This window comes from Macaca fascicularis, chromosome 9 (genome assembly GCF_037993035.2).
Source record: "Macaca fascicularis isolate 582-1 chromosome 9, T2T-MFA8v1.1".
Lineage (NCBI taxonomy): Eukaryota > Metazoa > Chordata > Mammalia > Primates > Cercopithecidae > Macaca > Macaca fascicularis.
In genome coordinates, this window is record NC_088383.1 from 84,776,976 (window position 1) to 85,065,333 (window position 288,358).

General features: G+C 37.2%; 1 protein-coding gene and 1 long non-coding RNA gene across 5 annotated transcripts; one reads left to right on the forward strand and one right to left on the reverse strand.

Annotated features, from left to right (window-relative positions):
* Window positions 1-442: 442 nt before the first annotated feature.
* LOC102119175 (uncharacterized) lies at window positions 443-150,071 on the forward strand. Of its 2 annotated transcripts, XR_001493507.4 has the most exons (5): window positions 443-531; window positions 38,259-38,355; window positions 50,159-50,260; window positions 74,418-74,496; window positions 149,498-150,071. It is a non-coding gene; the product is annotated as an uncharacterized lncRNA (long non-coding RNA). The 2 variants fall into 2 exon arrangements; XR_012417901.1 differs by lacking the exons at window positions 74,418-74,496; window positions 149,498-150,071 and adding an exon at window positions 50,729-53,714.
* CABCOCO1 (ciliary associated calcium binding coiled-coil 1) lies at window positions 66,456-171,557 on the reverse strand. 3 transcript variants are annotated; one of them, XM_015456306.4, is made up of 8 exons: window positions 171,431-171,557; window positions 162,165-162,268; window positions 154,100-154,269; window positions 148,470-148,614; window positions 143,774-143,846; window positions 73,395-73,517; window positions 72,573-72,713; window positions 66,456-67,301 (listed from the first exon to the last, which is right to left on the reverse strand). In XM_015456306.4, the coding sequence occupies exons 1-8, from the start codon at window positions 171,503-171,505 to the stop codon at window positions 67,227-67,229; spliced, it is 906 nt and encodes a 301-aa protein (XP_015311792.1). In that variant the 5' UTR covers window positions 171,506-171,557; the 3' UTR covers window positions 66,456-67,226. The 3 variants fall into 3 exon arrangements, with proteins under 3 accessions (XP_015311792.1, XP_065377131.1, XP_045217076.1); XM_065521059.2 differs by lacking the exon at window positions 171,431-171,557 and adding an exon at window positions 170,900-171,414; XM_045361141.3 differs by lacking the exons at window positions 66,456-67,301; window positions 72,573-72,713; window positions 73,395-73,517 and adding an exon at window positions 109,914-115,512.
* Window positions 171,558-288,358: the final 116,801 nt, after the last annotated feature.

A 288,358-nucleotide genomic window follows, 5' to 3' on the forward strand; every position in this document is an offset into this window, starting at 1 on the left:
ACCCCTACCTAGAGATGGTTACAAAGTTTTCAGGATTCAGAGCAAAATGAAAATTCAAGACCCCTTGTTCAACAGTTCCTAAGAATTTCAGATGGCAGGAGCAGAGGATTAAACCAGGTGTTGGGCTCTGTGTTCAGGTCGCACGCCCCTGAAGCCAGCCCAGTTTTTCCCTCCACCTAATCAGTCGTGTCTTCACTTCAGCACTTGTGCCTCTTTTTTCCCTGGGATCAAGAAATATGATCATTGTTTACCTTGCCTCATTTGAGATAAGGAGTTTACCAAACCACTCATATCTCTGGGGAAAGGGGTAATGAGCTCACAGACGCACAGTCTGTGACCTGGTGGCGGAAGGGTTGGTTTGGCCTTTGGCCTCCTGGAATCCAGTGACTTGGAGGGGGTTCATTTTCTCACTGACAACCGGCCAGAGTCACATGGCTTGCATGTCAGAGCCAAACAGAGCTGCAGAGCTGTCCTCGGCCTCTCATGAGTCTCCTGGGCCACATTCTCTGAAAGATGTCTCCTGCTGATTTGGTAGGTCCCAACTGAGCCTCCTTGAAGTTCCTGGACAATGCACAGGTCTTGGCAGCCTCTTGCAGGCAGCCTTTGTTCAGGGACTGTGGACTCTCCAGCCGGAAGGCGAGACTTCCAGAACAGAAGCAGAGGGAGGGCATGACAACAGAGTCCTGAAGAGGATTCGCTTGGCTCATGCCATTTACAAAAGTTGGGGCTTAAGTTTTCAGCAAGAAAAGGACAGGAAGGGAAGAGTAGACATCCAAAAGCAGCTCACTGAAGACAGATCCTGGAGTCAATTTTCTTATCTCAGCTTCCCTCACTCCTGCTCTCCCTCTGACCAACTAGGAGTGGTATGAAGCGGGGAAACGCCTTGCAGACTTTCGAGGAAGCAGGCTTGGCTTCCTTTTGGACAGGAGGACGCAGGCCAGTTTGCTGGGCTTATTAATTGTTCCCTTGCTGTTTGCAGCTGTCCTCATCTCTTTCTCTGCACAGGCGCATCTCACACAGCCTTCAGAGCCACCTTTCCTCTAGAAAGCCGCCTGAGCCTTGGTCAGGTCGGGGGCTGCATTTGTTTCCCAGGGCTGCTGTCATGAAGCCCCGAATACTGGGTGCCCTACGCAACAGGCATTTACTGTCTCACGTTTCTGGAGGCCAGAAGTTTGAGATGAAGGTGTCAGTGGGGTTGATTCCTTTTGCAGGCTGTGAGGGAGGATCTGTTCCATGTCTCTGGTGATTTGCTGGCCATCTTTGGCCATCTTGAGTTTTCCTTGGATTGTAGATGTATCACTTAGACATTTGCTTTGAGAACCATGTGGTGTTCACCTTGTGTCTCTGGTTTCAACTTTCCCCTTTTTATGAGGATACTTGTAAGGCCCACCCTACTCCCAAATGACCTCATCTTAGCTTCACTAATAACATCTGCAATGATCCTATTTCCAAATAAGGTCATATTCCAAGGTATTGGGGGTTCAGACTTCAACATATGAATTTTGGGGAGGGGACACAGTTCAACCTGTAACAGAAGCCATGGTGGGAGTGAACAACACAGGTAAGATTTAGCAAGCTGGGTGCTAATGGAGATGGGCCAGACCAGAGTGCCCAGAGTAGATCTGGAAGGGGTGGGACCTGGAGTTTGACAGAAACTATGGAGACAGACTGTGATTACTTTTAAAGCCAAGCACAGCAAATTCAGACTTGGTGTGGAAGGCAAGTCAGAGCCACCGTAGGTTTTTGAATTGCATTGTAATACTGTAAAAATGGCATTTTGGAACAATGACACAGACAGTGTCATAGAGGATGGATTGAAAGAAGATGTCAGTAGAGTCAGGGAAAGTAATTGGAATCTGGGCTATAGTGAGAGGGGAATAGAAAGGCTGGGAGAGTTTCTAAAGGAAAAGAAGATGGTAGGATTTGATGACAAATGGATTCAGAAGATGACAGCATTAACAGCAGGGACCTTGATTGACTGTAAAGTTCAGAAGGGAAAGGTGGGGATTGAGGGGTCTGTGTGTGCATGTGCATGTACACACATGAGCAGATGGAAGTCTTAGTTTGGGAAGTACTGAGTTTGAAATGATGTATATGGCATCTCAGAGGACATGTGCTCTATGGTCAGCAAATTTTTTCTATAAAGGGCCAGCTGGTAAATATTTTAGGGTTTTCAGGCCATGTTAGCTCTGTTGTAACTATCCAACCTTGCTGTTAAATTAGGAACGCAGCCACAGACAACGTGTAAGTGAGTGAGCATGGTTGTACTCCAATAAAACTTTATTTACAAAAACAGGCAGCACTCTGGATTTGGCTCAAGGGCTGTAGTTTGCTGATTCCTACACTACATCATGGGAAATGTGATACAATCATAGGTTATAAGGAGAGAGAACATAAGTCCTTTAACGGCTGGTTTTGTGAGGGTTTTTTTTTTTTTTTTTTTTTTTTGAGACGGAGTCTCACTCTGTCGCCCAGGCTGCAGCGCAGTGGCACGATCCCCGCTCACTGCAGCCCCGCCTCCTGGGTTCAAGCGATTCTTCCGCTTCAGCCTCTTGAGTAGCTGGGACTATAGGCACACGCCACTACGCCCAGCTAATTTTTGTACTTTTAGTAGAGACGGGGTTTCTCCATATTGGCCAGGCTGGCATTGAACTCCTGACCTCGTGATCCGCCCGCCTTGGCCTTCCAAAGTGCTGGGATTACAGGCGTGAGCCACCGTGCCCAGTCTGTGAGGTTTTTAGAGTGATGAATATTCAACATTCAGTGGGAATCTATAATACCAATGGAAACTTATTCACTTACTAACACATGTAACAAACATGTTATTGAGAATGAACGAGGGGCCAAGTGTGCTCGCATGTTATCACAATCACTCTCCACTGACCACCTTGTGAGTGGGTAATTCTTATTCCCTTTTTGACAAATGAGATAATGGAGTAAACCCTCAGTAAGGTAACTTGAGGCTGTTAAACTTTGCTCCTGACTAGGAAGTTTAGCCAGTCTCTAAGTGGAGGCCTTCCACTCAGGCAGGAACGCTTTAATAGTTTGCATGAGGCAATGTCAAATTTAATATCTGCTTATATGTTGTCATAGTTTTAACTCTGCACTCAACAGTTTTCAGGATAACTGCCCTCTGTGTTCTTGCTACAGTAAGGTCTTGAAACTGTGTAATAGCTACAACCTGTCAAGTACCTGGAAGAGAGAAAAATTGAGAGAAGATAATTTAAGGCTCATGTAATCTCCTCATTTCTCTAGATTACCTATTTTTTAAAATTGATCAAGTTGATTGCTGGGTCTCCCACAGAATAATCTTCATGTAATTTAAGACAAAGCATTGATCTCTTTGTTATAATTGAAAATGCTTTCTAGATTTTGCTGTTTTAGCTGAGAATTATTATTGAAAATATTATTTATTACATCTCCCTATATATCGTTTCTTATGAGAAAATGATCTCAGAATTTGACATAAGAATAATTCTTTTTTCCTGAGAAGATATGATTCTGTTCTTCAGCTAGACAGAACTGTGCAACTAATTGTGTTTCCTTTTTTGATTGGATTTCCAGGAAGCTCAGAGCTAGCTTTAAGGTGCAAAGATAATAGCTATCGTCACTTACCATCAAAGTACTTTCTTATGTTTTCCAGGCTGCATCACCTTTTTAGTTCCAATTTTATTAATTTTTTTCTTTTCCTCCCATAATCTGCTTCAAATACTTCTTAGAGAGAGATGAGCATTTATTTATTTATTTATTTTCCTAAGATGGAGTCTCACTCTCGTAACCCAGGTTGGAGTGCAATGGCGCGATCTCAGCTCACTGCAACCTCCGCCTCCCGGGTTCAAGGGATCCTCCTGCCTCAGCCTCTTGAGTAGCTGGGATTACAGACACCCACCACCATGACTGGCTAATTTTTGTACTTTTCATAGTGACGGGGTTTCACCATGTTGGCCAGGCAGTTCTCAAACTCCTGACCTCAGATAATCCGCCCATCTTGGCCCCACAAAGCGCTGGGAGTACAGGCGTGAGCTATTGCGCCTGGCCAGAGATGAGTATTTTTAAAAATTAAATTTAATTGATTCAGAATCAAGATAGAGAGTCTTTCAGTCAATCAAGATTGTTACTTAAGTTTCCTTAGACTTGGAGAAAAATGTTGAAAACGAGTTTATGATTAAGAGCAGATATTTGCTTGGGTGACCCTTTGAGGACATTGACATTTGCTCAATAATGACAAATTATTTCATATTTGTTGAGGGATCTTCCTAAATGGACTACTATATACATTTGCCTTACTATTAGGCAAGCACTGAGGGGCTGAGGGCATCAAGCAAGCATAAGGTTTGGAGTTAGATGAGGACTTGTTTTGATTCTGCCACTAAGTACTCAGGTATAGGACACACAGCCTCCACTGGATAATTTTGAAAGTCCCTTCAAATGTAGCTTTCTATAGAAGTCTGTTGTCTACCTTCCTGCTGCTGTCTGCCAATCACTCCCTCGCATATTTCCTCAAGTAAGTCAGTCTTATTTTTCTAGGAAGACTCTAAGCATCAGGGGGCAGGAGCTATATGAATATGAATATAAGGCATATGAATTTATTTTTATATTCATTGAATCGTAATACCACCTTATTCCAAATAGATTCAAGGTGGCTTACAAAGATAAATGCAATAAAATAAGATAAAAATTTAAACTAAAGAAAAAGTGTTCATATGGAAGGAAAACAGATTAAGACTAGAGAGATGAGCAGGTAGGTAGGTAGTAGGCAGGCACCTGTAGAATAAACCAATCTCCATCTGTCTCCAGAGAGCACATTTGGTTTCTGCACAAACACAAATTGCCTTGGAAACTGAAGCAAAATGGAATGAGTGTGAAGAAATCTCTTTGTTTTAAGTTAAATTTAACCATCACATGATGGAAACATAGCGCGTCTTGATTGAGTGTTAAAAGTCAGGTGCCGAGTCATTGATCACTAAAGGTATTTACTGGATGTGGTAAATGGAAATTCCTTCAGACAAAAAGGGCACTGCAGAAGGTGGGGAGAGATTTGCTACAGTGGGACAATGGAGAAGAAAGACTTTGCTTTAGAAGGCAAGTGTTTCATGAGGAAAAAGTCTCGGTTCACTGATGTCTCCCTGTGGTTCCCAAAGTATGAGGGGCTGCTTTGGGAGCAAAGCAGATAGCAGCGAAAGTGCAAAACAAGGCAAAAGCAGGGTGGAGGAATTTAGCAAACAGCACTTCTTATGAAATTAGTGAGTAGTAAGGTAATATAGGGGGCTGTTCCTTTTTATGGGAAATATTCTCTGGTGAGCTCTTCAAATGAAATATTCTCAAATACTGTAATGCACTGATATGAAAGATTTATGTAGCAAGAGGCCTTAACCAATAGCAGAAGACATTTGAGGCTATGAAAGTTGGCAGTACTGTCATTAATACTTCATTCATTTAACAAATATTTATAGAGCCCTTACCATGTACTGGATACTGTGCCAATCACTTAGGGAATGAGGGCAAAGGAGCAAATAATGAGTAATACACCATATTTGTCTTACAGAAGCTCACATCCTAAGAGGGAGATGACATAAAATACATCCGATTAATTCATTAAAAGCACTTATTGAGCACCTTTGCTATACCAAAAGTAGTTCCAAGTGCTAGGTATGTAATGCGGAAGTAACATAAACAGCATCTGTTTTAAAGTATTATGTTAGAAATCAGCAGGGTTTTTTGTTTGTTTGTTTGTTTTCCTGCTCAACAGAGAATTAACATGAAGATTTTGACTGTGGAGAAATGCAGAGATTAAAGAGAATTTGAGAAACAGTGCAAATAGTATATAATAAAGCAATAGAAAGAGAAACAGGCCACCACTTACAGGTTCCCTTTCACTCCTGGGCAATTTTTTGGTAGACTTATTACTAATACATATTTATCTACATTTAAATAAATAGTAAGATTTTCTTGCTTCTGAAGATTGAGGTCATTGGTTACCTAAAATAATGCTCTTGTACCTTTTCTAGTGGCAGAGCCTGGAAAAATGATCTGAGTTCCAGAAGAGAATCCAGAGATAGCAGTTATATAGTAAATGTCACTAGACCCTGTGCCGCATGTCCTTGGCAGACATTACTAATAGATCACAGTACTTCTTCCTGCTACGCCTGGATGTAGCCTCAACATTCTCCCTATGAGAGAGTACCAGGTGGCCAGAACTTGTCTTGGCACGTAAGACAAAACCTCTCTGCCCTCCGAAGGCCCTTCACTCCTTTAAATACGTTCCAACTCTTTTTAATGTAAGAAACAACTGAATACTTTGGGTTTCTTTGGGGCTTCTTCCTTAACTCTGTTACATTCTTGTTTCAAAGTTTGGTTGATATTGCTGTCTGACAGTTGTTAAAAGGTGATGACAATATATTATTACTCAGAACTTTCATAGCTTTAGGAAATAATAATAATTTTTATTTTTTATAATATGCAACAATTTAAATAATTTTATGTAATTTTAACATTTATTATTGTCATAATCAATCCCTAGCACGAATTAAACATATATAACCTCCCATGCACTATAGTATGTGCTTTACCTGAATATTTTATTTAATCCTCACAGTAACCCTGTGAGGTAGGTGCTAGTAGTGTCTTCTGAAAAGAACTTGCCTGAGGTCCCACCAGTAGTAAGTAGTGGAACCTGAATTCCACTCCCCGCTATTTGATGTCAGAGCTGAAGCTTGTTCTTGCCTGCAGTCAGGACTGTGAGGTTCTCTCTCCTAGGAAGTACGGCTGTTCTTCTCCATGAAAAAAATGACCCTCTTCTTTATAAAATTGAAGGCATCATCTGAATTTTCAGGAGAAAGAACAGAACCAAGCATGCCCTTAAACTTATGTTCCATCTTCTTAAAGGGAAGCAGGTGAAGTGTCTGTCCTCAAGAGTTAGTGGCTAGTCCAGGACCGTCATTGCACACCCCTGTCCCCGTGGTCTCCACTGCCCATGGTCATGGCCGTTATGGGGAGGCAACAGCTGGCACAAAACAGCAGGTCTGGGGAAAGGGGAGTAAGTGGTTGGACTGCTAACATATTTTTTTCATCCAGGGCTGTTGATTTGAATTTCATTTTTTTTTCCTGTCCTGTACTCATTCTGGGATAAAATAGACAAGAAGTCAAGATAGGCATTAGAAAAGAGAAACAATAGACATGGACTCAAAGAATAATAATTCCCAGATAATCAAGGGTTGACCTTAAAGAGGAAACATCTTATTTTCTGAGCAAATATTCACAGAGTTAAGATGTGGATTGAATGAGATAGTGTAGGAAATTGCAAAAATAATACTATTTATTGAGCTCTTACCATATGCTGGGTACCTCTTAAAGTGCATTACATGGATTTTTAAGAAAATTGCATGACTAGGTATGGGAGATATTATTTTTCTCTTTTATAGTTGGGGAAACTGAGGATCAGAGAGTTTACAACACTTGCCTAAGGTGATACAGCTATAAAGGGTCCATCCAGGTCAAACCAGGGTTCCACTATAACTTAGACTCTTCATTTATCTGTTAAATTTGACCTATGTGAAAATGGTCTATAAACTATCAAGCATCAAAGAGTGAATTAATCATGCAGTTATTAAGTTTAAACTTCAGGGACCCTGGTTGGGCATGGTGACTCACGCCTGTAATCCCAGCACTTAGGGAGGCCAAGGTGGGTGGATCACCTGAGGTCAGGAGTTTGGGACCAGCCTGGCCAACATGGTAAAACCCTCTCTCTACTAAAAATACAAAAATTAGCCAGGCGTGGTGGCAGGCACCTGTAATCCCAGCTACTTGGGAGGCTGAGGCAGGAGAATTGCTTGAACCCAGGAGGTGGACATTGTGGTGAGCCGAGATTGCACCATTGCACTCCAGCCTAGGCAACAAGAGTGAAACCCTGTCTCAAAATAAATAAATAAATAAACAAACAAATAAATAAATAAATAAATAAAAAACCTTCAGGGATCCCTCACTTTCCAGGGCCTTTTCTAGGACCTCGGGAGGGGCCTCATTAATACTTATTTATAATTTTGCATTTTTTAACTTAAAGAGCCCCCAACCCCACCAATTATGTAAATTTTGGGCTCATCAAAACTTGCATCTGGCCCTGAAAATACCATATTATTCTAGACTAGATGGTCACATGGTCCTTCCATTCTTATCACCTACCACCCCACGGAGAATGTGGTATGAGTAGAGCCTTCTCTTTTCTTTAGTATTATTCATCATTCAAATTCCTGATATTTCCCTTCTCTGGAACCTCATTTTATTTAGACAGCAAGCTGTGTTGGGGACTAACAGCTTCTAGCCACTCAGCAGAAAAGTATTAATCTTTTCTCTGGCATCTCACATGTGACATCGCCAATGGTGTGTTTGCAACCCCTTGTGAGAATGTCCAATCTTCTAATTATAGTAAATGCAGTCAAGGAAAAAGGGCCTTGATTTTAAAAAAACAGCTGTGAATTCTGCATTTGCATGTCATGCTCTGAAGTAGTCTTTTTCTGAGTCATGGATTATAAATTATCAATTTAGATCAAGCCACAAAAAGTACTGTATTTTGTTAATTTGGGGCCTTTGGAAAGGGCAAAAAAATTCTAGTCAAATATCCTAAGAGATTCTGCACTCTTCAAAGTCAAACATCTTGGTGAGTCACTAATAGTTCTTGAGTGAATACACATTTAGGATGAGAATATATTTATGCTAAGTGAACTATGTTTCTAGAGCTGTGACAAGGTTGAATATGTGATTACTAGAAGATTCAATAAACCCTTGAAAATGTAGAATTAATGTAAAACTTGATTTGGAAACTAATTTGGACCATATGATTATTGGGACAAGACTTATTTTTTGTTTTGTATTAAAATAAACCCAGATATGTGTAAGGGAGTATTTGTTTAAGTAAAAGTAATGTCACTAATAATCCATGTGACTTTAGACTGCAATGATGATAATAATAATAATGATAAAAATTAGCCCTATTGATTGTTTACTAGGTCAGGTACTGTGCTAAGCACCTTGTATCCATTATCTCACTTATTCTTTACAAGTCTGTCATTGTCCCTGTTCTTCGGATGAGGACCCTGAGGTCAAAAAAAGTTGAGTGACTTGTCAAGGTAGTTTGGTACATCGTGGACCTGAAATTTGAGCAAAGTCTGTCTGATAGCAGAACACAAGCTCTTAACCACTCTGCAAGCTATTTTGCCTCTTTGGGGTTCAGCTTTCCTATCTGCAAAATGAAGGGCTTGGCCTTCCTGATCTCTGCCATTTCTTTCAGCTCTAAAGCTCTAGAGTGCTATGATTTCAAGTTACAATCCTCTGGCAGCAAAAGAGCTCTTGGTAGTTTACTAATATGTTTGTTTTTCTAATTGATCTCTACCAGCTCAGGGTAATTAAAACCCCACAGCTCTTATATTCCCCAAACAAACAGAAGCATGCATATTCACCACTCCTCACAGCAGTGCACATGGCATTGTTTACGCATGGCACCTAAGATAAAAACCAAATATATGGTGGAAAGTAGCAAGCTTTGTGAGAACAGAGGAGTAAGTGTGTGTACCTTCCAGTCTAAAGTTCTGTAAGTTTCTGTTTATTTACCAACAGTAGTAAGTGTTGACCTGATCCAAGGCTCTCATCAACAACCTCAGATGTTCTGTTGGTAAATCATACTTTACATTCATGGTAAATGTATGACAGAATGATGGGTTTAGAAATTTAGAATACCATTTAGCAGCCTGTGATCTAGGTAACCATTTATTATGGCCACAATAACAGAATTATCAATATGAGAAAAAACACTCAGCCTTTCTGGATTAAGATACTCTCATGGCTGATTCCTTTGTGCACAGCCTTAGTTACCATGGGGATCATGATGAAGAGTGTTCTAAGTTCTTGTCTTTGCTGCCTGGTGAGTGCGTCCTTTCCTTTGGGGTAAAGCTATATGCCTGAATGAAGACAGAAACAACAGGATTTCCTGCAAGGAATGTGGATGATGCATCACCCTTTGTAGCCAGAGCTCTTCAAGTGCAGTCTGTCAGGACAAGGAAGAGGATTCTTTGTTCATTTCATGAAGAGTTACTGATTACTTCCTTTCCTGGCTTTGTGTTAGGTGGCATTGTAAGCATTATCATGCAGTATTTGAGGCTGTGCCCTCAGGAGCTTATAGCAAGGGTGAGAAGATGTATGTAAAACTCTATCTGTAGGCTTACCACTGCACACACTTCTTTCTCTAACTTATCTTAACTTCATGATAAGGTGATATTGGAAATAGACCTTATGGGATAAGAATCTGTACATACAGAAATTGGGGTAAGGATGTAGAGGATGAAAAGGCAGGAGGAGAGGTTAGGTGAGGCAAGACAAGAAACAATCTGGGCCTAGGATAACACTGTCTGTATTTTTCCTTTGTAGCATCATTATAGTTGTCATTTTTTTTGTGTTATTTGTTTATTGACTGTCTCCTAGATTGGAAGGTAAGCCATTTGAGATCAAGGACTAGGGATGAGGTCTCTCCTATGCATTGATGTATGCCAAGTGCCTGTGACCACATATAGGTAGATAAAGGGGCTCAGAAAATACATATCTCGTAAAGGGAGGAAGGAAATTTTGGAAAGGGACTCGCCAATGGTGAAGACATAGCTAGAATCTCAAGATCAGAGGCATAATAGTAGTTTAATTGCCCGGAGAGTTAGACAAGTGTTTTTTTTTTTTTTCTTTTTTTTCTTTTTTTTTTTTTTTTTTAAGTCAGAGTCTTATAGTGGTCATAATCCTATCTAGGCAGATAGCAAGAATTTAAAAAAATAGAAGAGCAGGCATTAAGACTGAGCAACAGAGGAGAGAATGGGGGCAGTTTAATTTAGTTCAGCAAGCAGGTACCATCTATGAGCCAGGCATTATGAAGTGGCAAGGGTATGAGTGTGTACAAGAGAGGTCAAGATCAGCTTAAATAGAAGTTTGAAGGAGGGAAGATTGTATCTTTGGGATAAATAGTAGCTTCACAGAAGAGGCAGTGTTTCAAGGAAAATTTAAATAACCAGATTTTATAATTTTTCCAAGAATGCAATCCAAAGTCCAATCTTAGATTTTTCTAGAATGGGAGTGGAGAGGCCATTCTAATAAAAAATAGAGGTGGGAAGAGAAATAGCTCAAATGGAGCAAGATTATAGGTGAGCAAACTGACCTTCCTAATGGGTCTGTGAGTTGAATCCAGGTCTGTCTGACTCTAATCTGGCAAGAATGATTACAATAATAGTTAATCATTATTGAGCTACCTACTTTCTTATCTGCTTGGGAATCTCTTTTCTTCATGAATCAACTCAAGCATGACTACCCTGATACTTTCCCTGTAAACCTCTGCATGGGGTGCTTTGTATGTGCTCTAATTAGAGTATTTATCTCACCATATTGCAATTGTCTAAAAACACCCATTTGGAGCACACTGGATTGTGAACTTGATGACGAAATAGACTGAATATATCTACTGCCTTCTACAGATGAACTCCAGGTGGCTCTTCTTTTTGTAACCAACAATTGAATTCAAAATCTCAAGTGGGATCATCAGATGAACAGAATCTGGATTAAATGCTGTGCCCTAGCTGAAAGAGAGGCTGGAGAAATGAATTCCTGGTATCAGTTTTGTGACAAGGGACTAATAATGTGGGGACTCTCCTGTCATAGTTGTGGCTGTTCAGATGAGGTAAACATCCAAAAAGGAAATACAGAGAAGGCAGAGCTGTTAAATTATTTCCTGAAGCAGCTCTGAGTAAAAATTAGACACTGGTTTGAGTATGGATTACGGATAAAGGAAGAATGGGAGAAATGATAAAGGAATTAACATCCTTACAGTGACACAGGTGAGCCACACTCTGTGGAGGCAGCAGGTGGCAGAATTTACCATCTTGAGCTCAATATGGGCATCAGTGGTGGGACATAAGTGATCTTAGGGGTATATAAACATATTTAAAAATATTTTAATAGTTATTTTAATGTGTTACAGGAAAATAATTAGCACATCAAACCTGTGAGTTCACAGCTGTTATTGCTTAGGAGAAGGTTAAGTTTAAGTTCAGTTTAAAAAGTTATTCAATATTAAAATGATTAAATAAATAATACAGCAGGTGGCACTTAGCTATGGCATGATTTCTGAAGGTAGCATGGGAATGGCTGATGTTTGGGGAAGTTCATACATGGAGACAGGAGGCCAGAGCTTCACTCATCACCTACGTGTGTTTTATCTCACTGGGCCTCGTTTTTTGGGGGTAATCTATCTATCCATCTATCTATCCATCTATCTATCCATCTATCTATCTATCTATCTATCTATCTATCTATCTATCTATCTATCTATCTACCTTGTTTATTTATTTTTAATTCAGCTTTGAAGTTTAGGGGTATATGTACAGGTTTGTTATACAGGTAAACTCATGTCATAGGGCTTTGTTGTACAGATTATTTCATCTCCTGGGTATTAAGCCTAGTACCCATTCATTATTTTTCCTGATCCTCTCCCTCCTCCCACCCTTCACCCTCTGATAGGCCCCTGTGTGTATTGTTCCCCTCTGTGTCCACGTGTTCTCACCATTTAGCTCCCACTTATCAGTGAGAACAGGCGGTATTTGGTTTTTCAGTTCCTGCATTAGTTTACTAAAGATAATGGCCTCCAGCTCCATTTGTTTTCCTGCAAATGATGTGATCTTGTTCCTTTTTGTGGCTGCATAGTATTCCATGGTATAAATGTACCAGATTTCTTTATCCAGTCTACCACTGTTGGTCCTTTAGGTTGATTCCATGTCTTTGCTATTATGAGTAGTGCTGCAATGAACATATGCATGCATGTGGCTTTATGATAGAATGATTTATATTCCTTTGGGAATATACCCAGTAATGCAACTGCTGAGTGGAATGGTATTTCTGTGTTTAGGTCTTTGGAGAATTGCCATACTGTCTTTCACAGTGGTTGAACTAATTTATACTCCCACCAACAGTATACAATATACAAGTGTTCCTTTTTCTCTGCAACCTTGCCAGCATCTGCTATTTTTTGACTTTTTAGTAATGGCCACCCTGACTGGTGTGAGATGGTGTCTGATTGTGGTTTTGATTTGCATTTCTCTGATGATCAGTGATGTTGAGCTTTTTTTTCATATGATTGTTAGCCACATATATGTCTTCTTCTGAAAAGTGTCTACTCACATCCTTTGACTGGTTCTCAGTTTATACTTTATATTTTATCTAACTGGGTCTCAATTTTATACTTTATGTTTTATCTCACTGGGCCTCAATTTTATACTTTCAAGGGGGACAACACCATCTTGGCTTCCTGAAGTTAGGGTCAAGACTAGACTAGACTTGTAGTCTAGACTAGACTTAGAGTGTCCAAGTGATACTTACTTGGTTTGCCAAGACTGGTTGTGAATTCTTAGGAATTTGATCTATTCATTCTCATTATTCAGCCGAACCTGCAAAATGTCAACGCTCTGAGTTATCACTCTTTAAATGCGAGACTTCACCTGAGTGGCTTTTGGGGAAAGTGAGTCATCACGGGTGGGCAGGTTTCTCCATTTGATAAATGATTTAAGCTCAAGTTTTTATTTGCACTAGACATGGGTCCATTCCCTGGCTCAATGTGGCCTCTTACAGCTTTTCCATTCACACATCCTCCCACTTAGTTACTGGCTGCTGTCTTTCCCACTGTGAATGACTGAAAAGTATGCATTCTCTTCTCAGTGTCTAGCTCCTAGTCTGGTTCATTGTAGGTCCCTGGTGAACGTAAAAACAAAGCCCTTGAGAGTGGACGTTGTTCTACCATGTCAATTTAGCTCTCAGGAAATTGTATGGACTTTAAAAATGTCTCCCCCAAGAATCATTTGGTTACTTATTCCTTAGGAACCACTGTGGTTCAGCAAGACCTGGTGCTTCAGGAAGCAAGGTTAGAAAGAAAGGCGGCTGGGATGAGCAGCGTGGGATGGGTGCTGCGGTGCACGTTGTCTTTGTTAAGATGTTGGAGCAGTTTTGGCATGGGGAGAATCTGGCTGAAAATGAAGTCACAGCAATGAGGAAAACCTGGACTCACTGCTTTGAGCACTTGTGCAATGGTAGCCGGAGCTGTGTCTTACTGGGATTTGTATATAAGACAAACATGATCCTACATTCATAGTTACCTTGAATGTAGGATCTACTTAGAGATTATTCTTAAATATAGCTTAGATTGCATTGGCAGGGGGTTTTTGACTCTACTAGTTAAGCTAGGTCAGCCACTACACTAAATAAAATGGGGCTAAAGATTATACCTTCAGTCAGCAACCTCAAACATAAACCTTTCCATTCATGAATAAACCTAGGATGAACCATTTGATAAGTTACCTGCCTCATTTTATCTTCGAGTTAGTAATAGCAATGTTGATAGTATTACTGCTCACCAAATATTCAATTTTTCTTATGGCACCTTTTCTGCAGGACAGTTATATATTTCCACCTTGTTAAACTCACAAGCAGCGATATGATTTGCCTTAGTCAATGAAGAATGGGCCAAAGCAATGTATATCTCCCTGTGCTGAGAATTTTAGATGTTCTGTCTCATTTAATATGGTAGCAACCTTGTGAGATAGATACCTTTCTTTAATGTCTAGATGAGGATGCTGAAACTCAAAGAAGCTGAAAAGGTTTATGTAGTCACATCACCTGCACATGTGTTCAGGATTTGACCTGGCCCTTGCTCTTAACTGCTTCACTTTATTACATCCCTATCCCAACAACTTTTGTTAAGCTGTCATCTAACCCAAGTGCCAAAGATTCTGATTCTCAGATCCCTCAGGTACCAATCCCTGCAGGGAACAAACCTAGAAAAGTAAAGTGTAGTCTTTCATAATCTGGGGAACAAAAGAAGAAAATGTAGATAATCTATTGCTGACAACCTACTATTTATTTTATAAGAAAAGACTAGAGTCACATACACATAAAACAATGCCCTATACCTGTAAAAATAATCTAGTAATTTTATTACACTAGCTTGATAACATGTTGGAAATTATATAAAGAACACAAATTTATCACCAATAAAATGTCATTGTACAAACAAACTCGGGGGAATATAAATATATAGCATGTGTGTTTACACAATAGGTTTATATTATAAATGTATACAAAATTTGCTTTGGAATAATGGTCTGGATGATGCATATTTAAACCTCAATATATACCTGTCTTAAAGTTTAGTTTAAAATACTGTTGGTGCCAGTACGCACCATTCACACAGCAGGGTTCCCCAAACAATGACAACAAACTAAATTAATTATGATGTAACTAAACCACAGTAATGTGTAATTGAAAAACAAGGACAGCGGCAATTTAAAAACCACAACCAACGAACCCAAGATAACACTGATAATATACTGACAGCAAAGGATTCATCCCGTGACTTGGAAATTTCAGCTGTTTGTTTGTGAGCTTGTGTTGGAACTGGCAATGTTACCAAGCATTGTGTAGGAATCAGAATTGTTAGCAGAAGCAATGAATTTGTGTGCTCAATAAACTAGTAATGTGCTAACTTGAATTTATGAAGACTAAAATTTGGTGACCTAATTGCCCACTTGCTGCTAGTCCTCATGCCTATGAATTAAACCAGGATCAGTTTCCATTAGGTCAAATGGCAGCCAATCAACGGGTCTCGCTGGTCACAGTTTGATAATCATTCTTCTAGAAGTCAGCTTACCCAACTTTTCACACTTAGACCCTTATTTTGATAAATCTTCTGGCAAAATGCAAAAAGCTTCCCAACTGAGGCTCCAGGCATGGGGCATCCACTTCCCATACACTTTCAAAAAAGTCACTGGGGATCTATTGCTCACCTTGTAGAATGCATTTGGTTTGCCAGGTGCTTCAGGTCTGAGAGAGAAGTGTCTTGTGTTGAAAGCTTGCATGGTTTGCCGTGGTCCAGTGGTTACCATCATGTTTCCTAAAGCTGGGAGAATTCCAGTCCTATTGTTTCATGACCAACAGGACCATCCTATTGGTATTACCAGCTTCCTTCATAGATACAGTGCCAAGTATATAGTGTTTCAGGCCCTGGTGGAGAAGTTTTTTGGTTCCTGGCTGGGAGAGCCTGGCTAAAGGCCCTTAGGTGGCGTTTCCCCAGGGCTCCTGTCTGGACCACTATGCAGGTAATTTTACTAGCTTCCTCTTACTTCTCAGTCTTGCACCCCTACCTACTAATTGCCCTCAAGTAGAGGTGAAGGGTAATGAATGACTTAGAGACTCTTCCAATGAACATCACCTTTCTCAACTGAAGGCATTTTTTTAAGTTCAAGTTTGGTCACTCTCAACTTAAGGCATCCTGCTAGCACAATTTTCCTGTGTGTTTTCTCAGCATTTGTAACTTATGATACTCTGTGTTATGGGTTGAACTGTGTGCCTCAAAACAGACATGTTGAAGATCTAAGCTCCCAGCACCTCAGAATGTGACCTTATTTGGATATAGAGCCTTCACAGAGTTAACCAAGTTAAAATGAAGTTATTAGGGTGGGCCCTAACATGTCATGACTGCTGTCCTTATAGAAAGGAGAAATTTGGACACAGAGACAAACACGCATAGAGGGAAGACTGTGAAGACATGGGGAACATGGCATCCACAAGTCAAGGATGTCCGAGGCTACCAGAAGCTAAGAGGGAGGCCTGGAACAGATTCTCTCTTAAAATGGTCAGAAGGAATCAACCCTGTCAACATTTTCATTCCAGACTTTTAGCCTCCAGAACTCAAACAATACATTTCTGTTGTGTAAGCCACCCAGCTATGGCAGTGCCAGGAAACTAGCATACAATGTCACTTTGTTGGCAATATTAATCCATTAAAATTGAATCCAGTTTTTGCAGTGGCATGCATCTATAGTCCCAGCCACTTGGGAGGCTGAGGCAGGAGGTTCACTTGAGCTCAGGGGTTTGAGACCAGCCTGGAAAACATGATGAAAGCCTGTCTCTAAAAAAATATTTAATTCAGTATAACAAATGCCTGTAAACGAATTCAGACAGAGGTGGTAATAGTTGATAATGGTGTAATGTGCTCCTCCCTCCTCAAGCCCTCCATATCTCTTCCCCACTGAGACCCACACTTTCCTATCATCTTTCCACTGTCCCTCTTCTCAAGCAGGAGGAGGTTCTTGGTTTACTCTCTACCCAGTCTAGACTCCTTGGACCATCATTATCATCACTTTATTGCATTCCATCAACTAGTTCACCCTCTCTCTCTTCATTATGTTCCTCTGGAAGACCCCAACCTGGATTAAATTCCACTCTCTGCTTGTTCCTGTGCAGTTCAATGTGGCGGGAGAAAACACACAGGCTGAACATCACACCTTAATTAATAACCACTAGGGCTGCCAGAACTGCCTGGTCTAGTCTTTCCCTTCCTTTACTATGGACAATTTTACTTCCCTCTCCTCGAAATTCTAGTATCCCTTTCCCTCCTCTTCTGCTCTCCACTCTCAGCTAATGATTTTGCTTCCCGCTTCACACAGAAGTAATCAAAAGATGTCTACATGTTCCAGTTTCCACACCTACCTGAATCTGTGCTGTTGGGCTCACTGGACTCTTGTGACTATGACGGGCTTTCCACATGCCTGTCTAAGGCCAGCCCCTCCTACTGGCCACCAGACCTCAGCTCTTCTCCCTATTCAAGTTTTGGTTCTTGGGCTGTTTCCTTCTTTCTGGCATCATTAATCTCCCTGTTTATTTGTTTCCTAGATATTTCCCATTAGCATATGAACATGCTGTGATTTTTCACATCTCAAAGAAAAAGAACCTCTCCTGACACACACCTTTTCCAGCTGCCACTCTATTTCTCAGATCTTCTTACAAGAAAACAAGTTGAACAAATTGTCTTTATGTTTTTCTCCAATCTCCTTTCATTCTCTCTTGAAGTCACTTGAATCAGTCTTGTGCTCCCAACACTCCACTAAAACTGATACTGTGAAGGTCACACAAGGATCTCCAAACTGCTGAGTCCATTGGATTATTCTCAGTTCTCATCTCACTCGACTTATTAGAAGCACTTGACACAAATCATTCCTTCCTCATCATTGAAACATTTGTTTTTCCTTTGGTGCTAAGACTCTATACTTACCCATTTCCCTCCCATTTCAATAGCCACTCCACTTGCAACTCCTTTAATGGTTTCTCTTCATTTCCCAAACACCTAAATGTTACCATGTTCCAAGACTCAGTCCCTGGAATTCTTATCTTTTATATCTATTCCCACTTGGTAGGTGAGTGTGGCACCTTTCTCAGGGTTCAAAGTACCTACATGCTGATCATACCTGTATTTATCCTTCAGTTTTCATCTCTCCCTTGAATGCCAGATTGAGGTGCCCACTTGACCACTCCATTTAGATGGCGAATAGGGTCTTCAGTTTCACATAGCCAAAATGAAACTCCAGGTCTCCTGTGCCACCAGTAAATTTTTTCTTCCAGCAATGTCCTTTTTGTATTTTATATGCATTCTTTTAGAGACGGTATCTTGCTGTGTCACTCAGGCTGCGTGCAGTGGCTTGATTATAGCTCACTGCAACTTCAAACACCTGGGCTCAGTGATCTTCCCACCTTAGCCTCCTAAGTAGCTAGGACTACAGGCACATGCCACTATGCTTGGCTAATTTTTCTATGTTTTGCAGAGGCTGGATCTCTCTATGTTGCCCAGGCTGGTCTTGCACTCCTAGGCTCAATCAGTCTTCCCACCTCAGCCTCCCAAGGTGCTGGGATTAGAAGCGTGGGCTGCTGAATGCAGACAGCAATGTCCTTTTCACAGTACATGGGAACTTTCCCTTTCAATTGCTCAGACCTCAAACCTGACATTTACCTCTAACTCATATTTTTATGTTCAATTTCTGAGAAAGGAAAGATGTTGACTCATCCTTCAAAAGGAACACAAAACTCAGTGACTCTTTCCACCTTCACCACTCACTTTTTGGTCCAAGCCACCATCACCTCACACTTGTTTTTTGCAACAGCCTCCTAGTTGGTTTTCGTGCTTCTGCCCTTGACGCTCTATGGTTTCACCAAAGTAGCCCAAATGATAGACTGATTTTTAAAAATAACACTTTATTGGGTTATCATTAACCTACCATATAATTCACCATGTAAAATGTTCAATTCTCTCTCCCTTTTTTTTTTTTTTTGAGATGGAGTTTCACTCTTGGTGCCCAGGTTGGAATGCAATGGCGTGATCTTGGCTCACCACAACCTCTGCCTCCCAGGTTCAAGTGATTCTCCTACCTCAGCCTCCCAAGTAGCTGGGATTACAGGCGTACGCCACCACACCCACCTAATTGTGTATTTTTAGTAGAGATGGGGTTTCTCCATGTTGGTCAGACTAGTCTCAAACTACTGACCTCAGGTCATCTGCCAGCCTCAGCCTCCCAAAGTGCTAGGATTACAGGCGTGAGCCACCATGCCCGGCCCGATTTTTAATCTATTTACAGATTTGTGCAACTGTCACCACAATAAATTTTAGAGCATTTTCATCACTTCTAAAAAGAAACTCCATTACCATTTTCAGTTGTGTTTTATTTCTTCCTAACCTTCCCTGCCCCCTTAGTCCTAGGCAACTGCTAATCTACTTTCTGTTTCTATCAATGTGCTTATTTTGGACATTTTATATGAATGAAATCTTATAATATTTATCCCTTGTGAGGCCAGGCCTGGTGGCTCATGCCTGTAATCCAAGCACTTTGGGAGGCTGAGGCAGGCAGATCACTTGAGGTCAGGAGTTTGAGACCATCCTGGCCAACATAGTGAAAGCTCGTCTCTACCAAAAATATAAAAAATTAGCTGGGTGCGGTGGTGCGCACCTATAATCCCAGCTACTGGGGAGGCTGAGGCAGGAGAATCACTTGAACTTGGGAAGCAGAGTGAGCCAAGATTGCACCACTGCACTCTAACCTAAGCCACAAGAGCAAGACTCTGTCCCAAAAAAAAAAAAAAAAAATATATATATATATATATATATATATATATATATATCCCTTGTGACTGGCTTCTTTCACTTAGCATAATGTTTTCAAAGTTTATCCTTGTTCTAGCATGTATCACTATTTCCTTAAAGTGTCTAAAAATATTCTATAGTATAGATAGGTTACATTTTATTTATCCATTTATCAGCTGATGAACATTTGGGTTGTTTCCATGTATTGGGTGTTATGAATAATGCTGCTATGAACATTTGTGTACAAGTTTTTGCATGGGCATATGTTTTCATTTCTCTTGGGTATATACCTAGAAGTGAAATTGCTAAGTCATGTGGTAATAATTGTCTAACTTTTTGAGGAACTGTCTAACTTTTTGAGGAATTGTTTTCTAAAGTGACTGCATCATTTTACATTCTCACCAGCAATGCATGAGGGTTCAAATTTTTCCACATCCTTGCCGACACTTGCTATTATATGCCTGTTTTTGTTCTAACCATCCTAGTGGATGTGAAGTAATCTCTCATTGTGTGGGCTGATCCTTCAATATGTAAGTCAAATCCTGTCACCTGCGTCTTATGGGCCCTGGATGGTTCATAGCTCACAATGGTTTTTAAGGCCCTATATAATTGCTCCTCACACATCCTGATTCAACTTTCTCATCTCATTTCCTGCCACTTCCTCTTTGGCTTACTCTGCTGTTTGGACTTGAAGTCTTTGCAGTTACTGTTCCTTCAGCCTAGAACATGTTTACTCCATATGTCCACGTGGCCTGCTCTGTCACCTCCTCTGTGTCTGTGTTAAATTGTCATGTTGTCAGTGGGATTGTGATCACCCACTAACTCATAGCCCTTCCTAGCACATTCCCTGCTGGACTTTTCTCCATGGCTCTTGACCCCATCTGAGATGCAATAACAGATTTCACTTGCATGTTGTCAGGCTTTCCCCACAAAAGTTATATTCCATGATAAAAGGAATTGTGCCTTCTTTTTCTCTATGCCTGTTCCTTATGCTTATAACAGTGCCTAAAACGTACTAGGAGCTTGAATGATATGGAATGAGTAATCATCTAAAAGAATTCTATGCAACTTTTCTTTAAGCTGAAAGAATTAAGTTTGCTGTGGAGTTTTAGATACCACAGCCAGCAAATGAAAGTATTTTGGGCTGGAAAAATCTTTCAATAGATAGGTATCCTGAGCTACATTAATTTGGTAGCTTATAGCTCTTTCTGATGAGGTCTATATTGCATGGCCTTGACAAAAATTGATACTTAAAAAAAGAGGGTTTTTTTTTTCCCTCTAAATTCTCTTAGTTCTTTTAGGGTAAGGGAAAATAAGGTGGAATTGGAATGGCTGTTGGGTAGGGCATTAACATATTTGCCAGATATTTACTGTATTAGTCTGTTTTCATACTACTATAAAGAACTGCCAGAGTCTGGGTAATTTATAAAGGAAAGAGGTTTAATTGACTCACAGTTCAGCATGGCTGGGGAGACCTCAGGAAACTTACAATCGTGGCAGAAGGGGAAGGGGAAGCAAGGCACCTTCTTCACGAGGCAGCAGGAAGGAGAAGCACCAAGCGAAGGGGGAAGAGCCCCTTATCAAACTATCAGATCTCCTGAGATCACCATTATCACGAGAACAGCATGGGAGAACCTCCCCCATGATCCAGTCACCTCCACCTGGTTTCTTCCTTGACACATGGGGATTATGGGGGTTACAATTCAAGATGGGGACACAAAGCCTAACTATACCAGAGGAGAGGTAGCGTTAGAAATTTGGCTCCATTTGTCCCTTAGATACCACAAAAGATGGTGCCTCATAACTAGCTGGAATAACAAAAGATGATGGGCATGTGTGTATATGTGTAGGGGGGTGCCCATAAGGAAAGGGTTCTAATTTCTGCCATGTCACTAATTTTCTGTGTGACCCTGAGTAAGTAACTTAGCCTTCCTGAGCATAGTTTCCCTATTTGTAAAACAAGGAGGTTAGACTACATGATTTTTGAGCTCTCCCCTCCCCTGAAAGTTCATATCCTGTCATACTTTTTACCTAATGAGATGTTAACTCTGGCTTCATTTTAGGACTTAGGGTCCTGGGAACTGGCAGCTATCAGCAAATAGTCTCCAAATGAAATTTGAACACAGTGGAGCTTAATGTATTTTTGTATTTGGGCTTTGGGAGATCAAACTTTGAATTGGCAATATAGGGAACTCAGTTACTATTTTTGACAAGCGGTTGGACTTACTGAATGATGGCAGCATTACTAATGAATCAAGGAAAAAGGACTGAGTTAACATTTTCCAAATAGTTGAAGGGCCTTAAAAGGTTGACCCTAATGAGGACACTAGATTTTTTTTAGGAACCATAGCATTTGCCTTGCAAAGACCCTCATTATGCAGAATGAGCTACTTAAAGCCAGAGGAGAGAGGTGGTATGAGGGGAGGAGGGTTAGAAGGGGAAATAAAGCTTTGGGGATGATGGGAGCTAAACTGGTCTAAGCAAGAGGACTATTATTTTGCTCACGATAGATCAGTTAGATTCTTGTGTGTGTTTGTTGGTAGAGGAGGAAAGGGGCGCTCATGAAATTGTGAGGGTAGGAAGGTGGGGTTGGTGGGTCTTTGTGATGCTTGTGGAAATAAAAGATTTTCTTTCTGTACAGCAAATTTTCTATTAATGACACAGAAAAATCAGAGCTAATTTGCACTAATGTGATGACACATCCTAAGATCGGCTTTTTGGGTGATAGTCTGACCCTGTGTGATTGTTTGACATGCCCTAGGATTACCTCAATCTAGAGGTTCCCTAGTGGGTTGAGTTAGGGATGGATGGGGCTGGAACCTAAGCTATGGATGAACTCCCTGGCCATAGCCTACCAAAAGGCAGAGAGGATGAAGGGCATTGGAGAAAGTGGAAATATGGTCTAGAACTTACACCTCAGCTGCTGAGTGTCTCCATGGTCTTTCTGCTGACATGGGATCCTAGGGTGTGTATACACAAGAGTTGCTGGAGCTACCCTGGCTTGTGAGTCTTTGTGCATGGCTCTGCTCATTGTAACCTGTGGATGAGAGAAGGGAACTTTCATTCCAGATCATGGTGATCTGTGGGTTTCATGGTGTTGTCAACATGGATTAGTCAGTAGTGATTTCCTGGAGCACTTCGTTGAGAGGATTCTAAGTTTCATATCTAGGTTCAGCATAAAAGACTACCTTCATGCATTAGCAATGTCTGCCCTGAGTGAGAATGGTAAGAAGATGTGCTAGCCATGTATTTTCAATATCTGACCCAATCTTCGAGACAAATTGAGGTCAAAAGAGGGGAAGTGACCTATCTGAGGTTACACTGCTAGTTAGACAGCTGGGGAATAAACCCAGGTCTCCTTTCTCTGATGCCAAGGATTTTTCATTTTGCCATGCTGGGATCTACTTTCATAAAGTCTTCTGTTCCATAAGGATAGTCACAAAGTATGTAGGAAAACATAAAGCCAGGAATGACTGGGCATGTGATAACATATAAACAACCCACTTTGAGCCATATTGTGAACTCTGCTTTTGTTCTTGGTCCAACAGGGCCCAAAATAGCACATGTCTGCTTGCATTGTCTGTGAAAGCTGCAGTACTGTGGAAGCCACAGAAACACTGTTCTTTGAGCAATTAACCTTTTTAAAGGAAAGTTCATTATTTTATAGAGACACATGAAGTATTTACATTTCTTTCCAATATTTTACCCTCATAACTTATAATTTGGGGCCTTTGCCCTTTGGAATTCTTAGTATCTGCTTTTCTCTTAAAGGTGAAGTTGCTAACTTAGGCTTTGGAAGATTTTCATTTTATTACAAGCGTTTTTGTCTGATGGGCTCTTTAATGCTGGTTCCCTCTTCATGCCTCCAGCGGCTGGGAGTGGAAGCTGTTCTTCAGCAATTGCCTTGGTGGAAGGGAATTGCCTTGTTCATGGTGTGTCCTTTGTCTAGGGGCAGTCTTCATTTAGGAACTGTCTGCAAAGGGATTCAAAAGTGGCTCTGAAGAGCCATTCTGGCTCCAGTCCTCCCCATGGGGTCAGCTGAAGTTTCTGTTGCAAGCACATCAGTTAAACTTTTTCCTATGCTCAATCCTACTTAACCTTACCTTCTTACAGGCGTTGTTCCTGAGAGCACACACCAATAAACATTTTGTATGTATATCACCATCTCAGAGTCTATTTTATAGAATAGCTACCCAGGCTATTCTGGTTTCTGAAGGTGCTGAACCAAGGGACAGAATATAAAGTTGGATAATGGAGAATTTACCCAATATGAGAGCATGTTTCCCTGGACACTCAATTTTAACACATTGGCAAAGACCCCGGGAGACAGTGCTAGAATGGCTCTTGGAAACTCAGAGAATGCAATGACCCACACCAAATGAAGTAGAACTGGCAGAACTGCCCAGGTAGATGGTGAAGCCATAGGAAGGCTCAGAGAAGAAGCCCTGCTAGAATATTTATACAAGATAAGGCCAGAAAAATGATTAATTGACGATTTTCCATAGACGGGTCAGGAGAACATTCTTACCAAAGCAATAAGGAATGTGCTAGTGAAGTGAGCACTGATGTGGCCTTGGATACATAGACCAGTCATTGATCTGGTGAGTGCATTTATTTCATCTCCAATTGTATTAGTCAGGGTGCTCCAGAGAAACAGAACCAATGGAGCCAATGGTATCAGTCCCAGTCTGAGTCCACAGTCCTGGGCGCTAGGAGCACTGATGTCTGAGAGCAGGAGAAGATGGATGTCTCAGCTTAAGCAGAGAGAAAATTTGCTCTTCCTCTGCATTTTGTTCTGTCGAGGCCCTCAGTGTATTGGATGACGTCTACTCGAAGAAGGGGATCTTCTTTGCTCAGTCTGCCAATTCAAATACTAATCTCTCCCAGAAACACTCTCATAGACACACCCAGAAATAATATTTCACCATCTATCTGGGCATCTCTTAGCTCAGTCAAGTTGACACATAAAAATTAACCATCACAAATTCACCCTTTATCAACTTGGCACCCATATACATTGCCTTAAACAGTACTTCATCTCTCCACAGAGACAATAACGAGGTCATAATTCTGTTTAATGTGATAAAACTAACTCTGTGTACAACTGAAAACCTACTTATCCTTCCCCTAGAAGAGGAGGTAAAGTCCTTGAATAGTGTTTACTGTTCTACTGATATTCCATAACCTAAATACTGCGATGTAAAATTAACAATACTTATATACTGACAAAAAGTCAATATAACTTATGTTACATGGTAACATAATAAGAGGAAAGAAAGCAAGGATACTTGCTTAATATATGTATATATACACACAAATGTGTATGAATAAAAATAAATTCCTCATAATGAATAAAGAGGAAATCTTCATGACAATTACAGTCATTGCCTCTGTTACTGGTCCTGTATATGGTCATAACTGCTATTTCTAACTGCCTTCTTCTACCATCCATTCTTTATTCTCTTTGCCTTCAACAAGCATCTCTGCTGGTTGTGGTTCTTTACCTGGGATACTTAGGGAAGAGTTACACAAACTTTCATTCCTGAAGGGTCTGGACCATTAGTAGTCCTGCCTGGATTGGGTTGCTGTAGTTTTCCATTGACCTTAATGAATCACAGGACATGATAATACTAAGAGATGCCCTAAGGGAAATCCTGCATTTCAGACAAACTCTTCCTCAACTGCATTGTGGAATAATATCCCAATTTACCCTTTGTAATCAGGATCAATCATCCCTGCCAACAGTATAACTCCCTTATTTCCCTGTTGATTCAGAGGCACAGGGAACCCAAAGTGGCCAGGTGGCAATCTTAACTTCTAGTTTAATGGAATCATTATTGTGTCTCCTGGTAGAGGCATTCCTCTGACCTCTGGGCCAGTGAAGGTCAGCGACTAAGACCTCTGAACCGGCAGGGCATAAAGTTATGGGAATAGGAAGCAACAATTTTGTTAGTGGGTCCCTAGGGGTAGTGGTGAGTGGTGCCACCCCACCTTCATCATTTCATTCCTGGACCCATTAATCCTGGATATGGGAGACACAGAACCATATAATGTGCATTTATTCAGAGAATCTATCAAGCCAACTGCTTCTGGATGGTGGAGAACATGATAAAAGCAGTGAATTCCATGAGCATAGGGCCATTGCCCCACTCCTTTTGCAGTGAAGTTAGTTCCTTGATCAGAAGCAATGTTGTGTGGAATATCATGATGGCATATAAGGAATTCTGTAAGCCTATGGATAGTAGTTTTGGCAGAAGCATTGCATTCAGGGAAGGCAAATCCATATTCAAAGTAAATATCTATTCTTATAAGAACAAAACATTGCCCCCTTCGTAATGGAAGCAAGTCAGTGTAATCAACCTGCTACCATGTAGCTGGCTGATAACCCTGGGGAATGGTGCCATATCAGGGACTCGCTGTTGGTCTTTGCTGTTGGCAGATTAGGTACTCGGTGGTGGCCACAGGCAAGTTAGCTTTGCTGAGTGGAAGTTTCTGTTTCTGAGCCCAGGCATAAAGTGCATCTTTCCTACTGTGACCACCTTATTCATGAGCCTATTGGGTGATGATAAGAGATGCTGACTGGTATTTTATCCACTTTTGTTGAACATTAACATGGAACACAAATATCTTCACTTTTCTGATCATTCAGAGTCATTTATCCACGTACCCTTTCTCCATATTTCTTTGTCACCAATTTTGCAGTCATGTTTCTTCCAGTTCCCCGACCATCCAGCCAAAACACTGGCTACAGCCCATGGATTGGTGTAGAATCACGTCTTTGGCCATTTCTCCTTCTAAGCAAAGTGCACAACTGGATGCACTGCCTACAGTTCTCTCTACGGAGAGCATTTCCGTTCACCACTGTGTTCAGGTACGTTCCAGAGAGGGACTGCAGTGGTACAGTTGTATACTTTTGAATGGTGCCTGCATTTCATGCAGAACCATCTGTAAGTCTGGCTTGAGTCTTCTCTTTCTCTGTCAGCTGACTATAGAAATCTCCTCATGTGACCATCTCAGTGCAGGCTAAGAGACAGAAGGCAGTGTAGCTGTAGCAACAGTGGGGACCATGGGCATTTGGGCCACTTCTTCATGTAACTCATTTGTGTGTTCAGGCCTGCTGGGGCCCTGATCACATAAGTACCACTGCCGTTTGATGATGGAATGCTGCTGGGCACACTCATCTTTATGGCTAGGTGGATGTAGGTTTGATAATCTCCATCATAGCATTTTTTAATTCACCAGTCTGACTCCCACCAAAAAACTGATAGATTCTGGTAGTTGACAGTAGACCACTGTAGCTTCAGACAAGTAGTGATCCCAATTGTGGTTGCTATGCTCGATGTTGTATCTTTACTGGAGTAGGTTAACATAGTTTCAGATATGTAGACCAGTGTGTGACTATTGAGCTGATGAGCACATTTTTCCCATCTCTGTCATAAGAAAGATCAGAAGCATTCTCATTTATGTGGAATGGGCATTCTTTCCCCAGGGATTTGTTGTTTTTCCTTTTTATTGTCGTCATATAGTCTGAAGGGACCTAGATCATAGGGACATTGCACAGAGCATCACCCTGGTCCTTTACATTGATGACATCATATTCATTGGATCAGATAAGCAAGAGACAGCAATTAACTGGAGGTTTTGGTAAGATATATGTGCTCCAGAGGGTGGAAGTTAAACACTAGGAGTACATAGATGAAAGTTGGTGACACTGATGAAAGTTTTGGAGTTCATGTTGTCTAGGTTATGCTGAGACATCCCCTCCAAAGAAAAGGAACAATGGTTTAACCACTTCCCTCTACCACTAAGAAATAAGGACAGATTTTAGTTAGGCTTTTTTTTTTGGGGGGGAGCTCTGGGGCAGAATATTTCACCTTTGGCAATACTGCCTCAATCCATTTATATATGACATGAAATACTGCCAGTTCTGAGTAGCATCAAGACCAGGAAAGAACTCCATAGCAGATCCAGTCTGTAGTGTGACCAGCCCTGCCACTTGGACCATTAGACCTGGTAGGTCTTATGGTACTATAAGTCTGTATGGTGGAAAGGACTCTATGTGGAGTTTATGGCAAGCCCAACAGGAAGATGACAATGTAGACTTCTAGGATTCTAGGGTAAGGCCATACTATCTGCAGTAGAGAACTATATAGCTTTCAAAAATAGCTCTTGGCATGCTATTATTCCCTGGGTGGACAGGCTGTCTGACTTTGTACCATCAAACAGCTTTGTGGCCGGAGTTGCTTACTATGATCTAGATTATCTCAGATCTACTAAGAATGGCTAGTCCCCTCATGGTCACCACCACCATCATCATTATCATCATCACCTGGCATTGGCCATGAACAGGGCCAGAAGGCACAAGTAAGCTGCACAAGGGGTGTCCAGATCCTTATGCCATCCTCCACTTTGGCTCTAAGCCCTCTTTCTCAGTACACACTTATAGCCACATGAAGGGTTCCTTATAAACAGCTGACAGAGGAGGAAACTGTGGAGGAGAAAAGACTAGATTGGTTGGCTTAGTATGTGAGTGGAAGCCTAGAATGGGCTGCTGAGGCTCTACAGTCCTACCCTGTGAAAGGGAACAGTGAGGTGAGATCATCTCAATGGGCAGAGCTTCACGGGTTACACTTGCTCCTCTACTTTGTGTAAGAAAAGAAGTGGCCCAAGGTAAGAATACACGCAGACATGCGCTGGGCATGGTGGCTCATGCCTGTAATCCCAGCACTTTGGGAGGCTGAGGTGGGCAGATCACGAGGTCAGTAGGTCGAGACCATCCTGGCTAACACGGTGAAACCCCGTCTCTACTAAAAATACAAAAAAAAAAAAATTAGCCAAGCATGGTGGTGGGCACCTGTAGTCCCAGCTACTCAGGAGGCTGAGGCAGGGGAATGGCATGAACCCGGGAGTTGGAGCTTGCAGTGAGCCGAGATCGCGCCACTGCACTCCAGCCTGGGCCACAAAGCAAGACTCCGTCTCAAAAAAAAAAAAAAAAAAAAGAGAGAACACACACAGACACATTATCAGCAGGAGATGCTTGGATTGGTCAGACAGGGGCCTGGGAGCAGGAAGATTAGAGGCTGGAGGACAAGATCTAGGGAAGAGGTATGTCAGCGGACTTGTGGAAAGGGACAGTAAGTCTGAAGACCTTTGCATCACTTATTAACCCTCACCTGCGAGCATTCTCCCTAAAAATGGCACTAGCAACCAACCATCTTCTTATTGTGAAATCTTGGCCTTTGACCAGTAGGTTGGCTGGCTTATCATTCGATTTTCAGGTTATTTGCTATGACTCCAGAGAGAACTTTTTTGACCACCTTACTGCTTTCCCTCACTGCTCTATCATATCACCTTTATTTTTATTGTTCTTACATAAAATGATTTTGTTTGTAGTATGTTATCTGTGGCTTTGAATGGCCTCCAACCATGGAGAAGGGATATCTTTGTCCCATTTATCACTTTATCTCCTATGCTCAGAATGATTTCTAACCCAGAGTCTGCATTCATTATATATTTGTTGAATGAAGGCATAGAAACAAGCAAGGTTGGTAAAGTCATACAACTAATAAATGTTAGAAATGAGGTTTGAACCCAGGTTCAGAGTGCTAGCTTTGTGACTTTGGACAAGAGACTAAACATCTGTCTTTGTGCCTTAGTGTCTTCATTCCTGTATGCAGGAATGATAGTAGTATCTATCTCTAGGTTATTGTGAGGATTAAAGGAGTTAGTGTATAAAAGTATTTAGAATAGTGTCTGGCACATATTTGGCATGGGAGAAATGTTTGCTGTTATCAAGTAGTGGAAATGAGATTGAACTTGGCTCTGATTGGCTCGTCAGCTTTGGTAAACCCCGGAAGTGGCATTTTTGAGGGTACAGGGAACTTGTAGGAAAAGGAACAGTGACTGATAAAAGGAAAGGATAGGTTATCGTCAAGTTACCTTTCTAATCTCACCACTCCTGTATTGAGTATGTAATGTACACAAAGCAAAGTGTTGGGCACCATGGGGAACTCAAAGACAGCTACAATATGATCTCTGTCTTCAAGCAGGTCTTTCCCTAGGTCACAATTCCTTACAGCCACATCAGTGAATCTCAGGTCACCGGGGCAGTGCTGAGGCAGGAAGTGTCCTTCTCCAGGGCTGAGGATAAATAGCTATTGACACCTGCTGTCATCTCAACCGGTTTATATACTTTCCCAGTCCAGGTGTATGAGAACATCTGTAGAAAACCTGGGAAGCCTTCCTCTGACATTGACTCCAACTTCATTTTGACTCGTGTCACTGAATTTGTTCTCTAGTCCACCATAGGACTTGTCTGAGAAAGAAGTAAGGGTAGCCTTCCTGAGAACCTTAACCTGACCACTTTGGTCTTGACTTCTGGACTTCTGAGCACAAAGGATCTTGAGTACTGGTTTAGGAGGAATTGATGGGCCAGGACTGCTTGGGTTTATATCACTGGCTGATGGAAGCCTGTGGCCATGTTTTCACTCTCAACACTGAAAACTTTACCCAAGTTACTCTCCGGTGAATTGTATTTAACTTTGCCTAGTAGTTTGTGCCAGCATTGTTTACTGCATACTATAGTGAGTGCTGATCTTATATGTATTGCATGATTTAACTGTTAAGTTTTATCATTTGGGTTGAACTTCATGCATCAAGGTAAATAACAAGGTCCATTATGTCTTAATTTTGTAGATTCATTCATTGCTACAGGCACAGTGGATTCTGCATGTCTGACAGTGGGGGCTGATTTTTAACATAGGATGCCAGGAGAGTCCTTGCTTTGCTAATATTAGAAATAGGGTCTTTTCTAATGTGAATATGTGTGAAAAATTCTTATTCAGCAACTTATATTGCTCTTCTTTTTGCTGCTGGCAATGTATTGTTGGTGTCTCCTTTGCTCTTGGTCTCAGGAAAGGTTATATGTTGTTTTAATAGCATGTGTATATAATGCCCATTAGTACTAATGGGATATATTCTTTCATCAGGACATAATCGCCGACAGCATGCAAATCAGCACATTTGTTCTTCTTCAACGTTTGCTGAAGGCTCTGTTCTTGGGCAACATATGGTCTCCAGTCACCTCCTCACTTTGCTCTGAAAATTTTCCATTACACATCTTAATCACCAATTTTTCCCCTCTGTTTAAGAAATGAATTAAGGCAATACAAATTGGAATGATGACCACTTTTAGATTGAAAAGTACCTCTTCTTTTGGCTGCCAAAACCCAGTGTTACATTTTTATTTTTCATTTTTTTAAATTTATTTTTTACGTCACTAATTAGCTCCTCAAAATGATTTTTATGTCTGGCATGCATGGGGTGTGAACTATAAAACTTATAGTTTCTAAGCTTTTTTTTGCTGTGTTCTGTGGAAAAAATTTCCTTTATCAAGCAATTTCATAGGCACAGGGGATAGTTGTTTAAGATGCATCACGGACAGCATTTATTCAGGCAGTCAAAGTAATTTTAGAAAATGTGTGGGTTTGATAACAGCGAATCTGATGAATACCCAGAAAGAAGAAATTATTGAAAGAGCACCTACTATGTGTCAGACACTATATATCATTTAATTTTCTTAATGGAGAAGGCATCTAAAATAACTGACCCAGATTTATTCATTCATTTGGACATGACTCTTCTACACACACACACACACACACACACACACACACACACACACACACAATTACTGATTACTACTTTGTTCTAGGTGTTGTGCTAAGCACTGAAGATAGCATAATGAGCGTGATAGGCTTGGTTCCTGCTCTTATGGGGTTTGCAATTTAATTGTGAGGACAGATAAAATATAGCCAAACAAAGAAATAAATCAATAAAAAACAAATGGTAAACACTCCAAAAGGCTATAAATAGGATGTTGAAATAGAGGATAATTGGGGTTCACTTAGAAGGCTCTTCTTTGATCTTGAATGCCATACTGCAAGTAGGGACAAGAGGCTTGATCCAAATCCAAGTTCATCTGGCCCCAAAGCTGTTCTCTCTATTACACCTGCGCCTCCTGAGCAGCTCCCTTCTGAGTTTTGATGATCTCTATGATTGCTAAAAGTTCCTGAGTCCCTACTATGTCGCAGGCCTTATTTAATTTTGTGTGTTGCTTTAGCTACCTTATGAAGTGGGAATAATTTTTTTCCTTATTTTGCAGATGAGAAAACTGAGACTTAAGAAAAATCTGCAACTTGCTCAAAGTGACAGTGCCACTTTCTTGTCAGTTCCAATGCTCGTGTTCTTAATAGAGAGATTTTGCAGCCACTCTTTTTTCCCAGGCCCAAGGGTTTTTATTGCGCTCCTTGGGAACAGAGACTTAGGCAATGCAGACTGGCTTATGCGACGTTCTGTCTCTCTCTCTCTTGCTCTAAAGTAAAATAAAATAAAATAAAATAAAATAAAATAAAATAAAATAAAATAAAATAAACCACGCTCATCCCCCAGCCAAAAAAAAAAAGACACACAAGAAAACCCCCCAAAGCATTCATGCCTAGATGCTGAGAGTGAAGAATAAAATATATTTTGAATGGTGCTTTACTTCTTTAAAAGCATCATATATTTTTTAGATTAAAAAAGTGATATTTGCTTATTATAAGCAATTTGAAAAATAAGAAAGAATAGAAAAAATGTAAAGGCAAGAATAAAAATCACTTAAAGTTTTGCCACCTGGAAAGCGCAGTATTTTGGTTCTTTGAAGCAGTTTTTGAATGTGTAGTAGCAAAGATGACTGGCCCGTATACAGCACTTACTATTTGCCAGGTGTAATTCCGCACAGTGTACATATATTAACTCATATCCACGGTAGTCTTACATGGAGGGTATTATTATTATCCCAATTTAATTGATGAGAAACGTGAAGTAAAGAGTGATTAAAGTAACTTTCCCAAGACTACAGGGTCAACCTACTCAAACCATACAGCCTGGTTCTGGAGCCCATGCTTCTCTTCTCCTATCTCACTTTTCTCTGTAAAATGTATATTCACATTATCTATCTATCTATCTATCTATCTATCTATCTATCTATCTATCTTAAAAACCTGAAATCAAATTTTACTTACAATTTTATTATTTTTATTTTTATTTATATTTTTTTGAAACAAGGTCTTGCTCTGTCCCCCACGCTGGAGTGCAGTGGTGCGATCTCAGTTCACTGCAGTTTCAACCTCCCTGGGCTCAAGGGGTCCTCCCATCTCAGCCTCCTGAGTAGCTGGGATTACAGATGTGGGCCACACCCAGCTAATTTTTGTATTTTTTGTAGAGATGGGATTTCACAGTGAGGTCCAGGCTGGTCTCAAACTCCAGGGGCTGAAGTGGTCCTCCCTCCTCAGCCTCCCAAAGTGCTGGGATCACCAGCATGAGCCACTGTGCCTGGCCAGATTTTACATACAATTTTAGATTCTACTTTTTTTTTTTTTTAACATAACATTATTCAATGGGCATTCTTTCAATATCCTTAAATTTTCTTTAAAATATTTCTAATGACCATATAGGCATGTGTTATGTAGGAATCCCCACTGTTGCACAGTTAAGTTGTTTCTGATTTTTGTTATTACAAAAAATGATGTGGCCAGGCCAGGTGGCCCATGCCTGTAATTCCAGTGTTTGGGAGGCCAAGACGGAAGGATTGCTTGAGGCCAGGAGTTTGAGACCAACCTAGGCAACATAGCTAGACCCCATCTCTGAAAAAATGGAAAATTAGCTGGGTGTGGTGGTGCACTCCTGTAGTCCTAGCTACTTGGCAGGCTGAGGACCTGTCTTTTAAAAAAATTCAATGAATGTCTGTGTTTGTAAATCTTCGATCAGCTTTTTGATTATTTACTCAGGACAGACTCCTGGAAGAGGATGACTTGCTCAGAATTTTGGCATTTGTTCAAATCTTTGGTGGAGTGGAAAAAGGAAGAAAAAAGAGTTCAGAAGTGTGGCACAGATTTACATGACAGAGAAACTCAGGAGAGTTAGAGATCTGAGTGAGCAGAGGAAAACAAATCATGGAAGCCTTCTTTGAGGAGGTGGGACAGAGCATGAGCTGACCTTGGACAATGGGAGCCTGCTGGGGAAGGGCAATTCTCCGAGACTCTGGATGCCCTTTTTCTATAAGTCAGTTGACACAGGCACTGGGCTGGTAAGACAAGACTTCTTTGAGCAGAGTCTTAAAGGACAGAAAGGAATTTCCAAGACTGACAAGGATGTGAGGGGAAGAGGTAAGTGGGCCTGTTAGGTGGTGGGAACCATGTAGGCAGGCCCAGATGTAGAGATGGGAGAGAACCTGGAGGGCTTTGAGTTGAGGCAGGGAGAGTTTGAGAAATGCTTAGGAGAAGCAGGCAGGGGCTAGATGGAACCTCATAAGGTCCAGCACATCACGTTAAGGATGATGGATTTTTCAATGTAGGCAATGGAGAGCGCTGAAGACTTTGAGCTCACAGAGAGACATGATGACATTTGCATTTCTGATAGACCACTGTGGGGCCAGGGAGTAGACAAAGACAGAGGAAGACCCTTGTAGGAGGATGTTTTGGGAACCTGGAGGAGAACACTGCCAGACACAGGCCTGCTTCCAGTTGCTGTGCCCACAGCAGGGCCCGCAGCCATCTTCATCACTCCTCATGCCCTGAGGAGAATATTTATAAAATACTGACATGGAAATGAAAGAGCTGCAGAAACAAAGAGCACAAACACTTCTCTATTTTGTTGAGAGTTAACATCCATGAGGAATATGCGTGTATGTCAGAGCAGAAAATAATGAGGCAATATACTTCCTTAAACAGATTCAGTTCATCATCGCCGGGGCCTGTGCAGGGGAGGATGGTTGGGGGCACCTTCCATTGTCGGTGTGGCGGCTCCTTTCCGAGCAGACAGGTCACTCAGTGCTTTCTTTCAGGCAATTATTTTCGAGATGACTGGAGATTTCGATCAACCAATCAAGCTTTTATAGAAGCCACTTTCCTTGATTATGTTCCTGATCTTTAACTCAGGGAGAGATTTTCCTCAGTATGGCTTGACAGCCTCAAGTTTTCAATTAATTTCTCTCTCCTACATCTTGCTTTTGCTTTCAGTTGGGCAGCTGGAGTGTTCACAGGCTCACGTGAGTTCCTGACATGATGTGTGTGTGTATGTGTGTATGTGTGTGTGCACACAAGTGCATGTGCGTGCTTTGAAGGCATCAGAAATCTCCTTCTGGCCTTTCCTTGATGAGAAATGTCCTGTCAAAGAGCAGAGGGACTTGTGAGCAGGAAGCTGGATGAACAAGGGGAGTCGAGAAGAGGCACTGTGGATGTGGAGGATCCTGATGCCTAGGGTGGCTGCACTCAGGACCAGCCCAGAGATATGTAGAATTAGGCAGCACGGATCAGTGCTTTCAAACGCAGGAGCCATATCCCTGCTTCCAAATATACTGACAAATATTTTGAATCATAATGAATGCATATCTATTCTAGTGTGATTTATTCCACAGAAATGATTGCTTTTCTTTCAAAATAAAATTATTTGAATAACATATAAATGACTTAAAGGTATGTATAATTATACTTAAGGTATATATAATCTATAATAACTTGCATAATATTTAAATGACTTAAAGTTTTGGCAAATCCAAGTTAAGATGTTACGTGAAAGTTGGTGAAACTCTTGAAGGTGGCACATGTATTTCTTAAGATGAGGAGACCCTGGTGTTATGGAAAGAATTTTGGAGTCAGAGAGACATGGATAAAATCCAAGATCTGCCTGTTATGGGTGCCTGTGGGAAAATAACTTAATTGCTAGACCTCAGTTTGTTAGTCTGTAGAACGGGCATTTAAAACCCACCTTTCAGCATTGCTGTGCGGTCTGGAGATTCATTCATTTATTCATGCAACCTTGAGATATTAATTGTCTGCTATGTGCCATTCAGTGCTCTGGGCACAGGGAATAGAGCAGTGAATCAAAGTTCCTGTCCTCATGGAGCTCTCATTCTAATGGGGGAGATGGACAATAAATATATAGATAGCTATGTAAGAAACTACCAACTACTGTGAAAAATATATCAGAGTAAGGGAGACGTTATAGCAAAGCCTCTGAGACAGGAGTGTGGTAGAGATGTGTGAGGAAAAGCGAGGTGGTCACAGTGTGGTGAGAATGAACAGAGGGAAAGGGAGAAAGGGAGAAATGAGGTTAAACAGGTAGTCAGGTGCCAGGGCAGAGAGTGAGTGCCTGGTAAACTAAGGTAAACCTTGGGTTTTACTGTAACTGTTGATAGAAGATGATCAAAAGGTAGTATCTATTAAAAATTATATTCAATTAATATTAGAATAGTTTTATACCTTGTACCCAAGCTGTGCAGAGCACAACGTTAGGTTCCTAGGTTTTGGGTATACCAAGATAACCTGGACAGAGGAGCTCAAATTCTTGCTGGGGCAACAGTAGACTCTAATCAATTAGTATCTGACATTCGTTAAGTACTTGCTACATGCCAGGCCTAGTTCCAAGTGTTTTCCTTTAATGGAATAGCTTGTGTAGTCCTTATAAAACAAAAGTACAGTATATAGTCAGTTGTTATCCCCATTTTACAGTTGAGGAAACTGAGGCACAGAGAGACTTACCATTATATATACTGCCTCTCAACTTCCAGAGAAAGCACAGTGGCCTAAAGGTGCTTCCCTGAGGTTGGAAGTGCAGTAGGAGCACAAAACAAACATTACCCCAAAGAGGGATGCCATAGCCACGGGACTGCAGATGCTCTGGAGGGAAACCGCCCCTGCTAACTGTGACAAACATGTTGCCTCTCCTCTCTGTGCTTCAGTTTCCTCATCCATAAAATGGGATCAGCAGAGGGTATCCATTTTATAGGCTAGGCATGATGATGAAAAGAGACAGTGGACAGGAAATGCTTTTGCACAGAGCCTGCCACATGGCAAGTGTCATTCAAGTCTTAGCAAGAGATTAAGGAGCACTTTATGAACTGGCTCTCCTGGGCCTGGCCTTGAGGCATGAGGAAGACTTTAACAGAAAGCAAAGGTAGAGAAGTTAATTTCAAGTTGATGGGGAATATTTCTGGAAATTAATAGAGTGTTGAAAGTGCATGGTGTGGCTGGAGCGCCAGACTTGTGGTGGGTGAGGGTGTAGCAGATAATTCTATCAGCCTGTGACACTGAGGAGACCTGAACTGCCATCCGAAGAGCAGTGGAGTAGTCTGCGAGAGGGGCCGTAACAAGATACCACAGATTGGGTGCTTAAGCAATAGATATTTATTCTCACTGTTCTGGAGGATGGCAGTCCAAGACCAAGGTCTTAGCAGGGTTGGTTTTCTCTGAGGCCTCTCTCCTGGGCTTGCAAGTGGCCACCTTCTCACTGTGTCTTTCTGTGGTCATTCCCTGGGCCAGCATGTTTTCTGTGTCTTAATCTTTTCTCCATATGGAGACACTGGTCCTATTGGACTAGGGCCCATCTATATAACCTCATTTTACTTTGATTAGCTCTTTGAAGGCCTTATCTCCAAGTTCAGTCATATTTTGAGGTATTGGGGGCTAGAACTTCAGCATATGGATTTGGGGGGGCACATAATTCAGCCCACAAGAGACAATTCAACATGGTGGGGGTGGGGGCTGTGATGTGCCCTGTGCTGTCATAGGCATGTCCAGCAACAGCAGGAGGAGAAGAGAACACTTTCCCAGGTTGCAAATCCTCCAAGTCCGACTTGCACAGTGGAGAGAGGGTGGATAGGAAGGTGAGGGATGAGACATTTCAGGGGTGGAACCTACAGGGCTTGGATACTGATTTCTCTGACTCTTTGGAGCTATACAGAAATAAACACAAAAGCAAGAAAATCCAGATTTGCCTTACCCTGGCCTCTTTCTCTGTCCCCCAGGGATGCGTCTACTTATAGCTCCTTAGTTTTCCCATCTGTTAAGTGGGAAAAATACAACCAGGATCTCATGGCTCCCAATGGGATGTAGTCATATGTTACTGTAGCACTAAGACTTTGTGCAAATGCAGACTGATTTCGTTCTCCCTGCTAATAAACTGTCTTTCTACCAGAATACAGTACCAACAAACTTGCATTTTCTGGATATCAGAAAGCAATGGTTTGGGTTTGAGCTATTCACTCACTTATGATCTGAGCTTATTCTAAAAAAACTTTGCAGTTTAGTCTAATTGGGTAATTGGGATGTTTCCAGATGAAATTCAACTTGTAGTTTTAAAAAATGCTTTGAAGAACTGGTTGCCATGGCGCTTTTCTGCTGACAAGATCCTTCACTGGCTCCCACTAAGCAGCAATAATGGGCTTCTGTTTATTCTGTTTCAGGTTACCCCACCTGAACATCCTCCTGGGAGGAAGCAGGGCATGGATCCGAAGGAATTAGTGAAGTCCTTCCCTAGCCATCCTTGATGGCGGAGTCGGGGTGTGTCTCAGCAAAAAGGTTTGTCATTGCAGGGGCTGGAGGGCTTAGGCCTAGTAGCAGCCCAGCTGCAGTGCTGGGGCTTCCCAGACCACTTCACTCCTGGGCAGCTGGGAGTTGAGGAAGAAACCACTGTGCGTTTGTCACCGTATAAACCAGATGGCTGCTTCAGGATATGAACACTAATCCCCTCATATTTGTGGGCAAATGAGTGTCTGGCAGAGAGAATTGCCTTTATTTTAAGAAATAACATGGTCTTAAATATTAATATTCATGTTTTTATAGTATCACTGTTTTAAATTTGAGAAGATCTTTGTTCAAAGTCAATTTTTCAACCTATTGGACACCATTCTTACCCCTCATCCTTAGACTTTTTGTACCCGAGTGTTTATTGTTAGAATGTGAAACATCTGCCCCAGATGCAGTATTTTTGGCCTCATTAAGAGTTTTTCTAGTTCCTCTTCAGTTATGTCAATATTTACCTTGGACAATGCTTTGTATCCTTTTGTTTATAATTCCAGAATTCTCCAAGACAAACTGATTATTCATGACTCTCTGGCCTGGGTTACAATTTAAACATACCTTATGTTGATGTTTTAAGAGTATGAGTCCCCCAGACTATTTCTACTATTTCTCCTAGATTCATAATTCATAATCTTTCATTCCCACTTCATACCTTATATTTTTCCTCCTTCCAGGTATCTTCTAAACATATTCTTTTTTTGTGTGGATTATATTCTTAGAACATGAGATGCAAACTTTTTCCTCCTTTGCCTTTAAAATTCCATGATCCTGGCTGGATGTAGTGGCTCACACCTGTAATCCCAGCACTTTGGGAGGCCATGGCGGGTGGATCACCTGAGGTCAGGAGTTCAAGACCAGCCTGGCCAACATAATGGAACCCTGTCTTTACTAAAAATACAAAAAGTTAACTGGGCGTGGTGGCGGACACCTGTAATCCCAGCTACTTGGGAGGCTGAAGCAGGAAAGTCACTTGAACCCAGGGGGTGGAGGTTGCAGTGAGCTGAGATCACGCCATTGCACTCCAGCCTGGGCAGTAAGAGTGAAATTCCGTCTCAAAAAAAAAAAAAAAAAAAATCCCAGGATCCCTCTCTCCTGCCAAGGATGTTTTTATAACAGTGCATTGTACCCACATTCTTCGAACACTTCCATTGTTTTCCTAGAGAGCACACTCTTCCACACTGCCTGCTCCCTCTTACTAAATTTCTGATCACTGATACAAAAGACACATGACCCTTGTCTCCCCTGTCTGAAGACTATAGTTTAACCTCACACAATGAGTATAAGGAGGCCTTAGTGGGTAAATAGACATCAGAAAGCTCAAGCATGTTTTTCTCAAGTGATCCAATTATACAGAGTCAGTCATCTTTCCTTAATCACTCAGGATTTTATGAATCTACATAATAGTTTCAGTTCTCGACGTGTGCCTTGGAGTTGTAGATGACTTTAAATTTACTATTTTACCTATATTATTACATTTGATCCTTATAAAAACATTATGAGAGAGACCCAGAGGGTTCAAGTAACCTGTTTAAGATTACATTGTAAGTAGAATAAGAATAGTTTTTGCCCTTAAGAATGTTTATATTAATATACTATTTGAGTTTATACAAGTCTTTCTGTTCCTCTAAAATAGTACACTGTTTCTTGATTTGGGAGACATCGCTTGTGCTGTTTCCTTTGCTTGAACTACCTAACTTCTCTCTTTGATTAGATTAACTCTCACCCATTTTTCAAACCTCAACTTCAAGTTCATTTCCTCTAGAAGTATTCCCTGATCTCCTGAGACTGGGCTAGAATTTCTTTCTCTGTGTTCTATAACACCCTTAAAAATATGTAAATAAATTCATCCCATTGTCTGCCACCTAATGATAAATATTAGTTGTGATGTCATTCCCTATCCTATCTCTTATCATACTTTATATATCTTGCTTGCCATTGTATCCCCAGTTACTAGCTCTGGGGAGGTGCACAATATTTGTTGAGTGAATGAGCAATGCACAATGAGTCTTGTAATTGAGGTAGTCTTGGGTCCTTGAACTGAAGAGCAAATGCTGGAGAGGGCACTGAGATTGTCTAGAGAAGTTTAGGCATTTCCAAGTCTAATCCACAGACTACCATCTGAGTGTTGGTATCTAAAATGGTTATCTGTTGTTTGTCTGCCCAACACCCTTTTCCCTTATTTTGCCATCACTCTCTCAGTTTTCCTTTGGGGACTGTCCCCTCCCCCTCTTTTGATCAGTGTTGTTCAGGTGGGGATCCCAACACCTCTTGAACAGAAATAGGTCTAATGAGCATATTCCATCCCCTAGGTGCAGTGTAAAGCTTATGGATGGCATTCAACCCAAACTGGGTTGATGCACGTAACCCTTGGATTTATGCTGAAACTCTTAGAGCAGAGGGTCTGTTTTTTTTCTTTCTAAGATTGCAAGCAACAGAACAAGCCTGGAACTATAGGTTCTTTGGGAATTTCTGAAGACATCAGTGAATCCAACACAGAACATCCAGAGCCAGGAGATAGTGATAGAGTGAAGGCATAATGAAGACATCATTTGAGTACCTGGGGTTCAGTGGTACCTGAAGCAGGATAGAATTTCCAAGTTTATGAACTGATAGATTCCCTTTCTGTTTGCAACTAATTTGAGGTGCATTATTGTCAGTCACCGATAGCTGATAGTGTTCTGACCAGCTCAGTTGGAAACAAAATATCATGCTATTTTTATTACTGACATTAGTGCTTTTTGTCCCTTTGTGGATTTGCCTTATGCTTTCACTTTTTCATATATGTTTTGCATCCATGCAACTTGTCTTAAATAGTTAATCATGAACTAAGTAAGTGAGCATATTTTTGACTGACTTTTCCCAAGTCCAATGTCACGTGACAGGCTCATTGGATGTCCCCCAGTGCATATCTGAGCTGAGTACATGCTTGGGATTCTTTTTCTGCGAATGGTGATGACTTTACACAGATTCATCTTTCACCCTCTCACACTCTGCCTGTTGGACTCCCAGGGTAAACTGTGGGAGAGTGAATTCGCTGGGATCTGGGAGGGTGACCTGTGATCTCAGAGTGATGTAAGTAAACTCCTGAGCCTGTGGAGTCAGAGCCTCAGAGCTGAACCTAACTGAGTTTTGCATCCAGATCTGGGCAGACAAGGCCTTCAAACCCTCTTTGGAGAAACTTCATTCCCCCTTAGAGAGCTGAAGAATCACAAGGAATTGCAGGCTATTTGGTTTTCATGGTTGGTGGACACTGGTCTCTAAGTGCTATGGTGACTTCACGCATGGGCTTCTCTGTCCTATGAACTGAAGGACGGATGCATTCCTTTTTCCCAGAAGCCCTCTATGAAATGCCAATGAAGCTCCCTATGGTGCTTGTTTACCATAATCAATAGATGAATCAATTGCTCTCTATACCTGATTCAAGGAAGTAATTAAAGCAGGGAGGCAGGAGTATCATTAATAGAAATTCAGTCCTCGCTATTTGCCAAAATCTATTTCTGGAAACTGGATCATTGCCTTATGCTTTCACTGAATGTGTATAATGGATAATATATTCCCATTCAAACAGTGTTATATTTGGGAATTGTGTTCCCAAACAAGGCTACAGCTTTACATATCTCAGAGGTGACCTTTCATTGTCCTGAAATCCAAGATACAAACTGCAAAGTCTTAAGATAATGAGATTAGGATCTAATTACTATTAAATTGCAAAAATGTAAAATGACAAGTTTAAAATGGAATTGTATGTTCCATACCTGTTGTTTATATAAGGGCCTGTATTATCCATGAAGTATTCATATATCATTAAAAAATGTATTTGACTATCACAAAAAAATGTATTTGACTATCTCTACTATCTCAGAGAGTAGTGTTACACTCTCTGAATCTGGTAAAGACATGTAGGAGTAACATGCAAATCATCACATATATAATAGAGTAAAATTTCAATTAAAAAGGCATAAAATTATCCATGAGGTGAAACCCATTTTTGCCGTGAACCACATTTATTATTAAGAGGTAAAATCAGCTTCTCTTCTTCAGGAGGCAGAAGTAGGCAAAGTTTAGCACTCACTTCCATGTGGTATATTCAGCAAGGATATTTTGTACTTTCTTCTCATTGTAAACATTCTTTATTTGCTCTTTTCCTGTGATGTCCTAATAATAAGATTTGGCTTTAGGCACATGGGCAGGGTGAGGACCTAAAAATCCTGAGCGAAGGCATGGGCTCCAGCTCACCGTATCAGAGGGCTCTACCTAAAGGCCTGGGACACAAGCACAGCTGACAATGAGGTATTATTTGCCTTCTTTTTGTCAGGATTTCTTTTGCGTATGACTTCCCAAGAAATTTCCTAGGAACATAGGTCCCTGGGTCTTGAGGACACCATCATTTCCATTCCATCAGTACTTTATAGGATTCCTACTGGAACCAAAAAGAGAAAAAATGTTTTCTGCTTAGCCCCAGTTAACCTGAAAATTCAATTAAACAACATTCTCCAAACACTACAGTTCATTGATGATTAACTATGCACGTTCTTGGAAAGGCCAAACTGGATGAAACTGACATTTTGAGAACTATATTTTGCACTGGAATAGAAATTGAAATAGGAATATATTTTTCCTTGCTTGTTTTGATAGCATTTTACTGATAGGAAGTTTGGGGAAGCTTGAGGGGGCAAATATTGAGCTTTTGATTTATTATCAGTGAACATTTTCTCCAAGTTGTACCCCACTGCTTCATTGACAAGTGATGTTTCACAGAATTATCTTTTTGCTTTGGGATTTTATTGCTGCTTTCTCTCTTGCTTCCCTAGAAGATTGTTGGACATATAAGGGTTACAGCCACTGAGGTTAGTGTTGTCTTCTGCATTGGAGGAATTTTCTTGACTTTATCCCAGAATTAGTGAGTATAGCCAATGACTGTGCTGATAGATCCATTCTACTTGGTGACACACTCTTGCCAGAGCAACTGGCAGATGGTCCAGTGTGGAGGATTGCACTGGAATGGGGAAGATGCTGTTAGGAGAGTGGGTCCTATTTATTTAAAGTCATAATCCTCCATTTTTCTCCTGATATTGAGCATTCCTGCTTCATAACTTTGTTCCACCACTCTAATTAGGCAGGCAGCCTTCCTCTGCCATTTTATTTTATTTTATTTTATTTTTGAGACAGGGTCTTACTCTGTCATCCAGGCTGAAGTGCAGTGGTACAATCGGGCTCACTGCAGCCTCAACCTCCTGTGATGGAGTGTTCCTCCTGCCTCAGCCCCTCAAGAAGCAGGGACAATAGGCATGTGCCACCATGCCCAGCTAACTATTGTCTTTTTTGTAAAGATGAGGTTTTACTGTGTTGCCCAGGCTGGTCTTGAACTCCTGAGCTCAAGTGATTTGCCTGTCTCAGCCTCCCAGAGTGCTGGGATTACAGGTGCGAGCCATCACATCTGGCCCTCCTCTGCCATTTTATATTTCCACTTGGTTGTACTTCATTTTCAAATCCAACGTTTTTATTCCTGACACAGAAAACTTTGCCCAAACTACTCTTGGGTGAATGTCTGGGGACGTTATTCCGTAAGTCTACAGCTTGATTCAATCTCCTGCTGAAATTATAACCAGGAAACAGCAGAGTCAATGAAAGGAGACAAGAGGTGCTAACTGAGTGACAAAGGCAATCTCATTGCACTAGAGTTTTTCAGAACAATGATAGACTGGACACAGAGCACATGCCCTGTAAGATGTGTGTGGTGTTGTTTCGTCTTTGGATTGTATTACTGTGCCTTGAATGACATTAGCTCTTGTATATCTTACGTTTCTCTCAGAACATTATTCTCAGAACATGCTACCTTATGTTCCAGGCCCAGGGTGTAAGAAACCTATGAATAACACATTTGTGAGTGTCTAGAAATCCAGATATTGTTTTTTGTTTGTTTGTTTTAAAGTGTTCTTGATGGAAGGAAAAGGAAGCCTCCATTTGCTTCTAAGGAAAAAATAATTTCTTTCCCCCAATGTCCCTTGGATAGCTAATGGCTCTAGAGACAGGCATGGACATGTCTATGGATATAGTCGTACAAGCTCAGAATTTTACCCTTGATTTGTTGGGAATCTTTTCCTTAGAGTCCTTTCATGGATATTAATTATCAATTTTTATTTTTAAGCTGTGGATAGTTTACTCACCCTTGAGAGAAACTTTCTTATGTAAAAGTTGTTTTCCATGGTCCCAAGATGGAAAACAACAAGTTCTTTAATCAAAAGACTCTGAGATACTGGCGCCATCTTTGTCTCTGGTTCCCAAAGTATGTTCTTGGAATCCTGACACCATAAGGAAAGTGTGGGGCAGCAAGCCTTAAGGGAGACTGTTAAAGCAAGACCCAAATCTTCTGTGCATAGCCAATACGTACTTTTTCTCCACCATCTTCTTCCAAGTGGTTATCATTCCTCCTCCATGGAGATCCTGCTTTTCCTGCCCTTTCCAGCCTTTAGCTGATACAGGGAATATGGAAAACATAGAGTGTTCCTTTAGTACTTTATAAAATCAGATCTTCTCGGGAGGTCACACCAAGGGGAATGTTGCTAAAAACAATTGGCTCTTTGGCAATGCTAATCTGCATTTTCCTAAAACAAATACCCAAGAGGGAAAAAGTACGTGTATTAAGATGAAGATGGAGAATGAAGTTATTGATCTTCTTAAAGTTCATAATGTTGGAAGGGTCATGAGAGTAACACACTCTCAAACTGAGTAATAATCTACAAAGAGTTAAAACAAAAGTTCCTCCAGCCATAGCTGCACCCAGAGAAGTGGGACAGAAGTTCTGATTAAGAACTTTGATTTCCCACAGATTGTTTGAGTCTTACATGAAATTTGGAAAGTTTCCCTGACATCAAAGGCTGTTTCTTTTGGCTAATCTATTGAGTATGTTGTACCTGTCCTCCCATGAGCCCCCCACGACTGGGAACATATGTCAGATTCTTCTTGTGCCAGTAATTTAGAGGCTCATGATAATAAAACATCCTTTTTCTAAGTAAAAAAAGAGAGGTCCTGGGGAATTTTAATGCAGCAGAAAATAGCAATGATTTACTCCTCCCTGAAAAAAATATACCAAGTCTGATAGACCCATATCAGAATATTATCTGCATAATTTGAAAATAACACATTGAAGGAAATAGGCCCAATCTCAGTATCCTGTTCACATTTACATCTGGAACAGCTGCCAGGGCCTCTCAGAGTAGATTTTGTTCAGTTGTGCAGGGCCGATCTGAAACCCAGGCAGAAAATGAAAGTGAGCAAATTTACCTCTGGCATTCAAAGAAATGCTTTTGGTCAAAGTGAGTATTTCTGACCATGACTCATTTTCAAAAGAAGCATTGAATTCGCTTTGTCATCTTTGCCTGGATCGGGCTCAATCAGCCCTTTTATGATTTTTAAAATATCCTATATAGCTGGGATGGCATTTATTAGGCTTCAGCTATTCAATATTGCATTTCAATGTATAAAAGTCACTGTTCAATTGAATATTGAGTTTTCTAAGGAAGTAAACCTACAGAAAAGAAATTTGCAAGAATCTAAAATAAATGAGTTTGAGAAAGATCAAACTGCCCTATAGCTGTTTCAAAGATCAAAAGATCTCTCTTTTATAGAAATCAGGAGCAGTTTGAATAGCCTCTTTCCTCTATCGCAAAGCCCCATTTTTTCACTATCATTGATAGCTTGGGACTGCACCATAATGGTATGAAAGGCCTTGGGGAGGAGGGAAGACGATTTCATTCCCAAAAAGGACGCAGGACTTTTTCGTCTGAAATAGCTGGCTTTTAATTTAATTTGATCTGGAGTCCAGTAGAGTGAGCAAATGAAAACCTGTTCTCAGCTCCTTCAGGAGGAGCGGTGGCCTTGAGGGGCATGAGAGGGTCTCCTGATAATTGTTTTTAAAGGCTGCCATGTATCTTTGTTTCTGCCTCTAGGAGAGGCTGGATTATATGGTAGATCACTATCTTTGAGTTCATGTGTTGTGCGTAACCTTAGGAAGTTACTTAATCTTTGTAGATCTCAGCTGCTTCATGTGTAAAATGGGGATAATAATATGTACCTTATTCTTGAAGTAAGCTCCTTCCAATTCAGGGCCTTTGCTAGTGCTGTTCCTTCCACTGGGCTAATTCATGCTTGGCCCCAGAACCCAGCTGGAATAGCTTTCTTCTGGGAAGGCTTCCATGGACCCTCAGACCAAGTCATGCTAACTCCTCCTCCTCCTCCTCCATTAGACCTTGTGCTATGATTTTGCTTGTAGTACTTGCCTCAGTTATAATTGAAAACATTTTGTGTCAGTACTAATGTCATGTTTGGCTCCTTCTATAAGGGATTAGGAAACCTAACTTATTCATCTGTCTCATAAACTAGAACAAAAACAAAATATTTATTTAATGAATGAAATCAACAGAGACAAAGTCTACTAGCAAACGGTAGACGATTAAGAAATGGCAATTTCCCTTGTTCCCCTACACTGTGAGATCCTGGAAGCCAGGACAAGCCTCACCTCTTTACCAGAAGCCCCTACGATGGGGTCTTGACAAAGTAGCTGATTCAGGAACATCTGTGGATGTGCAGGTGGACATTGTCAATCATCTCTCTCTACCTATTTGCCTTCTTCCTCAGCCTGTTCTCTGTCTTCTGTCTAAAAGTGCACTATCAATTTTCAGAGAGATGCTAGAACCCTTGTTCATTTTCTTATATGCCAAGTTTTCTCTGTATAGTTTCATGAAAGCTCCGTAGATGAAGTTTGCAGTAAGAGGTAAGAAACTGGGTCGTGATCATGGTGTTTCTAGCCCCATTTAGAGGGTTAGGTGGAGAGGGTGAGTTGAAGTTGTCAGCCCAGGGAACTTTACACGTGAGGACAGCTTTTAAACATCACCGCCAACATTATCATCATCAGCAACAACTAATAACAGCTTCTTTAAATTTTAAAAAACCTTTGCCTTCTTGTCTAGGAAGAAAAAATCTCCATCAACATCATAGACCACTCATGGTTGTCTACCACTAAAATCTTTTGCTGTGATTAAGGCCATTATTCATAATAAGTTCCTATATTAGTTATTGACTATTGTGAATTAGTTTCTCAATCATTTCATCTGAGAAGATGAAGGGCCAAGTATTAAGTCACTTGGTTGCCTATGTGGGAAGGAAGCATTTCTGTCAGAATTTAGTTGTACGTAACATAATTCAGTGTAGTCATTTTTAGCAGAAATGAGTTTCATACAAGGAATAAGAGCTTACAAAGATCACTAGAAAGGCTGGAGTTCTTGAGGCAGAACTTCCAGGAATCACACCTCAGAACAACGCCTCAGGACTGGCCCATGGAGGCAGCTGCTGCCTCTGCCATGATCAAGTTGGTGAATAAGGAGGTCGCCTCTACAACTGCTGGCTCTGCACCTCACCACGTCTATCCAACCTGCACTTGCCTCTCAATAGCCACAGTGATAGGGTCTGGATCCTGGGGGCTCTGTTATAGTTCCCACATATCTCCACACTGTGCTGGTCAGCAGAAGTAGTGGGCTGCAGCCTCAGCCTTGATGTCTGCTTCTATCATCCAGCTCTCATGAAGGAGTCTGTTTGGCTCATGCTGGGTTTCACATGGAACCTAAGCAGCAGGGGACTCTGGGAAATGAGGTTCTTAGCTTTTCTGACTCTTGAGGGCCATACAGTAGCTATGAGGAGGGATCTTACAATGGACCAGAGTGAATCAGTCTGCAGATTCTATTGCAGGGGTTACATAGGCGGGGTGAGGCGGGACATGGGGGCCAGAGGAACATTTTTGAGAGAGACATAAATGGAGAGGGGGCTGAAAAGAATCTTGACTGGCCTCACAGCTTTGCCTAGAGCTGGTCCTGATTATTAAAATGAGGCATTTTGGGAATGCCACAACAGGGAGACATCATTGTTTTCCTTGGGTAAGTGGTTTTGAGGTCTGTATGTAAAGTTTGTTGAGTAAATAGGCTCCTTCTTCTATGCTCCTGACATTTATGGTGTTGTGTTTTAGTTTCCTTCTGAGCAGAGACGCAAAAGTGTTCCTATACCCCGTTCAGACACTTCTACTACTGGGTAATCTTTCTTCATGCTAGTGTCCATCTTTAAAAACATCCCCATGACATTGAGTGAAAAGAGAAGCTTTAGATGCTATCCAGGAATGTCCAGTACTTTTATCTACTGGGTAAATTGCTATTTCCCTGATGAAGAGACCCAAATGAGGGCTGGAAGTCAGTTATTTTGGATGGATCATGGGATCCCCTCTGGGTTTTGGAAGCAGGCACTATCCTGCCATCTTCTTTTTAACATTCCATCTAGCAAACACCTTAAGCTTTAATAAACATCTTCTTTAATAGTGTTGACTCCAAGCTAATAAGGCAACTAGCAAATCCAGTGAAGGTAAATTTCTCATTAACAATTTATTTAACTTTGTTGAAGAGAGCAATTCCAACTTCTGCTAATTGAGTTTGTAATAAAAACATGGATCCATTTTACTGCCACCCTCAGGACCTTAATCAAACTCCAGGAAAGGTAAAGTCACTCTCATTAGCAGACTAAGAGGCAAAATCCAGGATGGAATGGAAGGTACCAGAACACTGTTAAATTCCAGAAACTTCAACAGGATTATAAAGCAGAGGCACAGACTGGCATTTCACAGTGTTTTGAATTTCATTTGCCAGAGGAAGAGCCCTTTTGACATGAAGCTAAAGCTGTGTGTAAGACTTTGAAGATACTGGCTTTAGTATGTGGGTGATGTGTTCAGTTTCTCCCCCTTTATTTAAGATCTCTCTGTGGAATATGGAAAAGTGTGCTGGCTAGACCTGTAAGAGGACTTGCCCTTTTTTCAGTCAATCCAAAGCCTTTTTCTCTGGCTCCAGGAGGTGGCTGTAATTTAGGAGTTTTATAAGGAAGCACTGAGGAAGACCGCCTAAAGTGACGGCCCTGTGGGCAGAGGGACATGTGGCGTGTCTGTGATCAGCCAGCGATTGAATTTGAAGGGATTTAATAATTCTTCATGAAATTCTCTGCTTTTTCTTCAGACTTTCCTCTGGAAGCCTGATTAAATGCGTATTATTTCTTCTTAAGTGATTTTACAGGTCGTTTATTTTGGATTTATGAGCATCAACATGTTTTAAAAGGTATTAGCGAGCTGTACTGCTGGATACTTGTTCCGTAAATCAGTAACTCTACTCTCTATCAGCATCAGATAATAAGAAATCCTTCAAATTATTACTTTTTTTCTTCTTATATATTCATTCGGGCAACAAATATTTTAAAACACCTACTGGGTGCCAGACATTGTGCTAGGTTCTAGAAATACTCCAGTGAAAAGATAGACATGGCCTTTGCTCTCAGTACATTTTAAACAAAATGTTTAAGTTTGGTGTCTATATTATTGTGAAATTATGGGGAATGAATTTGAGTTAAAGTTCCATTCCCATTCAGCACTCTTCGTCTACTGAGTCAACATCTATATGGAGAGGCATGAGCAGAATATGGTTCCTCTATGTTTTTGACATATGCTGGTATGTGGCTCCGTTTAAGATATGAAGAAAAGATGAGTGGGGGGAAACTTCCCCTTCTCCCCTCATCACCTTCTCCCAAAGTACCTGTCCCATAGAATTTGAAATTGTTCAATTGGTCCAAGTTTTTGCCCCAAAAGAGAAAATGCCCCAAGTGCTGGCAGAAGTCCTGAAACAGCCTATTTTTGGGGGGAGACATCTCAGTTCCTACATCTGCATATACAACTTTCTCTTTGTCTGTGTCCCATTCACAGGGCTGAAGTACAAGGTGCTGGGACCAGTTGTCGGCAAAGGGAGTGTGATTCACTGAGTTAATTACATCAGGATGGAGAAGAGAAGCAAAAAGCCCAAGCCAGGTAACTGGAACTACCTATGAAACTGGAGGGGTGTGGTGAACAAAAGCAAAAGGATTAGTCATAAGGTCAGGAGCAAGGTGAGTCAAGGGAAGTGGTTCAGAAAGTAGACTGTGAGGAATGTCAGGAGGTGGGGAGTGGGGTGCCTGTGTTTTATCTCAAGCCCTGCTTCTCAGTGTAATGGGTAGGGAGGGGACTGTCAGCTGAACAGCTCTTATTAGGCCACATACATGGAGCCCACCAGAAGCGGTTGGCTGTGCAGCAGCTGGAAGTCTCCCCTAGGACAACTTGTTCACTTCACCCACAGCATTGGGAAACCTGGATGAAGAAGAAGGTGGGAGAAGACAAGGAGGCCACCATTTTCTCTGCAGGAAATAGTGGTTAACTCCAAGCAGAGGAGAATTCAGCAGTGTACATGAAGCTTGAGACTTTACAAAATACTTTCCCATCCTTTTCTTTTGTCCTTCTCAGTGACCCCAGGATGAAGAAAGGTAGCTAGATGGAGGATGGTTCTCCCCATTCCACAGATGATGAACTTGAAACCAGCAAGAGTGAGTGAGTTTAAGGTCATATAACTATGTAGGGTCAGGGCTCGAGTGTAAATCTCCTCATTCTAGCTGTAACTCTTTCCATTACAATTTGCTAGTATTCAAATGATATGTAAAAAATAAGCAAATAATGAAACACAGCATTTTGCAAGACATAAGGGTAAGATTGTAACCACATCTCTGTGATTCTCCTGGAGACTTTGGCATTTGCCCTTGGCTACCTCCTGTCTCACTCTTTTGGCCCTGATTGGGCACTGGTAAAAAGGTGTCTGTGAGTATCTACCACACCTGCCTCCCCCAATACACAGACTGGCATTCTTTCTATGGCCACAGTCCTAAGGGTAATTAAGATTGTGGAGTAACAGGAAATATTTTATTCAGTAAGATTATACTCATTTGCTTATTCAGTTGCTGAACTATCTTCCAGGAATACATCAGAAGGTTTTACCATTCTATTTGCCTGCCTTAGTTGGGAGATCTGAAGGAAATGAGTTTAATTCACCCTTCACATTTCTAATTAAAACTTTTTACATTTCAAGCTTTTTGACAGGAAAATAAAAAGAAAAATTGTGTGGAAGGCAGCTTCAAGAACACATAATCCATGTGTGATTGTTTGAGAGCAAGAAGGGTTAAAAAAGGCAACAACAAAAAACCTGCTCATTTTTGCTGCTTGCTTAAGAAAAAAACAACTCAAGCCATCTCCAAATGTAGTTTAATCCATTTTCAGACTCTATACATTATGCATCAAGATTTTGTACAAAAGGAATTTGAGAGGAGCGTTTGCATGAAACCACTTCAGTGGATTAAATTTGCAGTTCAGCACATTAGACTCAAAAAGTATACAAGACATTTTGAGAGTCCTGTCTCCTTCCTTTATATGCATAGTTCCTACTTCAGGTAAATAAGTTTTTAAGAATGAGTGGATTCCAGCAGCTGTCTTTAAGGAAAAAATTAAGAAAGGCTTTGGTCTATCTTCCACTTAGCTTCCCAATGACTGCAAATGTTTGAAGAACAGAAAGCCTAGTTGAGAAGGTGGATCTAAGCTGTTCTGTGGATCTCGAAATTCTTTTAGGCAAAGCCGCCCTATCCAAGGTGGAAAAGCTAATGTGAAAAGACATTCTCAATAGAAGGAGTTCACACAGCGACGTCATAACTGCAAACCCCACACACCTTCAGTTCAGAGTTGAGATGCCACTTGCGTAGACCACCTGGATGGGAAGCTCAGTCAGTCATCCAGATGTCTTCATCTAGTGGAGGCCAAATATCACTGAGACCACATCTGGATGTTTAGTGGGCCAATGACATTTTTATTTCCTGCTGTTTAAATAATGGATTTGGGGGATCTTGGGAACATAGTCTCTATTTCCTCTTACCCCAGAGTTGCTCTGCTGCAGGAGCACACTTTATGGCAATCGGGTCAAATCAGGAGCAGCCAGAGAGCCACCGGTTTCTGGGCTGTTAATGATGGGAGGTCCTAAACTGACAAGCGGAGTCTGACGTCTAAACGTCATGACTGTTATAAACCAGGAGGTGTCCAAACAGCCTATGGAGCACCTGAAAGTTTCTATAATAACTTGTATTTTTTTTTTTCAAGTGTTGAAAAGTTCCTAGCAGTGTGGCTGGTTGCCTGGGTTACAGTGTTGTGTTGACAGCTCTGGTCCTTTTCCTGGCAGCTGAGGATCTGCACAGTGACCAATGAGAGGGGAGCATTCTGCTCTGAACTTTCCATTAGGCTGATGATTCACTTTGAAATCCACACTTTATGAATGCTGTGAATTCAATGTAATGTAGCTGTTGAGGTGTCTACATTCGAATAGGATTCCATTAACTTTATGGTGTGATTAAGTGTCTGAATCATCAGGACTTGGGATTGAATTTATGTGCTTCTGAGAGCCCTTTTGTAGACTGGCAGTTTTGATGAGTGTAATTTGATGTGTGGGATTGGGAGAACAAACCTAGTTGATACCTAAAGAGATATCACCTCAAATATAACAAGGATCTGAGAAGCCAAATTTGAGCATTGAGGTGGGTGGTCACTCTCAGATGTGCATAGAGGAGCTACTCTTCAGCATGCATATTTTTTTCTTTAAAGAACTTGATTTTTGGTGTTAGGAGGGACTTAAAGGTCTGCCGTTATATTGGCTTTCAAATTTTAAAGTACTTAACTATTAATTAGGGTGCTTCTTAAAAAAATGCCAGTTTCCAGATCCTGCCTTCTGATTCTGAGGGGCTGGAATGGGATGTAGGAATGGAATTATAGACCTCCCTGGGAGGAATGCTGACTTAGTTGTTTTGCATTTGGAGGGGTGACAGGCCTCATCCATGGCCTTCCTCACAGCTAGTGGTAAGAGAGTCAAGCGCAGAACTGGATCTCTACATGTTTCCTCAAGGGTCGTTCATCATGTACTTAGTTCATGCTCATGCGAACTGACATTTATGACATGGAAATTATTGGTAGTATGAAAGTCACATGTGCCATATTAGAAAGGAAAAGAACATGGAGTGGCAGAGAGAGTGGCATGTTGCAGTTTAGCAAAAATCAGTTCTGAAATCTCATTTGAAAATTTAAAGTTCTCCCTAACACATAGGGGTTAAATGGGAGATGCACAATGCTTCACATATTTGAGTCAATTTTAGGCAGTTGCTAAGATAGCAGTGTACAAAATATTTTTACTTTTGCATTTCCCTTTATAGATTTCTTTGGACTTAAATACACTGAAATTTTAATTTAAATTCTCCATGTATTTAAATTCCAGAATTGATGAAATTAAACACTTTTTCATTGTTGCTAACAATTTGTATTTATTCTTTAATTCTTTGTGAATCATTTTTCAGATCCTTTGTGAACTTCTCTACTGAGTTGCTGGCTTTTTTTGGTATTGTTTTTAAAGAGCTGTTTTTTTTTTTAAAGTTATTAACTCCATATCTGTCATACAATTTCCTGAAAGTGTTTTTCTGTTTTTTGTTTATTTATGGTTAATTTTCTTTTATATGGGGCAGTTTAAACTTTTTCTACAGAAACATTAAACTCATTGCTTTTTTTTTGTTCTTTGTGATGATGTTTCATCAGTTTTATTTGTTAAAGCTCTCCCTATCACAAGATCAGGAAAATCATTACTTATACTTTCTTATAGCTATTTTGTAGTTCTAACATTTGGATTTGCTGCTTTCACTTGTTGGTATGCTTTGTAAAATGTAACATACAAAATATAAATATATAACATATAAACATTATTCCTCAAATAGTTGTCCTAGTATCATTTCCTGTATATTACTTTCTAATTGGTTTGTAAAATACATGGTAACTACCATTTATTATATACTTAGGTACAGTGCTAAATATATTTAATGATTATTCATTTTAATGCATATATATTTTATTTGGTTCTTACAACAACATTCTAGGAGTTATTTTTAATTCCCGTTTACAGATGAGCAAACAGAGGCTTAGATAGCTCAAGTTGCTTGTCTATTAAGAGGCAGAGCGGAGAGGCAACCTGAAGATAGAGTGACTCCAAAGTCCACAGACTCAGTCACCCAAATCAGTTTTACCACAAAACACATTCTTAGTATAGGTCATTTTAGGGTTTTGTATTCTGTTTCATTAACTAGGTTTCTATTTTTTTGCACTAATATCATACTTTTAAGTGTTTTAGCTTTATAATGGTTTTAAAACTGAAAGCTGTCACACTTTATTACTCTTCAGCTTTTCAAATATTGAACTCTCACTGGTTCAATATTCATGTTCACCTCAGACTAACATCAGCAAATACAAAAATGCTTCCTGAGATTTTCAGTGGAGTTACTTTTAAAACTTGACATCTTTCCTATATTTAAACTTTGCATCTAGCAAAATGTCCTTTAGAAGAGTTTTATAATTTTCTTCAAACAGGTCCTTTACATCTTACTGCCACTTTAAGTATTCTGTATGTTTGTCACTCTTGTAAGAGATTTTTTTCCATTATATTTTCTAACCATTGTTAATTTATAATCTATTTTTTTTTTTTTTTTTTTTTTTGAGATGGAGTCTCACTTTGTCACCCAGGCTGGAGTGCAGTGGCACGATCTCGGCTCACTGCAACCTCCACCCACTGGGATCAAGCAATTCTCCTGCCTCAGCCTCCTGGGTAGCTGGAATTACAGGTGTGCACACCATGCCCAGTTAATTTTTGTATTTTGGGTAGAGATGGGGTTTTGCCACGTTGGCCAGGCTGGTCGCGAACTCCTGACCTCAAGTGATCCTCCCATCTTGGCCTCCCAAAGTGTTGGGATTACAGGCGTGAGCCACCAACCGAGCCCGGCCAGATAATCTATGTTTTAATATTTATTTTCTCATTTGGCTTCTTACTGAAATTTTTAGAATGATTTTCTCATGGGTTTTCGTTGTAGATAGTCTTACAGTCTACAAACAATAATGATTTTGGTTTTGTGTTAATTATACTTTTAAGTCCTACACGCTGTCTTATGGCAGTGGTAGAAAAATCAAAATACTATTGGTGAAAACAGCCAACCAACCAGCGTATCAGTCTGCCTTCTGCACTTTCTTTCACAAGAGATTTACAAAGTACCTATCCTGCACCAGAAACCATGCTCGACCTTGGAGATAGAGCACCAAACGAGATAGAAACAGTTTCTGTCCTTCCAGAGCTACAGCCTAAGCTGGAGACAGACATTAAACATGGAATGATACAATTACTTCAAATCACAACCCTTATCTCATTCCTGATTTTAATGGGAATGCATCTGGTGTTTCAATTTTTAGTCAATTTGAGATATTCTTTAAGATGTGTTCTTCTAAGACTAGTTTTCTAGTTCTTTTTTTTTTTTTAAACTAAAGTCAGTATGTCTCTTGACTTTTAGGAAAAGATTTCTCAGTGTTGCCTCCTTTCACCTGTTTTCAACTTCATGCATTTTATAAACAATAAACCTGAAGCTTAGTTGGGGCGATGTGACAGGCCCACCATTATGAAATTGATTTCGACTGAATCCTTGCTGGAATCCATCTTTAGAATTTATCTCAGTACTGCAAAGGCAATGTGTCTATTTACCAGATGTCATGAGCCTGTCAATGTGTTTAACTTAGATTGGAAGCTTTTCCAGAACAAAACTGTTTCTGGGATGCTCTTTGGGCTTCCCTGGGTCAAAACAGTGCCTGCTGCATTCTAATGATTGTTACTTTTAATCTCCAAGCTTCCAGTGGATTGATCTGGAGGCTGGTAAATGACACTGAAGGCTGGGATGCAGCATACGCCTGTCAGAAGCAGTGGTTAATTTTTCTTATTCATAAAAAGTCAATATAGAATGCATGAAAAACACAAAAAGATTTTTAAAAAATCACCTGTAGTTTCACCACTAACAGATAACCCTCCAATTTGTTTGAATTCTTTTTCTTTGCCTATCAATGTTCCCCCACAAACACAAGTCATACTAAATGATAGATTTCACCCTTTTATCATTTGATAGTATATTATAAACAATTTCCCAAATCTGTAATTGTCTTATTATTTTGTTTGTTTTATTTCCTCCATTTAGTGCTGTGCAGTGCCCTGGTGATTCATCTGTCTATTCATTTTGAAATAGTTCTAACAAATAAAGAAGCCTATGAGGACACCTTGAATAAAGACACTTAACTAAATCTGAAATAGCCACACTTGGTTGAATGAGTGATGACCATGTCATCAAAATTTCAGCAGAAAGGAAATGGCAATAATAATTCAATATGAGGCCAGCACCCTAAGAACTGAATAGACTTGGTTTCAAAAATTTCTAGCTATTTTTCACAGACATGTTAGAATGCAGTAGGTTTTTCTATGACAATTATTTTTAAACCACACCCACACATAGAGATAATAATTAGCACCAGTAGCATAATCTTTGAAAAAGAAGAAAATTTCCATCTATTTGTTTATCTATCTACCTATCTATTATCTATATCTAAATTTGGAAATGAAGAATGAAGAGAATGTTAGGTCATTTCAAGATATGAAATATTATAAAGGGAAGATCACTTTGTGGAGTAGAAATGGCAATTACCTGCCCAATAGCTGTTCTTTTTTTTCTCTCTCTAACAGAATCCCAGTTTTGTTCAAGTATTGGCTGACTCTGTTTTTCAGGGCCATCCTCTAGTCCTGGTTAGCAAATGTTAACCCACCTAAATCTATCATGAGAATTCTACTTCGCTTATCAATATCTGGTTTAGGGTTCACCATGTGACACAATTCTGGCCAAAGGGACACAGAAAATTCTCTTGGCAGGCTTTGGGAAGTTTTTCTTGTTCTTAAGAAGAGATATAAAAGAAGAAAAAAGTTTCTTAAAAAGAATTTTTTTTTTGAGTATTTAGTCCTTTTGAGAGGATATTGCTGCCATTTTTGGACTATAAAGGAACAATACTGGGGACAAAAGCCAAGGTGCTGGTGAGGGCACCACAGATAGAGAAATGATCTGGGTCCTCCATGACGTCATGAAGGGTCTCTACATATTTTTTTTTGTTATTTTTTGAGTCATTTTAGGTTTAGAATTTTGCTTACTTGCAGCCAAGAATATGCCAGCTGATTCAGGTGGTACCCATCACAAGTGGACAACTACTAACTGAGCATGTTTGCAGGAGGGAAAAACAAAGTTCTGTTTCTCTTTCCAACTCTGTATATGATCTGACTGTGCCTTTTATTTTAACCTATGGAACTGTCTACTATCCAAGCCAGATTAATACTTCAGAAATACATACTAGTGTTGAGAACTGGATATAGTTAATATCCGTAGCAGTCAACACATCAATATTGGCTCTGCTGAGGGACTTAGCTGGGTTCTTGGAGTAGGTATTTAGTAAATAATTTTTAGTGAATTAAAGACTATATCAGCTGAAAAAATGACCTTGGCCTAAGGGAAAAATTACTAGCAAATTAATAATTTAGGGCCTTGTTTTTTACATTTCTTGTTGGAGAAATCCCAAGCCAATCATAGACATTTTAAAAATTACTAGCCTCACTTGAAGGAGAAAGTAGGTAAGGTGTGGACCCTGGTAGAAAATTCCTAAGTGTGCAATTCATCATACTTGTGAAGCTCAGTCAACTATTTCATAGAATGCCAGTTTAGGAGGGACTGTGGGCTTATATAAACTAAGAAGTAATTACCTTATATAATAAAACTATAAGCAGGTCCCTAGTTAATGAATTTGCTAGTTGTTTTTCCAGTTTATAGACATTGACCCATATGAGACATATTATGTATGCATAACATAGAAAGACATATCGATTGAGTTAATTAGAACAGGCTAAATTGTTGTAAAGAATAGACCCAAGAATGAAGTGGCTCTAAGATGTGGAAGTTTATATTTATTGCTTGTCAGACAGTCTGGATGTGTGCTTCAGGTTGGTGAGTTTCTCCTGTCATGTGTTTATTCAGGAACTGAGGCTGGTAAGTGCACTGTTACCTTCAAATTCTCATTGTCCTCACTGCTATGCAGCCAGCAGAAGATGAGAGAAGAGAACATGCAGGAGGTGTTGCCTGGTCTTGAGCAAAGCCCTTAACATAGCCAATTTCACTTCTGCCCACATTCCACTGGGTAGAACTTCATCACATGGCCATACCTAACTGCAAAGGGATCTGGGAAATGGAGTCCAGCCACATGGTTAGGGAGAAAGGGAAAATGGATTTTGGTGGGCAGATTCTGACACATATGTAGGGTAATAGAAAGAGCACTGGGCTGGAAAATATCCTAATTGGGGTGACCCCATCCTCCCAGGTCTCTTCTTCATTCTCCCTACTGCAGCTAGAGTAATCCTTGCATAGTGCAAAATGCCTGTCCTTCACCAACCACCTCCAAGTTCTGCTTAAAATCTTTTAGTAACTTCTGATTGTATTTAGGACAAAGACAAAACTCTTTACTCTGACTTACAAGGTTCTGCATTATCTAATCTCCACTTACCTATTCATCCTCAACTTTGAAAATGCTCTTACTTAGAGACTTCAGCCACACAGGCCTCCTTTCACACGCTCTGCCTTCCATATTTTATTTCCATAGGGATTTGCACTTGCTGTTCCCTTCGCTTAAAAACTTCCTCCTCTCCTTAATGAGTGCCCAATTCATCCTTGACATGTGCCTCTTCATTAGAACCTTCCTTGATTTAGTCAAATTTCTCTATGTGAGCTCTTGCTGCAGGGTATACCCTTTTTCTAGAATGCATTATAGTTTTTTTAAAACTAATTGTTTATGTGATTGATTAAAATCTACCTCTCTCAGTAGACTATAAACTCCATGAGGCAGTGGTTTTATCTGTATTGCTGATGTATGCTTAGCATAGCTTCTGACACACAGAAGACACCCAGTAAACATTTGTTGAATATAACCATGTTTGAATGAATGAATGATAATGTGGATGCTAATTTGGACTTTGCCATAAATTACTTGTGTTATTACAGCGTCTTTTCACTTTCCTGGCCCTCAGTTTCTTTATTGTGAAAGGGTTAAACTAGAAGATGTTTAGGACTTTTACCACCATGGTCCTACGGTAGTACTATTTTTAAATCGAATCTTGTTGGTCATGGATTTTGTTCGATCATTCAGTTATGCATACTAAGCAAATGGAACAATTCTGGCTCTGGCAAAATCAAGCGAGAACACTTTTTATTTGGAATTTTTGACTATTGCAAATTCAATGCAAACTTTAAATTTATCCTAATCCATAAAGTCCAATAACAACCCAAAAAGGGACTGGGTAGAGTTAATGAAAAATTATCATATCAATTTTTATACTAAAAAAGGAAAAAAAAAATCCATATTTTGTTGGTCATTGTAACAGTTTAACAACTCCCACGTGAGGTTGGAAGATGAGTACTATGTTACTTTTATTCTGGTTGAATTTGGGCCTTGGTTTTGTGAAAGCTATACATGTATTGACAATGCATTAATATAAAATGTCACTGGTATAAAAACAGGGCCTAGGGGCCGGGCCCAGTGGCTCACGCCTGTAATCCCAGCACTTTGGGAGGCTGAGGCAGGTGGATCACGAGGTCAGGAGATCGAGACCATCCTGGCTAACATGGTGAAATCCCGTCTCTACTAAAAACACAAAACATTAGCTGGACGTGGTGGCGGGCGCCTGTAGTCCCAGCTACTCTGGAGGCTGAGGCAGAAGAATGGCGTGAACCTGGGAGGTGGAGCTTGCAGTGAGCCGAGATCTCGCCGCTGCACTCCAGCCTGGGGGACAAAGCAAGACTCCATCTCAAAAGAAAAAAAGACAAACAACAACAACAACAACAACAACAACAAAAACAGGGGCTACTTTTTTCCTCTTTTTGATTTTGAGATGAATATTCAATGAAAATATTAATAACCAGGCCATTTTGATCTCTTTTTTTTTTGGTGCCAGGATGGCAGGTGATATGATTATTACCAGGCTTGATTTCAAGTAGCTGGATAGCATTTATTTGTTTATGTATTTACTGTGTTTTCCATGTTATATAAAACAAGGACTGCTCATTTAGAGAAATCTTAGCAGAATCTAAAGAAGCCTTACCTCATTGTGAGCTGCTTGAGAGACTGGGGCCATTCTATAAATGGTTGATTTCTCTCTCTGTCTCTCTCTCTCTCTTTTTGCTTTAGAGATGGGGTCTCACTCTGTCCCCCAGGCTGGAATGCAGTGGTGCAATCATAACTTACTGCAGCCTCGAATTCCTACGCTCAAATGATCCTCCTACTTCAGCCTCCCAAGTAGCTGGGACTATAGGCATGTGCCACCAGGCATGAATAATTTTTAAGTTTCTTTTGTAGAGATGAGGGTCTCTCTATGTTGCCTAGGCCGGTCTTGAATTCCTGGCCTAAAGCAGTTCTCCTGCCTTGGCCTCCTAAAGTGTTGGGATTACAGGCGTGAGCCACTGTACCCAGCCTGGTTGATCTCTCTATTTAAGATCAGCTGATAGAACACATTATAATGTTGTGTTATACAACGAGTTTGGTACTAAAAGAAATCTATGTTCTCTGCTTTTATAAAGTGTGCATATTTTTGGAAAAGTTTCAAATTCTACTATGGAACTAAGAAGGTATGAATAAGTCTAGAACGGTTGAAATTTACAATTACCTCTTTAAAATGGGATGTATTACTTTCTCTTTTTTCTGAGCATATTTTTTCTAATTTGCAAGATGACTATATTTGATTTTCCATGTGACATTTGCAAGGGGGTATCATTTTATCAATAGTGACATCTGACTGTGGGCATTTTTTCTTCTAATTAATTTTGTTTTGACTAAGATTCTTTTAAAAATTAATAGATTTTATTCTTTTAAAACAGTTTTAGATTTTTTAAGGATAGTTGTAGATTTGTAGAATAATTGAGCAGATAGTACAGAATTCCCCTATGCTGTCCCCACTCCAGCACTGCACAGTTTCCTCTTAGTATTATTATTAATCTTACGTTAGTATAGTACATTTGGTGCAGTCCATGAACTACTATTGACACATTTTTATTAATTGAGATTCATAGTTTATTCATATTTTTTAAGATTTCCTTTTTCTGTTCCAGAATCCCATCCAGAATACCTTATTACATTTTAGTTGTCATTCTCTTTAAGCTCCTCTTGGCTGTGACATTTTCTCACACTTTCCTTGTTTTGATGATTTTGGCAGTTTTGAGGAGTACTAATCAGGTATAGACTATTCCTTTTTTGGAATTTGCCTGATGTTTTCTTCATGATTAGACCGGGGTTTTAGGTTTTTGGCATGACGATCACAGAGATCTTCAACATTTTCACCTCATATCAAGGGTACATGAATTAACATGATTTATTGACTGTTGATGTTGACCTTGATAACCTGGCTGAAGCAGTGTTTGTCAGGTTTCTCAACTATAAAAGCATTATTTTTTCCATAGTATATTCTTTGGAAGTCACTATGTACAGCCCATACGTCAGTGGAGTTACACTCCTCCTCTTTTGGAGTGGAGTATCCACATAATTTATTTGGAATTCTGCAAAGAAGATTTGGACCAACATTATTTTAAGTAAGTGGGTTTATATGGGTTTGAGGATTATCCTTATAAACATTTTGTGATTATAATTCTGCATGTTATTTTGAAAAAATAATTCACTTGCGTGTCTTCTGTCTCTAGATTATAAACGTCATTAATTCCATGGACTCTCTCAAGTTAAGGACCTTAATTGTCTTCTTTCATTGTGGTACTTAGAAAGCCCAGAATAAATTACAAGCTAGATTAAAAGGAAGAAACAAACACCAAAATGACCATTGAAGACATTTTCAATGAACATTCTCTGAAGCTAAAAATTATATTAACATAAAACACTTTGGCAGCTCTGACAAATAAAATATGATAAACCAATCTTCTTCACTGAAGGTACTTCTGTGAAAAGGAAAGTCATCCTGAAAGCAAAAGGAATTTTTAGTATTCTCTCTTTGGTTTGAAATTATTTTGATCTGGATGGAATTATTTTGATCTGGATTCGTTTTTCTTTGGAAACTTAAATTAATAGGTATTTTGGCTGTCACGAGGGGGTCTTGACTTCTCTTATTTAACAAACGAATGTCCAGGAAACAAATGACTTTCATGTCCAGAAGAGGGACTTCTTCCAGAGGCTGAAATTTGAGATGTCAGAAGTATTTCTCTTCTACAATTGTTGGGAAAAGGAGCACATTTATTCTCTAGGGGAACTGAAACATAATGAAATGCAATCTAAGAACATGCAAACTTATTATCTACCAGGATGATTGAATGGTTCCAATCAAATGAAGGATAGAAATAGGGGCTTTATATTCAGATTTTGGAAAAATGACTCCACAGTTATATTTAGGCACAACAGTGCCTGCAAATACCTGAAATAGTGGCAGTCTGTGGCTTGTTTATAACATAATGAATATATTTGCTCTTTGAAACTTATCATGGGATCTATGCAAAAAGTTTTCCAAATTATTCCTGCAAATAGAAGAAACATACTTTATTGTGGATGACGAGAGAAAAGCTGCTCCTAAGTGATAGGTTGGTATTATTTTTAAACTGGCTCTTCAGAGGGCAACCTTTATGCCAAAGAGTGCTTAGAGTAGGTGGACTCTGTCACTTTAAAAAAGTCAAACATTTTCTTTATTTCTCCCTCTCTTAGAAACTGCTATGAAGTGTTGCTATGACATCATTAGCAGTAGGACTCTTTTTATAAGAATATTCCCTTTTCCAGGTCTCCATGGCTAGAAGTCTTGGTACCAGAGAGATGACCTTTTTAAAAACACAAATCTGATGTCACTTGCTACTTAAGGTTTGTCAACAATGAGTCATTGTTTTTACGTTAAAAATAAAAATCTGTGGCCAGGCACGGTGGCTCACGCCTGTAATTCCAGCACTTTGGGAGGCCAAGGTGGGCAGATCACAAGGTCAGGAGATCGAGATCATCTTGGCTAACATGGTGAAACCCTGTCTCTACTAAAAATACAAAAAAATTAGCCGGGTGTGGTGGCGGGCGCCTGTAGTCCCACCTACTCGGGAGGCTGGGGTGGGAGAATGGCGTGAACCCGGGAGCGGAGCTTGCAGTGAGCTAAGATCACGCCACAGAACTCCAGCTTGGGTGACAGAGCCAGACTCTGTCTCAAAATAAATAAATAAATAAGTAAAATATAATAAAAAGAAAAAATAAAAATAAAAATCTGTAATGTGCTCCACAACCCCACAACAGCGTTGGCTCTGGACAATTCTTCAGCTTCAGCTTGTGTCCCAGGGACTTGGCACATGCCTCGTTCTGTCAGAAACACATCTTCCTTCACCTTCTCTTCGGTTAAATTTTCTTGGGCCCAGCCCTGATGTTGATACCCATAGGAAGATTCTCTGACCTTTTAGATGCCACCAAGCTCCTTTGCCCTATATTCTCCTAACTCCCTGAGCTTGTCTTTATCACAGTTACTATTAACTGCCCCCACTAAGTTATTAGGGCAGATACCATGTCTATTTGGCTCACCACTAAATGCCCAGGCAAATAGAAGGTGCTCAACGAATACATCACAATGAATAGATGAATAGAAATGAGTTATATATTCTATCCTTGGATACATTTTTCAAAAACTTAATACACTCATTAGCATAAGCAAGTTTGTTCCCTTATTATAGTAATAAGGGAACAGCAACAAACTTGCTTATTCTAATAATACTATCATATAGTAAGGAAAAGGAAAGGTCAGCTTTCTCTTTATTTCATATCAACTACGAGATGGCTAGATGAAGATAAAGGTTAAGCACTTGGGTTTTGTGATCATACTGGCCCAAGTTCCAAACTTAACTCTACCACCTGCAGGCAGTATGATCATGGAGAGTTACCTAAACTTTCTCTGTATTCCAGTTTCGTCATCTGTAAAGTAGGTCAGACTCGGTTTGGAAGCCCCGTCCCACCAATCATTAAATGTGTAACTCTGTTTAGGTTAATAATCCCTCTAAGCTTCAGGCTCCATAACTATAAAATGAGGCTAACGATTAAAGACTAATAGTATCTATCTATCTATCTATCTATCTATCTATCTATCTATCTATCTATCTATCATCTCTCTCTCAGGGTTATTAGGAAGACTAAATGAATATAGTTTTCCTAATAACCATAATATATATATTATTATCACACATTATATATGTTAAATGAACATATATATATTTTCTTATAAATATATGAAAAGGTATTCAACCCATGTGGAGTAAAACAATAAAAGCAAATTAAAGCAATAGTGTGACATTATTTTCTATCAGAATATCAAAGACAAAAAATTGACTAATGTATGTTGTTGGTAAAATGTAGAGAAAGAGGTATTCTTTTTTTTTTTTTTTTTTTTGAGACGGAGTCTCGCTCTGTCGCCCAGGCTGGAGTGCAGTGGCCGGATCTCAGCTCACTGCAAGCTCCGCCTCCCGGGTTCACGCCATTCTCCTGCCTCAGCCTCCTGAGTAGCTGGGACTACAGGCGCCCGCCACCTCGCCCGGCTAGTTTTTTGTATTTTTTAGTAGAGACGGAGTTTCACTGGGTTAGCCAGGATGGTCTCGATCTCCTGACCTCATGATCCGCCCGTCTCGGCCTCCCAAAGTGCTGGGATTACAGGCTTGAGCCACCGCGCCCGGCCGAGAAAGAGGTATTCTTACACACTGTTGGTGGGCATACAAAATGGTGAAATATCTTTGACAATATCTAAGAATATTGGAATGCACATACAATTGGACCTAGGAATTCCATCTCTAGAGTTTTGTCCTACAGGTATAATCATATACATTCACAAAGATGTGTGCGCAAGGGTGTCCATGCAGCATGGCGATAACAAACTGCTGGAAACCAAAAAGTTCAGCAGGAGGACCCATCAAAAAATCATGAAATTGATAAAATGAAATACTACATGGTTGCTAAAATGTACTGATAGGAAATTCTCTCTCCGATATATTACTTGCTGAAAAGGAATGTAAAGAGCAATATTAAAAAAAGACCACTTATGCATGTATCCAATTGTTTGAATGGGCAAAAAATACTTTTGCAAGTTGTGGTTGCTCTTACTCCTATTATTATTATATCTTCAAGTTGGGTTGCCAGAGAGATCCCTGGGCTTCTCCACCATGGAAAATACAGGAGAGCAGAGTGGCAGGGTGGCTACCATGGGATGACTTCAACAGAGGGAGAGGACATGCTGCCCCACAGGTGCCAGTGGAGAGAAAGAGAAGGCTCGGAATTCTGGCAGACAGTCTAATCAAGCAACTGGGCAATGGGTATTAGGGATGGGCAGCGGCATATTGAGTCCTCATAACCACTTCAAAAAAAGTATTACTTCCAATTAACAGATGAGCAAATAGAAGTTGAGTAGCCTGTCCAAGGTCACACACTCACCAGTGTGAAGCCAGTATCACACTGTGGGAGTCTCAGTCTAGAGACCACAGCTTTAGGCATGCTTACATATATTGTCTCTATATGGTGTTTAGGGATCCTAGTGCTATTTTGGTTCAGTCTTAGAGTCCTGATACTTCTGACTGATATCCTTGCTCAGATAAGCACTCTTTATTGGAGATGCAGGTCTATTCTGTGCCAACGATTGCACGTGAAGCTGTTTTTGGTGATTTCTGGAAGCTCCTTTATTCCACATTTGCAGTCTCCCCAGTTTCAGTTTGTTCTGGAGAAAACACCGCCTGATGGAATCCAGACTTCATGAGCCCTCCTACTGATCTGCAGCCATCAACGTTTTCATTTAGGAAGGACAGCTCAGAGAAGAAACACATCTCCAGGCCTTTTAGTCTTGGAACTGCAGGAACAATAAACATTGTTTTACCTTAAAAGGTACTCTTACTTCGCTGATCAGTGTAGTTAGAAAATTACCAAATGCTGTCAGATCTGCCTGTGCCCCCAGTGAATATATTTTGGGCAGTTTCTTTGAACTGATGGAGAAAGTAGGGTTAAAGCTGATATTCAATCAAGTGTCACCCCGATCAAAGTACTGTATAACCTAGAAAATTTTTGAGGAAACTGCTCTCCATTCCAGCATACTCTGACGTATAAGAACTTTGGAAAAGAGTTTGGTAGTAATTAATTAATTTGTCCAACTGGGGACAATCAGCTGGCAAGTTGATATTTTTTCTTTTGAAATTATATTTTAATAAAGGTATTTAAAGACTTGAGATTTTAAAAAAATAATTCCACTGCAATATAATGGTTAATTTTGGGAACTCTATGAGTTTGATTTGTATTTAAGATTTTTACAATCTATATATAGGTTGGTCTTTAATAACCATTTATACATTGCTTCTTTTTATATAGGTCATGTATTCTCCTGGGAGAGTAACAAGATTAGAAATAACAAATACAGTACAGAATAAATTAAAGTGCTTCAAACTGCATTATATAATTTCAGAAAACTGGTTTCACACTGAAACGTTTAAATAAGAAAAACAAATGATTTCAGTAAAAAATAAAAAAACAAAAAACCCTCGTATATGCACTTGAATTACTATTGTTTAACAAATTTTATCCTCAGTAGTGTGGTACTGATATCTTTTCACAGTGTTCCAGTAATGTGGCAGTTCATTTGGGTCAAAATGGATAAAGTTATTATCATTTTTCTTTATTTCTGGTTATTTAAAAAGTTGGCTTCATTCTTCTTGAAGATGAATAGCATTTATTAGTCAAAACGTCAAAGGACTATCATAAAAGTAATTGTATTTTTATATATAATTCTCCAAACTCTTGTATACAAAATATTCTTATTACACTTGGTGCAATAAATTCAGAGGCTGTTATGGGATGGGAGATAGCAAAATTGGGACCAATACTTTCCTAATTACTTAGGAAAATAAAAACTGGGGCTTGGTTTTCCTTTCACAACTAAGTGACGGAGATACGACGCTCCAGAGAGTCTATTATTCTGACTGGTTTTGTTTGTTTCTGTGAAGTTTAGCATCACTCTCCTTGTACCGAGTCCTCAGGCCTTTTTCAATTTTTCTATTCGTGCGTTAAAGGCCTCTTCCTGTATTTGCAGTTTTTCGTTTATCTCGGTCTGTGAAGACAATCATAAAAAACGTGGTTATGATGGAGCTATCTTTTGCTGCACATTGTCTTTGTGGTTTTGACATACTATAGTGCCTAAAGACAGACATTATCCCTCACACACCTTCCTGTTTTGCAGACATAGCTGTGTTTCAGCCTGTAGTGATGTGATAACACTTTATCATATTTCTCTGCACATTTCCAATGTATAGCATGTCTGCTATGAACAGGAAGTGGTATTTGGATGGCCATTTTTCACATAGCCTTGTGTTGGAAGATAGGATAATTTATCTGTATTTTCAGACAGACTTTACCAATAAGCACCGAATCAGAATAACTGCTTTGGGCTCAGTTATTGCTGGGCTGTGGGTCCCTCCACCCATCTGCAATGGATGTCTGTGTCTTCTGTGTAATACATTCTAAATGAGATCCCAGGAAGCTTCTGTTGCGAAAAAACAACACAAATAATCTTACAATTAGAACAATTCCCATAATTAAGAGTATTCATCATACATTAGAACTCTTGGAACGATGCCACTTTGTGGTATAGTTTTGGTAAAAAAAAGTAAGCAATTACTCTCAGGTTTTGTGATTGCCGAGGTGGTGATAGCATTTTGCCTCTGGCAGTGATCTTCTGTGGACTCATATTGCTACCTGCACAATTCCATAAATACTTTCACATTATCTAAACATTAGTAGCCCTGGAAATGTCTTCCCTTTTTCACAAGGGATAATAAAATTAGGTACAGAAAAACCAGTGGTGGTTGACGTGGCGAAATTGGTGTTTTTGTTCTTGTTTAGGTGATTTAAAAAATGTCTACCACTGTATAAGGAGTAGCTTATACACATCTGTGTTAATAAACTCAAAAAGTTACATTTCTAATAGCTGTAACATTATTTGAGGGCTTCAGGGTAACTGTACTTTGCAAACCTTTTATTATTTTAATTTAAATAGAAGACATTTAAAAAAATCAAATACTGTTTTAAGCCCAGATATAATTTTTCATATTTATTTACAAGAGGGTAACTATAACAGATAGTTTTGAAATGTCCATGCTGCCTTATCTGATGAGATGTGATCTCATCTCACAGTAAGATATGATATTTCTGGAAAGATCATATATGTGCCAACAATTCTGGGTTCAGAATTCTCACAAGTATGAATCTTTTCTGATTCAAGCTTTAGTAAACCTTGGGATCAAGCTCTGGCCTCTGCTTTCTTATCTTTTCCTTTCTTGGTGGTTGGGTGGAGGAGGCAAGGAGGGATGGAACTGTCCTCCAGGTCACAGAGGAACTTTTTCTTTAGGGTGTACTGACTCTAAAGAAATCATCATCTACGCATGATTTTAGGTAGGGTCGAAAGGAGCACTGGTCTCGGACTGGGACGATCTAGGTACTAGTTCAGCTATGTCGCCTTAGGTAACTCACTTCACCACCTGGATTTTAGCTCTTACCTTAAAAATTAAGTAGGGGAGCCGGGCGCGGTGGCTCAAGCCTGTAATCCCAGCACTTTGGGAGGCTGAGACGGGCGGATCACAAGGTCAGGAGATCGAGACCATCCTGGCTAACACGGTGAAACCCCGTCTCTACTAAAAAAATACAAAAAGCTAGCCGGGCGAGGTGGCGGGCGCCTGTAGTCCCAGCTACTCGGGAGGCTGAGGCAGGAGAATGGCGTGAACCCGGGAGGCGGAGCTTGCAGTGAGCTGAGATCCGGCCACTGCACTCCAGCCTGGGTGACAGAGCGAGACTCCGTCTCAAAAAAAAAAAAAAAAATTAAGTAGGGGAATAGGATTATGTTAACATCACACTTTAGTTTTTGGATTCGTAATTCCAACTTCCAATTTTGTGATATACTTCACCAATGTTATCTTTCATTGTTATGATGTCATGAAATACTTAAAAATCTGTTACTCCTGCCTCATTAAAATAAATTTATGGCATACAACATATTGGACCACATAGGGATTAAAACGGTTTGAAATAATTTTACCACAATTTCAAGGGATTGGGAAGAATTTCTCCACTCAAACAATTGATTCTTCCCACTTTCAATTAATGTCCCTCTATGCCCACCAGTAATCTCATTTCTTTTCAGCTAAGGATTAATGTGCTTATCATCTACCAGTTTCTGTTTCACTACTGCATAGAGATTTTACATTCACTTGGAGGCCTTTCTGGTATTTTACTGAGACAGAAATTATCAAAACAAGTGTAGGCCTTGGGAAAAGGTTCCTGAAGGTGCACCTAAAAGAGTGGCATACTGACAAAGGTGAATAATGTTTCAGATCTCCAGACTTTAGTGCTTAGTACTTTAGTTCAGTCACAACCAGCGGAGTTTGGATCTAAAGGCTCTACTTCTAGTCAAGAACAGGCTGCCATTAGCCACTTTTCTTTATCATTCTTCAGAACCTTGCTGAACAGACAAACAATCCTGCAAATACTGTGGTTGGGTCTGGTTCTAGTTTTTTTTTTTTTTTTTAAAGGAAAAAAAAAATAGGTTCAGTAGTCTCTCATTGACCACTTCTTTGAGATGATCTCATGCTCAGCTTTTCTAACCTGGAAAATTCAAGTTGACCTAAAAACATCTAGCGTCCCAAGATGGCAAACTTCCCTCAAAGTTTTTACATTATTTTACTCTATTGCTTAGACAGGGCCAACAGCCAACATGTAATGTAAGAATTTAGTGTTAGCATTCATATTTCTCTGAAATGTAGTTCTTTAAATATATTTAAGTTTGCTCCATTGGGTATAATTTTTATTACACAACTCAGGGCCAAAATAATTTCATTTTGAATGTATCTTTAAAATTAAAATACCTAAACTATACAGGCTTAAAATGTTTGCTCTATTCAGTATAATTTTAATTAACATCTCAGGGCCAAGATAACTTCATTCTTAATAAATATCTAAAACCATAAAATGAGTCAATGGGAAAATAAGTGAATTAACATAAAAAACTTATGGATTCATACTACATTTTCAGAAATTTCTGTATTAGAGAAGGTCAAATATGCCTGAAACCACAAAGAAAAGGAGTTTTGAAAAAAACTGTACTTAAAACATGAATTATTTACTGCCAGTTTTTTTTTTTTTTTTTTTTTTTGCAAAAATTGTAATAACAGTATGACCTTTACACAAAGGAGGAGAAAAAAAACTGTGGGAAAATTTAAAACATCTCACAAGCAGTAATTCATTAAATGTTCCTACAGCAGGTCAATGTATTCAAATGGCATATATACACTGACCACTGACACATAGCTACCTTTGAAACGGGATATGGCAGTTCTTAGAGCAAGGAACACTGGAAGGCAGGTTTTAGAAGTGGAAAATAACCTATACATCTAAAATAGGAGGAGGAATTTAGGTAAGCAGAGAGTAATTACCCAACTTGGAATCTGACCAAGACGCAAGGGTAAACACGGAAAAAGTGCCACACCACGGGAGTATTAACATCCAAAGTAGTCTGGTTGTCATATTAGAAGTTATGTGGTTTTTGTGGATAGCACTGGAATTAGAACTAGAACCCAGGTCACAGCTCTCATTCAGGGTCTTTCATCAGTTGTCGACCCTGGGAACTCTGCACAAATAACTTAAGTCTTTCTGTGTCCCATTTTTCAATTTATCAGGGGAAGTGCCTGCCTCACTCACATGGAGTTTACTAGGATTACTGAGAAAAAATACATAAAGGGGTTTGCCATCTCGAGCCATTGTATAATTCCACATCATCATGCTATTTCATTGAAAAATTGGCAGTAATTTGGCCCAGGCTGATATCTACAAATCCACTTACTATGGAAATGATTGTGGCACCTAGCGGATCTGCATCCCTGTCCTCTGGTCCATGTCCTCTCCGTGCTTAATTACATTTAGGTGAGCAAGCTATTGAACCTCCAGGATGGCTTCAGGCCAATGGGAAGATAACATACAGACACACAGCTATCATACAGAGTAGTGGTATAAATGCTGTAGACTGTAATATTGAAAATAATTTCAATGAATAGTTAAAAACATACTGTTCACTGCATGGAAGACAGCTTTGGTAAAGACGTTTTCGATTTTTTGGGCCTGCAAACAATTCAGTTACTGTCTAGTAGTTCCTTGGCAATAATTTCAGAGCTGCAGGATTGCAAAGGAGCCCAGAGCCATGATTATACATAAACTATATTTAGATGAAATGTTATCAAATCTAAAAAGGAGATATGTTCTGAACTCAGCTTAATTCAACTGCACTCTGCCCTTCTACACAATAACCAGTTATTACATTCATGGGGTTGTTAACAATAAAGCTTTGTGTAAAACGTCTTCTTCCACTATTTCTGGTAAACACTAAACACCCCTTATTAAGCTGAGGACTTTGGCTGAGCCTGTTGGCACCAAATCATTAAATGTTCGTGTAAATAGTGCAATAACATTTGATGATTAAACAAGTAACAAGGTATGTTTATGCCAAGCTAATCTTGTGCTCTTTTTAAATTAGTTGTTAATACAGTGGGCTTTTAATATATGGTCTCATGTTCAGATGACAACTAAATCTTCTCCTGAGGTGCATTAATATTTTAAATATGCACTAGGTTGCCCTCCTGATTTATAGTCATTTCTAAAGAAATTGCAAGTGTACTCAGAATGTGCATTTTACTTATTTAATCATTTGGCCTGAAAAATTATGTGAATTCCTGTAAGTCTTTGAGTTGGGGTAGAAATGGCTGTTTGTTTTTTGAACAGAATGAGAAAGAACTAAGCATAAACCTAAGCCAGTTAATAAATCATTGGCAGCTGCTATTCATATGGCTGCTGCCATCACTATGTTCGTGTAGTTATTGGTGTAAACTGCTTAGCCATTAATGATAGGTGAAAAGGAACAAACTGTCTGAGAGGCAGTTCAAAGATCTGAAAGTCTTTAGAAATTTGGGGAGAACACTTAGCTAAGGATTAAGGTTTGATCTTCAGTGTTTACCATTTAGAAATGCACTCCAATTCCTTTTGCATGAGCAACATTTACGGTTTGACAAGATATAAAGCCTTTACCATGTTATTTTTTGGATTTTGTCGTTGATTTTGTTAACTGATAACATGCACCACACTAGATGCTGTTGGAAAATCTATTTTGTGATCTTACTGAATCTCTGATGACGCAACTGAGAATTACGTGAAGCTGTTAAATTGAACTTCATCATAAGCATCACTCGTGCTGGCCGTGTGGGAAGTGTTTATAGACATTAAAGTTAAGGTTGGCTAATTAACCAGTAATAAAGTAAGTGAGCATACTATCAATACTGAGTACCTGAATGCTGATTAAAATGTCATCTGTGACTTGATCCAGCACTGATTTTACATCTTCAATGGTGAACCCAACTAAAGGATCCATGTTTGAGGTGTCAGTTTCTGGCTGAGACTCCTCAGGACTTTGTTCTTGATCCAACCCCTAGAATATTGAAGGTAAACAACACTCAGGTGATTTCTAGAGCATTCGGTGATTTATATGGAATGTAAAACTTCTTGTTTTAAATTTATTTTATTTTACTTTAAGTTCCAGGATACAAGTGCAAAATGTGCAGGTTTGTTACATAAGTATACGAGTACCATGGTGGTTTGCTGCACCTGTCAACCTGTCATCTAGGTTTTAAGGCCCGCATGCATTAGCTATTTGTCCTGATGTTCTCCCTTCCCTTCCTTGTCCACCCTCCAACTGGCCCACATGTGCGTTGTTCCCCTCCCTGTGTCCATGTGTTCTCACTTGAACCTCAAATTTCTATTGGATACTTTTCTAGCAGAAACAATGTCAATCTGGAGGGAGATTTTGATTTGATGTTACTCTGCATTTATATTCCCATTCATAAGGATTATGACAGATCAAGTCATGGTATCAACGTGGTGCCTAGGGGAAAGTGAAGGTGGAGATTAGGAAGGGTGGGGTGCAAAGGATTAAAATTGCTGAACTACCATCAGCGGTCTCATCTTTGAATTGACACTTCGAGAAATATTTGTATTTGGTTGGGAAAAATCAGAGGCAAAGAAAGTGAAGAAAACCTTTAGTTCGTTTCCTCCCTCCCCAAGAGAATATAATGATGAGGTAGGGTGAATGAAAAGACAAAAAGAAACATACCTTCATTTCTGTATCCAATGTTGTGGGGGGCTCTATGAATGTTGAATAAATATCAGATGAGATTCCTTCTTCCAGAGGATTTGGGAAAGGGCTACATGCAGACTTGACAACCTCTATCACTTGCTGATGGGAAGAAAAAAGTTGAATTATGACACAGCCTTTGGTGAGCAACCACAGTTTCGGTCAGTTCCGTTACATATGTACCATAGTTCCAAGTCTGTTATCTTTCAAGTGCCACCTCCTTTGAATTTTTGATGCCATTGCCCTCTTGGTTCTCTAGTGCTTTTTGAGCTCCATTTCTCAAAATTAACACTTTGTTTGCCCACTGTCTCATTCCCTTTCTATACTCTGTGGTTTACGATTTCATGTAGTATCTCCTCGATCTTAACTGTTTTGTGCTTCAGTATCCCCTTTCTCCTGACTATAAGCCCTCTGTAGGTGGAGAACCAAGTTTTAGATGCTATGTGTATCTTCTCTAGTTCTGGCAGAGGATTAGGTGTTTAATACACTTAATGACATCCTGATGGGGACTGCTATGACTCGGCAGAATGTAGCTGCTGAAGTGGCCATCAAGAACTTGGTGATGAAGACGATAAGGGCTGCAAAGGTTAATATATGAAGCCAGTGGACCAGGGAGGAGATTTGCCAAACACACAGAGGGCAAGGCAAGACTTCACTATGAGCATTGAAGAATTCTTTAGCAGCAGCGTGCCGCTCAGAAGGAGGCTGATGGTTGGTTAACACTGGAAATGAAGGAAAAGGAGAGTCAAGGAAGCCAACTTTGGCAGTGCCCATCTCACTCTGTCTCAGGGGAGGGAAAGGGGAGATGAGGGTATTCATCACATTAAACATTTGATTCATTTAATTAGGTGTTGTTCTAATTCCATGTTTAATAAGCAATATTTTGGTTATAATTTGAATTCCCGTCCCAGTTGATCTGTAGAGACATGCCCAATTGAGGGTTCTCGTTTGCACGCCTACTACATGCCTCGTTGTAAATTGATAAATTGTTTTACTTTATAGGAGCCTGTTACTGTGGCCCAGAGATGAAGTCACCCACAGTATGCTGACAAAGTCAGGCCCCAAGATTAGAGCTTCAAATGTAAGTTTGAAGACAAAAATTTGAAAATGCATAAATTCGCCAAATAATTATCATCCTGTGAAGCCTGAAAAAGAAAAACCAATGAAATAATCATGAATTCATTTTTAATGTCTCCACGATATTTCAAATGAATTTGTATGTTACATGTCACCATATAAGTATTAATGTTTTTGATTTAGATAGGTTTTGGAATGTACTGGCAGCTAAGTTTTATTTTTGGTCTTACAAATGCTTATGTGTTTTGCATTGAATTAATATTATTAATTTTAACTTGATTTTATACAAAGTTGCTGCTTAGTGTAAATATATAGAAGCCCCAACGTGTCCTAACTTTATAGGCAAAAAGATTTGGAAACCAAGAGGTTAAATGATTGGCCTAAGGTCAAATAATTACTTCTTGACAGGGCTGGGAGTTAAACTCTGGTGTGCTGACTTCTTGTCCTTTGTGGTTTTCAGTAAACTGTAATACGTCATTAAGTTGCCATATTTGGAAATTACTGCTATTATCAAGCACTTAATTTTTATTCTGTTAGGTGACATCATTCCAGATTGTTTATCTTAAGTCAACTAAATGTTAATCAAAATAGAATATTTAGAAAACATATCAGAACGGTTCTTTTCTCTTATGCACTTCCACGAGCCATTGCATTTTTCGTAAATGGGGCATACAAGAATTTCATCTTCCCACAAAATGATTTGTACCTTTTTTCAGCACTCTTGTTTTTCATCCTTCCTTTACCTTCTATTGCTCTTTATCTTACCAAGCTAGGAAAAGGAGACAGCTAAACATATTTTAGTGGCCTCTGAAACATTATAGGTAAAATAAATAAGCTGCACATGGGAATCAGAGACAAGGGAAGATGATGAGGTATTTACTTAGTGGTATAGACTTTAATATACACTGAGGAACAGGAGTGGGGGTGGTGGGGATGAGTGAGATGGCAAAAAGAAGAGAGAAAGGAATTGAATGGAGTTTACTGAATTTACTGCAGGCACTGAGATAATCTGCAAGGTAAAAGTGTTGTTTTTAAGGCAGTAGAATTTTCTCTGGTCTACTGTCACCATATCTGTCTTGTTGCTGAGCTTGGCCATACACAGGCTAGGCCTTTCTGCTCACTTGACCTCACACCCTGTGGAAGTTCTCAATAGGTTGCCTCTCCGGCCTGGTAGTAGCAGATTCTACCATCGGCCCTTTTCTACTTGTACCCATTTCCCCATCAGATTATACACTTAAATGTAAGCAGGTATTTGTGTCCAATTCTCTCATTTCTTTCTCTCACATCCCTGTGCTCTGGATTTCTTTATAAGGCTCATCTGAATGACTCACCAACTACCCAGTTTCCTGGTCTTTGGCACCGTGTGTGTGTGTGTGTGTGTGTGTGTGTGTGTACTGGGCACACACTTGGAAACTTGGAACTTCCCAGCTTCCACATCATCATTTCTTTGGTGGAGTGAAACTCCCAAGAACCTGAAGTTCTGACTGAGAGTTGAGCTTTTCTTTGCCCTCATTTTTATGAGTGTAGCCCACATAACTATTAATTTGATTTAATTGGTGCACAGAAACTAGGGGGTGAGAATTTCTTCAGGGTGTTTTGCATACTATTAGTGAACCAAACCCTAGCTCTGTTTTTCTTTTTTATGAAGAATTACGCTTAGCTGTGTTAGTGAGATACTGCAAGGGAAAGAAATGTCCCAATTTCAGAAGAGGGTAAATATAAAGTCTTTTCATTAATAATAATAAAGTACATTGTCAAATATATGGTTTGAAATAAACATAATGCCCAGAAGCATCACAGTGATTTTTTTCACATTAAAAATGGTAGCCTTTTTAAAAAGCAAGTTTAAGGAAAATTAGAATCAATAATTGTGGTGAGAGCCCAGAGCCAGAAACTATGTTTAAATGAAACCGTCTGATGCAATAGTTTCTTTAAAAAATACAATTAGGCCTTTGTATTTTTTTTAACAAAACCTCATGTTTTACAACATCGCTGGTTCTGTAATAAAATCTATTTAAAAACAGAGAGACATGGTCAGCTTTATTAAGTTAGATTTTCTGAAAGAACGTTATAATTTCCTCAAGTCTATGAATAGTTGAAGCAAATTAAATAAAGCTAGTTTTATAACTATTTTTATACATTCCTGCAGAATTGTAATTGTCTCATTTTTTTCCCCTCAAAAGTCTAATATGTTACCTCTTAAATCTGGAAAAATAAAAACAGAAAAGGATCAAGAATGTTTATTAAAAAAACACTCCTATTTGGTACCCTGATTTAGCAACCTCCCTTTTTCTATATGAGAATAGCACTCATAATCTTCAGATCAGGAAACAAAGGGAAGGCCTTTAAGTGAGTTGCCTGAGGCCTAATGCTGAGATTAAAAATCAGGAGTTTCTGATTATACACATACATCCATTTGGCCAAATGATTGGTTTTGCTTGACTTTCAAATACCCCCTAAATATTACTTTGAATGTAAAGCAATAAATGTGTTTCTCTTGCCATTTTTGAATGCTTGAACACAAATGGATATAATAAAAACAATCACGTTGTTCCATGTGAATGCCATTTATATTTTTTCTGATAATGAGCAGACCATTTGAACTAAGGTGAGTACATTAAAAGCTCTAATAAAGAAGAGAATAGATTTCTAAACAGAATAATGGACTGTTAAGTGAACATACAATAAATAACATCTACAGATGTGGTTGCTAGAAAATTAGTTTTGCATAACTTGCCAATATACATTTCCCCCAGATGTTATCTGTTACATGAAAATTAAGTTAGTTATATTGTTCATCACGTGCACATTGCATTAGTGTTATTTAAGATGGTTTACATCTTTACCTGACTTGTGCTATGGTATTTAAAGTTGAATTGTGCTTTAAGTTGAATTGTGCTATAGTATTTGAAGAATATCAAGTAAATGGCTTTTTGGCATAATTTAATACTCGTAAGTATAAAATGTCATTGCCAAGCATTATGTATCTTAAAAAATCAAGGTTGTTATTTACAAGCCAAATAAAATCATAAGAAATCTTTTAAAAATTTGCATATTCAAGATGAAATGGACATCCGCCATGGGAATAAATACTAAGAATTTTGAACTCTCTTGGAACTAAGTACAGGGTCAGTTTGGATCTAAAAACATGCTTATAGAAATTAGACTCTGTTTCTAGATCTTACTGTGTCTGAGAAGTGGTATAAAGATTTTATCTGAAAATTTGATCACTTCATGCTTTCTTTTTTCTACTTTCCGTGTTAACATTATCAATAGTATGAGCTCTGATGTATTGTTTTACTTTAGTAATGCTTGTTTGGAGAAAGTATAGTGATTTGTGTGTAGTGGTTGTGCCACTGGAATCTATGACTAAGGGGGTAATTATTAAATTATTAAAATCTATTATTAAATTTTTAAGATATTAAATATGCAGTTAAGATTACATCTTTCCACTATTTTGAATAGCAGAAAGCAAGATAAATCTGCTCAAGCTTTTTTGAGACACAGGCACATAGACAAAATACTGGTTTGCTTTGTAAAGACATTTGTTTGGAATTGTCAGATGATGACTTCATATGTAAATCAGAACTTACTATAAAATGTCAAAGTTTCAAAAAGTAAACTTTACTGCAAACTTTCCTGACTATTAACTAAGGGAAAAAAAGCACAGAAATTCCTGTAATGTTTTAACGATTTCCCCCCCTTGAAGAAAGGCATTACTCATTTGCAAGTCTAATTAAGAAGTACTTGTGTGGTTCTGGAAATTTTTAACAAAAACTTGCAACCCATTGCCCACAATATATGGCACATAAAGCAACAACATATGAATGCCACCTGCAAAATGCAATAAACTCTAGTAATGTCATACTGAGGCCATAAATTTTAAATGAAAAGAGGAAATTCAAAAGCCAACATTATCAGAGAAACTAATTAATCCATTTTTAAAGTATTTTTCTTTTGTGATAGGGCCATTACAATCTTCTTAATATACTCTGTAAATGTAGAATATCAATTCTACTAACAAGAGTCCTCCTCCTCCTTTGCATTTTTGACTTGGAAATAAATTTGCAAATGCAGCACATTAATTTTCTTTCCTATGCTTAATATGCAGTATTTACATTTTGAAAAGGTTCAAAATGTTGCCAGGCTTCTGCAGAGTATGAATAGACATCTAATAGCAAGTTCTATTTTTATCCACAGCATACTGGTAGTTTGAACATTTATAACTTAATAGAGCTTTGAGACCATCAGATCCACACATGCTAATCACCTAAACAGTGAACGGTAACACAGTACAACAAGTTAGGACAGGAAATGAAGATTACCCATTCCAGCTGAAGCTGCAGGGAGAAATTTAAGTTGGCAGGCCACGGTAAACCAATTTGCAATCTGGCTAGGACACTCCAGTTAACACCTTGTGTCCATTTTTATTTATCTCTTGATTTGATCTTGTTTCGCTTGGGCTTCAAATAATAATTTTTAAAAAGTTAGATAATTAAAGTAAGTGATTCCAGAGTATTTTAGATATCTTTTGAATTTTTAAGTGTACTCCTGCTTAAGGCCAATATGACAATTTGGAAAGAAATCTGAGTATTCCTATTTTAATGACCTCAGACAATAAAATCCTCTTTCATGAATCAGAAAAGGAGCATCTTCTTGTAGTGTAAATGCAATTTAAAAGGAAAAGATGTTTTGATCTGGCCGTGGTGTAAACATTTCCTGAGGGATAGAGCAGTGCTTCAGATACCCAGATATTTTCTAAAGATGCAATAATCTGGAAGATAGATCACGGAATTATAGGCTTTAGACTTGGCTCTATTCCTAACTGTGGGATGCTGAGAACAACCCTAGGCCTCAGTTTATTTATCTGTAAAAGGAGGATAATGATAATTGCTACCTGGCTACTTCATCGAATTGTTTCAAGCACAAACTAGATAATGTGGATGAAAATACTGGGAGTTCTTCAAAGGGAAAGCATTATTAAACCTCAAGGTGTATTATTATTATTACTTATAATTACTGTTATTATTGAAAGGATCATCTTTCTAATGCCATCATTGAAAGACAGACTAGAGTAGCCATATTGAGGACGCTGGTCCATGCTATTTTTATATGTAATTGTTAACATTGCCCAAGCAGCCCAATTAACTGGGAAGAATTTGTTAACGAGGACATGCCATCACTGTGTTTCCATATAGTGACAGTCTTTAAAATATCAAACATATATTCAATACCATGTTATTTGAAGAGTTCCTTGGTCCCAAACAATTTCTCTTTTGAGGCCTAGATAGAATGACATAATGAGGTAGATATGTAGCATGATCAGGAGTAGGGCAAGACACCTATTTAGAAAAGGAGAGTGTTTACATCTAACTTTCCAATTAGAGAATCTGCCTCTCCCCTTCCCCCACCCAATTTATCACTCTCTTTATCTTTTGTTTTTCAGCTTCAAATATGGCCTGTGGTTGCCCTGATTGCATTCATTTTTAAAAGATTGCCTTTAACAAATTTTGTCAAAAGTAAAGAGTCAGGGCTTACAGGGCAAACTTTCAACACGTCTCTCTTGTGAAAATGAAATACTGGAGCTCAACGACTAAATTCAGCATTGTACTTTTGATTCTTAGATTGACCTTACCTTGCAACTTCCTCAGGGTGAGAGATGGAAAAGTATGGTGCCATTATAAATAGTTTAAAAAATCTAATGCTTTTCAAAATATTTTTTAGAAGCCACTCAGAGTATATTTGTTTAGCTTACTAGGGTATACTCTAAAAGGCATACCCTTGAACTCAGTATAAAATATTTCAAACAATTCTAAGCATGGATTTTTGTTTGGTTTCTTCTAGAGTATTCTATTTAAAATTGAGGTTTTTAATATTTTAAAATTTTATTTTATGGAGATTGCATTTTCATTACACATTATGATAGCTTACAAGAAGATGAAGCTATTTCAAGGCTCTCATATTATACTCTTTTTGAATAAGCACCTATAATTTGCAGAAATCATATGAGATAATAAATTATAATGGTTAGAACAGAAAGAAACTACAGTGGAAGAATGCTAGGTCCTTGGTTCGAGTCTTTCTTTTTTTCATGCACTTCCTGTTATGTTGACAGTTGAAACTACCTGAATAGGAGGAGGAGGCTGAAACTATTTGGATAAAGCTATCATGTAATTTACTTAACTTCAAAGCATACTGATTGAACTGCACTTCAGTCCCGAAGTCTGCAATTGAAAGGTGGGGGCGAAACTTCTTAAAACCATATTCAGTTAGAAATAAAAAGTTTTTGGTGCTAAATTAGAATGTTTGTAAAGTGCTATGAAATCTTCAGAGAAGTCAACCTAATATTATTATTTCTGACCTCTTAGAGCCAAGATGTCTATTTTAAGTAATCTGACATTAAAAATATGCTGACAAATATAGATTTAAAAACAACACAGGAAGTTGTAAATCAGTTGGTAACCCTTAGCATCAAGGAAATAAGAGACCATGAAAATGTAGTCATTTACTTTAGTCAACCTCAGCCTTAATTTTTAACTAAAGAAAATTTGCAGAAAGCATGATGTTTACGTTTAGATATTTTATTCATAGTTTGTGTGTTTCTTTTTTCTCCAGTAGGCTCATAAATTATTACCAGGAAACATGTTACAGTTCTCAATATTTCCCTCTCTGCTTAGCTCTCCCTAGCCCCTACCCTTTTTTTTTTTTTTCGTTTTTTTAAAAAAGTCTCATTTAGTGATTCTTTAACCGTATTAGGCACTTTTCTCTGGTCAGCAGGCAGGATTTTCTTGCTTGGGAGGAAACTACTGCCAATTAGTTGTATGTGCTTGGCATTCTAGAAACAGGACACTTTCAGTGAGCACCCAAGTCCTTCCTCCTAGGCAAGGCAGCTTTTTATTCCATACATGGCAAATGTCATTATTTCAGTGACCTAAAGAAGCATGTCTTCCCTTATAAAGAATGGATCTAGGTACTCTAAGTTTCTCTGGCTTTTCATGAAATCTGAAATCTCAGAAATTAACTACAAAACTGATTTTGTGGACAAAGGTGTACATAGCAATACATGTTCTCAAAAGAGACCTCTCACCTACAATCTGCGAATCACACTAGTTTAGTTAAAAATAAACAAACTGAAATAGCAGCAGCTCTGAAAAATCTAGGTGGTATCTTTATTCCAGATTTGAATGTTCTAAAAATGTGGATTTTTTTTTCCCCTTAAATGTGTAGTCAGAGTTCTGGATTGGCTCTGCTGCTCAGTCTGAGATGTGGTTTCTTTGTTTGTAAAATTAGGGAGTTGGACTAGGTCATCTCTAGTCCAGCTACAGATGTTACATCTTATGTTACTAAATTTCAAGTGGCTTTTTCTCTATTTAGACAAAACTCAAAGTTGCTTGCCTGTGTAGATCCCCAGATTCAGTATTTTTTCTGTCACGATGTAGAAGAATATTTGGATTACACATTTAGTGCTTACTGGAATCACTGACAGGCTGAAGCTTGTCCATTTATTTTTCCTTAATTACCTTCCCCAAACCCGCTCCTCCTCCAATTCCTTTATCTTTTGGTGGCATCACCAGCTTCTCAATTACTGGACTCAAAGCCTTGCAGCTGTCTTCAGCCCTCTCACTCGTCCCTAACATTAAGTCAGCCATAAAACTCATTGGGGGCACCTACTGATGCAGGTCCCACTTGCGCCCTTCTATTTTTTGAAGCCTTCAGCTCCATGTTCTTGCCTTCACAGATCTTGAGCTCCAGCTGTACTAGACTACTCACTCTTTTCCTGCTTGCCCAGTGCCTGCAGCAGAGTGGATGCTCCATAATTGTTATATGGGAAAAAAAAAAAAAAAAAAGAAAGAATAAGAAAAAAAAAAAAAGGCAAAGCAAAACAGAGCAAAGCAAAGCAAGGCGTGGAGGAAGCTGTGGTCTCAGCTGCGTCTTGCCTGTGCTGCTCCCTCTGCTGGGGGCGCTTTTCCCCCACATCCTGCCAGCCCATCTCATCCATCTGGACTTCTCACCCAGCTCAATCACCTCTGCAACGTTTCTCCTCATCACCCTTGTGCTCTCAGAGTTTCTTGCTTATTCCACTTCATAGTATTTGTCACATTGGCCTTGAGTGACAGCCAGGTAGAGTGATCTCTTGCCATTGTGTGGAAATAACTCAAGGACATGGGACACGTCATATTCAACTTAAGGACCCCTACCTAGCTCAGGTCTTTGTACACAGGGGGCAGTCATTGGATGTTGAGTATTTCATCAGAGTGTCCATTCATTTAAAAATCTTCGGGGCTGCCTAGTTTGTTAGACCAGCTACAGATCACTTTAAATATTTGTCTTGAAAAATGGTTAACACTTGGAGAAGCAAACCTAGTCATTGTATTGTTGCATCAGGTGCAACTGTCTGTATTTCGTATCAGTGGAGCCCTACAGTATTTGTTTGATTAGCAGAATTCTAAACAACCAAACAGATTCTCACTGATTTGACTTCATTGATAGTTCTTGTTATCATTTTTTTTTTGAAACAGAGTCTTGCTCTGTCACCCAGGCTGGAGTCCAGTGGCACGATTTCGGCTCACTGCAACCTCCACTTCCCAGGTTCAAGCAATTCTTCTCTTTCAGCCTCCCAAGTACCTGGGATTACAGGTGCCTGCCATCACACTAAGATAATTTTTGTATTTTTAGTAGAGACAGTGTTTCAACATGTTGGCCAGGCTGGTCTTGAACTCCTGACCTCAGGTGATCCACCTGCCTTGGCTTCCCAAAGTGCTGAGATTATAGGCATGAGCCACTGCGCCTGGCCTGATAGTTATTTTTAACTGACTTATAATTAAACCGTTTTATAGACACAGTGTAGTTTAAAATCATAAAGAGTTCTTCAGAGATAACACACCCCTCACTTAGCTCCTGATGAAAGTAACATCAGGAAGTGAATTTCTAGGAGGGCTGACAAGTTGCCTGACTCTAGGGGCCATGATTCACATCGCTTTCCATGAGCCTCCTCTGGTCCCCCACTTACAATACAATGTGAAAGGTACCCACTGGAGGTGTGCAATGGGGAGGCCCTAAGGGCAGTGCTGGCCACCATTCGGGAAAATAAAGTGTGATGATGAAAAAAAAAAAAAAAGCAGCTCTCATTTATTGAGAACTTACTCTGTGTCTGGCATTGGGCTGGTTAGAAAGCACGTTATAAATAGTATAAAAAGTCATACTGCATTTGGAGGAAAGGTTTTATTGACTTCATTTTTTTGATTAAGAGCCAAAAGCTCAAAGAAGTTAAATAACTCGGCCAATGCCCCACAACTAAAAAATGGAGAATTCTTTCAGAACTTGAACCCGGATCTATCTGACTCTGAAACCCATGCACCTAGCAGGAAGGGGAACCCCAGTAGTTCATTATGGATTCCAAAAAATGTTTATCTCTAGTTTATAAATGAGGAAATACAGGTTCAGAAAAGTAAAATGACATGTATATACTAGAGCTGTGAAAGCGAGCATTCTCTGGTAAATTCAGAAAGAGAATTTGTTCACTGGTTTTACATCGTGTTGGCACCAACTACAGTGCATTGTTCCAAAATAAGTCAGTGAAAGTCAGGAATGAGGGGTTGAATAGGTTTTAAAGATGGCAAGATATAAAAAGCATTGCATGTATAAAGAAAGCTGAGAACACACTTAATTCATTTGTGTAAACAGGAAAGCATAGGGACATCAGTTTGCTTTTGGCCACTAAAACTGCATGTTCCTGCTCAAATGGCAATTTGTCCTATTTGTTATAAGTGTAATTACTGTTTTTACTGGAATCACAGTTTTCTCTAGGAACAGGCATGCAGAAAAACAACCAATAACCTAGACAGTTAAAAAATACATAGAGAAATGAGGATGGTCATGTGACCCGAGCCCCTGTGATTATTCTTCCACTGTGCGCTGTAATGTGCTTTAAATCCATTTCCATATTTTTAATTAACACTTACTTCCAAAAAAACTTTCTGGAGGCCATTTAAATCACAAATGGGGAAAAAACAAATTTACTTTATCAGAAAATTGACTATAGACTATTTTGGTGGCTTTTATTATTTTTACATACGAATGATTAAAATTAAATATAGTCCAATTGTTCACGACAGAGGCAGTGAAATAATTTTCATGGCTGATATAATTTTAAAGTCAAACCTGGGTGAATAAGATATTAGTTCTGTTGTGGATGAGTCTCATTGTCCATCCCGCGGCTCTGATTCCTGATCAGACCCATCCATTTCATAAAAGGAATTATACAGCTGTACCAAGTAACTCTTCTAACAGAGACCCAGGGGTGCATTGGCGTTTTCTCAACAATTGTCCCACAGGGCCTAGAATGCTGCTTCGGCCCTATGGATTTTAGGCACCTATTTTCACGGTTTGAATAATTTATTTTCTTTGAGTGGGAAACAGAGAATGCCATCTTACGGCACAAATACTGTTTTAAAACTCGAACACCAAAAAAGCTGTATCATCTGCTAGGTCAGAACACTGCCATTGTCACCAGTCAAAGGCATAACTGCAGCTCTCTGAGGATTCATGTTCATTCACAGTTCTCCAGCAAGGGTCACAGTTTCCTTGCCTAGAAAATGGCCATAACGGTGGTTACCCACTGCGTGTTTTCTTCAGAGGACTAAATCAATATGTGAAAGGTACTCACACAGTGCCTGGCATGTAGAAAAAGCTTAAAAGCGTGAGGCTTTTTGTTTTTTAAATTTCCACGTCACATATTTATGTCTACAACAATGCTAAACAAAGCTCTCTGAGGGCAGGGACTTGGTCTGTTTTGTTCCTAACTTCACTGCCTGGCAGGTAGCTAAGAAATAGTGGGAAAATAAATAAATACTTACTGAAGAATTAAATGTAGGAAATAATTGTAATTTTATATGGTCAGTAAGTCACTATATATTGTGATTGTCCCCTTTATAGAGTCTCTTGATTAATAGTGCCAAATTTTAGGGTTTTGTTTTTCTCCTGTATCTCCCCCCACTTCACCTCCCCAATACAACCTATACATCAGGCTGCTCCTCAGCTGGGTGTCCAATCCTGCTCCTTGGCTTTTCCATATTCTTCCTATGTTAATGGTCTTCCAAAAAGTGTCCATGCTAGATGAAGTTGTGTAGAATGAACCGATTGTGGTGATAAGACCGGAATATTAGGATGGGTATAGCCTGTTATCTGATGAGAGAATTATTCCCGCCAAGAAAACCTTAGAAGGGTCCTTCTGGTTTTCACACTTGTATGAAGACAGCCTTGATATGAAGATTTGCTAATGAAGCCAATGAATCTGGCCCAGTATGTTAATTTACTTGATCCAGGGAACTTTCCAGTATTTATAAATTAACTCTGTACATTAGGCAACTAATATTTATATAAGAAAATCAGAAAACAGCACATTCTGCAACATAGCACTTCAACAGATTGAAGTATCAATTGACTCTAGCAAAGCTAACATGGTTTAAGTAATCAAAAACAAGCAAGGACAATGAGCTACTGTTGGGAAACTCTGCTAGAAATAAGAAACCAGGGCTAAAAACATTCAAATAATAAAGGAGCATTGCAAAACCAAGCCATAGCATTAATTGGCTTAATCTAATTATACAATCTACAATTAAGCCTTAACATATTTCAGATTGCTAGTATCATTGGAAACACCAACCCACTGATGATCGTCATTGCCCCAGGAAAAGATGAAGGTTGTACCTTTGAAAGATCTTGTGTTCAAGGTATGTTTTGAAGAACAGATAGACTATCAAAATGTTATGAAATGACACACTCTGTTTCTTTGGCTTCTGTTTGTGTTAGAAGCTTATTATTCTCATTCTACTCAACAATGCTGTGTAAATACTAAGAAGTGACTGGGAAAGCAATGTTACTACACGAATTCTTTACCTAAAAAATACCAGTTTCCTTGCAGTGTATTTTGTTATAATTAGTATATTTATCTACTTATTGGTAAATAATTTTATTTTGGTTTTAGACACAGAAATGCAGCATTATAACTAATTTATTCTTTTGTCAGATTGATTTTTCTATTGGTAGATCATAAGACATTTTATTATTTTTACAAGAATTTTTTTAAAGCGTTTACTGTTATATCTCTGAACTTCACCATCTCACTAGCATCTGTCAGATTTAATCACCTACAGAACTACCTTATAAAGATTACCTTATCAGAAAAAGTGTCATCTTGTGAGCTTAGGTGTGAGAATTGCAAAATAAAGCTGAGCTACACTAACAACTGCTGTGCTAATTTATTGTAAATTATGTTTTTTTTTTTTTTGCAGAGATAAGACATGAGAAGTGTTTCTATTTAAATTCATTTCCTATTATTTCAACATATACAAAACAGCTTTACAAAAAAGAGTGAGAACAAAGAATATTCCTTAAATAGGCTCTAGTGACAGTGAAATTTATTTTCTAAGCTATTAGTACTAGTCATGTCACACCATCCTAGGTGCAGAATCAGACAGAACCATTAAGACAAAACATGGATGGTTAGAACACGAGATGGAAATTACTGATTGTCATGTGAAGAGTGATGATTTATATGATATGAACTGGAAATAATTGTGTGGCAAGCTGATATACAGCAAAGCTTTAATTCACTGGGCTGACACTGTAAACTCATAATCCGCAGACCAAGCACCAGCCATGATAGATTACAGCGGTTCAGAATATATAAGCATGTCTTTTTCATGAACATTCTGGAAACCATAGTTCAGATGACCCCAGTAAAAACAACTGCAAGGTTTTTAACCAAGCTGGTTCCCTAAGAAATGTAAAAATCATAATGAGTCATTATATTATGAAAGTTCAGAACTAGGTGGTAGTGAAACACATGAAGTTATCACCTTTAAATCACCAAGGAGAGCATAAATTGTGTCCTATAAAGCACCATGATTTTCAGTGCATTTTAAACAAGATGAACCTCTTATATAAACATGATTTTATTATTATATTTATTGTGATTATTATTAAAACTAGAGTAAACTTTAGTGCATATAAAAGTGAAGGGCTAATGTTGCTGACCAGAGCCAGGAAGAGCATAGGCCTATATTTTGTAGACTTCTTTGTGTAACTCAGCCAATATATGTTGACCTATTCTGGTTTTTATGAGTACATGATAAACATGGGAATTTGTGTGATCCTAAAAAAATGCATTAGCAGATAGGGTTTGTGGTAAGAGGCCCTCAAATCCATCTTGGTTTTTAATTCAAATTAAGATTTGAACTGTAGTCTCAGAGAACCAGTTGTAGGTCAACCCAACTGTTCCATCCTCTCCTTTTTAAAGAACACTTGGGGTCTTTCAAAGAAAATGGAGTTGAAATACATTTGAGAAAAAAGTGAAAAGCCATCTTGCTGTGACCCTCTGCCAGTAAGCTTTATGCTACAGCACATCACACGTTTAAAAGAAGAGTCTTGTTTTTTGCGTAAGATTTAGATTTTGGTTCAATTCAATTGATCTGTGTGCGTTCCATGCGCAAAACATGTCATAGGCAGGATTTCTGCCTCAAAAGAGTTAAGGTCTGAAGGTCGAGAAAGAAGGCAGGGATACAAATGCCTGTACGATTCATTGTAACACTATTTAAAAATGGCTACAGTTGGGCCATAGGGGTAGAGGACTGTTGGGTGAGTCCTTGATTTTAGCTGACAGCAAAACAATGTACCTGCTAGGGATGGGCCAAAGAGAAGAGCAAGGACAGGGAGGGCATAGTGGAGTTTGTAGGTGGACCTTGTCAACTAGCTATGCCTCATAATAGTTACCCAAAGCCAGAGGAATAAGTGGCATTAAGTGACCTGGAATATAAAAACATGTCAAAATAAACTTGGCTCTGGAAGAATTTGAGTATAATTGTTAACTTCTGATAAATATTACTTTGATTATAAAGAAAAACAGAAGAAATACTGTTTTTGGTCAATGGTTATTTTTACTTAAAACGTTTATAGTTAGATGGATACAAATAGACCTCTGGTCATAGATTATGAAAAACACATTTGATAGTAGACATAAAAATCCTAATATTAATAACTACTGACATTTATGTAGTCCTTTCCTCCCAAAGCTCTTGACAAACATTACTGACTGTATACACAGAGGAATAGCACTGAAATGCTGCTACCCTTTCAAAAGACTAGACATTAATTCAAGGAAAAAGTAGCAAATGGAAATATAGGTCTGCAGAATATAGTGTGCATTTGGAAATGAACTCATACCATTTCAACTTGCTTGCAAAGTGTTTGCCATATTTTATTTTTATTTTATTGAATTGCTGGTGTTATTTAAGTTAATTCTCTTACTAAGACCTCTATGGTGTCATTTTTCTTAGGTAGGGCCTAAGCTGATTTATGTTACAGTAGGGCAGTAAGTACCAGGGCTGATGTTGTCTCCTTTCTGAGGACAATAGGTCTGACTCGCTAGCACCTCCTAGTGTGAGGAGGGCTGATATGCCAGCACAACATAGGAGTGCCATGTACTGAAGGACTAGTTTTATTTCATCACAAACTGAGATTGTACGTGGTTATCTGAGAAATACGAGAAATACCACCTGGCTCAAACAAGTTTAATCATATATTAGGCCAAATGAGTTGCTGCTGAGCTGCTTGATGACCTGATTAAAATGATGCTATGTTTGTTCATTTCCTTGAACAAAGTGTAAATTACATGGCAGTAATCATTTTTAAAAGCCAGGAAACACGAAATGTTTAATGTGCACGTTTAGAGCCCTCACTACAAAATACGAACAATTTTACTGCATTCTCAAAGTACGACTGAAATAATAGAAATATAAATTAAGGTTATTTACATTTCTTGTAATAATGTTATACTTTGGAAATTTCAATTCAATTCAGGGTTTATTTCAAATCACTTGTTTTAGATTTTAACATTCCTCCTGCCATCTTCTATAAATCCTGTATATCTTCAAAAGTTAAGTTAAGGTCTCAGCAATTATTTAAAGCTTTCATTTTTTTTTTTTCAGAAAACAAGGAACTTTATATTTTATACACTCTCATTTATATTATCATTTTCACCTTCACTGAACATGCACTCCAAGCCACGTACTGTACTAGGTCATGGGGATTCAGAGACAAACAACACATAGTCTCTGACTTTCAAGGAGGTCTCAGTCTATTGTGTGGGTGGTGGGGACGCTTGGTAGGAATAACATAATTTGCAGAATGAAACAATTATTAGAAGTATATGTAGAGTGTTCTAGAAATATAGAAGAAGGATAGCCAATTTATTTTTGGTGGGAGGGAAGAGAAGAATGGATTCAGAGAAAGCTTAAAAAGGGAGGTGGTGCTTGAGTTGAATCTCAAAGGAGAAATAGGAGTTAGCATGCAGATGGGGATGGATAGGGAGGGGAAATACCAGATAGACAGACAGAGGAAGTGGCATGTACAAATGAATAGATACATAAGGAGAGCATTCTAGAACAAAAGATATGTGTGACATTGGTGAAAAGCTAGGGTCAAACAGGCCTGGGTTCAGCCCCAGCTTTGGTATTTTGTAACTACAAGACCTCTGGGCAAATCATCTAATCTCCTACAAGCCTTGGGTTTTCCACCCGTTAAATGGGAGAAATGACCTGCTGATTTGGTAGAGCCAACTTTCTTAGAAACATATTTAAAAATGCAAAAATTAGAAAAATGGAAAGGAAAATTAAAGTGAAATTTAGTCGAGTGCTAATGCTTTAAATATTGAAATGTAAGTGTTTTAAATTTAAAATGTGATTTACAATCTTTCAGAGTAAGTCATGCCTAGAAGTAAGTATCTGTTTGTCTTTTGCTATGGCTACATTGAAAGATGGAGAAAAAAATAAAAAAGAAATCAAGGGATTTATTTTCCATATGTCCAAATAATATCCAGCTATTTAAAAAACAAGTTTAGCAAAAGTTAAGACAATGTATTTCCCTCATCATTTGTTGAGAGGAAGCCTGCTTGATTAATGTAATTAAAGGGTTGCTTGTAACTCAAGACTCAATTAAAAAAATAAATTTGGTCTTATTACTTTACTTCCAACTGGTGGTTTTCCTAGTGTGATTTTTGAGCTAAAATCTGCGGCTGCTTTGTTCATGACACATGAATTGTTTTAGCACATCCTTTCCCCTGCTGTGCATATGATTAAGAAAGCAGAGGTTAAATAGTGCAGTAAAGAATTGGGTAAATTCATTCTATTTTTGCTCATGGTGCCTTTTAGTCCCCTTCCTCCTTTTCTGGACTAGAAGAATACAGAAACCTATTATCTTCTCCTGAAATTATTTAAGATATGTTCTTATGCTGAAAAAAAAAATAACTTCTCTCTCAGCATTTTCTAGTACACTGATTTTGTGATGTCTGTGCTATAGATATTGTCTGTATTGGCAGGAAAACCAAATGCAAGTACATCCTACCATTTATTGAGTGCTAATGTATGCTGGGCACTGTAATAAGAATTTTGCACACATTGTTTTATTTTTACTTTGTGATAATCCTATAAGACAGGGATAATCATTCTCATTTTTAGACAAGGAACAAGAAGCTCTGAGAGGTGATGTTACTGTTCCAAGGTCCCACAATTAGCAGGTGACAGAACTAAGGTGCTAAGTCTGGTCTATCTCATTCCAAATCTGGGCTCTTATCCACTTGTCTTTTTTTTCTTTGTAGCTTGAGTTTGAGTCAAAGGATTTGAATCTAGTTCTGGTGGAGCATCTTGCATATAGTTGGTGCAACACATGTTAAATTCAACTGAATAGAAATCTTATGTCATGAGTGTCAAAAGCAGTCAGTTCTTGCCCTCTTTGAGTTTATAGTCTAATGTGGGTGGCACTATAAAGTACAATACATTAGGCAGCATGGAGAAAACATGACAAACTCAATGTCCAGGGCAAAGAAGCTGTTTTTCTTCCCTTAGCCCTGTCTCCTCCCCAGTCTTTCAGCTACTCAAACTAAATCCTGGAAGGTATTCTTAATTCCTCCCTTTCGCTCACTCTTTGCACCCAATTCTTTGACAAGTCCTGTCATATATGCTCTGAAATGAAACTGAAATAGACTTCTCTCTACCTTCCATGCCACCATTCTGTTCCATGTGACTCAGACCACAGCCATTACCTTCTACCTGGTCTCCCTGCTTCCCCACATTTGATAAGAAACATGTACAAACAGCAGCCAGAGAAGATTTTGTGAAGCCTGAAGCTAAATCAGGACACAAAATTAGGTACAGAAGTGAATCTATAGAATTCACAGAAGTGGGTATACAGAATAATAAAAGAACAACAAATTACTTTTATTAAAAAGCTAACAAATTCCAAAAATAGCACAAAATTAAAAATTAAATTTAACAATTAAGTGCTTAACCTATCTCAATAATACACTTTACCCTACTTTTTTGGGCTTCATATTCTAATCTGCCATTCAGGTACAACAATATTAGGATATTATTTTCCTTAAAAAAAATAGAAAAATTAGTCTTTCTTCTAGCTTGGCTAAAGGATATGTTTTTAAGTTATTAATAGTTTAGGAAAACTTCAGCCTCACAATTTATTTTTGGTAACATCCTGTAGATTTTAGCATTGATGTCCAATTTCAGAAAACATTTAGCAAGTTTTCTTCATACATTAACTACAAGATTTAAGCTTCTTTTCAGGTTATTTTATGCAGGAAACAATTTAAAATACTCTTTACTCCTTAAATAGGTGGCACTCATTAACCGAGTTGTGTTGTTGCCCTCCTTGTAAAGTCATATTGTACAATTTATGCTACCTTAATCAATACAAGGTTTTTTTTTGGTAAAAATGCAAGAAGCTTAAATCTATTTTTAATGTTGTCATATTATTCACTTCTATTAATTGCGTTAGCAATTAATAATAAGCAGTGTAGAAACTTATTCACTGCTTCCATTTAAAATGTATTTCTTCCTTTTATTGGATTTTTGAAATTTATTGTTATTTATCTTATTTTATTATTTTGTTTTTTTCTTTGAGATGGAGTCTCACTCTTGTCAACCAGGCTGGAGCGCAATGGTGCGATCTTGGCTCACTGCAACCTCTGCCTCCCGGGTTCAAGCAATTCTCCTGCCTCAGCCTCCTGAGTAGCTGGGATTACAGGTGCACACCACACCCATCTAATTTTTCTATTTTTAGTAGAGATGGGATTTCACCGTGTTGATCGGGCTGGTCTCGAACTCCTGACCTCAAATGATCCTCCCGCCTTGGCCTCCCAAATTGTTGGGATTACGGGCGTGAGTCACTGCGCCCAGCCCTCGTATTGGATTCCTACTTTAGTTATGACCTCAATTTTGGGGGGTTATGATTTACTTCTTGATGTTAAATTAATTTCTATTGATTTCATTGCTCATTTATATTGCTCTTGTTTCACATTCCGCTATATTTTAATTTTTTTCTCGGTTCTCAGTAAATAAGTCAATTTAAAGATGACAAAAGAAGGTACTCTGCATATAATTCCAAATCCGAAGTTGTAATTTCTCACTTGTTGAACTAAAACATTCCAAAAGTCTGCCCAAATTGCAGTTAAAATGGTATATTCAAAATTTACTGAATAAAATGTTTGCATTTCATTTGCACTTCGGTTTTTATTCCAAGTCTTCAAAAATATATTTTAGAGTTCTTAAAATGTCACTTAACTCATGGCAAGACTTGAATAGCTTTTTACACAGCTGATGTTTAGATGAATATCCCGTAGGCTTGCTGCTTGCTCCATACATTTCAAACCTGGTTTCCCCTCCATTACTCACACATGTCCAAAGCCTGGCCGCAAAGGACACACAGTCACACTGCAATATGGCAGAACCTGGCACCTTTCTATCATGATGTCACAGTTTATGGTATGAGAAGCTGTATCTACACAAAGATAGGTATAGATTATTACACAAGAGTTCCCTCTCCCAGTTGAGTCAATGACCTAATATACATATCCAGTCCTATCTGTTTGTTGGAAGTTTATATTTTGTCATTCTAATATTACATTAAACTTAATGTATTTAAAACTAAACTTGTATTCACATCTCTTACTATTATTATGAAAATTTGGCTTCAAATTATGTTAATGGCTGTGTTAATGGCACAATTTCTCTTTTAGATCCTGTTGTTCAAATGTGTGCAAATTTTGGTTTGTCTTAACTTCTCAGGTCTTTTATATCCAAGTGATTACCAACTTCTATGTTAAATTTCCTTTATAATTTTTTTTTTTTTTTTGAGATAGAGTCTCGCTCTGTCGCCCAGGCTGGAGTGCAGTGGTGTGATCTCTGCTCATTGCAACCTCCGCCTTCTGGGTTCAAGAGATTCTCCTGCCTCAGCCTCCCGAGTAGCTGGCACTACAGGCGCGTGCCACCATGCCTGGCTAATTTTTTGTAGTTTTAGTAGAGACGGGGTTTCACTGTGTTAGCTAGGATGGTCTCGATCTCTTGACTTCGTGCCTCAGCCTCCCAAAGTGCTGGGATTACAGGCCTGAGTCACTGCACCCAGCCAATATATTTTACATAAGTCCATTCCTTTCCATTACCATTGCTATATGCTAGCATTAAAAAAAATAACTTAGCAATTTCCTAATTTTCTAATTAATCTCTCTGTCCCTAATCACTTTTCATTTCAAACTGTTGTAATAACATTGCCAAGTTACTTTGCTCAAAATACTGCTGTTATACCAGTCTCATGCTTAAAACTTGCAATCTAAATTGCTGTTTATAACATTTACATGAGAACTTTTACCAAAGATATAATTTTAAAAATGAACTCAAATTTCTGAAGAATTAAAGCTACTTTCATATCTAGTAAATATTTTTAATTTGGATGAATTTGGTGGAAAGCCAGTCTAAATTTGAGAGCAGTCTGAATTATAGAATATTTCTAAATAAAACTTCACTTTCAAGTGGTAGCAATTCTCAACCTCTCAAGCAAGATTCCTAGAGAATTTATCCCTCATGCCCAAGGCATCAACTTTTGTAATGAGTTAATTTCTCTCCTATGCATCTAGAATCTTACTAGCTATGCAACCATCCTTGAGAAAATTCAGAAAATAGTCATTTAATTGTTTTCCGTAGAATATAGTTCTGTTGCAGATCCCTATTAAAAAAGACTGGTATAGTAACTGACAGAGCTAATGAAAGGTTACAAGTTGAGATTCTGGATATACCTTAATGACTTAAGAAAGAAAAAAAAAAACCTCACTTATAATTAGCAATGTCCATTTGCATATAAACAACAAATGCTGCCAAATTCAAACTGCTCTGCTTAAGAGAGCAAGAGCTGGTTTATAAACAGCCTCCATGTAATATTCTCTAAATTATGAGTGTCTTTGTTCTTTTATAGACCAAAATTTACTATTAGTGCAGGCCAAGTTGATGTATTTGAAATTCAAAGTTATCTGTGTTTGATTTAATATAGTTTTTACTGTGCATAATTTGCAAGAAGGTTCAAGCCACTACAACATTTATTGTATAATTGTTAAGACATAATGTAGACTACAATAATATTTAGTTACAATTATAAGAAAAATTTTTTTTTGAGAAGACAAAATATGTTATAATAGAGGTGATTCTGGACTTATCATTAGGATGTTTTGAATTTAACTATTTAAAAATGAAAGGTGGCTAATTTTTGTTTACTAGCAATATAATATTTGTTTACTAGCAAAAATATATTTGTTTACCAGCAATATAAAGTAGTGATATTGGTATATTTAGATGGTATTATATTTAGCTGTTAAAGTGACAGAAAATCCAAAATTCCAGCAGCTTTGACATGATAGTATTTTATCTTGCCTTCACATAAAAATCCAGAAGTAGGCAGTACCAACCTGTATGGTGGCTCTGCTTTTCACAAAATCTTTTGGGATCTAGGCTCCTGCTACCTTTCTGCTCCTGTAACTGGCCTCCATTTCTGTCTCTTTGGGGGAGTGGATGGTAGATGAATGTATGCTGGCAAATTATACACAGTTGCAGCAAAATTTAATTTGCTGGTTTTCAGCCATTGGTTGTGCGTTAGAATCTCCACAGAGCGTTTAAAAACTAGAGATGCCAAGCCCTATCCCAGACCGATTGAATTAGAATGGTGGTGGGGGAGGTGTTGTAGTTTTTTTTAAAAAATATTTTATTTATTGTTTTTTGTATACTCTTTAATTGATAAGCAAAGATATTTGCTTGTTTTTCCCAGATATCATTTAAAAAAATTTTTGTTTTAGGTTTGGGGGTACATGTGGAAGTTTCTTACATATATAAACATATAACACAGGGGTTTGTTGTACATATTATTATATCACCCATGTATTTAACTCAGTACCCAATAGTTATCTTTTCTGTTCCTCTCCCTCCTCCCACCATCCCCCTTCAAGTAGACCCCAGTGTCTGTTGTTTCCTTCTTTGTGTTCATAAATTCTTATCATTTAGTTCTCACTTATAAAGAGAACATGTAGTATTTGGTTTTCTGTTCCTGTGTTAGTTTGCTAAAGATGATAGCCTTCAGCTCCGACCATGTTCCTGCAAAAGGCATGATCTTGTTCTTTTTTATGGCTGCATAATATTCCATGGTGTATATGTACCACATTTCCTTTATCCAGTCTGTCACTGATGAGCATTTAGATTGATTCCATGTCTTTGCTATTGTGAATAGTGCTGCAACGAAAATTCGCGTGAATGTGTCTTTATGGTAGAATGCTTTATATTCCTCTGGGTATATACCCAGTAATGGGATTGCTGGGTCAAATGGTTACCAGTTCTGCTTTTAGCTTTTTGAGAAATCACCACACTGCTTTCCACAATGATTGAACTAATTTACACTCCCACCAACAGTGTAGAGGGGTTCCCTTTTCTCTGCAACCTCACCAGCATCTGTTATTTTTTGACTTTTTAATAATAACCATTCTGACTGGTGTGAGATGCTATCTCATTGTGGTTTTGATTTCCATTTCTCTAATAATCAGTGATATTGGGCTTTTCTTCATATGCTTGTTGGTCGCATGTATGTCTTCTTTGGAGCAATCAGGCAAGAGAAAGAAATTAAGGGCATCCAAATAGGAAGAGAGGAAGCCAAACTATTTCTGTTTGCATATGACATGATTCTTCCCTATCTGTAAAACCCCATAGTCTTGGTGCAAAAGCTCCTTCAGCTGATAATCAACTTCAGCAAAGTTGCAGGATACAAAATCAGTGTACAAAAATCACTAGTATTCCTACACATCAGCAACAACCAAACTGAGAGCCAAATCAGAAAGGTAATCCCATTCACAACAACCACAAAAACACAATAAAATACCTAGGTAAACAGCTAATGAGGGAGGTGAAAGATCTCGACAATGAGAATTACAAAACACTGCTCAAAGAAATCAGAGAACACACAAATAAGTGGAAAAACATCCCATGCTCATGGATAAGAAGAATCAACATCATTAAAATGGCTATAGTGCCCCAAGTAATGTACATATTTAATGCTATTCTTATCAAACTACCAATGACATTCTTCACAGAACTAGAAAAAATTATTTTGAAATTTATATGGACCCATGAAAGAGCCTACATAGCCAAAGCAAGCCTAAGCAGAAAGAACAAATCTAGAGGAATCACATTACCCAACTTGAAACTATACCACATAGCTACAGCAACCAAAACAGCATGGCATTGATATAAAAACAGGCACGTAAACCAATGGAACAGAATAGAGAGCCCAGAAATAAGGCTGCACATCTATGACCATCCGATCTTTGATGAAGCTGACAAAAACAAGCAATGGGGAAAAAGATTCCCTGTTAAATAAATGGTGCTGGGATAACTGGCTAGCTGCATGTGGAAGATTGAAGCTGGAACCCTTTCTTACACTATATATAAAAATCAACTCAAGATGGATTAAAGACATAAATGTAAAACCCAAAACTATAAGAACCCTGGAAGACAACCTAGGCAATACCATCCTGGATCTAGGAATGAGCAAAGATTTCATGACAAAGACACCAAAAACAATCTCAACAAAAGCAAAAATTGACAAATGGGATCTAATTAAACTTGAGAGCTTCTGCAAGCAAAAGAAACTATCAGAGTAAACATACAATCTACAGAATGTGAGAACATATTTGCAAACTATACATCTGACAAATGTCTAATATTCAGCATCTATAAGGAACTTAAACAAATTTACAAGAGAAAAATAAATAACCCCATTAAAAAGTGGGCAAAGGACATGAACAGATACTTCGCAAAAGAAGGCATACTTTTGGCCAACAAGCATGTGATAAAAAGCTCAGTATCACTGATAATTAGACAAACATAGTTTGTTTTTAAAGCACTGCAAGTGATTCAGCTACATGGTCAGGGTTCTGAGCCACATTACTTCAGAACTGCTATGGGAAGGAATTATAGGAAAGACTGAGTGAGAATTGTGAGCACCTCTTCAAACCTCTCTTTCTTCCCCTCACTTATCAGACTTGGTTACATATTCTTCTCTTCTCCAACTCTCATCAAGCCTTTGGAGCAATTTTTGCCATGGCTCATGTGACAGAAGAAATAGAGAGGGAAATGAAATTTAGGATTAAAACAAAAACATTCCTGAAATAAACTTAGGTGATAGATAAAAGCTAACATTCACATCTGTAAGGTGAACTCCTTGAAAGCAAGGCCCTCATCTTTTTCAACAAGACCTCCATTGGACAGCAGAAGCTCCAGAGAGGTTGGCAGGGGAATAAGCTATATTGGTACTAGACTGTAGCCCTCTGTCTAACTTTGGTTGCTCCAGGGTGGGAAACTAGGACTAAAGATGTAAGGGTTCCAGCTACCTCATCTTAGATGATTTCACCTCAATGACTTTATCTGATTTTATTGATAGAAAACTGCTCTCAGATCTGCATAGAGCCTACAAAGAGAGCAAACCAAGTTCTCGATGTTACTAAATTAGATTTCTGGAGAGGATGTGTTCTGAGCCCCACACATTCCCTTTTGACTATGAGCCCTGTGATGCTTACTTACTTTATAAATGGCTTTTGGGGGTTCATCCTGGATCATTTTGAGGGATATTTTCTAGCTGACTCCCAATTTTATTCTCTTGACTTGAAACTATTCTAAAGAGGTGTCTTAGATATCACCTTCACTCATTAATGGAACTTTATGTATTCCAGGCCTTGGAAAAATCTCATTCTTCTAAATTCTCTTTTGAACACAGAACAATGAGAATGCGCAGTACTAAGCATATTTTATTTAAAATTTTAAGGTTACTTTCAGGTTAGGTTGAGTTTCTCAGTTATGTTTCTTATCTAATCTGGTCCCACAAATTAAGCCATTTTTACTAAAGGAAATGAACACCATCTTCCACCCTGTTCTGCATTTTCTCATCCTATTTCTGTTCTTGTTTTAAGATTTTATCCGACACTTCTAGTTTGGATGAGCTTACTTACAATCTCTTTGATCATGGCCATTCCTACAGAAAGCACTCCACTTACTTCTTTAGTTATGAACATTGCCAGTTAGTTAATGGTCTGTAATTACAGACATTTAAACTTTGAAAACCAATGTTTTCTCCTTCCCATTTTCAGGAGACAGATTTAAAAAGATTTATGTGAAGAGACAAAAATCCATTGTATTTCTTGTTGACATAAAATGCTGCATATAACTTTCTGGTTTTTCTCTTAAGTCTTCTTAGTTTCTTTTTTCCCCCTTCCTACTTCTTGAATAAAGTCTTAATTAGGTTCTGTGATTCTTAACACCTGTTTAATATCCCATTGAAGAGTGAAGGTGGGCTTCAGGTTTTCAGTAGTTAACAGGCATCCCTGGCAGTCACAAATTAGAAAAGCTTGGGTGCTGGAGCACTGGGCTGGGGAGGAAAAGAGGAAATGCAAAAGGAAATACCTAATCCATTGACCTGAGAATTTTGTATACATTGAAACTTAATTATAAAGGTATACAAAGGATAAATGTGTAAAGAGGTCTCAGGGCATATATGAGTGTGCACGTGCCACATACGATAAAATTCACATTTTCATATCCTTGAAATTAAGGGTAAAAGGAGGTTTAGGGCAGAGAGAAAAAACAAATGAACCAAATTATTTTGAAATAAATAACTAATAAGTAGCATTAATTTATCTTCAGAGAAAACATTAACTCTTTAACTGGGGGTGGGGAGTAAGCGGGGGGAAGTATCACAGTTTGAAAAAGAAACACTGTTTGCACATTTTTTGATGAATGTAAATGAGTGTATAGTCTAAACTTTTGTTGCTATTTTTTGTTTTGTGATTCTACAATATTATAATCTTTATGCTTTTAACAAGAAAACTCTTTGTATTACATAAACCTATAAATATCTTAAAAATCCACTAAAATAAAATAAGAAATGTAGATAAAATGCCGACAAGTCTCAATTTGTATTTTGAACTGCAAATCTTCTGCACTGTGAATGTTTCTTGTATTTTAAAAGGAATTTAAAGTCTAGTTGCAAATGAAAAAAAATGACCAAACTATATTGAACTTTGGCAATTCTGAATGTGATGACTCGGTCACTTGGTTTGAAAATCATTCTCATGGGCACAAAAATGAAGTTTTAACCAAACCTCCACAGGAGGGCACTATAGTGTGACTCTGGTGTAAGTTGCAGCCACAGCAATTCATTCTGTCCTTCTCCAGCTCTTGGTTAAAAACCTTAAACAGTGAGTCCTTCTCTTGGATTAGAAAAGTCTAGATTTCAAAACTCAAGCTAGGTAGATTTCATATATGGTAAATATTTTTTCTTTGCTAAAACATGGCTATAGGTAATTTAATCTTTCTTTTGAGGCATATATTCAACATAAAATCTTATCTCAAAATACAGCAAAAAATGGCAGGATGCATGCTCTGAGTGAAATAAACTGTAAGTAGGTTAAAATTATATAATGCTTTGAAATAACAGAAATAGTTTAGAACATTTGGTTAAGCAGTCAAAACCAAAAGACATTACAACAGATAAGTGCATTTATTACTCATAAATGATAGTATGTATAAAAAGCACATATAAATGGTATTACTTAAACATGGTATATATTACTTGCAATGGTGTGTCTAGCTAATTAGATGGTAGACAGTTACATAAATCTTAGTAAATGTAGAAACAGAATCAAAACATAAATACCAAAGCATTTCCAAACTGGTTCGCCTGATCCCAATAAAAGCTCTAAAAACATTCATTGTAATGATAAAGATGGAGATTAAGGCCATAAAGATGGCCAAGATTAAGATTTAATAAGTGTTTCTCATCCTAACTTTCAGTTTCACTAGTTTATTTTCAAGTTGTTCTTCAGGAGATAACATATTTTGGTATTTTACTAAAGTTTTTAAAATCAATATAAAAGTAATTGTAATCTTGGCAATTGCCATCTGTCTTTATGAGACTTGCCTTATTATTTTGAGGACTAACAGAGCCTTGCAAATCCAAGAAAGCTGTATCGAATAGACAGTTTCATTAAATTTGAAAAGTCGCAGGAGCAGTAGTTATAGATACAGATTATATGGTTCTAATAACTGTTTACATAGCAAATCTATTTCCAGTAAGGAAACTTTTCATTTTTCAGTTTTGCCAAAAGGATTTAGGTAAATCCAAGACCGGTACAAAGTTAAAGTGGGCTATATCAGCAGGGCTTAACTTTTGGGTGGTAGTTGTTGTCTTTACAGTCAACTATTGATAGATTTAATGTTCTGGGAATTTACAATTGAAACAAAGTAATGTAACCACAGTACACATCTGACAGCTTTCTGAACCTGCATTCTAGATTAGACATTGATGGCATCATGTTTTCCTAGAAATGAAAAGTACTTGCTTAAAGCAAAGGAGTCTCTAAATTTTTGATGGTTCACACCTGGATTGAATAATTAAATTTGTTAGTAATTAAAACGCTAGTTCATCACTCCCCTGGGGAATCCAGGCAGACTGTATTAATTTAAATATCTTTTCTTTCAGCTCATACAGATCTTTATGCCAATAAAGGATTCAAAAAGTAGATTTAAAGAAAGACTTGGGTAATCTGCTTTCACATAATAAGATTACTTTTAAATATTGTTATAAAAAACTGGCAACTTTTATACCGTCAGACAAACAACAGAACCATATACAATCAAAATTTTCTTTTGCTTTAAAATCTGGAATCTAGTTAATCAGAACATTTTAATTATGAGATTCTTCATTGTTTAGAAATTTTAGAACAGGTAAATTGTAATCAAATGACTTGATATTAATCACTCAATAATGCAACTTCTGGCATCTATATTAAGGGTGAAGCAATTTCTACTGGATTTTATATGATTTTGAGGTACTAAAAGATCTCCCTTTAAAAAAGAAACTTTCCCCTCCCACCCTCCCTCCCTCCCTCCCTCCCTCCCTCCCTCCCTTCCTTCCTTCCTTCCTTCCTTCCTTCCTTCCTTCCTTCCTTCCTTCCTTCCTTCCTTCCTTCCTTCCTTCCTTCTTTCCTTCTTTCCTCCCTCCCTTCCTCCCTCCCTCCCCTCCATTTTTAATGTTTTTCCAGTCAGAAAACTGTGCCAATAGATTTTTCATAAAATATCATATGTCAAAAGCAAATTTTGGTTAAGCAAAATGCTCCATACTAATCAAAATTTTGCTGCAAAATTCTGTTTAATTTCCAAGTTTGACTCCTTGAAAGTATTTTGAGGGGCAACTGTTGTATTTCTCTTAAAACAAAAAAAAAAAATGAGAAAGTGAAATATGAGATTTGGTAAATACTAAAAACCTCTACAATGCAAGGGCGATAAGAGGAAGATCCTGGGTTTTATGTGGGTTTCATCTTCAGGTGAAGGACTGAAAGAACCATGCCTCCTTGGGGAGGATTATGTAATAAAACCCAGCGAAAACAAGAGCCAGAATGTGTGGAAGCAGCTTCTCCTGATAGCTCAGATGAACATTCCTAGAATTCCCACGACCTCGGAAATTCTGTTTGTTTAATTTGTTTTGGAAATAACGTCACATTTACATATAGTTAGAGAAATAATACATAGTGCTCCCATATAACTACTGGAAATAAATTGCAGACTAATGCAGCATCCCTTGTCATACTTCAATGTGCATTTCTTAAGTACAATGACACTTTCCTACATAACCAGAAAACAGCTATTAAAATTAACTTAGATCTAACATTGCCATATGATCTCTCTACTGCAATAACATTTACCAGTTATCCCAATAATATTATTTATAAGTCCAATATCCAATTTAGGAGCATGTGTTGTATTTAAATATTCCTTTAGTCTCTTTCAATTTACAAGAGTTCTCAGTGTTTCCTTATTTTTCTTGACCTTGACATTTTTAAAGACCCTACAACAGTTACTTTTTAGGATCTTCCTCTTTGGGTTTGTCTGATGTTTCTTCATGATTTATGCATTTTTGACAGGAATATCACAGAATTCATGTTGTTTATCTCGATGCGGTATATGAGGAGGAAACTGATAATTTGCACTATTACTTACATTATGAATGTTTATTACTTAGATAAAATGGTATCTACCAAGTTTCTCAACTGTGAAATTAATTATTCAGTACATTATATTTATTACTTAAACAATTAATAATAATTTTATGGGAAAATACATTGGCACTCTTTAAATATTTGATTCCTTACCAAACTTACACCTACCAAGTTTAGCACTCTTTGATCATTCATTCCTAAATCGATTAGTGGGATGGTTACTAAATGACAATATTGTAACTGTATTGTTTCTTTTGGATTTATTAGTTGTCATTCTACTGATGCATCTTCCTTCCTCTTCATATATCTTTTTTTTTCATTCACCTATTTATAACTGTAGTGCTTCATGGATATGTATTTTACTCAAATAGTTACAATTTGTTCCTATCATAATTTACTTGGATGTTCACATTGGCTAGTAGGAGACCCTTCAAGCTGGATCCTGTGTCTTTTGGGCAAGATCCCATCATTCTTCTTCACTTTTTGTCATGATAACATATTCCAGCCCCATCTAATTTTTTCCTTTCCCAAACACAAAGTCAGACATTTCTTAAGAAGCCATAGTTTCTTTCATTGGACAACGGTATTTAGAAACCAAGAGCTGGGTGCTAAGAGTGCTCATTGTTTTGTTTTGGATGGCGTATTTTACTTTTAGTGGTGAGAATGCAACGTGAGATCTATCCCTTTAACAAATTTTTAAGTCTACAATACATCATTATTGACTGTAGGCACAATGTTGTGCAGGAGATCTCTAGAGCTTATTCATTTTACTTGACTGAAACCTTATGTCCATTAATCAGTAACTCCCCATTTTCCTCTCCCTGCTGGCCTCTATTTTAGATAACTGATATAAACGAAATCATACAGAATTTGCCCTTCTGGAACTGGCTTATTTCACTTAGCACTATGTCCTCAAGGTTTATCCATGCTGTCCATATTGCAGAAGTGTCTTCTTTTTAAAGGCTGAATAATGTTCCATTGTATGTATACACCACATTTTAAAATCCATTATCTGTTGATGGGCATTTAGGGTTTTCCACATCTTCACTACTGTGAATAGTACTGTGGTGAACATAGGAGTGCTAACATCTCTTTGGGATCTTGATTTAAATTCTTTTTGATAAATACTAAGAAGTGTGATTGCTGGATCATATATGGCAGTTATATTTTTAATTTTTGAGGAACCTCCATACGGTTTTCCATAGTGGCTAGAAATTTTGCATTCCCACCAAAAGTGTACAAGTGTACCAATTTCTCCACATCTTCACCTTGTCTTTTGTTTGTTTTTGATAATAGCCATCCTGACGAGTGTGTGGTTTTAATTCGCATTTCCCTGATGACTGGTGACATCGAGCATTTTTTTCCCATATACCTGTTGGCTATTTGTCTGTCTTCCTTGGAGAAATGTCTTAAACTGGATTTACGATTCAATGAAAGCACAACAACAGCTACTAGAAAATGAAATAGTACATCGTATATAATCATAGATAATAGTAATCAGAATCTCAAAGTAAATCATAATCCTTAAGTTTGCTAAGTTTGCTCATTGCTAATGAGGTATCATTGATCCAGCCCTCTTAGAAGACAAAATTAGAAAAAATATTATATTATGTCTTATTATACCTATCTGTCTATTTGTCTTAAAACCCTTAGTTCACACTGATACGTCCAACACCACATGGTTTATTCTAGTCTTCCCCCTTACCACAGATATAACTCCCTTCTACAGTCACAAAGCTCATTGTTTTTGATATATTTACTTATTTGCCCAGTTCCCCCCATACGTAACCACATTTCAAAGCCGTGCTATGACAATCTTGACTGTAGACATGCGCTGCCATTACCCTCTCTCCAGTATCCTGGCCATGACTTCAAGAAGGAGAATGGAAATGGGATGAAGAAAGGAGGAAGAAGGAAAGGCTTAGAAAACTTGCCTCTGGCTATAGCAGTCTCCTATACTACTGCCGGTTGTGTTGACTCAAAGGTGGCCTGTGGATGGATAAGCTCCATCTAGCTAGCCTCCTTCTGGTTGTGCTGGCAGAAGCTTAGCTTGGTCAAAATTTCTGAAAATTCAAATTCTGAAGTAATCTTTTGGGATCTATTTAATATTAATTGAAACACTCAAATTGCGTATGTATGTGTATTTTTAAAACTTGTAATTCCTTGTACTCTCAAGGATTCAATACATTTTTCACCTTTAAGGAAGTTATAAATGTGAAGAGATAATACAAATTATTATATCTTTGTAATTGACAAGAAGAATTCTATTGAATTCACTTATGAGGATTGATATGTTTTTGCCCAGAGATCTACAGGGGCTGGGTGATATTTGGTGCTGCTTTGCAAAGACTGACAGGCCAATTGTAATGCTGGCAGGTCTGTCTCCACAATTCCATATTTCAGGAAAGGTATTTTGTTACCGAATATCACAGAACTGACATGTCAAGTGTTAAAGGCCTTGTACATAAACGTAGGTAAGAACTAACTTTGTATATTTAAGGGAAAAACAAACAAAAAAGTAGAAAAACCAACAATACACAAGAAGACTTACAGATCTAGAAGAAGCTAAAGAAATCAGAAAGAAAGATAAAAAAATCAGAAAAATATAATACCCATATCTTTATATGTTTTCAAACGCATGTTGAAACAAAGGTTCAAAAATGGGTTTAGTCCTTTGAAATTACAGTCTAAAAATACTGATGTGTGTAACCCACAGGTTTTAAGGATCTAGAAATAAAATTTAAAACCAATTCTGTAACAGATGCTAATGTAAATGATGCTTACAGGCATTGATAAAACACTTTGCCTTCCTTCTACTAACATATTCCATAATTATACTGTGACTTAAATAGTTTATATATAGAGGGACGAATGTGGAACAGGAGAAAAGTATTCATACATTAGCATTCAGAGTAAGTAATTCAAACATCTAATTGTTCCAGCTCAAGGAATATTTAAAAATATTATCAGTTAGGTGTTCAAAATTATTTTGGTCTATTTTGTATTGAGTCATGCTGACAATTTGCAAAATTATAAAATGTTCCCAATCAACATAAATACATGCTACAGAAAATACAGAAAAGGAATAGAATGACAATTATCAGGAAAATATTTCTGCTTTTCTTTTATCCTAGAAACATGCAAAAATCTTTCTTTTTCCTTAACCAAGCTTCTGCTATTTGAAGACAGTTATGGATGAAAACAGACATTTCTAGTTTTTTCTCCTTTTACAGGAGAGAAATTCTGTGTATAAGGGGTTTGATTATACATTCTTTGAACTCTAGAGCTCTTTCAGATGCATTTTAATTAACTTGAAACAATTTAAATCTTTCTTCAATATTCTGAGAATATCAGTGAAAATCTTATTAATGTAAAACTATTCTTGAGATTTATGAAATGAACAATTTATACATCTTTCTCTTTGTAACTAGATAAATTTGAAATTCTTAGATAATTGAAAATTCCAGTTTTATTAGTGTAGGTATAGAGATTATGATGGATTTTTTTGGTTGTAGAGTATAATTGGTTCAATTCAATAAGCATTTACTGAGTACTTCCCTATGTTAAGATCTATGGGAGTCTAAAAAATAAGAAATAATCCTACCTTCAAGAAGTTTATAATCTAATAGAAGGTGATAGCTCTAAGATCACATTTTATCTCTTATTATTATAATTTTGTGTGTGTATGTGTGGCAGGGTCTTACTGTGTCGCCCAGACTGGAGTGCAATGGCACAATCTCGGCTCACTGCAACGTAGGCCTCTCAGGCTCAAGCAATTCTTGTGCCTCAGCCTCCATAGTAGCTGGGATTACAGGTGTGCACCACCACACTTGGTACCTTTGTTTTTTTTTTTTTTTTTTTTTTTTTTTTGTAGGGACGGGGTTTTGCCATGTTGGCCAGGCTGGTCTCCAACGCCTGACCTCAGGTGATCCATCTGCCCCCAGCCTCCCAAAGTGCTGGGATTACAGGAGTGAGCCACTGCACCTGGCCTTATTATTATAATTTGTACAAGTGCCATAAATGAAGGCTGTAGGAGTAAAAAGGAGGTCATCCAGTTCTGGGCCATCATATATGATTCCATGAATAATAATATTTTCTAACTATTATGAATGCACAAAGTAACCCCTCTTACAACATTTTCCCCACCAGATAAAGGGGCTTTATTGCTTTTTATTCATAAAAATAAACAGAATCATTGTAAAAGAGTTCAAGCAATACAAATAGTAAAAATATTTTTAGAAAACAAAATCACTCCAAATCCCATTGTAAATAATTAAACATTTTCCCAGATATTTTGCACTGTAATCAAGTAAAAATATAGCCCACATGTTTTATATTGTGACACTTAATATTATATATGTACTTATTTTAATAAATAAGATACCATGATACAGGTATTTTGTAATTTTGTTGTCAATCGCCTGTGGAAATGCACAAGCTCATAATTTTTAATCGGTATGTAGCCTTATGTTGGATGTATGTACAAATGTGTGCTTAATCAATTTCTTATTGAGGAACGCTATTTTCCAAATTTTCATGATTGTCATAAATAACACTAGAACAGAAGTCTTCATGGACATATTGTTACACATATTGAATTATCTTCTTGGAACAAAGCTTTGAAATTAAAATTGCTGTGTCAAGGGGTATGCCTTCCTAAAATTTTGATAGATTTTTAAAAATTGCACTGTAGTGGAGTCCCAATTTAAGATTCCACAAACAGTATGAGAGTTTCTCTCACACAGGGATAACATACAAAGTTGCCAATCTGATATAGAAGGGATAGTGTCCTACTATCTTGTTTGTATCCCTTTTACTATTAGCAAGCCTGAATATGTTTTTCATATATTAGGGGACATTTTCTTCTTTTAGGAAATACCTGTTCATGTTGTTTGTTTTGCTGTTGTGGTGTTTTCCTTTCTCTTATTGATATATAAGATGCTGATGATATTAACCCTTTAACATGTGTTACAAATAGTATTTCTTTTTTAAAAAAGTTCAAACTTGTTTTTGGTGCCTGATTCAATTAAAAATATAATTTTGATATTTTACAATTATCCATCGTTTCCTTTGTGGCTTATGAGACATTTTCAAAGGACTTCCCATCCAAAACTATAAACAAATTATGAATGTTCACTTATATAAAATCTACTTCTGGTATCTAATTTTTAGATATGGGAGTGTTTTCCCGTTTTCCATATTTCAATCATTAATTTCAATGCCATGTTTATCAGATATTAAGATAAAGAAAAGGCTCACAGCTATTTCTAAACTCTTTATTGTGCTACAGTGATCTGTTGGTCTTTTCCATATCCTGTATAATTGTATATGGTATAGTCAGCTTTTCTTTATTACATCATATGTTTATTTCTCCAGATGAAAGAATAATTTTGCAATATTCTCTATTCTCAGTCTACATATCCTGAATGGGTATACTCCAGTCAAAAATTTTGTTAGAAAAAAAAAAAATTTTGTTAGAGTTTTGATTGGCATCGCATTGGATTTAAACATTAAGAAAGGGCTTGAATTTGTATAATATTGAGTATTTCTATCGATGAAGAACGTATGCTTCTTCTGTTAAGGTCTTCCTTTAGTTTTTTCAGGAAAGTTTATAGTTTGATCATTTGGGTCATTCTTTTGGGATTTTCATAGCTATCTAAAACTTTTCTTACTTTTGTGAATGGACTTTTTACTCTGCTATATTTTCTAATTATATTGCTTAAACATAAAAATGCTACTGACTTTTGTGTTTTGGTTTTTAAAGCCAGCATACTGAATGCTACTTTTTTTTTTTCCTCAGAATTTTCAATTGATTCTCTGGGCTTTTTCAGATAAATAGTTATACAGTTTAAAGGTCATCACAATTTTACCTTCTTTCCAGTAGTAATACTTTTTTTGCCATGATCAGTTGTGTTCCCTCCAGCCTCAATTTATATGTTGAAACCTTAACCTCCAATGTTACTGCATTTAGCATAAGGAAGTAATCAAGGTTAAATGAGGTCCTAAGGGTGGGGTCCTGATCTGACAGAGTTAGTGTCCTTATTAAAAGAGACACTGGAGAGCTGGCTCTTCCTCTTTGCCCTGAGAGGACACAGTGAGAAGGTGGCCATCTGCAAACCAAAAAGAGACCCCTCACCAAAAGCTAAGCATGATGGCCCCTGGTCTTGGGCTTCCAGACTCCAGAACTGTGAGAAAACAAATTTCTATTGTTTCCATCACCTAGCCTGTGGTGCTTGGCTACGGCAATCTGAGCACATGAATACCCTGCCTATTTCCATCTCTTATTACATTGACTAGTAAAAGCCAGTCATGTAAATGTTAAATAATGTAGGACCTTGTCTTAGCATCATTTTTAATGGGATTGCTTCTAGTATTTCATATTTTCACTTTTGATTTGGGGACTGTATACTATAAAAATATTAAATATCCTTATATTCGTATTTTAGTAAAAGCCCCTATCAGTAATGTGTGAGAATATTAAATTGTATCAAGTGTTTTTTAGTGTTTATCAAGAAGATATCAAAATTATAAAGTTTTTTCTTCTTGTCCACCAAGTGGTGACTTATGTCAAGGAGCCATCCTTGCCGTCCTGCAATAACTCCACTTGATCATGATGTGTTATTCTTTTAAAGTGTTGCCGAATTCTACTTGCCAACATTTTAATTAGGTCATTTGTACCAATATTCAGAAGTGAATTGTTTGTAATTTGCCCTTTTAGAGTACTTTTGACAGGATTTGAATCATTATTTTTCATTTATAAAAAATGTGAGCAGGTTTTCTACTTTCTCTAGCCTTGTTAAATACGTGTCAATTATCAATTATTTGAAGGTTTAAAAATTCCCCTTTGAAGACTTCTTTGTTTTCAGTTTTTCTCCCATAGGTATTGGTTGATGAAGGCTTTCAATACAATCTAGTGTCTATTTTGATAATTTTTACTTCTCTTTCAACCACATTTCTTTGTGGTGATCTATGGCCATTGCTGCTTTCTAATTTATGTATTTTTTGTATTGGTGTTTATCCTTTAATTTTCTTTTTAAAATTTAAACTAGCTAGTATTTTACCTAGTTTTTTTTTTTTAGAAGAAGCAATTCTTGAATTTATGAGTTCTACCACTTTTCTTTAAAAAGTTCATTTATTTCCGCTTTGATCATTAATGACTTTCTTCTGATTTCATTGCTGTTAATGTTTTTTTAATAAACTCTTGAGTAAATGCTTTATTAATTTTTGTACTGTTTCACACTAAAACAATTTTAGGGGCCTGAGTACAGCTCTGGTTATGTGTCATAGGTTTGGCAATTAATTTGTAGATTGTTATTTTTCTAGCAATTTTCATTTAGATTTCCTTTTTGGCTAAGAGTTGTTCCAGTAAATTTAAAAATTTGCAACAGCTGTTGTATTGTTTCTTTATACATTTGTTTTGCATTCCTAACATTAAAGCATCATTGTCAGACAGTTCATTATCTACTATTTCTAATATAGGAATTTATTGAGGTTTATTTTGTGGACAAAATATTACATTTAAAAATTTGTGATGGCTGCTTAAAATAATGTTTTCTCCAAAGGTAAAAAGAGGAAATATACATATGGTTTGTGTGTATGTATGTGTCACATGTTAATGCCCACCAGAGACCATTCACCACAGAAGAACTAAACAAACAAGTATACAAAGTGACTCATCCAATTGACAACAAATATCTTTGGCCATCAGCCTTTTTCAGGGCTGTCATGATGGGCACATGGCTGAGCATTTTGACCCTCTGTGGAAGATTTTTATAGATAATTCTTAGGTCAGAGCTCCCCAGTGGACTGGCTAAGGTTTTCTAGTTCATTGTCTGCATAATTACACGTTCAACATCTTTCTCTGTCCGATCCTGCTTCTTCCCCCTTCTCTTCACAGGTGTTGATTCCTAATAAAGATTTTGCACGCAAAATCTGTCGCAGCACTGGATAATGGGAAACCTGGCTTGTGACACTGAATTCTATGGAGTGCATCACTCGTCAGTCTTCTGCTTCCAGCTGGATTTGGTGAAAGGGAGCCACAAGCAGCAAGTAAAATGGTGGGAGGAAAGAGAAGTCAGGGTATTGTTGCCCCACATCCGACTGCTTCATCATGGCTGTGGCCTATGCTGTACTCTGTGACTTCAGTTCCTCTTTTGTGGCTCCTCTTCCACGATTCCATCCCTTATTAGACTCTATTATGCATTGCCCTTCCCTTTCCTCTTCAGGCTGAGGAAAGGTTAGATTTGCTGCTACAAAATTACTCCCAAATATCAATGACTTACAACTATTGTTTGTGGTACATATCCATCACAGGTTGGTTGTGGTGCTTCTTCCTGATGTCTAGCTAGGGATTCACGTGATGGAGAAGCACAAACAAGCTTCAGAAGCTTCTTCCCATCTGTTTCATGACATTTCAGCTCACATTTTATTCAGGTAAATAGGCAAATCTAACTTTAAGTGGGGCAGGGAAGTATAAGCCTTCCCCAGAAAAAGCAGAGGTGGGGCCGGGCGTGGTGGCTCACGCCGGCAATCCCAGCACTTTGGGAGGCAGAGGCGGGCGGATCATGAGGTCAGGAGATCGAGACCATCCTGGCTAACATGGTGAAACCCCACCTCTACTAAAAATACAAAAAATTAGCCGGGTGTGGTGGCGGGCACCTGTAGTCCCAGCTACTCAGGAGGCTGAGACACCATTGCACTCCAGCCTGGGTGACAGAGCGAGACTCCGTCTCAAAAAAAAAAAAAAAAAAAAAAAAAAAAAAAAAAGGCAGAGGTGGGTGACCAGCAATACAATCTAACAGAAATATTATGCTTTCCTACTACTGCTTGTACATGGGTGCCTACCAGCCCATGGAGGTTCACTACTATATAAAGAGACCGTTCTTTAAGTCTTTTTGAAGATGCTGTTTCATGCCCAGAATCCTGGTAGATACGTGGTATTCTCTGAAGGTTTTGTCCTCATTACCACCTCCCCCCCGACCATATGATGTAGTGTTTCTTTCAAGAATTAGAAACATTATACTGTTTTACACTAATTAGTTGTTTGGCCTTAATTTTATGTTCAACCGAATTTAATAATCACCTGCCATTTCTCATCCTGTGACTTTCCCATTCCTGTCGTTTTTATTTGGATTAATCTGTATATTGGCTAGATTGTGACAAGTAGATATTTTTAGAAATGCTAGCTGGATATGTGGGAGATATACTTCCTCGGACTTTGTAAATTTGAGATCATTTCCTATCATCTGGACATTTAAATGCCAATTTGACTAAGTTTGTAATTCGAATCTCTTTTCTTTGAAAATCCTGTTGATATTGTTCCACAGTTTTTTTTGCATGTAAAGCTGCTAACATGAATTTGTAAGTCAGTGTTTTTTTATTTTTATTTTTTATTTTTTACCTCTTCCTTTGTTGGTGACGCATTTTTATTGCTTGCATGCTTAAAAAAATCACTGAGGTTCAATTGTAAGACGACATCTCAGAGTGTGTCATTTATCTTTTTCTTTTAGAACAGTGGCTCCTTTTGTTCTTCAGATCCTGTGTGTTTCTTCTTTGCCGAAATGTTATTTCAATGATGTCTTTGAATGATTTCTTATTCCATTCGTTCTACTGTTTCCTTCAGAGACAGCAGTCCGATGCATGTTGAATGGCTCTCTGGCAATCCTTGTTTCTATGTCTATTCCCTCACAGTTTTTGTGTGATTTTCTTTGCTTTCTTCTTTGTCTATTTTTTCTTTTGAGATGGAGTCTCACTCTGTCGCCCAGGCTGGAGGGCAGCGGTGCGATCTCGGCTCATTGAAACCTCTGACTCCTCGGTTCAAGTGATTCTCCTGCTTCAATCTCCAGAGTAGCTGGGATTACAGGCACCCGCCACTACACCCAGCTAATTTTTTGTGTTTTTAGTAGAGACAGGGTTTTACCATGTTGGCCAGGCTGGTCTCGAACTCCTGACCTCAGGTGATCCACCCGCCTTGGCCTCCCAAAGTGGTGGGTTTACAGGCATGAGCCACTGCGCCTGGCCCGATGACACCACTCTTAATTAAAAGAACAGGTCAAACATAACAAGATGCTGTTTTGAAAAGTCATTTCTCATCTTGCTCATCAGCAGTGCAAGTGTAGACCCTATGCTGAGTATTTTCTGTGTTTTTCAAAGCTAAGCAAAAAAATGTGTGTGTGTGGAGGGTGTGGGGGTATCTAGATTTTTTTTAAATCATGTGTAACCTGTAACTATATTGTGTTCATAAACTGGAGAGGTTAAGTTAAACTAGCATATCAGTGTCTACTCTCAATATTGTCTAACTAATATTTACCTAATAATTGCTCTTTGGAGTTTATAAAGTAGGCCTAGCCTTTCTTAGTTTAAGTTGGAAATCAAACAAAGCAGTTTTGTAACCATGCCCTTATGTCATTACCTTTCCAAGAAGTCCATTATAACTTTCATAATTTGTTTTTCTAAGACTCAAGAAAGCAATAATCAAACTAAATGTTTGTTTTCAGATACAGGAAGCAGGGCCTTATTAATACCTTCCTGAAACTCTGAGGCATTCAGAAGCAAATGATATATTGGAATTATTTTATTCCATTAGTAAATGTACCCAAAAAGTGATTTATGCAGCCTAATGACTTTCTGTAAAATTAACAAAGTGTTTTCAAAGCATGTTTATAAAATAAAAAGTAATTGATGAAAGCTTTTCATTTGACAATTTTACTGGATTTTTTATTATGAATTGGAAATCAATTTCTAAGCACCTAGAAGATATAGGTATTGGGTAGAAATGAACACCTTCTTGTGAGAAATATGTCCCCTCAGTTTAATCATACTTATTTATATAATAGAGTGATAAGCTGTTAGATATGGTAAAATAATAGATACATTAATACCTTTCATTAGATAAACTTAAGGCGACTTTTCATAATGAATTGGTAAATATTTTATTTTAAACTTAATTGCTTGAACTTTTTCCAGTGAACTGTCTACTTTGTAGACAAGGACAAAGACCAAAATGACAACTTGATTGGTTGGCTTGGCCCCTTGCAGTCCTAATCTGCCTCCTAACCCCTACTTAGGAAATTAAAACACAAACACACATGCATATAAACACACCCAAATTCTGACCTTTGCTGTATGTTTAAAGAATAATATCTTTATGGAAAATTATGCATATGCAAAATTATTCATACCTTTTTAAAACAAACTGTGGTTGCTTTTTACAAACAATTCATAACTATTTTAATTTACACTTAGTTGATTGAGCATTTTCCAGTGAATTGACTACTTTTTGGACTGAAACAAACAGCTTGATTGGTTGTCATGACACCATAGCCCTAATCTGCCTCCTGACCCTGACTTTGGAAATTAAAACACCTACACACATCATAATGTTCATGGACACGAATACACACCCAAACTCTGACCTTTGCTTCGTGTCAAAAATAATAATCTCTTTATGGAAAATCATACTGATTTTATGGAAAACAAGTAGGAAGATTTCATTCCAACTACGCTTTGGGAGGAACTTTCCTATGTTAAAACTCAGTAAAGGTCCCGTTAGTACATTAAATACTCTCACAGTCAGGGATGAAAATGGCCTCAGGTTGTTTTTACTGTACTCAGCCTGAACCACACTGATCAGCATCCATTCAGAGCTTGTCATAATCTACCTTACCCATTAGATTCTATTTTCCAATAATCTTAAATACATAACCCTGCTCAAGATGAGTCATCTCTTCCCTGCTATTGGGTTAAAACATTACAATCATTCTTGCCTCTATGCCCTTGCTTGTGCAGTTACTAATTTTCACCTTCTCAAATCTGGAATATTCTTTGCTAACCTTTCTAAATTCTGCCCTTCTCTGAAAGCCCACCTCAATTCCCAATGCTTCCAACAAAAATTTATTTTGCTGTTATATTCCAAAGTGATTCCTCCCTTTCCTGACCTCTATCTTGTTTTTTAAACTAAAGCTTTCCTGTTAATTTCCTAAATATTTAATTCTATCTTTTCAAATAGATTGCATAATTCTCTGATGTCGGGTACCATATTATACTCCTTTTCCATTTTTCCACCATTATAAAGCATAGTACTGAACAGGCAATACCTTTTGGTTGTTAAATAAAAGTATCAGAAATTTTTTTAATTTTGTCTCATTGTAGTTGTGGATCTCCAGGTACAGCACCAGTTTTAAAAACTAAGTCATTATTAGGCTTTTCTTTTCCTGGCAGTTAAAGATGTTAACATTATATTAAAAGTGAAGGTAATTTGAAGACCTCAAAGTTCCAATCGCCAGAAAATTGATGTATTTATTTTCAAAAATAAGAATTCATAAAATAGTACTCCATTAAATATGGAAAGAATAGATTAAGTCATAGGAAAAGTGCCCTTTATTCCAAAGTTCTTTCCTGTGTGTGTTCTTAGAAGCCAGCTTCCCTCACCATGTAGCCAACTTATGTCAGAATTTCAGATGTTTTGGAGCTCTTCAGGTCTATAGGATATTTTTTTTCTGCATCTTTTGTTTCCTTTGTTTTGCATTCCTTGGTAATTTTTTCCTTTTCTTCGAAACTTTGCAGGATGTTAGGAGGATGAAGTCTTTAGAAACGTGCCTGACACATAGTTAAGAATTCAGTAAGTGTTCGCCGTTACACTATTTTCTTTTTCTTTTATTCTCCCCAACGTAAGTCAGGTAAAATACACACAACTATTATTCAGCTTCACTTTACCTATCTGTATTTAAAAATATATGATTAGTATACAGAAGAAAGTTACAAGCCAAACAATCTCAGACATACCTAGTATTGACCTATTAGAAAGTTTGGATTTTATTACAATCTTCACTTATTAAATGTTTATCAAGCATCTCATATTTGCAAAGCAGTTTGAGAGAGGTATTATTCAGAAATGAACCTTGACAATTTGCTACAATATGAGTTTCTTATTTCAGTAACTAGAAATAAATGTTATTTAAAATGTAGAGGAGATAAGACTCATATAAATAATTCAAGATTGGAAGTTAAAAGTGCCCCAAGAAAGGTAGAGATAAAAATGAGAGTTCACAGGGGAAAATGGAAGAGCTATTTTCAGTTTAGGGGTTAATAATTCATACGAGAGAGGATTTGAAATGAACTTTGGTGATAGAGCTGGTTTTGGACAAGCATAAATTTGAGAGAGGTGGGAAGATGTGATGAATTGTGGGTGCCTGCTAATTCCCTGTCACTCCCCCCATTGAAAGGTGGGGTTTATTTCTGCTCCCCTTGCGCCCTAGCTGACTCTGTGACTGCTTCAACCAAAGCAACAAGACTGAAGGGACACTGTGCCAGTTCTGGGCCTGACTTCCAAGAGGACTGGCAGCTTCTGCTTCCTCCCTGTTGCAACTTTCACTTTTAGGATATACTAAAATGTAATTTGTGTATTCATAAGGAAGATATGTCAGTAATTTTCCTTTCTTACAATGAATGTCCTTGTCATGTTATGGCATTATAGGAAATATAGAAAAAAATATTAAATATTAAAAATTTATAGGAAAACTTCATATAATTTTATATCATCTTAAATATGAAGCAACTTAGACTGGGAAGTTTGCTTGTGGAAAATGTTTTTAAATATTATAATTTAATTCCATTTATTTTAATTCCACAAAGATACTCCTCAAGAAGAGCAACCCCAAGAAACCAAGGTAGAAAACACTCTTTAGGATATTATCTAGGAGAACTTCCCTAAACTAGCAAGGGAGGCCAACATTCAAATTCAGGAAACACAGAGAACAGCACAAAGATATTCCTCAAGAAGAGCAACCCCAAGACACATAATTGTGAGATTTGCCAAGGTTGAAATGAAGGAAAAATGTTAAGGGCAGCCAGAGAGAAAGGTCGAGTTACCCACAAAGGGAAGTCCGTCAGACTAACAGCGGATCTCTTGGCAGAAACCCTACAAGCCAGAAGAGGGTGGGGGCCAATATTCAATATTCTTAAAGAAAAAAATTTTCAACTCAGAATTTCATATCCAGCCAAGCTAAGTTTCATAAGTGAAGGAGAAATAAAATCCTTTACAGACAAGCAAATGCTAAGAGATTTTGTCACCACCAGGCCTGCCTTACAAGAGCTCCTGAAGGAAGCACTAAACATGGAAAGAAACAACCAGTACCAGCCACTGCAAACACATGCCAAATTGTAAAGACCATCAATGCTATGAAGACACTGCATCAATTAATGGGCAAAATAACCAGCTAACATCACAATGACAGGATCAAATTCACACATAACAATATTAACCTTAAATGTAAATGGGCTAAATGCCCCAATTAAAAGACCCAGACTGGCAAATTGGATAAAGAGTCAAAACCCATCAGTGTGCTGTATTCAGGAGACCCATCTCACGTGCAAAGATGCATATAGGCTAAAAGTAAAGGGATGGAGGAAGATCTACCAAGCAAATGGGAAGAAAAAAAAAAAAAAAAAGCAGGGTTGCAAGCCTAATCTCTGATAAAACAGATTGTAAACCAACAAAGATTAAAAGAGACAAAGAAGACCATTACATAATGGTAAAGGGATCAATTCAACAAGAAGAGCTAACTATCCTAAATATATATGCACCCAATACAGGAGCACCCAGATTCATAAAGCAAGTCCTTAGAGACCTACAAAGAGACACAGACTCCCACACAATAATAATGGGAGACTTTAACACCCCATTGTCAACATTAGACAAATCAATGAGACAGAAGGTTAACAAGGATATCCAGGACTTGAACTCAGCTCTGCACCAAGCAGACCTAATAGATATCTACAGAACTCTCCACCCCAAATCAACAGAGTATACATTCTTCTCAGCACCACATCACATTTATTCTAAAATTGACCACATAATTGGAAGTAAAGCATTCCTCAGCAAATGTAAAAGAACAGAAATCACAACAAACTGTCTCTCAGACCACAGTGCAATCAAATTAGAACTTAGGATTAAGAAACTCATTCAAAAGTGCACAACTACATGGAAACTGAACCACCCGCTCCTGAATGACTACTGGGTAAGTAACAAAATGAAGGCAGAAATAAAGATGTTCTTTGAAACCAATGAGAACAAAGACACAATGTACTAGAATCTCTAGGACACATTTAAAGCAGTGTGTAGAGGGAAATTTATAGCACTAAATGCCCATAAAAGAAAGCAGGAAAGATCTAAAATCAATACCCTAACATCACAATGAAAAGAACTAGAGAAGCAAGGACAAACAAATTCAAAATCTAGCAGAAGGCAAGAAATAACTAAGATCAGAGCAGAACTGAAAGAGATAGAGACACACACACAAAAAAAACCCTTCAAAAAAATCAATGAATCCAGGAGCTGTTTTATGAAAAGATCAACAAAATTGATAGACCCCTCACAAGACTAATAAAGAAGAAAAGAGAGAAGAATCAAATAGGCGCAATAAAAAATGATAATGGGGATATCACCACCAATCCTACAGAAATACAAACTACCATCAGAGAATACTATAAACACCTCTATGCAAATAAACTAGAAAAGCTACAAGAAATGGATAAATTCCTGGACACATACAGCCTCCCAAGACTAAACCAGGAAGAAGTTGAATCCCTGAATAGACCAATAGCAGGCTCTGAAATTGAGGTAATAATTAATAGCCTACCAACCAAAAAAAGTCCAGGACAAGACAGATTCACAGCCAAATTCTACCAGAGGTACAAAGAGGAGCTAGTACTATTCCTCCTGAAACTATTCCAATCAATAGAAAAGGAGGGAGTCCTCCCTAATTCATTTTATGAGGCCAGCAACATCCTAATACCAAAGCCTGGCAGAGACACAACCAAAAGAGAGAATTTTAGACCAATATCCCTGATGAACATTGATGCAAAAATCCTCAATAAAATACTGGCAAACCAAATCCAGCAGCACATCAAACAGCTTATCCACCATGATCAGGTTGGCTTCATCCCTGGGATGCAAGGCTGGTTCAGCATACACAAATCAATAAACATAATCCATCACATAAACAGAACCAATGACAAAAACCACATGATTATCTCAATAGATGCAGAAAAGGCATTCAACAAAATTCAACAGCCCTTCATGCTAAAAACTCTCAATAAACTAGGTATTGATGGAATGTATCTCAAAATAATAAGAGCTATTTATGACAAACCCACAGCCAATATCATACTGAATGGGCAAAACTGGAAGCATTCCCTTGGAAAACCAGCACAAGACAAGGATGCCCTCTCTCACCACTCTTATTCAACGTAGTGTTGGAAGTTCTGGCCAGGGCTATCAGGCAGGAGAAAGAAATAAAGGGTATTCAATTAGGAAAAGAGGAAGTCAAATTGTCCCCATTTGCAGATGACATGATTGTATATTTAGAAAACCCTATCATCTCAGCCCAAAATCTACCTAAGCTGATAAGCAACTTCAGCAAAGTCTCAGGATACAAAATCAATGTGCAAAAATCAATGACAAGCATTCTTGTGGACGAATAACAGACAAACAGAGAGCCAAATAATGAGTGAACTCCCATTCACAATTGCTACAAAGAGAATAAAATACCTAGAAATCCAACTTACAAGGGATGTGAGGGACCTCTTCCAGGAGAGCGACTAAACACTGCTTGACAAAATAAAAGAGAACACAAACAAATGGAAGAACATTCCATGCTCATGGATAGGAAGAATCAATATCGTGAAAATGGCCATACTGCCCAAGGCAATTTATAGATTCAATGCCATCCCCATCAAGCTACCAATTACTTTCTCCACAGAATTGGAAAAAACTACTTTAAAGTTCATATGGAACCAAAGAAGAGTCCGCATTGCCAAGGCAATCCTAAGCAAAAAGAATAAAGCTGGAGACATTATGCTACCTGACTTCAAACTATACTACAAGGCTACAGTAACCAAAAGAGCATGGTCCTGGTACCAAAACAGATATATAGACCAATGGAACAGAACAGAGGCCTCAGAAATAACACCACACATCTACAACAATCTGATCTTTGACAAACCTGACAAAAGCAAGAAATGGGGAAAGGATTCCCTATTTAATAAATGGTGCTGGGAAAACTGGCTAGCCATATGTAGAAAGCTGAAACTAAATCCCTTCCTTACACCTTATACAAAAATTAATTCAAGATGGATTAAAGACTTAAATGTTAGATATAAAACCATAAAAATCCTAGAAAAAAACCTAGACAATACCATTCAGGACATAGGAATGGGCAAGGACTTCATGACTAAAACACCAAAAGCAATGGCAACAAAAGCCAAAATAGTCAAATGGGATCTAATTAAACTAAAGTGCTTCTGCAAGGCAAACGAAACTACCATCAGAGTGAACAGGCAACCTACAGAATGGGAGAAAATTTTTGCAATCTACCCATCTCACAAAGGGCTAATATCCAGAATCTGCAAAGAACTCAAACAAATTTACAAGAAAAAAAACAAACAACCCCATCAAAAAGTGGGTGAAGGACATGAACAGACACTTCTCAAAAGAAGATAGTTATGCAGCAAAGAAACATATGAAAAGAAGCTCATCATCACTGGTCACTAGAGAAATGCAAATCAAAACCACAATGAGATACCATCTCATGGCAGTTAGAATGGAGATCATTAAAAAGTCAGGAAACAACAGATGCTGGAGAGGGTGTGGAGAAATAGGAATGCTTTTACACTGTTGGTGGGAGTGTAAATTAGTTCAACCATTGTGGAAGACAGTGTGGTGATCCCTCAAGGATCTAGAACCAGAAGTACCATTTGACCCAGCAATCCCATTACTGGGTATATAACCAAAGGATTGTAAATCATGCTACTGTAAAGACACACACACGCGTATGTTTATTGCAGCACTATTCACAATAGCAAAGACTTGGAACCAACCCAAATGTCCATCAATGATAGACTGAATTAAGAAAATGTGGCATATATAAACCATGGAATACTATGCAGCCATAAAAATGATGAGTTCATGTCCTTTGCAGGGACAAGGATGAAGCTGGAAACCATCATTCTCAGCAAACTGTCACAAGGGCAGAAAACCAAACACTGCATGTTCTCACTTATAGGTGGGAACTGAACAATGAAACCACTTGGATACAGTGCAGGGAACATCACACACCTAGACCTGTCAGGGCATAGGGGGCTGGGAGAGAGATAGCATTAGGAGAAACACCTAATGTAAATGATGAGTTGATGGGTGCAGCAAACCAACATGGCATGTGTCTATCTATGTATCAAACCTGTACGTTGTGCACATGTACCCTAGAACTTAACGTATAATAAAAAATTAAAAAATAAAAAGGTAGTATTTTTAGATATTATAATTTAATTCCATTTATTTGATAGAGAAGTTTTCAAATTTTATCATTTTTATGTAGTATGAAAATTTAGACACAATGTTATTCATATTATCTTATCTTTATTTTATGTGATCTTTAGAGACGCCTCAATTTATTACTGACATTGTATTTTCATCTTTCTTTTTTTATTCTTAAAGTCTTACTAGAGGATTATTAATTTCATTAGCCTTTCTAAAGAATCACCTCATAGCTTTATTTTCCTCATTGTATATACTTTCTTTTTCTTTAATTTCTGCTCTTTTTATTTACTTTCTTATCCTTTCTTTCAGCTCAATTTGAGAATATTGAGTTTTATTTCTCTAACTCTCTCTGACTAAGGAGTCTTGAATCTTCTGCCAGTATCCACAAGACAGAGACAGGCTAACCTGTAAAATAGGTAAAATCTGACTCTTCACAGTTTTTGACAATAATAATACCTTCTTATTCTTTTTATATTTGTAGAAATTTTAATAATGTCACCACTCTCAATCCTGATTTTGGTAATTTTGTCTTCTCTCTCTTTTCCTGCTTGGTCTTGATATTTATTAATTTAGTTGATTTTAAAATAAAAAGCTCTATTTTTATTTTGTTTTTTATTTTTTTTCTGTTATTTGTTACTTCTTTTCTTCAGCTTAATTTGTGTTTAAACCTCTCTTCTTTGTTAGCTTCTTAAGGTGCAAGTTGAAGTTAAAGATTTAAGACTGTTTAGTGCTATAAATTTCCCTCAAAATGCTGTTTTAGCTTTGATATTTTGTGTTTTCATTTTCAACCCATTCAAAATGCTTTTTAAATTCCTTTTTTATTTCTTCTTTTATCCATGGGTTATGGAGAACTGTGTATTTAGTCTGTACATATTTGGGATTTTCTGTTACTGACTTCTGAAACTCAATTTTGATCAGAAAGCATACTTTGTACGATTTGAATCTTTTGAAATTAATTTAGACTTGTTTTATAGTCTAGAATATGAACTAACTTGTAAATATTTTTTGTGCACTTAAAATGAATGTGTTTTCTGTTGTTTTCCTTATATAAATGTCAATAATGTCAAATTATTTGATAGTCTTGTTCAAGTTGTCTATATTTTTACTAACTTTGTCTTTATTAATCGTTAAAAGAGGGTGTTGACATTTACCATTATAAGAGTAAATGTGTCTATTTTCCTTGCAGGTCTATTGACTTTTGCTTCATATATTTTCAATCTCTGTTAAGTATATAAACATTTACGATTGTTATGTCCTCTTGATGATTTGATGCCTTTTTCATTAGGAAGTGACCTTCTTTCTCACTGGTCATATTCTTTGCTTTGACATCTATTGAGTCTGATACTTATGAAACCACTCCTGCTTTTTATGATTGCTGTTAACATGGTATACATATTTTCCATAATTTCCTCACTTGTAAACTGTTTATGTCCTTATTCTTGTAGGGATTATATAGTGGGTCATATAGTTGGCAATCTGATCATCTTTGCTTTTTTCTTTTCACAAGGGGTGTTATGTTTAATGTGATAATTTATATGGTTAGGCATACATTTCTTTTTAGTGTGATAACTGATTTAGTTCGGTTTAAATCTACCATCTTCACTATTTGTTTCTATTTGTCCCATAACTCCTTTGTTCTCTTTTTTTGCCTTCTTTTGCATTGAGTATTTTTGTGTTTCATTTTATCCCTTCTGCTTGCTTTTTAGCTATAAGTTTTTGTTTGTTTTTGGTGATTGTTTTGGGGTTTATAGTATACATTTGGGTCAATTTCCCACCATGGCTTAAGAATCAGCAAATGCCTGGAGTGAAAAGCTATCACAGAGTACCAGGTTCACTTCTGTGTACCCCCTCTTCTTCCTGTAATCTTGTCCTCTTGATCCTGGCCACCTTGACATGCTTATATTCAGAGTTTTGTTTTCTAGTCTTAGAAAACTGTCAAAAGTTCTATTGGCTTCTCTGCTTCTTAAGGACTGTCCTCTGCTTGCTTCTCAACTTCTTGTCTTGTACTTCCTAAAACTCAACAAATTCCCCTAGAGGAAGAGCAACACAAATATTGGGTTCACTTCAAAAATCTTCACTTCTCTCTAGGATTGTGGCCTCTTAAATCCTGACTACCTTGGAAAATCTCCAATGCCTTCAAACTTACTTTTAAAAAAGTATCCACTTTTTTATGTGTTCTTGATTAGAGCATAATTTCTTGCAAGGTAGTCCATCAGAGCTGAAACCAGGTGGACCAGCATCATTAGTTTTTGGATGAAGCATTTTTCATATTTGAAAGATAAAATTATTTGTAAATTTTATGCTTTATTGTTAATATATTTCCACTATTTTAAAAAGTGGAATATTTTGTGTTTACAGTATATTCGGAGAATATAAATAGCATCACAACTACTTTAGAATTCAAACTGTGTTCAATGAAAGTTAGGGTTTCTCCAGTTAACTCTAAGGGCTCCCTAAAGAAGCTATTACAATGATGTCTCTGTCATTATCTCTATATTTATGTCTCTCCACACACACACACACACACACACACACACACACACACACACACACACACCATTAATTCAGCATGTCAAGTCTCCAGTCACAAAACTGTATGTGGAAATGAGAATTTGTGACACAGAATAAAAAGTTTCCATCAGTGATATACACACAACAAACTCACTGGAAAAATCATTTAAAATAATTGTAATCAGTAATCAGGCAAATTTCTTCTTATTTTTGGCAAATAAAAGCATTATGTTTGTAAATCATTCTGTCTACATTTTGAGGTAACAAACATTTAAATTTACAAATTATGTAAAGTGTTTATTTTTATGAAGTCACTCATGCTTTAATTCAAGTTTTTCCCCCTCTTAATTCATTTTATAGTTTTGGAATGGCAAGTAAAGCTAATGTTACCACAAGCATTTCCATTAATCTGAAAAATGTGTTTTTTGAAAAGCTGCTCAGCACAAAAAAGGCTATAAATAAAGCTTCTTTTGCTAAATAAGTTTAAATTAGTTACATTTCAAATAGTGATAGAGTGCTGGAACCCTATGAAAAATGAGAGAAATGAGAGGAAACAGCATTAAGTTGTTGTCTACATATATACATTTTTTTTTTTAAGGGGAAAAGTAAGTCAGGCCAATAGTGATTTAAATGATGTTAAAAAAATTTTCCACTTTTTTGCCTTTTAGTTTTAGTGATTTAGTGGTTATTGGCATTTCTTTTAGTATGAAAAATGAATTTGTTTAGAGGCACTGATTTTGTGAATTTGTGTGAAGGGACTAGGCACTTACTGTGAAATTTTAACTGAGTTTTTATGGTTGTGGCATAAAGCTAATAAAACAATCCAAACATGGTAGCCATAATTTAATGAAAGGTGACTCTCTTAAACTGACTTAGTTCCAAATGTCTGGCCTTATTTTAATTTAATGGCTCTGTTTCTAAGCAATAATCTAATTTTAAGCTTTTTGTTTATTCCAAGCAAAGTCAAACAATATGTACATTTGTTAGGAATAATCTTTGGGTGACACTTGAGTTGATATATCCCATTAAAAAGGATTTGGGGAGACTCTTTTGAGGAACCTGTCCAAACTGTTTCTTCTTATGGTTTGTAGAAATAAAAGGGATAAAATCAACTACATGTCTCTTACTCAAAATTAACCGTTGAATGTTAAATATTTTCCACATCTATTCATTTTGGATTTATTGAAATAACTTTCAGAAGTAGGACTTCTTCCAAATTCTTAGAGCATTTTAACCATAAAAGGCATAAAAATATTTTGCAATCCCATGGGCAGTAATCTGATATTTGGGAGTTTTTTTTTTTTTTAAGAAATGTACAGTGTATAAACTTTCCAAATTAGAAGTTTATGCGTGGTCCATAATGGACAACATTTATTTCAGTGTCTGTAATGTGTTGAGTCCTTGAAATACAAATTGGACAAAAGAAAGGAAAATAAAATGTATGGAGTACTCCCTATTTTGTAGGTATTTAGACTGTTATCTAATTTATTTCACAGCATTGCTACGAGGGTAATAGGTTGCTATGGTCTGAATGTTACCATCTCCCCAACATTGATATGTTGAAACTTAGTCCCCAATATACGGTGTTAAGAGGGGTGGCCTTTGGGAAGCAATTAGGTCACAATGCCTCCACCCTCATAAAGTATTAATGCCTTTATGAAAGAGGCCAAAAGCAGAGAGCAAGTCTTCTCTAGACACTAGAAATCTGCTGGTGCCTTATCTTGGATTTACCAGTCTCTAGAACTGTAAGAAATCAATTCTTGTTGCTTATGAGCCATCCAGTTTACATTTTTGTTATAGCAGCACCAATGGACAAGGGAGAGATGTCATCTCAATTTTAATGAGGAGAAACCTACTGCAAACCTGCAGTTAAATAAATTGTCCCTGACTATAAAGGCAACAAATGAAGAGGTGAAATGTAAACACCAATAGAGGGAAGGAAAGAAAGGTACACCTTAAAGTAACCACTTGCATTGCATCCTCACAATAACACATTCATGAATTCATTCAGTCACCCTCACTAGTTAGGATCTGGTATGCTTCTGTGAAATAAGCAGTTGTGGAGCCTGACCTCAAGGCTCCAGTATAGGATGTAGTAATAGATTGTAAATGCCAATGAGAGAGGAATGCCCAAGGCAAACTTACTTTGCCCTGTCTTGTTTATCCCCACAACAATGGGAGACGGATATTAGTTCCCTTATTTTGTAGATGAAGAATCGAGCTTCATAGAGATTAAGAAAATAGTTAATGGTAATCCAAGTACTTGCGGGGGGATGCTTACCTTTCAACTAAGCTCATGTATCAGCTTCTGTTTTTACCTTGTGCAAAACTTGAAATAACTCTCCACACTTTTTTGTGTCAATTATACAGAGTACATTCATGCAAGCATTAGTGAGCAGTGTATATTTTCAGGAGATTTCTTTTAAAAAAGTTCCATTACTACACGTTTTTCTCACTAATACTGAAGATTCATTTAGTGATTAAAAACCTATAAGCTTGTCATTAGAATGGTGTGTGTGGACTGTTCACTTTAGCAAGCTCTTCATCCCAAACATAGTTCAAAGCATCTCACGCCTCTGATTAGAAGTCAGCCTACTGAGAATAGCCACTACTGGGGTGGTCAGTGATGATGGAAAGCTCCCCAACAAGGGATTCCCGAATGCCTGGATAAGAGGAGTGCATCCTCTGGACATTCACAGGGATGATAAGTAGAAAATGGCTAAATGGATAGTACATTATTTCATCTCCCTGCACTATCAAAATCCTTTCTTTTCTTTGCATCCTGCCAGGGAAGTTCTGCCACCACAACCTAATTGACTGTATGGCAAGCCTAGCAGCCTAGCAGACTCTTAATGTCACTCCTGGGTGCTGGAACCACATTCTCAAGTAACAAATCCTGAGTGCACCCACATCAACACATTCGCCTGCTCAACTTGCTATTTGATTATCTTCTGTTGGATATCCTTAGAGTCAATGCTCAGTCATGTTCCTCAGTGTTGCATCCCAATTTCTCCCTACACCTACTCTTGCCCAGTAAGCTTTCGGGACACCACACACATATGTGAACAACCCAATTCAGAATCTCATTTGAGGATCAGTTTCCTGAGGCCATTCCTGGTATCAATTACTATAGAGTTAGAGTTCTAAGAGAAAATAGTGCACTGAAAATGGATCATTGAGGAGGGTTTAATAAAAGGACTTTATACAAAGGTGCAGGCTGGTTTGAGGGAAAGTAACGGGGATGGCACAGCACCCTACCTCTGTTATCCCTCGGGTGATTGGGAAAGAGGAAGGAACAGTTTCCAGAACGCAGGGAGAAGAGCTGCATAGACAGGACAGAAACTATAACCTGTGAAGGATGCACCCAACATGTAGTGATTCAATGCGGAGGGAGCTGGGAATGAAACCACCTCAGCCTTGCGCTTGCTCCCACCCAGGCACCCTGCTGGCACAGGTAGAAGCCCAGGAAGCAAAGGAGCCTCTGGATGGTTTCCATAACATTAGCATTCTGAGGCACGTGGTAGGGTAGAAAAAGGGGTCTGGAGAGGCAAATACAAGATGTCCAAGCAGTAGGCCAAATATTTAACATAGGACTGTTTATGTTATTTAAAATGCATTTGGGAAGCAGCTATGTTCAATTATAATTGTTTTTCCCTAGATAACTAATTATGTTGAATAGGTGACTGCATTCATTTTGTGAAAGCGGAACAATTAAATATTCAGAATTCAGCCAAAGAGTTTATCTTAAGGAACATTTCAAGTTTTGAAAAATTTACATTTATATCAGTTATGCTCATTTGCATTTAATGATCATATTATTTCAAAAACATTCATTATTTAACAAAGAATAATGAACTGCGTTCCCTTCTCTTTTCTCAATTTTGGCTGTAATTTAATACACGGTACAGTGTTGGTTTTCATAAACTGCACATAAACTGAAACATATATATTTGGTTAGCAGTATTTATTATATAAAAAGAGCATCATGGGGTTCTTGGGTAGAAAGTATAAAGAAATGGAGAGGGTTGTAAAAGAATAATTGAAAATAACTTCATTACACGATTATTTATATCATCCTTTATTCTTTTAGAGTGCATGTTTGGAAGGCAGTAATTTAAACTAAGTTCTATTTTGTTTGGGTTTTAACTGTTGAAACTTCTGTAGGTAATTGATATCACATGCTGCTTAACTGAAAAATGATCTAAACAGTCTTTTTCATTCAAGGTTGTCTTTGATACTTTTAAGGATTAACTCAAAGTCTTTGCAGAGGAAGCTTGGGACAGCAGTTAGGCTTGTGGAGATTAGTCATAGATTTCATGTTTTTAAAATATGGTTGAAGAGGTGTTCACCCTCTATGGTTGTTGTGAAGATTATGTGTGTGTGATATTTAAAGTGCTTAGTGCCTAGAATACAGTAAATGCTCAACTAACTCCACTTCCCTTTGCCCTACACATTTTCCTGGTTAACAGGTTATGCCCAGACCTCTTCACAAAGATAATAAACTCAGAGGAGCCTTCCTTGATCCACTGATTATAAGAAGCCCTCTAATATATCTCTTTAGAGTAACCTCTATTTTTCCTTTACAGTACTTGGTTTGTGATTATATGCCTGTGGGTTTACTAAATTAATGTCTGTTTCTCTTGCTAGGCTCTTAGCATTTTGAAACTGTGTTTGTTTTTCTAGCCAGTGTCACACGATAGCAGTAAAAGTAATATTTGTACAGGAACTTACTGACTGACAGAAAGTCTCCAGAGTACTTAGAATGCTGGTCGGCATACTGCATTTGTTCGATAAATACCTTGATAATCAGGTGGCCACAGACACTGACCTGTAAAATGCATTTAGAAGAAAATGATCTTGAACCCAGAATTGTTCCTGAGAGGAAAGTACTTGCTGGGCTTTAACTGTACAGCAGCTTTGATCATGTGAAATTAAAATGTATGCTTCTTCCTGTTCCAGAAGCTGAAGAAGCCAAAGAGTACATAGAGTCCAATGTCTGTCTGGCTCAGGTACTAGATAAGGTTTTAGAGTTATCAGTATTGAGTCTTGCTCACAAAAGGCTTAGCTTCAAACACTGAAGCACCTCTCTCCATAACTTCAGTCTCAATTGTTAAGAAAATATTTTTCAAATGAATAAATTTTGTTTGCGCAAGTCAAAAGAATTTGAAGTTTCCTTATACTATGAACAGATATTTATTAAGCACCTATTATGTACAATGGTTTGGGAGACAAGCCATTCATGGAGGAGAACTGTTTTTTTTTTTAAACCAGAAATCCAAGGGGACTTTTCTGAAATTGAAGAGCAATAACAGGAGGCTAGAGTGGGTTGTGCAAGGAGCAGCCAGACACAGGGGAGGAGAAAACGAAAAAAAAAAAAGAGAAAAGTAAGCCTTTTGGGGATGATTGAAATATGGGGCAAAAGAGAGAGATTTCAGCTGCTGTTATGAATGGGAAATGTATTGTTACCTATTGCTATGTAACAAATTACCCCAAGCCTGGGCGCTTAAAACAGCAAATATTTAGAAATACACAATTCTGTGGGTCAGGGATCTGAGCGCAGTCTAGCTATGTGGTACTTTCTCAGGGTCTTTCATGATGTTTCAGTCAAGCTGTCAATCAGGCCTGCATTCATCTTAGGGATCAACTAGAGGAGGATCTACTTCCAAGCTCATTCAGGCATCTGTAGGTGGGCCTCAGGCTCTCGCCTTGTGGGCCTCTCCAGATGCTGCCGAGTGTCCTTGTAGTGTAGCAACAGGCATCACCAGTGCAAGAGAGGGATCAAGAGAGGAACCAAGATGGAAGCCACAGGTTTTTTATAGCCTCATCTTAGAAGTGGTATTCTGCCATTTCTGCCATATTCTATTCACTAGAAGAAAGGCACTAAGCCCAGCCTACTTTCAAGGGGAAAGTTGTAGAACATTTGGAAGAATTTGGGCATATATTTATATATGTGTGTGTGTGTGTGTGTGTGTGTGTATATATGTTTTTTTTTTTTTTTTTTTTAGACAGGGTTTCACCCTGTCACGCAGGCTAGAATGCAGTGGCACGATCTCGGCTCACTGCAACCTCCACCTCCTAGGTTCAAGCGATTCTCCTGACTCAGCCTCCTGAGTAGCTGGAATTACAGGTGCCTGCCACCATGCCCAGCTAATTTTTTTTGTATTTTTAGTAGAGATGGGGGGGGGGGTTCACCACGTTGGCCAGGCTGGTCTCGAACTACTGGCCTCAAGTGTTCCATCTGCCCACCTCGGCCTCCCAAAGTGTTGGGATTACAGGCGTAAGCCACTGCGTCTGGCCTTTGCACATATTTTTAAAACTAACAGAAAACTTAGGAGAGTATCCAGGTCTCTGTGTGATGCCCTATGTATCATCTTTGGGCTGAGCTTTTAAAGAAAGCTAAAGATATATAGTAAGGAGTCACCATTTCCCTCAAGCTCCTAGGAATCAGTTGTGTGTAGGGGGCAGCAAGAGGATTTTATGTGAGTGCATATGTGAGAGAGAGAGAGAGAGAGAGTGTGTGTGTGAGTGAGAGAGAGAGCGAGAGACAGCGCGAGAGAGAGCAGAGGCAGGCTTGAAGGCCGCCTGGCTAAAGTCAGATTACATATAAATTGATACCAAAAAGCACAGTGCCTTAGTTCAAATCAATGGTGGTCTACAGGAGGGAGGATTCAGCATGGTCTACAGAAGTCAGAAAAGTCTTCATAGAAGAAACATGAGTTGCTCCAGGTCATGAATATTAGTATGTTGTATTTATTTAATGTATTTTGCTTATTACTGAGGAAAATATCATTCAAGTCAGATTTCCACTCTTTAAATGAAGCAAAATAACTGGGTTCATTTGTGAGCTTATATTATGTCTTTTTTTCCAATCTAAAATGCTTCATCTTTTTTACATGAAAGTCCCTTATTCTTTAAGTTACTGTGTATTGAATAGGAGCAGAAAAAAATTCCTAGAATAATGGATGATCTATCTCTTTGGTGCTCCCGCTGTTTAGAGTATGACATGTGTACGTGTGTGTGTGTGTGTGCGCGCGCGCCTCCTCACAAGCTTTGGTACATTTATATGATACTGTATGGACCAGGCATGCAAATCTTGAAATAAGGGAAAGTAGGTTGCATCTCTCATCTAAATTCTTCTTAGTCCAAAATCAGTGCTCTGGGAGCTATGACACTCCATATTCATCAGTCAAACTTGCCACTTGTGCTGTGGTCATTAGTGGTTCAGGCAAACAGAAGAAAAAGCAACTTCCCTCTACCACATCTCCCCTTATATTATTTCCTTGATCGAGCACAGAGCTATTTTGCCACAGAGAACTTTGTTGTTTTTTTTTCCCTCTTCACTCCTATAATGTCAATGGTGCCGATGCAGCTGCATAATTTGCATAGAAAGTTTCTCAATTCTGCCATCAGAATACCAATCAGGTGGCCTCTTTCTAAGCATGTTTATTCTTTCTTAATTGACTCTTCACTTGCATGCTTTCCTGCACAATGCATATCTGCTTGTATATTCTCAGCCATCTGTCAAACACTCACCAAGCCTAAAGAGTGGCCTCATAAGCCAACATGAACACTATGAAAACATTAGTATGTGGCCCAATATTATAGAACTGTGATCAAAATCTTCTTTTTTTAAAAAAAAATCAATAAAAATATATCACCCTAGAGTCTTGGTTGACTTACATTGACATGTAAGTCTGCATTCACCAAGATAGAGCCAGCTACATATTTATGGTAAGTGACCTTTTAGTTATAAACAACTGCATTTATCCACTCCAACTGTAAGCAATCCTACATGATTTCCAACCCATAGAGAGGAATTCACTTTGTCATTCTATTAGTAATTGCTACCCAGAGTAAGACTGGCTGATCATCAATTTTGTACTTTACTAATGAGAATAACATTTGGAAGTATACTCGTGGGAAGAATAGGACAAAATAGTTTAAATTGAAAGTCCTAAAAAATCCTAGAAAAATCTGGGTGTGATGGTCACATACTCATAGATCATCTAGTTCAATTTTCCTTCTAGTGCTTTAAACAACTTCAGAAAATATCATTCAACAAAAGCCATATTGCTAAACTTGAAATATATTCAATGAAGATGTAACCTATTACCTCTCAATTCATTCCAACAAACTTAAAGTGCCATCTGTCTGCCAGGACCTGTGCTGAGAATTGGTAGTATAAAACTGAGGAAGGCCTAAGCCTCTGCCCTCCCACATTTCATCCCTTCCATTTCTAGATACTTCTATATTTAGAAAGGGATTGCATTTATTTAGTAAAAATCCTCCCTAGAAGATCCAGCGATCTTTGGTTTGCCATCTGGGAGTTATGCAGACAAGACAAATCTCTTCTTTATCTTGCTAGTCCTTTAGATTTGAAGACAGTTATTATATCCACTCTGAATCTTTTCTTTTTCAGAGGCCTCTGGTCCTGGAAAATCCAGGTTATTTTCCTTTGAAAACATTTTGATTTGAAAATGTTCACTTCAAAATGTGGGTTGCTGAACCTGATACAGTTTACTTTAGGCATGCACGTCTGGGCATCCTAAAAAAGACTGAAAAGAACACTTTAAGCCAGAAGTATGGATTATTAATGGATTCTGTGGGTTTGTAATCACAGAATGGAAACACAATTTTTCTTCGACTGCATTCATCCCCCCAAGTCCTGCCATCTATTGGCCAGATAGTATCATAAATAGCAGAGTAAATCCCCTTAGCTAAAGCCCTTGTTTTCTAGGTCGTATTGTTATCACCCTGGACACTTTTTATGACTTATATAACTCATGAATAATAACATACTCATCCTCGAGTAATAATTAAATCTTCATTTGCAATAGAACCTTTTGCTTTAGGGAAAAAGAGCACTGCCTAATCACATAAACATGAAATGCATCTGTTCAAAATAAAACAGACATTTTTATAATGTTATGCATTTTTTAAAAGTTAAATAAGCAAGAAAAAAAGAAATAATGCTAAGTAAGGAAAATAAAAGGGAATGGAGTAAAACTTTGGTAGTTTAAGCTGTTACTTTTTAAAAACGAGAACATGTATATATGCTATAATACATGCTGATTGCAAAAAATAATTTCAGAAAAATAATTTCATAAAGACAAGTACAAAGGAAAGAGAAAGCGAAGATTATCTGGTATACCATCGACATTAAATGCTCTTCATCATTTTCTTGACAACCCAGGACTACTGCTAACAATTTGATGTATGTCCTTCGGGACTTGTTCTCTCTCTGTGTATATATATGTATACATACACAGACACAGATGTGGATGTAAAACTATAAATGTATACATATACATATGTATATGTTCTCTCTCTCTGTGTATGTGTACATATACATACACAGATGTGGCTGTAAAACTATAAACTGCAGTCACAATGGACACAATTTAGTAGCTTGTTATCAAATAATTAACACAGCGTGAATAACTTTCCATTGTAAGTACAACACTATATGAATACTCTTAATGATGACAGAATTATATAGAGGCACCATAAGAATTTTAAACTTCCTTCTAATAACAGACATTTGGCTACTCCACAGTTTTTTTTCCATTATAATCAAATATATGCACCCATATTTCTGCCCATTGTCTGATTATCTACTTGGGATAAACCCAGTGAAGGACAATCCTTGTCTCAAAAGGTAAATACAAATAAAAAATTTGATATATCTTGCCAAACCACTCTCTGAAAAGTTTACCAATTTACATTCTTCCCAGTGGGGTATGAGAATGCCATTCATCACATTCTCACAAGCCAATGGTTTCATTTTAATTTTCGAGAATTTGATTTTTGTTGAATCTACGTTTCTTTGGGTACTATAAAGGGTGAAAATCTTTGCATAAGTTTATTGGCTATTTATATATTTTCTCTTGTAAATATGCTTTGTTAATTTTCCCATTAGTGTGGTAACCTTTTTCTTATTGATTATATAGAATATTAAGACTATGATGTCTTTTTTGTCATTTATACTGGAAATGTTATTTTTAGAGTTTGATTTTTAAATTCGTTTATGATGTTTCCTTTCCTTCCCCTAGAATAGAAATTTTAAATTTTGATATAGTCAATAATATTGGTGGCCTCTAGTATCTTACAGTCTTGACTTACAGTGGGCTATAGTTAGCCATTTCCCAAGGTGGTCCATATAAGGCAGTTTATAATAAAAAACATGACTAATATAAACATGTGTTATTCTATTACCAGCTTTTAATTTCCTGGTCATGGACTTAATGATTAATAATTTAAGAGATTGATCTAACTTTTTCAGTCTACACACCAAAATAATATTTTCCAAATATAACTTTGTGTAATTAATCAATAAAATAAAACGTTCCTCCTTTACATTAATTGATTTAGTAAACAGTTAGTGAACACTAGGTGAATGTATGTAATTCCTACACGCAGAAAAACAGGAGAAACAATAATGTCAGTTACCCGGATTTCATGGAATTGTAGATAGTAATTGGTTGCTTGAGATATCACTTTATAATTAGAAGTCAATTTCTAGGAGAGTGTATGATGACAGTATTTTTGAACAAGACATTTAATGTTGGGGAAATAACAAGTAAAAGGTAATGTAAGAGAAAGTACTTTTTATTCCTTCCTTCTTTGTTCACTTTTTTTTTTTTCTGTAAGAAAAGTGTCTCTCAGACGAAGCTATGAGGGGATAGTAGGCATGGGTTGGTAGAAAAATGTTGGAGAACTTTTCAGGCAGCAGTAAGAACAGCCTCATACTGCAAGGCAGAGGGAAATGAGAAAGCTGTAATTACGAAAAGGCCAACCTAGCTCAATCAGAGAACTGGTCACAGAGGAGCTAAGATTGATGCTCCTGGGGCAACAGATGGGAAGACTTGGGTGACAGACTCAAGAGTTGAGATGCCATGTGATCTGTGATGGAAATCATCTTTAAATTATGCTCCTGCCATTTATCAATTATTTTGCTGGAGACAGATTCCTTGAATTTCTCTTAAAAGATTTATATTTAGAGAGGGATGATTATTTTTCTGTGCTTTGGAGAAAAAGGACTGGAGTGAAGTTTGATAAATTGTATATCCAAGAATCAACCATTTTCTTTAAATGATAGATTCTAAAGTCAGTTAGTCACACATGCCAGGTAGAGCAGGTAGAGTTATTTTAACACAACAATTTCTGATTGATTTTCTTTAGCAACACCCAATGTGAGTAGGTCAAACTACAAATTATGCCCTGTATGATTTTCCCTTCCAGTAGTTTGCTAATAGGATCATCCAACAAGAAAAAAGCCTTTTTCAAGATTAAAAACATCATCTGGATAAGTTTAGATTATTTTGATAGGTACATCTCAAGGGTAAACTGAAGAGAAAAAAGGTATCTTTATGGCTATGCTTCAGTTGCCTTCCTCCTTTCCAAAATATGATCTAATGTGCAATGCTGTTTTGGTCCTTTTTTTTCTTAAAAGGGTGAATGTTTACATAAGTCTCATAGTTTGTTTATTCAGGACACTATAACCTTATAGTTTAAAGAAAGAAAATAAAATTTATGTTTTTATATGGTTATTTTCTGCCACAAAGCTAACGATGTTTAAGCATAGTGTCATTAACACCCACAATCTGTGTGGGTTTTGAAATAAGGAAGGGAAAAGTGTTTTATTTTGTTTTTGCTATAGGAATAAGTGCTCAGAACATGAAATTATATACAGTTGACATTCACTGACTTTAGAGAGGTACATTTATTGACCTTAAGTGGTATTATTTCGGGTTATGAAAGGCTGCCAAAATGTGACTCTAGTCAAGGTAACCACTTAGGCATGTTTATGATTTTCTTTAAATATCCTTCTAAATATATCATATTTATTATAGTCAGATTCTGCTACAGAACCGCTTTAGAAAACAGGGCCTCCACCAATGACTGCATGGTCTGTACAATGCACAACTCCATTAAACACATGGACTGCAATGTGAATGGTGCCCCTGGAGCTGTGCAATGGGGCTTACGTGAAAAATGTCCATGCTGCAAAATAAAATCTTGAAACTGAGTGAGTGAGTTGGCTTAAATGGTTACAAATAAAGCTATACCTATCTATCACATTTTGTAAGTTAAAGAAATTATTAAAGCAGATTTATTCTTATGTTTTTATATCCAAACACAAATGCGTATATATGTGTGTGTGTGTTGAAATGCATACATAGGATATAACCTTTGAAAATAAAAATGATCTAAGATTTGATGTGTTGCCACTTTGGTGAAATTAAGCTGAATAAATATTTTTACAATATGATAAATATGCATAATTCATGATATAAATTTTATTTTCTTGGGGAAAATTTGGGATGTTATAGCACAACACCAGATTTTTACTCTATAAATGACTTTTTAGCTAAACCTAGTTTATATTGAAAATTTTAATATGGTAGCAACACACTTGTAAAGCACTTAATTTTATGGATTGAGAGTTCACGTATTTTTTCCCATGCAGCCTTTCATCTTGTAAAAACCCAGATGAAGTCACTCTATCAATATGTTAGTATATAAGCTTGTTTATATGCTGCACTTAATTCACAAAATGTGCCTTAGTACTATACTTCTCGGGAATGAACTAGGGAACAATTTTATTATTGTACAAAAATATGTGAAGACATTCACATTGTAAAAGCCTAACATTAAATCTGAAATATACAGAATAAAATGTCCCTTTTCACATCCTATTCCATTCCTATTTCCACCCAACTACCCAAAGGTAAGCCATATTAATTGTTAATATAAATTCTTTTGGTTTTTATACAATCACTTACATGCATATACACGTCTATATATTTTCATTTTTATTTGCTTTTAAAAATAAATGGGAACACTATTCATATTGTTCTACTTCTACACTTTTTAAATTAAGAATATATTGTAGAGATATTAACATAACCATACATAGGAATCTACTATATTCATTCTAAAGACTTGATAGTTTTTTATAGTGTGACTGTACTTCATTTTATTTAAATGAATGTACACATGAAGTATTTATTGAGTACTTCATTTAAATAAAGTATTTCCCTTCTGATTTACCTTCTGCAATTTTTAGCTGTAATAAACCATGCTTTGATGAATATTCAGGTATGAATAGCTTTATATAATATGAATACATATGTCTATAGAGAAGATACTTTGAATTTAGGGAAGAAAGATATTCACATTCACAAAAACTTTATAGATTTTGCCAATCTTCTCTCTAGAGTGGCTTTACAAATTTAACATTGCACCAACTAAATATGGCTATGTTTTCTTGCAGCCTCATTTACAAGATATTAATCCATCTTTTTACTATTAGCCAATCTTATATTTAAGAAATGCATATTTTTTGCAGGTCCTTGATAACTATTAAGGTTGGATATCTTTGTATCTGTTTATTGGTAAAGTATGTTATCTGTTCATATTCTTTGCCCATGTTTCTGTTGCCTTGTTTGCCTTTTTCTTATTTTATCAAAGAAACTATTTGTGTATAAAATATTTTTGGGCTGGAATTGGTGGCTCACACCTGTAATCCTAGCACTTTAGGAGGCTGAAGCTGAAGGATCTCTTGAGACCAGGAATTCAAGATCAGCCTGGGCAGCAAAGTGAGACCTCCATCTCAACCAAAAAAAAAAAAAAAAAAAAAAAAAAAAAAAAAAAAAAAAAATTAGCTGGGTATGAAGGTGTGTGTCTGCAGTCCCAGCTACATGGGAGGCTGAGGTGGAAGGATCACTTGAGCCCAGGAGTTCAAAGCTGCAGTGAGCTATAATCATACCACTGCATTCCAGCCTGAGGAAAAGAATGAGACCCCATCTCTAAAACGATAAAAAAAATTTTTTTTTTGACCTTCGTATGTTAATTTGCAAATGTTTTCTCCCAGTGACTTAACAAAATTTTATTCACAGTATTTTTCATCACATGTTAAAAAAATTTATATAGCCAGTTCCACAATTAAACTATTTTCCTTAATATTTTTCTTATATTTATTACTATAGTTTTGCATTTTAAATTTAGTACTTCAACTGATTTTGTTGTTACATCTTCCTCCTCTCTTAGCTTAGCATTATCATTTATTCAATGCTTACCCCAAGGATATAATATGCATCCTCAACTTATTAAATATTTATAAATAAGTACTTTTACTTTCCTCAAACAACAGGAGGGGCTTAGAAAACTGACTCACTTACCTTGCTCTCAACTTATATGCTATTGTCATTGTGTATTTTAAACCTCACAAAACATTTTGTGTAACACGTTTGATATTAATTTAGATCTATCTATCTATCTATCTATCTATCTATCTATCTATCTATCTATCCATCCATCCATCCATCCTAATCTGTCCTGTTTTACTTGCTCTTCATTCCTTTCTATTTCTCTCACTTGCTGTTTGGAATCATTTTCTTTATGCCCAGAGAGCACCCGTTAGTACTTCCTTTAGTGTGTTTCTGTTTATAATAAATTTTCTTATTTTTTTAATCTAAAAATCCCTTTATTAAAATCCTCATATTGTCTGTTCATATTCTTTGCCCATGTTTGCGCTGCCTTGTTTGCCTTTTTCTTATTTTATCACAGAAAGTGTTTTTTCTTGGAATGAAGTTCTAGATTGACAGTTATTTTCTTAAGACGATTTGGAATTACTTTGTGGTCCTCTGGCTCTCATTGTTGCTGTTGAGAAGTTGGCTGTCAGTCTTATTGTTGCTCCTCTGAAGGACATATGTCTTTTGTTTTCTATGGCCGGTTTTAAGATTGTCTTCATCTTTCGTTTTTAGAAATTTTACTATAATATGCTTAGGTGGGGATTGACATGTATTTGAAGTTCAAGTAAATCCTAAATCTGTGTCCTAATGGTGTTGACTAGTTCTGGAAAATTAACTCTTCACATATGACTTCTATATTCTCATTCTAGAATTGACTTTTGTTCTCTCGTTATGCCTTTTACTATATCCATACTCTCTCATCCATTTTCTGTGTTTACCGTGCTTTTGCATCCCCATGCTTTATTTTAGATTTTTTCTTTCGATTTATCTTCCAGTTTACCAATTTTTCTCTTCAGCTATGGACTAAATTGTTAAACACATCCACTTGGTTTTGAATTTTTATTGTATTTTTCTATTTCAGAACTTCCATTTAATATTGTAATCATTTTTATCTGCTAAAATTTATATATTTTATTTTCAAGAATATTTTTTAGAATATTTCTTAAGGATAATTATTTTCAAGTACATGACCAATTACTCCATCATCTGGAACACTTGTGGTCTATTTTTGTTTTCTGTGTGATTTTTATTATGTAACAGACATTGGTTATGAAAAACTGTTGATACAATCTGGAGTGTAGCATGATTTTATTTTACAGAGGAAGTTAACAACACTATACACAGCTAACCTGAATCCACCAGAAATGGAGAAAATTTGGAATTGAAGTTCAGTCCATGGTAGTTAGGGCTGATGTCCTAAAATGTGATCTTGTGCAGACCCAACATGCTACTTGTAAAATTTGCTATATTCTCTTCCCCCTCCAATTTTTGTTCTCCTAGCTCCATGTGTCTACCAAAGCTTCACTTCTCAGCTTTTAAGTTTCTTAGCCACCTTTTCCAAACTTGTAGATGCCTATAAGTAGAAAGCATTTGTGACTGTCAGGCTCATAATCTTTTTTGAGCTTGCTAGCTGAGCTTTCAAATATTTAAGTCTTAAAACAATCTTGTCCAGTTTTTCCAGTTGTTCTCAGTGGAAGTGTTGACCAAATTATAGTTTGCCATTAAGGAATATGTCTTCCATTATGGGAAATGAACCTCTTAATAAATTGGATTTAGTTTTAAGTTTGGTATAAGGTAAAAATCTAATTTGTTTTTAACAAACACATAGCCAATTATCCCAAGTAACTTTACATGCCAATTTACTAAATATTTGTATATGCCACATACTAAAAATCCACATATGCACAGGTTTATTTCTAAATTTCATATTTAAGAAAAATGAACAATAATAATTAAGGATTAAAAAGAACTATGAGAAGGAGGTGACAAGACAGTTGATAAAGTTGTGGCCTCTTCCTCCAACTTCCAGGCCAACAGTGTGACATCTTCAAATCTCCCTTTTTCTGACTCTGACCCTCCTTTCTTTCTCTTTCTCTTACATGGAGATTACATTGATCCCACTTCAGTAATCTAGAATAATCGCTCCATCTCAAATTCATAAACTTAATCAAATCTGCAAAGTCCCTTTTACCATGTAAAGGAATACACTAACAAGTTCCAGGAATTAGTAACAGTCATCATCAACTATGTGGCCAATATTCAAATGCTTCAATGGTCTCATAACTGTTTTGTGTTTGTGGTTTGGCTTGTCTATCTGTCTGTTTGAAGTAGGATCCAAATAAGATACCTACATTGAATTTGATTCAGTCATTTTTTAATCCACAGGTTCACCTTTTATGTTTTTGTTATTTCTTTGAATATTTATTTGTTGAATATTCCATGTCTTCTGTCCTATAGAATCTCCTATACCCTGGTTTGCTAATTGCCTTTTTGTGATATCCTTAACATATTCCTTTATCTTCCATATTTCCAGTAAATGGGAAGTTAGTGTTAGAAGACCGACTAAAAGACTATCCAGTTCAAACTGCAAGAGCAATTTATATGGGGTTTTGTATAATTTTATTAACAAGCAAGTGATGTCTGGTTTTCTTTCTTTTTGTGATGTCAGGAGCTACTCATCATCATTGCCTAGATCTATTATTTTATTAAAGGTTGACAAATGGTGATATTCTATTTCATCATTCTGTTCTCACTTATGAAATGGACACTTCTATGATTAGAGGGGATTTATGTTTTTTTCTCATCTATCCATGATTAAAGAAACTAAATTTCATCAGTGTTATCTAACTTGAATGCTTGCCTAAGAGTTAAATTTCAAACATTCGTGTGTTTGTCTTGTGGCCATTATTTGGTCCCAGAGCCCTGATATCAGCATGAATAATCATATTACTGGGGCAGGCCCCTACCTCCTCCATGAAAGGTTGTTAATTAAAAAACAGATATTTGTACCAAAGGTTAGCAAACACTTCTAAAATGTCATAAAATACTTTCACTAATCCTTTAAAATGCCATGAGGGGCCTAATTCTTAAAGACCCAACATCATTCTCTTAAAGATTTTTTTTTTATTGCCCTGGTCAGCCTGGGGAAAATACAAATGACAATGGAAAATAAAGCAGCCAATCCCTGTCTACTTTCTCCATTTTATCTTTCCATAGTGTAAATGTCACCTAAATATATCCTTACAATATAGAAGAAAGGCATGATTGTGTAATTAACAAAGGAAAAGGGAGTTCTTTCTGAAATTTTTTCTTGATCACTCTAAATGTCTACTTATGCTGTTATTGAAGCCACTATCATTTCCCCAAAGTTTTGCTTGAATAGATGAGATAGGATTATATTCCAAACTGATAATTATTGCAAGGGCTGTCACACGATATGATGTAATTCTGAAATGGAAACGTTTTTCAGTGAAACTTTGTCAAGTGACACCTAATTTAAGCTACAGTATGAGGAGACTGCAAAGAAGTAATTTTTAGGAAAGTCAGAAGCAAAAAGGGTTCCTTGTTTTCTGGCAGTTCACCTTTTAAAAGGCTGGCATTAGAACAAGTACCCAAATGAAGAGTGAGGGATGGTGACTGAGGTGTTTATGAAGCAAGTAATTTATAAATTCCAGAATAACAATACCCAGGAAGTCAGAATAGCTGGCATGTTCCATGTGTTTCTTAATATCAGGAAAATTACAAAGGTAATGTGAATATCCCCTTACTCACTGTTTATTTCTGATTATTGCCACTCCTGTCCCTGGTACTTCTAGGAGGCAGGAAAGCCCCCTAAAGTAATTGAGGACCTACAGAAGCACTATTTTTTAATGGCATCTTTAGTCTCCTTAAAATGATTTCCTGGAATCTACAAGGAACTTAAACAAATTTACAAGAAAAAAACAAACAACCCCGTCAAAAAGTAGGTGAAGGACATGAACAGACACTTCTCAAAAGAAGACATTTATGTAGCCAAGAAACATATGAAAAGAAGCTCATCATTACTGATCATTAGAGAAATGCAAATCAAAACCACAATGAGATACCATCTCTTGGCAGTTAGAAAGGCGATCATTAAAAAGTCAGGAAACGCCGGGCGCGGTGGCTCAAGCCTGTAATCCCAGCACTTTGGGAGGCCGAGACGGGCGGATCACGAGGTCAGGAGATCGAGACCATCCTGGCTAACACGTTGAAACCCCGTCTCTACTAAAAAAAAATACAAAAAACTAGCCAGGCGACGTGGCGGGCGCCTGTAGTCCCAGCTACTCGGGAGGCTGAGACAGGAGAATGGCGTAAGCCCGGGAGGCGGAGCTAGCAGTGAGCTGAGATCCGGCCACTGCACTCCAGCCTGGGCCACAGAGCCAGACACTGTCTCAAAAAAAAAAAAAAAGAAAAAAAAAAAAAAAAAAAAAAGTCAGGAAACAACAGATGCTGGAGAGGATATGGAGAAACAGGAATGCTTTTACACTGTTGGTGGGAGTGTAAATTAGTTCAACCATTGTGGAAGACAGTGTAGCAATTCCTCAAGGATCTAGAACCAGAAATACTATTTGACCCAGCAATCCCATTACTGGGTATATACCCAAAGGATTATAAATCATGCTACTATAAAGACACACGCACACACATGTTTATTGCAGGAGTATTCACAGTAGTAAATATTTGAAACCAACCGAAATGCCCATCAATGACAGATTGGATAAAGAAAATGTGGCACATATACACCATAGAATACTATATAGCCATAAAAAAGGATGAGTTCCCGTCCTTTGCAGGGACAAGGATGAAGCTGGAAACCATCATTCTCAGCAAACTAACACAGAAACAGAAAACCAAACACTGCATGTTCTCACTCATAAGTGGGAGTTGAACAATGAGAACACATGGACACAGGGAGGGGAACATACCAGGGCCTGTCGGGGAGTGGGGAATAAAGGGAGGGATAGTATCAGGAGAAATACCTAATGTAGATGACGGGTTGACGGGTGCAGCAAACCACCTGGCACGTGTATAGCTATTTAACAAACCTGCACGTTCTGCCCATATATCCCAGAACTTAAAGTATAATAAAAAATAAAATAAAACAAAATAAAGTAAAAAAAATGTTTTCCTACTCAGGATTCATTTCTAGGAATTACAAATATATGACTATAAGAAAGCCTGTTTGAAAGTGTCTCCAGATAGACCTTTCATTGTAGAACTGCTGTCCTAGGCACTGAATTGTTTATGTAGTATTAATTGAGGGGTTACTGTATCCAACATTGTACTATATGCTGTAGCAGAAAAGCAGCAGATATCCTTGTCTTCAGGAAAATTACTGTTGAGTTGTACTGACTATATCAACCCACAGGAAACAATTAGGAAACCATATAACACGGTGAATATTGATATGCTTATTGGTGCGACAGTAGCCCAAACTCAGCAATAAGAGATCAGTTGGCACACAATAATAGGATTGATTACAGAGTTTGTCTAAACCTTTTGTTTGGGATTATGATACAATTAAGGTAAGTTTGATTCATTGAGGAAGTGGGATTTAAATTAGGTCTTAAACAATGAGTAGAATGAAAAAGAAAGAGAAATTAGAAGGGATTTCACTGAGTTATCATTACATTTACTTTGTATAATTATTCTTTTTGCAAATTACTAGTTTATCAGTTTTTCTGATTTTATTTTTATGAAGACATATGTACCTTATCCAATAGAACTTTGTCAAATAATCCATAAATACACAAAGTATAAATGATTAACAATGCTTTTAATGCCAAAAGACAGCTTATTTTCCTAATCCAAAGATCGCTTTATACAATTATTCTTTTTGCAAACTACGAGTTGGTTATATTAACACTTGAATAATCTTGACAAGAAGTTGCTTTAAGCAGTTAAAGATCCAGATGCTGATCAGCATGCATTAAGTGATTCTGCTTAATTGGTTCCATCTAGATAAATTACTTACCTCAGTTCCTATCACAATTTCTTCCCTGGCAGAGAAGAACATAAACTCGTATAGCTTGTAGTGTTGAAATAAGCTGAAATATAAAATAAATGTGCACTCTGATACGTTGATTTCAGGAAAAAAAACCCCCACAATATGTAAAGACATTTATTAAAGGAAACTTCATATTGACTAAGCTAATGCTATCAAACACCAAAATAGAGTTAGTACCCTCCTTTATTCCAAAAGAAATTGTCTGGAAATGCTAAGAAATTAAGAGTTTTAGTTTTTAAGGAGATGACAGTATAACACAATACCTAGAATAATATCAGTAAATCCATCTGTAATGAGTGGGTAAGTTAGAAATAAGGGAGAAATTGGATGGCATCTTGACTTTTCCTAGCTTAAAAGCAAATAATGCACCATTCCTAAATAACATGAAACTTCACATTATTTGCTATGTTTTGCTGCAAACAGGAGTCATTTTCCTCTGGAAAAATGGCACTGAATTATATAATCTACCTCTATATCAATTACTTCTCACATTCTCAAACTGTTTCAATGTTAAATTAATCTCTGATAATACCTGAAAAATGAGGGCGCATGAATTAAAATCCATTTAGAAAATGTCTGAGTTTTCTGCAGAATATTCGGTCACACATGAAAGGGAAACATTAATTTAAGAAAGATAATTCCTTCATGCTTGTAATCCCAGCCCTTTGGGAGGCCAAGGTGGGCAGATCACAAGGTTAGGAGATTGAGACCATCCTGGCTAACACGGTGAAAACCCACCTCTACTAAAAATAAAAAAAATTAGCCGGGCGTGGTGGCAGGCGCCTGTAGTCCCAGCTACTTGGGAGGCTGAGGTGGGAGAGTGGCCTGAACCCAGGAGGCAGAGCTTGCAGTGAGCCAAGATCGTGCCACTACACTCCAGCCTGGGCAACAGAAAAAAAAAAGATCATTTCTTCAGTTCTTACCCTAAAGACCAGGTGGTCAGCATACAAAACCCTATAAAGAACCAAAGGATAGGAGGTCCTTAAAATAAGTATTCTAGTAAGTTTAAGGAGCAATGCATTATTAAGAGTTAAAAATTTACTGAAGGGCTGACTTCTAATATCCTGTTTGTGATAATATTTGAATTTTTCTAGTTCTCTTCCTGCTGGTTGAGAAAATTAATAGACTCATAATACAGCAAAATGCCCAAGAACAAAAAATTGTCTTAGTGGTTTCTCTCTCACTCTGGTGCCTTTTGCTATTTAAGGAAATTGATTTTAATATAACTGAGAAATTAACATTTGCAAAATGTAGCTACAGAGCATGTATAATAATGGCTTCTCCTGGATGTTGTAATGGATCAAAGTTTCAATTCATTTGAAATCAATGAAGAAATCCTCAGGCAGCTGAGTCTCTCTGAGTTATATTAGCAGTTGATCTCACTAGTAACACAATCCATTAAAAAGTGATGGGTGTGCAGACTCTGTCATGGTATTTTTTGGGGAAAAAAACCTCTTGTACATTCAAATTACTCATCAATATTCAGAAAAGTAACTTAGCTTTTGACATTACTTTGATTTGTTGGCTAGAAAAATACATCAAGATTAGTGAAGTCTGATAATTCAATGACACAAAATAAATTCAAACTCTCCCTAACTTACACTGGTTATCTAGAGAAAGCCTTAAGGTCAAAAATATTACACTGGCAACAACCGATTTTAAGTAGAAAAATTAAAGACTATAGAGTATTTTGGAAACAGCTTGGCTTCCTCTCAGTGAACCAGCATAAAATTTCCCTTTCTCTATCTTGTGTCACACAAAGAATTTAGTTCATAGATCTTCCTTCCTGAAATTTCATAATCTTTCAGGCTTATTCTTTTCACTGCATATAGGAATTAGGTTGTCCCATGCCAAGAGGGAAATTCACTTCTTAACACTGAAAATAAAATGCGTGATTTGGATGTGGTGGTCAAAGGTGCAGACTTGGGGGCAAGTCCAGGACTTGTCCAGATTTACCAGGAGCGATTAGGTAGTGCTGTATGGGAACAAAGTGACACTTCAACTGCGGTAATGCATTTTCTTCCTCTTCTGACTGACTCAACCTCCTAGATTATTTTGTCAAACATTTAGTCTTAGTTCTAAATTGAAGAGAGATGAAGTGAAAATAATTCAAGATGTCTGGCTCGATGCCTGGAAGTGCAATACCCTGTGGTTTACAGAGCAGCAGGGTTGATTTTCTTATTTTGGGTACCTGCCTCTTATATTGAGTGTACACCTGAGATTACTATCGCCTAATTCCCATAAATAGGTAGAATCCACAATGACAGACGTGTACTTGGGCCATATATATGTAAATGATGTTTTATACTAAAAAGCTGCAGAAGTATTTATATTTGTATACATTATACAATACATTGTACAAATGTAAAACTAGATTTGTACAGCTAGATTTGCCAGTACTTACAGTCATGTAGGGGAGGAAATTTGGTATTAGTTTTTTTCAAATCACAGACACATGGCAGAGTGTGTTAAGGGCATCAGATGAAATTTCAATTTTATTGTCAGTTAAGTTTCATGTGCTATAGGTCATGTTCTAAAAACTGCTCTACCTCAATTGACTAGGGCTTTTAGTGGTTGGGTAAACTTAGTATCGGGTTAAATTCAAACACTTATACTTTTGATAACTGGGTTGCCTTCATATTTATAACATTGCTTTGTAGTAATCAAAATGAAAAATATTATATGATTTCGTTGTTATTAAACTGTTTTTTTCCTTCAACTTTTCACTTTGAGGGTACATTTGCAGGATGTGTAGGTTTAAATGGGTGCCATGGTGGTTTGCTGCAGAGATCAACCTATCACTTAGGTATTAAGCCCAGCATCTATTAGTTATTCTTCTTGATGCTGCCCCTCCTCCCAGTCCCCCCTAAACTCTCATTTGTGGACTTTTGAGGGATTCTCAACAGGTGTTGTAGAAAAGCATATTTTCTTTTACACAACTTCAGAATCAATTCCAGACATCCTACTAACTGATATTTTGTAGTTCTGTAATAGGGATATTTAAATTGCATAACTTCTTTGAAATAACAATATGAAGACTTAACAGCATCAACAATTGTTGTGATTTACTTTGACTAATTTCTTAAATACTACTTTTCGTTTTATTTTTAGTGAAGTAATAATATTAGGGATTTATAATATGCGAAATTACCCTGGTTAGGATCTAAAGGTGACATCCTCTCTTAACTTAATTGTTTTCTGAAGGACAATGTCAAGAAATATGTCAATGAACATTTGCCCAGAGAGACAAGATGAAGGGGAAAAGAGCTGCCATCCTTTACCTTCTAGAAGGGGTCATTATGGCATGGGTTTTGTGGCCCTGGTTAACTATCAGTCCCTGTGCCCATTAGAAACTTCCTGGGCTAGCTCAGTTTTAAAAATGTGTTCTGCAAGAGAAACTGGGATTGTTCAAATAGAGAAGGAAAAGAAGGATGCTAACACAATGTGCAAAGTAGAATTCCTCTTGCCCAGTGATTCCCAAACCCTGACGGGTAGAAAGACCTTCAGGAATAGGCTCTCCTCCAATTCTGGATTGCCATCATCTCCCCCAACACAAGGACCTTGCCTTACTTTAATTGATATGAAAACTACTTCGGCTTTTACTGAGAGATACCCCTTAGGAGCTATGTTTTAATATTAAGAAACCACATTATATCAAATGCTATTACGTAAAAACCGTATTATATCATATGACATTATTAATTCATGCCAGAAACCAATATATAAACTTTATCATATTAAACACGCTAGTATTTAAAAAGCTTTCTCGATTTCAGCTAGAATCCTTGCCAAGCAAATCATGAGCATGTCTAGGATATCAGTCAGCACTCTTATTTTAGAATTTTAAATTTTAAAGTTGAAAAACACTGGAGTATATAGTATAAGAGAAACAAAAATATTATGCAGAAGCTTTCAGCTTGACAAAAGATTTTAACCTACTCTTGTTGGAATATTTGCAAACTCTAAAAATGTCCCTTTAGAGAGATGCATGACTCTACTGGAGACCTTGTGACAGATTATATAAAAAGACAAATTTCTTAGTTCACCAATGAAGAATCACTGTAATAAAAATACTTTTCCTTCCATCATTTTCTAAGCAGTAAGAAAGACTTAATGAGTTTAATTGGTCAATATTACAAGATATTTCAGGGGATGTAATAAATTTGAGGAAGTATATTCATAAATCTCTTCAATTTCTAATACAAAGCATTCAAAATAAATATTTAAATAGCAATGAATGTTGCTCTTCAAAATGTAGAATCAGGTAGTTGGAAAGATCAACTACCTAAAATATAGAGTCTATTGTAATTGCATCTGATTAATCTGAATCATCCTATTAATAAATATTAATTAGAGATGCAAAGAAAACGGAAATCTTAATTTATTTTAATTCTAGATGAAATTATATTTATCAAACGCAAACCTTTTTTTCTGGGAATGCAAAGTTAGCCAAACTATTCACTGTTCTGACTTTTAGTTTATAGATGAAAGATTTGAACATCTAATTTAAAGAAGATTTAATTACCTAATTATTGGTTGGGCTAATTACAGCATAAATTCTGTAAATATCTGAATTTGCCAAAAACTGAATTACTTTTTACTTAACAGACATTTTCCAGAAGATTTGAAATGAAAAATAAATGTTACTGAAAATAATCCATACCTGATTTTTAAGTAATCAATGATAGCATTGGCTTGTTTTACATCAAAGATATTCCAGTCCTCACTTTTTTGTGAATGTGTTGGTCCTATTTCAGCCATAACTTCTCCAAGCCATTTTATGCTGTCCTCTAAGGACATATGTAGTGCTGAAATAAAATCCAGAGAGATCTTAAGTATTATTTTGATGGATGTTTTCAGAATAAGATAATCTAAGATGTTTTTAATGTGCCAAAATTTACTTTGTTAAGTATTTGTGAGGATAAATGGTAAAACTCTTGTTTCTTCTTAATACATTAATACATTTTATGCAGAAGAATAGCAGCTGGCTGGACACGGTGGCTCAAGTCTGTAATCCCAGCACTTTGGGAGGCCAGGGTAGGTGGATCACTTGAGCCCATGAGTTACAGTCCAGCCGGGGCAACATGGCGAAATCCTGTCTCTTCAAAAATTCCAAAAATTAGCCAGGCACGGTGGCACATGCCTGTGGTCCCAGCTACTTGGGGGGCTGAGGTGGAAGGATGGCTTGAGCCTGGGCGGCAGAGGTTGCAGTGAACTGGGATGGTGCCACAGCACTCCAGCATGGGTGACAGAGTGAGACTCTGTCTCAGGAATAGCAACTGACCCCGCCCCAACATTTGTGAATTACTATAATGCTACACAATTGTCTGTAGAATTTATGATTCTATTTTAGGATAAAAAAAAAGAAAAAAGTTCAAATTGTACTTTAAAATCTTTAAAATGAAAAGGGTTTGTTTTTTCTTTTTTCTACAATCTTAGAATAAAAGCATGAAAACTACAAAAAAAGATGTTTGACAGCTGGTGAGGAATGGAAGACTTAGATGGGAGGTTCAGTTACTAGACAGCAGAACTGAACTTAGAGCTGAAAATGTAAATGAATGGAGTCAATCAACACCGGGCTTTAGCCAATTGTTTCCATGTGTAAATCTGGGTCTGAAGATTTTCAATGGAAGTCAGAAATATGGATTTTTATGTAAAACATCAAGTTTTTTTTTTTTTTCTTTTCCACAGCCACAGACTTATAACTCATGTAAGCTGTTTCTCAAATGTCTGCCCTGTGGTGCTGGTGAGAGCCGGATGAAAATGCACAGAGTGACACAACCTGGCCACCACCACCAGAAGTAAACAGCTCAGTGATTCTCGTCTATTCTCTCACAGCTACACACCAGCGCAAACACACACCCGAAACTGTCTTGTGTGGCATTTGTCCAGTTGAAAAAGAACACCTTAGACTTAACTTTTAAAGTGTCTGTAATAAAAACATAAACTTCCATTTTCTTTTCTCATTTGGTTCCGTTATGCTCAGTGTTACTTGTGACAGATAAAATATTATTTACAACCCACACACACACTATCCACCCTTCCCCGGGAAGATGGAGTCAGGTAAGTGGACTGGCCAGATTGTCCTATGTTTGCGGAAAAGCGATGGGTATGTGGACATAAAACCGAGGATGCTGGAGGTGGAGAGTAGAAAGACACTAAAGCCAGGCTGGACTGGCCGCCTGGGGGAGGTGAATGTCAGCGGGGAGCCTGAATGTGGGATCTGCGGGAATTGTGCTGCTCAGTGTGGACCCCACCAACCAAATCCCTGTCTCTCTCTCTGAAGTCATCAGTCAACATTACACTTGTTGTAATGGAGTTGATTTGGAAGGGAGGGGGTGGAGATTAAAAGAAGTTACGAGAACATAGGCTGATTGCTGGACCAGGTATTTCTGGATTAAACAGCTGCTCTTTCCCACTGGGGTGTAAGTGCTCTACCCTAAATACCAAAATTACTAAGAAGGTGAAAGGAAAGTAATTTAAAATATTAGGAAGACACTATAAACACAAACTTGTAATTTGTTTAGTATAGCTTCTTTTCTACTTACAGGAATTAGAAAGAAGCATAAAAACTATATACAACAATTAAAATCTGGTTTAATGAATTACAATTGGTTCATTTCCCATTGCCTCCCTCCAGATCATCTTTTATGTATGTCAGATACAGTGAATTATTTCTGGATAACTAGGTTTTCCTATATCATTCTAAGTGGAATTCAATTATTATTGTACATTTCTCTCTCCATGATAAACTTCTTTTGATAATAGTGGAAGTAGCTTCAGAAATGAAAAATCTGTTGGATAAAAGCAATTCATAAATAAATGGAAAATCTGAATCATTTTATTAATAAAATGATATTAATTAGAGATGCAGAAAAAGAGAAATTCTTAGATAATTGATTATAATTCTAGATGAAATTATACTTATCAAACAAAAATACATTTATATGACTATTTCCTTCTGAAAATAGTTGAATCTTTAAAACTGTTTTTCTATGTCTAATGTCTTTCTGTAGATAATTGCTTTAAAAATTAGGGAAGTTATAATTTCATTTATCGAACTGAAATATTTGCTCTTTTAAAAATCACATTTAGTGATGTGATTAAAATATAAAAGATTAAACCACTCAAATAGCAAAAGCTTCTAGAAACAAAATGTATTCTTGAAAATTTAGAGTAATGAAAGAACATACCAGACTTAAAATTAATTGGAAAATGTAGGATGATACCTCATAACTGACCTTTACTGTTAGTAGTTAGGTGACCTGAGTCTCTTTTTATTTATTTATTTATTTTGGGAGACAGGGTCTTGCTGTGTTGCCCAGACTGGAATGCAATGATGCAATCATGGGTCACTGCAGCCTCAGCCTCCTGAGCTCAAGCGATTCTCCCACTTCAGCATCCCAAGTAGCTGAGACCACAGATGTGGGTCACCATACCCGGTTAATTTTTCAGTCTTTTTTTAGATATGGGGTTTCTCCATGTTGCTCAGGCTGGTCTTGGACTCCTGGCCTCAAATGCTTCTCTTGCCTTGGCCTCCTAAAGTGCTGGGATTACAGGCATGAGCCACTACATCTGGCCTCATTTCCTTTCTATGTAAAATGAGAATACTGCAATACCTGTTTTCAAAAGTATAGTGCCGTTGTGGGGATTAAATAAGAAATTCATGGCCGGGCACAGTGGCTAACGCCTGTAATCCTAGCACTTTGGGAGGCCAAAGTGGGCAGATCACCTGAGCTCAGTTCGAGACCAGCCAGGCCAACATGGTGAAACCCCGTCTCTACTAAAAATACAAAAATTAGCTGGGCGTGGTAGCGGGTGCCTGTAATCCCAGCTACTTGGGAGGCTGAGGCAGGAGAATTGCTTGAACCCAGGAGGCAGAGGTTGCAGCGAGCAAAGATCATGCCACTGCACTCCAGCCCGGCCAGGCGACAGAGCTAGATTCTGTCTCAACAAAAAAAAGTTCATATGGAACTCCTGGTACTATTACATGTGTATAGTGCTTTCTAGATTTAGCCCGAAGCCAGCACATTTGATGTAGTATTTAAGAGGATGGGCCCTCACTTGCTAGTGTAGACCCTGTGTGACCTTAAGGAGTCACTGAACCCCTCTGACTCTTACCAATTTCTCTCATAAGGTGGCATGTGAATTAAATAAGACAATATTTTTAAAGCAATCCACACTGTGACTGGCACAAGTTAATCTACATAAATGTTACCTGAATTTGCCGTTCCTATTGAGGGGAAAACCAATTTAGCATCATAAGAACTAAAAAATATTCTACAGTTACTTGCAAACATTCACATCATACAGAGGGGAGTCCATCTAGGCCTATGGACCTGGCTGGAGGCCCAATATCCAGTCTATCCAATACTTTACAGTGGGAACGTCGAATCTTTTAGGTTCCCTGGGCCACACTGGAAGAAGAAGAATCGCCCTGGGCCACACATAAAATGCATTAGCACTAACAATAGCTGATGAGCATAAAAAAAATCACAAGGGAAATCCCGTAATAAAGTTTTAAGACACTTTACGAACGTGTGTTGGGCCGCACTCAAAGCCGTCCTGGGCCACATGCAGCTTGCGCGCCGTGGGTTGGATAAACTTGCTCTACAGCTTATGTTCAGTCAGGTCCTAGAAAAACCAGACCTCACAATATATACTGTTAAGACGAGTCTCCAAATTCGGTGTCCCATATTTTTTAGCTTCATCTAATTTGATTCCAGATGGGTTGACTGTAGAATGCCTGGTAGATATGCAGCCAAGTTTGAGGCAAGGATCGATCAGAGACTGAGCTAGCATGAAATGGAATTCCCACACTGGACAGAGTACACCCCTGCCAGAGGCCCAGAGTGTGCGCTTTTGGGCTTTTTCTATTATGACGTTGCTGAATGGGAGTGGTGGCTATGTGCTCAGGACTCTACTGCTACCTAGTTGAAGTGTAAACATACTTTACCTTTTTCCTTGGCACATTTGGCTAAAATTACATTCTTTCCTAATGATGACTATAACTTTGTTCAGTTTAAAAGTGTGGAGGTTTTTTTTTTTTTTTTTTTTTTTTTTTTTTTTTTTTTCCTGCCAGAAGGTAAAACTAGATTCCTTGCTTTTTTTCTGGTTAGGTTCTACATATGTACTTTCTTTCTCATGGTTTATGAGGAGCTGGAGGGATCCTGCTCAGGTTTTAGAAATTCATTTTTGCAGTAATATCAACAATATAAAGTTTCATCTAGAAAAAAATGTTATTGAGTCAGTTATAAGTTACGGGAAAAGGTTAAAAAAGAAATATGTTCTCGGGGGGAGGGGGGAGGGATTGCATTGGGAGTTATACCTGATGTAAATGACGAGTTGATGGGTGCAGCACACCAACATGGCACAAGTATACATATGTAACAAATCTGCACGTTATGCACATGTACCCTACAACTTAAAGTATAATAATAATAAATAAATTAAAAAAAAAAAATATGTTCTCAAATTTGGGATGTGAGGTCCATGAAAATTTTTACTTTCCTTTATTCTATTTCTGGTGTATGAATACTCAGCTCAGAAGTTGCCAAAACTTAGGACTGTCCATGTTACATATTCTCTTTTAAAATTTAATTTTTGCATAAGTGATGTATTCATATTTCAAAAATACAAACGAAGAAATCTTATGAAAAGACTTCCTCCAATATCTGTTGCCCACATGCCCGGTTCTTACTACCATTCACCCCAGGGAATATCTATTATTAGTTTTTTTCTGTATCTTCCAGCATTTCTTTGTGTACACACAAATAAAAATATGGATAGATTCTTGTTTTTGCCTCTTTTATAAATGAAAGCATGTAGTTCTGCACCTTGCTTTACTTAATAACTATATATTGCTTCCCATATAGTACACAGAAAGCTTCTTCATTTTTTCCTTTCTATAGCTTCCTAGTATTCTATTCTAGAGATGGCTAATCATTACTGATAAACTTTTAATTTCAGTGTAGTTTTAAATTTACGGAAAGGTTACAAGAATATCACAGAGTCCTCAGATATTTAGAGGGTGAATGACACTGATACAACTTTAAAATGAAATTAACATATCTTTGGCAAATTGACTATTAAGAAAACTGTAACCTTTGTTAAGTATTACTTGAAGTTTTATAACTCAATGGAGATATGAACTATATATTTGCTATACTCAGGAAAAACCCTTATTTTTCATTAAAGAAATTACAATAAAATCTGTAACTTTTGCTTAAGAACCTCAATTTAGATGGTAAACTGAATTTGTTTTACTTAAAAAAAGAAAAATAATGTACTTACTTTTAAGATTTTGAAGTAACATAGCTAGTAAAGTCATAAATTTTGAATACTGAATAATAGAAAAATCCATTCCTCTAGCCCACAAAAATCCAGATACATAATAATCTAGTAGAATAGCATCCTTTAAACAAGTTTCAAGGTTTTTGAAATTCAAAAATGTTCCCAGTTTTCTGTAAAAGAAAAGAAAAATCCACACATTAAGTCAGATTAGATATAGAACCATTTCTTTTCCTAAGTTTTGAAAACAGGTCTTTTTCTTTAATGAAAATTCTATAATGCCCATAATCTGAAAATATTCAGTTACATCAAACTTCATAAAACCAAAATGACATTCAAAAAAGAAATAGAGAGAGACAGAACGAGGAGGGGGGAGCAAACTCTATTTTTGGTCTCCTGCCTCCTCTTCCTCTTTATTTTCTGGTTCTCCTCAGTCTTCCCCCTTCCCTTTCTTTCTTCCTTGTGTATGTATAGCAATTTTACTAGTATTTTTTTCTCTGAAATTCAATGTCTTTTTGCATTTATAAAATTAAGTTTCTTTTATTTCTGAAAATGTTCTGGAACTAAATTGTTAAATATTATGATATATATACATATATATATACACACACACATATATATATATATACACACTTTTTTTTTTTTTTTTTTTTTTTTTTTTTTTTTTTAAGGCAGGGCCTTGCTCCATCGGCCAGGCTGAGTGCAGTTGTGTGATCTTGGCTCACTGCAACTGCTGCCTCTCCAGTCCAAGCGATTCTCCTGCCTCCGCCTCCAGAGTAACTGGAATTACAGGTGCCCACCACTGCGCCCGACTAATTTTTTTGTATTTTTAGTAGAGAGGGGGTTTCACCATGTTGGCAAGGCTGGTCTCGAACTCATGATCTCAAGTGATCTGCCCACCTTAGCCTTTCAAAGTGCTGGGATTACAGGCGTAAACCACTGCACCCAGTTCATTCTGCTATATTTTAAAAAAATTCCAATTATGTATATTTTAGTCATTTTTTTCTAGAGTTATAATTTTCTCCTCAACCTTAAAAATTTTTCAAGTCTATTTTGTTTTCATTTTGGATACTTTTCTCATTACCGTCTTCTATGTGTCTTAGTGTGTTTTCAGCAGTGTTACTTCTTCTGTGGGTGGCTCTAAATTTCCCCCAAATTCTGCAAGATCTTTCCTTTTCTACTCTTTCTTAAAAACAAGTTTTATAATCTTTTATTTCTTTATCTCTTCCTTGAGCTTTTATATCTCTGTTGTATGCTTTTTGTAATTGCTTCATATGTTTTAAAATTCATGATAAAATAGTTGATTATCTTTTTTGTCTGCTCATGGTTGTATCTTTCTGGTGTGTTTGATTTGCTATTTCTCTTTCCTGTTCCTCTTCTATTTTTTCTTGCAGTGTCCTGGAATGCATATTCTTTGTTTACACCTTATCTTTGGATGAAGTGAGTTTTTGTCCTTGAATACCTACTTTTGGGAAGTACACTGGAGGTGGAGACCTGGCCAAGTTACAAACTAGTAGGCATTTTCTGTATGAAGTAACTTTGTGTCAATTATTCTAGCACTTGTTTTTTTTTTTTTAATTGGTAAGGAAAAAGAAAGAAAAGAACAGATAGGCTCTCTTGATTATCATATAAACAGTCAATTTCCTGTGCTACAGAAAGAATCTGCTCCAAGCCTGCACACCCTGGTCCTGCTATTGCAGATAAGCATTCCTGGAATGGTACTTTAGGGTTTCTCCTCCTGGGAGATTAGCAGATAGATAGGTAGATAGATATAGATATAGATATAGATATAGATATAGATATAGATAGATATAGATATAGATATATAGATGTTAGCTCATTCTAAGCTCTGTGACTATGAGCATCCTTCCTTATATTTTCTCCTGCACTTCTGGTTGATCTATAATGACAGTAGCCATCATCTTTATATTTTGTGGTTTGGACCATTAGCATTCTCTTGATTTTGACAAAGATGAAGGTGGTATTTCCTTGTTGTTTTTATGTGATTTTGAGAGGGGTAATACGTGTGTGACAACTTTTTACTGCCGTTTTCAAAAATGGAAGTCCTTATTATTCTTAACATCAAAATAAATGATATAATCAGATTAATAAATACAGCAAGATTAAACAAGTTTGGGAACAAATAAAGCTGATGTTGATATGGGTCTATTTCTTCAACATCCATTTCATCTACAGTGGTATCAGGGTAGACCTCAAACCCAAAAGCGAGTTCTGATTATTCTAAGCTAATCACGGTAATTTCACCCCTTGCCTTAATGCCATTTGGTATATGGCATATCTCAATAATAATTATTGTTCTATGATGGGCACGCTCCTAAATTATTCTAAATAATTCATAACAGAGGATGAAGTTTCTTTTTTTCCTGTTGAATAAAAATAAAAAAGAGCAAATAAGTGGCTTTAGTTGCTACTGCCAGTTATCTTGTAACCCTAAGAAAAATGGGTTCTAAGATTAAGCCTCATTTCTCGATGATACTATTTAGACCTTGACTCAATTAACTTTGAAGTTAATCTATCTCTGAATTTCCTGTTATGTCATACATATGTACATATATGTATATATGTGAACATTGTATATTTTTAATTTTTAGGTCAATAAGTTCAGTTTTTTATATTGCATGTCACTATGCACTTTGATACATTTTTTCAGGCATTTGATTCAAATGGCAGATACAGACATCCTGATGATGGTGGTGGCAGGGTTTTAGTCTATTAGCCAGGGAACTTTAATTTGCACTGGACATTACTTGGCAAGGTTTATTTCTCAATGTTTAATGTACAGTATCATTTACTCTTAAGTGAAAGTCAGTATGAAAACTTCCACAATAGTGAAAACTTGTGGTATTGTTATGAGATAAGTAAGTAGGCCAGTGGAATATGTAGAAAGTCCAGAAACAGACTCAATACATGTGGGAGCCTGGTATATGGCAGAGGTATTATTTCAAATCAGTAGAGGAAGTATAAATTCTTCAAAAATGGTGCTGAGAGAATTGGTTATCCAAATGGAAAATAAAATAAAATACCATCCCATACAATACATTAAAATAAAATCCAGGTGGGTTAAAGATTTAAATGGCAATAGCAAAAATTACAAACTTTTAATAAAAAAATATATTACTGACATTTGGATAGGCCAAAATTTCTTAAAAGTGACACCACAAAATACAAACCGTAAAGAAAAAGACTAATAAGTTGGTCCTTGTTAAACAAATGAAACACTTCTGGAGAACCAGAGACAATCTAACTACATTGAAAAGACAAGCTGCAGACGGGGAAAAAAATTGTAATGAACATAAAAGGATTAGTATTCAGTAAGGAAGGAGAAGTAGGAAGCCTTCATGCATTCTTAAGTCTTATCAGTAGGAGAGAGGTCTAAATACAGTTAATAATAGATCAGAGGTATGTATTCCCAAATTGGCTTTGATGTCCTCCATTGGTTAAGAATCCAAAGTAAAGAGAAATGATCAATTAAGATCTTTCCAAAACTCCAATTATCTTTTGCAATAAACTCCTAAAATTGGGACTGCTGGATTATATTGGCCATGGTGAGATATGCTGCTAACCCTCCCTCCAGAAAGGCAGTGCCAAATAGGTCTTTCATCAAGACCACACAGAAAAAGTCCACTTCTCTATACTCCAATCTAGTTTGGATTTTGTCCATAATTTACTAATCTAATCTAATAGAAAAGATTACTTTTTTCTTTTTTTTGGAGACAGAATCTCACTCTGTCACCCAGGCCAGAGTGCAGTGGCGCGATCTCGGCTCACTGCAAGCTCTGCCTCCCGGGTTCACGCCATTCTTTAGCTTCAGCCTCCTGAGTAGCTGGGACTACAGGCACCTGCCACCATGCCCAGCTAATTTTTTTTGTATCTTTAGTAGAGACGGGGTTTCACCATGTTAGCCAGGATGGTCTTGATCTCCTGACCTTGTGATCTGCCTGCCTAGGCCTCCCAAAGTGCTGGGATTACAGGCGTAAGCCACCACGCCTGGCCAAAGATTACAATCTTATGTATTTCTTTGCTTATTTACTAGATTGGATTTCTTTTTAATGTCCTCTATTGGTTACTTTTTCTTATAAGTTTATAAAAGTTTTTTGCATACTTAGGGATATTAACCCTTTAGATTTATGATACAAGTTTTTAAAAGCATTTTATTATGAGCCATTTCTTAAAGCAATTTTCTTGTGATTTTATGATTTTTGTAACACTAATCCTGAAGTATTTGCAATCACTCACTTTCAATTTAAAATAGCATTACTGTAAATAGGGGTCATCTGCTTCAATTCGGTTTTATTTTGGTGAGAAAAGGAAATTCAATTACTTTTTTTCTCATGTGCTTGACTATTTTTGTTGACAAGTTCTAGAATAACTATTTCAGTCTATTATTATCATATTGGATTTTATTTTAATTTTAAATGACCCGTACTTACTACCAGGCTTCTTATATCACAATTTCTCATTGGCAGTTTTGTTGTTTAAAATTCACAATTTATCTTTCAGCTGGGTTATGAAGTAAATTTTTTAATAAGACCACAGGAATACTGTATTTTCTGAGTTGTTCTAAATATTGCAATGTCTTGTTGCCCCTATAACTAAACATCAGACAAAATTAGTATTTTATTTTGCAATCATACTCTTTTGACTTCCTAAATTTTGGTTACTTGTTGCACCACTGTTTTTTGCAGACTAACCTTGCTAGGGAAAAGTCTGAGGCCTGTTATTTTCCTCTTTAGGTGACTTGCTTTAAATTTATCCCACAAAAAGGCAATACATGAAGTTTTATTCTACTAAAATATTAAAATCAAAGCTTTTATGAAGTGTAGATTTTTTTTTCTGATTGACTATATTGAATGTATATTCTAACTTCTTCAAATAATTGCTTTAATCTACACTTTATGTAAGTTTTCTTAAATTTGTCTTTCATGTTACTGACTTGATTTTCAGCAAGGTAAGTTCTACATTGGTTTTACTCTTAGCCTTAGTTTCTTGCCTTAGTTCTAAAAGCTACTTCTCTATATATTTTACCATGTTTTTTAGTTTTTGGTCTCTTGTTTTGTGAAACTGATGCCCTTTTTAATTATTAGCTTCAACCTAACATTTTCTTCTGTTTCTAGCAGTTAGTTTTCCTTCTAAGTGTACTCATCATCTGCCATCTGCACACTATGTATTTTTAATTAAGTATTTGCTCTGAATATTTGCATATGTTCTTTGCTTTTCATTTTTACTTTTCAATGTTTAGCAGTGTTTGAATGACAGTAACTACTTGCCAAAGAATATTTTGGTGAAATCTCTTTGACCTTCTTCACTTTTGCTGTCCCCGACACTCTCTCCACCACTTTCCCTAATACCATTTGTCTCTTCCCTTTTAACTTGAACCACAGGGCTAAGGATTTATCATTTCCATTCTTTGCTCAGTCATTTCACTCCAAAGATTATGTAGGGAGACATTTGGAGCAAGATACTGCTACGGTTTGAATGCACAGTTTCCAGTATTTTACTGGCAAATACGTAAACTTTTTCTCTGGGAATAAGGGGAGCTGGAACAGGGGAGAGGGGAGAGATGGCTACAGCTGTAACATGAGAGAATGTAGGGAAAGAGAAAGATGATTCACTGTGTTTTAGGAAGTTTGGTATAGTGATGATGGGTGATATACCTATCTATTTTGTCTCACCGAGAATTTGGGTAAAAATATTACATTATTCTTGCATGTTCTGGACAATGGGGTGCATTTTAATTCTTAAATATGACATGCAGGAATAAGCCTCAAGGCAAGAGCTAAATAGCTCATGGAGGCCCAGTTACCGAAAGGTTATTAAAGATGTCTCAGTGTTATTCTTGTGTTTATATAGTTACTTTCATTTTAGTCCTTATTCTTTTTTAAAAAGATTGAGATGGATCTATAAATAAAGTCAAGGTTACATTAAAATATTTATGATGGATAGCAGCTAAGGGATCATGAGAGATGTACCCAGACATTTAACTGTTTACAGTGGATTTCAGAAATATGTTTTAATGATACTTTAATGTTTCATTTGGTTGGCTGCTTTCATGGAGAGCAATTTTTAATTTTAAGAGGTAGGGAAATGTGCTGATTTCTTCTAACTTATTTAAATAGGCTTATAACTTTGTAGACTCTATGATTTTCACATACTTCTGTCACTTGGTGATAGGATATTTTAACTATATTTCTGTCATTTTGTAAAGCATATAACCCCCATTTATAATAATGCTATTTTAAATTGAAAGTGAGTGACAGATTGCAAATATTTCAGGATTACTATTATAAAAATCATGTAAAAAATCTCAAGAAAATTGTTTTACAAAGAAATGGCTCCTAACATAATACTGATGTTATTTATCCAAAGATGATGTCTTAAAATTTGAGGTCACTTCAGGTGATTTCTACATTAATGAGACAGTCTAAAAAGGTCAACCTGCTATTGAACCTGGCTGTTGTTATACCGCTAACTTCTGCAACACCTTCTGTATCATTTACTGTATCCTAGGCCTTACCCCCTAAAGATTAAAAATATGTTCAGAATTTAGATTTTCAACAACAAAGAGAGCCTATAATTTAAAAAAAATCATCACACAAAGTATGATACATAGCAAAATTTACAAGGTGGGAAGAAATAATTCTAAAAAGCACTTATTTGCAATATCTTTTATTTACTATTAATTGTATTTAATATAATATCTTTTACTTGACATTTAATATAAATACATTACGAACTGTATAAAATGTGTGCTATTTGCATTGTGCTATTTTGCCTAGTATCAAATACCTATTGTTTTGCATTGCAATGATCAATAACATTTGGGGTTACCTGGAAAAGTAATACAACATTTTACGTAAAGACATGATCAGTGGTATCATGGATCAATTCTTACATTAAGAATCAGAATTCCTAACAAATCTTAATTTCTATAAAAATGGTAAAAATCATCAGAAGATACTTGCTTAAAAATCTGTGAAATTTTAAATTCACTCATGCTTGTAGAGATGCAGATAGTAAGCGGTATGGCTGATCACAGATCATCAATTTCCAGCAGAGGTTGCCAGCGCTGGAGCTGAGAGTTCGGGAAAAGCCCTGTCAGTATTATTCACCCGTTCTTGATAAACCTTCCCTTCTCGGATTTTTCTTCCAGCCAGGACATTTGTCATATTCCCTTCTCAGTAGCAAGTCATCTTTATGCTATAACATTTGTAAGATTTGTCAGTGATAACCACTGACAGAGCCATTTTCTATTTGTCCGTTATAGTCCACGACACCCTGCTTGTGTCCCAAGGACTGGCCTGCAGAGACTTGATACCAGGATGCTAGTGCATGACATCATCCCCACTCTCCACACATGATGGCCAATTAGGCTTCCATTCTAAATTAGGATCATTTTTTAAATGGGTGATTACTAAAAATACCTTTTAGGATATTATGTTGTTGGATAGATCTGACAAAAGTTCTAAATAGATGATCTACTATAGAAATAAATGGCCTAAAGAGTGAGATGTACATATATTGGAATTAATGACTATAAATTCCATCGTATTCACATTTTTAAGTAACATGTACTCAATCAGAGTACTTAGTATAGCATTACTTCTGATGAAAATCACAGGTGGATGGCAAATACTCAAGATTTCCAAAAAATAAAGTGTATTGGCCATTATCATTACAGAAAACACAACTTACTTTTCTTACAACGAGGGAGAACATCCTTTAAGTTAATGTGCATACTGACAGTTTTATGAATGAAAGAGAAAACAAGATGGCATATGCTAGAGCTTGCTTTTATCAACAAACCTCTGCTCTTGGTATTAGTAAGTATTAGTAAGCTGGTTTGCAATACATTTTCTTTATAAAGGAGACTGTTGAGTAGTGCAAAAAGTCAGTTATTTGAGAATTTTTGTGTTTCAGAGTCCAGATATATTTCAGCGCATAATATCATAACAAATATTTTGAAGAAATCTTAAATACGTAATCACAATGGTTTACAGATGCAAAACTCGAACTGTTCTACATATGATTGTAATAGTGAAGTGCTTACTCTTGAACTCCATCGATGTCCTCCGTTAACAAATCAGTGATTTGTTCAGCTGAAAGAAAATCTGGAGATAGAATCTTTTCATGCTCCTGGAATTCAGTGTCTCTCTACCAAAACACAATGCAGAGTGAGTTATTGCAATCGTACATTCATATATTAAACCGAATAATATCAAAATTGGTTCTTCTTATGGTCTAGTTGCTGTCAGGACAAACATTTAAAAACAACAACCTTCGAGATGACATTTTTTCTTTTCCATATTATGCAATGGTACCTTTTACCTGAAAAGTCAAATGGCTAACAGTCAATCTGTCTTTGGGGCATATGTACAACTGGGCGATGGTTTCCAATTCAACAAATATTTATTATCTGCACATTCTTCATTGAATCTAGGGCTTATGAGGAGGCAAATATAAACAAGAAAGATGTGCTAACCTCAAGAAGCTTAACATCTAGTGAGAGAAACAAGCCTAGGTTGATGTTAAAAGAAGAAAAGAACACAAGTAAGCCATAATAAATGCAGCATTCAGTCTAAAAGAAAGGACAAGTATAGGCAAAAGACAAGCAAACTCCACAGAGAGGAGTTCCAGGAATAGGCTTTGGAGGGTTGGGTGTGGCCAGCTAATGCCCCATGTGAATGAACCAGCAACACCGAGGTTATGAAGATAGGATAGTTAGGAATGAGTTCTGTAAATATCAGCAACTCACAATATTACCTAGGTTACATGAGGAGGACTAGTTGGACTTAGGTGGAAGTGGGCATTGGAAAGGTATGGTGGGCGATCTTAAATTTAATGATTCAACGAGTGCTCACAAAGTACAGGACATTGTGAAGGCATCATAGATATTTTAGACCCTGGCTGGTTGAACAATGGTAGTCTGAGAAGTTTGTTTCTGGTAACACAGCTAGTAGCGCTCAGAACCATGAAGGTTCTGAGCAGGTAAATGACAAGACAAAACTGTGCTTTAAGGAAGGGTAATCTACTGGAGGGTGAAGGAAAGACAGGAGCAGAGGAAGAGTTAAACAAAGAGGTCATTTAAACAGTGCAGGGATGAAGCATTGCACTGCTCTGATCTCCTTGGCAGTGTGGATGAAAAAGAAAGTGGTGAATGTAGTCATATTATGGGGGCCTAAAAGAGGGGAGAAAGAATGGAGATTCTGAGTTTCTGAAATAGGTGAGTTGGAGAAAATGGTGGTGATACTAATAATACATACGCCACCTTTATGTGCCTTAGACAAAGGTATCCTCTTTGGGTGGAGGAAGTGCTAAAAAGATTTCCCTAAGGCTGACACAGCCCTGTGTCCAAGTGTATTGCCTGTGAATAGAGTGTAGTTTTAGACCCCATTCACCCCTCAGCCAAGTGCTTTTGTTCAGAGCACAACCTGCATAACTGTACATGTCAACTTTTTTTTTTTTTTTTTGAGACCGAGTCTCGCTCTGTCGCCCAGGCTGGAGTGCAGTGGCCGGATCTCAGCTCACTGCAAGCTCCACCTCCCGGGTTCACACCATTCTCCTGTCTCAGCCTCCCGAGTAGCTGGGACTACAGGCGCCCGCCACCACGTGTGCCTAATTTTTTTGTATTTTTAGTAGAGACGGGGTTTCACCGCGTTAGCCAGGATGGTCTCGATCTCCTGAACTCGTGATCCGCCCGCCTCAGCCTCCCAAAGCGTTGGGATTATAGGTGTGAGCCACCGCGCTCAGCCAATCCTTTTTATATGCTAGAAATAGAGTGTTGGAAGATGATGCTAATTTTTAAATAGCAAGATGGTGAGTTGATTTCAGTGGCTGAGTTTAAGGTGGAATACCAATAGCGAGAAAGAAATGTTTAGAGTTTAGTTAGAAAGGCTGGAGTCATAAAGGTCAAGTTTACAGACGTTGGTTTAGGAGTCAACTGCAACGGTGACAATGGATGAGACTGCTCAAAGCCAGGGCATGTAGAGAAGAGCTGTGAAGGGGAGATGGAAGAAGAGATTGGGAAATAGAGGCAAGACAGCAGCAGCTACACAAAAATAAAAAATTATGAGACTTTGTGGGGAAAGAGGGCAAATGTTTCTCAGTTCAACAAATAGTTATTGAGTGTTCCATGCGACTGAATTCTGATAGATAAGGGCAGCAAAAAAAACACAAAAAAACAAAAAAACTGCCTTGCTGTAGTTTACCAGATAACATACCAAATTCTTTTTCTTTTTCAAGAGTGGAAAAATATCAAACCTACCACTTATTGATAATGGTAATTGGCTTAATATTTGTAATTTAATGTTAGGTTATTGTGCTATGTTTTTATCTTTGAAAATCTAATTTAGAAATAAAATATGCTACATTATTAGCCACTTTTTTTGTAAGCTAGGGTGGGTCAATTAATCTAAACTAGGTCATATAATTAGATTATAAACTCATTAAGGAAAAAGTATTTTAGTATGCTGCATCTAGTAGGTACTCAGATACTTACACATTGAATTAAATGCACCCAGTTTTTGTTGAGGATACTGTTTTGATCTATAATATATGGCTATATATTTGTTTAAATGATTTTGGTTATACACATTTTTATTAGTGGTAAAGTATAATTATTCCCATGGTGTCAATCCCATTAGATTGTAAATTCCTCAGGGACAGTCATTCAATCTTTCATTTCTTTTTAGAATTCCACAGTTCTTGATATGTCAACATAGGTTGCTAACTGACTGTCTAAATTCATCTTCATCATCTGATGACATTGTTAGATAGTGGAGCATGATGAAAAGCAGGACTTAGAGGAACTCCAGATCTCATGATAGTTTGACTACTGATTAATTTTATGACTCAAGGCAAGTCATTTGAACCTAAATTTGAATTCATATTAAATATAATTTTTATGTGTTTTAATACACACAAGATTACTGTCATATTAATAATGAATAAAGATATACATGAAAAGTGAATTATACAGACATTCAGATCAATTTATCTGATTTGAAAAATCTCTGGATAGGAGAAAAGTAGGTCACACAAGAACTATATGAAAGAGAATCCAATAATCTTAACCTTTTGGACAGTACTAATTCTAGCTAAGGTGCCTAATATTAGAGCCTCATTCCTTTACTAAAATTTGCAGGCTTCATATAATCATCTTTTAGGGGAGTTTGCCTCTGGGTTTTTTCTTTTGTTTTAAATTATATTCCTGGACCTATTTTAAACCAGACTGCTTTCTTGTTTGTTTATACAGTGCCTTGCATGAGAAAGATATCAGATGGCTAAAAATGTTTAATCTTTCAACACATACATTCTGCTTTGTAAAAATTAAAGATATAATAGAAAATTCATAAATAAGCTAAAATATGTGCTATGTAATTGTGGCTTTCTCTGTAAAATTACATCTCCAACTAGGAAAATATGTAAGTTAAATGGCACTGTTAATTCATTTTACTCCACCACCTGGTGGATTTTAGGAGTTATTCCAAGAGCAATAAAACTATAAGCCTGATACTATCTGCCAGATAATGTTTTTCTCTAATTTTTGCCCCTCTCTAATGTCAACTAAACTTTTCACATTTGTATATATTTTTTCTTTCTAGAATGTAAACTTTTAGGGACATCTTTGTATCCATCACTGGTGGTGCTTTATATCAAAAAGATTCTTAATAAGTATTCATCAAAAGAAAGATAACAGATTTCACCAAGGATTACTAAGGAGAAGTTTCCTAGTCACAGAGGACATAGACTGGTCTGCAAATTCTAGACTTGGAAGGTGTTTTTGTTGTTGTTGTTGTTGTTGTTGTTTTCAAGCCTGAAAGTAAATGAACCAAGGAGCAGGAGCAGTGCTGTGCTAAGCCATACTGGAGCTGAAGTGAAAGGAAAAGTCAGTAATACAGATCTGATCTTTATTGAAAAATTTAATCCACCAGGGATTTTTCTGGGGCATTAGGTTTGATGTTTTAAAGTATTGCATTAAAATACAACTTATCTTGATTACTGAGTATTTTGGTACTTCCTTCAATTCCGTGCTCAAGGAGAGTGCCTCATTCACCTTACCATAGTCCTGCTATGAAGCTAAAAAGCTAGTATTTTAAAAAACAATTAAAAAAAAGTAAAAGAAGAATAAGTAAAAGCAAGAGCTGATTCCTTAGAATAGTTAATAAAATGGGCAAATTTTTGACAAATGTGACTAAAACATAATATAAATTTTGTCACATTCAGGGGCAATATATTAGAAAATTTTAAGAAAGTGGGTGGTTTCCTGGGAAAATGTAAGTACTCAAAATTGATCAGGGGTAGATGACAAAATTGATCTGATCAAAGATGAACTAAACTGGAAGTCTGCTTTCTAAAAAGTCACCATGCCCAGATGGTTTTACACTTGTGGTTTTACACTTGTAGTTTTACTTATTAATCAAAGAACACATAAATTCTATGTTAGCCTAATATTTACAGACTGTAGAGAGTTCATTTTTAAGAGGCCAGCATAGTCTACACACAAAACCCTGAACTAACAAAAAAGGAAATTATAAACCAAAATCACATATCAATGCAGATGCAAAAATTATAATTAAAATACATCTTAGAAAATCAAATCTTAAAATGTACTAAAACAATTACAAGATATACCTATGACCAAATAAGATTAATTTTAGAGATCCAAGGATGGATCATCATTAACAGGTCTAATATAATTTTTATGTCAAATTAAGTAGTGCAAATTTTATGATTATTTAAATATATAATAAACTTGCACTTACTAAGACTCAGCAGCAAAACTCCCAGTAAAATATGAAAAGAAAAAAATGCTAAACATGAAAAAGACTATTTGGCAAAATCATATTGCAAGCATCATATTGAATAGTGAAATCCTAAGTCCTTCTTACGAAAACAAGGAACTAAAAAAAGGTTATGGATGCTAACATTATTGTAATTCAATACACTATAGATGTTCTAGCTAATACAATAAGAAAACTAAATATGTAACTTAAATAGCAGAAATGAGGAAATTTAAAAATCCTTATTTGAAGATTACAAGGTTGCATACCTAAGAAAGCTGATGTTGTACTAACAAAAAAGTTATTGCTAATAAAAAATTTGGCAAGATGGTTCTATATAACATAAATATATAAAAGTCAGTTTTCTCCTATATAAGAGGCTAATTAGAAACAGAAATGGTAAAATCTTGATTGAATTATACTTGGTTATAAATATAATGAGAAAGGTAGAGTATCTATATAAATTATAAAACTATCAAAAGTTCAAGAACAAGACTTGATAAAAGAGATTTATTAAAAACTTTCAAATTCAAAGAACTAAGTCCTTCCTACATTATAAATGTAATGTAATGACAATCTCAAGCCCCAATGAGATTATTCTGGAACTTTACAAAATAACTTTTTAGTTCCTATGGAAGAAGACATACTTGTCAAAAAAAATAGAGTGAACTTTCCAAAATAGATTTTAAAGATGAATATAAAACGACATGATATTGACATATTAATGGACAAACATGTGAGTGGAAAAGCATAGAGGATCCAAAAATTTATTTTATATAGATAACCATGTGTATATGTATGCATATATAAATTTTTTTAAAATAAAAATGTATATAATAAAATATATAATTTATAATTATACTTATATATGTAAAATGTATATGTAATATATAATTATGTTATATATAGTATATAAAATTTATATATAATGTAATTATATTTATATATAATATATAAAATTATATATATAATATACACCCATATTTTGGGATTTGCTATTCTCTTCTGCTGCCTATTTTGTCCATTCATATATATGTATAATGTGATAGCAACAGTCAGTCTATTCTCAATAGGAAGAGACAGAATAATTTAGTAAATGAAGCTGACATAATCGGTAATTCAATTCTAGAAGGAAATAAAATTAGATCCTCATTTCAAATATAAAAATATTCTAGACTTGCTAAAGACCAAATTCATAGTAAAATACAACTTTAAATATTAGAAAAATTTTGAAGATGATTTGTGCCATCTAGGGAGGAAGACAAAAGGAAGAGGAGGAGCCGGACTTCTTAAATAAGACAGTAAACCCAAAGATCGACAGTTAGAATGACAAGCCTAAGTGTTCGTCAATATCTCCATGCTGCAGCCAGAATTTGCTACAGGTTCTAAGTGTCTGATAAATACAACTACCATGTACTCACATTTTGAGTTCCATTAGTACTGTTTTCTCAACAATATTTTAAGTGACGTTTTTGGCATTTTCCCCATAGCCTGCATAGGTTGATCTGTACGATGTGATCACAATGTGTTCACTTACATTGAATTATTCATAATTTCAATAAGTACTTCTTGAATGACACACTGATGTTGCAGGAAACTGATACTTTTGCTGCTCAATTGAGCCCTGAGTTTTCTCTGTAATGATGGAGTGGGGTCTGTTTTCTAAAGTCTTTAGGGAGCACCCAGTGTAGACAGAGTTGTCTATGGCCTGCTCCAGGACATGTTGATGATCTCCTAGACAGGTTACATCATCTTTCCCCTCAAAATTATGTAAGTGTCCTATCCTGATAAAGCCGTGAATGCATTAATTGTCACCTATTGGGTGATGTGGTCATACTTCAAGAGACACTATTCAGAAGAAGCAATTGGGAAATAATCATTTGTGTTTTCTTTTAGGTCTCTGATGTAAGTTGAAGTATATTCCTTGTAAGTATACTACTTATGAGTCTATTCCCTAGATATTTTTGAAGATATTAAGAAAGTCAGTATATGAACAATTTATTAATACAAGATTGATCACTGAATTCCAAGTGCACATTTATAAACTCCTTTCACTTACAGGTCTATTCGTAACAAACATTTATTTTCAGATTTTTGTCATTTTTTTCTGTTATGCACTCATACAGATATCTGCCAAAAGTTTAGTTTTACCATGTAAAGGGAGGCATTTCCTCCAGTATTACTAAAGAACTCGGGATGTTGAATTCAGAAGGCTGGCAAGCAGGACTTATTCAATGCCACAGAAAAAATTAGTTCTCTGGATCTGCACCTCATATCTGCTTGTTCACAGTAACTCATAGAGTAGATTTTAATCTATGATAACCACCTTTCCTAGCATGCCTCAGACCATCCATGATTTTAATTAGTCATAATTTACTGAGCGCCTACTATGTGATTGCGATAATTACTTCTATTCTAGATATTGGCCACAAACAACAAATGGGAAACATGGGACTACTGAAAGCTTATGCTTTCTTTCTGATGCACTTGGCAAGAAAGGAACTAATTCAGTACTGTTTGGCTCAGTCGACTACATGGGCTATTGGCTAAGTCATTTTGGATACAGAATTTATTAGAAATGACACCATAAGTGATTAGCTGTTGGGGGATCAACACTGTAAATAATCTGATCTGAGAAGAACCTTTCAGTATTTAACTAAAAAGTGGTGGCCTTGGGAACAGACCACAAGAGAGAATCTTGCCATCTTTTCTAGCTAACATACGACACCCCCAACCAGCACAAATGGGTGGCAGGCAGGACTTGTTTTAACGAATGACACAGCTCTGTGGATCAACTATATTCCCCATGAACTACAGGAACTCTGCTTTCATTAAAATGGAAAATGGAGTTTCCACCAAGCAGCGAATTAGTGTGTTATCTTAGTAAATGAGCACTGCTAATTGAGTCTCTGTTTCAACTTGATTTCTTCTGTTTGTTACTAAGTGATTGAGCACATCCTGAATTGCATGTCATGAGAATACCTGCCCCTCCAAGAAGTTGACAAATGTGCGAGCTGACAATCCTAAGACGGTAGATAATCATGTAAGGCCTGTAACTAGCTCATTCATCTGACTCAACCATTATCAAATGATGTCTTTTCTCCCGAAGCATAGCACTTCTTTACATCTTTTAAAAAATTATGTACTTTTTAAAGTCCAGATTCATTAAGACCCCAAATGATCAGTCTTTTTGGAAAGGACATGATCTACATGGGTGAGCATGTGTATGTGTACACTGACAATTGCGCATTGTCTTAAGCTTGGTATATATTTAAATAACACAATTTAATTGGAAAATTTCCTGTGCTACTTTTGAAACTGTATTACTTACATTAGCGATCACAAGGGAGTAATAGGCTTAGTAACCAGTTTATCACATTAAAATGTACTTTAATGTCTGCTAATTTCAAAAGGCTCATATGAGAGTCCACATGCCTTAGCGGTCTGCATTTGATTTTGGTAGGAATCTCGGCTGGGAACAGCTTACATATCTCTGAGCAAGGCATGGAATTATTGGCTCTCTGTGTTTCCTCATTATAAAATTGTAGCTAACACTTATCTTCTGCACAAAGAATGTTGTTTAGAACAACGAATAATGAAGACAAGCAATGTTAATTAAGACATGATTATTCACCTTTAGAGCCTTGATGGAAGAAAAACAACTTCCCAGGAACAATAATAATAGACTCTGTGTGCAAAGATTTAAACATGTTTTGTTTGTAATATCTGGCACGGCAGACGTGTTCTTAAAATCTCAGGATATTAAGTTTATGAGTAAAGTTACTTAAAACCCATTTATTATGGAGAGTTGGTGACGGGAGGGGCCTAAAGATCAACCTTTTGTCACACAGGAGGCCACTGGTGTCCAAGGAGATTAAGTAACATTCCTTAAAGTCAAGTTGATGAGCAACTAAAGCCATAACGAGAGAAGATTTTCCAGCCAGTGTCCTTTGACCTCTATTTATTTGTTTAGAAAAAATGGCAAAATAATGGAAACACCAACCTTCTAATATTAATCAGTCCATCACCAGTAAACAGCTATTATTTCATGACATCTTTTGAGCAATCGCAACTGTAATCATTACAGAATTAGTAGCAATTTCAAAAAGAGACTGGCCCATTTAAAAATCTGAGATCACTTATTTTACTTAGAATTAAAACAAAAAACAAAAAACAAAACAAAACAAAACAAAACCCCCCAAAACAAAAAACAAAACCTGCGGTAGAAGCGCGTGGTTATGAGAGCGTTTGGGCAAGAGACGTCCAATGGAAGAATTCATACATTTAGACCCGCTGGCACCGTGCACGGCGGGCCGGGGACGGCTGGGGGGCGCCGGGCAGCAGAGGGTGTCCGGGACCCCAGCGCAGCTCCCAGCCCCGCCGCCCTCCCGGGCCGCTCACCAGCCGGGGCCGGACGTGCGGCGCCTTTTCAGAGACCGGATTTGGCTCGGCCGCTGACTCCGCGGACGGGGAATGAGAGCTCGGAGGTCTCTGGTAGCGGCACTGGGACCGGGAAGGGAAAGGGGCGGCGTACCTCCGATTCGGGCGTTGTTCCCGCCGGGGTCGGCCCTGCTGGGGTCGGCCCCCAGGGAGTCGTCCCCTGCGACATCGCCGCGATCTCGGCCGGCCGAGAGAAGCGGCCCCTCGTCACCTAGGCAACTGGGGTGGGGCCGGCGTCCCTGGGCCTGGGAACAGATCCCAGCGGAAGGCGGCGCCGGGCCTGAGCCTCCTCCCGCCGAGTACAGGGCTGGGGACCGCGCTGAGGAGCAGGAGGCCGGGAGGGAGGCCGACAGCAGCCCGCTGCGGAGGCTCTGAATCCTCTTGAAGAGACAGAGTCGTTCCAGTTAGTAGGAATGAACGTGGGGAAAAGGCAATTCAAGTAGCAGTAATTTAAATGAAATGATATATGTCAAAGTACCTAATGCTAGCACATTGCAAGTTTCAACAAGTATTAAAGTAAGATATATTATTAGAACTTCAACCACTGAGTGATGTTTGATACTAAGCAATCATTGTAAATTCTAAAGTATCATGCTGGAATTGTGGTCATGTTTAGAAGGAAAAATATGTCTTTATCTTTTAGAGATACATGCCTAACAATTTAGTGATGATGAAATGATGTAAAATATGTGATTTATTCCAAAATAATGAGGGAGGGGCACAGGAAGTGAGTGAAGGTATAGTAGATGAATCTAGATTAGGTATGTGAATGGAAGGGGTTCCATCAGTGTACTATTCTTTCTACTTTTGTATATGTTTGAAGTGTTCCACAACAAAAACATTTAAAAACAATAAGAAATATCACATAGCAGCATGAGTATTCTTGACTTCTTTGGATGATCAACTCCTGCTTTGAAAATGAAATGTACTTGGCTTATATTTACCTGCATGGAGGTTACTATGCAGGACACTTCCTGTAAAAATCAGACATTATTTAAGTGATTCAGTTTCCTCATCTGTTGAATGAAATAACAGTGTTGGCCTTCAAACATGACTATGAGGATTTAACAGGTTATATATATATATGTAAATGCTTATATCAGCCTTGACACCTAGTAGTAGTGGTCTGTGTTTGATATTATTAGTGTTAGTATTAATATTGTGCTTCTCCTGACGTTAGTCCATCTTGTACACAGATGCTAGGATAATATTTCATCATGAACCTCTCCTTTATGTTAGCCCATTGTCTTTAGAACCAAATTTAACACATTAGCTTTATATAACCTCATAACTGTGCCTTGCCTTCAAATTGTCTCATAGTTCAAATTATACAATTTGTACTGTCAACCTGTGTTTTTGAGTCGTCTCTAGTCTTGTATGGCCCATCTTTTCAAGTGGGTTTTACTGTTCTCCTTGATATTTTCACTTCTGAAGGGGCTAGTTTAGTTCTCAGTACAAAGAATGCATGCAACAATACGTTTATGACTTGCAACCCCATTATATAGGACCCCATTATATAGGACATTAATAGGACCATATTAAAACTTCTTCAATTTGTGAAAATATAGTCACTTTTTAGTGATTGCTAGAGTTAATGCAAAAGTCACCACCTTAGAAAGTCATTACAGTGCTTAATTTTTTTCATTACTTCCTTCTGATCGCTGCTTCAAAGAAATTGAAGATAGCTGGTCACCTTCTTCAAGGTAAGGACCCTACCATATTCCTTGAATTTAGTGTCTGGTGACATGATAAAGCATTTATTTCTCTAACGTGGAGTTCCAGTGATCTCAAAGATTTGGCTTACTTTTCAGGCCTTTAATTTTGCTGCCATTTATTTGACAGTTTTTAGTTTTTCTTCTCCTGTTTTTGGTTTTGCACCCCAGAACCAGATGCAAAACTCCATTAAAGATGGAATCAATTCTAACAGTAATAGGAAGGTTACGTCAGGGAGTGGGGAATTATTTTGTAGGAATTACAATTTTACTTTAAAAAATTCAATGTTGTAATTTGTTAGAGAAGTCAGTTTTGAGGAGGTAATTTAATTTTATGGGACACAAATGTTTTGCTCAGTAAGAAGTGGTGTTGAAAACCCATTAGCCTGAAGGTTACTTTTAATTTGCACAAGTTGAAGCTGATTTTAGCCTCCCATTTCTTTTGTAGATAGGTGCCAACAAGAAAGACAAATCTCAGTAGGTGATATGCTTTCTTACGTGGGAAGTCATTTAAGTCTTCCTTCCTAGGTCTCTTTTGAAGATACAGGCCTCTAACCAAAGCCTGCAAAATTCCGTTTGTTATCTTAGTCTATTGTTTTAGGACTGGAAGAGAAAAGGAAGCATATGGGTCTAGTTCACAGTTATTTTTTTAAAAGACCACTGACTTTTACCCCATCACATTGAAATGTGGGGTAGCTTGATATTACTTGATCAATTGAATTCAGGTTCCTGTTCTAAAGAAAGTTTTCCAATCGATGTGTCCATAAACCTGTGAGTAGTACAACACTTTATAAATAAAATCAGATTCTCTTGAAGAGGGGCATTTTCATAATTCTACTGGTTTAACCAAGTATTGGATGTTTAAAATAAAGCATACTTTTAAGTATCAGGAAAACGCTTAAGAAAGGGCTAGATAATTTTATAATGGATATTGACAGTCCAGTGTGGCAATATTTGGCAATGAATACTGACAGATTTTAACTGTATTCTTAGAGTGGGTAAACATTTCTACTCCATTCTTTGTGGTTCCTGTGTCTCTGGCTCATTTTAAATATGGTGAGGCTCTTCAACAATAAACAAAATAATGCCATTAATGAGATTAATGACATGTTAGTAGTTCAAACACTGTGATTCCTGAGGTCTTCAATCTATTAAGTGATAGATAATGATAATCTTAAGAAGATCAGGCAGGAAACAATTCAGTATGCCCCTAAATGGTAATGAGAGATCTCATCATTCTAGTGATAGAATTTAGACAGCGCATTGTTTCTTGTCTTGAGATCCCTGAAACTTGATAGATGCAGAATGAAAAAAGACTGAAAGCAATTTAATTTGTAATTGCCTTCACTCTGGTTACATATTTTATTTTTAGCAAAGAAAGTATTCCAATAGTTAATTTTGAAATGTATTTAAAGTTTTCTTAACCTTTACCTGATACTTAAATCTGGTCTTCTCATTTCAACCAAGTACTATAGTCTGTTCAGGTCATATGTGAGAACATTGTGAAGTCTTACCTTAATAAAACACACTTAGAATATGATACAGTAAACATACTATAGTATACATTCTAAGAGTGAGTGATTATTGTAGGGTGGGATAATGATTTCCAGAAAACAGTTGGTATAATACTATTTTGAGAATATTTATGTAACACTAATATTTGTCTTCAAAACTCTGTCCTTTCCCATTTTGGGTCCATATGTTTGTCCCTCTTTCTCTAGTCACTCCCTTTACAATGGATCCTTCTGCTGTTCAGATGAAACTTAAGTCCTTTTTCCAAACCAGACAATACTATCTTTTCCTACTACAGAGATCTCTTTAAGATAGTTTTGTGCCATTTTGCTTTCCTTCCTGATCAAAATATTGAAAAAGTAGTCCCTCTCTTATCATCTCTCCTTACCCACTCCAGCTCTGTAATCAGTCTCTCATCTCCTTAGCTCTCCTAAGCCGACCTCCCCAAAACTGCCACTGGTTCCTGTCTTTCTGAGTATGTGGACACTTTTCGCTCGCCCCTCATATCCACTCTCTCCCCATCTCTGCTTGGTCTCGTGCCAACCTTTATGGGCCTCATCAGCTGATTTTGCCACATTCCTTGCCCTCTGACTTGTGGTTGGGTTTTGCCAATGGGAGCATCACCAGGGGTTTGGAAGGTGGAAGAGTGAGATCAGGGTATTTATTCTCCCAGTCCCCTCTCTGCAGAATTACAGATTAGAAGTAGCTAGATTCCTACACCAAAAGCCCTGAAGGCCACCTTCTGTCCTTTGGCCCCCTCCACAGCTAGAGCCGTCTTGGGGTTCGGGTAACCATTCCTCCCCTCGCCCCTCCAGCCCTAGAGGTGGTAATGGCTTCCTCCTGCTGCTGTTGATTTTACTTATGGCTGCTCACCTGTTTGTGAACGGTTCCTTTAATAAGCTCTCCTCAGTTACCACATTTGTTCTGCTTCCTGATGGGACTTTGACTGATTTTAGCAAAAACTAACTCCACAACATTTAATAAGGAAGATGTCTGGCTTGTTCAACACCGTTGTTATTGCCCACTGCTTAGTAGCTGTGCAGCGAGCAGTATTGTCTGTAAGTGATCCTGGCTACTTCTTGTGGATTTCTTGCACAATTATCTAGGTAGGGCTGCACCCCAGCCCACCCCTTTCTCCAGCTGGAGAGGCTGTACCCAATTACCCTCAGGACTGATGGCAGACAGTGGAGACTGTAACTACCCATGGGACCTGTGTTATCCCTGTCTTGGACAGCTGGCTGTCTCAGACAACTTGTGTAGATTGCTGGTTCCTCAAATCTTAACTTTCCAATGTCAAGCAGACTGTGTAGTATAGTCCCCCTGTTGACAAGACTCATTTAAAATTTGTGCCATAAAAAGTAAAAAGAACAGGTCCTGGGCCCTGGCAAGCTTTTCCATAGATGCTGGGGTGTGTTTGAGAAACAACAGTGGCTTCCTTTTTTGTTCTTGCCGATCCTGGCCTTGAAGCTTTGACCTTTCCCAATAAAACCTATCCCATGTCACAGGAGGTTGTGAATTTGGAAGCCAGGAGGATCATACCTGGCAGGGGCTGCTGCTTGTGAGAATGCATGTCATTCACACATTCACTTGTCCCAGCACATTTAGATTCATAATCTGTATTTGCACGCGAGTCTTGTTAATTATTTCCATTTACAGATTGTTCTTTATGGCAGTATTTACGTTAGTATTTTCATCACTCCTTTTATGCTTCAGTGAACCACTTTTAGGTCACTGATCCATGTTTGTGAACTGGTAGTTTAATGCAAAAAACAAGTTAACCGTCCTAAGCAGGGACATACGTATTATGTGAAAATACTTCAGCTGAGGAAACACTGCACCCGATTTCCAGAATGTTAGCCAAGGTAGACTTACCCAAATTCCTAAAGCAAAGGCAGGATTTTTAAACAGATGATTTGAGCTAGCTATAAAGAATTTTTGTAAAAATCAAAATTCATCCTGCACTTGAAATTTGCAAAATATGTATGATCAAACGGTTTCACAGACTTTTTCTTTTTTCCTTCTGAAACTGCCTAAAAGTCACTGGGTGCCACTTAATTAATGGCAGGGGACTCCATTGCTCTTTGAAGACATTTTTGAGGAAACCTCTTCTAGGAGATTCTAGGAAGTGCCTCCACTGAACAACTATTGCCCCCTTCTCTGTACTACTTCTCGCCCCCCTAACTTTGAAAAATAGCAATTCTAGTTTTACCTGTTTTACATAACACCTTCTTATAAATTTTGTTAGAAGGAAGCATTTTGAGCTTTAAGAAGTTTAAAAGCCACTAGATAATCTCTAAGGAAGCTTCATCTCTGAAAATTCTATTGTGATGTAATTTCCCAAAGAATTCATTGCCTGAGACATTCACCTTGGCAAATACAAAGCATTACTGTTATTAAACATTTCTGGTGTATTTGCACATTTATAATTCCAGGGAAATGAAATAACATGCATTATTTCATCTCATCACCAGACTTGCACTAAGAGGCATATGGTATTATTTTTGTTTTGCAGACAAGGACACTGAGGTTCAGAGGGCCAAGGTAACTGACCTAATGTCTCATGGCTAAGTATGTGGCAGGCAGGCACAGGTATTAACTAGTTTCTATGATTCTGCAGCCTGCCCACTCTGCTCGCTATGCCGCACTACCTCAGCTGTGTGCCGTGCTCAAGACCCTGGCCGGGTCGATGAAATTTATCTCTGGAGCCGTTCCATTTCTCCTTCAGTGCCTCTCCTCTCACCACGTACTTCCCACTTCCCCAAGGTCTTCACAATAATTGCTAATCCATTTAGTGTGTTACTCTTGTAGGTTATCAAGCCAGGTGTATAGTCATAACTAAAGTATGAGATGATATGGCTTAGCTCTTACCAGGAGGCATTTGTTTTGTTTTGTACTAGGAGACACTTGAAGATGGAAAATTCTTTCGCAGCTCAAATGAACGAGGTTTTAATAGAGGATTGCCAACTCGTGGGGCTTATATTTTCAAAACAGAAGGTCTTTTCTGGTGCCTTCAAAGGCTTCACCTGAGGCACAGCTTTATTCCACTTACTAGTGTCAGAAGCTGTTATGATGATTTCTTCTACCCTCCACAGAATCTGTTACAGTGCTTTGATAAACATCCAGTAAATGGTAGAGCATGATGATGAAAAAAAGCAAATTAATCAGTAGAAAATATCCTTGTAGCTATGGTTAATCCTGATTCGAGTGCACTACATGGAATTTTTGTTTTTGTTTTTGTTTTGAGACAGGGTCTCACTCTGTTGCCCAAGCTGGAGTACAGTGGTTCAGTCTTGGCTCACTGTAGCCTCCGTCTCCTAGGTTCAAGTGATTCTCTCACCTCAGCCTCCTGAATAGCGAGGACTACAGGCGCATGCCACCTGTTAGCTTGGCTAACTTTTGTCGTTTTTAATAGAGAAGGGGTTTCACCATGTTGGTCAGGCTAGTCTCAAACTCCTGACCTCAAATAATCTGCCCGCTTCAGCCTCCCAAAGTGCTGGAATTATTGGCGTGAGCCACTGAGACCAGCAGGAAAAATTTAAATATTATTTTTCTACATTGCTAAAAGGCCCATGTGCCTTCTTTTTGAGTGAAATGCATTTCATATGCCTCAAAGCTAGGTTAAGCATCTACATGAGAGAAATTCAGGGTGTCATTGTGCAGCTTTCAGAAGATTATAACAAATGATCACAGGATTTACTAGCCATTTTCTATTTTATTTTATAATAATAGAAGTCATTGATTTGGGGAGGAAATAGGCTGTTTGCCTATGTGTGCTGGAAATCTAGGTCTGTAAAGAGCATGAGAAGATTATATATGATATTTCTGAAGCTAGAAATCATAGCCTCTTGATGGTTAATGGGTGGTCTCCAGCCTGTTATTTTGATGATAGTCTCATCGTGCCCCTTATGGTGCCACCTCATGGTCACTGGTACACAGATAGGCGTAGCTTTGGTGCAAGTTAGAATAGTGAATTCGGTTGAGGGATATTTTTGACCAGCTAAGAAACCTTAGGAAAAATTACTCTATCTCCGTGCAACATTGATGATTCTTCTCAGAAAATTTTTAAGCAGTTCCTTATGCTAAGGAATGCAAACTCAGAATGTTTGCACAGAAAAACAAAAGTAGACAATTGGAAAAGAGAAAAGAAGGGAAGGTGGATGGCAGAACAGAAGTGATGTTCAGACTTTGGAGAGAGAAAATGGAGTCAAACAGAACATCTAAGTCAAAACCACCACGACATGAGATCACACAGCTGTCATCAGGAGTCATATGAGATTAGGCCACAGTATTCCAGTAGATTTTGCTTTGCTCAGGAATTAGCCTAGTAATTACTAGGAAGGTCACTAGGACAATGCCCTTTTAGGGACCTGCATCCTCTAGACAAATGACACTCTGAAATGAGTCTTTTTTTCCCTTTTGATCGTTAGACTTAAATTGATGCCATGGCCATAGATGCAAGTTGCATGACTGATGCAACTTGATTACAATTCAGCAGATGAATTAGGTAGTGGAGATTTGTTTAAACTTAGATTCTTAAAGACTTGGTGGGTTACTCTTGCCTGGGCAGTCTTCTCATGAATGTCTGGCTATTCTTGATGTGGCAGCCTTCCCATCAAATCTTGAGCCACACTCAAGAAGAGTCAGACTACTCGATGGACTCTATAAGTGGGAGAGTCCGGTGGTCACAGGTCCAGGGTCCAAGGACAGCTTAAGATAGTAGAGCAGAGTATGCTTCCGATTTCATGTTGCTGTTGCATCCTCTAAAAACCGTTGGCAAAATTGCTGTTCCTTCCTTGACTGGACAAAGAAGGGCCCATTTTTCTTGTGGACACACAATGTTGGAATAATTTTTCTCTGGCAGCAGCATATGCTAGATGAAACATTGTAGACTTTAGCTTCTGTCTTTGCCCAGATAGCTGTCCCTTTCTTCCTTATGCAAAGCCTAAATCCTGGGGGATACCAATGAAGCTGGCTTGGGTTGTATCCATATATGGAGAGTCAAACTCCTTATTAAGGCCTGGTTTCTAACTCCACCTTTAGTGATTAGTGATTAATTATACTATTACACTGAGAATCAGGAACAACAAAATGGAGTAAGGAATTTTTTTCCACAATTTAAGACCAGGTAAAATTGTTGAAAATGCATACTGAGACATTTTCCTATTGTCATGAGTTCATCCAACGAATACTTATGGACTATTGTATAAGTATCCAGTACTATTCTAAGCATTTGGTCAATAAAAGAGGCAAAAACTCTGTCCTCTCAGAAATTCTATTCTGATGAGTTGAAAAAAATCTACATTCTATCTGAAGATTCACGAACTTGCTAATTATTATTTTGGAAGGCATCCTGTTTTTGTGACTCTGAGAAGTTAAGATGTACAAAGAGCCTAATTACATGTGATTTTTTAAAAAACTGGAAATCCTATGGGCTGATGGTTAATAGTTTGTTTAGAAAGTGGGAAAAATGGGGCAGACTGAGGAGATCAGAAGTGTGGGGTTAAGAAAATCAAGGTGTGTTGCAGTCTTGAATAGGATAGTCAGGATAGGCCTTAGACAAAAGATGAGAATTGAGCAAAGTGTATCATCGCTATTGTCGTAACTAGCATTCTGGCTAAGTGCCTTTTGTGTGTTTCTTCCTTAAACCTTGCAACAGATGTGGTCACCGAGGCTTAAAAAAGTTAATTATCTACCCAGTATTACACAGCTATTTCATAGAGACAATAGAATTTTAACTCAGGACTATCTGATTAAGAACCCAAGTTACATACACTGTACTATGTCTCAAAGCAGTAGCTTACAAACTGTATTCGTATTTATAAATACAGATCACCAGGATATTATTAGCTTTTAAAGCATCTATTATTAACCATATTTTCATGCTATACTTAAAAGCACATACTTAAATATATTATAGTCCACATATTACCATATTGGAGGGACCCAACTTACTAAACTGTGTTAGGTAGGTACTTTTTGCAGATGTGCAAATGTTTTCTCATCTCTATGCATTTGAACAGTATGTAAATGTTTCCTTGGCTAGGAGTGTTTTGATTTTTCATGATGTAAAAAAAAATCAGGCCTTAGCATGCCTGTTTACATAAAATTGCTTAACAGCTCAAATATAGCATGGAGTAGAATCAAGTATGTCTGGTGGTTAGATGTTCACATCGTAGTGGAATCATTGATAGCTCATTAATAAGGGAACCTATAACATATTTATGTAGTGTGATATTAAAGGTATTTCTAGTGTTATTAGGTTTAGGTGCTTTTTGCCTGCCTTATTTTGAGAAAAGCTGGGATACAATTAGTGATTAAACCTTGATTTTATTTTAAGCTCTGAATTACCTAATTGAAGCATATCTTGAGACAACTAGGGAAGGTTTTTGTTTCTTTTTCCAAACCATCATTTGTAATTACTTATGTAGTTCAAAAATTTATTTTAATACTATGAAACCAAGTCAGAATATTGAAATAAATTTGATGTTGAGACTGATGTGACTGGAAGAGTCTCATTACACTAGCTTTTACAATGACAAACAAATGTATGTTATAATAAGTAAATATATGTTTATAGTTATGATAAGTACATTAAAATATACTGTGGACAGTAATTGATATAAATAATACAACACATTCATTTATTTACCTTTGAAGTTTAATTTTTTAAAAATTAGCAAGGGAGATGAATGGGGTAAAATCCAGTGATGTAAACATGGACATGGATTTCTAAAATGGCAACTGCAGTAATCCCCCCTTTTCCATGGTTTTGCTTTTCATACACGTGGTGCAGTGCAATAAAATATTTGGTGTGGGGGGGGGGAAGAGAGAGACCACTTTTATGTAACTTTTATTACGGTATATTGTCACAGTTGTTCTATTTTTTAGTCATTGTTACTTTCTTATTGTGATTAATTTTTAAATTAATCTTCATCATAGGTATGTATATGTAGGAAAAAAACACAGTATTTATAGAGTTCAACACTACTTGCAATTTCAGGCATCCACTGGGAGTCTTGGAATGTATCCCTGAAAATGAGGAGTGTCTGCTGTTCAAAAGGAAATAGAAAACATAGACTGTGCACACATTTGCTTTAACCGAAGCTAAGAAATATTGCACATTTTGTGAATATAAATAGTCTAATGACCAAAATAATCTGTTTTCTCGGCCGGGCACAGTGGCTCACACCTGTAATCCCAGCACTTTGAGAGGCTGAGGTGGCCAGATCACCTGAGGTTGGGAGTTTGAGACGAGCCTGACCAACATGGAGAAACCCCGGCTCTACTAAAAATACAAAATTAGCCGGGCATGGTGGTGCATGCCTGCAATCCCAGCTACTCGGGAGGCTGAGGCAGGAGAATCACTTGAACCTGGGAGTTGGAGGTCGTGGTGAGCCAAGATTGCATCATTGGACTCCAGCCTGGGCAACAAGAGTGAAACTCTGTCTCCAAAAATAATAATAATAATAATAATAATAATAATAATAATAATTGTTTTCTCTCACCTATTTTAATCTATATAATTGTACCATTAAAGGAAGTAAAATAATATGAAAACCTTCACAATTTCATTTCTCAGTCATTGACTTTAGATGAGTAAACTTGGGGAAGGGTAATTGCTGGAGTGGTGGGGGTAAAGGAAAATTCACTTGAGTTTAAGATTGCCACTGCTATGTACGCAGAACCTGTCCCTTCCATTCACTTGCAGACCTACAACTAAAGGTCTTTCTGTAGAGTTTTTATTAGTTTTCTTCGCTTGCTTGTTAGTTTTTCTTTTTTCTTTCTTTCTTTCTTTCTTTCTTTCTTTCTTTCTTTCTTTCTTTCTTTTTTTCTTTCTTTTTTTCTTTCTTTTTTTTTTTTTTGCAATCAGTGTTAAGTTGTCATAAGTTTAAAATAATAGGTTATAAGATGTTATTTGCAAGCCTCATGGTAACCTCAAATCAAAAAACCTAGAACAGATACACAAAAAATAAAAAGCAAGAAATTAAAACATACAACCCAAGAATATCACCTTCACAGAAAGGAAGACAAGAAAGAAAGAATGAAGGAAGAGAAGACCACGGAACAACCAGAAAACAAATAAAATGGCAGGAATAAGTCCTTATTTATCAATAACAACATTGAATGTAAATTGACTAAATTCTCCAATAAAAAATGTAGAGTTGCTGAATGGGTTAAAAAAAAAAAAAGACCCAATGATCTGTTCTTGCAAAACCATACTTCATCTATAAAGATACAAATATACTGAAAATAAAGGGATGAAAAAAGATGTTCCATGCAAATGGAAACCAAAAAAGAGCAGGAATTGCTATCCTTATGTCAGACAAAATGGATTTCAAGACAAAAAGTATAACAAGAGACAAATAAGGTCATTATATAGTGATTTAAGGGATCAATTCATCAAAAGAGTATAACAATTGTGAGTATATATGCACCGAACACTGGAGCACCCAGAGTATAAAGCAAATATTAGAACTAAAGGACAGATGATTGTATAGACCCCAATACAGTAATAGCTGGAGACCTCGACACCCACTTTCAGCATTTAACAGATCATCCAGACACAAAATCAACAAAGAAGCATTGGACTTAATCTGCACGATAGACCAAGTGGACCTAATACATGTTGACAGGACATTTCATTTGATGGCTACAGACTACATATTATTATTCTCCTCAGCACACGAGTCATTCTCAAGGTTAGCCCGTATGTTAGACCACAAAACAAGTCTTAAAAAATTCAGAAACATTGAAATTATATTAAGGATCTTTTCTGACTACAGTGGAGAGAAATCCATAAAACTGGAAATCAATTACAAGAGGAATTTTGGAAACTACACAAACACATGTAAATTAAACAATATGCTTCCTAATGACTAGTGGGCCAATGAAGAAATTAAGAAGAAAATGTAATCATTTCTTGAAACAAATGAAAATGAAAACACAACATACCAAAACTTATGCAATATAGGAAAAGCAGTACTAAAAGGAAAGTTATAGCAGTAAGCACCTACATCAAAAAAGTAGAAGAACTTCAAATAAGCAATCCGTGATGCATCTTAAAGAACTAGAAAAGCAAGAGCAAACCACACTAAAATTACCAGAAGAAAAGAAATGGCAAATATTAGAGCAGAAATAAATGAAATTGAAACAAAGAAAGCAATAAAAATAATGAACAAACAAAAGTTGTTTTCTGAATAGATAAAAAAATGGACAAATCTTTAGCCAGACTGAGAAAAAATAGGGAAGACCCACATAAATAAAACCAGAGATGACAAAGGAGACATTACAATTGATACCACAGAAATTCAAGGATCTTTAGAGGCTACTATGAGCCAGTATATGCCAATAAGTTGGAAAACCTAGAAGAAATGAATAAATTCCTAGACACATGCAATCTATCAAGATTAAACCATGAAGAAACTCAAAACCTGAAGACGAATAACAAGTAATTAGATTGAAACTGTAATAAAAAGTCTACCCGCAAAAAAGGCATGAGACCCGATGACTTAACTGCTGAATATGACCAAACATTCAAAGAACTAATACAGATCCTAAGGAAACTACTCCAAAAACCAGAGGAGGAGGGAACACTTCCAGACTCATTCTATGAGGCCAGTATTACCCTGATACCAAAGCCAGACAATGACATATCAAAAAAGAAAACTACAGGCCAACGTCTCTGATGAACATTGAAACAAAAATCCTCAACGAAATACTAGCAAACCAAATTCAACAACATATTAAAAAGATAATTAATTATGACCAAGTTGGGTTTATCTCAGGGATGCAAAGATGGTTCAACATATACAAATCAATAAGATACATCATATCAAAAGAATGAAGGACAGAAACCACATGGTCATTTCAATTGATCATATGAAAAAGGATGGGATAAAATTCAACATCCCTTCATGATAAAAACCCTAAAAAAAACCTGTGTATAAAAGAAACATACCACCAGACAATGAAAGCCATATATGACAGACCCACAGCTAGCATTATACTGAAAACTGAGGAAAACTGAGAGCATTTTCTCTAAGATCTGGAACGAGAAAAAGATGCCCATTTTCACTACTGTTATTCAACATAGAATGCGAATCCTAACTACAGCAACAAGAGAAAGAAATACAAGGCATACAAGTTGGAAAGGAAGAAGTCAAATTATCCTTGTTTGCACGATACAATCTTATATTTGGAAAGACAAAGTTTCCACCAAAAGAGTATTAGAGCTGATAAAAAAAATCCAGTAAAGTTGCAGGATACAAAATCAACATAGAAAAATCAGTGGCATTTCTATATGCCAACAGGGAAGAATCTGAAAAAGAAATCAAGAAAGTTATCCCATTTGCGATATGTACAAATAAAACAAGATGCCTAGGCATAAACTTAACCAAAGAAATGAAAGTTTTCTATAATGAAAGCTATAAAACATTGATGCAAGAAATTGAAAAGGACACAAAGGAAAAGATATTCCATGTTCATAGATTCAAGGAATCAATATTGTTAGAATGTCTATACTACCCAAAGCAATCTACAGATTCAATGTAATCCGTGTCAAAACACAAATCACATTCTTCACAGAAATAGAAATAATAATTCTAAAATGTATATGAAATCGCAAAAGACCCAGAATAGCCACAACCATCCTGAACAAAAGGAACAAAACTGAAGGAATCACATTACCTGACTTCAAATACAGAGGTATAGTAACCAAAACAGCATGCTACCGACATAAAAATAGACACATAGACAAATGGAACAGAATAGAGTACCCAGAAATAAATCCATACATCTACAGTGAACTCATTTCAACAAAGGTGCCAAGAACACACGGGGAAAGGATAGTCTCTTCAAGAAATGGTGCTGGAGAAAACTGAGTATCCATTTGCAGAAGACTGAAACTAGACCTCTATCTCTCACCATATACAAAAATCAAATCAAAATGGATTAAATACTTAAGTCTAAGACCTCAAACTATGAAACTACTAAAAGAAAACATTAGGGAAACTGCAGGACATTGGTCTGGGCAAAGATTTCTTGAGTAATACCCTACAAGCATAGACATCCAAAATAGACAAATGGGATCACGTCAAGTTAAAAAGCTTCTGCAAGCAAAGGAAACAATCAACAAAGTGAAGACTCAACCCACAGAATGGGAAAACTATTTGCAAATTGTCCATCTGACAAGGGTTTAATAACCAGGATATATAAGGTGCTCAAACAACTTAAGAGGAAAAAAAAATGTAATAATCCAATTTAAAAATGAACAAAAGTTCAGCCTGGCGTGGTGGCTCACGCCTGTAATCCCAGCACTTTGGGAGGCCAAGATGGGCAGATCACAAGGTCAGGAGATCGAGATCATCCTGCCTAACATGGTGAAACATGTCTCTACTAAAAATACAAAAAAAAAAAAAAAAATTAGCCAGGTGTGGTGGCAAGTGCCTGTAGTCCCAGCTACTCGGGAGGCTCAGGCAGGAGAATGGTGTGAACCCCGGAGGTGGAGCTTCCAGTGAGCCGAGATCATGCCACTGCACTCCAGCCTGGGCAACAGAGCGAGACTCTGTCTCGGAAAAAAAAAAAAAAGACAAAAGTTCTGAGTAGACATTTCTCAAAAGAAGACAAACAAATGGCAAAAAGGTATATAAAAAATGCTCAACATCACTGATTGTCAGAGAAATGCAAATCAAAACTAAAATGAGATCATCATATTCTAGTTAGAAAGGCTTTTATCCAAAAGACAGACAATAACAAATGCTAGTAAGAATGTCAAGAAAAAGAACCCTTTACACTGTTGGTAGGAATGTAAATTAGTATAACCACTATGGAGAACAGTACATAAGCTCCTCAAAAAACTAAAAATAGAACTACCAGATGATCCAGCAATCCCATTGTTAGGTATATACCTAAAAAGAAAGGAAATTAATATATCAAAGAGATATCTGCATGCCCATGTTTATTGCAGCATTGTTCACAAGAATCAAGATTGGAAGTAACCTAAGTGTCTATTAACAGATGAATGGATAAAGAAGGTATGGTATATACACGTAATGGAACATTGTTGTGCCATAAAAAGAATGGAATTCTGTCATTTGTAACAACATGGATGGAACTGGAGGTTATTATGTTAAATGAAATAAGCCAGGCACAGAAAGACAGACTTCGCATGTTCTCACTCATCTGTGGGAGTTTAAAAATTAAAACAATTGAACTCATGGAGATAGAGAGTGGAATGATAATTACCAGAGGCTGGAAAGGGTGGGGAACAGGGGGGAGGGGGAAAGTGAGGATTGTAATTGGGTGCAAAAATATAGTTAAATAGATTAAATAAGATACAGTATTTAATAGCACAATAAGGTGATTACAGTCAACAATAACTTACAGTACATTTTAGAATAAAGGAATGCAATTGGAATGTTTTTCACACAAAGAAATCATAAATGCTTGAGGTTATGGATAGTCCATTTACCTAGATGTGATTATTACACATTGTATGCCTGTATCAAGATATCTCATGTAACCCATAGATACATACACCTGCCATGTACCCATACAAATTAAAAATTGTAAAAAGTCCACTTACTTGCATGGGTGGCATGTGGTTGTTTTTTGTCAGTGATACAAGGGGTGAGCATTCATAATATTATTTCCATAATTATTACTTTGGCCACTAGACAGAATTGTCTTCAGTGGCCAATTAATATATTGAGGATGGTTTCACTTGTATGGAAATCATGTCTTTTTATTTTTTTAATTGAGACAGGGTCTTTCTGTGTTGCTCAGGCTGAAGGACAGTGGCATGATCATGACTCACTGAAGCCTTGAACGCCCGGGCTCAAGTGATCCTCCTGCCTCAGCATCCCAAGTAGCAGAGACTACAGGCACATGCCTCCACACCTGGCTAATTTTTAAGTATTTTGTGGAAACAGGGTCTTGTTATGTTGACCATGCTGGTCTTGAACTTCTGGCCTCAAGTGATCCTCCTTCTTTGGCTTCCCAAAGTGCTGGGATTATAGGCATAAGCCACTGAACCATTCTGGAAATCATGTCTTGTTATGGGGCAATTAAGGCATAAAAATTTAACCAATTTTTGTATTACATTAGTGGAATTATTGAAATAAGTATGAGGTAATAAGAAAAAGACAAATCTCCTACCCCTATAGAAAAATAAGAATGTAAGTGAGTGTATCTCAAAAGAAAAGATAATGAAAAGAAAGACATGAAAAGTGTTCAGCTTCACGAATGTTGAAAGAAATGCAAGCTAAAACAATCATAGATCCTCTTGTCCGTCAACATTAGCAAACATGGGGGCAGGACAGTCTCATGCACTTTTCGTGGGCATGTGCATTAGCAGTATTTCTGGATGTTCGTATGACAATATGCATAAAAATTTTTCCATACTCCTTGACTTGGAAATTATATTTCTAGAAATGTGTCTTAAGGACATAATCATAAATGTCTGCAAATACACCTATAATTTTTAGTCTAACATTGTTTATAATTGTAGGGGAAAAGGGAGAAATAAGGTAATGTCCAGTAATGGGTTAATGATAAAGTAAATCAAGTCAGACTCATAAAATGAAATTTTAGATGGTTACAAAGTATCATATTTGAGAAGATGTTAATGATAAATTAAGTGAATACATTGCCAAGTAAGATATATACAACATGATGCTCATTTGTGTATCTATCTGTATAATTATTATAATATATGTTTATTTAATGGAAGAACTAGAGGAATGTTGTCTAAAATATTAAATGTCTTTTGGTGATTTTTTTCTTGTTTATTTGTACTTTGCAAGTTTTCTGCAATATATATGCAACATTATTTTTACTTCTTAATAGAAATTTACAAACTTAAGAATAGAGAACAGTATAATGAACTTCTGTGTAGCTATTCCTCCCATTTCAACAATTATCTACTACACTTCTTTAAAAAGAAAAATGAAAATATTTTTTAAAAGTACAGTTACTCAGAAACCATTGTGCTCAAACCTCCTGGAGCAACTTATTAATTGTAATTCTTTATAAAGAATTTGTTATATTTTCCCTTGAAAAACGTCGTGTTTCCACTGCCAAAGTCCTGGTTTTCAAAGCTTCGGCCTACTCACCAACAATGTTTATATGAGAAAGCTAAAAGCATTTCAGTGTTGTTAATGAAAAAAGTAAATCAATAATGTGATTTCTTATTTTTTTATTCCAGTAAAAAACACATAGGTTTTCTGGCAGTTGATTACTATTTCTTTGAACACATAAACAAGAAACGTAAGAACAGTAAGATCTAAAAGGTGATGTAGCCAGCCGTGTGTGTGTGTGTGTGTCATCTCTTTTCATCTAGTTTAGGGATCAGGGCAGAACTTGGTAAAACACATTTCAGTAACAGGGCTGTCTGTCTGCTCTGCAATCAGTTTTGGGGGCACTTTCATTCTTGAGTTCAGAATTTGAAATGTAGTCTGTGCTGTGCAAGCAGATGTTTATAAGGAGCTTCTAGAAGAAGGTAAGAATCAAGGGTGCTCCAAAGGATTAGGTGCCTACATGCCAAAAAAAAAAAAAGACTCCTGTGAGTTTAAGTATTTTCCCCATTGAAGCATAAAAGACACAAAGAAGTGCAACAACCACCATTTAGTGTATTTCCAACTAAAAACCTCACCTGTAGATTCCTGTGTTTCTACCGAGCTTTAAAGGCACATTTTTCACACTGTGTGTTAGTGGGAGTGTGTGCATTTTGATGGACTAACCCCTCTGGTGAACTTCAATGTGTGCTATTTTAAAAAATCCTGGATAACTTACTTTTGGAAAGTGGATATTGTTTATTTCTTTAATTTCCACAAGGCCCGATGCTGTGGTTCCAATACACTGGGTATAACTGGACCATAAAAATAATAAATGCATGACAATATGAGTATAAACATAATACATGTCCTGCATTCACATGGCAAATTGTCAATATCCATTGACATTTGTTCTTATGGCATCTATTAAGGCCACACCATATTTATTAACTTTGGTTTGATTACACTGCTCCATTAACTTGGTAATTTCATTACAGTTTAAGAGGGATTTTAGCTGCCGGATTTAGTTTAAATGTTATGCAAAAGTCCAGAAGTCCTTGGGCAGTGAACACATTTTATATAAATCAAATAAATAATGAATGAATGAGAGCTATTTCAGAGAAGCAGAAAACAACAGAATCAGGATCAGATAACTTTTTAATAACACATACTGAGAAACTATTCATAGAGATTAGAATCCTAAAGCTGTGTCAGGTATATTCATATACTTGTTAGTCAAATATTGTCATGTAGAATTATCCATGTCAGAGGGAAACATCGCTTCAGTCACAAAATTGGTCTTCAGCTCACATAGACTGTGAACAACAAAGAGAGATGCTTACATGGGGCAATAGGATGAGTAAATTTGCTTGTTTCTGAACTCATTTTAAACACGATATGGCAGATATTTGATGAGTAAAATGCTTCCCTGATTAAAAAAAAAATCCTATAAAAGTTGCCAAAAGAACTGGTTAGGAGTGAATATATTGGGTAAGGGCCTCTTTAGCATGTAGTCAGTCTCATCTGTAAAATATAAAGATGTCATTCTGTGTTATTTTAGTTACTATCTATTGACAAATCATAGATTACACCTAGGTTTGACCTTTCTGTTCTCAGCCCACTTATTTGTTTAATTTATTGTTCTCTTTGAAAGCCCTTAGAACAAAAAAGAAAAAAAATGTTTTCAAAGCCTTGAAAACAAATGAGTAAACACATGTTCTACTTATCATTTGTCAGACTGAACAAAGCTCTTTGGATGTGCTCAACAGCTTTTGGAGGAAGACAAACACTATCAGTGAAATAAATGAACAATTTCATTGGGATCAGAAAGTTTCAACAGAAGCTATTAATTTTTATGAGCATTAACTCTGACAAAAATCTATGTGTCTGTAGGCTCCCCCACCATATTAACATCAAGAATAAAGAATCAGGCAATTCAGATGAAAATTGTAGCATATGGTAGGGTCTTTAAAATGGTGGGAAGATAGGCCAAAAATTATGTTTGTAAATTTCTGAAATGATTTCCAGAAACGCATTACAGGCTAAGTGCTTTATACAGTATGTATCGTTAGCAGGTGTTGTGAGCACTTTATTTCTTACAATGCTGACATTTTACTCCTTTATACTCTTTAAGGGAACAAGCAGCATAATTGGAATTCCTTTGAGAATGATTTGTTAGTTATTTTGGACCTTTACAGGGAGTAAATGGTAAATAAGAGCTGAGTTTTTGGACATTAGTATCTATTGGTTGAGCAGATTATACTGTAAATTTTAAAAAGGAAGGGCAATTTAGGCAATGATACTAACAGCTGCACGGTTATTGTGTAATAGTGGCCCACCTGGGCTGAATTGTGAATTGCAAAACAAAGCTGAATGCTTTCAATTCCATGATGTATTATACTACAAGGGAAGCTCTCAGCTAAGCAGAATGTAGAGCTACTGTCAGACCATTCCTCTGCCAAATTACTACTGCACTGAAAAATGACTACAGTGATATCACTTGGTGAGATCATCACAGTCTACTTCTCTTAATGTTTCCATCATTTCCGATCCCAATTTTACATCTCAGTAATTTATTTTCAGTAATGAAGTGTTTTCTCCTCCTTCACTTTGGGAGAGCATATACTACATTTAAAAAAAACTTATTCAGCTATTTGAGAATGAAAATACATGCAGTTTCCTCCCTCCATCATGAGCAATGTAATAAGTGAACAATGTCTAGCTAATGAGTTACTTGTTATGATTTATACTGGTAATGTGCAATTATTTTAAACATAGAGGAATGTTCTTATAAGTGGATTAAACACAGCGAACATAAGCCTTCTTGTACTTAAGTATTTACTACCAAATGATGTGACTGATTAGCTTTGTTCAAGTTTACTCACAAAGAAAAATAAAAAAAGATTCCTACATCTCCATCAAGATCCTGACTTTTCATTTCTCTAATTTTCCTCCATACTCTATAGTGTTGAAGAGAATAATGGAGGCTTCTCGAAACATGAATTCTTAGAAAAGGAAGGAGTTGAGACATAGGGAAACCATGTGGTCTTGCTGTGAATCATTACAGATATGAGCCAAAGAAAAGTTGGGCATGATATCAAGCATTGTTTTCTTTCCAGGTTTTTCTAAATCTGGCCGAGTTTTACAAACACTTCAGGGGAAGTTCAGAGTTCTGCATTTTATTCCTAGATCTTTCATATGACCCTGAGAAGTCACTTAAACTTACAGATGTGGGGGAGATGGATTTTAAGCCACCTTTCAAAATCGATCTGTAATAAAAGATATTCATTTGGATGCTTTCTCTTCGTGCACACTCAGACGAATGCATGGAAACAGTGATATTGTATTTTGATGCAAAGAATAACTCAATTTTTAATAAAGTGAATGGCTGCCTGCATACATTTGTTAATCAGTTTTCTCTTTACTTGTTTTCTTCCAGTAATGTGGTTTCCATTATACATTTCAATTCTGCTTCATTGCTGGTAAGCATCTGTTTTAAAATACAGTTAAAAATTGGTACTCTTGGTCCAATTCCAAGGGGCAAAATCAGCAGGAATAAGTAATCCCACAGCCTTAAGAAGAACCTTCTTAACCATAGAAAGAAAAGCAATAAGTACTAAACTTTGAATAAAAGAGCCATAAATGAGTCTGGAAGCCTCATTTACATTGTAATGTGCATACCAGCATGATGTCATTATCAATTAGTGTGAGTATTTTCTAACAGCCATCTATTCGGAGTATGTAGTCATTTAGTTTATGGTTATGATTGTAGTGTGTGTGTGTTGGTATCAGAGAGAGAACACTAAAGCAGCAATGTCCATGGCAAGTAGTAATACTGAAAAAATTTATGCCAGTCATGAATCAGTCCTCCTTCATTTAATATTATTTATTGATAGGAGGTAGGTAGAGTACCTCAATAATCCATGTGTGTTGAATAGAATAATAAAAATCCAGATGTAATTTAATCTTTCTACTGTATGAGTTAAAGCAATAAATAAATATATGTATATTCTTTTTTTGTCAGTCCTATCACAGTGTAATTTTTTTTCTTTGGGATTTTGGAAAGCTATCATTATTGTTGAAACTAATATTTCATTCTCTGTGTTTTGTCTTGCTCGATCAATTTCATTATGTTTCAAGACTACTGGTGCATGGATTAGTGTAGTCTGAGGTGTGAGGTGAGACTGTTCTCTTGAGTTTTGGGTTTATTCTTTATAACTCTGTGAGAATAAAGGGCATTTGCATGGACATTCATGTAGAGGTGTGCAGCGATTTTGATGGAGCAACTATGCATCCTAGGCCTGGTTTCTTGCTTTTAGACTGTCTTTTAAAATTAAATTTCCTTTATTTCTACTTCTTTCTGTACATATGCTCTGAAATATTCCATAGATTTTTAAAAAAATCCTGTTCTTTGTTGCATTTCCACATATAAATTCATCCCAATGATTATTAAATATTTTCTGATTTGTGAATTCAGAATACAACTATGATAGCTGAGACTCACGAATGAAAGGTATCCAGGTTGTTCATATATTGGTGGAGAGTATTTCTCAGTGATATTATTGAAAAATATAATGGGTTATCTGAGAAATGTGCATGTTGCTTAAGAAAAAGAAAATGCTGGAAAATGGTGCTTGGTTTACCTGTACAGTAAAGTACAAAATAGTAAACAAAACAAAGCAAAACAAAAAAGCAACAACACCTTGTTTCTGGACTCTGCTGTAAGCAGGCTGTTTTTTTACCTGAAAGGCTGTGTGTGTGTGTGTGTGTGTGTGTGTGTGTGTGTGTGTGTGTGTTCGGGACAGCGGTATCTATCGGTCTCCGGGCTGTCAGGCTGGGGCTGTGGTGCTTTGCTGTGAGCACGCTGCAGTTTGGTGACCTGTGTAATGTTCTGTGTCTTTGTTAATCATACAATGGAAGGACTGAATTTACTGAATCATGTGCTTTATTATAACTTCAGAAGTGCACCATAACCGCCTGGTGGGAACTTTCTTGGAGGGAGTTATTCTGGTTGCAGTCACTATGTAAATACATCTCTTCAATTCCTGTAAAATGGCACCAAGACATTCTGCTACAACTGAGTTAAAAAGCAAAATAACCCTTTTGATAAGCTTTCCTAGTGGAGGTTTTTTATGCTGCATTTAATACTTCATGGTGTTAGCATGCTAAATTGCCAGGGTGGTAATTGAATGAGATAATGTATGTAAGATCGCACCGGTACAGTGCCTGGGAGATGGTGAGCGCTCAACACATGCTAAATATCCCACAATGATGCTGGCGATCCACTGTGTTCACAGTGCGTATTAGGTTTCAAGTGGGCATCCACCTAACTGCTTTGTTCGAAAATTTGGATGTGCTCCATTTTTTCCCAGCACACGAATGTGTATTTTTTAAAAAGCTTATACGTTTTCCACCTGATTCCATTCTCTCTTTTTCCTACACTTTATCCATCAGAATCCTAACTCGTGTCCTATCCATCTCTCTTGCTCCATCGTCCTCTTTCCTGCATCTTATTATAAACACTCTCACATTTCCCTCTAAGCCCTGCTCATAAAATCTTTCTTGATCCAGCCTTCTCTTTAAGCAATTAACTTAGGTTTATTCATTCCTTCCTAGCCAAACTTCTCAAAAGAGCTGACTACTTGATGTCACCTCCCAACTCCCATATAATTCGAAAATAACCAGTGATATGGCAGAGTGAATATAAAGATACAAAGCGGTCTGTGCAGCATTTAGTGATCAATTGCAAATTGAGTGTGAATGAGGAAAAAGAAGATGCTTCCTCTCCAAGTCATCCTCCCAGTATTTACATTGGGAGCCTGGATGGTTAGTCATTGCCTTACATACTGTGGGGCATGCCAAGAGAGGCAAGGCATGGTGTCTATCTCCAAGCTGCCTATGAACTGCTTGCAGAGAGGACCCCATACATAGCAAGAAAATTGAGAATGAAAAGGAGTATCAGGTGGGCGGTCCAGGCAATGTAAGTCATGGAGTCAAGTGAAACAGGCTCCTTAGTGCATACGGAGGCACATTTGAAACTGAGGTCAGCGAGGATCATGAAGACAATGACTCCCGAGGTTAAAAGGCAAACAGACACCCCTTGTTTGGGAGGGGAATAGTGGCAATATTGGAGCTAGGTTTAAAGGTTGGGTCCTTTAAATGTGACAAGGTTGAGGATACAGTTCCGGGCGAGGGAATAGTATGTAAATATGGTAAATGATTTAATATGGTAAAATGTTTTCAGTAGTCAGAGAGGAACAATCTGGTTAAGAAAGAAAATTCTTATGGGCGGGTAATGCAAGTCAGCACAAAAGTAGCACCTAATGCTCACGTATTCAATAAATACGTTTCCTGGAAAGTGAAATAAATAAGGATTAATGTATTTTGTTCTTTAGAAATCATGACACCTGGCTCTCTTGCCAGTGAGTGAATGCTCAGTCACTAGGCTGTCATTGTGGCCAGTCTTACCTTTATATAAATTAAGCAATTGCATTAACTCTTTCAGGTTTTGTGGGACTCTATCATTTGCTATGTGAATAATTAACAAATGCCAGTTAATACACTTGATGTATTAATAATGGATGCTACCTACAATAGAGAGTGTTACTGACTTCCTGGATGTAATTTTGATAAATATTTGAATGTGATTAATGTCAGTGCATTTTTTACTATAAGTATCTCAAGAAATTATTGAGTTATATGGTACTCTGTGGGACAAATTTAGGAAGAAATTATATTATGCTTATTAATTACCAGATACTTCACAGGTCTTAAGTCATTTTTAAATTCCACTAAGTTCATTATGCTCATAAGAATAGGGCTAAAAGGGCTCAATTAGCCCCACCTTTCCCAGAATGTAACTTACTCCTCAAAGCCACTCATCAGATTTTACATGGCCAGAGGTTCAATTAATAAAAAACTTTTTCTGTTAATTAGAAATGACTCAAGATACCTGACATTGTTCTTGTGGCTTCCAGTCACCCACAGACTTAATGTGCTTATTTATTGCTTAATGGCAATATTTTATTGGTATCTATATATCAGTTTGTCAGATTTGGTTATTCTGTGTAATGTTGCAAAATATTCCTTATTTTCTTTTCCTTCTGAAAGTTTGTGTTCCTCTAAAGAGGTTCTGTGGAATAACATTCCGTTAGTAATTTTGAGGGGTGCTGCCAGTGGGGTCTAGAGCTATGGGAAGTAGAAGGTGTAAACAGAATGCATTTGCTTGTTTATATACAACCTGGTGGATGTCTAAAGAAAATTGAGTATTATTATGATTGAAAACATTAAATCATGTCATCAAAAGAATTAAATCAGGTCATAAAAGGAATATCTACTTAATTATACAGTAGATGATTTTAGTCTCCTATTCAAAGACTACACCTGTAACCTCACATAGTGTTGCTGTGAAATCTTCCTCCGACAAGGCTCACTAGACACTAAGAGCTGAAAGGGAAGTTAAGTATTGTTCAGTTCAAATGCTCAACATGACTAATCATCAGGGTTTTAGTCTAATTAAAACCACAGTGAGATATCAACTCATACCTGTTAGAATGGCTTTTATCAGCATGACGAAAGGTAACCAGTGTTGGTGAGGATGTGGAGAAAAGACGCCCCTTGCACACTGTTGGGGGGAATGTAGTACAGACATTATGGAAAACACCATGAAGGTTGCTCAAAAAATTAAAGATAGGACTATCATATGATCCAGCAGTCCCTCTACTGGATGCATATACAAAGAAAATGAAATCAGTATCTCAAAAAGATACCTGCACGCCTGTGTTCATTGCAGCAGCATTCACAATAGTCAAGATATGGAATCAACCTCAGTGTCCACCAATGAATGAATGAATAAAGAAAATGTGGTATATATACATAGTGGAATACTATTTGTCCTTTCAAACACTGAAATTCAGTCATTTGTGAAACATGGATAAACCTGGAGGACATTATATTAACTGAAATAAGCCAGGCATGGAAAGATAAATATCACATGATCTCACTTATATGTAAAATCTAAAAAATTAAACTCATAGAAACAATGAATAGAATGGTGGTGGGTGGGGGGGAATTGGGGAGACATTGGTCAAAGGATACCAACTTTCAGTTAGAAGAAAAATAACTTCAAGAGCTCTATTGTACAACATGCTAACTGTAGTCAATAACAATGTATTGCATGCTTGAAAATAGCTAAGAGAGTAGATTTTAAATGTTCTTACCACAAAACAATTTTTTGGTAAGAAAGTGTGGTATGTGAAGTGAGGCATATGTCAATTAGTTTTATTTAGCCATTCTACAATGAATATATATTTTGAAACATCATATTATACAACATAAATATATACAACTTCTATTTATCAATTGAAAGATAAATTAGTAAAACAAACAAAAAAGAATTATTTAGTTTGCCAGGCTATTTGCCAAATGAGGAGCCTGAGGCCCAGAAGGTAGCTGAATAACCCAACTTCTTGCATCTAGACCACATCTCTTCCTTGTACCACTCTGCCACTTACATGAGGGCCCTGGGTTCTGAAAGTTCTCTGAGATTCTATGGTTCATTATTTTGTTGTGCTTTGGAGTCATGTGGTTTTTTATTTTTCTTGTGAGTGCAGGATATATTTCGCTAGTAATACAAACTACTTTTTGTAGTTTAGTAAATGAAAAATATTTACATAGCTGGGCGCAGTGGCTAACGCCTGTAATCCTAACACTTTCGGAGGCCAAGGTGGGTGGATCACCTGAGGTCAGGAGTTCGAGACCAGCCTGGCCAACATGGCGAAACCCCATCTCTGCTAAAAATACAAAAATTAGCCAGGCGTAGTGGCACACGCTTTTAATCCCAGCTACTTGGGAGGCTGAGGAAGGAGAATCGCTTGAACCCAGGAGATGGAGGTTGCAGTGAGCCAAGATTGTGCCACTGCAATCCAGCCTAAGTGATGGGAGCTAGACTCAATCTCAAAAAAAAAAAAGAAAGAAAGAAAAGTATTTACATACATGGAGGATGTAGTAAAATTACTTTTCATTTACTAACGTTTGGATACATGGTGGGTTCAGAGGCTGAGCTTTGCTGTCTGACCGGCATGGATCCAAGTACTGACCGTGCCACTTCTTCAGTGACATTTGATAAGTTACTTAACCGAAACCTCAGTTTCTTCATGAGCAAAATAGCATTTGTTTAGTTATATGAGCATAGTGAATAGTCAATAAATATTGCCCTCATTATCATTCAATCAATACTTATTGATCAGTTGAATCCGGAAACAAAATTCAAGGGCTTCATTATTACCTTTAAAAATGTTGCTCATTCCATATTTTTAAAAAAGTGATAGTGATAGTATTTAGAGACAAAATTTGTGAATTTGTTCAAGTATGTTCCTTATTGGTGATATTTCTAGATTTATGAACTTCATGACCTATGGGTGCTGAACTTGTCTGAATGACACAGAACAAAAACAACCCAAAAGGTAATTTATTGACTTACTGGTGAGTCAGAGGTAGGTCAGATTTCAGTCCAGGTTTGATCCAGAAATTGAAACCATGTTACCAAAGATCCCATTTACTTTCTGACTATCCTCTTTGCCTGCCAAAGTGTCTACTTCATCCAAGAAAGGCTCAGTTTCTGGGAACTGAATGCTTCCTAATTCAGATTAAGCAGTGAAAAAGAGAAAATCTCTTTTGGTAGCTCTCAAAGAAGAGTATAGAAATTTATTTGTTAAAGAAACTCTCAGCAAAGATCTTCTTGTGTTTCATTGACCCCCACTAGGCTCTGGTTGTTATGTCAGAGATTGAATGTGTTAATTGGTTTGCCAGAATCCATTTCTGGTGTGGAGAATGGAGTCAGCTTTTCCTGCACTAAATACTGTGTTGGAGAAGCAAGGACACTCAAAAGAAAATTAGAGAAGGCTTACTAAGAGAGGACAATGGATAAGGGTAGGCCAAAATATGCACTACATATTCCCAAAGCTACTGGTGTGTCCCAAATTTGAGGTCTAGTGTTAGCTGTGACCACAGCTCTCTATTTTATATAACATCGAATTCTTTGCCCGTACACTGATTAAAATAGGCATTATGAACATAGCATATTAGCATGGACATATTTAAAGAATTACATCTATTTGTACTCAAACTTTCTCAATCTCTTCTCAAAGCAGTGACCCACAGAAGAGTTTGCTATTCTTAGACAGGAGGTCTAGATTAATTATAATAAATATAGCACATTCTGAGCAATTCTGAATCTGGAGTGTGGTATTTGAAGCTTTGAAACCAAAGACAAATTACTGGCATTATTTTGTATTATCATGTAACTGAATTTTCATCTTCAGAAAAACGTCTTATTAAGCAAGATAGAAATGAGGTTGGAATGGATTCATTGGAATCATTTTGGCCAAAAACATATTTTCTACTTTTAGCAAATTACAGCATTATCAACATGTAATCCTTCTTATTTTCCCACATGTTATTTAACAAAATATTAGTCAAGTTGGAAATTATTTTTTTGTTGCTATCAAGGAAATGTATGCTCTCAGTTCTGGCATCCTTCAAGCATTTACAGATGATGCTTCACAAATGTCTGAGGATACAGTGTTTATCCAAGCTGCAGTAGACTAAAAATAATCATGGCTCCAAAGTGGTTTGCATCCCCATGGAGAATATATACCTCACTGACAGGAAAATTATCACAGAACCAAACGATACTAAGCACAACAAAGTGATGCAACCATAAACTCTCAGAGAATTTTCAGAATACAGAATTATTTTGGATTTTGTGGCTTTTGAGTGCACCAATGAGCCTCATAATAGAGGCTGAGCTCCCCGGAAGAATGGCAGTATTGTGGACAGTCTGTTAGTACTTGGAGCCATGGATTTTTTTGAGTCAGATGAAAGACACAAATGCTCATACCAGAAAACGTCTTTTCCACCCCAAATTTCATATAGAATTTTGGGGGGTTCATGTACTCCCCAAAGCTAATTTTTAGACCTAAGTAAATATAAACCATTTTTTATCAGAATGCAAAATGAAGCCTGACTTCCTTGAATTTTAAAATTTAATATCTGGCTTCTTACTGGCAAAGATGTAGTGATTTGAAAGACCTGAGTTCAGTGTTCCCCAAAATATATTTCTAGTAGTTTGATCTAACAGGAATAAGAACCTATGAAGGAGTAAGAAAAATGTAGCGTCAATGGATTCTTCTAATGCCTTACACTTAGTAGGTACAATGAATCTTATATAAATTAATGAAAAGTCAGTCTTAAAATTATGCAGAGCTAGCAGCTCAATTCCAATGCTATAAAAGTAATAATGGGCAAGTATTATTAAATGATTCCCAGTTATTTTGGTCGTACACGAACTACTTCATTATTGTACAATTTTTAGGCTTCTAAATAAGATTTTCTTAATATGTGAATTCATTAGAATATGCAAAGTAGTTGAAGTGCCTGGCTAGTTTCCTTCAATTTTTTGCTTTTATAACTTCAGCGAAATTTTTTTAATGAATAGTATATTATGTTTATGCTGGTATACAAACAATTCCATGAAGATATTTCTTACATTCTAGATTTTAGAGTCGATTTTACTTCTGTCTTTTGATTTTTATAATTGCTAATAAACTGAGTGTTTTCTAAAATCAGTCTTCTCACCGGAGAGATCCGAAACATCGACTCAAATGACTGAAAAAACACGACTGGTCCTAACACTGAGCAAAACTATGTGGAAAATTTGTAATGATTTGTAAACATTTCACACTTATTATGATTCAGATATGGACTGTGGCCCAGAAAAGATTTGGATTTATTTTGATTGTCCCTGTAATTAGCTCAGCAATGTTTTTCTAAGTTATGATTTCATGCTGACTATTAGAAGTTGCACATTGTTGAGATGCCACATGTAAAGAAGGTATGGGATTATATGGCAATAATTAAACACACTATAAGGTACATTGAACAGGACTGCAAACCAAGAAAACATGAAGTAAATGTAACATAGATAGACTTAAGAAGGCAAACTGATATCTTGTTCTATGTTTTAGATAAAATTCTAAGCACATAGCCCAATTCAATTTTGCACAAGCAGAGGAAAAACTACAGTGCTCATGAGAAATATGGGCTTTACTACTATATTGTTACCCTCAGTGTGGAGATCAAGGCACCACGTGTTGGCCCACATGCTATACCACTGATATCTTTTCTCCTGGGATGAATGACAGCAGGACTGGCTACTAGTTTGTGGGGCCCAGTGAAAAAGGGAAATGCAGGACCCCTTGATCACCATTCATTAAGGATTTCAAGATGGCGACCAAAAGTTTTAGACACAGCATGGAGCCCCACCTGAGGACCTGTCTTGGTAAAAATAGAAGAAGGGAGTTATAGAGGTGCTTCTGAATTCTATCTGTCCGTCTCTCCCACTCCTCCTGGGCTCGGCGGAGATGTTCAGAACAGGACGAAGGAAAGAGCCAGCTGTCTGTTTGGTACAAGTTTTGAAGGCAAGTAAGATGACAAGGGCTGCTCCTTTCTAAAATCTATCCTCAAGATAGGTTGTGAGGATTAATGAGTTAATATCAGAAATTGCTACAGGGTAAATCTTCACTTGCCTAAAAGAGCATAAAATTTTTATTTTGTCTTTTATGCTTTCTGACAATCCCTTCAGTCTGCCACTAGGCTTTTAGTGGAGCGTGTGGAGAATTTAGGACACGATGATGAATCTTACTCAAGGGCATCTTGATAGCTTTGCAAACTTAATGCAATAATGTAGGTGTTGGGCCCTGTGTCATGAAGTAAACAAAGACAGCTGAAATTTCAGATAAAAGAGGCTGTAGCTCATCTATTGTCATTATTTAGGAGACAAATTACGGCAATGAGTATTTTTTTCCCTTAAAATCCCTTTTATTATTGCATGTCTAGTTAATTTTATTTTGAACAACTAGAAAGCTACAAAGATACTCTGTTGAATGTTTAAAGCTGTAATTTATTTTAAACAGTGCATACAAAATATATTTTGGCCTTGAAAAGTTAAAAAAAAAAAAAAGGTAGGTTGTACAACTTGGAAGCTGGGTAAAGCCCCAAATGAAGGCTGTTGGAAGAACTAGGACAGAAGGAAAGTGGCAGTCTTCTTGGGTTTTGCACAAATGTGAGAGTCCAGAGTCCAGAGTCCACATGGGTTCCTGCTCTATTGCCACAACCTGAGCTGTGCCTTTGGTCTTAGGAGCCACTTGAGGGCATCTACTCTTCTGAGTCGCTAAAAAAAAGTGCTAATGAAGCATTTAACACTTGTACTGGGTTGAGCTACGAAAGAGGCTGCCTATAAGCAGGGAAAATAGCCAGAGGCAGTCAAAGATAAGAAGGGAAGGGCAGGGATGCCAGCATACATGTAACAGTTTAGGACAGTAACTGGTTCAACTTTATTTATTTATTTATTTATTTATTTATTTATTTATTTATTTCTGAGATGGACTCTCTTTCTGTTGCCCAGGCTGGACTGCAGTGGCTCGATCCTCCTGGGTTCAAGCGATTCTCTTGCCTCAGCCTCCCTAGTAGCTGGGACTATAGGCACACGCCACCACACCCCGCTAATTTTTGTATTTATTTTTATTTTTATTATTATTATTTTTTAGTAGAGACAGAGTTTCATCATGTTGGCCAGGCTGGTCTCAAACTCCTGACCTCAAGTGATCTGCCTGCCTTGGCCTTCCAAAGTGCTGGGATTACAGGAGTGAGCCACTGTGCCTGGCCTGGTTCAACATTTAGACTTGGAGGCTTCTTTTTCTTTTGTCCAGTGCCTGCAAACCAGTTCCTGCCTTCAAGGAGCTTTCAGACTTGCAGTGGAGATCAGGATATCAGTAAGTGTGGAAAATACTGATAACCTTGTGAAGGATTTGAAGAGGATAAGAGAAAGAGAGAGAAAAGGAAAACTTTACTAAAGATGGTGCTTTCAGGAGTCAAACCTTGAGGGCTATTGATGGGGAAAATGGGCGGAAATGGGAAGGCAAGAGGGACTGTACTAGGAAGAGAACATTATGGAATACCGACTGTACCTGGATGGAGCAGAACACTTTTCATGTATCTGTCTCCTGCAGTCTTCACAATAGCGCCGTGAGACCAACTGCTAATTAGCTTGTTTTTGAGACAAAAAAGGCCTTTATTTCATTAGAGACCCACCCCTGCCTCCCAAAATGGAACATGATTAAGATCCTTAGAATAGCTAAACAACAGAAAGATTATGGTAACCCCCCTATATAATTCAAAATAAAAATAAATCATAATACAATACATTCAAGTGTATGCTAGAATTAAAACATTAGCTTATGTTCTGAGTTTTTCTCAGGTCTATGTCCCGGGTAAGTTAATTGAGTATGGGCTTGCATCAGGTTTGAGTAGCTCTTCAGCTGTGGCACCCTGGTGAGGTGCTCCTAGCTAGCTTACTGTCTGAAACAATACTGCACCCAAGGGTGACAGAGCCAGTAAGTGGCAGAGGAAGGATTCAAACTTAGGTCTATCTGACCTTTGATAATATGGCTTTTAAGAACGTGGCTTTCCCAGTGAGCCATGCCTGGGATAAGTCTAACTCCTGTGTGTCTGCTCACCTCAGGGGAACCTGCTCATCACTTAGGCGCAGACAAAGAGGTCTTAACAGAACATCTGTGAAGAGGTAAAAGGCTTCCTGGGACTCTCTGTAAAACTTTGTCAAAGGGTTTTTCAGTGACATAAACTTCCTCTTATCTATGTTGTATTGTTACGTGAGAAAAGCACGCTACAGAGAAATATATATATAGCAGGACCCCGTTTTCTCCTAACAAAATGCTCCTATATTTACATTTGTAGATGCTGTCATATGTTTGTGGGGTTACCTTAGGTACTTGGGGGAGAAAAGGATAAAAAAGCTGGGGAAAAATGATAGGTTCCTAGTGTGATGTGAATGAAACATATGCACTGTATCGCAGTCAGGCCTCCAGCATTGCCGCAAATAGGTCATCTTTGACTGTTCCTATGAACATGGTTTCAAGGTAACGTGGTTAAAAGAGAGCACTGGGCTGGGTGCGGTAGCTCACACCTATAATCCCAGCACTTTGGGAGGCCGAGGTGGGCAGATCACCTGGGGTCAGGGGTTCGAGACCAGCCTGACCAACGTAGTGAAACCCCCATCTCTACTAGAAATACAAAAATTAACCGGGCGTGGTGGGGGCACACTTGTAATCCCAGCTACTCAGGAGGCTGAGGCAGGAGAATTGCTTGAATCCAGGAGGTGAAGGATGCAATTGTGCCATTGCACTCCAGCCTGGGTGACAAAAGTGAAACTCCTTCTCAAAAAAAAAAAAAAAAAAAAAAAAAGCACTGATTTGTTTAGATGCTGGGGCTAAGGTCAGTTTTGGTCTTGGATTTCTTTTGTTATTTGAGTTTGGCTTTTTCTCTAAGATAAAATAATAAAACAAAGAATTCCCCCAATCTGTGGACATTTGTGCTTCTAGGTGTACAGCCAGCAATGACACACCTTGTAGCATGAGAGGCAACTTCACCAGGCCTCTTGACTCCTCTCTGTGCTTCTATATAACTTTGTTTTCTTTATTTTATATATAACTTTTTTAAAGACTGGGTCTCACTATGTTGTCTGACTGGCCTTGAACTCCTGGGCTTAAGTGATCCTCTGACCTTAGTCTCCCTCCCAGCAAGTAACTAGAGCTACATGTGCACGCCACTGCACCCCTCTCCCCTCTGTGTTTCTAAAGGGGGGCTACCCACTCTGTTCTCATGGGCCACATGCTGGCAGTGACTGAAAGTCCCTAACCACACAGCCCTCCCTGCAGTCAACAGTAACAGAGGGAGCCCTCTGGGAAGTTGGTAAACAGCAATGTGCATGACCTGTCTAAAAGGGGCAGGCGAGGCTCCCCTCTTGGAGGCTGTTGCCTTTCAGGATGGTGAGCCCAGTATCTTCAGTTCTTCCAGTTCTTCTCGAAAAGTACGAAATTCAGATTAGAGGTGAGCACTCTTTGTTTTTAATGAGTGGCACTGAATCGGATCTGAAAAAATGCTATGCAAGCCAAATAGGATACATTTGCAATCACATGCCATTGTGCCTTGAAGGGGAAAGGGCCTATTTCAATCCTTTAACAAGAGCTCAGGAAAGTTCAAGTGTATGGCTTTTGGATGGGGTGCCATATAATGTGGGTGAAGTGGTGGAGTGTGATCTTTAGGTTGGGGAAAACAGAACATATATGAGAGATTTCACAAAGTCACACACTGGGGAAGAAGGGTAGCCGTGGTCCCATAAAAAGATATTGTTGATTCTTTTTGCTGATTTTTCAGTTTTGCTAAGTATCTATCTTTTTCCAATTATTTTCTCTGTCTTAGAAAATTGAACTCTGGAGCTCGAACTCCAACAGTGTCATGCTACTTCCATAAGGAGGGAAGACATTCTCACTCCAATGCGCGCCCGCGCGCGCACACACACACACACACACACACACACACACAGCCCACACAGCCCAAGCATGAAGAAACGTGAAATGTTGTTTTTCTCTTTTGATTACTTAAGAGTGAGGGGTAGGAATGGACTGAAGTAAATACTATAGTGCGTCATCGCATGTTCTGAATTCCAGCATAATTCAAACACCTCCCACTAAGATTTGTCATTCTGCCTCTAGGCAGGACTGTTCTTAGATTGTGCTTGACGTATTTAAATTGTCCTTGACCTGTGGTATTCATTAAGCCCTCCTGGGAATCAACTCTCCTTAGAAATTCTCAGAAAGTATGTTTCTAAAAAATGAAATTCTCTATCTCTATCAAAAAGATAAAGGTATTGCTTTCACTCTGCTGTATCTTAAAGGGCAAAAAAATGTAGGTTATCATGTAGACAGTAGAATTAAGTCAGTGCCAGCAAGAATTCAAGAGGTATTCCTTATATAGCTCATGACTTAATATCGGCAAAAGCCTCCTCCCCAGTCTGTCTTCAGAAAAGAGGCACAAGAATTCTGGAACATCATACTCTATTAATTTTTAAACAGTGCTGGAAAACTACTGCTTTTAAAACATGGAAATATTAAGAATTGTTCTGTGCCCAAAACAGATATTCTTATTTTAGAAAGTGCTTCTTCACCAACTATCATAACATTCTTTTGCAAAGAGCTAGTTAAAAAGGAGTAAAATTTTTTCTGCATTGCAAGTCTGTCTTCTGTGTTCCGTTTCAAGCCAATAGCTCATTTTATGCAGGCACAAACCAAGAATTTTGAAATTTCTGAGTCATCATCAGAATAGCATATTCTCCATGATCTGAAGACACATTTCTTGATAACACTTTGATTACTATATCCCTAGATGGATATCTCTGGTACATTGTCTGTCTAGCAGCCATATATTCCCACCTATTTGTCTTGGTAATTTCAGGCTCCAGAAGAACATATGGGCCATATTCACAACTTCTACCATTTTCAGTGTTTATCTTTATTCCATCAAATTTCCTAAGAGTTCTTTCCATTTCCCTTCTGTCTCTCTGTTCTCTTCATTTTTTTGAGTGTGCTGATCAGTAATCCATCTTTGTAGAGCTCCAGTTTAAAAGTTTGTGGGATAGGGAAGTTCAGTGTTAAGAAAATGGCAAATCCACAGGCTCAGGTTTTAGTCCTGGCTCTGTCATTGTTTAACATTAATAATTCTTATAGGTCGTTTAGCACTCCTATGTCTTAGATTCGCCACTTACCCAATGCAGTGACAGCAGTTTCCTCCTACCAGCTTAGCAGGACTATAGTGGCAATGAATAATGTACATGAATTACTTTGAGATTCTTTAGAAAAATCTTGAGTTCTTGACCTCACTCTGCCAACAGCTCTGTTTGTAGCCTGTGGAAGTTGCTTTGACTGTTGCTTGCTTTGGTTTCTCCACTTGAACAATCTGAGTGATAATTGCTTTATCTACTTTACAGAGATGCCTGAGTTTCCATAGGCAATTGTGCTACTTTGAAAAGAATTTAAGGCAGTATGGCCTAGCTTCTGGAATAGAAAGAGCAGTGCACTATGGCTATCAATGGCCTGTTAAGTGTAGACACCTGCACTTTATGTTAATTACATGATCTCTCATAACCTTTTACCGTCTCTGCCACTGTTTATAATAATCTCTATTTTTCATGCAGATGAGAAAACAGGCTTGGTATGTGAAAAACTGGTCCAAGGCCACAAAACCTAGTAAGAGGCAAAAACCAGAAGTTGAATCTAGTTTGTCTCATTTTTGAGTGTTTTTCAACTTAAATAAGTTATGGCTGGTATATTTTTATTAATTTTTTTTTTTTTTGAGATGGAGTTTCACTCTTGTTGCCCAGGCTGGAGTGCAATGGTGTGATCTTGGCTCACTGCAACCTGTGCCTCCCTGGTTCAAGCAATTCTCCTGCCTCAGCCTCCTGAATAGCTGGGAATACAGGCATGCACCACCATGCCTGGCTAATTTTGTATTTTTAGGAGAGATGGGGTTTCTCCATATTGGTCAGGCTGATCTCAAACTCCCGACTTTAGGTGATCTGTCCACCTTGGTTTCCTAAAGTGCTGGGATTACAGGCGTGAGCCACTGCGCTTGGCCTATTTTTATTAATTTATATACACGTTGGCATAATTGGCCTTTATTATAAAAATTTTGGAATATATAGAATTTTGATCTAAACTTCTGAATGTCACCTGTTCCTGCATCAAAGACAATGGCAACTTTAGAAATGACTTTAGGGACAAAGTAGCTGAGTATGGTTTCTAATAAGAGTTTAACTACAGATGTCACAAGGAAGTATATACTGTATTAAATCTATAATGACAGAAAGCAGATCATTTATTGCCAGAGAAAGGGTTGGTGGGAGGCAACTTTGGAAATGGCAGAGGGAACCCTCTGGGTTGATGAAAATAGTCTATCTTTTAATTGTGTTTACCTAGGTTCATAGATTTGTCAAAATCTGTCTTCACACTTAAAATGAGAACATCTTACTGTCAATAAATTTTACGTCAATAGACTTGATTTATAAATTACAGATATTATCATTCAATTGCCATCTGATCGGGCAAGTGACTTAACTGTTCTGTTTCATATTCCCTCTGTGTACACAGGGACTGTACCCACCTCAAAAATTGGGGGAAGTATTCAATAAGGTAATCCATCTAGAGAGCTTACCCTCATACTTGTCCATAGTAGGCACTCAACACATGCTTATTCAGCAAAAATATGTATCAGACATTGTTCTCAGTAGTAAATAAGATGAAATTCCTGCCCTCACTGGGCTTATATTCTAGACTTGGGGAGGCAGAGAGTAAGCAGCAGGGAGACAAAGAAATGACCAAGATACTGTCAAACAGCAGTGAGGGCTGTGAAGCCAGGCAAGCGGGGATGCAATAATGACTGAGGATGGCGATCATTTCTCTGAGTGGTCCCTGTGAGGAAGTGTCCTTTCCAGTGAGACCCAGATAATATCAAGGAGACAGCCACAGGGAAATCAGGCTAGTGTTCCAGGCAGAGGGAACAGAATGTGGAAAGGACCCAACGTAGGAGCCAGAAGTAAGAGGAGTAAGCCAGAAGTTAAGAGAAGCAAGCCAGAAGTAAGAGGAGTAAGAGGTGAGTTTGGGAAGCAAAGCAGCAGGACAACTCAGCTTATCTACGCGATGGGAGGATGATGGAGATCTGATAGTAAGTAGTGAATCTAAGACATAAGTTGTTAAATGACCTATAAGAATTATTAACCTTAATGGGAAGGATGTGATCTGATTTACATTTCAACGAATTTCTTTGGCTGCTGCATAAGGTATGGATTCTAAAAGTGTGAGAGAAGAAGCCGGGAGACAAGGAAAGAAATACTGCCACGTGGCCTAGGGTAGTAGGAATAGAGACGGTGAGATGTGGCCAGATTTGGAATCTATTTTGAAGCAGAGAAAATAGGAATGCCAACAGTTTTGATGTAGCAAAGGATAAGGCATTTTTTTTTTTTGGCTTGAACAACTAGGTGTAATATTGTTGCTGTTTACTGGCTTGACATTCACTGATTATATTTTAATATTACCGAAAAGCCATTTAGTGAGCTATTAGGTATTATATCATAAAGTGTTTCTGGGCTAACTACTGATATAAAGTGTGTGTGTGCTAAGTATTAGCTTGGGGTCAAATCCTTAGCTTTAGATTTTAAGCTCCCTATTTGTAAAGTAAATGGTTGTGCTGGAACCATTTCCTAAATCATAAGGGCAATTGTGATTGCATGTGAGTGTGCATGTGTAAGTGTGAATGTGTGTGTATATGCAGTGTGTCATTGAGGCTCCAGAGTTCTGCTTTCAAGAGTGACATTAGAAGGTAGAGCCTCGAATTTCTTACCAACAGGGGTTTTGAAGTTACCCCTTGCTCACTTCACTTGTACTTTTCTACAACTCTGCATAGTCTTTATGGAGCTGAGATTTTGCCCACCTGTGGTTCTCTCATTATTTCTCTCTGTTTCTAAAGCAATGAGAATTCTACCAGTCATCCCCAGTATCTCTGGAGTGGCAAGTGGGCAAATGTCTAGGAGATTCCTCTAGTTTCCTGTCCTAGCTTAAAGTTCAATGGCTGAAGCTTAATTGTAGCACTTTGGTGCACAGGTTCAAAGTCAACATCACAGTCGTTGATGAGTACAGCTTTCCCTCAAACCTTTACTTTCTTCCTCACAGATTATTCTTCTTGCTTCCCTCTGCTTGGATCTCCCCTTGAAAAGCCACTGGAAGTTTTACTCAGTGTGAAAGACTACTCTGGGATAAATCATTAAACCACATTTCCCAGGGGAAAACTGATAGCAGGTGGAAGCTTTAATTCAATAATAATAATTAATAATAAGTAAACAGTCGTTGCAGGCTGTTGAGCACATTCTACCTGCCAGTGCTTTATAGGAATTCTCTTTCTTAATCCTTCTAGCTAACTCAAACGTTCTCTTGTGCAAACTTGTAAAGCATTTTTTTTTTCCTACTTCTAATAGTGGTGGGTTACACAGGCACAGAGAGTAAGGTAATTTGCCCAAGGCCACACAGCCAGTAAATGACAGAATTGAGACTTAAACTCAGGTCTGTATGGATCCACATTCCAAATTTGTAACTACTAAACTATCAGACCTCAATCCATCTCAACTGTTGAAAATGGTATGCTATAGCAAGATTTCCCAGAATCTTGGCTGGTAGTTTCTTGGCTGCATATTAAATCAATACTGTGATGCTGATCGTGGCACGTAGAGAACAGTACCACTAACATGGTGGCTACTGCCCTCATTAAAAGCCAGATTTTTGGTTTTGCTTATATGGATGCCTCCACTTACACGGATGCATCTTTTCATTATGGTTTTGGCCTTCCATCAAGACATGGAAAATAGCATCACCTTCATATTCAGACTCGAAGTTTCCTGATTTTATGTGGGCCAGTCTATGTTTTTTTAAGTACACCTTTAACCCCTAGGTGTTAATTCACTAAGAATCTGTTCATTAATATGATGACTAATATATTATTAATCATGAAATTGTATATGCCTCAAAATCTCAGTCAGACCAAATACAATACTTCCTGTCCCTATATGAGGAAATTCAGATATGTGATGTTTAGCAAGTTAGTTCAAATGTTGGCATTGATGACTGACAGAAAGCACAAAGACTATTTTTCAGATTCATGTTGCTTTAAGTTCTGGCCAGAACATGTGAACGGAAACAACACACACGAGAGGGAGGGTGAGAGAGACAGAGAGAGAGAGAGAGAGAGAGGTAAAGAGAGAGAGAAAGAGAAGAAACACAGAATGTATTCACATGATATTGCTGGCCTGTTTAAAAGCAGGAAATGCTGGAAATGTGTTTGAAAGCATGATCTCATGGGATTTCTACGCCACTTCAGAGGAATGAAGTATTTGGTTTACATACATAATCAAACACTGGGAGCTGGCACTAGAACCAGCCCAAACAAAACCTGCAACTCTTCCATTGCTACTTGCAAACTTTATTTGCTGGAATTGGAAACCCAAAACTATTCGCCCTCTTATGACAATTTATTATTCAGAGATGATGTCTTTATGTGACTCAGATGTACTTCATTTGAGTGATGGAAAAATGGAGGTCTGAATCACAGAATACTAACAAAGCGATGCAGATGAATCTATTAAAGTACATCTCCTCACTGTTTTGTTTTTGACTTTCAATTGGCACTTTTTCTTGCCTCTCAGCTTTGAAACTTGAGAATAAAATGCCTCTGGAAACAAAGCAAAGCAAGCTGGAGTGTGTGTGTTATACAGAATACTGAGAGAGATCTTTGTGCTGTTCACAGCTACAGCTGTCACCGATTTTTCATCTACAGTAAGGTCAGCCAGACAAAAAGACCCAAGACAACACATTCAGTAGCGTCTTTGTTCCCATCTCAGCCTAAAAGAGATAACTTCTTGTGGTGACTTCCAATTATGGTCATAGTGATTTTTCAGCACATCGTTGGTTTGGATTAATTGTTGGTCATATGGGAGAGTCCTTTCAAGCTTCTAAAATAAAACAAATGTAGCCTCTGTTAATGATGTTCACCCCAAAGCTTCAGAGATAAATTCCCTAACTTTCCATGCTGGAACCTCCACTTTGTTTTGTGGGGAAAAGGATTCATTATTAATTCAAAATGAACGTTAAACATAAAGAACCTACTCTGTTATTCAGTGTTTGATAATATAAATTACTATTGAGATCCTTTCTCCAATTTGCTCTGTTTTCCTTCAGAACTTTTTCTCCATCCTTTTTCACCTCTAATGGCTAGATAGGATCAATCTTCTACTTATTAGGTACTTAAGGAACAGTTAGTAAACTAAGGTTTAAGGATTATTCAACTATCAATGGAATCCATCTTCTAGTTATTTATGGCTATTAAAATGTAAAGTTTTTGCACGTATCTTCTTTCCGTTCATATTAAGCATAACAGAAGGTAAATTTTAAAAAGCCAAGGAACTTTTATTCCTAGTCTTCCATATTTTTTATTTCAAAGATATGATTTAGAAATAATTTTTGTCTTTGTTGAAACATTTGATATATAAGGTGTTTGTTTTTGAGGATTAAACAGAATCAAGAGTACCAACTTAATTTGTCCGGTAGAGCTTCTTTTTTTTCCTTAATGTTGAACTTCAGCTTGAATGGAGATCAGTGTCTTCTCTGTTTTCTTCCCAAAAGATTGTCTGATGTTCTGTCTGCTTCCAGAACTTCATTTTTATAAAAAATTCCAAGAGAAGGAATTTCACCTGTACCAGGACCTGTGCGAAACAGGATTTTCCTTGTGTTACTCTTTACTTTTCTCTGTTACTCGTGTGGCTACATATTGAATAGAAAGAGGTAACACAAGCCTTCACAGACCTCAAAATCTATAATTAAGAACTGTATCTGACAAGGTTTTTTTTTTTTTTTCCTACTGACAAATAAATGACACTTAAAAAAAAAAAAAAGCAAAAGGGCAAAAATTGTTCCTTCTCTTCTTCGTGGAAGAACACAGGGAGGTGATTTTTTTTTTTTTTTTTTTGGTAAGTCCTTACAATGAGTACACTGTTGACTTGGCATGCAGATCAAAAGACTGACAGATTTAATTCATGTTTCCATGCTATACAAACAATGACATGTACAAGCCAATCTGGGCTGCTTTCAGCAAGTAATTGAAGGTAGTGCAAACACAGACTTTAAAAGATCAGTGGTGCACAACTGAACTGTTCGACAAAAAGAGATCCGACAGCGCATATTCTTTTTACTGTTTCGCTGAGATTCCTCTTTGCCTGCCCTCTGCCCTGCCCTTACCCTCCTGGAATTAATAGCGACTGATAGCCTGTGCATTGTGTCAACGGAAATGGACACACGCACGCTGTGTATTAACTTGCTTGTCTGCTGCTGGGTGAAGAGATAAGCTCTGAGAGTGCACAAGAATAATCTGAAGACGCCTGGAAGTTAACCACGAGAAATCAATGTTTGCATAAGCTTCCATTACACAGGCAGTACTTTTGCTCTATAATGGGGATGGTCTGGGTAATAAGGTAATAAATTCATCCACAAATATATAAAGGATGACCCTGCAGGATTTTGACATGACATTTTCTGTGGATCTAACTTGGTTGGAAAATACAGGAAGCATTTTTCTCCGGTAATTTGTGTACTTGATGTATTTTTTTTTTTTTCAAATTGCATGGTACCAGCAATTTGGTTTTTAAGTACAATAGTCTTTGAAAAGTACTGAAGAAAATGAATAGAAAATCACCAGCATCATAGCAAATTATCCCAGGTCAACACATAATGCTTTCATTTTCTAGATGTCTCAATTTAGGCAGCTACTTTGGGCATTTTCGTGTAAGGATGCTTATAAGTATTCCATGTTTAATAATACATTTTCTGTTGTGTGTTACCGTAGGCTAACACCATTGTATGTGTTATCTTCCACATTAAGGTTTCACAAGAAATGGATTTAAAACAATGTAGCCAGAGGCAGTGCTTTTGCCTAAATGTTTCAGATGAATTATTTGTTCAAAATTCTTGCCTTTACTCTAGGGTCATAGATAATTTCTCATGATTCCTCCTCAATTATAAAACAATCATTGCTTTATACAAAAATGTTTTAACATGTGGTTTCCAAGTTTTTTTAATGCCCAGAGTTTGAACATTTGAAAGTTATCTATCCCATAATAATTAATTGGCAAATCTGTTTAAGAATAGTTGGTCTTGCTTATGACTGCCTTAAAAAGATTTACATAAACATTGCTAGCTTAGTATAGAAAAAATTAGGCCTTCTAAATAAGCAGAAACAACAAAGAAAGTATCTATTAATATAATACTTTTACCCCAGAATAATTATTATTATCATTTGAGTCATATCCTTTCAAACTGTATGCCCATTCTGTTAGGAAATAAATAGGAAGCTTGAGTCATTAATCATTTTGGGTATATACATGAAAGTTACTGTGTTTTGTTTTGTTTTTGTTTTTGTTTTTGTTTTTGAGACAAGGCCTCACTCTGTTGCCCAGGCTGGAATGCAGTGGCACCATCTGCAACCTCCGCCTCCCAGGCTCAAGTGTTCTCCTGCCTTAACCTCCTGAGTAGCTGGGATCACAGGCATGTGCCACCACTGCCTGGCTAATTTTTGCATTTTTAGTAGAAACGGGGTTTCACCATGTTGGCCAGGCTGGTCTCGAGCTCCTGACCTCAAATGATCCTCCCACCTCAGCCTCCCAAAGTGCTGGGATTACAGGGGTGAGCCACTGCACCTGGTCAAAATTTAATGTTTTTTTTTTTTCTCCCATGGAATTGTGCAGAGTGCTTTGCCTGATTCATCTTTTTCTCTACATTGATTTTCTTTTATGCATTTCTTAGATTCTAGAGTTTTTGAGTAGGAAGGATCAGCCTATGCAGGTCTATTATAAGGTGGGAAATGGTAAAGTAATATTTTCTGAATCACATGGACTGATTAGTGGCAGGGAGAGAAACTGGTAATGATAAGTGATTCCTAAAAACTCTGAGCACAAAATAAAATCTTTGAGAATCATGAATGTGAGGGACAGTCAAAGAAATTGGGCAGGCTTAGTCTGGAGAAAGAGCTTCAGATAAATTTAATTGTCTTTTTATTAGAATGGTTACCATGTGGAAATCTTTGTGTCTTAGTAGTAGCTGCTATAACCAAAATACCATAGATTGGGTGGCTTAAACAACCAATGTTTATTTATCACAGTTCTGGAGTCTGGAAGTTGCAGATCAGGGGCCAGCATGGTTGAGTTCTTGGGGAAGATCCTCTTTCAGATTTACAGTTGGCCAACTTGTCTCCTTATTTGGTGAAGAGGGGTGGGTGGGGAGAAGGAAGGAGAGAAAATGAGGGAAATGGAGGGAGTCAAGGGAGAGGGACAGGGAGGGAGAGAGAGCACAAACTGTAGTCTTTTCTTATAAGGACTACTAATCTCATCACGACGGTTCCACTCTCATGACCTAATTACCTCCCAAGGGCCCTGTCTCCAAATACCATACCATACCATCACATTGGAGGTAAGGGTTTCAACACAGGAATTTTGGGAAACACAAACATTCAGTCTATAACAAGTGCTGCAGAAGAAAGAAAAGTAAAACTACAGTACATCTTGGAAATTACCACAAGGAGACTTGAGATCCTATTGACAAGGAAGAAAGGATCAGCAACTGGAAATTTTTCACAGCGGTATCAGCTGCATTTAAAGTACTGAACTCTTAGTCATTGAAGGTAACTGGGGGATGCAGAACAGCTTTCAGTCAGGGTTGCTGGATGTGGGTTTGCTTCGTGGGGAAAAAAGTTAGACTATGTGAGAAACCTCCTTCTTCTTCAGAACCATATTTCCTTCATGCCAGGCAGCCTAAAGGGCCCAATACTGTAAGAGTAAGGTTGCATGTATATATAATGTTGAAACCTAAATGGCAACTGCACAAAAACTGTCAGCAGTAACAAAATCAGTTCTGATTTATATGGTTGTTTGAATAAAACCTCCAATTATCAAAATATCAACATCTCTTTGCCTATGCCAGATGTAAGACATAATTTTAATTCTAGAAACATAGGATTTACAATCTTCAAAGTAATCAATAGGAATTAGAGCTTTTATTTCAGTGGTATGGATTCTATATCTCACCTCAAAATGGATGTCATGAGGAAACCTAAGAAAACAGGGACTGACGTGTAACACATTTGATTAAGTGAACTGTGTTCATTTCGTTTTGCACAAAATCTAATCAGTCTGCATATGAAAGCACTGCAATAGCATAGTCTAGAAGCAAGCAAATATAAATCACCACTTTGGCAACCAACCAAACCAGCAGGGAACAAACTATAGAGATAATTCTTAGGTAGTAGAATAATCGCATAACCCACATGACTTTATGTTATTCCAGAGACAGAACAGGCTTCAGCATTATTCCCAAATACTGTGCAATATCTGCTAATTGTAAATCAGGACATTACAAAGAGAAGGTGAGATGATCATTGTAAATTGGGATATTACAAAGAGAAGAAAAGAGCTATAGCTAGAGACAGATGCTCCAATTAGCAAGATATCCACTTCCAAATTATTATGTTTTCAAATAAATTCTGACATGCAATTTTGGAACACTGGAAAATAATACTAAACCAGCCTGAGTAGAAACAGGAAGTAAATCTTGGCAGAGCTGTAAGCCTTCAGCGTATTCCCAATAATTCATTGCATCGTTGAGTAGGGGGTGATGCACAGAATGATTTTCAAAACCAGTCTTTAACTTGAGATGGTTTCCCCAAGCTTGGAGTTATAAATTGAAACTTGCGAAGTCAGAAAAAAAAAATCCTGTTATTACTAAATCAGGTAGTTCATCTGGATAGTTTCAATTGATCTGTGAAGACCCTCATGTTCCAAAGTACCAAATACAGCTGAAAAGCCTTATGAGCTTACCTTTACCCTTTGGTCCATGGTATGCATCATTACACATCTCAGCAAATCTGTACTGATCTTACTCACAGGCATCAAGTTCTGTTTTATTTTCATTAAGTCCATTCATACCATATAGTTGTGACCAATGTACGTCCATAAAAATATTAACCCCACTCCCATCCCCCCCAACCACTAATGCCTAAAAACCAGTTTTTTCATAGAGAAGAGGACATGAGATGCATGTGTTGAGTTCAGAAAGCTCCTTTCTTGATAGTGGGGGAAAGAAGAGAAGGGCAGTGTGATCCACAGGTGACCTATGTCAGAATCAGCCGTATGCTTCCTACTAAACAAAGCAACTTCTAGGCCCATCCCAGGCCTATGAAATCAGATTCTGTGTGGGTTGCAGTAGCATTTAAAATATGCTCACTAGGGATTTTATGGCATTCACATTCGTGTATCATCGGCTTGAGGAGAAGTGTTGGGGTTCTTTTCTCCAGCACTCTCCACAACCTAGAGAATTTGTGGGTGATGTAGAATCGGTATTAAGTAATGAGTACTGGAAATAAAAAAGAAAAGAAGGCCAAGGGAGATGAGATGAGGAAGAAAAACATGAGGAATGACAAGTTGGACGATCAAATAATTTGAAGTCTGAATGTCTGAGTACAGACTAATGTATGATATATGTAGACATAAGCTATTGAAATCAAAAGCAGTGGTTGGGGGATAGAGTGAGAGAAGGATATAAAACGGCTGTGTACTTAAGCTGTCATTTATGTCAGCCTATTGCCTGTCATTGGAAATAAGCTGAGAACCCCCTTTGTATAACAGAGTGATGAATCTTGGAAAATCTTACAAGCATGTTTAAGTGCCATTTGAAACTCAGCTGAATCTTTTCTCTTTGAGTTAAGTTGATACAGCTGTTGCCAATGTGATGCTAGTAATGATGTTTTATGCCAGGCAGTATTCTAAACCCATTAGATATATTATTTCAATTAATCTTTACAATACTTTTCTCCAGTAAATGCTGTTAATCTTCCTGTCTTACAGATAAAGGCACTGAGGCCTAGAGAAGTTGAATACTTTTTCAAAGTTTCAGTTACTTGGCAGCAGAACTAGGCTTTAAACATCGAATACTGACTTCAGAGCCCATGCTTTAAGCGAGGATGCTGTTCTGCCTCAAACTCTGGGACTATGTTATATAGCAGGGGCCAGCAAATGTGTTCTGTGAAAGGCCAGATAGTAAATATTTTAGGTTTTGTGGGCCATAAAATCTCTGCCATTACAGCATGAAAACCATAGACAAACTGTAAATGAATAGACGTGGCTATGTTCCAATAAAACTTTATTTATAAAAACAGATGGCAGGCTGTGGTTTGTGGACCACTGTTCTATAGTATTTTAAAAATGTCTACTCTTCATGGTGATGTAAAAGAACTACGAGTTTCTATTTTTAAGGTAAGACTTCTGTGAGCAAAGATTTTGTATTCTCTACTGATGTATTTGAAAGATTCTACCCCTTATTTGTGCCAAGAGGCAAAAGGGCATGTGCATAGAGGAGCTTCCAGAAGTGATGATGGGTCTGCTTTGAGGTCTTCACACTGCCTCACTTAGTTGCCCCTGTGATCAGAAACATGAATTCATGAAACAGCCAGCTGGGCTCAGGGGTGGGGCTTTCTAGAAGAGAGACAGATTTTACACATGGAGAGTGTAACTCACCTGGAAGAGGTTCTCACCTGTGATCCAGGCTTCTTTCTCTCCATGCTTTCATCTCATGGGATGACCAAACCAGGCAAGATCAATGAGTCTGAGGACTACACTGGTATATGTGCTATATGTGCTATAAGCTTTTTTGCTTTGCAAATGCATATTCCAACTGAACACTGTTTGCAAACGTTTGCTTCCTATTTCATCAAAATGAGAGGACCTTTCCAGGCTATACTCTTTCAGATGGCCTGTTAATGAGTGACTTGCAAAGAGTAAATATTATTGATAGTGGCTCTCGGAAATTCTCTATAGCTCTACAATTTCATTTTTCTCCATCTGTGAATGGGGACTATGACAGCTGCCATACTTCACAGAACTGGGAAGATGGTATGAGGAAATAGACACCAAAAAGCCTTGATAAGTTCCAGAGGGCCAAAATAGTAACTTTTGTTGGCAAGGGTATTCTATAAATCATTTGGGGTCAGGGAATTATACCCACTGCCTATGTGTGTACAGGGGCTTGGTAAGTTGATGGCAGCAAAGTAGAATTTTCACTATAAAATAGCACTGGACAAGGTTGTCAGTTATAAGTGGAAGCTAAGCATTGGGTACACACAGATATAAAGATCAAAACAACAGACACTGGGAACTACTAGCGCGGGGAGAGAGAAAGAAAGGGGCAAGGACTGAAAAACTACCTATTGGGTACTATGCTCACTATCAGGTGTTGGGATCATTCATACCCCAAACCTCAGCATCATGCCGTAACAAACCTGCACACATATTCTCTGAATCCAAAATAAAACTTGAAATTAAAAAAAAGCACTGGATAATATTTTCAATCGTTGAACTAATATTGTTGTTATAGTCATGGTAGAATATTCTGCAACTGTTTGAGGGGATGTCAATATGTACTGCAAAAGGGGAGTGATGGCCTTCAGGTACACTGTGATGATATATGGCAAGAGTGAATGTTGGCTTTGAATTCAAATGGCTTTCAGTGATAACTGGCATTTGTTTGTTTGTTTGTTTTGTTTTAGAAAAAAAAGTGAAAGCATAAGACGTCATCTAACAAAACTGGAAGAAGTGGAGCTGGGACATCAGATACTGCTCAACACTCTATCAACAACACTCTATAGAGTGATTCATTTCCCTTGCTTTTTGTAGGCTGTGCATTTGGAAGCTTTAGCATTTATATAGCCAACAGCATGGACTGTCTCAGTGGCCAGCAACTACTTGGTGACATAGGGGAGACTGATATTCACATAAAGGAAATAAACCAGATGGGCTCTACACAACTCCTCAACGTGTCCACAAATCAAGTTTAAAGCTGAGAACTTGAGGATAACTTATTTGATTTTCCATTTCTTTTCTTTTTTTTTCTTTTGGAAGGAGTTTGGATTGATGAAGGTGAAATAAGTGTAATTAGGAAGAACAGCAGAAAGGGCAATATGGCCACAGTTGCTCGAGAGTAAACCTGCTAAAGTTGTTGATAAAGTTCTAATTTTTATTGTAAGTACTCCCTGTTTATTGAGCACTTAACTCTGTCAGTAACTGAGAAAAGAACTTAAATTGTTTCTGACCGGGTGTGGTGGTTGACACCTATAATCCCAGCACTTTGGGAGGCAGAAGCGGGCTGATCACCTGAGGTCAGGAGTTTGAGGCTAGCCTAGCCAACATGGTGAAACCCCATCTCTACTAGAAATACAAAAAAATTAACTGGGCGTGGTGGTGGGTGCCTGTAGTTCCAGCTACTGAGGAGGCTGAGGCAGGAGAATCACTCGAATCTGGGAGGCGGAGGTTGCAGTGAGCAGATATCATGCCACTGCACTTCAGCCTAGGTGATAGAGCGAGACTCTGTCTCAAAATAATGATAATAAAAAAAGAGCTTAAAATATCTCATTTACCTCCATGATATCTCTATGAAGCAGGAGATTTTATTTTCCACATTTTTTACAGATGAAGGAAATGGCCAGAGACACACAACTAGGAAGTGGGATTTCAACCCAGATCTGTCTGAGGCCAAAAAATAGAGCATGTAGTCACTAGTTAGAAAAATACAGGGATCACTGTGAACTGAGCTTGGTTCATATGGAATACGTAGTTCTATTCTACAAGAAAGGAATTTATAAGTGACTTTGAGGGTATGATGAAAGAAGGGGGAAAGACAACATTTAAAAAGTTTTATTAATTTTTAAAATTTTTTTGGAGAAGGAACACAAGAAGTCACAGTGGAAGACATCTCAGCTGAGGTGCCCAAACCAGTGTAAGTATCCCTTCCTCAGCCCTTCCCCGGCCATGCAATGGAGGGGCGTGCCTGCTCATTACTTTTGCTCTCGGCATTCTATTTGTTTTTTCACCATATGAACTGGCAGAATGTGAAATGATTATATTTACATATTTTATTTTGTGTTTATTTCACTCCACAAGTGCTTGTTCTTATTCATCATTGTATTCCCGGCACCTCCTATTCACAGGCACACATTAAGCACCTAAAATTTCATAGTAATAATCTTTACTGAGCACTTACTGAGCGCTAGGTGTGCTTCCAAACACTTTACGTGTATTATCTCCTTTAATCTTCACCATGGCTGTCTGAGGGAGGTGCCCATTATTAGACTCAGGGGGAGGATGTGACTGTGTTCTCTGTGGACTCTTTTATTCATCATGGCTCATTTTCATTCCTTGCCCTGCAGCTCCACTGCCTGCCATTTAAATGTGTTTTCTTTCTTAAGTCCATAACAAATTGCTAGATTTGTTTATTTATATTTGATTGCTTGCTTATAATTTTATATGATGTGTAATACATTATATTTAATGCACATGTATACACACATGCAGACACACACAGAGATTTACCTTGTTTTTTATGAAGTTGGGTTACACTTGCTGGACAAACCTCTGATAATACCTACCCATAAAGCTTAATTAAAGTCACTTTCATATACCAGCTAAAAAAAGAGAGAGGAGCTCAGTTTCCAGAAAGAAAGAACATCCAGAAAGGGAAGGAATAAAGTCTATTTAAATATGTATCTATTGAGTTTCTGTTTTGTGTTCCATTTATATCCCTGTGCTTCTGAGGAATACAAGTGAAATTCAAGACCCAGTCACACCATAAGGAAGATAACAGCTCTTAAAATCGTGAAGGTATGGGCCTTCTTGAGAAAGCTTTTGGGAAGAACAAATTTACCTTGAAGTTTGCACAAAGCCCTTAACTTGCACATTAAGTTGGCTTGCTGGTAAAAGGATTTATAAAGAGCTATAGAGCATAACTTAGTAAACATCTACCCCAAACAACTACTCAGTGTACATGTGGGTGGAGAAAAAGCTTCTATGCCTAACAGCCAATGTTTAATAAAATGTTATATTAGCTTAGAATAAAATGAGAAAATAGGAGTTGAGCAGAACTCTAGGTTGGAAAATCCAGGAGGGATAAGAAAAAAAGGCAAAAATCAGCTAAACATGAGGTAAAGCTGAACTAGTTCAAGTACAGAAGGTGAAATTATTAATAAATTCATGTACAGAGTAAATATTCAATAAACATTTATTTTGAATGATTTGATTTCAAAAATACTTATGAGAAGTAATGGTCTCTCTCTCCACCCACATGTCAGTACAAGTCTTTCACTCAAGCAGAAGGAAAGATTAGCTATTTATTTTTAATCATCCTTGAGAACAAGGCTCATGCAAGAAATTGCTTTATTCTCTTATCTTCCTGCACCATCCCACACTTTGACTATCATAAATCATTCTCCCTCCCTTCCTCTGTTCTCTGCCCATGGGACCTGTGACTTTGATTTTGGACACATTTGTGCCATATGGGTAAAAGAACAAAGTAAGTTCTTTATCTGTTTCTATAAACAGCCCAGGAACAGGAGGCTGGATCGAGGGAAGTTTATACAGGAAAAGGCATGATGTATTTGAGTTGTGAAGGGAGGTTAAAGAGAGGGGTGTGACCTAAGGAGATTAGAGGTGTCACCTTAAAGGACAACTTAAAGGGAGAGTGTTGTTATTAAGAGGCAATCATCACAATTTGTTTAAGATTTAAATTAGTCTGCTTTACCTTTTTTTTTCTTATTTAAGGAGCACTTGTTAAAGGCATAGCCATTAACCTGTAAAAGGCATGAATCTAAGTGTTAAAATCCTCTCATTGAAAATGTTCAGGGGTCATTGGTAGATGACATGCAAAAAAGATATTCTACATCATGTTTCTGTCATGCTGAGACTGGGGAACTCCCTGGCACGGGCCCGACACACTAGAGCCAATCTCTCTGTCTTTTCAACTTGGAAATCTGGAATGGTAGCTTTTGGAAGAGTTTGATTTATTGAAATATGTGTAATGGCACAAGAAGCAATATCTTTGATCACTGGTTCCCAAATCATCTAAACAGGGCTGTTCAAACTGGCTAAAGAACAAATAGACAAGTAGGCATATGGTCACAGCCTGTATAGGTTCACCAACCTGAACATTTGCCCCAAGGCACATAGCCTCCACTCTGTGCCATAGAACAGATGGAGGAAAGGAAGTGGACTAACTCCATGGAGAAGATCTAACAAAGGGAATAATTTGTACTTTCTTGACAGTTGTGGTTTCATGTAAGTTATCTAGAATAATGTGTCTCCCTCTCCCCTCTCCCTTCTTTCCCTTCTCCCCTCCCTCTCCCTGTCTCTCTTTCTTCTTTCTCTTATTCTCCTCTGTCCTCTCCAGAAAAGTTATCAAACCTCTGTAACTCTACAATATATATCTATATGTGTCCCTCCATTCCTCCCAATTTGCCCCCCTCTCCCTTTTTTGGGGTTAGCAACTGATAAGGTTTGTGCACATTTGGCATGTGTAAGCTTGTAATAAAACATTCAACTATTTTTGGAAATTGAACAGGGCCTAAAAGATATGTAGATATATAACAAACACTTTGGAAAGAGTGAGAAAAATATGGGACTAAGTGGATTTATAAATTAGGCATCTATCAATGTTGCAATTTGGTTTTGGTAGGTAACTGTTGGAACAAGAATGCTTTCCTGAGTAGTTGGCTCCTTTAGTAGCTTGGGAAGAGAACTGGCATTTTTTGGGGTGGGGGTAATGTTTTGTTACTTTACTTTAGAATCACTTTGTTCCTAATCAGGGAAAAGAGATTAAGCTTATATATATAAGCTTCTTTGTTGGACAGAAGGAATTATTAGGAATTCCTTTTCTTGACTCTGTAATATTTTCTAGAGCATATTGCAGTGCCTCAGTAATTTCAGAGTGATAGAGCTAAAGAGAGAGAGCAGAGGCTCTGAGTGCCTCGCCCAAGGGCATGCTCCCAGGGATGCCACGCTCCACACGGGAAGAGGTCTAGATCTGAACTGTGGACCAGGAAGAAGTTCAGCCTTGGCTAGTGCTGTGCTCTCACATGAAATTTCTACTCTCTCTGATTCTCTCTTTCCTCCTGAGCAAAACAGGAGGTTCTAGTAAGGCTGTGGTGAGGATGATCAAGAAGCTATGTAAATTTTAGAGCACTGTGTATACAGAAAGTATGCAGATGGGAACTTAAGTGAAGTGATGGGATGTGTACTTCGAACCTAGTTATCTTTTATTGCTAATTTTTTCTAGAGTGAAATGGTATTCAGCCAGGATCTGCTGAATTCACTGTTGGAATTTTGAATCCTTTTGGGGTCATGACTTCTACGAGAAGTTGATTCAAGCAATGGAGCCTCGCCTCAGAGAAATGTGCCTGTATGCATGCTCACACATTTTGCAAGCATATATAATGTTATATCCTGCCTCTGTCAATTCCAGCAGGGCATAGTGGAGTAAGCATAGACTCTGGAGACTGACAGATCCGAGTACATGCTCTAACCCTGCTACTTGACAGGTTCATGACTTTAAATAAGCTAGTTAATAGTTAATATTTTGGAACTTCACTTTAGTTTTTTCAGCTATAATACAAAGATAACACCCACCTGACACATCTTGGCTTATAGGGTGGGCTTATGTATTGGGTTCCCAATAAATGATATAAGTGGTAGTTATTTTTGCTTTTTTTTTTCTCTCTACATTTGACATGATATACACCTCACAAGATCCTACTGTTGTGGAACTTTGAGTGATGTATTGATCAAAATGACCCCAGGGAGATTTCCAATATTGTCAAATTAGAGAAAAAGAACATTTTAACAAATATTTAAACTCACTATTGAAAATGTTCTCAACTTGGGAACATTTAGTAGCCGTAACCACCATAAATGTTTTTACTGGAAAGGGCAGACAAAGATGTACAACAGACGGACAAATGCAGTTGTAAATCTAATTGACCACTTTAAAGACAGAACTCTTGTCTGGGTGATGCCTATCATTTAGACTATCATGGAGATATAAATTTGTATTATAGATAGAATAAAATATTTTGAAGTCAACTAGGCTAACATAAGGGTTGTATTAATGGGATAGTTCACGTTTCTGGCTTTGTCAGTTTCCTTGACTTTAGCGTCTTTTAATTTCCTTTATGTTGAATAATATGCTCTGGTTTATAGCAACCACTCTTTCCGTATGGGCCATTTCTGTCTTGTTTTTTCTGTCAAATGGTTTCTTTTCCCAAGTTTCTGATGTTAGTCAGTGTAACATCTAACATAATTTGGATTCCCCTTTATGCATTTGGTTTTAAACAATCACATCCAGATGTTGTTTTCATTATAGCCTGATTCCATTCAATAAAGCTTGGGTATGTCAGAATGTTTTACTATCAACAGCTTCCTTCACTTGCCTTTCAGTTCACAGTGATTTAGATTTTCCCACAATCTTTTTGTTTCCAGTATAGAGTAATATCGCCAAAAAGTACTTTAGAGGTCATTTAGCCCAATCCCTGTGTTACAGATGAGGAAAAATCCCTTGGGAGCCTGCTCCCAATGCTAGTCATATAGCCAATATTTGGCAAATCTGAGAATAAATGATGGATCTCACTTCCCTCTGGTTACTCCAAGCTTGAGCACTACATGATTAACCACTAAAATTTTTTTAAACTTAAAAAAAAGTTTCTCTTGTTTATGGAACTATATTCTAAAATTCAACCCAGAAAGATACTTAGAAATCCCTAAGAATGGCTGGCTGCAAATTAGAGACGTTTCATTTTTTGCTTTTCTTTAAATATGTAATTTTTAAAGCAAATCACTACTTTTGTGTCTCTGAATTTGGAACAAATTTGTACTTCCAACTTCTATATTCTTTGTTTTTTTGGTTGTTGTTTTGTTTTTTTTTGAGACAGTTTTGCTTTTGTTGCCCAGGCTGGAGTGCAGTGGCACGATCTCAGCTCACCGCAACCTCCGCCTCCTGGGTTCAAGCGATTCTCCTGCTTCAGCCTCCCGAGTAGCTGGGATTACAGGCGCCTGCCACCATGCCCAGCTAATTTTTTGTATTTTTAGTAGAGATGGGGTTTCATTTCATTTCAAGCTGGTCTCGAATGCCTGGCCTCAGGTGATCCACCCACCTCGGCCTCTCAAAGTGCTGGGATTACAGGCGTGAGCCATCGCCCCTGGCGTATTCTTTGCATACTTTAAACAAATAGATGAGTTTTTAGGCAGTAATTCTTCTCCATTTAAGAACTTTCCAAATGTAAAGTCTGCAAATGAGGAGCAGTGAAGTCATCAGTAGATTATATGTCATTTAGGGCTGTAGGGGTATGTGTAGAACTACAATATTTTCCTCACTAGAGAAAGAAAAGTTTAAAATCTAATTCATGTGGAAGGGAAAAACCAAGAAGAACTAAACCTTTCATTAAACAATACCAAAAATAATATGATTTAGAAAACGTATACTGTAAATGCTAGTGCATAAAAATATCTCCATTTTAATCACAATCCACTTTTGATTTAACTAGTATTGAAATGAGGAATGCAAAGGCAAGTTTAAAGTCTTTTATTTTTTTTTTTTTTAATGGGAGATCTGCCAACTACTAGCAATTGAGTAATTATTTTTCCTCACAGGGCACTTTGGGCTCATTGGAATGTGGCTTAAGATAATAAGCAGATTCAAAGACATTCTGATGCCAGTGGAACATGGAATTTGGTTATGATGCTCTTTTCAGGAATATATTAAGCTTTATTTAGATAACTGAATTCCTATTCTGTTTTAGTAGGATGTATGTGAGGTAGGCAAAGTCTTCATTTCTGCCACTAACTTAAAAACCCCCAAAGACTTAACCTATAGGCTTAGAAGACTCTGATTTAATCGTTTATCCTTCATTTTTAGTAATAAACATCTTTGGCCAGGCGCAGGGGCTCACGCCTATAATCCCAGCACTTTGGGAGGGCAAGGCGGGCAGATCATGAGGTCAAGAGATCGAGACCATCCTGGCTAACATAGCGAAACACTGTCTCTACTTATACAAAAATTAGCCGGGCATGGTAGTGGGCACCTGTAGTCCCAGCTACTCGGGAGGCTGAGGCAGGAGAATGTTGAATCCGGGAGATGGAGGTTGCATGAGCTGAAATTGCACCATTGCACTCCAGCTTGCCAACACAGAGAGACTCCATCACAAAAAAAAAAAGATAATAAAATAAAATAAACATCTTTTACACAACCATCATATAAAGGGTACTGTGTTTGATGCTTAGGATTAGAAGTTAATTTTGTTTAAATCGGTGTTACCCCCACACACGTGTTTAGTAGAATACTATTTTTTTAGAAAAATAAAATATGCATAAAAACCACTAATAGTGAATATTTAGACATACCATGTACAAACATTGTATTAAATACTTTATGCATATGATACATAACATTTCACTTAGTCCTCACAAAAACCCTATGAAGTAGGTACCATTATATTTCATTTTTCAGAAGGATCATTGAGGATTAGGAAAGTTAACTAAGGTGTTCCAGGTCTTATAGCTAATACAAAGTGAAGCTGTACTTGAATACGTTCTGATTTCGGACTTGATACTTTCAACCCTCTGACACAACAGTGCCTCTAGAGGACTTCAATGGTTATTTCCCAAGATGGGCCAGTTCAGTTGATGCTAACTAAGATTTAACGTTAAAGTTGAATTATTTATACTCATTTTTGGAATCATTTGATGTAAATTTTAATGTACCTAAGATTTAATGTCTTGTAGGTATATATTATTATATCTGAGCTAACTGCAGCATCCAGAATTATGATTATTAATTTTCAATTCAAGTTCTGTGATTCTTTTGTCAAAAGGCTTGAGTGATAAGGGGTTTACCAAAAAATCTTGGAAGCTGAAGGCAAAAGGATGGTTCATAGAATAGCACTTAAAGGCTGGCATCCCATGATTCACAGGGCAGTTTTCATGCAAGGTGATCATGAAATTTCTAGGTATGTACATTGAACTTGTTCCACATGTCTGTGCCATGAATATGCAATATACTCTGAAAGACTAGAATGACTTGGAGCACTGGAGTTGTGAAGCATGGATCTCTGATTTGCTCAATCAAAACTATATACTCCAGGCTCACAAGACTTAGCTCCTTGAATATGTGACAAGGCAAAGCTTTATAAATTAAGTAGCATTAAAATTTTGCAAAATCTAATATGCAACTCAAACCTTGCATCATTGGTCTAGACCATGGGTTGTTCTGAACAACAGACATAATTTTAAGCAAATGGAAGTATGAGAAATTTGAAAAAAAATTGAGCATGTCTATTATTAGTTCCTTGACTCCAAATTAAAACGTTAGTACTGGTATAAGACTGGACTGATCACAGAAAGACAAGTTATTCTTATCAACAAAATGATGAGCTGTGTTTTACAGAATGATCTTGCCTCCTTGCTGTTTATATTACCTAATACACAGCATGTACATGAAAAAAATCTTTTATGATAATGTATCCTTCATCTTGGAGATCCATCTTGTATCTTTACATAGTTAAGGTGCTGAAAAGTCTTCCAGTCTTTTCTAACTCATGGTTTCTCAGTCTTATTTCACCACATAATACCATTTTCCAGCATCAACAGGGAACTATTATTGTGTATAAGATGACAATGTTCACCTGGGAATAACCATTCTGATTCAAAATGTCTCCTTTCCCAATAGCTCATGGATTTCTTTTTGTTTCTTTTTATTTTTTAAATTTTTCAAAATTTCAAACATACATAGGAAGAAAAGCATAATAAGTCCTATATACAACATACATATAACAACTATTTAGATTTTTCCATCTCTTTTTTGAGGTGGCTTAAAGCAAATCTCAGACATTATAATGTTTTATCCTTAGATATTTTGGGATGCTTTTATAAAAAACAGATTTCCTTACACATTTACCATGTCATTATCCCTTCTAACAAAATTAACAATGCTTCTTTAATGTCTGACACACGTGATATTCAAGTTTTCTAAATTATTCCCCATATGTCTTCTTTTTAGAGTGCCTAATCCAATGGCTTTCCATGTATTCACAGAATTATGCCTTCATCACCACATCAATTTTAAAACATTTTTATTACTCCCCAAAAGAAACCCCACTCCCCTGAGCCATCATCCCCAAATGCCCACATTCTCCCCAGCCTTAGGTAACTATGAATCCACTTTCTATTTTCAGAGGTTTGACTATTCAGGATATGTCATACAAATAAAATCATACAATATGTGATCTTTCTTACACTTCCATACATTTTCAAGGTTGTCAATACTGTAACATGTATTATTCACTTCTTTTTATAGCCAAGTAAATTCAGTCGTGTGGATATACTACATGTTATTTATCCATTTGTCAGTTGATGGACATTTGGGTTGTTTCCATTTTCTCATGACTTCTTAATTATAAAAACTTTTATTATGAAAAAATTTCAAAGATATGTAAAAAAAAGGGGCTATAATAAACTTTCAAGGGGTGTCTCACAGTTTCTACATTATCAATTCCTGGCCCAGTATAAATTGGGTTTCATCTACACTTCAGAAACTTCTTGCTGTCCACATTGTTTGAAATAAACATTAGACATCACATTATTTCATGTGTAATATTTCAGCATATGTTTATAAATGACAAGAGCTTCTTTTCCTAAAACATGACATCACTTTCAAACAGAATAAAGAAATCATGAGCTTGAAGACACACTATTTGAAAATACACAGAAGAGATAAAAGAAAAAAAAAGAAAAAAAGCATGCCTACAAGATCTAGAAAATAGCCTCAAAATGGCAAATCTAAGAGTTATTGATCTTAAAGAGGAGTTAGAGATTGGGGTAGAATGTTTATTCGAAGAGATAATAACAGAGAACTTTCCAAATGTATAGAATGATACCGATATTCAAATACAGGAGGGTTATAGAACACCAAGCAGATTTGACCCAAATAAGACTATCTCAAGGCATTTATTAATCAAACTCCCAAAGGTCAAGGATAAAGAAAGGATACGAAGAGTAGTCAGATAGAAGAAACAATTACTATACAAAGGAGTTCTGATATGTTTGACAGCAGACTTTTCAGTGAAAACCTTATAGGCCAAGAGAGAGTGGCATGACATATTTAAAGTACTGAAGGAAGAAAACTTTTACCCTAGAATGATGGGATATCCAGAGAAAATATACTTCAAGCATGAAGGAGAAATGACTTTCTTAGAAAAAACAAAAGCTGAGAGATTTCATGAACACCAGACCTGCCCTAAAAGAAATGCAAAAGGGAGCTCTCCAATCTGAAAGAAAAGGATGTTAAGGAGCAATAGGTGCAAAACTCACTGGTAATAGTCTACAGAAAAACACAGAATGTTATAACAATGCAATTGTGGTATGTAAATTACTTATATCTTGAGTAAAATGACTAAAAGATTCACCTATAAAAAATAACTACAAGAACTTTTCAAGACATAAACAGTGAAATAAGATATAAATAGAAACAACAAAAAGTTAAAGTGTGTATAGTGGGGATGAATTTGAAGTGGGGATGAATTTGAAGTGCAGAGTTTTTATAAGTTTCCTCTTTGCTTGTTAGCTTATCTGTTTGTTTTTACAATCAGCGTTAAGTTGCCATCAGTTGTAAGATATTATTTGTAAGCCTCATGGTAACCTCGAATAAAAAAATCTACAACAGGTACACAAAAAAATAAAAAACAAGACATTAAAACATAAAACCAAAGAAAATCAAGTTCACGTGAAGAAGATACGAAGGAAAGAAGGAAGATAAGACCACAAAATAATCAGAAAACAAATGACAAAATGGCAGGAGTAAGTCCTAAATAATCAATAATAACACTGAATGTAAACAGACTAAACTCTCAAATCAAAAGACATAGAGTGGCTAAATGGATAAAATAGAAAAGATCCAATGATCTACTGTCTACAAGAAACTCACTTCACCTATAAAGACACACATAGACTGAAAATAAAGAGATAGACAAAGCTGCTCCATGCAAATAGAAACTAAAAAAAGAGCTAGGGTAGCTACACTACATCAGGCAAAATAGATTTCAAGACAAAAACTATAAAAAGAGACAAAGAAGGTCATAATATAATGACAAAAGGGTCAATTTAGCAAAAGGATATAACAATTTAAAATCTGCTTGTACCAGTGTTGTATCCAATACTGGTACAACCAGATATATAAAGCAAATATTACTAGAACTAAAGAGAGAAATAGACCCCAATGCAATAATAGCTGGAGACTTCAAAACTCCACTTTCAGCATTGGACAGATCATCCAGACACAAAATCATTATAGAAACATTGGACTTAATGTGTACTACAAGTCAAATGAACTTAATAGATATTTAAAGAACGTTTCACCCAATGACTTCTGAATACACAGTCTTCTCTTCAGCACATGAGTCATTCTCAAGGACAGACCATGTATTAGGCCACAAGTCAAATCTTAAACACTTCAAAAAAATTGAAATTATGTCAAGTATCTTCATTAACTACAATGGAAAAAAAGTAGAATCCATAAAAGAAGATTTTTGAAAACTATGCAAGCACATTAAAATTAAGCAATATCCTCCTGAATGACCAGTGGGTTGATGAAGAAATTAAGAAGGATTTTTAAAAATTTCTTCAAACAAATGAAAATGGAAGCATAACATTCCAAAACCTATGGAATACAGCAAAGGCAGTACTAAGAGGAAAGTTAATAGCAATAAGTGTTTACATCAAAAAGTATAAAACAAAAAACAAACAAAAAAACCTTCAAATAAGTAACCTAACAATGCATCTTAAAAAACTAGAAAAGCAAGAGTGAACCAAACTCAAAATTAGCAGAAGAAAAGAAATAATGATGATTAGAACAGAAATAAAAGAAATTGCAACAAATAAAAAACAATACAAAAGGTTAATGAAACAAAAAGTTGATTTTTTGAAAGGGTAAACAAAATTGAGAGACATTTAGCCAGACTAAGAAAAATAGAGAGAAGATTAAAATAAAATCAGAGATGAAAAAGGAGACATTATGACTGATACCACAGAAATTAAATGGTTAGAGACTATTATGAGCAACTATATACCAATAACTTGGAAGATCTAGAAGAAATGGATAAATTCTCAGATACATATAGCCTAATAAGATTGAACCATGAAGAAGTCCAAAGCCTGAGTAGACCAATAATAAGAAATGAGATTGAAGCATTAAGAAAAAGTCTACCAGCAAGGGAAAGCCCAGAACCATTGGTTTCATTGTTGAATTTTACCAAGTATTTAAAGAACTAAAACCACTCCTACTGAATCTATTCCAAAAAATAGAGGAGGAGGTACTATTCCAAACTCATTCCATATAAGGGCAGTATTATTCTGATACCAAAATTGGACAAAGACACATCAAAAAAGAAAACTACAGGCCAATATTCCTGATGAATATTGATGCAAAAATCCTCAACAAAATACTAGCAAACCAAATTCCGCAAAATATTAAAAAGATCATTCTTCATGACCAAGTAGGGGATTTATCCCAGGGACGTAAGCATGGTTCAACATATACAAATCAATGTGATACATCATATGAACCAAGTGAAATACAAAAGCCATACGGGATTGAGGCAGAAAAAGCACTGTGTAAGATTCAACATCCTTTCATGATAAAAACCCTCAAAAAACTCGGTATAAAAGGAACATACCTAAACAGAATAAAAGCCGTGTAAGACAGGCCCACAACTAGTATCATACTGAAAACTGAGAAAAACTGAGGGTCTTTTCCCTAAGATCTGGAATAAGACAAGGATGCCAGGTCAGGCATGGTGGGTCACACCTGTAATCCTAGTAGTTGAGGAGGCCCAGGTGGGTGGATCGCTTGAGGCCTGGAGTTTGAGACCAGCCTGGGCAACATGGAAAAACCCATTCTCCACAAAAAAATTACAAAAAATTAGCCAGGCCATCCCTGTATTTCCTGAATTTGAATGTTGGCCTGCCTTGCTAGGTTGGGGAAGTTCTCCTGGATAATATCCCGCAGAGTGTTTTCTAACTTGGTTCCATTCTCCCCGTCACTTTCAGGCACACCAATCAGACGTAGATTTGATCTTTTCACATAATCCTGTATTTCTTGGAGGCTTTGTTCACTTCTTTTTACTCTTTTTTCTCTAAACTTCCCTTCTCACTTCATTTCATTCATTTGATCTTCAATCACTGATACTCTTTCTTCCAGTTGATCGAGTCAGTTACCGAAGCTTATGCATTTGTCATGTCGTTCTACTGTCATGTTTTTCATCTCTATCAGTTTGTTTACGGACTTCTCTGCATTGGTTATTCTATCAGGAAATACAGAGAATGCCACAAAGATACTCCTCGAGAAGAGCAACTCCAAGACACATCATTGTCAGATTCACCAAAATTGAAATGAAGGAAAAAATGTTAAGGACAGCCAATGAGGAAAGTCGGGTTACCCACAAAGGGAAGCCCATCAGATTAACAGCAGATCTCACAGCAGAAACTCTACAAGCCAGAAGAAAGTGGGGGCCAATATTCAACATTCTTAAAGAAAAGAATTTTCAACCCAAGATTTCACATCCAGCCAAACTAAGTTTCATAAGTGAAGGAGAAATAAAATCCTTTACAGACAAGCTAATGCTTAGAGATTTTGTCACCACCAGGCTTGCCCTACAAGAGATCCTGAAGGAAGCATTAAACATGGAAAGGAACAACTGGTAGCAGCCATTGCAAAAACATGTCAAAATGTAAAGTCCATCGATGCTAGGAAGAAACTGCATCAACTAATGAGCAAAATAACCAGCTAATATCATAATGACATGATCAAGTTCACACATAACTATATTAACCTTAAATGTAAATGGACTAAATGGTCCAATTAAATGACACAGACTGGCAAATTGGATAAAGAGTCAAGACCCATCAGTTTGCTGTATTCAGGAGACCCATCTCACATGCAGAGACACACATAGGCTCAAAATAAAGGGATGGAGGAAGATCTACCAAGCAAATGGAAAACAAAAAAGCAGGGGTTGCAATCCTAGTCTCTGATAAAACAGACTTTAAACCATCAAAGATCAAAAGAGACAAAGAAGGCCATTCCATAATGGTAAAGGGATCAATTCAACAAGAAGAGCTAACTATCCTAAATATATAGGCACCCAATACAGGAGCACCCAGATTCATAAAGCAAGTCCTTAGAGACTTACAAAGAGACTTAGATTCCCATACAATAATAATGGGAGACTTTAACACCCCACTGTCAACATTAGACAGATCAATGAGACAGAAAATTAACAAGGATATTCAGGAATTGAACTCAGCTCTGCACCAAACGGACCTAATAGACATCTACAAAACTCTCCACCCCAAATCAACAGAATATACATTCTTCTCAGCACCACATCGCACTTATTCCAAAATTGACCACATAGTTGGAAGTAAAGCATTCCTCAGCAAATGTAAAAGAACAGAAATTATAACAAACTGTCTCTCAGACCACATTGCAATCCAACTAGAACTCAGGACTAAGAAACTCAATCAAAACCACTCAACTACATGGAAACTGAGCAACCTGCTCCTGAATGACTACTGGGTACATAACAAAATGAAGACAGAAATAAAGATGTTCTTTGAAACCAATGAGAACAAAGATACAGAATCTCTGGGACACATTTAAAGCAGTGTGTAGAGGGAAATTTATAGCACTAAATGCCCACAAGTGAAAGCAGAAAAGACCTAAAATTGACACCCTAACATCACAATTAAAAGAACTAGAGAAGCAAGAGCAAACACATTCAAAAGCTAGCAGAAGGCAAGAAATAACTAAGATCAGAGCATAACTGAAGGAGATATAGACACAAAAAATAGTTCAAAAAATCAATGAATCCAGGAGGTGGTTTTTTGAAAAGATCAACAAAATTGATAGACTGCTAGCAAGACTAATAAAGAAGAAAAGAGAGAAGAATCAAATAAATACAATAAAAAAACATAAAGGGGATATCACCACAGACCCCACAGAAATACAAACTACCATCAGAGAATACTATAATCACCTCTACGGAAATAAACTAGAAAGGCTACAAGAAATGAGGATAAATTCCAGGACACATACACTCTCCCAAGACTAAACCAGGAAGAAGTTGAATCCCTGAATAGACCAATAGCAGGCTCTGAAAATGAGGTAATAATTAATGGCCTACCAATCAAAAAAAAGTCCAGGACCAGACGGATTCACAACCGAATAGAGATACAAGGAGGAGCTGGTACCATTCCTTCTGAAACTATTCCAATCAATAGAAAAAGAGGGAATCCTCCCTAACTCATTTTATGAGGCCAACATCACCCTGATACCAAAGCCTGGCAGAGACACAACAAAAAGAGAGAATTTTAGACCAATATCCCTGATGAACATCAATGCAAAAATCCTCAACAAAATACTGGCAAACTGAATCCAGCAACACATCAAAAAGCTTATCCACCATGATCAAGTGGGCTTCATCCCTGGGATGCAAGGCTGGCTCAACATACACAAATCAATAAGCGTAATCCAGCATATAAACAGAACCAAAGACAAAAACCGCATGATTATCTCAATAGATGCAGAAAAGGCCTTTGACAAAATTCAACAGCCCTTTGTGCTAAAAACTTTCAATAAATTTGGTATTGATGGAATGTATCTCAAAATAATAAGAGCTATTTATGACAAACCCACAGCCAATATCATACTGAATGGGCAAAAACTGGAAGCATTCCCTTTGAAAACTGGCACAAGACAGGGATGCCCTCTCTCACCACTTCTATTCAACATAGTGTTGGAAGTTCTGGCTAGGGCAATCAGGCAAGAGAAAGAAATAAAGTGTATTCAATTAGGAAAAGAAGAAGTCAAATTGTCCCTGTTTGCAGATGACTTGATTGTATATTTAGAAAACCCCATTATCTCAGCCCAAAATCTCCTTCAGCTGATAAGCTACTTCAGCAAAGTCTCAGGATACAAAATTAATGTGCAAAAATCACAAGCATTCTTATACACCAATAACATACCAACAGAGAGCCAAATCATGAATGAGCTCCCATTCACAATTGCTTCAAAGAGAATAAAATACCTAGGAATCCAACTTACAAGGGATGTAAAGGACCTCTTCCAGGAGAACTACAAACCACTGCTCAGTGAAATAAAAGAGGTCACAAACAAATGGAAGAACATACCATGCTCATGGATAGGAAGAATCAATATCGTGAAAATGGCCATACTGCCCAAGGTAATTTATAGATTGAATGCCATCCCCATTAAGCTACCAATGACTTTCTTCACAGAATTGGAAAAAACTGCTTTAAAGTTCATATGGAACCAAAAAAAGAGCCTGCATTGCCAAGACAATCCTAAACCTAAAGAACAAAGCTGGAGGCATCACACTACCTGACTTCAGACTATACTACAAGGCTACAGTAACCAAAACAGCATGGTACTGGTACAAAAACAGAGATACAATCCAATGGAACAGAACAGAGCCCTCAGAAATAATACCACACATCTACAGCCATCTGATCTTTGACAAACCTGATAAAAACAATAAATGGGAGAAAGGATTCCCTATTTAATAAATGGTGCTGGGAAAACTGGCTAGCCATAAGTAGAAAGCTGAAATTGGATCCTTTCCTTACTCCTTATATGAAAATTAATACAAGATGGATTAGAGACTTAAATGGTAGACCTAAAACCATATAAACCCTAGAAGAAACCTAGGTAATACCATTCAGGACATAGGCAAGGGCAAGGACTTCATGTCTAAAACACCAAACGCAATGGCAACAAAAACCAAAATTGACAAATGGGATCTAATTAAACTAAAGAGCTTCTGCACAGCAAAAGAAAATACCATCAGTGAACAGGCAACCTACAGAATGGGAAAAAATTTTTGCAATATGTTCATCTGACAAAGGGCTAATATCCAGAACCTACAAAGAACTCAAACAATTTACAAGAAAAAAACAAACATTCCCATCAAAAAGTGGGCAAAGAATATGAACAGACACTTCTCAAAAGTAAATATTTATACAGCCAACAGACACATGAAATAATGCTCATCATCACTCACCATCAGAGAAATGCAAATCAAAACCACAATGAGATACCATCTCACACCAGTTAGAATGGCAATCATTAAAAAGTCAGGAAACAACAGGTGCTGGAGAGGATGTGGAGAAATAGGAACACTTTTACACTGTTGGTGGGACTGTAAACTAGTTCAACCATTGTGGAAAACAGTGTGGCAATTCCTCAAGGATCTAGAACTAGAAATACCATTTGACCCAGCCATCCCATTACTGGGGATATACCCAAAGGATTATAAATCATGCTGCTATAAAGACACATGCACATATATGTTTATTGTGGCACTATTCACAATAGCAAAGACTTGGAATCAACCCAAATGCCCATCAATGACAGACTGGATTAAGAAAATGTGGCACATGTACACCATGGGATACTATGCAGCCATAAAAAAGGATGAGTTTGTGTCCTTTGTAGGGACATGGATGCAGCTGGAAACCATCATTCTCAGCAAACTATCGCAAGAACAGAAAACCAAACATCGCATGTTCTCACTCATAGGTGGGAATTGAACAATGAGATCACTTGGACACAGGAAGGGGAACATCACACACTGGGGCCTATTGTGGGGAGGGAGGAGGGGGGAAGGATAGCATTAGGAGATATACCTAATGTAAATGATGAGTTAATGGGTGCAGGACACCAACATGGCACATGTATACATATGTAACAAACTTGCACAAACTTGTACCCTAGAACTTAAAGTATAATAATAAACAAAAAATTAGCCAGGCCTGGTGACAAGCATGTAGTTCTCGCTTCAGGAGGCTGAAGTGGGAGGCTCACCTGAGTCCAGGGAAGTTGAGGCTGCAGTGAGCCATGATCACACAAGTATGCTGACTTTTACTACTGTTATTCAAAACAGTGCTATACATCTTAACTAGAGCAATCAGACCAGAGAAAGAAATGAAGGGCATTCAAATTGAAAAGGAAGACATAAAATTATCTTTGTTTACAGATGATATGATCGTATATTTAGAAACACCTAAAGACTCCACTAAAAAACTATTAAAACTGAGAAACAAATTTAGTAAAGTTGCAGGTTACAAAATCATCACATAAAAATCAGTAGCAGTTCTATGCCAACGTTGAACAATCCAAGAAAGAAATCAAGAAAATAATCTCATTTATAATAGCTGCAAAATAAAATAAGATACCAAGAAATAAACCTAATCAAAAAAGTAAAAGTTTTCTACAATGAAAACTATGAAACATTGATGAAACAAATTGAAGAGGACACAAAGATATAGAAAAATATCCTTGCTCATGGAATGGAAGAATCAATATTGTTAAAATGTCTATACTACTTAAAGCAATCTACAGATTCAATGCACCCTATCAAAATAAATACCAATTACATTCTTCATGGAAATAGAAAAAATAATTTTAAAATTTATATGAAACCACGAAAGATCCAGAAAAGCCAAAGCCATCTTGAGCAAAAGGAGCAAAACTTTAGGAATCACATTTCCTGACTTTAAATTATACTATAGAGCTATCAGCATGCTGCTAGCATAAAAATGGATTCATAGATTAATGGAACAGAATGAACAATCCAGAAACAAATCCATACATCTATAGTGAACTCATTTTCAAAAAATGTGCCAAGAACATATAATGGGGATAGGACAATTTCTTTAATAAGAAATTGTGCTGGGAAAACTGGATATCCATATGGAGAAGTATAAAACTAGACCGCTATCTCTCAGCAGATACAAAAATCAAATCAAAATCGATTAAATACTTAAACCTAATACCTCAAACTATGAGTCTATTGAAAGAAAACTTTGAGAAAGCTCTCCAGAACATTGGACTGGGCAAAGATATCTTGAGTAATATCCCACAAGCATAGGCAACCAAAGCAAAAATGGGCAAACGAGATCACATTAAGTTAAAAAGCTTCTGCATAGCAAAGAAACAATTAGCAAAATTAAGAGTCAACCTACACAATGGGAGAAAATATTTGCAAACTGTCCATCTGACAAGGGGTTAATAACCAGAATAAATAAGGAGCTCAAACAATTCAATAGGAAAAAAATCTAATTTGATTAAAAAATAAGTGACAGTTCTGAATGGACATTTCTCAAAAGCAGACATACAAAGGGCAAACAAATATATGAAAAGGCGCTCAACATCACTGATTTAAAAAAAGCAAATCAAAGCTACAATGAGATATCTCACTCCAGTAAAACTAGCCTTTATCCAAAAAACAGGCAATAATGAATGTTGGCAAGGATATGGATAAAGGGAAACCCCTGTACACTGTTGTGGGAATGTAAATTAGTACAGCCAGTATGGAGAACAGGTTAGAGGTTCCTCAAAAAAACTAAAAATGGACTACCATATGATCCAGGAATTCCACTATTGAGTATTTATCCAAAGAAAATGAAATCAGTGTGTCAAAGAGATATCTGCACTCTCATGTTTATCACAGCACTATTCACAACAACCACAATTTGGAAGCAACCTAAGTGCCCATCAACAGATGAATGGATAAAGAAAATAGTACATTTTCAGCCATAAAGAATGAGATCTTGTCATCTGCAACAACATGGATGGAACTGGAGTACATTATGTTAAGTGAAATAAGCCAGGCACAGAAAGACAGAGTTCACTTGTTGTATTAGTCTGTTTTCATGCTGCTGATAAAGACATACATGAGACTGGGTAATTTATAAAGAAAAAGAGGTTTAACAGACTCACAGTTCCACGCGGCTGGGGAGGTCTCAATCATGGCACAGGGAGAAAGGTACGTCTTACATGGTGGCAGACAAGAGAGAAATGAGAGCCAAGAAAAAGGGGTTTTCCCTTATAAAACCATGGGATCTTGTGAGACTTATTCACTACCATGAGAACAGTATGGGGGAAACTGCCCCCATGATTCAATTATCTCCCACCTGGTTTCTCCCACAACACATGGGAATTATGGGAGCTACAATTCAAGAGCAGATTTGGGTGGGGACACAGCCAAACCATATCACTTGTTCTCACTTATTTGTGGGAGTTAAAAATTAAAACAATTGAACTGATGGAGATAGAGAGTGGAATGATGTTTATCAGAGGCTGGGAGGGGTAGAGGAGGTGGAGGTGTTTGGATGGTTAATGGGCACAAAAATGTAGTTAGGGAGAATGAATAAGATCCAGTATTTGATAGCACAACAAGGTGAGTAGGGTCAACAATAATTTATTGTATATTTAAAAACGAGTAAAAGAGTGTAATTGTAATATTTGTAACATAAATAAATGATAAATGCTTGAGGTAATGGGTACCCCATTTATCATGATGTGATTATTATGCATTTTATTCCTGTATCAAAAGAGCTCATGTACCCTGTAAGTATATATACCTACTATGAATGTATACAAATTAAAAATGAAAAAAATTAAGTAAAAAAATTACGTGACCATTATTACACCTAAAAATAAATAATAATTTGATAACATTATCAGTTATATGTTTCATCGACATGTTAATGTTCAAGATGTTTGTCTTCATATATTTGATTTACCTAATGAATATCAAAATTGTCAATGCCAATTCATTTATATACAGAATCATTTGATATACTAGAGGAAAATTCTTCTTTCCTTGGAACTGCTAAACATGAAAACTATTCCTGGTGAGAGTTATCACATGCAGAATGTACCTGTCACTCCTGGGTTCCCCAAATGCCATTCCCTAGTTTTATAAAGTACATGAGGCTAGAGCTCAGAGAGATCAGCAAAGCTGTCATTCTGAGATCTGGAACAGACCAGCTGGGCCAATGCTCCATGAACTGTAGCATTGTGATATTGATCTGCTGCAGAAACAATGATCTGGCAGCCAGGAATCCCTTCACGTCCAGGTCATTGGTTGGAGTCTAGACCAAGACCAGAGCCATAAAGGTGAAAGCAGTACCAGAAATGAGCTGGGGAAAATTAATGAAAGTGAAGGTTCCAGGTGAAATATAATCTGCTCTTTCAGACAAAATGTCTGGGACTCAGTGATTTTATCAATGTATAATTATGTTAATTTTTTTTCTTTCTTCTCTCCCTGGAGACACATTGTACTATTTGTTATTTAACTTAGCCTTTAAAATATTTTTAAAGGCTTCTAAAATTCTTTTTGAATTACAATAGTTTGTGTTTATCTAGCCTATACAAAAAAAAGAGAACCACTCTTCTACTTTTTCTGCTGAATATTTATAATTTTTGAGAAAGTGCATTTTTTCCCCACAATAAAGTGATGAATGGCAATGAACTTTGCAAATGGTGTGTGTGTGTGTGTGTGTGTGTGTGTGTGTGTGAGAGAGAGAGAGAGAGAGAGAGAGAGAGAGAGGAGAGACCCAAATCAGTGTTCTCATCTCTCAATTCAGTGTTCTCAACATTCAATTCGGTAACACTGATGAATAAAGTGTTAAAGTGAATGCTGAAGATGGAAAAAGTATGACACTGCCTTGGTGTATACCATCAGCAGCTAACTGATTAGCCTTTCGTTAATTATTTAGGTCTTTAATCTAGAGCAGTGATTCTTAAGCATGTGTCCTTGGGTAAATTTTAGAAACACTTGAAAACCCGTGAAGTGGTATGTAAACATTTGTGCGTTTGTCTGGATTTAGGTGTCTTTTTGTTGTTGGTGATGTTGTTTTTGAAGGTTTACAACTTTCAACAATTTCTCTACAGATTCTGTGTCCCTTCTCCTCCATAAGGTTTCAAACCAGTCGTTTGAGAGTTTGACAAGACGAGCCAGTGAATTTCTTTAAATATTATTTTCTCATAGTTTCTTGTCTGATTAGAAACTTTAAAAGGCCCGGTACAGATCAATATTTGTTGAATAAATGAATGAATAAGTGAACAAAAACTTGCTGCTTTTACTTTACTCAAGTCTTTCAAATTTCGGTCAGATCAAACAGTGGTCATTTATTGATTGCTCCACTGAAAACCCCAGTAACACCTTAAGTGTGCAATAGGAGGTCTTGGTGTAAAGAAATCCGTATGTTTCACGTGGAACTCAACACTCCAGAGTTCCCATGTCCTTTTAGACCATTACTAATATAGAAGCGCTAAGTGGTAGATTTTACAGTCGAGTTTAAGGATACAATTCAGTGGCTCTGTTTCTGTATCCAAGGAATATGCTGGAATTATTAAAATTCAAATAAAAAGATGTGTTTAATATGCTGGGTGCAGTCTGGATTCACTTTTCCTCTTTCCATTAACCTTCTTAGAGAGATGAACCTTTGCATATGCAAAGTATTTTGCCTCCTAATAAGCTATTATTTAAACTCAGATTACAGTCAAACTCTGGAGTTGGCAATTTCTTTGAGAATGTGGCTGTTTGTGTAATTCTGTGTTTTATTGACTCTGGACCCTTCACTCATCAGGGAGAAGTAAATTTCTCTCCCCCCAAAACAAAATGTAATATCGTTAAAGATGGCAAAATCTAGATGATATCAAGAGATTAACACTGGCTATCTCAGGGGATTGATGAGACTTTTCACATTCACACTGAAAATGCATCTGAACTATAATCCCTTTACCTCTTATCAATAACAATTGTGCCTAGGGTGTCCAGCTTTCAGATAAAACCTGTTTACACAGTTGCAGAGGTCTTACTATATACAACACTATCCTGAAAAAAGCTGTAACTGCAAATTAAGGCAGGAAGTGAGGACTGTTAGGTCTAATTCAAACCATAGGGTAGTTTTCATTAGCTATAGTGCTAGCATTCAGTCTGAACAGGACAAGTGACCTGGTTCTTAAAGGCCCTTATGAGTGGCAAGATAGATCTACATCTTATTTGAAAAAGACAGTCTAAAAACCAAGGACCAATCTTTCTTGAGCTCCTGCCTCAATCTGCATTTTGGAACCAAGAGAAGGAAAATTCATTTAAAATAGATTATCTGATGACAGGGAGTCAGACTTATGAAAAAAATATTTAAGCTTTATACTAACGAAAGGAAGAATAAAATACCTTTCTTACTGGAGCATAATCTTTGTGAAATTAAACATGTTTAATGATTATACTCCAAAAATGTCAAGAAGCCCTGTAATAACAATGAGGTCATCATCAGAACAGACACAAAATATTATCTCATCAAAGGGGATATATGACTATATAAACACATGTTTAGAATATATATATATATCTAACACATGTTTAGATATATATATTTAAAATATGTGTATGATATATACATCTAAACACATGTTTAGAATATATATATGTGTCACACACACACATATACTTCAGAAAATGTTTTGCCCTACTAAATTAATAGAATTATTGTATTATCATACAGACAAGTAAGATTAATGTTAGGGAAACAGTAGTTCCAAATTACTCCTAAATGAAATCAGGTAAAATATTTAGTTTAGCTATGCTGTGAATTTCACAGTTGTATAATGAAGATCTTGATGAAATGATGATTAAATATGCCTTGATCAATTTTGGGGAAGTTCAGATGTTTTGTTTTCTTTCGTGACTAAATTCAGTCCCTAACATTCTGTTTCTTGTTTATGTTTAGATATGTCTTCATGAATGAAGCTGTCCCAGAGAAAATATATTAGACACAAATATCAAATCAAGTATAGTGTGTTGTAAAAAAACAGGTGACTAGGAGTTAGGCATCCTAGATATGTATTCTTCTTCTACAGCTAAACTAGTGGTGTGACCTTGGGCAGGTAGCTTAATCCCTTTGAACTTAGATTGTCTGAGCTATACTGTGAGTAAGTAGGACTAGATTTTTTTAAATGTCCTTTTGGTTCCAATAAAAATAAAATTCTAAATTGCTCTGTGAGCTAAATCAACATTGCCAGTCTGGTTAATTCTGAGCCTCCAGTCCCTTTAAAAGGACAAGAGTTTATGTGAATTATACAAAAAAATTGATTCATCTCTTCTCCACTCCACTTTGCCTTTGAACACACAGTCTCAGCTATTTAGTCTGTATGGTGGCATTGTAGGTCTATTTATTTTTGCAAAGACCTTTTTACTCTGATGATTTGATAAGAAACAGTATTTTTTTTTTCAAATGTATTGAGTTATTCCCTTGGTTTTTATTAGGGTAGATAAGTCCTTCGAGTTTTTAAATGAGTTTACATTTTCATTCCGTCTTTTTGATTCAAGTTTGAAGGGATTCTATTTTGGCTATTTTATCTCTCTGCCCCTAGGAAAACCAGACTTAAAGTTATCCCCAAGGTATCACTGGCAGCATTCCACACCATCTGCAATGTATAAATATATTCAGTTATTCAGTATATTCCAACTTAGCTAGCTTTAGTAATTTTATATTATTGGGGTCTTTGAGGAGAAAGGCATTCATTCTCTCCTGATTTATTCCTTATTATTAGTTCTGAACATTCGATTCAGCTGACAAGTAATCTAATACAGAAACAAAACCTTAAGATTTTTCACAATGAATTAAGTAACGGAAAGTTCTGGAGCCCATTCATTGTCTTTATTACAGTTGACTGGTTGAACACATTTGAGCACCCTTGACAGATTCCAGATTTGAATTGAAGAGACTTAAGGCAGGTCAAATAACTTGCAATAAAGGGTACTTGTCTTTGGAACTTGTCACTTGATACAGCCTTCTGCTTAGCTTCCCAATATGGTATCAAATTGGTTTCTTTGACAATTAATTCTCTAAAAATTCCTCTTTCTTTCCTTTTTCTATCACTGTGATAAAAGAAAACACACCTTTCTCCCATTAGTGCATGTTTCCAAAAATTTGCTTTTTAAATTTAAATATTAATATAGCTTTTTTTGGACTTTCATACATACAACTGTATCTTCATGAGAGCTCGTATGTATAGGAACGCTTGGTCACTATAGATACCTCTTATAGTGTGAGCTCTTGGTGAGGGAAGAAGCACCATGGAGAATGAAGTCAGAAAAAGCTTCTATGATGGTAAAATAGACAAGAGTTCTAATCCCAGCATTCTCATTACTAGTTATATGACCTTGAGAATGTCTTAACCTTTCTCAGCATCAGTTATTGTTATCTGTAAAACAGGACATCTTTTATAAAGCCTAAATTATGATAATCTGCAGGATTTACTGTGCAGGGTAGGCCTTCAATAATGGGAAGTCATTTTTAAGAACCTTTTGTGTACTTAACACTGTGTTCATCTTTGGATAGAATACAGAAAGCTCACAAGGTATGACTGTCCCGAGGAGTTTAAAAATTTAGTTGAAGTTTAAAGTTAGCTGAGATATATTGCAGTAGATTTCATACTGCAATCACTTATTCTTTCACTCATTTATTAACCCATTCATTCAATAAATGTTTCTTATATGCCAAATACTACTTGTAGGGCCTGAATGGTAAATCAGTGATCATAAGTACACAGTTAGAGTCTGTGAAAATACACAATTTTAACTGACTAATTTTTTTGCTTCCTATACATAGTATACTTAGTGAATTAGAGTGGTTATAAAGACATTCTGGCTCCAGACTGCCTGGGTTCAGATCTCAACTCTGTCAGGAACTATGTGAGTAATTCTGGTCATGTTATTTTTAACTACTTTGAGCCTTGATTTCCTCATCTGCCAAATGAGATAATAATCATATGTATCTGCATTTGAAGATTAAATGAGTTAGTATAAATAAAGTGTATAGAATAACTTCCTGACCTACAAGACCAACAAAATGTTAATATTATTGTTATTGTTATTTACTACTTTCCAGACATCAGATTCTTAATTTTCTTTCAAGAAATAACCTCCTCGTTTTCTCAGTCCATTATTTGGCCTGTAACTTAAGCTTAAGCTAATTAGCATGGTTCATTTTTCTCAGCCATGGTGCTTTGTTGAGTTAGGACAAAAGCCGGTCAATCAAGTTCAATCAAAGTCCTTTCTAGGGCTTTTGCTTGAGTGTCCAGGAAGATGCATTCTCTCTTTTCTAATAGAATTGAACCTTAGTTGATACAGTTCTAGAGTTTCTGGCAACTTTCTTATCACTATATGGATCCAGATAATGACAGCATCATGGAAGAAGACAGAACAAAAAGATGGGGAGAAACCAAACACTAATGATAACATATAAGCCTCTAGATAGAATGATGACAAAGATATTCCTACTGAATTTTTCAGTTATAGGTGCGAACAGATTACAATTTTTCTATCCCTTTTTATTTTTAGTGTTTGGCTAAGTTAGCCAGATTTGGTTTTTGTTGCTTACAGTAAAGAAACCTAACCAATAAATAACTGGGTTACTTAGAGGTTGATGCAAGTTTCTGATTATGAAATCTCTTTCCTTTTTCTTTCTCCTTCCATCTAATATAGTCCATCTTATACCACTTTATCAATATTTGTAGAAGTTTTCTTTTTTGAGTAGAAACCTGTGATTGTTTTTTCTAAGACTAGAACATTTCCTGAATCTACTAGGGGTGACCAGAGTGTAGTCAGGAAGAAATGACAAAGTAAAGAAAGCTACAGATTGATTCAATTATAGGTAAATGGTGTGTTTTTGTGCTTGGTAAAATGAAAAATTAAATAGTACAAGTTCGTCAATGTGTATGCAGCAGTATAAGAGATCTAGTGTATATGTTCTAAAAAGCTACATCGAGATTAAAGAAGGATAATCAATTAGGCTATGAAAATAAATATGTGGCTACAAATGTTGGTAAGCACTATGAGGGAAAATATTGGGTACAAATATTAAATAACCAGAATATCACCCAAAATCAAAATCTTCACTAATAGTATAGCTGATATTTATTGAGCACTTAAGCATACAAGTACTTGCCAAGTACTTCACCTTTGCAACCTAGCAGCCGACTAGGGTACCCTGTCCTTTGGCATTCACATAAAATTCACCTGAGTTCTCATTCTATATATAGATGTAAAACTCAAGAATCCCTTCTAATGGCCCCCCAGATTCTTGGGTTGAGGGCTTAGGTTTTTCTGGCTCTAATTGTTTTCTTCTACAGAATTAGTTTTTTTTCTTTTTTCTTTTGTCTTTTTTTTTTTTTTTTTTAATTTCAGTATCTGTCTCTGGGCTTGTTGTCACTAATTTGCCTTCCCAACACTAGATTCACTTTGGTACCTTATCCTTCAAAGGACCAGTGATAGAAAGTGAAATTTATAAGAGATTTGTACAAAAGTTGGGTATGGGTGTGGAATTGAACCAGGTACATACAGCAGTTCACATTGTGTTACTGCATGATCAATATCTTCAGTGAGAACATACAGCATTCATGGTCCAGGGACAATTTCTCAGTTATTGACCATTGTCCCTTCTGTTGCTAAGGCTTCCATCCCTCCACCTTGTTAGGCGTCTTCTCTTTACTCCACTCTGGGCACCTTCCTCTCCTGAGTTGTTTACTAAAACTTTACTTTTTTATTTAATACTTACAGCCACGTTATGAACTCTGTTATTTAATGTCATATAAACAAATTAGCCTCACTCAAATAATTTGGGGTTAGGAATTGCCAGTGCAGTTTGAGGCTAGAGAAATTCCTTGGCATAATATATCAAATTCTGACAGAAGAAGCTAGAAGACTGTACCTTCATGACTCTTAAGTGAGCTGTGAGAAATCCAGCAGGTGTGTATGAGGAAGAGGGATTAGTGGGGTAGAAAGAAGTAGGGGTTACCAAAAATGCAAGACAATTTTTAAAAAACTTTGGAGTTTTCATAAAGTATGATTTCTGAGTTTATAAGTAGAAGGGGTTAATTAGTAGGGAAAATAATTCAAAGCCTGGGAACAGATGCCAAGGCATAGACAGAAAATTGTTCTTCCTTTTTCTCCTCCACCTTTTCTCTTCATAGCAGAATCACATAGCTCACAAATGTCTTTTTTATGACTATGCAGTCAAAGTGTACTGCTTTGTTGTAAGACAATTAGTTCTTATTTGTTTGAGCAAATGTTCTATTATTTATAAGGAAAGGATGGAAGAATTTCTCCTACCAAATTTTTTCCTATCTTTCATTAAATTGTAATGTTCACATTAAAAGTGGAATGTCCAGTTCCTTCAAATTTATTCCCCAAATGGTGATCACAGCTGAGAGTTTATCTGTAATATTTATGATGATGATGGTAGTAATGGGAAATATTTATGGAGCTTTTATTGTATGGCAGGCATTGGGGTTTCATTTAAGTCTCCAGCAATCCTGTGCAGCAAATACTGTTATTACCTCCATTTTATGTTTCAGAAAAAGAAAACAGACTCAGAACAGTTCAATGACACACTCAACGTCACATCAAGCAAATAAGTGGTTAAACTACATTTATGTAGGGAAGGTTAGCATCCTGATGATTTTTTCCCTCGGATACTTCATGGTTGCTTGGATGCTTACAATCACCATTGGATGCTTTCATGGCTGATTCTGTCGCAATTTGACATTTATATTATCAATTGGTGAGCTGGCCACTGCTGAATCTTTTCTATTTCATTAATAATGATTTCATTTTGAAGAAATTAGATAGATATAAGATAAGGGGGAAAAAACCTGTCACTATAAGCATACAATCATAGAAATTTTAGAATTAAAAGTTTTCTTAAGGATGATTAAGAAAACATTAAGGAATCTGAGGCACAGAAGCATCAACTGACTTGGTCAAGGTCAAACAGCTAGTTACATAATCACATTTTCCTTTGCCAAAGAAGTAAAGTGTTTTAAGTGATTTATTTTAATGTTGAGAGATCTTTATAAATCCTCCTGCATTACTTAGATAAATAATTCTACACTACAATTGTTTTTCAGTAATTTTGTTTGGCTATTTGAGTGTGTGTTTTTCATAATCTCTAACCCTGAATTTCTCATCAATTCAGCCCTCCAGATTTTATTAGGTTTTGCATGCTCAGGAAATAACACCATCAAAGCAGAGTTATCTCCATATACGCAGGACAATTATATTGATATATCATGTGCTGTATTTTAATTTCAAAATTATTGCCTCATTGTTTTTTCCTGGAGCCCAGTTTTATTTCTTTCCTCTTATCATTAAAGGTACAGCAACAACTAATTCACCCTTAAAAAGAAGAAGAGAAAAGAAAATGTTTGCTTAAAAAAATGTAGCTAGAAAAATCTCCCACAGAGTGAATTCCCACAGTGTTATGGAGGATGTAAATTTAGCCCAGTGTGATTCAAACAATCAAGTTAGGAATTTTAATTTAATGGTTTGTTCCTTTGAATTGTTAGAAGCTCACCTCATTGTGGAAGTTGTGTTTGAATTGGAGAAAATTGAACTGAAATGTGTTGAACTTGCCCCAATCAGGTTGTTCTAGGAGGTCTGATTCACAGGACTAGAAAGAATGAATCAACATATCCAACAAAAGGAGGCTTGAATGATTTCACTTTAATAATAATGATTCTATTATCCCCCAATATTTTAGAATTTAAATATTTGGTTTCTGTGGTGGCTATATTGTCTTAGTAGTTTTAATAGGGCTGGAGAATTATCCCCTTTTCATTCCAACATAACCCAAAGTCCCATGTTTTTGGTCTGTTGGTCAGAAACCTCAGTGCCTCACAATTTAGAGGGCTTGTGAATCAGCTTGGCGGTGGCAAATAAAATGCTGGAGGAGATTGAAAAAAATGTTGGAAGAAACTGCAGATAAGAAAAGGGAACAAATATTTTTTGTGATATTTTAGGGAATAGTTTAACAGGTCTAATGGGTCTAGAGAATCATAGCTTATGTTTGAAATTATAATAGTAAAATTTGGTAAAATACAGCACTTTTCTTAGAAAGTAAGAAAACATACAAAAAAGCCCATCAAGAGGAAAGTAACTTGGTTATAAACCTTTTTACATGTTTACCCATAAAGAAAGAAATGTTAATAAAGTGAGCTCTTTGACAGTCAAATGGAGTTCTTACCACTTAGAGGCTTTAAAAGTTAGGTCGGGTAGGAACTTCATAGCCACATATATTATTCAATTTCACCTCAAATACATTGAGACTAAGGCTCCAGGATAGTGTGTTATGCCAAGGATCACACTGGTACTGAGTTACAAAAGTATTTCCTTTCCCTTCATGCCATGATGTCTTCCTGCCTTCTCTTAGGAGTGCTTGTGACTCAAATAACTGTCATTGCTCCTGAGTCCCTTTCTTGGAATATAATGTTGGTGTTAGTTTATGGTGTGCATGTCTGTCGTTTTCAAGGGCCACAGTCATGTCACACATATGGTGGCATAATTATTCCAACCACAAATACTAACTGTATAGTGGCTCAGGACCTCTTCACTGCTTGGTGGTTCTGAAAGACCCAAGCCCTTTTCAGGCAGATCCAGTTCCTGCATTATGGTAACTGAGTTCCTTTTGCCGTGAGAGATGACATATTCACAGGTTCCTGAGATTGAGACCTAGACATCTTTGGGGAGACATTATTCTATGTACCACTCATAGTTCATCACTTTCGGTCATTTGATTGCTAACTCACCTTAACTACTTTCACACACAGATATCCGTTATACACAATGCCTTCCTTACTTCCCCAAATAGGAAATCTAGATGTAGTTATCCCCTTTGTCTGGAAGATGCAATGGAGCTTCAGAAAGATTACATTAGTTGTCCATGAACATAAAAAGGGGCAGGGGAGCTGGGATTCAAACCCTGTGTGTCTGATTTGAAGTCTGGAGTTTTAACACATTTACTGTAAAGTCCTCAAGCTTCATTCACAATAAGGCAGTGGTTTTTCAAATTTACTTTAGCAGCAAAACCTTATGTTAAATGAAATCTTACACATGTAACCAATATGTCCCACTTCACCACGTAGGAGTTCAAAACAAGGTCATCTCTCTTTTCATATTCAAATTAAATGATGCTAAGTCCCATCGTGGTGTCATGAAAATGTCTCTCTTTTCTCCTTGGACCTTTCCTTCCCATAACAAGCCCAACAATGCTAAAAGTGTATATTCAGTTCATGACATATAAGATACCATATGAAGAAAAAGTCCAAAATAGTCTAATGCACTTCCTGGGAGCCAAGACCTCCACTGCTGTTGTTGCTGTTGCCGCCACATGGTGTCACTGGTGGAGACTGTAGTACCAAAGCCACGGCACTGTGTGTCCATGGAAGACCACAGCAGAGACCTATCTGCACACACTGCCATTTTTGGCTGGTGGTAGACTGCAGATGTGAGGGGTGAATGGGAATTTCTTTTGCTCTGTGTTAGGCAGAGCTATGGTCATCCGTGCTCCTGCTCATATGGCTCTACCATTTAGGTAACTGCCCTTTCAAAACACAATCTACAGCCATTTGTCCAAAGCATTCTCACCCATAGTGTCTGTCTGGGAAGCTAAGGCATGAGGGTTTTCCTGTCTCAGAAACAGTTCATATCCCAAACCAGCCTCCCTTATACATCAACACCCTAACCCATGATATTAGAGAAAATCCTTTTTTGGGCCCATGGTCTGTCCCAATTAATGCATCCAAATGAGTGATATTTCTTTAGACATGCTACAACTAGATTAGACTGCAAGGAATGGAAAAAAAAATTAAATCACCAGATGAATAAGACACAGGTTGATTTCTTTCTCATATTGTATCTTGGTGCTCCACCATGTGTTCCTTACTTTCCGAAGGTCAACTCATAGTTCCAGGTACTCTCAAAACCTGAAAGCTATAGGCATCGCATCCAATATTTCAGTCAGAAGGTAGCAGGAAAGGGCAGGAGAGAGAATGACACCTCCTTTAAGGATACTTTACATCCTACTTTCTATAACTTAGGTGGTCAGGTGACCACACTTACCTGCAAGGAAGCATGGGCAATGTGAATTGTATTCTGAGTGCCCACATGTCCTGCTAAAATTGGAGGATGCTGTTCTTAAGGAAAAAAAAAAAAAAAATCACGACCAGCAGTATCCATTTTAAGAGGGAGAATCCTTCCTTATTACATAGTCACCCCAGTTTATAAAACAGTTGGGAGCAGATTGCCCTGGTTGAAGCAACAGTAGTTTCTAAAGTCCTGCCCACTCAGCCTTCTATACGTTTGCTCTGGTCCTTGAGGCAGTGATAAGAAATATGGGACTACAGAACTCAGCTGGAAGACCATTGTAAAGGGATGACAGCTTGCAGCTCAAAGGGTTATCTGCTTCCTGCTTTTAACAAACACATTTGCCTATTTTCTTGATAAATTTAAAACTTATGGAAAAATTAAGATATAGTATAATAATAATATGCCTCTAACCCAGATTCACCCTCATCACGTAAGGTACCAGTGTTGTTTAAAAAATATAAGGAATTTTGGATTCTGCTAGAATTCCTTTGAACCACCCCACAGCCTCACTGTCCACTTTCTTCAAGTCTATGGCCAACACGGCTCTCCCCAACTTGTATCATAATACTGGTCGGTATCCTTCTAGATCATTTTTTTCCCAATTAGCTAGAGTCCATACTTTATTCTTATTTCCTTTGTTCTTACCTAATGTCCTTTTTCAGTGGCAGGATTCCATACAGGGATGTCACATGATATTTAGGAGTTTAGTAGTCATGTCTCCTTTGAGTCCTCCTGTGGTGACAGATTCTCATACTTTGCTCGTTTTTGATGGCTTTCATAATTCTGGTTAGGCATTTTATAGGATGCCTCACTACTTGGATTTGTCTGATGTCTTTATCACGACTAGGGTTATGGAAAATTTTGGTGGAGGAAGACCACAGAAGTAAAGTGCCATTTTTATCATGTCATACCAAGGGTCCATTTTATCGACATGATTTATGACTGTTGATACTCACCTTAATCACCTGGCTGAGGTAGTGTTTGCCAGATTTCTCCATTGTAAAGTTACTCTTTTATCCTCCTCTTTGCATGCTGTACTCTTTGGAAGGAAATCAGTAAGCCTGGCTCACACTTAAGCAGTAGGGAATGAAGCTCCTCTGCCCCCCATTTGAGGGAAGAATATCTTCTACATCTAGGATATAGCATTTGGAATGCTTCTGCATGAGGGATTTATCACTTCTCTCCCATTTATTTATCCAACCATTTATGTATGTCAGTATGGATTCATGGTTATTTATTTTATAATTTAGGTCCAATTCTACTTTATTTATTTTTGCTCAAATTGCTCCAGCTTAGAACATTGGGAGCTATTTCAAATAACTTCTATATCCCTTTGACACACCCCTAACCTCCCAGGGTCATTTTATTTAGTTATTTACTTTAGCAATTCTTTATTTTCTGGTACTACAAGATGCCCCCAGGCTCATTATGTCCCAGCCAGAGAATCAGCCATCTATTCAAGAAGCCCTGATTTCTTTTATTGGAGGATGATATAAATTGCTATTTCTTTTATTGGAGGATGTCTATGTACACATATACATATATATACACACACATATATGTATATACATATATACATATATATGTAGAGGATTTTCATTTTAACAGGATTTAGTTGTGAGCTAACAACAATGCAGTTCTAATTGTGGCATTTTTTAGCATTAAAGGAACAGGTGATAGAATACTTAGGGGGTGGTCCTTGGGGCTACTGGCCCCTACCACCATCACGTTGTGAAAGTAGTCACTTATTCAAATAGGTGACTTCAAACCTTTAAGCTTTCTTTGAGTCATAAACACCTTTTGGAAAGCTGCAAGAAGGTTAACAAACCTTTTGCCCAGGAAAAGAAAAAGCATAAGCAAACACACACAGAATCTGCCCAGGATTCCTAATGTTCATAGGCTCCTTGAAGTTCTGACCTAGGGCAGCCGGTGACTCCTGGACAGGGGACCATGGTGTAGCGGAAGGGCCAGGATGGCCACGTGCCTTGGTTCTTGGTTGCTGTTTTTCTCAAGCTTTATTTTCATTGTGACCTCTTTTCTGGCCAAGGAAATGGAGTCATTTAACAAATACATAAATAAAAGCCTGATTTAACATCATAGTTTCTTCATTGGTTGATTACAAACATTTTATTTTAAGCTGCTTCTTTTATGTACAATCATGATGGAGTTGTTTTGGGTTCTTTTTTGGTTTGTATGATTTAAAGAAAAAAAATCAGAGGTAATTTGCATGGTTTCTTTAATTCATATCTCTTTGAATTTTGTTTGAGTCACTTCCTCTTTGCATCAATGATTCCTATTTAAAACCGGTACAGTGAGAAGAAGTGTATATTTAGCATAAAGTTGTGCCTGTGAGAGCTGACATCAGTGCAGGACTGAAAGAGTTAACTAAGTTAAATCTCAGTACATTTTTCTGAAGCTGTGTTTAACACTGATTATTTCAAGGTGGTTTTTATAATCACTTCCAAATGTTTTAATGAGGCTGTTTTTCATTTTTCACTAGACTTCTTTAAAAATTTTTTCCTTTCCATATTGATTTTCCAGCCACTTTCCTTAATGCCACCATTGGCAGGCCCCTCCATGCACTTTTACAGTTTGTTCCGGAAACTCCCCTCCATCTCCTGGCCCCACCTCTCTTCCTGTCTCCTGGGTGCTCTTCATCCGAGGAGGATGCTCTTCTGCTCTGATTCCTCCTGGTTTCTCTTGCAGCCTGAGTCCTAGGCCATGTGCAGTTTTTATTTCAATCTATCCATTTTAGCTACCTCCTGCTGTCATTTTAGTTTTTAAACATCCCTCTGGAATAGAATCTATAAGACTTTGTGATTTTATTGAGTTTTCGATTATAAGCATTGGAAGATCTGTTTAATCATATGTGCCTTCCTTTGATTTCAGACTTGGCCTCAGAAGCACTTGCTTCCCTTCCCTATCTAGGTTTCCCTGGCCTGGCATGGGGCCCCGTCCCTACTGTATCAGGTAGCAATAGTTAATTAGGCTGCCCAAAGAAGGCAGGGCTGTGACACTTGTCATATGCCAGAGCTTTCAGACAGTTCTGTGTAAACACACGTTACCAGCCAGCCCAGGCTGATGTCAGAGATTAGAGTCAGAATGCGCCTGCCATTCCTTCAGACAGAGGTCCTGTTAGGTCATGATAAACAGCCACAAGATTTATGGTTTCCCAAAGAGGAAAACCAATTCCCCAGACTCTCTGAGAGTGATATCTGTATGCTGGACACTCTTCTCCTTGCAAACATCATGACGCAGAAACGAGATCACTCATCAAATGTGTTGTTGTATCTTGCTGCAAGAGTGCTGGGTGTTTTCTAAAAGGTAATGATAATAAATGGTCCTGTTTTCCCTATTTTCTTTTCCTTACTCTTCTATTTGAATCCAGGGCCTATTCTCAATTTAGTTAAAATCTTTATAAATACAGCTTCCCACCCTTCCAAACTAAATTACTTACATAAGCTTATTGAGAGATGCTGCATTTTTCTTTTGAAATCAAAGTAGTATATTTATTTTTAATGGAGAAAGGAGGTGTGTCCCAGGTTGACGTCATGGTCTCTGTCAAGGTTATCAGAATTAAAAGCATGAATATAGTGTCCTTTATGTATGTGCTTGGGTATTTAAGCTTGCTAATTGACTATTCCCCCCAAAATGAGAAACTATTTATATATGAATGATATTAAAGTAGTTCTACCACTCAGTGGGGGAGAAGGCAAATTAGGTACTTTGTTTGTTTAAAAAAAAGCTTTTTAAAACTTGGATTGTTGTACAAATTTAATGTTAATTTTCAAGACCAAATTGCTATTTTTCAATGTAGTGGTAATACTAAAATAACAATAAGTTATGGACACATAATAAGAATCCACATTTTCCTGAGAGCATTCAGATGGAACAATATGAATTGTCAAATCATTTGGATAAATACAGTCCCCAAAACCCAAATGTTTTCTTTTCACATATCTAAACATGTGAGTATTTGGAAATGTCAATTTAGGGTTGATATTTTTCTTCTTTCAAGCAGATATTTGGCACCCTGTGAACAGGACAGTGTGTGAGGCTAAAAATTATGTGTTAAATGCATTGCAGGTTGAAGCACAAAGGCCCACTTGAAAAGAATCTTTGGAAAATCACAGTATCAGGGTCTCTGTACCATGAACTGGGTTCCCAGACAATATCCTTTCATGATTTCTTCATGAATGCCCACAGAAGTGATTGATCTGACTGTAGTCCTAGTCAGCTTGAGCTATCCAAACTCAAGAAAAAAGTGTTACTTGAATTTGGGATCTTTTATTAATAAGATTAATTGGCATAAAATTTAACAGTTGAGAAAGGATACCAAAAAGTAAGATAAAATAGGGGTTCTAATGAGAAACAGATACCCATCCCCAAGGAAATAAATGTGAGCGCAGATGTAATGTTAACACAAAGAAAAGGGGAAAATGTGTAGTTGCTGTGCATAGTGGCAGGCTCCCTCCTAGGGCTACGTCCTGGCTTCCAATTCTGTTCCCCCTATTATCTCCAACTCAAAGATTCTGCTTTTGGAGCTGAAATTCTCCATGCTTTGCTCTACCCTAAGGGAATGCATTCAGTTTTTCTGGAAGTTTTTATTTTGTGAAAGCTAAATCTCTTTGCTTTTATCTCAGCAATGATGTATTTTCACAAACGTAGGGCTGGCAGTCCCAGCAACAATTAGTCCAGCCTCTGCCTGGTCCCGCGAGGGGATGGGCAGCACCAGCTCACTCCCACTGGCATCCATATCCTCATTAATTTTTTTCTTTTCTGACATGCTTTTCTTTTTTGGTTCTCTTAACTGTGACCAATCACAGGGTCAGCTTGACATCTGCTTGTTCCATAAAGTCTTTCTTAAGGATTCTGGCCTCCTTGTTCTCACTTTCCTTGGATGCTGAATGACACTGGCTCCTGATTGAGCCCTTGGTTATGTACTATCTTCTACTTCTTTCTCTCTCTCTCTCACCTCACATATGTTAGCTTCAGTCTTATCAGCTAGACTGTAGGCAGCTTGAGAGACAAGAGACTCATCTTCCAGGAGGTCTCTTCATAACCACACTCATGATGAGGGGCATGTAATTTTTACTATTTGCCACATCTCCATTGTGGGCTTGATGGACTTGGGTAACAAGGAGATTCCCTTTTCTTGAGAGGAAGGAGGCCCTGAAGAATGTATTGGAAAATATTCTCTAATTATGTCATTAATGGATTATAAAAGATGATTGGGGTTTCTGAGACAGATATCACAAGTTATTAACTGTCCACTGTTGTGAATAAATTTCAAATTCCTGGGATCGATTATTTTGGGCAAAATTAGCCTAACATTATTGTTTCAGCAAAGTATCTGACAATGCTATCTTTTTGTAATCTTTTGGGACATGCAAACTGAGCTAGCTCAGTGCTTTACAGATTGTTTTTCCATGTGCTAAAATCAGTTACACTTGCATTTTTAAAATGTGGCTTAAAAAATTCATAATGCTGTTTTCCCAACTGGCACATATCCCTTATGGCACTAAACCACATTTCTGGGGTAAGGTGGATGAGATGTTTTAGGGAGATGCACCAATGGACATTTTTAAATGAAAACATTTATTTTATAGATTCAGGCAGGGGGTACATGTGCAGATTTGTTACGTAGATATATTGCATAGTGTTGGAGTTTAAGCTTCTAGTGTACCCATCACCTGAATAATGAACATCATACCCAATGGTTAAGTTTTCAACTTACATCTCTCAACTCACCTTTCCCCCTTTTGGAGACCCTCAGTCTCTGTTATTTCTCTCTGTATGTCCATGTGTGCCCATTGTTTAGCTCCCAACTTACAAATGAGAACATGTGATATTTGGTTTTCTGTTCCTGAGTTATTTCACTTAGGATAATGGCCTCCAGCTTCATCCATGCTGCTGCAAAAAACATGATTTCATTCTCTTTATGACTGTGTAATATTTCATGGTATTTTATATATATAATATATATAATCTCTATTGTATATAATATATAATATATATTATAGATTATATATTATAGATTATCTCTATATATCTATATATCTATACTATGTATCTCTATATATCTATAATATATAGATTATCTATAATATATAATCTCTCTCTCTATATATATATATAGAGAGAGAGAGAGGGAGAGAGAGAGAGAGAAAGAGAGAGAGAGAGAGAGCATCATATTTTCTTTATCCAATCATCCACTGATGGATACTTAGGTTGATTCCATGATTTCACTATTGCAAATAGTGATGCAAGAAAAAATGCATGAAGATGTCTTTTTGATATAATTTCTTGTCCTTTGGGTAGATACCCAATAGCGGGGTTGCTGCGTCAAATGGTAATTCTAGTTTTAGCTTTCTGAGAAATCTCCACGCCGCTTTCCATAGAAGTTGTACTAATTTATATTCCCACCAACAGCAAGTAAGTGTTCCAGTTTCTCTGCATCCTCAACATCTGTTGTTTTTTGTCTTTTTAATAATAGCAATTTTGACTAGTACAAGATGGTATCTCGTTGTGATTTCAATTTACATTTTTCTGATGATTAGTAATGTTGACCATTATTTCATATCTTTGTTGCCACTTGTGTATCTTTTTTCGAAAAATATCTGTCACTTTTAAATGGGGTTAGTTGGTTTCCTTTCTTGTTGAGTTGTTTGAGTTCATTGTAAATTCTGGATATTAGTCTTTTGTTGGATGCATAGTTTGCAAGTATTTTCCCCATTCTTTAGGTTGTCTGTTTATTTCTTTTGCTGCGTGAAAGCTTTTTTTAAAGTACCGTCTATTTTTGTTTTTGTTGCATTTGTTTTTAAATCTTAGTCATAAATTCATTGCCTAGGTCAATGTCCTGAAGAATTCTCCCTAGGTTTTCTTCTAAGATTTTTATAGTTTCACGTTTTACATTTAAGTCTCTAATCCATCTTGAGTTAATTTTTGTATATAGTAAAGGATACGGTCCAGTTTCATTCCTCTGCCTGTGGCTATCCAATTTTCCCAGCACCATGTATTGAAAGGTATCTTTTCCCCAGTGTATATTTTTGTCAATTTTGTTGAAGATCAGTTTGTGGTAGCTATGTAGCTTCATTTATTGGTTCTCTATTCTGTTCCATTGGCCTATGTGTCTTTTTTTTTTTTTTTTTTTTTTTTTTTTTTTTTTAACTAATACCATGTTCTTTTGGTTACTATAGCCTTGTAGTATAATTTGAAGTTAGGGAACATGGTGCCTCCAGCCTTGTTCTTTCTGCCTAGGATTGCTTTGGCTATTCTGGCTCTTTTTCAGTTCCATATGAATTTTAGAATAGGTTTTTTCCTAATTCTGTGAAAAACGACCTTGGTAATTTGTTAGGAATTGCATTGGATGTGTATATTGCTTTAGGCAGTATGATCATTTTAACAAGATTAATTCTTCCAATCCATGAGCTTGGGATATTTTTCCATTTGCTTGTGTTGTCTATGATATCTTTCATCAGTGTTTTGTAGTTCTCCTTGGAGAGAGCTTTCACATCCTTGGTTAAATGTTTTCCTAGGTAATTTGTCTGTGTGTGTGTGTGTGTGTGTGTGTGTGTGTGTGTGTGTGTGTAGCGTAAGTGGGATTGAGTTCTTGATTTGGTTCTCAGCTTGAATGTTATTGGTGTATGGAAATGCTGCTAATTTTCATACATTGATTTTACTACCTGAAAATTCACTGAAGTCATTAATCAAGTCTATGAGTCTTTTGGAAGAGTCTTTAAGGTTTTCTAGGTGTATGATCATGTTATCAGCAAACAGACATAATTTGACTTTCTCTTTTCTAATTTTGATGCTTTTATTAGTTTCTTTTGCTTGATTGTTCTGATTAAGGCTTCTGACATTTTAGATTTTTAATAATATTTTAGTATGAACTAGAAAAGACTTAGAAGACAAATGAAACCTCAAATTCACTGGCATTATTTCTTTGGATAAAATATGTAAGACATTGTGAACCAGGTTAAAGAAAACTATCAAATATTTAAGTATTTACTTACTCTTTGTAGGTGGACAAACAGATACAGCCAAATTTGTGAATTTAATAGAAGGGAACCACTAAGAGGAAACACAGCTTAAACCAAGACTAGATCATTCAAGAAGAGGGGAAAGAATAGTTGTTTATTAACACCCATCCAATAAGAGAGACATATGCGGCTAGCATGGTGCTGACTCCATTGCCATTGGTGCATTCTCCCAATGGCCCTCTGCATGCTGCACCCATAATGCTTATTATACATATAGATATAGGTATAGATACGCATATACATATACATATACATAGTGCTCACTATAAGTTGAACACAGCCTGAAGCCATTGATGACCAGGCTGTATGTCTGGCAGCATGATTAGAAGAAAGAGTGAATATTTTTCTAAGCTCCACATCTTGGCGTTACCACATGCTTGTGCATCCTATAAAGTATGTCCCAAAAAATCTGCTGGAACATATCTATTGTACCAAAGTAGATAGGACTTCTCTTTTATTATAAGCTAAAGCAGACCCTCTTACATCTCTGTAAATATCATTGCTTTCACTCACATGTAATGCTTTTCCTTGAGTGGAAGAGAAAACAGGGAGATATAGGAGAGAGCTGAAACTATCTCTATCTCTGGGTCCATCTTAAAAATTGAGTCATATTTGGGGCCATCACCCATTCTATGTGGCTGTCATTCTAGAGCATCTTGTTATAAAACCTCCTTCTTCCTCAGCTGTATCTGAACACATGATTTATTTCTATGCTTTAAACAAAAATGTACTTTTACAATTTGACAGCATCTAAATGACTTTAGCTTTTTTACCCATGGTCATAAAAATTGGCAAATTAAGAGAATAACTCTTGCTCTTTCTAAGTATCACTTTGGATGGCTGAGAATGAAAGAAGCCGATAAAGGTCAAGTCACACCTGGAAAGTCACACCAGACTTGGCTAGCATTACGCTAGGCTTTCCATGTTACAGAACTCAGCGACTGTTTTACCAGAACCCAGAGATTCGTTATAGACTTCGTTGTTTGCTGGACATGAGAAATCTCCTTTCAGAAGAGACGTATGAAGAATTAAGAGCTTCTATTCTTCTGCTTTAATGAAGCTACTGGTAGAAATAGGAATTAGTACTTAGCGGGGATTCTAAACTGTCAGCTTCCCCAGGCAGGTGCCATATCTTACTCATGCAGGGATTTTTGGTGTGTAATTTTTGGTGTGTAGTGCATTACACACAAAATGTTTGATGGATGTATATGAGGTAAACACAGTGTTATAGAAGAAGCCTGGGGCAGAGAAACAACTGAACTGCGTTCTACCACCCATGCTGCCAACAGCTAGCATTTGATATTGGAGAAATTACTTCCTTCTCTGGAAATCTACTTTAGATTTATCCTGTATCTCCAGAATGAGGGATCTTAGAATATGTAATTTCTAAGGTATAAAAATGTGCTTATATTTTAGATTATGTCCATTGATAGATCATGCCTATACGCAATAAAAAAATTAACAATAACCTCAACTATCTCTTTATGTTGAATACTTACCACGTGCCAGTTACTTTACTAAGGTCTTAAGTATATTATTTAATTTGATTATCCTATCAAACATGTGGGAGTAAACATTACAATTTCCATCTTACAAGTAAGAGTACTTTGAATTTAGCACTGTTACTTTCTGAAGACATCAAAGCTAGTAAGTGATGGACACTGGATGGGAGTCCAGGGCTGCGTAACTTGTCAGTGTCGGCCCTAAACCAATTTACTGCCTCCCAAACTGTGAGTAGTCAATGTTACCAGTGACTAATTATATGTTTATCGCTGGTCATGCCCCTAATTGGAAAAAGAAATGGTGACAAGGAAGAGATATGAGGGGCAGAAGATATGACTATCTAGTTTATTATTTATTTATTAATTTGATTTAAACATACTTTATTACCGAAAAAGTAATCTCTAAGGATAAGAAATTTAAAACCCTGTTATGTGATTGTTTAAACTTTGTTTCTTTTCACTGACTTCAGTAGATCATAATTATTTTCCATAACTCTGATACTAAAGTGAGTATTTAGTCAATGTGTTAGTAACTTTTTAAGCAAAGCAAAACATTGGTATAGGTTGAAACAAGAATTCTTATCATTCCCATTCACTATGAACTCTCCATTAAGCACAATTGGATAATAATGTAGTGTGAACATGTTCTCCGTCTCCCTTTGCCTCCATTTCAAGACAGTAGTTCTCATAATCTCAAATGTATTCATTTGAAATCACGAATGCTACAGAATCACTAAAACCAATGCTTTCAAAGTTTACAGATCATTAATTGAACTTAAATTGATTTAGTGATTCAAATATTGCAATTATCCTCTACTGAACTCTTCAGTGGGGAATTTGAAAATACTGTAAACTAAAGTGCTGGTTTAGAACTGGAATCTAATATGGATAGCCTCCTTGTTTTCCTTCCCTCCCTTTATCTCTCCCTATCTTTTTCCTTTATTCCCTTTCTCCTTCCCTTCCTCCTTTCCTTTCTTCCTTCTTTCCTCCTTGTTTTCTTTCTATCTTTCAGCTGAGCTAGACTCAGTATTACTTCTGCCCATAGACTGCTTGGATTAAAACATTTGAAGAAATTAAAACCATATTTCTGGCTACTGTTCTGTCTTGATACAGAAACCTTTGTATAATAACAAACATTTCTTCTGATGACAAATGTCCTGTATTAAATGTTTATTAAACAAGTTTTAAGTCTTAATTTATGCATACAAGGTTGAAATGATACAAAGGAAAACCAAAGGAATTTGGTTATGAATACACATTTCAACTTGGGAAGCCTCCTAGGAACTGGCCAATAATGCTTGTGTTAAAGGCTATTTTATTTACTATTATATTACCTAAGTGAATTTAATGCATCAGTAATTTAGATACCTGGATTCCTCTAAGACTATGGATTTGGGAAGTTCTCATTACATGTGAAAGCATCCTGCAGTGTTCTTTGCTTAGGGAATCCAACCTGTGTCTATAAACCTTTGCAAGGTTTTCTTTGTTCACTGCAGGGGGTTCTAGCAAGTAAGCAGATAGAGAGGTTTTAAAGTAAAAAGAAAGAAGAACCCATTCTGTCATAATGGCAATTCTACAATACCTCTGAGGAACCATGTTAGTGATCAACACTGGCAGCAGAGATGATGATTTAGGTTGTGTGTGTATGTGGGGTGTGTATGGAAGATTTACATTTGCAAGGCTATTTAATGACTGTGCAGAGTGACTTTCAAAAATAAAAATATTGCGATTGATGCAGTGTAAAGTAATGCTTCCCTCTGCCCTCACGATGCATCTCTTTACCCTCACTGGCCTGGGACAGCCTACAAATGCAGACTTTCTGATGTAGAATGAGGCATCAGTAGGGCTCATGGCTTCAGAGATTCACCAGGAATGGTCATGAAGTTCCTACCCATAGCCCTCCACTTCTCTGATTTTTCTTTGTTTTTGTTCTTTTTAAAACTTAAAATAGAAGAACATTGTTTCTTTCTTCAGTTTTATTCAGAAACCCAACATGAAAGAAAGAAAAAGCAGAGCAGCTGCTTCTAAAGTGCTAGTAAGAGCCTCAGAGCTCTGACCACTGAACTGTCTCCTGCCCAAGGCTCTCTCTAAAACCAGCTCCTCTAAGAATCATTCTAGATTATGATAAGTGTTCTAGTGATTCATTCATTTGGATTGAGACTCTGAAGCCCTGAGCTACAATGTAAACACCTGGGAAAGTTTTCACACTCTGCCATTTCTTATTTAGCTGTTCCTACTTTCATTCTCTTCTGTTAGCTAGTAATGAGCAGAGCCCTAAGTGGCTGAGGTAGAGGAAAGTGATCTCTAATTTAGAAAATTAAGGAAAAAATAAAACCGTGGGCGATGCCAGAGAGAATATGAAAAGGCTAACTCAGTTAGAAGGACTGAACATTTGGGAACAGTCTTAGAGCACTGGCTGTCTGGTAGAAGGAAATACATAGGCCAAAGGGAGGGAAGTATTGTGGACAGAGAGAAAGTAGGTGATGAAATAAGACCAGTACCTGCTTTTACGTTAGGCAGTCCCTAGGCTCACCGATCTGCTACTGTGTTTGATTCTTTTGGTGAGAGGCCTCATTAACATTTAAGACCCTTTAAGAGCTTGTTTTGCCCAGGCAATTGCTTGTGAGACCAACAGAGTACTCCAGAAAGGAAGAAAAACAGCCAGAACTTTCCAATGTAGATCCCAGACGGAGCTTGGCTTTCAGAACATCTTTGGTTTGGAAGTCCATTTGGGAATATTCTGGAGCCCAGCTACATGATGACTAGTATCTGAATCCCTGCTTGGCTCAGCTATCTATCCCAAGGATGACTCAGAAACAAGGAAGGGCAGGAACGCCTCTTTCTTAAATTTACCCCAATCTCTGCTGGACCCTCTAATTATTTCCTTTCCTACTCATTTGAGTTGAATGAAAGTTCTGAAGAGTTATCCCCACTTTCCAAAGGTGATGATGCAGAGGGATGGTATATATATAAAGCAATTCAGGTAAGCCACTCTGTATAAGTGTCTTATAGTTGACTTAATTAGTATTTATGTATAAGTGAAAAAAATAGCAAAATTAGAATATATTTTCCCCAATCAACTTGTTCTCATTCCTCATAAATGTGTAGAATGAGAACAAGTTGATTGGGAAAAATATATTCTCACAGTGAATGAAAAGACAAAGAAACAAAACCTATAGAAAGAAATTGATGGAAATTCTAGAACTAAAAACACAGTATCTGAAGTAAAAATTTCAGATTTCCATGAATGTATTTAACGCAAATGCTTCTGCATGTGATATTTTCAAGGCAGTGTTTTTATGCAATTTTCACCTATGGTTTGTGTTTTAGGGGTTTAGTTTAAGATACAAAGATACCTTCCGATGTTATGCATAAACTTTTTCTTTAAGTGTTTTATTTCTGCTTCGTTCTTTCTATTATCTCCTCTGGGACTTCAAATATACATCTATGAGACCATTTGCTATCATCCTACAGATTCTGAAAGCCCTATTCCCTTTTCCCCCTATTTTTTTTCTCATCTTCTCATAGAATAATTTCTACTTACCTTTTCTCTGTCATTTCCATTCTCATGTTAAGCTAGGTGGTGAAATTTTTATTTCAGATACTGTGTTTTTAGTTCTAGAATTTCCATCAATTTCTTTCTATAGGTTTTGTTTCTTTGTCTTTTCATTCACTGTGAGCATATTTTTCTTTACATAATTGAATGTATCTATAATAAATAATTTAAAATACTCTAGTAATTCAACATATGAGTCATCAGAGGTTTGGTTTCCATTGATTATCTTTTCAATTGAGAATGGCCAGCATTATATTGTTACTTCGTATTTTAAGTAATTTTGAATTTTACCCTGGACATTGAGAATGATACGTTGTAGAAGTTAATTTTTTATTTTTATTTTTTGAGATGGAGTCTCACTCTATTTCCCAGGCTAAAGTGGAGTGACATAATCTCGGCTCACTGCAACCTGTGCCTCCCAGGCTCAAATGATCCTCCTACCACAGCCTCCTGAGTAGCTGGGACTACAGGTGTGTGCCACCATACCCGTTGAATTTTTGTATGTTTTTTTTTTGAAATGAGATTTCATCATGTTGCCCAGGTGGGTCTCAAACTCATGGGCTCCAGCAATCAGCCCTCCTGGGCCTCCCAAAGCGCAGGTTACAGTCGTGAGCCACTGCACCTGGCCAGAGTTCTTTTATCATTAATTAGTCTACTAAGTCTACTTCGTGTATATGTTCAAGTATCAGCTACAGATTTGTGTAGAGTATCAGTATACCAAAAACTTGGGGCTTCCTTTCTTCAGAGTTTGACTTTCTGAAATTTCCCCCCTAATTTTTCTACTATGGTCGTTGCACTGAACCTTGTCCTCTGGTTTTTCTAGCAAGATAATCTGTGTATTTTATGTCAAAGTTTTAACCGACTCACATAGTCCTCACTGTGGTTTGCTCTCATACTTAAAACAATTAATTTAAAAATTAAAAAAAGCTCACTACATGCTGTTTCCTTTTCCGCTCTGGTGTTTTCTGGTTTATTCATTCTCTACACCTTCAAGTCGTTTTGTCCCTCAGATCTTACAGTTGTTTTAATTTTGTAGTTTTACCTTACACATTTGTGTGTTTAATCCATCCCATTGCTCTCTGTGTTTATAAGTGGAAGATTAGTTTTATTTTTCCATATAATGAGCAAGTTTCCCTCCACAAGTTCTACTAAACACCTGTTTCTTCCTCCACTGATTTGTAGTGCAACTTTTACATATAAAAGTGATCTGTCTCTGGGCTAATTATTCTGTTATATTTGTCTATTCCTGTGTGAGTAAAAAAAAATTTATTATAATGCATTTGTAGTATGTCAGTACCTGGTAATGTAAGTCCACTCCTTTGCTTCTCATTTTCATATTTTATTTAGCAATTTGTTTATATTTGTTTCTCCATATTAATTGTAAAAATAAATTTATTATCTTCAAAAAATTCAGAGAATATTAATATTTTTATATTAGTAAGTCGTTACAACCAAGAGTAAGGAATGTCTCCCCACATATTAAAATTTTTTATGTTCTTTTATGATTTAAAAATGTTATCCTTAAGAGTCTTTTAAGTTCTGGATTATTTACAGTACCTTTGGTACCATTATGAATAGCCTTTTTCATTTATTATATTTTCTATTATGTTATTGCTCATATAAAGAAATGTTACTGATTATTTAGTTTACTTTTGGGGTATAAATTACATATAATAAATTGCATAAACCTGAAGAGTACAGCTTAATGAATTTTTATTTTTGTATACAGCCATATAAATATTGCTCAAACCAACGTGTAGTAGCTTTCAAAAATTCCAAAGTCTCCTTCATGTCTTCTACCATTTATATGAACTTTGTATAACTAGAACCATATATTATGTATTTTTCGTGTCTGCATTCTTTTGTTCAACACATGATGTTTGTGAGATTTATTTATGATGGTTTATTCCTTTTTCATTCTTGAGCAGTATTTCAGTGTGTGAATACACGACAATTCGTTCTCCCATTCTCCGATTGATAAACATTTGGATTGTTTGACTTAAGGTCATTGACAAGTTGCTATGAACATTCTTAGAGATATTTTGTACTGGACATTAGTAGTCATGACACATGCTTTAGATTTTCATTAGTTGATGTTTAAAACCTCATAAACCTTATTGAATTATCTTATTAGTTTAAAATTTGTTGAATCTGTTAATTGTATAGATGACCATATAGTTTGAAAACATTTAGAGTTTTAACTCTCACTTTAATCCTTACAGTTGTATTTATTTTTCTTTCCTTAAAACATTTACCAGGTTCTCTAAGAGTTTGTTAGAAAACAGTGGTAAAAGTGAGTATCTGTGTGGTTGCCCGAATATGTAAGGAATAATACCTAAAATTCTTTTCATAATAATGTATTTCTCTATTAAGTATTACATTTCTTTATGTTTTTGGTATATAATCCTTGGCAAATAAAGTTGTTGACTGTTCTTTGTTTGCCAACAGCATTTTTGTTTAAATTTCAAATGGGTATTAAAGTTCCTAAATTGTTTTTTCTGAAACTTTTAAGATAATATGATTTCTCCTTTTTGTTTGGAGAAATATATTGATACATTTTCTAATAAAAATTGATACTTGCTTTCCTGGGATCATGAAGTTTTCTTTTAGTACAATATTTAATTTATACAACTAATATTTTATGGAGGATATTTGCAGCTATGTTTTATGTAGCATGCACCTAAAATGTTCTCTTCTTTTCTCTTCCCTTCCATTTGCTTCTCTTTTCTCTTTTTTCCTTTTCTTGTTTTGGAGTCAAGGTTACACTAGCCAGAGAGCCAGGTAAGTTGGTAGCTTGGCTCAAAGCCTCAGAACTAGGGAAACTGATGGTGTAACTCTCAGTTGGCAATTGAACGCTTGAGGATCCAGGGGGCTCCTGGTGATAGTCCCAGTATCTGAAGGACAAAGAACTTGGGATTCTGATGTCCAAGGGCAGAGGAAGAAGGGTGTCACACCTCCAGGAGAGAAAGAGAAACTTTGTCCTTCTGCCCTTTTGTTCTATCCAGACCCTCATCCAATTAAACAGCGTCTGCCACACTGGTTGAGAGTGGGTCTTCCTTGCTCAGTCCATTGGTTCCAACACCAATCTCTTCTGGAAATACCCTCACAGACATACCCAGAATGCCTTACCAGTATGAGTCATTCCCCATCATTATTATTTTATTATTTTTATTTTTGTAATTCAGCTCTATTGTTTACCCTTCAACTTACTGAAATAAATACTTAGCTCATTTGTTCTCAACTTTTCTTGCTTTCTCATACATGCATTTAAAGATACGTTTTCCCCTCTGTATTAGCTTCATCCCACAAATGCTGACATGAACTATTTAATTTTGGGTACCCAATAACTTGGGTATCCCTTAATCCAGTCAAGTTGACACCTAAAATTAACCATCACAACCTGATTGCTGGAAGCTTAGTAGAAGGCATCTCTTTAACTACGTAGGTCCAGGGCATTTTAGAAAGAGAGATCTTTGATTACAATTTCAATTTATTTTGTGCATAGCTATCTCTTTGTTTCCTATTTTTTCTTGCACCAATTTTTCATTTTAGGGTATCTGAAAATTTATCAATTTTATATAGATTTTCAAATGTATGCATGTGTTTTAAAATAATATTGTTTAAATTTTCATTTTTTACACTTTGTACTTTTTGGTAACTCCTTTCTCACTCTCTTTCACCTTGTCTCTTTGTTCTTTATTGAGATATGAGTCTGTCCTCATCATTATTATTTTATTATTTGCATTTTTGCTGTTGAGCTCTAATGCTTACCCTGAAACTGACCAAAATAAATGCTTAGCTCATTTGTTCTCAAACTTTCTTGATTTCTGATATATGCATTTAAGGTATATTTTCCCCTCTAAGTACTGTATTAGCTTCATCCCACAAATGCTGACATGAACTATTTAATTTTTGCTTTACAATATTCCTTGTCATTTCTAATTAACTAGAGGATTATGAATTAATATTTTATCTTCTAAAATTTGATTTTTAGCAATTTTTTGTTAATATTTTCTAATTTTATTGCATTATGGTCAGAGAAAATAGTCTGTAAGATATTGATTCTTTACAATTTATTTAGGCTTACTTTGTGGGAGAAATGTAAATGTAAATGTTCCCTATGCCCTCATATATAATAGTTGCTTTCTCAAGTATAGATTTTTTTGTATAACTAACTCAAGCATGTATATTATTCAATCAAAGAGATCAAAAGAAATATCAAGAGATTTGTGTCTTTATTATTATCTGCTTCATCTGTTAAGTTCTGAAAGAGGTGTTTAAAAATCACTAATTTCTATCAGTTGTCACTTTATATAATTTGAGGCTGTATTTTAGGAGTATATTCTCTACTATTCTTTTTTTATAACCAATGTCAAAAGATACCATCGTGCATCATGGTAATTTCTGCCTTAAATTTTATTTTTACAAAATTTAAGACTGCTATCATGCCCTCTTTTTGTCTATATTTTTTTTCTGTGTAACTTTTCAATTATTTAAATTCTGACTCTTTTTGATTCCTTTTGCTTTAAATGAACCTATTATAGAGAATATGTTATTGATTTTTCCAAATCTGAGATTATTGGAATACCGATATCCAAGAATATAGGTGAGTTTAGTCTGTTTATTATAATCCTATTTATATTTGAATTGCTTTCTGTTATTTTATTGAATAATTTCTATTTTAACTTTCATTTTTCTTCTTTTCCTACAGGTTGTCTTTGGCTAGTTTGTATTTTAAGCTATGCACTTAAAAATTTATGTGTTTATTTGTTTCTATGCTGCTTGCCTTTAACCTAAAAATCAGACTTATGTTTATTAATCTCTGATGATCTTTGTAAATAGTTTTTGATTTTGTAAATTTTCTGTCAATTTAGAAACAGGGAAAACAGTATAATAAAACCAATGTATCAACCATCCTACTTAAACTCTTAGCAACACATTACCAATATTGTTTTATTTCTAACTTCTTCACTGTCTGCCACTCCACCATTCCCAAGATTATTTTGAAGCAAATCCAAGATTTCATATCATTTCGCTAGAAATATTTTATACTGAATTTCCAAAAGATAAAGACTCAAAAAACATTTCCACAATACAATTACCAAAAGCTAAAGAAAACTGTTGTATGTAATCTAATATTTAGTATTTTCATTTTGTTGTCTACCAAATTTTTCTTAATCAATGTTTGTTTGAATCACAATCTAAATTATATGCTTATATTTAACTGGTTGATAAGTCTCTTAAATATCTTATGTTTTTTGCCATTTTCTGAGTTGTAGGAGGTTCAATACACTAGAGGTTAGGTATGCTAACTAGAGGTATGCTACACTAGAGGTTAGGTAATGCTCCACATGAGTACTGAGTCTGAATCTGCATTTTATTAAGATTTACAGTTGTTAGAAATACATATTAATATATGTGGAACACTGTATTATTAATTCCTCCTTTTTCATCCCCCCTCTCTTTTTTCATTATCATTATTATTTTTTTTTGAGACGGAGTCTCGCTGTGTCGCCCAGGCTGGAGTGCAGTGGCCAGATCTCAGCTCATTGCAAGCTCCGCCTCCTGGGTTTAGGCCATTCTCCTGCCTCAGCCTCCGGAGTAGCTGGAACTACAGGCATCCACCACCTCGCCCAGCTAGTTTTTTGTATTTTTTAATAGAGATGGGGTTTCACGGTGTTAGCCAGGATGGTCTCGATCTCCTGACCTCGTGATTTGCTCGTCTCGGCCTCCCAAAGTGCTGGGATTACAGGGTTGAACCACCGTGCCCGGCCTTTTCATTATTTTTTAATTGAGCAAACACTGGGTTGTCTGTTTCATAGATTTTTTTAGTCTGAATTTTGCTGATTGTTCCCTGTAGTATTCTTAATATGTTTTTCTAAACCTTCTATTGTCTGCAAATTGGTAGATCTGGAGTTTGAATTATATTCAGGTGCAAATTTTTTTGAAAGGATTCCATAAACAGATGGTATGTACTTCCATTAGGAGATATACAATGTTCATTTGTCTCTGCTTCTGTGATGCTTCTTAAGTCTTTGTTACACTTAAAGACTTAACAGATCACATGGGAAAAAATAGGATAAACTCTTGATTCTTTTACTTTATTTACCAATTTTCAAAATAATGAAATGGCTCATTGGCACCCTCCGAAAATGACCAATTAAAACTATTATGTTGGTTTCTTTGCTTTTATGTTATTCATTCACCTACTTATTCATTCATTTTGGCATCATTATATACTCATGGATAAAAATACATTTCATATATTTCAACTCGTTTCTGCTTTTATCCTTATTGATGCTCAGAGTTTTCCATCTTAGACAAGGATGACTTCTCAGCCCTTTTGGCTTACATTTAAGAGTCCTTTATAACTTTTCTGCTTTTTGATATGATAAACTTTCTGTTATATTAATTTTTTATTCTCCCTATCTTGAACCATTAGTAATTTCTATGAGGAATGTGGTTCCATTTGGTGTGACATGGTTTTCAAGAACATAACCTGATTATTGGAAAGGCTCATTGATTCTATTATTGTTGTCCAATGTAGTGAATTATGAGAGCAGAGCTGTGAACCTGGAGGGTACAGCTATGGGCCTTAGAGGATTATTCCTAGGACTTGAAAATTAATGGAGTTTGCTCAGCTGGATTTCAAAATTGCTTGAGACCAGTAACTCCTTTTCTGCCCTTTATTCCTCCCTTTTTGAATGAGAAATACATGACTGTTAGCTAATGCTTGTACTATCATTTTGTTTTAGAAGAGAATTACTGTTTTCTTGAATTTCAAAGGTTCACAGATAGAAATTTTACTACAGAATGGATCATATCAGAGTCTCATTCGTACCTAATTTAGATGATGTAGTGAGATATTTTACTCTTGAGCTGATGAGACATGAAATTTTGGACTTGAGCTGATGTTTAAGTCATACAATTTTGGACTTGGGTTGAGACTTTTGGTGACCTTGGGATGGGGATGAATGTATTTCGTATGTGAAAAGAATGTTACTCATTAGGAGCTAGAGGGTTATGATAGGCTGAATAATGATCCTTGGAACCTTTACATATATTATCTTATATGGTTCGTTAGTCAAGGTTCATTAGTCAAGGTTCATTAGTCAAGGTTCTCCTATCAACAGGGCTGATAGGATAGATATATATGAAAGGGAGTTTATTAAGGTGTATTGACTCACATGATCACAAGATGAAGTCCCACAATAGGCCTTCTGCAAACTGAGGAGCAAGTAAGCTAGTCCAAGTCTCAAAACCTCAAAAATAGGAAACGGACAGTGCAGCCTTCAGTCTGTGGCCAAAGGCCTGAGAGCCCCCAGAAAATCACTGGTATAGGTCCAAGAGCCCAAGGGCTGAAGAATTATCTCCGAGGGCAGGAAGCATCCAGCATGGGAGAAAGATGGAGGCCAGAAGACCCAGGCAGTCAAGTCCTTCCATGTTCTTCTGCCTGCTTTATTCTAGCTGTGCTGGCAGCTAATTAGATGGCACCCATCCAGATTGAGCGTGGGCCAATAGGATATATATCCTATTAGTTCTGTCCCTCTATAGAACCTTGGCTAATACAGATTTTGGTACCAGAAGTGGTTCTGGAGGAACAAAATGTTAAAGATGGAGTTATTTCTTTGGTTTTAGGGTTTCTGGAGTTGGATGCTTAATATGATTAGACCCAAAAACGCTAAGGACTCTAATTCTAGTAGTATGGAGAACACTGATAGTCCTTGGCATAAACTTCTTAGAGAGTTATGCAAAATAAATGCATTTGACACTCCCGATTCACCTCTCATGAGAGGCAAGGAGTTTAGTGGCTTTATACATAATACCTTTGACCATATGTGGAGAACCAAGGAACATAATGAAGCTGGTTGGTTGCTCCTAAGTTCAGTGGACAAAGTGATAAAAGAAAATTATCAACTCAAGGATTATGTCTCCCAGCTTCAAAAACAGATACTGAGCCTCAAATCTGCTAAGATTGCCCTGAATGAGAGTCTTATCTCCTGTAGTGAAAGAGTTGAAGTTGTGGAAAAACAGACACAAGCTCGTATCATGTGAGTGGCTGACCTGCAACAAAAGGTGCATGCCCAGCCTCACCAGGTGTTTACTGTTAAAGTGAGGTCATTGATTGGAAAAGAATAGGACCCTGCAACTTGGAATGGGGATGTGTGGGAGGACCCTGATGAAGCTGGGGACACTGAGTTTGTAAACTCGGATGAATCTTTTTTGCCAGAAGGAACAACTTCCCCATCCCCAGTAGTGGCAACATCCCCTCCCTGACCCACGTTGCCATCAGCCTTTCCACCTTTGTCTGAGGAGATAAACTCTGCATTGCCTGAGGCAACAGTGATGGCCTCCCCTGAGGCAGATGTCAGGCAAAATAATGTTGATTATCCTCAGGAGCCACACCCAACACCCCTGTTTGCTTCTAGACCTACAACTAAAGTCCTGGTAGGTCCCTAGAGGTGAGGTTGAGAGTGTGGCCCATAAAGAGGTATGCTACACTTAAAAAGAACTGTTTGAGTTCTGTAATTTATACAAACAGAAATCTGGAGAACAGGCATGGGAATGGGTATTAAGGGTATGGGCTAATGGTGGGAGGAACACAGAGTTGTATCAGGCTGAATTTATTGATTTGGGCCCACTAAGTAGGGACTCTGCTTTTAATGTTGCATCTCAAGGAGTTATAAAAGATTCCAATAGTTTATTTGCTTGGTTAGCTGAAATGTGGATTAAAAGAGGGCCCACTGTGAGTGAGCTGGAAATGCCTGATCTCCTTTGGCTTAATGTAGAGGAAGGTGTGCAAAGGCTTAGGGAGATTGGGATGGTGCATTAGTCATGTCAGACCTACTCATCCCAGCTTGGAGGGTCCAGAAGATATACCCTTGACCAATGCCTTGCAAAATAGATTTGTGAGGGCAGCACCTGCATCTTTGAAGAACCCTGTAATTGCTCTTCTCTGTATATTAGATCTAACAGTGGGAAACAGAGTGACTCAACTACAAAAATTAAATACAATGGGAATGGATCCCAAAGGGGCAGAGGCCAAGTGGCAGCACTCAACTGTCAAAGACAAGGTGAGCTACCATAATGGACAGCAGAGACAAAGCAGCAATCAGAGTAGTCTGACTCATGTAAACCTCTGGCATTGACTAATTAACCGTGGTGTTCCTAGAGGTGAAATTGATAGGAAGCCTACTGCATTCCTACTTACTTTGTATAAGGAGAAAACTTCTAGGTCAAATAGACAAAAGACTAATTTGAATTATTAAAATAGAGAATCATGGCCCCTGAATCAATTTCCAGACTTGAGCCAGTTTACAGGCCCAGAACCCTTTGAATGAAGGGAAGGCCAGGTTCTCTTAAGGAAGGATCCCACTATATTACTGATAATTTATGCAGTGAATCTCTCTCTTATCCTTCCCCAAGGAGACCTCTGGCCTTTTACCAGGGTAACTGTGCACTGGGGAAAGGGAAATTATCAGATATTTCGAGGACTACTGGACACTGGCTCTCAGCTGATGTTGATTCCAGGGAACCCAAAACATCACTGTGGTCCTCCAGTTAAAGTAGGGGCTTATGGAGATCAGGTAATAATGAAGCTGTAGCTCAGGTCTGACTTACAGTGGGTCCAGTGGGTCTCCGGACTCATCCTGTGGCCATTTCCCCAGTGCCAGAATGCGTAATTGGCATAGACATACTTAGCAGCTGGTAGAACCCCTACATTGATTCCCTGTTAGGGTGAGAGTTACTGTGGTGGGAAAGGCCAAATGGAAGCCATTAGAGCTGTCTCTACCTAGAAAAATAGTATATCAAAAACAATATTGCATCCCTGGAGGGATTGCAGACATTAATGCCACCATCCAGGACTTGAAAGGTGCAGGGGTGGTGACTCCTACCACATCCCCATTCAACTCTCCCATTTGGCCTATAGGGAAGACAGATGGATCTCAGAGAATTATAGTGGAATATCATAAACTTAACTACGTGGTGACTCCAATTGCAGCTGCTGTGCCAGATGTGGTTTCATTGCTTGAGCAAATTAATACATCTCCTGGTACCTGGTGTGCAGCCATTTACTTGGCAAATGCCTTTTTCTCCATTCCTGTCCATAAGGCCTACTAGAAACAATTTCCCTTCAGCTGGCAAGGCCAACAATATACCTTTACTGTCCTACCTCAGGGGTATATCAACTCTCAGGCTTTGTGTCGTAATCTTATTTGGAGAGACCTTGATCACTTTTCTCCTCTGCAAAAGGTCAAGAGATAAAGACCATCCTGGCCAACATGATGAAACCCCATCTCTACTAAAAATACAAAAAATTAGCCAGTTGTGGTGGGAGGCACCTGTAATCCCAGCTACTTGGGAGGCTGAGGCAGGAGAATCGGCTGAACTCGGGAGGCGGAGGTTGCAGTGAGCCGAGATCGTGCCATTGCACTCCAGCCTGGGCAAAAAGAGTGAAAATCCATTTCAAAAAAAAAAGATATATCACACAGGTCCATTACATTGATGACATTATGCCGATTAGATCCAGTGAGCAAGAAGTAGCAAACACACTGGACTTATTGTTGAGACATTTACATACCAGTCAATGGGAAATTAATCTGAGTATACTCAGGGAACTTATATCTCAGTAAAATTTCTAGGGGTCCAGTGGTGTGGGACCTGTCGAGATATTTCTTCCAAGGTGAAGGATAAGTTGCTGCATTTGGCGCCTCCTACAACCAAGAAATGTGCCTATTGGGCCCATTTGGATTTTGGAGGCAACACATTCCACATTTGGGTGTGTTACTTTGGCCCATTAATTAAATGACCCAAAAGGTTGCCAGTTTTGGATGGGGTCCAGAACAGGAGAAAGCTCTGCAACAGGTTCAGGCTGCTGTGCAAGCTGCTGTGCCACTTGGGTCATATGACCCAGCAGATCCAATGGTGCTTCAGGTGTCAGTTGCAGATAGGGATGCTGTTTGGAGCCTTTGGCAGTCCCTATAGTTGAATCACAGTGGAGGCCCCTAGGATTTTGGAGCAAGGCCCTGCCATCTTCTGCAGATAACTATTCTCCTTTTGAGAGACAGCTCTTGGCATGTTACTGGGCTTTGGTGGAAACTGAACATTTGACTATGGGTCAGGAAGTCACCATGTGACCTGAACTGCCTATCATGAACTGGGTGCATTCTAACCCATCTAGCCATAAACTGGGTCATGCACAGCAGCATTCCATCATCAATGGAAGTGATATATACATTATCAGGCTTGAGCAAGTCCTGAAGGCACAAGTAAGTTACATGAGGAAGTGGCTCAAGTGCCCATTGTTTCCATTTCTGCCACCTTGCCTTCTCTCCCGCAGCCTGCACAGATGGCCTCATGGGGAGTTCCCTATGATCAGTTGACAGAGGAAGAGAAGACTAGGACCTGGTTCACAGATGGTTCTGCATGATATGCAGGGACCACCTGAAAGTGGACAGCTGCAGCACTACAGCCCCTTTCTAGGAAATCCTCGAAAGACAGTTGTGAAGGGAAATCTTCCCAGTGAGTAGAACTTTGAGCAGTGCACCTGGCTGTGCACTTTGCACAGAAGGGGAAATGGCCAGATGTGCAATTACATAATGATTCATGGGCTGTAGCCAAGATGGTCAGGGACTTGGAAGAAGCATGATTGGAAAATTGGTGACAAAGAAATTTGGGGAAGAGGTATATGAATGGACATTTCTGAGTGGTCAAAAACTGAAGATATTTGTATCACATGTGAGTGCTTACCAATGGGTGGCCTCAACAGAGGAGGATTTTAATAATCAAGTGGGTAAAATGACCTGTTCTGTGGACAACACTCAGTCTCTTTCCCCAGGCACCCGTGTCATCACCCAATGGGCCTATGAACAAAGTGGCCATGGTGGCAGGGATGGAGGTTATGCCAGGGCTTAGCAACATAAACTTCCACTCACCAAGGCTGACTTGGCTATTGCCACTGCTAAGTACCCAATTTGCCAGCAGCAGAGACTGACACTGAGCCCTTGATATGGCATCATTTCTCAGGATGATCAGCCAGCTACCTGGTGGCAGGTTGATTATATTGGACCTCTTCCATCATGGAAAAGGCAGAGGTTTGTCCTTACTGGAATAGACACTTACTCCGCATATGGGTTTGCCTGTCCAGCAAACAATGCTTCTGCCAAGACTACCATCCGTGGACTCACAGAATGCCTTATCCACCATCATAGTATTCCACACAGCATTGCCTCTGACCAAGGCACTCACTTTATGGCCAAAGAAGTGTGGCAGTAGGCTCATGCTCATGTAATTCACTGATCTTACCATGTTCCCCGTCATCCTGAAGCAGTTGGATTGATAGAACAGTGGAATGGCCTTTTGAAGTCACAATTACAACACAAACTAGATGACAATACTTTGCAGGGCTGGGGCAAAGTTCTCTAGAAGGCCATGTATGCTCCGAATCAGAGTCCAATATATTGTACTGTTTCTCCCGTAGCTAGGATTCACGGGTCCAGGAACGGTTGGAAATGGAAGTGACACCACTCACCATCACCCCTAGTGATCCACTTGCAAATGTTTGCTTCCTGTTTCCATGACATTACGTTCTGCTGGCCTAGAGGTCTTAGTTCCAAAGGGAGGAATGCTGCCACTAGGAGACACAAAAACGGTTCCATTAAACTGGAAGTTAAGATTGCCACCTAGACACTTCAGGCTGCTCCTATCCTAAAGTCAACAGGCTAAGAAGGGATTTACAGTGTTGTCTGGGGTGACTGACCTGGACTATCAAGATGAAATCAGTCTACTATTCCATAATGGAGGTAAGGAAGAGTATGCATGGAATACAGGAACTCCATTAGGGCGTCTCTTAATATTACTATGCCATGTGATTAAGGTCAATGGGAAACTACAGCAGCCCAATCCAGGTGGGACTGCAAATGGTCCAGACCCCTCAGGAATGAAGGTTTGGGTCACTCCACCAGGAAAAAACCATGACCTGCTAAGGTGCTTGCTGAAGGGAAAGGGAATACAGAATAAGCAGTAGAAGAAGGTAGTCATCAATACCAGGTATGACTACGTGACCAGCTGCAGAAACGAGGACTGTAGTTGTCATGAGTATTTCCTCTTCTTTTGTTAAAAACATTTTTGTTCATGTATACACTTGTACTAAGAAAATATCTTCATTTTATTTCCTTTTCCTTTATCATGTGACGTAAGTTTTATTGACTTCATATCGACATTTAAGTATTGTTAACTTTATGTAATAGTATTTGGATTGGGGGTTGGTGCGTTTTTGGTTGTACAAAGGAAGTTGTATTGTGTTAGGTGTAATTGTAATCTTATTATTGCTTTATTTGAGGATTATGTATGATCTCAGGAGATGTGTATGGGTTCAAGCTGACAAGGGGTGGGTTTGTGATGGTTAATACTGAGTGTCAATTCAAGTGGATTGCAGGATACAAAATATTAATCCTGGGTGTGTCTGTGAGGGTGTTGCCAAAGGAGATTAACATTTGAGTCAGTGGGCTGAGGAAGGCAGATCCACACTTAATCTGTTGGGCACAAACTGATTAGCTGCCACCAAATATAAAGCAGGCAGAAAAAAGTGAAAGGTGAGACTGGCCTAGCCTCCCAGCCTACATCTTTCTCCCATGCTGCATGCTTCCTGCCCTCAAACATCAGACTCCAAGTTCTTCAGTTTTGAGACTCGGACTGGCTCTCCTTGCTTCTCAACCTTGCAGATAGCCTATTGTGGGACCTGTGATCATGTAAGTTAATGTAAGATATATATATATATGAGAGAGAGTATATATATGAGAGTATATATATGAGAGAGAATATATATATATATATATATATATATATATATATATATCTCCTATTTTGTTCTGCTCCTCTAGAGAACCCTGACTAATACATCAGTTTTAGAATGATAATACCACTATTACCACCAAAAATCTGATTACCAAAAATGGTTTAATTTTAGATTATTTCCCACTGAGAGTGTAAAATCAAATTACTGTGTCTTAAATTCATTTGTAATAGATCTTCTCTGTGTGATTATGCCACCAACTGGAGATTGAGTTAGCTTCATTTGTTTCATTTTTAGATTTTAATGATTGCTTTTTGATTGAATTTTCTCTTAGAACCATGTAAAATATTTTTATGATTCCAACATTAAATCTACAAATCAAGAAGTTTGGCTTCTTTTTCTGTCTTTTCTGCTATCTCCTTCTCCCTTTATAAGCACATGTTTTTTTAAAAAATTACTGGACAAATGTTATTGATGTATTTTAAAGAACTTCTCAGAGAACACTCGTTCTTCACTATGCATTAGCAATATAAATAAAAACCTAAGGTCATGGAAAATTTTAAGTATATTAAAAGAAGACAGAAAAACTGTTTGAAGCACCCTGGACTCACCATCAACCTTGCAATCAATTAACTAATGGCTCCTGTTTTTTCACCTGTAACTCTCACACATTTTTCCTCTTCTTGCACTATTTTGAAGTAAAAGCCCAAATACTACATCATTTTATCTATAAATGTTTTATTAAATATTTCTAAATGACAAGGAATCTCAAAAATAAGTAAAATTATTACATCAGTGATTCTTTAATAGCATCAAATAAAAACTTTAAGCTTGCATGTCATAATCCATTTTTATAATTATCCTTTTTGAAATAGAATACAAATAAGGTTCACTTACAGCAAATTTTTCTTTACAAATATTTTCTCTTTAATCTGGAGGTTCCTTTTGTATAGGGAAGAATAAATTGTTTCTTACAATTAATTTTATTTTATTGCTATTATTGATAAAACCATATTAATTTTCCTGTAGATTTTGCACAGTTGACATTTTACAGATTGTATTCCTGTGATATAGGTTGAGATATTTTTCAATGTATTCCCTCTAAATTGGTATTTTGATCTAGGATCTTGTAAGATTTCTTCAAAATGGTGTTTTGTTTTTCCATCAAAAGGTACATACTGCATGGTTCTCTCTCTTTCTCTCCCTCTCCCTCCTCCCCCTTCTCTTTTTCTTTCTTTATTTCTTTGTCTTTGTGATGATCAATTCTTAGATCCATTAATTCATTAGGGGTTGCAAAATGATGATAATTTATTTCTATTGTTATGGTCTTCATTTTTAACTGGAATTCTTCCATAAAGTGAAATGTCTCATGTCCTGTTTGACTATACAATGATATCATTCACATAGGGAGACAGGCAGGATAATATTTGATTCTTTCCTTCCTTTGTTTTTTTTTTTTTTTGCAAGTTTTCAAAATAATTAGAAATTATTTTTGCAAGTTTTCAAAATAACCCCTGGCATCCACAAACATAAGTTGTTCCCTTTTTTGCCCCACTTTTTAATTTTTTAAAAAAGTCATTATGAACTCAAGAATTTAAACATATTTGATGTATTTCCACTCACTGAAATCATCATCATTATTAGTGCTCAAATTGTTTCATCCATGGACTCTTCAATTTGGCTTCTAAATCATTTTGACACAATTGTAGTTTTAATAGCTTCCCTCATTTTGGTATATTTCATGCTTATCTTGTATACTTCTTGCCCTAAATTTGAATCAGTCATTTCTCTGAGGAGACCAGCTTCTTTTTAGAGTAAAATGCTATTTCCAGGCCACAACCTGGGTGCTACAGGCGTACATCATTTACCACCAGATTGATCATTATTTTTAGGCCTTCTCTATAGATAAAACTAGCAATGTGTAATTAATTTATTACCATTTTAATTCAGGACCACAGAGTTTTTTTTAATGAAACCTCTTTTATATTACATCTTTATATCTTCTTTCCCACTAGGTAAATCCCAGTTACCAATAACACTGGTAAAATTAGTCTTTCAAATAATGACTCACTCACTGGATCCCACATTACACAACAAGTGTATCAGAAGAACAATACCCACACTACTACCGACAATATGATTATTAAGACAGCTTAAAAATTATTTGTAATTTCTTTACCTTTATGATTTGTATTCACTGGGAATATGCAGTCAAATTGCCATATTTTAAAGTCATTTGGAGTAGTTTCTGTAAGACTGGTAATGCCTCTAGCTGGATACTCATACATTAATTTAATTTATTAAAAAAGTGAGTATATTTTATTTTTAGTACAGTCTTAGATTTATGGAATCATTTAACAGATGGTATAGAGTTTCATATAATCACCTAACCACCTCTCCCTCCTCAGCATCCTCTATTATTAACATCTTGCATTCATGTGGTACATTTGTTAAAATTAACAAACCATTAATACATTATCATCAACTATAGTCCATCATTTATATTAAGATTCATTCTTTGTGTTGTACATTCTATGCGCTTTGACAAATGTATAATGACAGGTATTCACCATGACTATTTCACACTGACTAGTTTTCTCACCTAAAAGTCCTCTGTGCTTCACTTATGCTTTCTTCCCCTACCCCTCCCTTGAAACTTGGCAACCACTGATCTTTTAATTATTTTAACTGTCTATATAGTTTTGCCTTTTCCAAAATGTCATATTGTTGGAATCACACAGTAAGTAGCGTTCTCAGACTGAGTTCTTTCATTCAACAATATCCATTTTGGATTCCTCCATGTCTTTTTATGGCTTCATAGTTTAATAATTTCTGTTTGTCAGTGAATAACATTCCTTTCCATTGTGTGGATATAGCACAGTTTATTTATCCAGTAACCTGGTGAAGGATGTCTTGGTTGTTCAGTGTTTTGCAATGAATTAAGCTGCTGCCATAGACATTCATGTGTGGTTTTTGTGTGGACAGAGGTTCTCCACTTAATTGGGTAAGTACCTAGAAGTGGAATTGCCAGATTTTATGGTAAGCCCATGTTTGGGTAACTTATGTGAAATGTGTAAGGAGTATGTCCAGATTCATCTTTTTGCATATGAATGTACAATCTTCCCAGCATCAGTTCTTGAAAAGACTATCTTTCCTCCATTAAATTGCCTTTGCTCCTTTGTCGAAGGTCACTTGGCTATATTTGTGTGGATCTAGCTTTTATCACTATCCCTCCATCCTATGCCTTCCATTCCGTGCAGTTGATCACTTAAAAAATTATGTACCCACTCACTGTAATAAATAAAAGGTAGCATACTATACATATTTTACTTGCATCTAGTTGCCTTGGTCAGTAACTTCAAAACAATATTTAATAGCAAGGGAGTCAGCAGATAGGCTTTTCTCTTCTTGATTGTTGCAGGATAGTCTCCAGTGTTTTCCTGTTAAGGGAGACCAGCTTTTGGATTAAAGGATAGACAGGTAGAATAGATAGATACATAAAATCATGTTAACATCTCCATCAATTCCTATTTTACTGAATGCTTTTATAAATGAATGGGTAGTAAATTTTGTCAAATGCCTTTCCTGTGTCCATGGAGATAACAGTATTACTTTTCTCTTTAACTTCATTGAGATGAATTATAAGTGTCCCAATGTTGAAGCACACATATATTCTTAGAGTTAACCCCATTTAGTCACAAGACTCATGCTTAATGTGTTGTTGGATTCTGTTTCCTAACATAACTTATATAAAAATTCTATAGTATTATTTATAAGTGAGATTAATCTGTACTTTTTTTATGGGACAATCTTTGTCAGGTTTTGTAATCATGTAATAATTGTTTCATAAAATTAGAGTTAGCAGAATTCTCCTATGAAATCTGGGCCTAGTGCTCTTGAGTGGGGATCTCTTTAACTACTATTTTTCTTTCTTTTGTGGAAAATGATCTGTTTAGACTGTTTCCACTGGAGTTATTTTTGGTAAGGTGTAGTCTTCTAAAAAGAAACTATTCCTTTTATATTGATTTGTTAATCATCTATTTCAGGGGTCCCCAACCCCCAGGGCTGTGGACCAGTACAGGTTGCTTCGTGGTCTGTTAGGAACCGGGCCACACAGTAGGAGGTCAGTGGTGGGCTAGTGAACATTACCACCTGAGTTCAGCCTTCTGTCAGATCAGTGAGAACATTAGATTCTCATAGGAGCACGAACCCTATTGTGAACTATGTACGTGAGGAATCTAGGTTGCACACTCCTTATGAGAATCTAATGCCTGATGATCTGAGGTGAAAGACTTTCATCTTGAAACCATCCGGTATCACTAAGTCTGGAGAAATTGTCTTCCACAAAACTGGTTCCTGGTGCCAAAAAGATTGGGCATCACTGATCTGTATCTTCCTTCTCATGCATTGTTTTCTCTACTGTTAATTTTTCTGGAATTTTAGTTCCAGTTTGTTTTCGATGTGTTTTTATTTATGCTGTTCTTTGTTTGTTAGACAACAATACATTTTAAAAATGGATTTGATGGCATTTATTGTCCAGATCTCTTCAATTATCCTCCTGAAATTAACCTTATTTTTGTTTTAATATCTTGTCTAAGGAGGAATTTGAAGGTGGGATCTTGGCAAACTTCGTGATTTCTTAGAAGTCTGAGAATATTTTTTTCCCATCAATTTAAATGACATACTGGCAAATATAAAATTCTACAATCAGAGATATGTTCCTTCTGCAGATTAAAAATAATACTGTATTGACTTCTTGCTTCTTTTAAATGTAATTCTTGTTTTTTTCTCCAATATGTCTAGTTTTTTATTTTGGAAGCTTTCAGAATTTTATCTTGTTTTTTTTTTTTTTTTTTTTTTTTTTTTTTTGAGACGGAGTCTGGCTCTGTCGCCCGGGCTGGAGTGCAGTGGCCAGATCTCAGCTCACTGCAAGCTCCGCCCCCCGGGTTCCCGCCATTCTCCTGACTCAGCCTCCCGAGTAGCTGGGACTACAGGCGCCGCCACCACGCCCGGCTAGTTTTTTGTATTTTTTTTAGTAGAGACGGGGTTTCACCGTGTTCGCCAGGATGGTCTCGATCTTCTAACCTCGTGATCCGCCCGTCTCGGCCTCCCAAAGTGCTGGGATTACAGGCTTGAGCCACCGCGCCCGGCCTATCTTGTTTTTTATGTTATCACATTTTACTACAATATGTCTAAGGGTAAGGTTTTTTGTCTATTGTTTTGTGCTCTGTATGGGCCCCTTTCAGCTTTCTTTAAATTGGGCAATTTTATTTTCCTTATTTTATCAAATATTTCTTCATTAGTCTTTTAAAAAATCTCCATCTATTCTTCTATTCTCTATACATTTTCACTTTGATTTCTGATCTCCACAAGTCTTATTTTCTTTTATATGTCTGATCATTATCTTTTCTTGCTGCATTTTGGGAAAGTTCCTTAGTCTTATATTCTAGCTCACTAATTTGTTTTACAAACTGGTGTTCTTTATTCACCTATCATGCTTTTCACATCTCACATTTGACCTTGTTCTTTTTTCTGTCTTCTTAGTACTACTAACAATACTAATGTCTTCCGTTCCCTGCTTGAGAATATTTATTATGCTTATTTGGATTACTTATGCCAACAGTTCTTCTTCATAAGGTTATTGTTGTTGATTTTATTATTTTTAGAGTTGTAGCCCTCAGCTGTCTGTAAAGTCATATTTCGCAAGGGATAACAAGGGATTTCAGACTTTATTGACTTTTCTACAGTCAGAAATACATTTTATCTCTTGACTCAATATATATTGATAAAAAGTATTTTAAAATATATTTGATATATATTACAAAATATTTATCATCATGTTAAGCAATGCACTCTATTATTTCTTAGTCAGTTTGATTTTATTGAAAAATACCAGTGCTCCGTACTAAAGTGATTTAATCATTTGTTAATGGGTAAATACCTACAGTTTGAAAACTCTATGAGAATTTACGTTAGGGAAGGGCTAAAGGTCAGGCATAGTTAAGAAGGAGGGGTTAAAGTGTTGTGCCCTAGAGCCCTAGGCATCACATAATCCCTCAGATGAATCTAGTTTCCTTTATTTCATTAGGCAATAACTCTGTTTAGGCATTCATATCTAAATTCTTAGAGAGGAGCAGACTATGAGATGGCAATCTCTTTAGGTAATAAATTACCACCTTTGTAATTTTTTGGAGAAGGGTTGGATGGATGACTATTCATGGGACACTGGTCAGCTTACACCTATGCCAGCTCCTCATCCCCAAAGGCTGCTGTAAGAATACCCACAGCCATAGAAATCAGTTACTGCTGATTCTGAGGCCAAGGAACAAGCAATGATTATTCCAAGGCAATATGGGCTGAGATAAGAGCATAATTTAAAAATATTTGCCCAGGTCTATATTTACTGCTGCTGCTTGGCTGCTCTTGACCCTAGAGGAACACCCTGTCACTCCCAGACCCATTCACATGGCCTTTCATCTCTCCGGAGTTCCTTACAGCTTTTGTTATTTCTTCAGATCAATGCTCCTTTTCCTTCCACAATTTTTCCAGAGGGCATCTTGTTTGGGAAAATCCAGTGGATTGTGTTTAGGAAAAGACCTATGTTAAGTCTTTTAGGAGCTCTTAAAATTTGCAGGCTCAAAATCATGCTTTTTCGTGGTCAAGGAAGGACTCAGTGATCAATCTGAGATGAATCTATCTCAGAGTAGAAATCAGGTTGATAGAAAGAACATACAGGTTTACTTATTTTTTCTTTAAGACTACCTTTGCATTTTATTTTCTTCTATTGCCTACGTAGCATTCATTCTAACAATTTCCAGGCTGTGTTTAAGTGATGCATTTTGGCAGTATCTGCGTAATCAAAACTACACAGGGGACTTCAGTCACAAATGCACTGGGAATGCAGTGAATCTAAAGAGCTCAGGGAAAACAGCCTTTGCATTTGTCTGAATTTTGTGGCTCATTTAATGTAATTCAGGTCACTGCATATGTCGTAATAAGTATACATGGGGGTTATCCAACAAGCAAAGGGATATGCCTCTAACTCTATCATATGATATGAAGAACTCCAAAAAACACCTCTCCCCTAAAAATCACCTCCATCCTACTCTGACCTTTTCTTCAGGTTGGCCTTAAATCATCTATCCTATTTTGCAATTTCTGTTATTCCTAATTCCTTTGAGTTAAACAATAAGGACCACAGAACTGTTTCTAAGTCTCGCTGAGAAAAGACCTTCAGTATGCATTTTAGTGCACATCTTGATTAGTGATCACCCTCCATTCCAGTTAAGCAGGTAATCTCTTCTCCATCTGACCTCACCATCTTCCTTCACCTCTTTCTCCTCTTATGTTCTCCAGATCTGTGTCTGCCACTGCCATCCATGCAGTTGCACATAGTGATCCTCAGCTCTTTCCTCACTCTTGCTACCCCACAATCTACTGTTAGTTTTAACTCCTAAGTTTCTCTAGAATCCAGACATTTCTGTTTATCCCTGCTGCCACCATCCTAGGCATTTCTCACCGGCTGTCTCTCACAGCTTCTTGACTAGTCTCCATATCTTCAGTCTTGTCCTCCTCTAATCCATTCTCAGTCAAGTGTTTTGACCATGTCAGCACTTTGCTAAAATTCTTCAATGTCACCCAATTGCCTTTAAAGCAGTTTGCCAATATTTTTCACCCACTAAAACATACACAAGAAATACAATGCCCTTCTTTAGTATCTGCAACGAAGGCAGTTGATCTCCTAATTGCATCGCATGCCAGAGTGTGTAGGGGGAGATATAGGGGGACATATCTGAAACCTCAGAATGAGGACATTTCTGGAACACTGTAGATATTCAGTAAACATTCCTTTAGTAAATGAATGATGAATGAGACATAGGAAAAACCACCATGTTTTTTATACAATGAGGTTAAAATAGAAAAATGGAAGTCCTGATATTAGTAATAATACATTTGAAGTATAAATGGGAGTTATCAGATAAGCTAAAAGTGTTGCATGTGTTTTCCTTTTTAAAATAAATTTTGTTGTGTATATTTAAGGTAGGCAACATGACGTTATAGGATATATATATATAAATGACTACTGTAGTGGAACAAATGAGCATACCTGTCATCTTACATAGTTACCCACTATCCCTCCTACCAAGAGCAGCTATACTCTACTCATTTAGCAAAAATCAGGAATCCAATACACCATTATTAACTGTAATCTTCATGTCATACATTAGATTTTTTGACTTATCCTCCATATATGCTACTTTGTATTATTTGACCTGTATCTCCCCATTTTCTGTCCCCACCTCAACCTTGGTAACCACTGATTTATTCTCTCTCTCTCTCTCTATGATCTTTTAAAAAATAAGTTTCCACCTATAAGTAAGATCATGCAATATTTTTCTTTCTGTGATTGGCTTATTTCACTTAGCATAATGTCCGCCAGGTCCATCAATGTTGTGACAAATGGCAGGATCTCCTCTTTTTTAAAGACTGAATAATACTCCATCATGTGTGTATACACACACACACACACACACACACACACACACACACACACACACTTTCTTTATCCACTCGTCCATTGATGAACACCTAGATTGTTTCTATATCTTGGCTATTGTGAATAATGCAATAATGCTTTAATGAACATGGGAGTGTAGATATTTTTATGAGGCGGTGATTTCTTTCCCTTTAGGTATATACCCAGAAGATGAATTTCTGAGTCGTATGGTACTCATATTTTTAATTTCTTCAGGAAAACCACCATTTTTGTATAACGGCTGTACCATCTACATTCCCATAAACATTGTACAAGGCATCTCTTTTTCCTACACGCATGCTAATACTTGTTCTCTCTTGTCTTTTAGATAACAGCCATCCTAACAGGTGTGAGGTGGTATGTCATAGTGGTTTCCATTTACAATTCCCTGATGATTAGTGATGTTGAATACCTTTTCACATATCTGCTGGCCATTTTTATGTCATCTTTGGAGAAATGTCTATTCAAGTATTTTGCCTGTTTTAAAATCAGGTTATATGTTTTCTTGCTGTTGAGTTTAATAAGTTCTTCATAAATCTTGGATATTAACCACTTGTCTGACATATGGCTTACCCTACTTTTTTCCTATTGGTAGGTTGCCTTTTGATTTTGTGGATTGTTTTCTGTGTATAAGCTTTTTAGTTTGATGTATTCCTATTTATTTATTCCTGCTTTTTTAAACAGAGCTTTTGGTGTGATAGTCAAGAAATCATTGCTAAGACCAATGTCAAGGGGATTTTCCCCTGTTTTCTTCTAGAATTTTTATGGTTTCAGGTTTTATATTTAGGTCTTTTATCCATTTTAAGCTGATTTTTGTGCATAATGTAAGATAAGAGTCAAATTTCATTATTTTGCATGTGGAAATCCAGTTTTCCCAGCACCATTTATTGAAGAGACTATCCTTTCCCCATTGTGTCTTTTTGGTGCCCTTGTTGAAAATCAGTTGACCCTATATGATGTGGTTAGGCCTTGAGTCCCCACCCAAATCTCATCTTGAATTGTAATCCCCATAATCTCTATAATCTCCACGTGTCAAGGGGGAGACCAGATGGAGGTAATTGAATCATGGGGGCAGTTTCTCCCATACGGTTCTCATAATAGTGAGTGAGTTCTCCTGAGATCTGATTTCATAAAGGGCTTTTTCCCCTTTCCTCAGCACTTCTTCTTTCTGCTGCCTTGTGAAGAAGGTGCCTGTTTCTCCTTTGCCTTCTGCCATGATTGTATGTTTCCTGAGGCCTCCCTAGCCATGCAGAACTGTGAGTCAATTAAAACTCTTTCCTTTATATACATTCCTAATAAATATTCCTTTATTTCCTGTATTCCTAAATACAGTCTCGGGTATTTCTTCATAGCAGTGTGAGAATGGACTAATACAGTATATGTTTGAATTTGGTTTTGGGCTCACTATTTTGTTCCACTTGCATCTTTATATTCTATAGCATGTTTATTGGGCTTATGAATGTCAACTGTCTGTTCAGTTGTTGAGTTAATGTAATAAAATTAAAGGTAATACACTACGTCATTGAATCATATTATATAACATGTTGTTTTCTTCCTTCTCTACAGAAGAAGGGTATAGTGGAGAAATGGAGAAAACAAATATGTCTTTAAAATTATAGATGGGTATGAAAAATGTTTTCACTTCATCTTTTTCATATGGCTTATTAAGCCAAGACTTTAATTTTATATCACATTAATTTCCAAATGGATCACAGATACAAGTGGATAAATGTGGGGAACAAGTAAAAGAAAGAGAACTACACAAAACTGTAAGTACCAGGAGAAAACACAAGTGTATTTCTCTATATGAAATTTGGGAAAATGTTCCTAAATTTGACTCAATATCTGAAAGTGATAAAAGAAAAGCACAACAAATTTGATTCAACAAAACTTAAAAAGCTTACATGGCTAATTAAACACAGTAAAAACAAAACAAAACAAAATAAAACAAAAAACCGTGGGAAAATACTTGCACTTTATCATATACTAGAGTTAATAATGCCTAAAATATGAAAAAGGAGAAAAATTCCCTATAGGAAAATATGCTAATGGTATGAAAAGACAGTTGACAGAAGTAGAAATTCAAATGGCCCTAAACCAAA

Bases quoted from the DNA above. Each gene is read 5' to 3' on its own strand.
- CABCOCO1 (XM_015456306.4), bottom strand. From the start codon at position 171,505: ATGTCGCAGGGGACGACTCCCTGGGGGCCGACCCCAGCAGGGCCGACC. The intron at 73,518-143,773 runs GTAAGTAATTTA...TCTTCCCATCAG, and splicing joins AAATTGTGATAGGAACTGAG to CAAGTGATAGAGGTTGTCAA. The intron at 67,302-72,572 runs GTACTCAGTATT...TTGTCTTCACAG, and splicing joins ACATTTTAATCAGCATTCAG to ACCGAGATAAACGAAAAACT.